The sequence below is a fragment of the Cyprinodon tularosa genome, unplaced genomic scaffold (assembly GCF_016077235.1).
Source record: "Cyprinodon tularosa strain WSP-4 unplaced genomic scaffold, ASM1607723v1 ctg55, whole genome shotgun sequence".
Lineage (NCBI taxonomy): Eukaryota > Metazoa > Chordata > Actinopteri > Cyprinodontiformes > Cyprinodontidae > Cyprinodon > Cyprinodon tularosa.
In genome coordinates, this window is record NW_024039285.1 from 2,273,892 (window position 1) to 2,562,249 (window position 288,358).

The following is a 288,358-nucleotide window of genomic DNA, read 5'->3' on the forward strand; positions in this document are numbered from 1 at the left end:
GGCAGATCAGACAAAGTGCCCAATATGCTCCCTAATGGCCCAAGTCAGACGAATAAGATTCTCCGTCTCTTTTCTTTGTCTTTGCTCGTTTTTCATTCTTTTTGCACCTCCTCGTACTCTTCCCGCTTCCTTTCACCCCCTTTGTTGCACTCTGCCCCCCTTTTCATTCATCCAATTTAACTCCTGTCAGCTGGTTTCCTCGTTTTCTCTGTCTTTCCTCTCATTACTGGAGAAAGTGTGCTCATTGCCACAACCCTGCTGGGTCTCATTCATACACATAAGGGATGTAAGTGTATCAAAGTGCACCAGAGAGCTTTCCCTTTTCACAGATGAAATCAAGGAATGTGCATCTCCTGCTTGTATTTTGTGAACCGTTGGTCTTGTTCCATTACATAAGATTGGACCCTCTGCTATAATAGCTCCTAACATGTTGGTTTGGGGTTCAAGGTAAAGAGAACATGTTGATTCTGTAGATTATTGGGCCGCCATTAGACTAAGCAAAGATAGCCAAGTAGATTGTGGACTCAGGGCACTGCTTTGCTTTTTCACAAGGTAAATATCAAAACTATGGGAATCTCAGTTACAATTTTCTTAAAGAAATCATCAGTCACAATTATAGAGGAGAAAAAAGAAGAAGAGTAGTGGCAGTCAATCAAACGTAAGGAGACATGTATCGGTGAATAAACAAAATGAAGACAAGTAATTCAATCTATCTCTCAAAAATCATGTTGTTTTTCTCTTTTATTTCTTTTGAATGATCCAAAAAAGATTTTGTCTTCTCATTTTCCTCTTCTCAGTTTTATTTATTGTCGGGGTCACGGGTGGGACGGATTTTCATCTCTGAAAACTTGAGGGAATACTGCCAGCCGGTCCAGGAGGACCACTCAATGCCATCTGCATAGGATGTGTGCTGGCCGCGCAGGTATTGGCCGTTAAGGTTAGAGGTGTGGCAGTTCCGGTACCACCAAGCACCATGGTAGAAGGAGGCGCAGTTGTTCTCGGAGTGGTCGTTATCCCGGTCTTTGGTGGTGAACTTCATCCCGTTGTGCTTCAGAAGAGAATCACCTGGGAAAAAAAAAAGAGACTATAGTTTTAGATTGGTTGAAAAAAATAACAGCCCCTAAACCTTTTCACACTTAAGCTTATATTTATGTAGATAATACGTGATACACAAACAGATTGTCGTCATAACAGGAAACTGGAAGGGAAAAAATACTTTTTAGGATTTAGGAATTATTGCAAGAAAATACCTTTGTTAAACTTAAATATTTAAAAGGTTGGTCAAGATTTAACTGAATAAAAAAACAAACTCCATCGCTTCCTGAGACCAGATTCGATACATTTATTTCTAAGACCTCATAAGCTGGTAGATGAGGGATGGAGGGATCAGGGTGGTTACCAAGGTTTTTCCAAATTTGTGGGACCTAAAGAGCTCTACCACTGCCTAAGGAGAGATCGACAAAAGGAAAAGAAAAACCAGAAAAGTAAATATAAACTAGTAGCTTATGCCTGTGGCATTCTGGACACAGAGTTCCCTCACCTCTTCAATAAGGTGCAACAAATACTCATGCTGTTCACATCTACATAAGGTCAAGCCTGCAAGTAAAGGATGATATATGTTTATTACTGTCAAATGACAGCATCGGGGCCCTATGCTTCTTAGAGAAGCAGACTCATTTCTCCCACTAATGGGCTCTATGCGCTTTGGCCAGCTCCTTTGTTTCCTGCCTTTCAGTAATGGAACAGCTGATTATTCCAGGTTTGTCTGACTGGTTACTGAAATCTTTTTCTTTCTAGTCCTCTTCTGACTTCTGTCTGCTTCTGATTTACTATATCCTCCTCTATTAATTTTACACCATTCTAAACCAGAGACATAATATAACCATAAAACATAAAATCCCTCTCAAAACATTTGAATGTACAACATGAAAACTTATAATTTAATAGTTAAAACAAGAGTTTTGTTTCATACACCAACTGGAAGTTGATTATTTTTAGATGAGATACTGGAATTATTATAATCATCATGATTATTATTATTATTATTATGCTTATTACCACAATATTTGCAGGTATAAGCAAAAACAACATAATAATGAACATTAAATAAGTGGTTGTCTCTTACTTTATTCTCAGATCTTGTTTCATTCAGTTCTCCTGTTACTGACTCCTATTTCCTCATGATGAATTTCCATATATGCAATCTGAATATCTATGCTCATAAACCACAACCTATGTCTCTGCTCATAAAGCTGCAACTGGTTGTGATAACGAACTTCCGCTTCTTCGGTTTTTAAAGTGGAGACTCTGTTCCTTACCTTTACGTTTACAGCAGCGCAACCAACTAAAGATGGTGCTACAGCTGTTTTTGTACGCAACATGCTCACAAACTATTTCTACTTTAATAACGGTCTACACGCAAAACATTTTCCCCCTAATTCATAAAACTGTAAAATCGGGGACATTTCCAGAGACACCTTTAGCCGAGGAAAAGTAGACAAAAATAGACAAGGACCTTAGTAATCAGGGACGTCTAGTCACCGTAGCCCTTCTTTAATAAATCCTACATCAGATAACAAAAAAAAAAGTCTAATTAAGTAATTGTTATATCCAAAGGTGTCAAGTAACAAAGTACAAATACTTCATTGCCTTACTTAGGTAGAAATGTCTATACCTTACTTGAGTGATTATTGTTAAGACAACTTTTTACCTCTACTCTATACCTTTTTATTATCTGTACTTTCTTCATTTTTTTTTTAAATAGACTTGTTAGTTTTGTTTAATTTAAGCTAATTGTTGTTTTGGCCTTCTGGCATAAAAAAAAAAAAAGAAAAACATAAAAATTATTAATTACATTCAGACAATGAAGTTCTTTGTGGTTCGCCACCTACCAAAATAAATAGTTTTTCAAGATGGTGCAAAGTTAAATTTCACACCATTAGTTACAAGTAAGAAAAGGATGTACAGAGAACTTATCATCCAGAATTGTAGAAATTTTTTTCTTTAATAGGGTAGTGCAGTAACCAGTATTAGGTTTAGCAGGGGTGCTCAAGTACAGTCGTCAAGAGCTACAATCCTGTAACTTTTAGATGCATCAATTCCCTAACACACCTGAATTTAAAGGCTCAATTCCCGCATTTAGCTCAGCAGAGGCATGGTAACAAGCCACACATTTGATTCACGTGTGCTAAAAATGGGGTGCATCAAAAAAGCAACATATTCTCATTATCAGTTCGTATGAAATCGTACGAAAAGTTATGCACACTATTTCGTACGTTTTGGACGTTTTTTCTCAAAAAACCAGTTCAGTGCGCATGCGCTGGCAGACAGACAAAAAAAGCAGATCCGCGGACGGACGTAAAACTGGGAAAAACAGTGCAATAATCACTTATTCATGTCTCTAACTACGTTGCTTGCTGTTTTATATCTTAGGGTTAGGGTCAGGGTTAGGGCTAATTGTATTTTAAATTCTATGTTCTTGAATGGTGCGTAAGATGCGCATGCGCATACGACGAAAAAAACGTCCACAACGTACAAAATTACGGTGCATAACTTTTTATACGATTTCATACGAACTCATAATGAGAATACACTGCAAAAAAGGTGCAGTATACAGTAGAAGCTCTTGAGGACTGGAATTGAGCACCCCAGGATTAAAGCATCTGTCCTTAACATCTTTTTCCTGCATTACTTTTATTTTATACTTTAAGTAGGTATACAAATGGTGCTGTTACACTTTTACTTGAGTAAGAAGCTTAATTTGGTACTTCCACAAAAGTGCTTTAAAACTGTAGGATTTATACTTTTACTTGAATAGTAAACATTAATACTCAAGTAGTTTACAATTTCCAAAAAGAGGAAAAGTTAGCAAGAGACTTACACAGTTCTATTTAGAGAATACTGTATGATCAAACAATATCATAAACCAAGTACTTGTTGTTTACATCTAGTAAAAGTATTCTGTATTTAACTCTAAATCCACCAACAAGGTAAACAGCAAATAAAAACGGTATGAAAATATATTTCCACTGTTTTGAAGAATATTTGTTCTCATTGTCTGATGTGGGAGGTCAGGAATCGTGGCAGCTAATTCATCAAACTTTCTTTTGTGACCTTTATGTCTTTTAATAATTCATGTTTGATGGTTTCATCTGGATATATGTCACTTGGAAAGGCTTTCATGTTTATTTCTTTCGAGTAAATCTTTTAAAACAGTCCTAATGTCATATGTTGATTTTATTCTTCCTGGCATGCATTATTATTTTTCTTATTTTCTTCTGTTGATACAAAAAGCTTTAAAGTCATAATCAATGAGAGGGCCTGCTTTTCCCCGGCCCACGATTGTGAATATGACAGTGATGTAAGACCACTGCAGTGATGCGGCACAGCCAAGTGCCCTTAATCATAGTCTGGATGCTAAGTCGGATTCCCACAATCAAATTGCTGAGCTGGAAACATCGTCCCACCACATAAAGATTTCTCGCTGGCAATTCCTCACCGATGATATCTGCTTTGAAAGCCGCTAATTTTAAAGAAAAAATGGGAAAAAACTAAACAAAACAAAAACATCCTTATACATACACTAGTATTATTTGCTTTTGCAAAAAGGTGTTCAAGGAGCTCATAAAGAGCTTCCCCCTACTCTTTTGTTCCTCTCTACTTTCCCTTTTATTTCCAAAGCTGGTTTCCCACTGGGGGCTGGAAGTGAAAAGAAGGACAAAGCTGTGAGCTGAATGAAAGGCTGCTTACCAGCCATCAGGTGATCACTAACAGCTTTTGAGGGCATCAAACAGCTCTTAATTGCTCAGGATGTGGACCAGCAGCTCCTCTATCCGCTCTCTTGCTCTGTCCCACTCATACTCTCAATTTGACATTGCTATGGTAACCACTCAGTTGGAAAAATAATCTGACGGCAAGCGTCATATTCATGTTTCGAGCTGTTTGGCGTTAGCGGAAAATATTTAGTGAGTGAAACAGAGGGTGGAATGGAAGAGTCCCAGCGGTGTCAACAAGCGGATGATGTCCAGAGGGCAAAGGGAGAGGAGATAAAACAACAGTGGCACTTAAAGGCCCATTTACAAGGCACCGGGTGTCACCTTGGTGGTTTGGGGGGGTGGGGCACCACCCTCCACTGATGCCTATTAAGGTCCAGCTGCTCACGTCGCAAATGAGCTCCCTTTGGCGGATTTGAGAGCAGGCAGAGAAGGACAGCAGCAGAAAATGATCCTGATATGAACAGCAGCTGAAGCTAACATGATCCCAGGAGAGCTTGGCTTTTTTAAAATGGTCTGGATTCAAACTGGCAAATGTGTTCTTGGTGAGGCCGTAATGTTAACTCTGCAGGGGTAATGCTCTGGCATGTCATTTTTTGCACTGTTGTTGATTTCACTCACTAAAATTTCTGCTTGATATAAATATTTGCTTACAATTAGACAGTCAGTATGTGTCCATTCTGACTGACTCTAAAAAATAACATTGAACTAAAAACATTATCTGTTTGTGGATATCCTCGACTGTATTTACCTAAACAGCATTAAAAAATAAGATAGAAAATACCTTTTATTGTCCCACAACGGGGGAAATTGTGGTGTTCCAGCAACAAAAGGTTATAGCAGAAGTGGTCACACAATGTGGACCTTAGAAAATTACAGATAAGAAATTTTTACATTTTTACAGTAGTGGATATGTGAAAAATCGCAGCAACACCAGAGATGTGCAAAAAATGACAGCAGCATGTTATTTAAGTCTGACTAAGAGAAACTGTGCAAAAATCAGCATTAATGTAACAACTTATTGAGGTTATTAGGAACAGTGTTGGTTATAAATTCTTATAGTTGCTGGGAGGAAGGATCTGTGATAACACTCCCTGGTGCATTTACAGTGCAGCAGTATGTCACTGAAGGAGCTTTCCAGCTCAGGAACAGCTTCATGCATGGGCTGGGAGACAATGAGAAAATAATAAGAACATTAAGAATTTTTGGTGTTTACTACAATCATGCTGTTGTTAAGCAGCAACCCAAGACATATGGAGGTTAATGTAAGATATTTATTTAAATATTTCCTGCTTATGAATCCAGTTCAGCTAGATTATACGAATTTATAAACAAATGCATTGTTTGTTTTTACCTCACAACTATGTAGTTTTGTCTTGGTGCATCACAATAAATCCCTCTGTAGTAATAGTCTTAAAACACACCGCAGACAGATCTATCTACATTTTTCATTTAGCTCATCTTTACGTGCACCTGCTTCTCCTGCATTTCCTTCCAGCCCCACACCTCCTTGCTGCATCTCATATTCGTCCTCATTCTCTCAGTGTTTTTGAAACTGCGTTCCCCACAGGTCCCTTAAATTGCTTCTTTATTTCAGTGGCATGTTTTTGTTTACGCTGCAGGTCAAGCTGTGCAATTAATTGCCAGTAATTTAATCAAGGTGACAGGTAGCTGGCTTGGATCTCGGAGCAGAGGGAACAGAGACATTGACACTAGATGCACCTCTCTCTCTGTGCAGCAAAATACAATGTTTAGTCACTGGATACGCCTTCTGTGCTGCATATAGTGCTCGATTATTATTGTTGAACACAGAATGGAAGAGAAGCTGATTATGGAGGTCACCTGCTTCTTTTTTTAGATAAAAAAAATATATATATTTTTGAAAAATCTAATCATAGAAAATGCACAGTACATCTTGCAAGAAAATGGAAACATAACTACAGTACATACCTGCATTGCCAGAATAATCTCCAACTGTCAAAGGGTATCCATCCTCATCAGGGTCCACAGAGAACAGACCCACACAGAAGGTACCGTAATGGGCATACGCTGTGCTATTTTCAAAGTCCTCCAAGTCGATACGCAGCTCATAGTTCCCCTGGATGGACAGGGCATGGATCTGCTTCAGGCCTAGAGGGAAAAAAAAAGAGCGAGACAGACAAAAACAATCCATTACAAAGAATCACGCTTGTTCTCAGCAGACAATCTAAAGCTATTTCAGAGCTCTCTCACCTCTATAAATTTTCTGGAAATAAGATTATATATATATTTTTTTTTCTCACCCATTTAGAGCTTTCCTTTTCTTGTGTTGAATTTCGTTCAAAAACAAGATTAGAGATTTCCTTTTAAAAGTGATGCACTCACACAGCTGTTTGAAATTAAGTTGTAGAGCGGCACTTTTAGAGGATCCATCAGGGGCCCTAAGTTTGCTATTTGACTTCTTCGTTGCCTGTTTGATCTGAGGCATTTGTTCATTTATTGCTTAAGTGAATGTCTTGAAGATTTGACAATTTTCATATGTACTTTAGGTCATGTCTAGTTATTTATGCACATTGTAATATGTATAAACCAAAAAATAAATAAATTCACGGTCATTAATTTTAGAATTTTTTTCTTTACTACTACATAACAAGGACTGATGTGGGGCAAGGCCATTGAACTCACTCATAGTTTAAATACACTGTTATATGTAGTTCTACTGATGTAAGCAATATATACCTGCAAGGCCACGTTTAAGAATTGCTGTTGTGTGTCAAGGACACTTCTAAATAAATTTGAGACCTAACAGAATGTAGCAACATGATCAATCTTCCTCACTTCGTCTGTTTATAGTGTCAGTGGTTATGTATCTCGAACAGGGATGCTCAATATATTAGGATAGAATTATTCTGACTAAATTAATTTAATGCAATTTCCAAGACTAGTGAAACTGACACATTGTTCAAATTGCTCTCCAGTCTGTGATGGATGGCAGAATAAGTACTGTAGCGCTATGGAATGCATTGTTAGAAACCACTCCTGTACAGTGTTGTGGAAAAACATTTTGCTCAATATAAATTTCTTTAAACAAATTTTAATGCCAGGCAAAGATAAAATTAGTAAATACAAAATGCATTTTTCAAATTATGAAAGAGAAAAGTCATCTGTATCCATTCATTCATATCTTAAAACCTTAACCCCGGTTGCACCACCCTTGTAACACTATCATACATAGAAATCAGTCACTGTAGACACCTTTTGAGAATAAATTATTGATGATGATCAAATTCTAATTAAGTGGAATTGATAACATGCTTCAGATCATAGCTCATAGGTATAGCCATAGTGCTCTGAGACTTAAGATCTCAAACTACCTGCAGGACATTCAGTAAATATAACAAGAAAAGAAAAAAGCTTGGTATTATCTGTTATGGCAATTCTTTAATGAAACAGCAAAACAACCACAGTCCATATAGCTACCCCCACTATGCATTACTTTCAGCATTTTGATTTTATTCTTTAATGTGGTAATATCACTACACCTAATGTAATGAAACAGAAACTTTCCTAAAAGTTCCACCTTTGTTTCATTAGTCGTTAGAATTAGTTTCCACAAAAGTCTTTGTGGTCATCAAGTTGTTTTAAAAAAAAATCATAATTCTTGTTGAGATCCTTTTCTTTTTTCATCAACAGTGCCCCTAACTAAGGCACTTAGGACCCAGTATCTTTGTCTGATATATATTTTTTAAGATCTGAAATATAAACCGGTAACAAAAGGCACACCTGAAGAAATCCATTAATTTTAAATATTTTATCACAGCACCAAAGATTTATATTTAACCAATAATATTCTCTCAGGAAGAGCTAGCTGTTTATTCCCACCTCCTGTATGTGAATGATTCTGTGTCAGATGTCCCGAAGTAACCCTTTAATTATTGAACCTGCCAGAACATGTGTGCTTGTAAGACAGACAGTGCCGGAGGGCAGAAATGCAGGGATTTCCATCCCTTTTTCCGTGCTCCCTCCTGCTCAAGGTGTCCCCCTGCTGTGTCGGAGTGATGGTACTTCTCAAGGCAACTTTTTTCCCTCCTGAGTTGATCAAAGGTATCAAAGAAGAATTGCATTGCAAGCAGAGAGGCAGGAAGAGCTCTACCTGGGTGTCTTCAAGCCAAATTTCAAAGCAGGAAGACAAACAGTAAACGGGGCTTCCAGGATGCGTTAAAAAGCTTTGGTATGCTTTAAAACACACTCAAAACAATCTAAGCATTGGTTCAAGAGGGAAAGAGTTGTTGACAGGATACACCTGGGAAAGCTTTAACTTTAGTTATATGCTGCATTAAATACAGGACAAAAAGCACCAAAATGAACCCTAACACTGTAATTTTTTACCTCCTACGTTAGCATCACCTCCGCAAATTAAACTCATTCTCTTTTTTCAACGCTTAAAAAGCTCAAACGGGCTGTGCCTAATTTGAATTCCATCACTGTCCAGAATTGCTCTGTGAGAGCACCTTGTCTGAAGTGGAGGACTAATTTGATGACAAACACATCTGAAAGAGCCCATTATTATTCCGTGACAGAAGCCTGCAGTCTGGGCAAAGGCACTTGGTTTGGATTTTATCCAGCCCAATGGGAGGCGAATCTCATGCTTTTGGTTTTCAAAGCAAATCAGACAATTGCAGTTGGAGGATCAGGCGTTAACACTACCAAAGAGAGGTGAGTTTATGTGTAAATCTTCCAAGTTTCTTTTTTTTTTTTTTAAGTACTTCAATGCACAAGAAGGGCAAACAAAATTGAACATATTTTCGCACTGCGTCAGAGGAACAAAGAAATGTCTCATTTACAAAAATAGTTTTTGCGTTGAGCCATTTGAGAAAAAAAATAGCATTATCAATCTGCATGATCACCTCGGGGAAAAGAAGCTTGCAGCGATTTGACAAACTTCAAAAGGACTTTGAATTTTTTCTGTTGCAGAAAGGGAAAGTGAAATTGCAGATGCAACATGGCTCTATTTAAAGACTGTTCTGCTTCCAACTGTATTTACACAACTTTAATTCAGGCCCTAATTAAAGCCCGAGAGAATTTCAGTCAGACTCCAATTCAGAATAATTAAAAAGGAAGACAGGAGATATAACAACAGAGATTTTGCTGCTTAAAGTCTTAATGCTCAGGTGTAACTGTGCGCTAATTAAATGCTATTGTTAGCTTTATTTAAATGAGCTCTAATACAGGGGAGGATTTTAAGGTGTTTTGCTGCAGAATTAACATCCTGATCGTTCCATTGGGGATGACCTCCTTCTCTTGTTTTTGTACTGATTTACTATTAACTAAAAGTTTGATGAAATATATCTTTTTTTCTTTGTTGAGCAATTAAATTTCACGTATATATTTTTTCAGCTGTTTTCCTCCAATTGTTTATGTTGATGAATGGTTTGTAGCCTGTACTATATAATTAATGGTAAACAAAAGCTGGACCGCAATAATTAATATATACAAACTTTACACAAATTTAAATTACATTTTATATGTAGATAGCTCTCATTGCTGCATTTTGAAAATAAACAACTTAAAGAGGAAAATGAAAACATGTCATGTTGCAAATGAAAAATAAAGCTTAAAATGGTTATTTTCATATATAATGATTCTTATTTCTCATTAATAATGACTAAAAAAAGAGAGAGAAAACACATGTCTACAGCCATTTAGCAGTTTTGTGTAATAGATGCTGGTCATGTCACATTGGAGGTGACAGTATCATAGTCATTTAAAACAAATGAATTATTTCATGCTCAAATATTTATTTTCAGTTTCAATTAAGTTGTGTGGGTCAGGAAAAAAAGGAGTTTAAATGTTATCATACTCTTTTTTTTAAACATCTTTGAAGAAAATCTGATAAAAAAAATGTTCTTTTGTCGTTTTGTAATTTTAAACAACTCAAACAGAAATGGTCTGTCAGAGGATATTTTTTTCTATCCATAAATCCAATAATGCCCAAATGGTGTGTCTAAATTTAACACAGTTGGTGAATTTTGAAAAGTCTAATTGGTAAAAAAAAAAAAAAAAAAGCCTATAATTAACTCAATTTCTAAAAGAAATCAATGTGAAGTCTTTGCACATCACCCCAAATCATCAAGGGTGAAAACAAATTTAGTTAAGCTAGAATTTGAACTACAGACAGTGAAAAGATGCTGTCATTTAAAAGTCTAAACCATCACAAAATCAACATTCTAATTAATATCTACTTTATCTCAAAGGTCGATGAAAAAAAAGTTAACAAATTTTTGAAGAGAAAAGCTGATTCATGAAAATTTTGAACATAAATGGCTTACTATTGGAAATGGAAATTTTAAAATGTAAGCAATACAAAAGCATTTTTTAAAATATGCCATTTTTATTTCCTTTCTTTAACAAAAGTCTTGAGTCATTCAGGTGAAAATCTGGATGAAAAATTATATCTGAATGAATAGCCCTTTCATTCAGATTGAATTGAATTCTTGTTTATTTCATTTCATCCTTGTAATCCCTTCAAAAATTAAAAAAGAAAAGAAAAAAAAACTAGTATTGTATAATCACTTCTGGAATTACAATTAAATAAATTTTTTTTATTTATAATTTAGGTTTAAAAAACATTGACCCTCCGGATTTTATATTGAATTAGTTTAATAATGAAATATGCAACAATGAGAAGATGTGATTTAAATAAATTATTTATTAAGGATGCGTCTGCTGGTGATGGCCTGGAAAGACCCAGGCTAGGGCTGAAACACTCGGATTAATCATGATTAATCGATTATTGAATTAATCGTAATCGATTAATCATGAACTGGAGTATAGAGACTGAAAAAGAGCTGACAGAGTGATTCATTTGGAACAGTAATTATATCAAAATTGTAAAAAATACATAAACATGTCACATTAAAGATGAAAAAAAAATTTTTTCTCTGTGAATATGCTCTATTTAGAACTCTTCAAGTGGAAAAGTTTTCACCTAGTTTATTTTTCTAATGAAAAATCTTCTTTAAGGAACCTTCGGCTATCTGGTTATAAATCGATTAATTGTAAAAATGATTGACAGAGTAATTGTTTTTCAAAATAATCGTTAGTTGCAGCCCCAACCCAGGCTATGACTTGGTGGGAATATGGGGATTCTATTGAATACCATTGCTTCTTTAAGGCATACACTGATAATAATTAGTTATACGTTGAAAAGGCATGTTGATATTTCAAAGCACTGTTTACAAAGGACATGGATGCACTGTGATACGTGTTCAAACACACTTAAACTGTAAAAGGGGAAGTTGCCTGCTGTGTAGATAGGCTTTTCTCTTTTGTTTCTCTTTTGCAGGAAGTAAGAAATGTAAAATGATTTTTCTAAAATATATTTGGTATTATATTTTTTAAGATTATATAACTGTGGTTAATTGTGAAAGCCACTTTTTATCCTAACCAAATAAAACCATTTTCATGATTAGTTCTTTTTTTTTCATTTCTAAAAATACCATAAATTAATGCCAAGTATACAGACCTTATAACGAAATAATTTGACATTTTTATCTATTGATTACATAGATTGTTTAATTAATATATTATGAAAGATCAAATGAATTTATTTAATAAATAGTGTCAATTGTAAATCAAATGACTGGATTTGATCTGTGTGTTTATTTATCTCCAAGTGAACAAATAAAATAAAAGTTGTGGTTATGTTGTCATTATAGCCCTATTTAACTGAGTCTTATGTTACACCATATATCTCACCAACAGTCTTGGGTACAGCTTAGTTCTATTGTTATTTTGGTTGTCATCACCTAAAAAGTTGAGGGACCACTGACCAGTATAAGAGGAAACTTCTGTTGACACAATGATGAGTTATGTGGACACAAAAAGAGTGTTGTATATATAGATAGCAGACAAGTCAGTATGTGACCTTAAAATGCATTGCTGCAACTAGTTTATCTTCATTAAAAGTCTAAATCTTAAAAAAGTATACAAAATAACAATATTTTAGAGTTTTTAAAGAAATTTTTATCAAAAGACTTCCTGAAGATCAACTAAATACGGGTTCATCTCTAAGGTCCTGTTGTGGATTTTCCCCCCCCTTATTTATTCCTCTCTTTCTTATTTCTTAAGCCTAACAATAAACAGCTACAGCTAGATGTCATAATAAATCATATATGCTGGACTGAAAATAAGACAGAAAACAGCCAATGCCTAAAAAAAAACTTCATAAAGCAAGAAAAATTGTTTTCAATGTTCTCTCTTAATTATGAAAAGCTTTAATCCCTTAGAAGTATAGTATAAAGGAACTGATTGAATATATTTAGCGGTACTGCTTAAACTTTTAACTCAAAACAACTCGTTAACGAAATATTTATCAAGCTCTGTGTACATTTTTCAGCAATTCTGAGAGCTTGGCAGCACTGTGAACATAACTATGTACATCATTAAGTTCCTACCCTTTGTGTTGTGAAGATAAATATGTACCTAATGGGAACATACCGTCCAGCAATAATTATAGTCATCTGAAAAGAAGATGAAGAATACAACTATAGGCTGGATTTCATTTTAAAGAATCAGTGAGTCTACTGACAAGGAATCTCATTGACCTTGTTGAAACGTAAGGAGCAAACACATTTCACATTTTACTGATTTATTTTAGGTTTGACCAAGATACGCTCACTAAATACACCATCCAGTTTTGAATATTAAATTTCACTTAATGAGGAAAGAAATGTGTCCAGAAAGGGCTGATTAATGAGTAAAAATAGCTGAACCTTTTTGCAAAATAATGACTCTTACACACCTGTGGAAAAAGTTTGGCCCACTCTTCTTTGCAAGGTCACTTAAATTCAGTCATTCTTTATAGTTATGAAGAATTAATGACCTTTTTAGAGTCTTCCAACAGCATTGTAATAGCACTGTCACACTTTGATGATTTAGCCAGCATATGCCTGAAATCCTAGAAACGCTGGCCTATGCTAAATTTTCTAGGTATTTTTTTTTATTTTGGGCATATACATAGAGTGTTCATAATGAGTCTGGAACTTATGTCAACGACAGCCTAACATGCATAACGCATGAATGACACAAGTCAGTGTCCGTAGGGAGGGAGCAATGCACCTGGGATACAGAGCCTCCATAAAAAGCACATACATTTTCTCTAAACTTCGCAATTGGCGTATGAACCTGGCTAAAAGAAAAAAAAAAAGGTTTGCAGGCACAGCGGATTTAGTGTCATGTCTGCTAGGAAGTTTGTTGGTCATAGTCGTGGCTGTGAACGCAGGGAGGATCCATCACACCCACCTTCACGCCCACTCTACAACTGAAACAGAGTTAAATTGATGAGATTATGCTGATGTTGGAGGACAGCTAGTATGTATTCCCATCTCAGCCTAGAAACATGTTCAGGGGTCATCTGGAATACGTCATATGTCGATAATTGGAAATATGTTCTTGATAAGTTATGCATAAGCTATGCACAAATTACTCATATGTTAATAAGCTAGACACCACGACCTATGAGCGTGCTTCAGCAATCTCATAACTTATAAAAAACGTATTCACAATTTATGCAATGTATTCTGTAGTTTTTGCATACGCATATGCTGGCTAAATCTTTAAGGTGTGACAGCGGCATAAACAAATTTCAGTCTGCATCATGTTAATCTGAGCTTGAAAGAGGAGTATTTTGGATCATTATTATCCACCTCAGTAACCCAAGTTTAACTTCACAAATCGCTGACTGGACATTCTCCTCCAAGATTACAAAATATTACATTTGTGTGTCAAAGTATTTATTTGTCAAAAAGACTTTAGGATTAAGATGCTTTCTTTTTGGTCATAGCTGTACCTTTTCTCATGAATTCCTACATCAATGTCAGTTTTACCTTGTCTGCTTTTTATGGCAAAATCATGAACACTGGTCCTACAGTAGCTGAGATATTCCAAAGAAATTTGAAAAAAAAATGTGCTGGCCTTTTTTTTTTTCCAATTTAGCAGACATTTTGCTTACCCTCCATAAATATTTCTCAATTGAAAATGTCTGGAGTAGTGTAGAGCCCCAGGCTTTAGAGAATTGCCCAACAAAAGCCTTATTACGGCTTAGAAAACATGTACATTGAAACAAAATAGATCCACCCCTTTGTAATGGGGAGTTTAAATGTTGTTTAAGGTTTTAATTTGACCTCTATGAGTCATTGATGCACCCTGGTGTTCACTACAATTCCATCTTCTCCCCATTTAGAGGTAATAACTGTCACTGTAAAACTCATGGTTTGAAAACTTTGCCTTTTAATTTTCTCAGTTTATGTTTGTTTGATAACATTTGTTTAATGACCAGAAACCGTCATGTTTGACAAAAAGTGCTACACATAAAGAGCACATCAAATTAAGAGCACCAATACACACAGGGACTACGTTGCCGGATGGCATTCGAAAATAGATTTCAAGAAAAATGTAAAACAAATGATAGGTATCCACAATTAGATCATTAAACTAGGTCATGGCCATCCATAACTCGTGTTCACATCTCTGAGGTAGAGAGGAAACAGGACGAATTGAGCTTGTTTTGAACTTGAACAGAGTAATTTGTTATTTTGATCTTTTATTTGTTCTGAGAGGTCATGCTGTGTTTCTTCATGATGAAGATGGAAGCAAAGTGCAAGCCTTCCTGGCATTGATTAAACCATCACCAACAGGGATTCCTGCACTTTAAATGTAGTTTTCCAGCTAATGAGACCAACATCAAGGACTTCATAAAGAAGAGAAACCTAGTAGATGCCTAAGCGTTAAAAAGTTCAAATATTAATGATTTATTTGTTTTTATTTACAAAGATGTGTGTGAGGGATGATTTGTTGGATGCTTTTATGGAATGGTTTGAGATCTCAGCAGTACTGCAGGGCATAAAAAGAAAGAAAAAAAACCCAGATCTCTAAACCCAACAGAGGAAGATTACACTCTTCTGTGCCATTTGTGACATTTCTCAAAGTTAATTATTCATTATGCTTTCCCCCCTCTGTTGCTGGGGGGCCGCTCGTGAGACTTTCAGCATTAGAGGAGAAAAGGAGCAGCAGTCTTCCATTTCCTTCTCCACCCCACCCCTTACCAATGTAACCCAACTCCTCCCTCCTGTTGTCATGCGTTTTCCATCCTCCTATTCTGTCAATCTGTTTTAGACTATAAAGGCTGTTGATAAAGAAGAAGTTTGTAGATAATGCGGCTGCTTCCACACACCCACAAGCACAGCTGGAGTGACTGTTACCTATGGTAGGGGATGGGGTGGTCGTTTTCTGATTGAGGGGGTCTACTGAAGAGCTTCCTCTTGGGAAATACAAAAGGCTTGCAATCACCGGCTTTCCTCTTGTCATCGGAAGATAAGAGTGCAGGGAGAAAAACACAGACAGGTGTCTGCTGAACTCTCAGGTTCGCTGCTCTCTGTGAGCCAGATGTGACATCTGGTCGGGACAAAAGTGAAAGCAGTTTTATGATTAACTGTCACACACCTGACAATAGTGTGCCTCTTTGTAACCGTGTTGTGAGTTCACATTTCACATGAAGTTCACCCCCCCCCCCCCCCCCCCCCCCCCCCCCCCCGACGGAGAGAATTCGGCACCCAAATCACACCTCACCTTTGGGTACGTCTTACAGTATTCACATTCCTTAAATCTTTTCACAAGTTGTCACACTTAAAATCCCAAACTTCAGCACATTTTACCTGAATTGTTCACGATGTGATAAATCAACCACATTTTCTAATTGTAAAATAAGGGGAAAGAGAGATATTATTTTAAAAGTAATACAATTTATTTTGATCCAACTTCTAAAACTAACTTTGATTCAGTTAATGAAATGAATTCCACTTCAGGTCTCTGAAAGCCACCTTAGCATGTCTTGAATTTGTAATTCATGTGGCCCCACAAATATTAAAAAGGGATTTAAATTATAAAAATAAAATCTGCTTTGAAAATGTAAATCAAATGCTTTTTAAGTACTGCCAAATTAAGTAAACTCATGGACAGTGCAATTAAAAAGTACCTGTCTCCTTATTGTAGATTTCTCAGAGTTCTGTTATGACAAATTTTAATCTTTCAGATTAAACAAATTACAATGTCAGAAAAATGACACTATGAAAATGTAACAACTGAAAGGAAAAAAAAATGAAATTAGTCACAATTTTTGACGGGAATAGCCATACACTGCAGCTTCTATTTTGATGGGAAAAGGATTATCTGTATTGCCACAAGCTGTTCCTGAAAATCCACTGAATGGAACATTGGAGAATTTTTTTTATTTTGTTTTATTCATTGTTAAACTGGGTTGGAAAAACTGGGTTTAGGTATAGATTGTATTTCAGACTTTGCCATTGTAGTTATGACTACAGTGTGTTTGAGGTGTTAAAGGTATACTGGAGAGTGTTTTTTTTCAGGATGGGTCATCAAAATAAGTTGTCCTCATTATTCTGGAGATTGAAATATGAAATATTTGGTATTATATGAAAGAATATCTTAAAACTTTTTAAGAAATTCTTAATGTTTTCATATTTCTTATGCATGAATGCCCAAAAATTTAGAGTTTTGGTAAACAGATAAATTCAAATGAATACGATTTTTACTTGTATGGAGATACGTTTTGATCGATGTGCTATAGTCAGTGTCCGATGAATACATTCTCTGCTCCGTGGTTAGCATTTTCTGCTTTTGCTATCAACACTATTCTATATAATTTCTGACAAAACAATAAGAAAGCTCCCTTCTCATTCATATTTCAATCTGTTTTCTCATTAATGTGCGAAAGTTTAGGGCGATGCACGCTCTCGTGACAGGGGAGGTATTTCTCGGCATAACACCCCTGGTGAGTCTGACATAGTGGAAAAATTGCTAATTTTCTTTTGGAAAGTACGCTTGTATGTGCGATGCAGACAGCCCTTTTTAAACAGAACATGCACGAAGACGTGCATAGACATAGTCTATGGCAACAAGAGGTAATTCAGGCATCTTGTCTGAGTAGTGGATACACTAATGAACTAGTTTTGGTTTGTTGTTTTAAATCAGCTCAACTAGTTTTCTAATGCCATCTCATATGTACACTTAGAAGGCTTTGTTTTGAAAAACATGGCAAAAAACTAAAATAAAATAAAATTAATAAATATATATATATATATATATATATATATATATATATATATATATATATATATATATATATATGTGTATATGTATATATATATATCAACAGTACTGTTTCTGGGTTGTGAGTTACAAGGTTTTCAGAAAATATTAATGAGTTCAGTGAGTTCATGAATGTGATCATAAAAATCAGTAGTTTGCAAACTTTACGCCACTGATTTCAGCGTCAGTTCATTTTCCCTAGAATTATGCTTTTATTTTCATAAACAAGAAAGAAGGAGACAATTTTTAACAGATGAGCAGAGCTTTGGCTTCAACTGCTGGTCAATACTGCACTGAAGTGCTTTGAAGCAGAAGCTTATGAGGATCTTTTTACATAAAGCTGGAAAAGAGGAAATTCTGGATCCCCTTTGTTACTTTTTGCCCTGAACCGCGAATCCTATTCATTTTATAAAATGATTTTTTTTTATCCTATTCATTTTATAAAACAACAAGTGGTCTCTAATAGAGTCTGCTATGATCACATCCTCATCGAGCTGCACATATCCTTCTTCTAACTAATGGAACGCATGTAAAACTGGGTGACTTAACAATATTAAAAAAGTACCTCAAGACTGAATACTACTCAAGAATAAACTCTGCAGTAGCACATAAGTTGAGCTGTGAACACAGGGTGCCGTCCCCCAGGCCATATCAAGCTATGGAGAAATGATCTTCTGAGTCTTCCTGCTGCCAACGCTGCCATGGAGCCGCTTCCAGGAATCACTTGCATCATCTTTGAAGGCTGACATTTTTGCAATATATTATTAATACATATTGTTGCCTCTGAATCTTTTCAGTTTATGGATAGCTTGCTGAGCTGCATATTTTAGACCTCCAGCATTTTTCCTAAATTAAATTTATGGGCTTTAATGAGTGCTGCCTCACACTGACACAGACAGTGGAGATTTGAGGTTAGTTATGCAGAGGTAGGGCTGTAGCCCTTAGATCTGATAAATTGTGTTTAGGCTGACAGTATGAAAAGAGAAAGATAATTATTCTCTTTGACTCTTAACAGAGAAATGACAGCAGTAAACCCACAGAAGAAACAGGACACATTTCCACCAAGTTTCAGCATCCTTTTAAAATCATTTCAGTGTCATAGGTCGTCCTAATTTGGAGCCTCCAAACACATAAAGCTATGGTAAAAAGGACCACAAAAGCACTCAACGGTTGAAAGCATTGCTGCTTTTGCGGCAGCCCAATGGAGCTATTAAGTGATAGAGAGAGATGGAAGAGAGAAAGTTATTACGGTAGAGCTCTAATGCGAAGCATAATTAAATGTTAATCCACCACAAAATACGTGTATTTTCAGCCTTGAATTATTTTCCTCTTTGAATTAGGGGCAATTCAGACCACAATAAACCAGTTTAAAGTAAAAAAAAAAAAAAAATCTCTCGTGTTTTTTCTTCAGGAAGCTCTTTTCCGTTTTTAATTAGATGAGTGTCAAATTAATTTGTAAAACATCTCGCAGTCAAAATATGATCATTAACTGTCATTACTAGCTGTGTTAAACCTTCAAATATGCTTCTTTTTTCAAGTCTTTTCATATATTAGAAAATTAGAATATTTTTATAATAAATTATAGCCAGAGGGAATTTTCTATGTGCATTTTTGCAATGAATGAACAATTTCTGGGTTTCACCAATCAGTTTTTTGTTTTTTTTGTCTTACTCCTATCCATTAAATACACAGTAAAAGAGAGACTGTAGCAGCTGCTGCAGTTTCCTGTTATGTCTTCAACTCAGATATCCACTAAGCACGCAAGGTTCCACAAAGGGAAGCCTAAAAACTAACCATTTTAGTAAATCTATACGCTTAAAAAAGAAAGGAGGTTTTTGTTTTGTTGTTTTTTTATTTATTTATTTATTTATTTATTATTGAGCTTTGATGCTGCAGATTTGTTAAGCATACTTTGGATATTACTTTATTCACATTAATAAGGATTTATAGTTGGACTGGGAGTTTTACCCTTGGTGGAATTCTAAGTAAAACACCCAGATCAGTAGGAGACAAGGTATATATTTTACTGTGGAAAACTCTACTGCAAGAAAACATCTTTGATTAACAGGAAACCTGTCAAAAACTGAATTTTATGACGGTTAGCCAGACACTAACATACATATTTTGTTCTATTTCTTGGACTACCAAAAACACCAGTTTTATTTAGATTCTATTTCTGGTAGTACAGTTTTTTGTTCTGTCGCTTTCTTCGTTTCTATGTTAATCAGATCACAGGATTGATTGTGGGATTTAACAATATTTCTATGACAAAGCATTTAAAGGGCATGGAAAAAGACTGACTTCCCTTCACAAAATGGCCAATAACTGTGTCTGGTTTTGCCTGAGGTTAAGAACCACTTTTTGGTTTAGTGCTAACTCAATCAGAAAGTTATGGGTGACTTCAAAAAGGTCTGATAAAGCTTTTATCAATATGTCACACATTTGTATATGAATATAAACATAACTAAAGGAGCCCAAAAATGCTGGAAGGTGTAATGATGGGCAGATGACTATCATCATGGAAACCTAGCTTATTTTTTTCTATTTTAGGGTTAAGCAATGCTATTTATTAAAAAAAACATATATTTGCAAAAAAAAAATTCTCAAAGCAAATATCTTTCAACTACTTTTAAAAAAACCTTTCCTAATTAAAATGAAACCAATCAATCAATCAAACTATCAATCACTCAACCATACAAACAATCAATCAATCAGTAAATCAACCGATCAGCCTATCAGTCAGTCAATCAAACAGTCAGTCAATCAATCCAGGCAGCCATTTCATAATTGAAGCCCTAGTCTTTCCATGCCCTCTCCATTCTACCACACCTTGTGAATTTGAAACAACACTTTAACTTCTTTGAGGAAGAAACTGACCCCAATCAGGAGAAGCAATCTCCTAAATTCAACTGAGCCTTACTCTTAGAAGACCTGACTCTCACCCAAAGCTCTTCACACAAGGGTGCAAACCGCTCCACAGGCTCTCATGTAAGAAGGGTGCATACGCAATAAAACCTTTATACAACGTGACTCTCTTTCTCATTTGATCTATCAATATTGGAATTTGTGCAGCCCTCCAGAATCTGTTTGACTTGAGAATGTATGATTCTAGATACTCATCAGATGCTTACTCTTCTTCTGAATACTTGAGTAAACAACCTACAAACCAAGGAAGAGTAATTCAGCTGTTGGAAAAACTCTCAGTCCCCTTTTCTAAGAGATCTGAACTACTGTCCCAACCTGAAGCACAAATGTGAAGAAAATCTTGCGTACTGCAGGATGGGCCTGCTTACCACTGGTACTCTCCCACTGAATACCTTTGGGTTAGCAGAGTGACCTCTGCTGTTGCAGTGTTATGTTGCAGCCCTAAACCATTACACACTATTCACTCCATTTAGGATGAGGTGACTTAATAAAGGAGATCCTCAGTTTGTGTTACCTGTAACCCCAAAACCTTCCTTGCCCTGCATCCTTGCTTCCTTTTTCTGAGTTTTTCCCAACGCTCTTGAAGTGAACAGCTCAATGGTTTAAACAAAATCTTTGTGTCTGTTTATATTACGTAGGCTGTTTGGCAGTACATAACATGTATAGCTGAGCTTAACCTGGTTAGACATCCATGTTTTAGTTACTAATTCATAAAGTATGAATCATAAAGTATACCCCATTAGCTACAAGCAGAAATGAGTGAAAATCATGTCAGCAAGTATCTGGGTACATTTTGTGTGGCAGCTTGTGTCTCTGAAGACACATGACCCATTTTGTATTATGACCAAAGTTACAATAATCAGAAATTTAGATTTTAATGATGTGAAAGTGTGCATTTTTGTATCTTTACAAATGCATCCTTCAGGAGACCGCCATAAAGTGCCTGTGACTGCCACACGTCATCTTTTTCCCTGTCAGCCGAGTCGCTGAAATCTCTCCACCAGCTGTCGCTTCCCTCTTTGTCACACCACATATCCCAGCACTCATCTCAAATGAATGAGTATCAGTTGCTTTTGTCTCTTGCTGCCTCTCCACCAGCACTTGGGCTAATGGTACGGCGTAAGAGAGGCGACATATTTGCTCATGTTGCTTCTAATGTAGCTCAAAGATTTTTAATTAAATGTTTGTTTATTGCAACGACTGCAACTGAGCTTGATTTAAAGCGTTCTTCAAAGGGCTGTTTTGAGGTTCTCTCCCGCCCCGTTGCTTATTTTCATCATGACTATTATTAATGAGCGGATGTATAATTTTAATAGATGAGGACAGGCAGGGGCTGGTGGAACATGGAAGATGTAAAGCTAATTGTCAGGTCACAATGATGCATGGAGATGTAGCTGCAATTAAAACAAGTGCTATTTTTTTCTTTAACAATTTTCCAACTCAGATCAAACAAGCAACATTGGCAACCAGCAAAGCGTCAAAAATGAACAGATAGATATATCATGTGCTCTTTCTCCATGGCATTACAAACAAAGTTTAACATTTCATTAACATTGTGTAACATACATATATTAATCCAATCATGTCATCAACATGATTGATTTACAGTGCCTTACAAAGTATTCATACCTCTCAAACCTGTTCGTTTTTTGTCACACTACAAACATTAACGTTTTTTTATTAGGATTATATTTAATGAAATGACATACAATAAAGTTTAATTATACGCTGAGATAAAGCGTATATGATTTTTTAAACCTTTTACAGTTAATCTGTTAAAAAGTGAGTTGTGCATTTGTATTCTGTGGATACTAGGCAGCATCTTGTAGAAGAACTTACTTTGGAAATCACAGCAACAAGTTATTGGCATCTATCATCTTTGCACATCCTGACATTTCTGGCAATGCTATATAAAAAATAGGTCAAGCTCAGTCAGATTGAAGGTAGAGCATTCATGAGTTTAATTATTTTTAAGACTAAGTCTGGAAATGGACCCATTGGGCAATATTGGGCCAATTTGTCATAAATATGCTTTGATCTACGTCATTAAATCATAGCTCTGGCTGTATGTTTGGGGTCATTACTCTGCAGGGTGAGTCTCCAGTACTGGCTTAAGTCTTTTGCAGCCTCTAACTGTTCTTCCAAAGTTGCCATCTATTTACAGAAGCTTGAAACTATCTATACAGCACGATTCTACAACCACATTTTAGATTGGAGATGGTGTGACTAGGGTGATGTGCAGAGTTCTGTTTTTCTGTATTTAGAACCGAGCAGTGGGCAAAGACACGTTCAAAAAGTGCTTTAGAAACTAAACCTCCTTGCATTTCTACAGACCTGTCCTAAACTTTTATGATGAGTTCCTTTCTTTTATGTCTTTTTTTCTTTGTGTTGATTTTTATTCTTACATTTTTTCTTTTTTGAAAAACAAACAAAAGTTTGTCTTCTGTCATGCAAAATAAAAAAAGCAGTTCAAGGCCAACCACTGCTTACCACTGCTATTGATGTACATGTGACATATATAATGTTTCCCTAGCTACAAAAAATATTTTGGCAGGTATAATTATAGGTTAAGGTTAGGCTTGTCCCGATCCGATCCACGTATCGGATCGGCACGCCGATATTGGCAAAAAATGTGTATCGGCAAAGCATGTAAAATGCCGATCCAGACCGCCGATCCAGTTTTTAAAAAAAAATCCGGTCCGTATTTTCCAGTTTCGCCGATTGAAACGATCCATTCCACTTTTTTGCGCCAGTGTTTCCCTGTTTTGCATTTTTATTAAAACTTACAGTAATACTTGCACCTTTAACTGTTTACGGTTTTACTGTTCACTGTGCAATTTCAGATTGCTATTTATAATTTTGTCCAATTTGTGTTTATCTCTTAATAAACAGGTAAGCTTGTTGTTACCAATCATTGTGTTTTATTCAATCTCACCTAATTTAGCTGGCTAGATGTTATCAAGAGTACGAAAACCCTTTTCAACATGAGTCTTACAACTAAGGCTAAATACTTTAACTTAAACTTAAATACATGCTTGGATAGGCTGGTATCGGCCAGTATCGGTATCGGATCGGAAGTCCAAAAACAATATCGGTATCGGATCGGAAGTGCAAAAACCTGGATCGGGACATCTCTAGTTAAGGTGTCAAAATGTGCACTGTTGAGGGTGATAATAAATAATTGCAATGCACCAGTCATTTAGTAAATACATGGATGAATGAATATTGTCTTTAGTAACACATGTATAAACTAGAAATAGTAGCATAATCTCTTGATCTCTTTTGTTTTTGTGTTTTTTTGTTTCACAGTTTGTCTGTTTAATCAGCGTGTACAACTTTGATTTCCTATGCTGCTTTAGATGCACACCTCATCATTAGTATTGTTTCAAGAGTATTTCAAGGGCAGAGCATGTCTAAGTAGGCTGAATTTGATCATGCTGGCACATTTTAAATGTTCAAAAACAGCAAACAGAAATCCTGCTGTTCAGGTCCCTGCCTCCGCTGCGTCAGCAGGCTTGTTTATCCCACTCAGACTAGATCCATTGCACAGATAAGGACAGGAGAGTCGTGGAGAAATTTAAATCTCCAAAGTCATGCTGATTTTAGGCTGCCACTGTCATGAAAGAACAATTTATCTGATGTCAGAGAGCTCAGATAGATTTCAATGTTAGATTTCAGCTCTGCTGTTAACCTCACGCCTTTGCGAAAGTAAATGTTCTTAAACGCCATCTGCAGAGAAAAATGGAAAGAGGGGTATTTTGCTCAAGAGGCGGGATTAGAAACATGAAATCATGGAAGAGAAGAATAAGAGCCAACAAGCCATCACATCTGATATAATCAGAAATTAACCTTCTGGGTGGAAAGACTGAGCCTTGAGTGGTGAAGTGAGAGGTGGTGAGGAGGAGCCAATGAGGAGGGGGCAGGTAGACAAATGCTGCCAGAGCTGCCTGGCCTTCAAGGCTATAATTCAGGAAGGAGGACCACATTAATATTTAGAGGTGCTCTCAGGTAAAAACAAAATGAGCTAAGGAGCTTTAGCTAGGAGGCAAAGCTGCGACTGGCTGGAATAAAGATTGTTTGAGCTTGCAGCTCTCACATCCTTCAAGGTGTGCACCAAAAAACACAATAATCTTAGAGCGCAGCAGTAAATTAAACATATTTGAAAACCTCAATAGATGCAATAACACAGAGAAAATAATCCATAGAAATTAGCTTTGTGATCTAAAAATAGTCCTGTAGGAATTCCTCTAAAACTGAACATGTGTGAATAATTTGTAGAAATAAATCTTGAGCGCCCGGATGTGATCTAAACTGCTATCCAAATCAGCTGAAAAAGAAAACACAATGCACAGTTCAATTAGCAAACGGTTGATTAACCATGACAGGAATATCTCTGGATGGATTACCATAAAATTACACACAGATTAAAGGTCCCTGAGAGATGTGCCTTCTGACCTTGTTGATTCTTTGACTTTAACAGCTTTACGGGCACAAGGGCAACATATGGATATCTCCAAATATATATTACATATCATAAATATGAAATATATAACTTTTTAAGATCTAATATTCAGCTAAAAACATGGTTCTCCCCTCCTTCCATTGTTTTTACTGAATTTCAAGAGAGTGAATAAATTGCTCAAAGGACAATATCTGCCTGCTTTAAAGATTTATTCAGTCTGTTAAAGCTACAAGCAAAAGCCTAAAATCCAACTAAAAAGAAAAAAAAAAAGAAAAAGATTTAAAAAAAAACAACAACAACATCTAAAACAAAACAGAAATAAAAGCACAGTAAGTCTTTCTTCTGGTTTGGCTATTTCGTTGTAGCCATAATTATTTTACAATGAATAAAAATGCTTCCAAGGCTCCTTCCATGCATATAATTCTGATATCAGTTTCTGTTGATCAAAGTTCACCTGAGTATTCAGTTTTTGACTTGCTAGCTCATGTTAAATAGATCTTAAAATGAGGAAATGAAACAGTATTTCTGTAACAACATCTGAAACATTCTGTTATATCTTTCATGTGCCTCTGTAACCTTTGTTGCCCTCGCTGTTCTGCTGTATTATATGGATGGATCGATTAGTATTCTGTGATGCTACTGTCTGGTTTAAAATGTATTTTAATTTATTGCTTATCTAATCAACTGCAAATTGTAAATGAGTCCAAAAAAACTTTTGCAAACTAATTTACCTGGCTATAAATTTTTGCATGCTGCAAAGTTGGGTTGAAATTTGACAAGGACATACCCTTTAGCAATACAGTGAAAATCAAACCTTAACTGAAAGAAAGAAGGCTGATCCCACTCCAACTTAGTGTCTTATCCCGGTTGTTGTCTGCTTCACCTACATTGTATCCCCCACAAAAAGGGTGAATGGAGATATAAAAATGCAAGGAATCCATCCAATAATTTATCAACAGTCAGAGGGATGCTATAGTGGTTGCTAATCCCAGTTAAACCCTTGATTCTGAATATAACTTTTTTTCTTTCTGTTTAGATTTGACTCCTTGTCCTTTTTTCCTTGTCTTTCGTGATGTCATGAACCCAAATAAGCAATGTGGAAATAGAGAGTATGCATCAAGGAACAGATACAACAAAGACTTATTTTCATGCATACAAAGCCTAGTGACATAACTCAAGTATTTCAGGTTAATTGTGTAATCCTGGGATACTGTAAGGCTAATTCCACTATAGTATACAGTAATGGAGCTATTAATAATCAAGTGATATTTCAGCATGTAGCACTACAATCGTGCATTAGCAGTGTTATTATAAGCATGCTAAGTTACATTGATGAAGCACCCTTAATAAACAAGATATTTATTCATTTGAGTTATAAAAACATAATTTAACAATTTGTGTATACTGATTTTCATATTATACTCTGATTTTCATATCTGATTTGGAAATACCGCAACGAGTTTATAGTCCACCTGCTTTGCATTTAAGCTAAATTGCCTCTGCCTTTTGATGCCAACTCATGACAATAAGCGTCTTCTGACTCAAAACATACAATGTATGTCAGCTCAGTTTTGCAAGGAAACATGCCCTTAGTCTATTTAGACATATGTTGCATCAAGCTGCAAAGTAAAAATGAGATGAGCAAGAATTGCATTGGAAAAAAAAAAAAAAAAAAGGTTTTGGAAAGAAAACTCCCTACACATACAGTTTGAGCATTGATACGTTATGTACAGACACCAGGTATGTTGTTCTATTAATCGTAAAATATTTAAAAAGATTATCCTTCGAATGCAACTAAATATCCTAAACAGAGTAGCTAAGGATTTATCAGAGAGATTCTGTTAAAAGGTAATAAGTCTTATTTTATTTAGTTTAAAACCAAATCATTTCAAATTCATTTTAATTCAGTTTAATAATATTTTATTGATCTCAAGTGGCAATTGCAACTTATAGTAACTCAGGTTCTTTTTTTCCTAATAAGTTGTTGTATGTGTTGATAGCTCCAAGGAGAAAATATCCTCTGTAGTGGACTGTCTTGCAGTGGTTCTGTAGAAACATTTGACTTCCTGGATCTTCCTTTTATCCGGGGAAACATGTTGATGACTTCTCAATCTTGTCGAAAGTGGTCTGCTAAACCGCAGATACAGACTGCTTGAATTTTCAAAACAGTTTCCACAATGCAAAAAATGTAAATCTAAGTAAGTAATTTTCCCTTAAAATAAGTGCATTTTTGGTTGAATTAAGCAGGTTATTGAGAAACGTAGGTAATTTGCATTTAAAACAAGAAAAAACAAAAACAAATGCAGTCTTTTATTTCAAGCTCATAATATCTAATTATCTTATTTTAAGGGGAAAAAAAATGCTCATTCCATTGGCAGATCATCTTATTTTCCTACTCAAGTTAGTGGTAAATACACTTATTCTAAGAAATTTTTACTAATTTTCAGAATGTTTTTGCAGTGCACTTTTTTCAGTAGTACTCAACCTGTAAGTTACAGGTCTGGCACTCATAGATGTTACACAGTGCTCCTTTAAAGTGACGTAATATTTTTGACAATTCTTTCAAGGCTTTAATCTTTGTTTTCAAATAAAAATTTGGCTTAATTTTATTGGGGGGAAAAATCCTCAACAGTATTAGCCACCTGTTACACCAGTATTTAGCTCCAGGCGATGGGCCCATTTAAAAACTTAAGAACGAGCTGCAGAGAACAAAATCGGCATTTGCAACATACAAACCAGGATATCTCAACGGCAGCTTTCTGAAAACCAAAATATATATATATGATTTATTATATATACATACATCTACATATGGAGGGAGATATATAGATAGATATCTACCTCATATACACACATGAAAAACAAACAACTATTTGGCTAATTCAGTTTTTCTGCAAAATGAAGTTATTGCTTGATGTGCTATGAGATGTGTGATTGATGGAGCAAGAATCAAAGTAACTCACCTGGTGAGTCATCGTGAATAAAAATGAGAAAATGTCTTGAAATGCATTAAAGCTCTTTGGAGAAAAGTATAGCTAACCATACTGAGAAGTATATTAGTAAAAACCTTGACAATGCAGGAAGTGGGAGCTGACACTGGGGCAAGGCATAATGAGCGTTGGGTAGGACACTGAAATGCCATGAAGTCTTTGATTATAAGAGCAAGGCATTATTATAAGGCAGGCTAAAGCCAAGTGGCAGAACTGCTGAGGCCCTCTCTCAAGCCTGCATTAAATTTATTTAGGGCCCCAGAGAGAGACCGTCCAGCAGGGCCACACACCTTCAGCCTTGTTAGGTGTTAATGAGCTTATGTAATGGTTTCTGCACTGATTCTGGCCTGATCACTGAGTCCACACACCTGCTCTGCTCCACTCATCTGCAATCAGCTCTGACTGGAGTCACCTGCTTCCAGCACTTTAAAAGCCCCATCAGATCTGTCCTCTGTGCCAGATTATCTCAAGCCAACCAGCTACGAATAATCCAGCATCTAAGGAAGAACCTGACCGCCTATCCGTTTCCGACCCGATCTGCCCCCTGACTCCGAGCCTGCCCGAACCGTTTGATTCTGCCTGCCTGCTTCCCCCTCTCTGGATCTCCGACTCTGAAAAGCTCCGCCTGACTGCCTGCCTCTCCGTCCTGGATAAAACTGGTAATCCTCCCTCAATCTACCCGCCTGTCTTCCTGCAGCCAGTTGCCCACACAGATCCAGCCCCGCTTTCTGATTAACCCTCTCAATAAATCTTCAAAGTAAAACGTCACTAACCTGTCTGGGTTTATTTGGGTCCAGTCTCTGTCTCATTACAGAATAATCTGGCCAACATGGATCCATCACCGGACGATCAGTGGCGTGCTGGCGTGGAGAGATCTATTTCTCAGTTAGAGGCGGGTGTCAGTGAGATCCTCTCACATCTCTGTGACCAGGCTCCTCCAGCCGCCTCGCTTCCGCAGGCGTCAGCACCTGTCACCGCATCACGCTCACCGCAGCTGTCAGAACCACGCCTGACCCCGCCCCAACTGTTTAGGGGCGATCCGGACCAATGCCGAGCCTTCCTCACGCAGTGTGAGATCCAGTTCGAGTTACAGCCATCCGCATACCCCTCAGACCGCTCCAGGGTTGCATATGTAATTTCCCTGCTGACCGGTAAGGCAAGATTGTGGGGAACTTCTGAATGGCAAAATGACTCTGATATCTGCCACTCATATGACGATTTCTCCCAGGAGATGATCAGGGTTTTCAGCCCCGTGCTACCATGCCGTGAATCCACCAGGGGGCTCCTAACCCTCAGGCAGGGTGATAAGTCTGTTTCTGAGTATATTATTGACTTTCATCTCTTAGCAGCTGAGAGCCGCTGGAATGAGCATGCCCTGATGGATGTTTTTATTGCTGGACTAAATGAAAAAATAAAGGATGAACTCGCCACCCGGGATTTCCCACGGTCACTAAAGGACTTGGAGGATCTGGCAACCCGGATTGACCTTCGACTTATGGAACGTCGAAGGGAACGCCGAGCAGCTAACCAGTTTCTCCCCAGGTCGTTCTCTGCACCAGCAGAGGCTTCACCCCTCCAAAGCGCAGCTGATCCTGAACCCATGCAATTGGGGAGGAGCAAGCTGTCTAGTGAGGAGTGCCAACGCAGGCGTCAATTAAACCTCTGCCTCTACTGTGGAGCAGTGGGTCACTACATTAGCACCTGTCCAGTAAAAGCCAAGGCTCAGTAGGGGGGGGGAGATCCCTCCTGAGCCGCACTACACTCTCTGTCTCCCCAGACCTCTTACTACCTGCTACCTTGACTGTTTCAGCCATAGCACATAACCTGTCTGTCCTTATTGATTCTGGGGCAGACACTGAATTCATGGACGAGGGGTTCGCTAGAAGATTGAACATTGGACTCCTTCCGGGCTCGTCACCTCACAGTGTCCTCGCCCTGGATGGCCACCAGTTGAACCACTCTCACCGGTGGAACTGCTAGTCGGAGGTAACCATAGAGAGACTTTGACCTTCATAATCATTGACTCCCCACTGGTTCCTGTTGTCCTGGGTGTCACCTGGCTCCGGAGACACAATCCCCTGATTGACTGGAGAAGAGTGGAGGTCATGGGTTGGGCTCCCTCCTGTTCTCAGTCCTGTTTGTTGTCTGCCCAACCTCTTTTAATTGCAGAGAATGAGGTGGAGGAGGTTTACCCTGACCTTTCTAGGGTCCCCGCAGACTACCATGATCTTAAAGAGGTTTTTAATAAGTCCAGAGCCACAGCCCTACCGCCTCACCGTCCATTTGACTGCAGCATTGAACTGCTACCGGGAACAACCCCCCCTAGGGGTTGACTCTACTCTCTGTCCATACCAGAGTCCCTGGCAATGCAGAAATACATAAATGAGTCACCCAGGGCAGGGATAATTCGTCCTTCTTCATCCCCTGCTGGTGCTGGTTTTTTTTTTGTGGGTAAGAAGGATGGGTCCCTCAGACCTTGCATTGACTATAGGGGACTCAACGAGGTGTCTGTTAAGAACCGTTATCCACTTCCCCTTATGAACTCGGCCTTCGACCAGATCCAGAGGGCCAAGATCTTCACTAAATTGGACCTGCGGAACGCCTACCATCTGGTCCGCATTAGGAAGGGTGACGAGTGGAAGACTGCCTTTCACTGCATGAAAAGTGAGATTTTCGTCCCCGTAAACCCCCGTAAACTCCCGCAGATCTGCCTGATTTTCGTCAGTTTCCGACAATTTGCAACCCGTGCTTGTCCGCGTTTGTCGTGCCACAAATTGTCGGAAACGTACCGTGACGTATGTGGAGAGCGATCAGCTGTACTAATGGCCCTAATTAGCATATGAATACAGCAAACCCGCGCGGCTGGCCAAGTCTGGCTTGAATAACCTTCTCAGTATTGGCTGAAACCACTATTCTCAAACAAGTAAAATCGCTCGTGATTGGCAGCAAAACCACACGTGGCCACGCCAGGCTTTAATTTTCTTACTGAGTATTGGACGGAACCACTTCTTTTTAAACAAGTAAAGTCGCTCGTGATTGGTTGGCATATATATATATATTTACATATAAATTTACATATATATATATTTATTCATATATATATATATATATATATTTATTCATTCATATATTTATTCATTCATATGGTGTGTATTTATGTTATCCTACACTACTACACAATTATTATGCTACCATCAAGGACATGAATGAATTTATACAGGAAATGAAGATTTGCCAGGAAGCTGTTTATGCAAAGAAAGAGCTTTATTTAAACACAACTATATACAACGCGTATCCAAACACATGCGTTTCTAAAAATTAAAACTCCGTGAACGGTCCGTTTGCTTCCTCGGGGTTGGAGGTAACTGGCAGCATTCCCTCCGAGGCAGGTCCGATGTGCAGACGCCTAGTGTGCGTGGCCCTGTACTTCGGCATCGTTTCTAACCGGGACTGCAGCTTAACACAGAGTTCAGTGAGATCCGGCCTACGAAATGGCGGCGACCGTACAATCCATCCAGAGACACCGCCGAGGAAGGCGGACTTCCAGAGTTCCACTTCCTCATCTGCTAGCACACTCTGCCTCGCTTTCAGCAGCTGAAAAAAAAAAACAATGAATCAGCGCACTGCGTATGGACACAACACATCTATTAATGCACCTGAAAAATAGTCACCAAATAAAGTCTTACCCTCTTTCTTCTGGCCCGACTCCGAGCAGATAGCCTCCGCACGCAGCGTGTGGCTGGCTGCGTATATCTGAAGCTCCTGCGTACCGTCTGAAAATACGTCTTACAGGCAGCTGGAAAACAATTAAATGAGAGTGGTATAAATAAAAAATCAAACGCAAGTCACAGTAACAAGGAAGGAGAAAACATTAAAACAAGTCACCTACACACAATGTTGTCTTTATCAACATCGTGCAAATCTGGACTTGCCGAGATGGGAGGTCTGTGAAAACAAAATGTAAAAGCTATGATCGGTATCCATCCGTATCCATTGCCTTTTACCGCAGAATGAAAGCATATTCTTTAAATCTTACCCTTGCTCCGGTTCATAGCGCCTGCAATTAGTCTCCGAGTTGTGAAGACGGCGTACTGCTTCCTGTAAATCACAAAAAATACACTTTAATAAAGCTTGTTCTAGCAAGGCTACTATTAGCCGCTATTAGCCGGTAGCTTAGGCTAGGCTGCTTTTAGCTTAGCAGGCAGTAATCGAACATATATTTACCGCTAGCATCTCTTCTTTGAGTTCGTCTTGTTCGATGCAGAGTCGCCATCGCGTCCAAGAGGAGTTTTACCCCGAAATCCAGAAGCTCCAGACCGCTGCACAAAGCAAAGCATACATCCTCCACTGTGGCTGCACACCGCCGTTCTGAGTTTCTTGGAGATCGTAGGGAGCATGCGCGAGATGAACCAGGGTGTCCGCGGATCAATAAAAATAATTAAAAAATCATTCTTTTTTTTTTTTTTTAATCAAGGCCTTAATTGGCACTAAAATTATTTAAATATGTTTATCGAAGTATTTATAATTCTTTAATAAAAAATGCTTATAAAAACAATTTCGTCAGATATATTATATCGCTCCAGGCGGAGAAAAAGCTAGAGGATATATATATACGTATATATGTGTGTGTGTGTGTTTACATACATACAGGAGTCATGGAACTCTGCTTGCAGCTCCTTCATATTTCATGTACACTAATAACTTGTGTACATGGTTCTTGATGATGGCATTAAAATCATTTCAAATAGCATTAAAATAGCATTAAATTAGAGTCACTCATTCCTGTATGAACCCTGTGAGTGCTTAATTTAATATGACATATTAAAAAAATCCCACCATCATCCAGCATATGTTCAGTTTCTGCCCAAATATATATGTAGATTTTTGTAACGGGGATAAGGATAATTCAAAACTGCTTTTTTTTTAATGAACTTGTTCACTACTTCCAAACTCAGCATCTCTTTTCATTCCTGTAATAAGAAGTTTCTTTTGAATGGATTTGATTAAAGTTTAAGTCCCTCGGTATAAAATAAATATTTTGATGGAGATGAGAAATCTGCTTCCTCGTTGGTGAATAACCAATAGTTTGGATCCAATCATTTAAATAAACGGTGTTAGTTTTTTTATATATATATATATATATATATATATATATATATATATATATATATATATATATATATATATATATATATATAAGAATTGTGCTATAATTTCTAGTCACCGATCTGTTGCTGCTATATTTTAATTTGACGAACCGGAATTTGTCGATGTTCTTTTTCCTGTTTGGTGCGATTGCAATTGCGGATCTTGACCTGGCCGGACCTTATGACCACAGTGTACCAATCTTCTCATGGCTACTTCCAACAGGATAATGCGCCATGTTATAAAGTAAATCATCTCAGACTCATTTCTTGAAACTTTTCCACTTAAGTAATTGTGAATTGAGCATATTGACAGACAACATTTTATTTTTTATCTTAAATGCAATTTTTTTTTTTATAATTACTGCTCTAAATGTATTGCTCTGTCAGCTAAAGATCTGTTTTGGTCTCTATACTTTAATTAAATAAATCAATTCAAGCTAAAATGTAAGAGGCTATACTAAGCCTGATCTCTTTGTATCAGAGAATTTCTTACCCAGAAAGATGTCACTTGGGGTAAAACCCCCCCTGCAACCCTGGTTTGCATTTGTATAGCTCACAGCATGTTCATTTACATGTTAAAGCCTCCCCTAGAATTCCATGGGGGGGAGGCATGGGGGGAACACTGCCTAAGAGAGTCCACGTCAATTTCTGACAATTTACGGGAGTTTTCGGCGAAGCCTGCAAATAGTCGTAAACTGCCGCTAACCTGAAGTTCCACGACAATCTACAGTGCCGCATATTGACGAAAATCCCACTTTTCATGCAGTGTTTAACACTCCCTCTGGCCACTATGAATATCTGATCATGCCTTTTGGCCTAACAAACGCCCCAGCAGTTTTTCAGAACCTTGTTAATGAGGTTCTCCGTGACATGATTGGGCAGTTTGTTTTTGTTTACATTGATGATGTACTAATCTATTCTGAAAACCTCTCAGCCCATAGGAAACATGTCCGTGCTGTCTTACTCCGCCTTCTCCAAAACCAGCTGTTCGTTAAAGCAGAGAAGTGTGAATTTCATGTCACATCCATGTCCTTCCTTGGCTTCATGGTATCCCCAGGCCGGATTTATATGGACCCAGCCAAGGTTCGGGCTGTCACTGAGTGGCCTGTTCCTTCAGACAGAAAGCAACTCCAGAGGTTTTTGGGGTTTGCTAATTTCTACCGCCGTTTCATCCGTGGGTTTAGTCAGGTATGTGCTCCCCTTCATGCCCTAACCTCTAGCAAAGTTAAGTTCCTCTGGAACTACCAGGCTGACAGGGCATTTAAGCAGCTCAAATCCCTGTTCACGTCAGCTCCAGTTTTGGTCTCCCCTGACCCAGACAAGCAGTTTATTGTGGAGGTGGATGCTTCCAGCTCTGGAGTCGGGGCCATCCTCAGTCAGAGAGCCGGTGACGGCCGCATTCACCCCTGTGCATTTTTCTCCAGGAAACTGTCTAGCTCTGAGCGTAATTATGATGTGGGAAACCGGGAACTCTTGGCAGTTAAGTTGGCCTTGGAGGAGTGGAGACACTGGCTAGAGGGATCTAAGCTCCCCTTCCTGGTCTGGACTGACCACAAGAATCTGGAGTATCTCAGGACTGCAAAGAGACTTAACCCCAGGCAAGCCAGGTGGGCCCTGTTTTTTGGTCGTTTTGACTTCTCCCTATCTTACAGGCCGGGGTCCAAGAACAGGAAACCAGACGCCCTGTCCAGGATGTTCGAGACCGGGGAGGAGATTTCCAAGGAGGCTCAGGAGTACATCCTCCCTGACACCGTTAGGTGTGCTATCACGAGGCTCGACCTGGAGGGGGAGGTCAAAAAATCTCTCGAGGGAGTACAGATTCCGGAGGCCTGCCCCAGGGACAGGCTTTATGTCAAAGACTCTCTGATTAATAAAGTCCTTAACTTCTGTCATTGCTCTCGTCTGTATTGTCATCCTGGTTACACTAAGTCAGTCAGAATCATCAGGTCCCAGTTTTGGTGGCCCACTTTGACTCGGGACGTTAAGGAGTTTGTTGCAGCCTGCCCTCAATGCAACCAGGCCAAGGTCTCCAGGCGACCTCCGTCCGGTCTGCTCCGCTCTCTCCCCGTTCCTTCTCGGCCATGGTCTAGCATTTCCATGGACTTTGTCACAGGTTTACCAGTTTCTGAGGGTCACTCTGTCATTTTAACCATTGTTGACAGATTTTCTAAAATGGTCCACCTGGTCCCTCTACCTAAGCTCCCCACTGCCAAGGAGATGGGCACAATCCTGGCTAAGGAGGTCTTCCGTCTGCATGGACTGCCGGCTGACATAGTGTCAGACAGAGGTCCTCAGTTTGTTGCCCGTTACTGGCAGGAGTTCTGCTCTTTGTTAGGGGTAACTGTTAATCTGTCGTCTGGTTTCCATCTTCAGACTGATGGTCAAACAGAGAGGATGAACCAAGAGGTTGAGACAAAACTTCGACTCCTCTGTGAGTCCGACCCCACTAGGTGGGTGCAGAACCTACCCTGGGTGGAACACGCCATCAACTCCACTCCCTCCAGCTCCACCGGCCTCTCACCCTTCTATGTGGTGTACGGTTTTCAACCACCAGTTTTTTCTGTCGAGGAGAAGGAGTCCAGAGTACCGTCAGCCCGTCTGTCTGCCCTTAGATGTCTGCGTGCTTGGAGGAGGGCAAGGAGAGCCATCATCAAGTCATCCCAGGTCCAGGCTCGAAATGCCAATCGCAGGCGGTCTCCAGCTCCATGTTACCAACCTGGAGACCAGGTCTGGCTCTCGACCAAGGATCTACCTTTAAAAGTGGAGTGCAAGAAACTGGCACCCCGATTCATTGGGCCCTTCCCCATCTCCAAGGTGGTCAATCCAGTGGCTGTCCGGCTTCGCCTCCCTCAGACGATGAGAATTCCCCCCACCTTCCACGTCTCCCGTGTCAGGCCGGTCAGAGACTCAAGGTTTGTGCCCGCTGCCGGACCCCCATCTCCCCCCCGTCTAATCGATGGGGGCCCTGCATATTCAGTTAGGCGCATTCTCAGATCCAGGAGGAGGGGCAGGGGCATCCAATATCTGGTGGATTGGGAGGGTTATGGACCCGAGGAGCGATCCTGGATCCCTTCCCGCTTCGTCCTGGACAAAACCTTGATCCGGGATTTCCACAGGGCCCATCCTGACCAGCCCAAAAGGGCGTCTGGAATCCGCCCTTGAGGGGGGGGTTCTGTAAGGTTTCTGCACTGATTCTGGTCTGATCACTGAGTCCACACACCTGCTCTGCTCCACTCATCTGCAATCAGCTCTGACTGGAGTCACCTGCTTCCAGCACTTTAAAAGCCCCATCAGATCTGTCCTCTGTGCCAGATTATCTCAAGCCAACCAGCTACGAATAATCCAGCATCTAAGGAAGAACCTGACCGCCTATCCGTTTCCGACCCGATCTGCCCCCTGACTCCGAGCCTGCCCGAACCGTTTGATTCTGCCTGCCTGCTTCCCCCTCTCTGGATCTCCGACTCTGAAAAGCTCCGCCTGACTGCCTGCCTCTCTGTCCTGGATAAAACTGGTAATCCTCCCTCAATCTACCCGCCTGTCTTCCTGCAGCCAGTTGCCCACACAGATCCAGCCCCGCTTTCTGATTAACCCTGTCAATAAATCTTCAAAGTAAAACGTCACTAACCTGTCTGGGTTTATTTGGGTCCAGTCTCTGTCTCATTACAGCTTACTGCACTTTCATTGCTAATTATAAGCATCATATACTATTACAATTCTCTTAATTTTTATAAAGCTGCAAGAACTTTCTTTGAATATTAATGTAAATATTATAAATGTTGTAAGAATAAGAAACCATAATGCCCCAACTAATTAGAGAAGCTGAAAATGCCAGCCTTAAGAGAAATTATAAAACTGCTCTTTAATAGTTTTAAATGACTCATCTATGCTATGTCTGAACTCATAATTTAATAATGCGATAAAGTCAATCACAACCTTTTTTAAAGTGGTTGTAAATATTCAGTGCAAAGTAAGACTTAGATGTCAGGTGTATGATTAATTTACTTTAGAAAAGGTGCTTTTCACACATACAATACCCATTCCTTAGAATAAAGGTTTTAAATAAGGACAATGCATCTGTATTCAAGATGCATAAGCATTAAAAGGAAGGGCTGCCACACATAAATGCATTTTTATTATACTGTACAGTAGCACTAGGAAAGGCTTCAATCTATCATGTGCCAGGTAATTCTGATCCCTTTTGTCTGACGTTTAGCTTGGCATCAACAACCAAATGAAAGAATATGCCATGTAAGCTGAAAAAGGGGTATGTGATTTTTTAAATTGAGAGCCCTAAAGAAAATCAAGATGAAATTTGAAATAAATTATCACATGAAGCAAAATGGAGAGGGGAATTTAAAGGAAGAGGCTGGGTGCCTAGGTATATTGACTTTTCTGCCACTGTTACACGTAGATCTATTCCATCATTCCTCAATCAAATTTTCAATCATCCCATCTGTGCTCATTCAACATTCTTTTATGAGCAGATTCTGCTCATAAAGTTTTTACATCTCCTGGAAGATGAAATCCCTTCTCTCTTTTAAGGCGCCTAATGTGCAGCACACACGACTCTGCTGCTGTTAAGAGAAGACAGGTCGAGGAATAAACCTGCAGTGTGGTAAGTAAGGGCTTCAATTGGAGTGCCTCGGTACCCTTGAGAGGACTAGGCGTTGCACTCATCCTTATGCATATCAAAATTAAAAAGGATTGCTACAAATCACAGCTATTTTCACTCCAGTGCAGCAATCTTGTGCAAATGGAGTAACTGCCAATGTACAGCTGCACCAGTCGGAGGACAACATGCCATCCTTAATGACAAGATGGAGCTGGAGGCTGGGGCATCTGTGTTTCAGCACTAGGAATGAGGGGTGGGGGCATTGATGGACTGGTCGACTGTATCCCAGGATGGTCAAAAAGCAATGGTTTATTTATCCGGTAGTTTTGGCTCACTACATATACACTACCCCTCGCAAACGGATCATGCAGAGTTTGGACTGAGCTTCTATCAATTGAACGTGCAGGTCTTGGTTCTTACGACCATTTACACATTACGCTAGCCGGTTTCCTTACCTATCGCCCCTGCACCATACTACAGCTCTCAAGGCGGGAATTACGCAAACAAAAATGGCAGTGCCTGTAAAATTCAGGAACTTATGTGCCTGGATAGAGTCCTCGGCCCAAATTTAAATGAGAGTCTTTGTCTCTGCATTATCCCAGGTCTTACTAAACTCTTTTGATGCCATTTATTTTTAATAGGCTGAGAAGAAGTTTATTTTGTGAACAAGTGAAGAGATCTAAACTGCAAAGCCAAACACGCCGGAAAATGTGTGAAATGACTCAATAGGAGATAACACGGTCTGCTCGTGCTCTCTTTGTTATCAGAGAATCAAGCCACAATTGAACCAAGCCAAGCCCTACTGTTGAACTAGATGTACACGGTTCGGCTGTGTCTGGCACGGTCCAGTTCAGTTGCACTCCATTTACACTCAAAAGTTATCTTGGTTACCAAAACCAGACCGCTTTCAGCATGGTTTCAAAAGTGTAGTGTAAATGGGGCTATGCATCTTCCCAAGGAGCAGGTGAAGAGGAATGGAAAGCGAAAGTGTTTTTTTAATTGCTTATTTGCATGTACATGCAATAAAGAATGGATGCCGTGTTGTCTTTTGGATGCATATAAACACTGTAAGAAAACAGAGTGGGAAATAGTATGTGGGTAATGTTGCTAAAAATTGTCAATTGACTAAAGTGGTTTTGAGGGATCTGCTGTTCAATGCATTCAAACTGATACTGAACAAAATCTACATTAACCAGTCAGGTCGAACCTGATCTGAGACACATTAAAATCATCCTTTAAATCTTTATATCATTTGTTTAGTTCCATAAATATCTTTACTTCTCTGTTAGTAGGATTACATTAGAGAGAGATCCTTGAAAAGTGCAAAACATACTGCATTATTGAATCAAACACAGATTTTTTTTTTTTTTTATTTAACATGATTTATATGACTCTTTAAAAAATGTTTAATTACTTTGCATGCATGGGCTGCAGAAGAGGGTACAGGAAGCTTGCCCAGAGCTTTATTCATTTAAGAAACGCCACTGTGGCTATCATCAGTGCGTCAGACTCACTGAGGAGGAATCACACTCATGAATAATTGATTGAATATGAATGGAGTATTGGAAGAACTTAAACTGAAAACACTTACACACGCTCTGAATAATAGATTGCAGGGGATGGTAGTTTATATTTCTCTTTGTCATGTGGGATATGGCATTGTATGTGATATTCCTGTATTCTAAGAGGGCTTGGGACAACACTAATAACAGCCAGTTCTCTTGTGTGGCCTTGCACAGTTGCTAGTGTAGCAATGGATATTCATTATCCTTTGAATGCCCTATTAATGTAAATGTGTAACCTCACACCTGAAAAGGTAGATGCTAAAGTGAATCAAATCTTCTACTTTATTCCTGTAAATTAAATTATTGTGAAATACAAAATGTAATTCATCAAGTATTTATAAAACAGAAAAAGTATTCACAGAACTTTATCACTTCTGTTACATTACAAAAACTTTGATAAATCTTTATTTCAGTAAAAAACATGTCCCCTTACCTATTTTATTTACAATTATGAATGTGTTTTTCTCTGTCATACAATTTCCAAGGAAATACATGAAAGGTTGTGGACTCTCACATGGTCAAATTTTCAAAAAGTTCAAGGGTTATACATGCAGTAGTGTACTTTCACAAGGTATAGTGCATCCATCTTTTTAAATAATCTGTAAAGAGCATGTATGTCATTTTTACAGTAAAGGACAAACTTAAAGAGCAAAAAAAAAAAAAACAAATTTGTAAAGGAGTATCTTGTTTGAAAGAGACAAATGTGAGTCCATTCAGAGATAACACAGAAGGCTACAAAGGGAACAATATGTAGCACCCACACACCTCCTATTAGTCAGTGACCTCAAACAGACATAATTTATCTAATGCAGTAAACACATTTCCAATGCACAGCGGTTCTCCCTTCTGCAGATTCTGCTGTTTTCTCTTAATCTTTTGAGGGAACAGAGGAGGATCCATATAATGCAAGCTCAGTAAAGCCCCTTTTATCTGCAGCTTAATATTCTGGAGTGTGAAGCACTGTTGCTAAATGTTGTGTTTGCAAACTGCCATATTTGTACTGACTCATAAAGAAATTTCCATGGATTATACTTATTAGTGGGTACTGCTAGAGGGAGTTGGGGTGTAGGGGGCTTCTAAAGCTTGAAAAGAGCCCCCCATAGAGATGGTGTCTTTAAGGAGCAGTGTAAGCTGCTAAAACAAATTGGAAAAAAAAATCTCAACATCAACACCTTTTTAAAATGTACAGGTGCTGGTCATAAAATTAGAATATCATGAAAAAGTAGATTGATTTCAGTAATTCCATTTAAAAAGTGAAACTTGTATATTATATTCATACATTACATACAAACTCATATATTTCAGATGTTTATTTTGTTTAATTTTGATGATTACAAATGACAACAAATGAAAATCTCAAATTCATCATATCAGAAAATTAGAATATTACTGAAGACCAATAAAAACAAAGGATTTATAGAAATGTTGGCCAACTGAAAAGTATGAACATGAAAAGTATGAGCATGTACAGCACTCAGTATTTAGTTGGGCCTCCTTTGGCCTGTATTACTGCAGCAATGCGGCGTGGCATGGAGTCGATCAGTCTGTGGCACTGCTCAGGTGTTATGATAGCCCAGGTTGCTCTAATAGTGGCTTTTAGCTCTTCTGAATTGTTGGGTCTGGTGTATTGCATCTTCTTCTTCACAATACCCCATAGATTTTCTATGGGGTTAAGGTCAGGAGAGTTTGCTGGCCAATTAAGAACAGGGATACCATGGTCCTTCAACCAGGTACTGGTAGCTTTGGCACTGTGTGCAGGTGCCAAGTCCTGTTGGAAAATGAAATCTGCATCTCCAAAAAGTTGATCAGCTGCAGGAAGCATGAAGTGCTCTAAAACTTCCTGGTATGTGGCTGCGTTGACCCTGGACCTCAGAAAACACAATGGACCAACACCAGCAGATGACATGGCACCCCAAACCATCACTGACTGTGGAAACTTTACACTGGACTTCAAGCAACGTGGATGAAGTGCCTCTCTTCTTTTCCTCCAGACTCTGGGACCTTGATTTCCAAAGGAAATGCAAAATTTACTTTCATCAGAGAACATGACTTTGGACCACTCACCAGCAGTCCAGTCCTGTTTCTCTTTAGCCCAGGCAAGACGCTTCTGACGCTGTCTGTGGTTCAAGAGTGGCTTGACACAAGGAATGCGACAGCAGAAACCCATGTCTTTCATACGTCTGTGTGTGGTGGTTCTTGAAGCACTCACTCCAGCTGCAATCCACTCTTTGTGAATCTCCCCCACATTTTTGAAGGGGTTTTGTTTCACAATCCTCTCCAGGGTGCGGTTATCTCTCTTGCTTGTACACTTTTTTCGACCACATCTTTTCCTTCCCTTCGCCTCTCTATTAATGTGCTTGGACACTGAGCTCTGTGAACAGCCAGCCTCTTTAGCGATGACCTTTTGTGTCTTGCCCTCCTTGTGCAAGGTGTCGATGGTCGTCTTTTGGACAACTGTCAAGTCAGCAGTCTTCCCCATGATTGTGTAGCCTATAGAACTAGACTGAAAGACCATTTAAAGGCTTTTGCAGGTGGTTTGAGTTAATTAGCTGATTAGAGTGTGGCACCAGGGGCCATCAATTTTGAACCTTTTCACAATATTCTAATTTTCTGATATGATGAATTTGAGATTTTCATTTGTTGTCATTTGTAATCATCAAAATTAAACAAAATAAACATCTGAAATATATGAGTTTGTATGTAATGTATGAATATAATATACAAGTTTCACTTTTTAAATGGAATTACTGAAATCAATCTACTTTTTCATGATATTCTAATTTTATGACCAGCACCTGTATACTGTAAAAGTGCCCAAAGAAATGCAATATAACATGTTTTCTGAGTTAATTTTTTAGATCGGGTACAAAGGCCAGGTCCTATCACTACCGTCCAACTTTGCAAGCTTTGATGCTTTTTTTTCCAGTCTCAATGGCTGGGTAAAGGCATCGAATAAGCATAGGATGTCCTGATGTCTGTCCGTCTGTTGTCTATCATTATAATTATTATAATTATGTCCAATTTAGTTACAAAAGCATAGGTAAGGAGATGATGGAAATTATCTGAAACTAAAAGTATAAACGTTTGTTATATATGTTATAGAAAAACAGCAATAACCGTTATGTTAACAGCCATGTCATGTTAAAAAGGGTTTGGTTCATGATTAATAATTATCAACTGCAATTGCAAAGTCAATTTGTTAGCATGTACTAATGGTTGATTCAACGTCCCGTTCACAACAGCTTTGAATAACAGCTTTATAGGTAAAATAAGTTAATAGCTTTTAATTATAAGTCAATAACTTTTATAAATATAACAAAAAATTATATCCAAATATAGGCTGGTAATGGTTAAACACAATCATTGCTGATTATTATTAAGCTTTGCAATTATTATGGCATTATGCATAATAATTGCATAACATGTATGACAGTGAATTTTAATTATAGAAATATAGAAAGTGTGTTTATATTTGTCCAATAAATATGTATATTTATATATTTGTTATGTCAGTAATGGTAGAGTAGTTGTATAATTTTTCTCCCTAACCTCTCTTCAACCTCTTCGATAAATAACTATACCAACCTAAAACTGAATGTTGTGCAATGACACTGGTCCATCGACTCATTTGGTCCATTGACTAACTCTGTAACAAAAACTAATGTATATAAAGAATAAACAAGACATAGTAAATTTAAAAACCAGAACAGAATGTGGTCTCTTAATGTTTCTTCAAGTTCCAGCTTTTCCTTATTCAGCAAAGATATTTTTTGACATATTTGCATTTTTAATATCAGGTTCTTAGTTGAGTTTATCGAAACAAAGTAGTGCAGCAAAATACATTGGCATGTAATGTACTCTTTCAGTGTTTATTGCGTTGTATGTATTTCAAGATCTGTATGTGGTATAAGAGTAGCCTTTCTTTATCAAACATGATTCCAGTTTGTTAGTTTTATAACTTTAGCACAGAAAACGTGTACCTGCTTCCTCACAAAAATGAGGGAAACACTGTGAGTCGGCTAACCAAGGCAGGTGCCTGCTATACCCGCCTCTACTCAAACTCATAAAAACTCCACGGGAGAACCCTGAACTTTATTGCTTTGTATGTGTATGTGATGTCAGAGCTTTAGGGCATGCTGGGAGCTGTAGTTTTATTTTTTTATAATAGATATATTGGCACAACAGTGGTATAAGGTAAAACTGGGAAGATAATTGAGACCATAACACGCCAGGTCAAAGGTTTAATATCCCATTCACATGGAGATTAGATTAGGTGTAACCTCAAAAGGTGTTTTGCCATTTAAGCTGAAATATAAGAAACTCAAAACAAATGCAAAACTAAATGTAAACTCAACTCAGAAATCATCCACTGCAACATATTTTGATTAAAACAATGTAAAGCAACAAACAAAATAGTGTGAAGGATTAAAACAAGCAGGAAAAGGTTACGGTGAATATCTCATAACTGTAAGAGGATACAATTTATATGAACTGTGATTTATAATCTGGTGGTTTATCTCTTAAAGGTAGGATTGAATGTCAATTTGCTATTGTGATTTTGAGTTTAATATTTGCTTCTGCAGGCAAAAAATATAATCCATCTACTTTGCATGAAAAGATGGCAGATTATAGAGAGAAGAAAAAATGTATACTGATTAGTTTTCACAATGTGGTTACTATGAAGCAGAGACAAGGAAGTCTTTTCACAGCAATGTGATATGCATTTTTTAAAACATTATAGGTGACACAGGTGGATGGATGGTGCAAATAGTCTGGTGGAAAAATGAGCCTATTTATTAGCACTAACAGGAACCACGAGAGGAAAAAAGGATTTCCTTGGACCTGCAAGGTGGCAACCTTCACAGACTTAACATCTCTATGCATGCATATTATATTTCCTAATTTATGTTAGATTGGAAGATAGGAAAAGTATAGGGTTTGAGCTTTCTCTATACATTTTGGTTTTCGTACATTATGCATTCATGTTCTCTAGCCTCTATGGCCTATAAACTATATTTATTTAGAGATGCACTGAGCTGATGCCAGGATCAAATATCAGTTCCAATGTTGACTAATTACCTGTACTGGATTTTTAGTGATTTGATATCGGATAACGGAGATCCAATCCAGGACATTTTACAAGCAACTATTATTTATTTCTTTTTTGCTGCTTATTTGTTAATAAATAATATAAAGTACATTTATATCTGGGTTAATTCCTTATCCTTTTTAACAATATTTATGTTAAGGCTAAAGTCTTTACTCAATTGGTTCGATATATGGTTAATTCATTCCACATTTGAATCGAATTTTATATTGGCTGATGCTCTCAGTCCAGTTATCAATATCAGACATGATTGGAAAAAAAACTGTAATGGTGCTTCTCTATTTTTATTTTAGATACATAAATAATAGTTCTTAAATAGATTTTTATATTCATGGCGTTGAACATAAACTGTCAGGCAGGCCAAGAAGAGCTTTAACTAGATAAACGGAAAAGAACCCAAAACAAAGCAAATGCCAAAACAAAGGGAAGCTTGTCAGAGTTTATAACATAATGGAGCTAGTAAAAACCTAGAATCTGACTGCAAGGGACTTTGACCTTCCATTAGGCCTAAGTCCTAGACTTTTAAAAATGTTAGTTTTTCAAAAGCAAAGAGTTACATCAGATTTAAAGTACCTCAAAAGACAGCTTTACTGTAGTTGCCACAAAAGGAGTTTCAAAAAATGTTTGACTTAAGAAAGCTATATATAAATACATGTCACACTTTGCAGATTGATTTTTTGATGAAAAATGTAATATTTCACATAAAATATGCACTATTTGAAAAAAAAAATCCCGATAAATTACACTCTAATTTATGTCAATGTAAAAAATATACTGAAATATTAAAAAGTATTGATATTTTTGCAACATGCTGTATGCATCTGTTTCTCACCCAACAGCATTTTCTTCTTTCTATTTCCTGTGAGCACAAGAAAATCGTTGCTATATCAGTCAGCTGTTTCTTTTCTACCTAACCCATCAATGATCTTGTCATCATTAGCAGACTCTCCCTTTAAACATTTTCACTGACTAACACTCCTAATGTTTTAATCTATAATATCCCTTCACAAACTATGAGTATGGAAACTGGCAAGCTCAGCGGTTGAATGCCTCACCTTTAAATGAGGCAGAGGCCTCACCTTACTATTGAATAGGAGAGTAATGAATCTCCCAGAGTGCAATCAATCAGCAATCTATCTTTTTCTGTCCGCTAACCTGTGAGTGATAAGAGCCACTCACCCTTGACCTTGCTGCTATCAGAAATATTCACTCTCCCTAAGCAAAAACAAGAAAAAATGCTGCAGTAGAAACGATGGGCTAAAATCACATCTGTTGCAATAATTTACATTAATTTTTTACTCCTCTGCTTTTCAAAACAAACCTGTCTTTGTGGGATTCCTATTCCATCTTGGTTTAGCCTTGTGAATGGTTTCAATGTGTTTGATCAAATGTTTATTTTAACCTTTGGCCCTTGCTTTCCTTGCAATTGCAGCTTGGCTTTGAATTTTATCACTCATGTGAAAATTAAATGCCCACAGACAAGAAAATGAAATACAAAAAATACAGAAAGATAATAAAATGAGCCATCCTCCTCATAGAAATGGTGATGATGTTTGATTTGTACTCCCTTTGTAGACACAACCCTCTTTAGATTGCCCAGTGGGTGACAAGAATATAAATATGGGCTTTAGAAAGCCGTTCCTTGATAGATGCAGGCTGTGGAGGATAAATGTGGGCAAGGATTTCTTTTTGTATGTATGTGTGTGAAAGAAAGAAAGGTATAATAATACATAAGGTAGAGATGTGTCCAGGGCTGTATATTATGGCTGCATTGCCTTTTTTATCAAATCCTTTAAGCCAAAATCACCATCTTGTAGTATTTATTGATACAGTGAATGTAACATGTTTTCTTTAAGGAGTATGTAGCCTTTTATGATCAGTTCATGAACTACACTCCAAATCTAATAAAGATGCATTCAGTTATGATTTTCTTAGTTATCTATTTGGTTATGATAAGCCATCCCAGCTAGCTACAACATGACTGATCAACAAATTAATCTTTTATTCTAAATTTGAAGGTTAGGGTTTGGTTTTGCAAGTCCTGTCATGTCTGTAAACTTGATAGCTTTTGATGAGACCTTGTAAAACTTCTTTAAAGCTTCACATAGGAAAAATGGAGTGGAATTCAGTGTTCTGCAACACCATGACCAGGTGTATAACTTTTGGGTTTTTTTCTATGATAAAAAGAGAAACTAAACATCTAATAATTGAATTGCACTTATATACAAATGCACTCAAATGATAAGATAAAGTACGTGTTAGCTAGATACCTTAAATTGCAGTAGAATTTAACTTAATTGCAATAAACAATTCTTAGTTGTGGTTTTCGAGTAGGAGTGCACAGAAATTTGTGACATATTTCAAACATGTAAGAACTGTTGTGTCAAATTAGTGATATTTCTTATGATGTTGCAAAAAATCTAGAGCAAATGTGTTTATCTTATGATTACATAATTTATTACAATATTAAATTCACATGGAGGAAATCCAGGGCCATTTCCAAGAGCCCCCTGTCTTCTAATGAAAAATAAAAGGAAAGCCTGATGGAAAATATTAATAATCAACTTCAAAGTTGCAACACAGTGGTCGGCTCTGAGTGGACACATTTTATAACAATACAGTATTGTGATGCATAAACAAGACAGAGTGGAAAAGCAGCTTCTATATACTAATGCTACTCTAAGTACCACAAAGGGAACAAATGCGTGTGCTTTCTTTAAAAAGCTTTCTGGAGACATTGCATCTATAGCCTCAGTCCAATGGTACAGCTGTTTTTGGTGTGCGTTTGTGGGCACTGAGCTCTCGCCAAAGTGAAGATGAATGGGCTTCCCTGCTGTGCGTGGCTCCTCTGCTTCTCTGAGCTCCATATAGTTCCAGCGGCTGGAAGCTAATTGCCAAAGATTCTGTGATTTTTCACAGAACCTGGGGAAGGCATTGTATCCCAGAAAAAAGGATGAATATTACAGGAAAGAATACAGGAAAAGAAAGAATTTACAACAGTGTGCTTGGTAAATGCCTTTTCTATTTAATTGCCAAGTGAATGTGTGCGTCAGATTGTTAATCTGTTTTTTTACGCTCCCAGTTTGTTGCTTTGTGCAGCTACTGTCATTTTCAGTAAACACTTCTACCTGCTTCACGTCCTCATTCTTTCCAGTCTGACCTTTTGATGCGAGGTTAGCATCAATTGTTTAGTACTGACGCAATCAACCAAGCATCCGTATTATAAGAATCCACCTAGCTGTTTTCCATCTTCCTTCTCTAACTCTCATAGATGTACACCTCTATACAATCACAGAAAGTGCCCTGTTCTTTGTGGCTCATCTCCCTATAATCACACAAGCTTAGAAATCTCAGGGTGAGCTGAGAGTTCAATTACAGCACTTGTGTTGTAAAGGTGAGCAGCATGTAAAGTGGTTAATGGTGTAATACTAAGTGAAATTCTGTGCAATTTTTGTGACAGACAAGAGAAAAGACTTTTTTCTGTGCTTTGTCTCAGTTTTGGTTGTGTTTGTAAGGAACGGTTAGCTATGGAATATTTGACTGCAACAAGGTAAAGTACTTGATGGATACTTCTAGGCAGACCGTTAATGAAACTTTGGTCTCATACATTTTATAATCATTAGGAAACAGTCAGTGTCGTGCATGAAAGTGTTCAATGAACGGCATTCACTGAATACGTTCGTATTTCTAGTGAACGGTGAACTGAAAGGATCAAATTTAAAGTAATGAACGTGAACAAGAGCGACGTTCACTTTAAGAATAATGAGCAACAAACACAGCTCACATTCACGTTGAATTGATAACATTTTTCATTGGGTAACGTCAGGTTTTACGGCACTTAATATGGCAAACAGCATGACAGACCAGCATGTCTACTGTTAGTAAAATTCTGTGCAGATGCTGGTATTTCTGATGCCAGTTTTGCAGAGCGCTTTGGCAGTGTTTTATGAACTCCCAAATGAAGACTCAGAACACGTAAGCCCATAACATTATCAATGACCCCTCACACCCCGACCGTGGACTGTTCTGCCTGTTTCCCTCTGGGAAGAGGCTTCAGAGCATTCGATGCAGGTCCAGCAGATTCTGAAATAGCTTCTTCCCCACCGCCATCAGACAGTTGAACTGTTAAAAAAAAACTCTAAATCATGTCACAGACATTGCATCAAAGTGACAGCAACAAACCAAAACGCTGCAAAATTGCACCATATATATTTCAGGCTCTGAACTTCCATATCAATGCGGTTTTTCTGCACCATGTTTTTTCTCCCGCACTATTTACATTTGATCACTGCCACACTTTATGGAATGGGAATGTTATCAGAGCTGTACAAAACAAGATTTTGTTTTGTATACACTGTGTGTTCAAAATGACGATAGAAGTTGTCTAAGTCTAAGCCAGAAAGAAATAAAAAAAATCACGTTTTTGTGCCCACCAGGATTCAACAAACAAGTCTGTACATAAGCCACGTCCTCCAAATTGAAAGCGACACACTGAGTTAAAGCATCTTGGGAAATATCTGCTACTGAATGAGGAATGTAAAAACCGAATATTGATACAGATCTTTTCAGTAGAACATGAATGTTCCTGTATGTTTCTGAAGTTCTGTGTAATTTGTCAAAATAAAAGCTTCACTGCACATACATTATCCGTTGCGTGCAATACGTATTTTCCGTTTCTTTCTTGATATTATGATTGGACATCTAAAGGGTGAAATATGAGGCTCTGTTGTGTAGGATTGTGGGTTAATTTAGCAAATGAACTTTAACTAGTTAATTTGTAGGTTCTTATGAACTATGTTAATTTTTTGAAAAAGTGAACTATGAATGTGAGCGAGTTAATTTTCATCTATATGTACTAAACTTTGAGCTTCTTCATTTTCATTATGAACTGGCACAACATTGGGAACAGTTAAGACAGACTGACATGAATAAAGTATTTCCAAAATGTCTTAGGCATGATGCACTGCATACAGATAGACATAAAGTTGGGTGCTGCAAAACTGACAATCCTTATCTTTAGTTTTGTTACATGAGGGCTTTATTTGTTTCGCTACTGACTATAGTCAGACAGATTTTATGGGAAAAAAAAGGTTAATAATTCATTGTTTCTTTAATACAGAAAGAAAAGTTCAAATAAGAAAAGTTGTATGTGTTATTTTCATTGGGTAAAAAAAAATATTTTGAGAAATATTTAATAAAATCCCTGTAATATATAAAAAATAAATTTTCTAAATTTTTAACTTGATAATACTATACAATTTTCTACACTTTTCATTAATTACTTTCTCTTTCAAAAGGGTATAAAGATCCAAATTATTTGTGTGCCTGGAATCACACCCATCAAAATTTATTTCCAGTAGTATTTTGAAAACGTATGTATAGAGATGAGTTCAGTCTTTAAAGGTTGAAAATTGTACTTTACAGTATTATTTAACCTCGTTATACAGAGTCTACCACAGATTCAAGTCATGAATTTGAATATTATTAGTTCCAATTATGTAAAAAACAAAATAAAACATTCTGGGCTTAATTCAAATACAACAGGACACAAAGGCCCATTTTTTGTTACTGGCCAGGAAGATAGATGAAAACCAATATTTATCTTGTCGCCACACACATAGATAAGAACAGGGAGAAAAATGAAAAATCTCCAAACTGGAGCACTAAAGCCAAAAGTGGCAATTTGGGGGTCACCAGTTCTTCTAGAAAACCATTAGACTTGAAGTAGAAAGGCAGTTTGATAGGTTTAGATGGGAGCCTCTAATACAAAACTGCCTGGTCAATAAGTAACAACTCTCTCTGCTTCCTTTTGTCATACTTGAGTCAGAAATATGTGAACAATATTAAGATGCATGCAAGCTTTCAAAGATGAAACCAACTTTGTGGATGCAATGAAGACATGCCTGCATAGTTTAGTGTAGATTCACATATATGAACAGACCTCCTACTTCTGCTGCAATTTCTAAGCAGTTTCTAGAATGTAACTGTAGCACTTAATCATGTCTGCTCTCAGAAGAGGTTTTTCTGTGTCGATTTGGATCTCCTATTATGGAAAAAGGAAAATGCTGGGGAAAAACAGGGATGACATCCACAGTGGTTTCCTTTACTTTTTGCTTGAGCTGCCTCAGGCTACATCTGCTATTAAAGGGATTTAATAAAGCTCATTTTCAGCCCATGTCTTCTACAGCTGGCCTATTAAACAGTTGAGTAACTATATTAGCAACGTTGTCTCAGATTAAAACAATCCATATGGCCACATATGTCGCATTTGCCCTGTGAGATTGTACAGAGAGTTTCTGTAAAAAACATTACTGTGATATGGGAAAGGGATTAGATTCTTCCTAGGGAAAGACTGAGATATGGTGTATATTTTAACCGTGGAGATTAGACCGTAGAAATACAGCAAGACAGAGTGAGAGAATAATATTGTTCATTTAATATCAGTTAATCCTAATTATTTGCCAAAAGGTATCAATTCGACAGTTCTTGCTAAAAAAAAAAAGGGAAATGCGTTTTATGCAACAGCAGATTCAAAAATCTTGTTAGGATGGTCTGAATCATGACTTGATTTTTAATAGAAAAAAAAGTTAATAAATAAAATAAAAATATATTTTCAAGCACCATCTTTTTTTTTTTCTTCTTGGTGAAAACCTGCAGCCAGTGTGTGTACTCACATCATGGTTTACACAGTGGTAAAAAAGCCTGGGGACAGCACAGTTAACTGTATTTTGTCAACTGAATTTCAGTGCCTCTAAGAAGGCAAAGCTCAAATTTTCCATGGTACAGCTGAGTCTTTGATAACCAATTTGAGCTTTTTCGTCACTAAAAACATAAAAAATTACTTATTATTCTAAATATGAATAAGGTGTAGAAGCTTGACTTTCTTTAATACTTTAACACAAACAAGATTAAATCAGAGGAAACCAGCTCCTTTTTTTCTGAAAACATTTCAAAAACTATCCAGGAGTGTTATAATAGAGCAATTTGTATTAATAGTGTTATTGTTTTAAGCACCAGGAGGCCGATTCTCCTCAGTACACTCTAAAGCCCTGAACATACCGAACATGTCTTTATATCTGAACAGACAGAAAATTGTGTTGAAAGAGGTTGTGGTGCTTAATGCTCATTGAGACTGAATGGGGATGAACACACCTGACAAAATTTCAGGGCTTGTGTAGCTCTGACTGAGATAGACTCCAGGTCTATTTTTATCAGACTACCCAGATATTCAGCAGCAATTTCATGGGTCTGATCGGAAGAGGGACGCAGTTGGAAATAAAATACATCCGCTTTGCGAGAAATACAAATTAAAATCTTTAAATCAGAAAGGGAAACAGTCAGATTTGTGCAGACAGATAAAATCAATAAAACAGAATCCATAATAGTTCAAAAGGACACAAAACGGACAAAGTAAAATAGTGATCCTCTTTGAGCCTAAAAAAGAAAAAAAAAACAAGCAACAGCACAGGGCACAAGCAGCTAATTACTATCCCCTCTTTATATAAAAAAAATAAAATAAAATCATTAGATTGATCTCACCTCTTTTTGCCTCATCTAGTACCTATATAAACCTTCCAAATTTCATTTGTTGCTGCATTTTCTTTTTATTGAAATGTAATGCTCCTTGTAATTTAAAAATAACAAAACCGTAAATATCGCTTATAGTTTAAGAGCTCACTGCGTAGGCTGGTCATTGCTTTGTAGCCGTGCTTGATGTTTGTTTGTTCTTTGGATTTATTTATCAGAGTCTTCCATTTTTTGGGGCCGTGGTGAGAGGTGAAAAAATAATCTGAGCAGATCGGGATCAGCTCACCCTATGTGTAGCTCACTGTACCCAGTAAATGTTACTAGAAATGTGCACCTCTACTAACCCCATTTTGTTGTCATATAGGGTCTGATGTAGACAGTGGCTTAGAACACATGGATTTTACTGATAAACAGTGAGTTGGTGGTTCGAGGTTCTGCTATGTTCATCTTAGTCGTTGTGCCTTTGTGCAGTGAAGATTTGGCTGCAATGTAGCTATCCACAATCATGTGGGTGAGTAAATCTAACCAGAAGCACTTTGGGGTCCTCAGACTTTATGAACCAATATACAAAGGGGGGGGGGGGCATCATCATAAAATGTTTAATTGTACTCAAAATACCATTTTAACAAATAATTCAAGGTGTATATGGGCTTAAATAAAAATATATATAAAATAAATAAAAGCTCAAATTATATAACTTTCATCCCTAAAATGGGTATGTAAACCTCAACAGGTACAATTTGGAGTACATCACACCACAAATTTGTTGCTATAATTCAAAAGATGTTGTACAACGACAGCTGAGTAATGTGGCAAAAAATCTGAATGTAGTTTGGTCGACAAGAGTTTGACCTTCCTGAACAAATCTAGAATTTAGAGGCCTAACTGTAGTAAAACTCTGATATCTGTAATTCCATTTTTGTTCCAAAAGCTACTTTAGAAAAACACCTGAGCAGTCAGTTTGAACAGAAGATCATTAAGAAAATGTTAGATGTCTAAGCGACTAAGAAGGAGTCAAGCTGTACAATTTAAGCACGTAGGATTCCCAAAGCCTGAAAAAGTGTCAAGTGATAATTAAAGTTGACCTTTCTGAAGTGGGACAGAAAGAACACCCTCTGCTTATCCTCTTCACAGCGCTTTATCTGCTTTCAAAGCTTTTCATCATAGCCACGCTGTGCATTGGAATTTAGCTTCAGAAAGAGTTCAGTTTGATATTAGACATTGGCCTGAGTTTAAAAATGTTAATGAAAGTTACTGCTCAACTTGTAGAGACTGATGAGTGTTCAAAGAAAGGGGATGGATCCTTTCTAAAGAATGCATTTACTTATAAACCTCTGACATAAAGGAAACATGTTAGATGTCTTTTAATTCATGTAATGCAGTCTAGATCTTGATCATGCAAAGGATCCAAAACTAAAAGAGATACTAATGGAAACATTGACTTATTTTGAGATAAATCAAAACAAAGCAGATGTATTTACCTACTGAGATAAGGCTGTTATCTCCAATTTACCTTTCTATCGCCAACTTCCCAACACGTTAAGACATGGCAGGCTCTGCAGGCATTATCTTTAGCTCTTGTCTCTATGTTGCCTCGCATGGTGTTTAATTTGTGTTGAGGGACCATAAATCTTACCAACAAAATCAGTACAAAACGCATTCTTATCAGATAGGACATTTTTGCACAAACAGAACTTGCAGAGTGCATTTGAATTGGAGTTCAGAATAGACCAAGTTCATTAATCTGCCGTAGCAGCTTTCTAATTGATTTCATTTATGGATTTTAGAAAGAGTTCTATACAAACAAAATATTGACTTGTGTGTTTATATCCTTTGGTTTTAATGAAAGGTTGTTGAATTCCAACAAGAGACATTTAGTCTTTATTATCAGTTATTTATGTTGGTGTATTTTACATTAATGACCAACCCAATGCAGTACAAGCTACATGAGGACACATGAGGTATTTTTTTCATTATGAAAAAATAAATTTAGCAAGTGTATTAGTATTATGACAAATCCTTGTGACACCAAATTTGATGGTGTATGTTTCTACTAACTTTGGGCTTGTAAAGTCGCTTTTGTCCTCCTCTTAGCTTAAAATTAAAATTATCCTCTCAGCATGACAATGTTCCACACAATATTTAGATATAAATCAAAAAGTTTGCATTTGGTCTCATTTGACAAGTATACCTTTTTCCAGATGTGTGCTCTGTCACGGAAAGGACTTGCATTAAACTTACAACACAGCTCCTTTTTTTATTTTTTTATTTGACCCTTTGATCCTACAGTCTAGATTCCTGGAAGTTTAAGCTAATAATTCACCATGGGTCTCTGGGTCAATTTTGTGATATTTTCCTTCTCTTACCACATTTAGGCAGGCTTGCAGTTGGGCCACACTTTTTCCATTTTCTAATGTTGAAATGAATACATTAAAAGTCACATAAAAAAAAAATCTCACATAGTGTAAAAACATATAGATTTCCTAATACTTTTGCAGTGCCTAGTGACTTACAGATTCTAAACAGTAAAGGAAACAGAGCTTCTTTGACACTTTACAGTATGCATTATTATCTTATGGCTGGTTAATTTAAATTAACCTTAAAATAAACATATTAACATTGTCTTTAAGTTCTTATAGAATTTATATTGGTACCCACAATATAAATTCCTTACTACTTTCTTCCTTTGTCAAACTTGTATTTCAGGGCTTCAAGATGATTTAAAGCAAAAGAGAATTTCAATCAACTGAAGATCTGTTTGAGGACAACAGCCACTTTTTCACTGCAGGTTAAGGGCTTTTTGTGTTGGAGAGTCAGGGGAAGGCAGTTAAAACTGGTGTCTGGTGAGGGAGTGGCTGAGGGCCAATGGTAGGTGCAATTTTCTTTTGTTTTTAAGGTAATTTTCCTCTCATTGTAACATTGTTTATTAATTTTTTATTCATTACAGTGGATATAAACATTTGGGTGATGACTCTGACTGTGAAGCAACTTGCTCTTAAAATGGTATTGTGGTTGAAAGTAGCAGTGATTCAGAGCTAAATGGGGGACAAAGTACTTGGCATCTTTCAACACTTGGACAGTGTTGACAGATATTGGATACTTTGTCTGTGTGGATTTCTGTAGATCCTGGCAAAGGTTTGTTCTGCTAAGCAAATCATGAGAGGATAGTTTGAGCCTTCTTGCAGCTGCCTCTAATCTTTATCTGCACAAATAGAAACAGAATAAAGGTAAACAAATATTTTTAGAGGAAATAGCCTTGAACTGAAAGTGTTTGTTTAAATATCACATTATAACATTATTTAACCTTTTGTATTTTCTTGGTGCAGAATTGTCTGAAAAAAATTGAAATAACATTGTTTCAATCTTTAGTATCTTTGAAACAAAACTCTGCTTGTAAGAGTTAATAAGAGGATTGGTAGACAACTATCTGGTATGACTATAGCCATCCAATCTAAAGTTTGTGCCTTCAGGTTTTTAATGTACAGATTTGGTGGCCTACCATGACTATGAAGCTGTTCCCAGTTGGAAATATATCCTCTTCATTTGTTCCTAACTATTCTACTGTTCTACTGTAAAGTGCCTTGGTCAAGGTCAATAACCAGCGTACCTGACATGTAACAACCATATTATGCATATTGCTTTAGGTTAATAGAGTATAGTAAATAGGCTATGTATGCTTCCAAAAAAAAAATCCACCATCCCCCCCCTTTTTTTTCCAACTAGACTATGTCTGTAACTACAACATAATTGTCTTCTTCATCACAATTGTAAGCTAATTTGTATTGAGTTATTAAACTGTAAAATTGCGAAGTAAATTTGCCTTACTTAGCTGTGAGACACAGAAAAGAAATAAAAAAAAAACAACATAGTGCTAATCATTTATCTGGTTCTATCTGAATATAAAAAAAAAAGGTAATTGAGGTTCATGCAGAAAAACTAATAGCTCTTTTTTTCATTTAATTCCTTTAATATTGTAAGGTGAAATGATATCGTGCGTTTTCACCTGATAATTAAAACCATGATTAACTGAAAGCACATAACACATGGTTTTTAGTTCTCTCTACCTTTTAGGGGAATAAAAACATCTAACTTGTAGATAATTTCTCCTGCAAACCCAAGGAGAAGCTCAGACAGATTCTTCTAATCTAACAGGACACCTGGAAAACTAGGTTACCCTCTTACGGATTAAATTAAACTGATTTAAGCCCATGTTACAGGTTATGAAATCTACATTACCCTTCGAAAACTGTTATTTAACAGCTTTCAATGTAACAATAGAAATACTGTGTATTTGGAAAAGAGCACTTTTGAAACAACACGCATAAAACATACAGTCCTTTCTATTTTCCTCTATGAGCAACATCTATGGCTAGTCAACATTAACATAACTTAGGTGGACATCATGAAAAAAGGGTATGGCGAAATACAACACATAGCTAAATCCCTAAAAAGTTACAATTTAACTGTATGCTTGCAGCAAAAGATTCAAGCAAGTGACATATAACAATGACAAACTGGAGAAAGTTCCTCATACCTACAGTACAAAACATCAAGGAAGACTTCCTGATTATTCATGTGCTTTAGATGATTCTTTCTAGGTATGATGTTCACTGTCTTGGCATTCAACAGCATGTTAAAGTTTGACTGATTCACAACACTGGGAGGTAGAAAAATGCACCACCCATAGCTGTTTTCAGGATTCTATGTAAGGGCTAGAGTCTCAACCAGAAAGGTGAATATGACACCATCTGAATCATAGCCATGGTGTATAAGAATTGGTTTCAATTGAATGGATTCATTCAAATTTAATCCTTTACTACTTTGGTCTCCTTTAATCTGCCTAACACTGTCCAGAGGACAACAGATTGCAAACACAGTTTTGATTGAAAAATAAGCAACCAGGTGACCAAGTGGTTTTTAGACTTAAGGTGATCTTGAAAGAGGTGAAATTCATTCTTCCCACGTGTGACACTAATTACCTAAACAGTGACTGTAAAGCTGTAACAACAGCATTTAGCTATTCACCCTGTTTATTTATTTATTTATTATTAATATTAAATAAGTGGCTCCTGTTAATTTGATATTACTAATACCTTTTCAGGATAGGGTGGTGTATTTTTATATACAGGTTGAATGTTGTGACTAACATGTTGCACCACTGTTGCCTCTCTTGCTCTGGCGAAATATTTGTTAAATAAATAGATAATGTTAATCCAACACAGCAATTTGACCATTTTAGCTAATATTTAAGGACTGTTATATTGTTGATCTTTTATTCCATTATTCGGGTGTTAAAATGCTTTTTTTATATTCATATAATCAGTGCCTAATAGAGTTAATGTGAATCTGAAGGTAATGAGAAATGTGCTGTCCATCAAAGACAGGTGATGTTGAAAGTGGGAAATCTTGGTCAGGGGGAAGGTAACTGCAATAAATATCTGCCTAGGCAACAGACAAGCATAAATCCATTTTTCATTTTTGCCCAAAGGGTAATCGATGATGGGGGTGACGAGTAAACAGCACAACCTGAATGAGCAAGGGTACTCTGAAAGGTTCAAAGTAGCCTGCTGGCTCGTTTAAATTCAGCCTGCTAAACCCAGAGCCTTGCACATTCCTACCGAGGTTCTACAGTGTACCACAGGGACATCTAGCTGACACTTTAAACATGTTTTTATTATTGGCTGCATACTGTAATGGCCTAAGGTCAGCGAGGAGTCCTAGATCTCCATTAATTCATATAAACTCTGCAAACGCTATAAACTACACAAGCAGTTCTACGTCCACCAAGGACACTAAGCTAGTGGTGGAGGAAACACTTCAGAGAATAGCATAACCCTGTGAATCTGAAACCCATATTTTTAGACATGTAGGAGTCAGGGTAATTAGATTTATATTTCTCCAAGATTTATTGATGGATGATGATTTTTTTTTTAAGTAAATAGCTTTTAAGATTTTTTGATTACTAGAAAATTGAGATTGTGTTCAAGACTGATGCAAAAAAATAAATAAAATAAAATAAAAATATTTGGCAAAATCTTATTGTTATTAAGCATAGCTTAGCATCCATGATTTGATAATGATTTAAATTCCTTAACATGTTGCATTGATAACAGTTACGTATATACACACTTAGTTTGCCAGGAAAGTCATCGACAAAACCTTGTAAATTCAAAGAATCTTTTAGATAATAATAAAAAAAATTTCTAATGATCTTCTAGACACACTAAGGAATGATTTAACAATGTGTCATAATGTCTTTAATCAACCATTTCTTGGGTTCCCTCAGTAGCTTGATGACAACCTAAATCTGTTACTCTATTCTGTGTGCTGGATAGCTTCACATCAGTGGAAACATAGTGCAAAAGGTTGTTAGCCAAAAAATACTTTTCATATTATAAGGAATGCACCATGGGCCTGATCCCCTGTTTTTCTAAATAATATACTCTAAATTGCATGGGCAAACAACACATCTTTGCATGCAATACGTGCAACTGTGCACTGAAATCACCTAGCACTGTAAATGAGTATCTGCTCTGCTGGTGCAAACAAGTTTGCAAGTTTCAGTACAGGCAGACCTTTTAAACATCAGGTCCTGTTGTTAGAAACCTGCCAGATGATCAACGGTTTAAACAGGTTCTTGCTGAGATCTTCTAGAGCACAGTGTACTCCCTTTTTTATATAAAAGAACATGACAGCTATTTGAATGTTTATATCACTTATCTGTTTATGTGCAAACAGCAATAGCTAGGATCTATAATACACTTTATAGGATTTATATCACTTAACAGGGTTTGCCTGTCATTGCCTTATTGAACTCTCACAATTAAAGCAGATTTTGTATGCTGTGTGCTTTATGATTTTCTAAATGAACCTCCAAAGGTAACGTTAGTTAAAAATGCAGGTTTTGATATCTGATTTAGTGTTTTGTAGTTCTCTGTGGAGCAAAATTCTTTACCTGCATCATCTCATACTTGTCGAATATCTGAATGTCAGGAAAACATTCTACTGCAGACTATCTGTGGCAATTAAGTTATTGTAGAGTATTGAGAGAGCAGCAGAAAAATACAGATTTCGTGAGGATTGTTTTTCTAAGGAAGGACGTTTTTAAACTTGCTATGATAGGGCCACATTTAAAAATATCAAGGAGGCTGTGTACACATATAGTCTATTGAAAAGGGGGGGCTTAGTCGGAGACATTGCAAGAGTCTTTAACTCTTCATGTCCGTGAAGCTGCTAATTCACCATTAGTGCATCAGTTTCCAAAGGGTGGTTTCCATTGTTTATTCGCTTGGAGGGTTTATATATCGAATCTCCTTAGTGTCAAAACTTCTGTGTCCATGTTTTGCATAAATCTGACCTGATCTAACAAACTCCTCTTAATAATTCATCAGCACAGTATTTCAATATCATTATTCTTTTTTTTATTCCCAGTTTTAGAAGCGTGTGGGAGGAGCAGATATGGAGAAAAAGCTAAAAATAATGCATATTGCAGTCCTGTTAATAGATAACTTTAAAATGTCTCTCATGTGATGTAAATGGGACACGCAACATTGTAAAGAAAGCCTTGAATTAATTCATTCAATGTTTTTTTTTTTTTTTACTTTTATTTTATAACCATTATTTTAATGAACATTTGCATACTGAAATAGTTTTGTTGCAATACTCATTGCAAAAGCATGAAATATTTATTGTTAGGGATACTCTGATCAGAGATTTTGCAAAGCTCTTACCAGCTGAGCCCAATTAATGCTGGTTTTATATTGATTTTATTTATGAGAAAAAATAAAATGAATACTTGCTGCATAAATGGAAAATCTGTTCTTGTGGTAAAACATTCAGAGTAAAATGAAACATTAATGATCTCATAAACAGCTTGAGGTTACAAAGCATCAGGTCGTGGATCGGTTCGCAGCCGAGTGTGAAGCGGCCGGGATGGGGATCAGTGCCTCCAAATCCGAGGCCATGGTCTTGAGCCGGAAAAGGGTAGAGTGCCTTCTCCGGGTCAGGGGGGGTGTCCTGCCCCAAGTGGAGGAGTTTAAGTATCTTGGGATCTTGTTCACGAATGAGGGAAGACGGGAGCGGGAGATCGACAGGCGGATTGGTGTAGCGTCTGCCGTGAAGCGGGCGCTGTACCGGTCCGTCGTGGTGAAGAGAGAGCTGAGTCAAAAAGCGAAGCTCTCGATTTACCGGTCGATCTACGTTCCTACCCTCACCTATGGTCATGAACTCTGGGTCATGACCGAAAGAACGAGATCGCGGATACAAGCGGCCGAAATGGGTTTCCTCCGTAGGGTGGCTGGGCTCTCCCTTAGAGATAGGGTGAGAAGCTCGGTCATCCGGGAGGGACTCGGAGTAGAGCCGCTGCTCCTCCACGTCGAGAGGAGCCAGTTGAGGTGGCTTGGGCATCTGTTTAGGATGCCTCCTGGACGCCTCCCTGGTGAGGTGTTCCGGGCACGTCCCACCGGGGGGAGGCCCCGGGGAAGACCCAGGACACGCTGGAGAGACAATGTTTCTCGTCTGGCCTGGGAACGCCTTGGGGTTCCTCCTGAAGAGCTGGAAGAAGTGGCTGGGGAGAGGGAAGTCTGGGCCTCCCTTCTTAAGCTGCTGCCCCCGCGACCCGACCCCGGATAAGCGGAGGAAGATGGATGGATGGTTACAAAGCTGTTTCTTGTTGCATCATGGAAAATATACAAATATATTAAAATCCTCCAGGTTAGAAGACTGAAGTATCCATACAAATAAAAACTCAACAAAAACAGTCCGATCCTGGTTTATTGTTGGTTAATTAAGTTAGTAACCGATTTTTTTATAGCTTTAAAAGGTGCATTCATATAAGATATACATTAAATTGCTGATATTAGGACTAAATTAATTCATTCTAAGTTTTTTTTTTTTCTTTTAAAGATCAGCAACATTATTCAAAAGAAGATACCATTTGTTATTTGCTAATAGCTTTTGATTGAAAAAGAACTAGGATTCACAGAAATGTGAAGGTCCTTTCTGGAACCTCTTGCTCCCAGAATAATCTTCCACTGAATATCACTAACACATTCAGCTGATACCGATCAGCTTATGTCATATCAAACATCTTGGTCTCAAACTAGTCAACTTTAACTCTTTAAAGTGTGTTGCATCGATTTACTGACCAAACATTTTTTTCTAATTTCCAATCACACCCTGGTTAAATGTAAAATAGGCAGACTAAATTAGGAAACAAATTTTCCGTCCAGTCTGTTTATCTAATCTTTGGCTATATAACAAGAGTTTTGACAAATTTTCTAAATAGGAATGATTTTGATATTTATTCATTAGTCAGGTACTTTGGCAAAAGAGTGATTTAGCAGTTTCTGTATCTTGCAATTTTATACAAACAAAATAAAAAACTTAAAAAAATCCGTCTTGCAGCTTCAGTGCATACTAATTTGCATTTTTGGCACTAACAATAACCCAGATTGTTTATGTAACAACATACCTTCACTTTTACTAACTGAGATGTCGCTCCCAACTGTTGTGCTGCTACATAAGATTTAGTTGTCTCCTGTTCGATGACAATAAAGCTTCTTCTTAAATGACTAAAAATGAGAAATAATGTCCTGTTATTTAAGGATTTAAAATAAGGAGCTGCAAGCCCCAAACTCCATGTTTTTGTATGTTTGCTTAGGGTATAAGCTTTACCTGCCTGAATAACCATGCCTTTTTCTACAGGTTAAGGTATGTTGCCTAATAAAACGTTTGTATTTATATTTGTGCAAGAATGTCTGGTAGTCCCTTTTTTAGACAGTGACACAGCATAAGTATTTGTTTTTCTGTTTCTAGAGCCGCTTTTTTCTCCCCCTTTTATACAGCCACTGGGAAAAACTGTGTTTAAAGCTGTTGGTGCAGGCCTGTGTGACTAAGTCTGCCAGATGTAAGACTGGCGAAAAGAGAGTATCCTGGGTGGGCTGGGTGGCTGCAGGTCTTTGTGCCTTGCCAGAGGGTATGGTTTGAGTTGATCTCCTCTGAGCGAGGGAGTGGGGAGCCAGAGATCAACAGAGCAGTCTTGATAACCCGTTTTTTTTTCTCAGAGGTAGTTATTAGTTAATCATTTTCATTACTAACTAAATGGACAGCTGATAATCTATTGAGAAGAAATCATTGATACTAAATAATCTTCCCATAAAAATGAGTAAGTTACTTGTAAGAGTCTTACAAAGTGGTCTTTGAAAATAACAAATTTGAAATTTAAGGTTAATTCGGGTCATTTTTCTGACTTATCCTTTTTTTCTCCATTATCTAAAGTGTTAAGCAATTAAACTACCCTATATTTCAACCTGAAGAGGGTCTCTACTGAGAACCTACATCTACTTGAACCTACTGGGGCTTAAAGAGATGAAAGCAGATGAAAACATAAATGAAATATGTTCTCTGGCGCTCGGGCCCCGCAGAAGACTTCAATGCTGTGAATCAAAATGCACTTGGACGAGTAACCTAGAAAAGGATTAGATTAGTCTTAGTGGAATAAGCCAGAGGATGAGTGGGAGTGAGAAAGAGGGAGGAGATGGGGTGGAGGTGGGTGGAAGTTTGCTTGCGTGCGGGAGAGAGAAGCTGGGCCAGGAGCTAAATGAAGGGGATCTTGAAAGATGATTGGCTTCAGAGAGGGCGGGCTCCCGAGTTGATTAGCTGGAGCTGAACGAGGGACAACACAGATGGCTCACGTGAAGCGTGAATCATTTTATTATAACATATTTTTCTGTATGGAGGGCTTTAATCTACAATAGTAATGGAAGACAAACTCAGCTGGTCTGTGGGATGTCTATGATCTTTACAGTGAGCAACTGTGCACTGGTCCTGAAACAGACTTTTTTAAGCTCTAATTTCAGAATCAACAGAATCAACTTAGTGATAAAGTAGTACTTACTACAGTACAACACTGCTCAAATCAGAACACCTCAGGAAACATAGGTGCTGAGCCGGTGTGTGGGTTGCTTTTGGATTGGCATTTATGTGAAAAAAAAATGTGTCATTAACTTTGAATGGAAATACTCACAAAAATGGAAGTGTGCAGAATTTTTCTTTTTTTTTTTTCTATGAATAGCCCGACAGTCATCATCTTATTCATCTTATACAGTAAGAAGCTTTTTACAGCTCATGAGCTAAATCGTATCTCTGAATGTTTCAAGTGAGTCATGACAGGAAAGAATTTTATCAGCTTTAAGTTGCTATCACCATAACAGTTTCACTGTTTCAGTTAGCCATGAATTACACAGCAGTCGCAGTATGTGTGGCATGTGGTGAGTGGGAGCAGTCCACAGATTCTGGGATCAGGACTGAAAGAGTTTGTGGTTGAACAGAGGCCATCATCATATTATTATCTGCTAATATCCAAACTATTCTTGCCTGAAATCATTACGGTTGGTCCATATACATTTTATGAATTTGTTGAAGGACTTAATTATAAGTAAAGCTGTTTTTCGAGTCCAAAATATAATTGGTGATACTGTATAGAGATGCAGTTCATTTATATAGGTCTTTTACATTGATACATATGACTGTTGTCAATATAAAGGCAAAAACAAAAATAAGGTGTGGAAAGATAAAACAATTAAACAGAAACTTTATTTTCTCCTTAAATGGACCCACTTTATTAAAGGAAAATTCCGGTTTTTAACACTTTTAGCCCCTTTTCTGTAGTGTCCAGGATGAAATCGAACGATCGACACCAAAATTTTGACGATTGGTCCTGTCTCTGCTATTTGGCTCATGCAGAATCCCCCCCTGGCTGCTTCATAATGGCTTTCATAGTGCATGTCCGATAATGTCCTTAAAACAACCTTAAACGTTCTTTTTTTAAAATATGCTACTCACCGAGTCGTCAACGCTGTTCAATGACGTTCAAAAACAAGTTTCGTAAAGAAAAAACTTTCCTGTAGTGTTTTATTTAGCATTTTGTAAATCCCATTGAGTTCTGTTGGAATAGTCAATATCCCTCCGCCACCGGAAACGGAAAGGGGGCCTGCTTACGCTTAGTTGTAGTCTTTTCGCAAGGCCCAAGTGTTTATGCTTCACTCTGTGTACTCCGACGTCGAGGTGCTAACGTCTCTGTTAAACACTTTAAAAAACTCTGAAAATGGAATACGAAAGGTGGATTCTTGAGGAGGACATATTGGACTTTGAGTTTGACGGTACAAACATTGTCGCCAACTAGTGGTCTGGAGTGTGCAACGCTTCAGATTCGAACGGGAAGCGGAAGTTTATTAGCGGTTGTGATGTATCGGAAAAAATAGTTCTGGGATTTACAAAATGCAAAATAAAACAAGACAGGAACGGTTTTTCTTCACGAAACTTTATTTGGAACGTCATTGAACAGCGCTGACGACCCGGTGAGTAGCATATTTAAAAAAAAGAACGTTTAAGGTTGTTTTAAGGACATTATCGGACATGCACTATGGAAGCCATTCTGAAGCAGCCAGGGGGGGATTCTACATGAGCCAAATAGTAGAGACAGGACCAATCGTCAAAATTTTGGTGTCGATCGTTCGATTTCATCCTGGACACTACAGAAAAGGGGCTAAAAGTGTTAAAAACCGTAATTTTCCTTTAATGATTTTTATGTAGATTTGGAATCAGGGTGGTGTGGAGGAATACAATCCATTTTCTATAAAAAATAAATAGAAGTATTTGCAACCATTTACAAACAATAAGGTCTAAACCGAATGCTTGATAAATTTGGCTATTGTTTCTCAATTTTTTATTTATAAAGTACCAGACATTCAAAATAGCCCATCCCAGTGAAACGTCAGCCGAATGGTAGCCCACTTCCCTCCAACTCCCAGCAAAATCCCCTCCAAATTCCAGCCACTGAAGTGACCCCCACTTGCATATTTTTCTTACTCTGACTCCAACCTTCCACTGAATTACAGGATCTGACCAGGAGATTTTGCTTCTCTTTAGATCTTAATCTTAAGAAAGAATATTTTAATACAAATGTTGATGTTTTAAAAGGAATTGAAGGGAACCAGCCAAGGTCCAGCCAAGGAATAGTCAAGACCCATCAAGGAAAGTGGGGAAATCTTTAATGGCTACTACTGTAATGCCATGGTCTATAAAAATAATAATTTTATTGTCCTTCTCCTAACAGATGTATTTTTACAATGATATTTGGATTCTTTTAACCTACCTGCAAAATATGGTGTTAGGCAATAGATTCAAGTGCATTAAATGATGCAAATGATGAAAAAAATTCTGAAAGGACAGCAATCCTTGATAAACTTTAACAGTTTAGCAGAAAGTAAATGAAAGCAATTCAACATAGCTTTTAAGGTTTTAAATAATAGAGATAATGCAGACTCTTTCCTTAATGTTTTCCTCCAGGAAATGTAAGGTTTTTAGCTGAAACATAAATAATAAATCTACACATTGTATGTTGAAAGAATTTAGAAATAATTTATCATGGATAATTTTCTATATTGTTCACATTAATAAAAAGTGTAATTTTATTAGGAGTGCTGTACTGTTTCCCCATTCTGGACTTTGATCCAACACTGTAGCTGATTTTAATCTGTTTTTTAATAAGAGACCTACTGATGTTGCACATCGGTGGTAGATTATTGTGTGCAACATACTGCTCATTTCAAATGTACAGAAAGCTAAGCCATAAAAAGACAATGATGGTCAGAAGTCCTGTCCGTGTAAAAATATTTTAATCCATTTGATTAGAAATGCTAAGCTGCGGAAGTTGGCTTTGAAAAAGTAAACAATTTCACAGCTGAAGGCATTCATCTGTTGGCAATTTCTCCTTGTCAAATTTCACAACAAATGTATTATGATGCCAGTGAAATAATTAATGACTGCTAAAATGTTGTAACACTTACACAGGAAATCATTCAGAGGTGCACTTGAAATAATAATGAAAAAAGTGAGGGCATAAATAATGTGTTGTTGTGCCCAACATACATCTTGTAGTCAGTGGTTGTCATGTTTGCTGCCATGCTAAAGCTTTTTTTTTTTTATTGTAGCAGCTTTACAATTTATTGTGAAAACTGGCACAGGATCTGGATCATTACCAAGGTTTGATGAATTGTTCCTTGGCATGAGGTGCACCTTTGGCAACAAATTTCTTTAAATCTAAGTTTCTAAATAGAGCACAGTGTGTGTCTGCAGCCGTGGTGTTTTTCTGCTCTCACCTTCATTCACTATGTTTTCATGTTTGATCTACAGATCGAGATTTTGAGTGAAGCATGGTTCCCTTTTCCTGTGTTTTTTGTCTTCAGTATAATACTTCTGGACTTTTTTTAGTACAATGCTGAAGCTGAATCACTGCTGCCACTCTCTGGGTAAGTGGGGAACTGCTTGTTCTGCCAAATAATGTTAAAGGCATAGTGGAGGATTTTCACAAATTTTTTAAAAGACCCGCCCTCTCCACAAAAAAAAAAAAAAAATGCACATGCAGAACCCTGTACCCACTCCTGAGTGGGAATGCCTATTAAACATGTGCGAGAGCGTGCACGAGCCCATTTCTCGTCATTTAAAAGCTGCTGTTTACAGCAACTTTACAGAAAGCCCATATTCTTATCTTCAGGTATCACAGAGTACATGTCAGATTAAATAATACTACTTATACATCAGCGATAGTATCTAGATGTTACTTTATTGTATGTCTCGTACCATGTCCGTTGGTTGAACTGTTCTTTTTCTATCTATTTGCAGGTGATAAAGCAGACTGAAAATGTTTTGTCATTATCTCCCTTTTATCGCCTATTTGTTACATATTTTCACCTTTTTTTTCTGTTTTTCCTTTCCTGTTCTACCTATACTGCATTGTCCATATAATCTGTAAAACTCCCTGCATAATTATAATTAAGCAATTCATATGCATAAAATAAGCAGAACACTATGGCGATAGCCGTACTGCTCCACTTGTGAAAGTAAAATCTGTTGGGCTCTTTTTGGCATCAAGACTATTATTCTGCAGACAGGAGACTGTTAAAAAAGAAAGAAAGAAAAGTTGCTGTTTGCATCGCTCATACAGCTTACTTTCCAAAAGAAAATTTGCAAATGTTCCACTATGTCAGACTCACCACTGGTAAGTGAAAATGGGGACGAGCATGTAGGAATGCCATACATAAACATATCACCAGAATTATTGAGAATTAGGAGGACCACTTGTTTTTATGATTCACCCAGAGAAAGAACATCCTCCATTATACCTTTAAGTAATCCTTAAAAAAAATCCTGCATCCACATTATTATGTTGATCATCACCAAACTCAAGTAAAAACGGAATTTCCCAAGTTCAGCTTTAAAACTGAATTTTTCTGCCCTTTTCCTGTCTAATTATGAAAGAAAGGACTTTCCCACATGTGCACTGACATGCCTTTTACCTTTTTTCACAATCTGTGTAGCTATGGCCTTTCACCTAAAGGTACTCACAAAATAGAGCACATTTACAAGTGGACAATTACATGCATATAGCACTGACAGAGGTTTATATGATTTCACTTCAATTTAAAAACCCCACTGGACATATGTGTTTTTCAAAGGGTGCCAAAACCACTAAATGATCCACTTACCAAGCCAGTGTTCTCCTGTGATTTTGCCAAATCCTTCACGGTATGACTCCCATCCCCTGAAGAAGTTAACCGAGCCATCCTCCCTTCGCTGAATCACCTAAACGATCAAGACAGCAAGACAAGAGGCAAAGAGGTCAGACGGTTTTTCATCTCACACGGAGCGCTTCATCATTCTTTGTGATGAGTCATTCTCTGTCCCACTGATCGTCACTAAGCTCAAGTAGAACTAAACTAAATGAACTCATAAATGCTCGCTCCTTTGCTAATGAATAATGCAAATGCTCTATCCGCTAAAAAGACAATTTGTTGGAAGCTAATAAAGGGAATCCATTAAATCTTGACTGACTTTGAAACAAATTGCTATGGAATGTGCCTACGTAGCTGAGATCCCAGCAGAGAGATTATATTCATACAACAATTGTTCTATAAACACACAAATGTTTCACTAAAAGGAAAAATGCAATTATAAGCAAATAGCAGATTCTGATTCACCCTGTGCACATGCATCTGCATCTTCTAATAAAATATAAACTTGAACTGCTGACATGACAAACTGATGAGGAGGAAATAGAAATGTGTTCCTCAAGAGTGAAATTACTGAGCAGATCTTAAAAAAAGTATGATTAGAAGACTGCACTAATGTTTTAAAGGTAAAGGGAAATCCTTAAGACAGTGGATCCTCACCATGAATAATCTTTCTTAAATTCCAGAAGGAGCAGATGGCAAAGACAGCAGTTTTTCCTTCTAACATCTGTACTGACAAAGAAATCCAGCTGAGCAACAATAATTGTCCAGATTATTCCCATTATGTAACAAGAAAGTCTTGATCTAAAACACCTTCATCATCATTAAGCTACATTATCCTCAGATGTATATTTTTGACTTCATCGTAAAGGAAACATGCAATTATTTTTTTGGTTCTTGCATACAAGGAAAAGGTTCATTGTCTAGCCTTTATTTTCAGACTGTCATGACAAGTATCACAACAAGGGATTTTCTGCCTGGTCTTGAAAAGTTTTTATGTATTAAAACACATCAAACTTGTTAGCAAGTGCAAAGCTGATCTTAGAAGCAGATTAAAAAATGTGTACCACATGTGTAAAATGAGCAGAATAGTGTGCAAAAATTGGATTCACATGTGCCTATATGAACATTTAGATCGTATTCTTATGAGCAAAATAATTCAGGTGCAAATTCGCAAGTACAAAATTCTACGGTTATTATCGCTACAAAGGAGGTACTAGCATGATGACGAGTGTGCGTGCATGTGAAAATATTTAGATGGCCAGAAATACAATGTGTCGAATAATATTAGGGAAAAAGTGAAAAATGCAATGACTAAAGAGAAATCTTAAAGCTGAACTTGGGATAAATAAAGTATTATTGAATGGAATCATTTAGAAAAAAAAAACTGAAGTTCAACAGCCACCAGAGATCAAACATCAAAGAGGGTACCACAATAAGTAAAAATCTTTTTCCTCGTTGTTGTTCCATGATGGGCTCTATATGTAGCACAACTATGTTTTATCAAATTCCTATTGGCCTACTATGTTTTGCAATATATTAGATGAAACGGATGTTGTGAGAAGCGAAGGTAAATCAAGTTAAGTGCTAAATTCTGCTGCTTTTATTATAACTTTTATTTTTCATCTTTTATTTTCTCAATTTTGTTTTCAGCACTTTTAAATAATGTATAAAAAATGCACTATTAATAATATTGAAGACTATTATTTATTAATTTTTTCCTTTTACAATTGATATTATCTCAACCTACATGGCTTTAAACTTTTACTGCCACATTTAAGCCAGAAGTTTTTTCTATCTAGTTTCTATTTCTAGTAATTTGCTCATTTTAATGGTGGAGACCAAACCTGTTTTCATGTCTTACCCTTTGTGCTCTCAATCTTTATAGATACCCCACAACATATGCATTTATATACACAACAAAATAAACATTTAAAAAACAATAGGATTATAGGATTTCCTAAAAGCGCGTGCCTGCGAGTTCACGAGTCTACGGAAACCGCGGCAGACCAAACCAGATGAAAGTGCGCATTCAGCGTCTGCTCTGCCGATAATGCAAGCGTAGCAGAAGAAATGTGCTGTTTACCTGTGCAAAGAAAGAAACAATGAAAGAAAAATGTCTGAGGACTTCAGTGTTGAGGAAGAGCAGGAGTTCTTTGGCGAGCTGAATGCGCACTTTCATCTGGTTTGGTCTGCCGGCTTCCGTAGACTCGTGAACTCGCAGGCGCGCGCTTTTAGGAAATCCTATACACTACTGTTTATGCTCTGAAAACATTCTAAATGACTTCGTTTCGCGTAAATTATGGACGCTACCCACTCAGGACACTTGGAATACATTGGACGAGCAGTATGGAGGAATATTGACACGTTTTTTGTGGACTTTTATGGACCTTTCTGCCTCGGGCGCCATAGACCTCCATTATTTGAATGTCAGCAGACAGCAAGAAGCCTCCCAGATCTCCAGATGCTTTTGAGATATCAAAAAAGTACTCCAGAGTGTTGTTCAGCATGGGGGGGAGTAGAAAATGAAGGCTAATCATGTTTTGGGTGTACTATTCCTTTAACATTGTAAGAAGGAGCAGGACTTTTCAAAGTGTGAAGCTTGCCTCTCCTATGGGGTGCCATAACTTTAGGTAAAAGTAAGTAGGATTATTTGTGGAGATCGATTTCCCACATTTCTCCAAAACAGCTCTAAAGGTAGGCCTACTCATACTGTTTACTTCTATATACCTGTTTGACTGCATTAACAAGTAAAATAAACTCTTATGGGGGAAAGTGGAATAACAACACTGCTGTAGCCTTATTGCATACAATATGATGTTAACACTGGGTGCAACTTTTAAAGTTGTCTCCCTAAAGAAGTTGCATAAAAAACAGACACAGAAAAAACTATTTGTCTACTAAGACAATTACATGAATAGCTGTATAGAAGCAGAATTTAAAAAAGGAACAGAATCATGCAAAGTGTAAAAACAGTGGATTTAATAAGCAGGAAAACTCAGGAGAGAATGAGACCTGGTGAAACAGGTTACATTTGCAGGCTGTCAGTACAGATGTGGCTCTAAACTAAACTTCTCAAACTTAATCTAAAAATACACAGTAAAAACGAAATCAATCATTAATCACCAAGAAGTTGAAAAAAGTCATCTAAAACCAGATTTAAGGTGCAGTAAAACTACAGTCCAGTCAAGGTGGGAGAACTATTTTATTGTTTTACAGTAAAATCTCCTGAAATACCTTGAGACAGTTTGGTATTGGTGTGTTATATTACTGCGGTCGCTGCTTGAGATTACAAACAACAAAAGGAAACCTTGTGCAACTCTCAAAGAGGCCACAGGGCGCTGTTAAAACAGCAGTGGTTTATGCATTGGGATAAAATCTGGTTTTATCGAGCTTTGAAGTGTTGATGACACAATATAAACATTTTCTAGAATTTTTCTGTAGACCAGAACGTTAATAAGGATGAACAATGTCATCATTTTAGGCATGCCTGGATAAAATAGTTTTCATCAAAAAAGCTTTGCCATTCAGAGGACTCTATAGCACCAATTAATTACTGAGGGTGAAAAGGGGGGTGATGTATACAATTGAAAAATTGAGAGCTGAAACAATGGTTTTGCTATAGACAGTTGCTGAAGTTTTTATGGATAAAGATACAGCTGATGCCTTCATGTCATGTTTCAGCTTTTTGCATCATCCCCATATGGATGGTATTGGTTTATTTAAGTTTCCTAAGGATCAGGTCAGATGATCAAGAGAGATGGACTCTAGCCTACAGAGTCTGTAAGCTAGAGGTCCGTTGTGGATGGTTCTGATCTGTATGGTGTGATGCCTCCATATTCCTCAGCATCACTACACTCTCCTGGGCTTGAACTGGGTGATGGTTCAACCACCAATTTCAGAAAAGATGTTCTGGAAAAATCATCAGGGTCTTCCTCCATCTCCATTTTAGAACGGTAAGCTAGCCACAAAAGGGTTCTTCCTTTGACATCAGCAAACAGAGATGGGTTCCTACTAGCTATAAATCAGAGTCTTGCTATGGAGCTACTAAATGTAGGATATTTGTGTTAGAAATAGGCCTGTTTGGTTCATTATAGCTCGTAACGACTTGGTATGTCCTGCTGCAGGATTTTATAGCAAAATTACATTAAATCATTATCGTGTTATCAAAACTTTAGAAAACAGTCACTTGGCTTATAAAATTCATGACAAATTCATGAATAAAACAAAGAGAAAGCTCTTTACCTGTGCCTTGTATTACTTGTGTTCTATTAAATATCAATGATGCGTTCCAGACATTTTTGTTCTCACTTAAAAAAAGGATATAACAAATGTTTTAATATGAAAGAAGAGGTGAAATCAGAGAAAAGGCTTAAGATTTGTATATCTACTGTATTTCCATTTTGTAAATCATTCAACACAATCAAATGTCATTATTCAGCCCCTACTAATGAGGTTTGCAGTGCAATAACTGCAATGATAGCAATCCACCATTCCTTTGTTATGGATATCTCAGCAGGGGGCCAATGGCTTGCACGCAGACATGAGGTCTAGCTCACCTGTTTTTATTACTCTGATTACCCGTGTTAAGTTGCTTTTTTCTTTTATTTAATGCACACAATTGGAGTATCTGTGCAGAATGCAGCTCCTTGCTAGACACATTGAGAAACTTTGCTACCTTCGAATAACCTCCCTGTCCTACTACTCTACTAACTACTTTCCCTTTCCTGTGGTCAAATGAGCTAAAAAAAAAGTGAAAACTAGAAATGGATATAATCATGTTAAAAACTGTTTTTTTTTTCTCTTTAATCCACTCTAAATGTTATAATCTCCACCATTGGTTCTCTGTTAGGCTTTGCAGGTTAAGATGCTAATGTGTCAGAATGACTAGTTGTCAGTGAAAAAATTCTGTAAAATGATTTTGGAAAACATTATTTCAAGAAGAAAAAATATAAAACTTATAAAACCAGATGGCGACTCAAATTTGCTAATTAATTAAACTTAAAAACTTTATACTGGACACAGGCTGGAAAATCAGCAAAGACATGATCTCTAGTACACAAGTTCTATGAACACTCCTTTTCTCATGTAATCTAAGGTCAAAATATACCATGCTTAAGGTTTCCCTTCTGAATTACCCAAATGGGTACAAATGATAATAATGTACAAATTTGTTGTTCGGTAGCATTAGGCACGAGCATGTATGTAAGTAAAGGTTAGCTTTAAGTTCTGTTTATTTTTAATTAAATGCCACACTTTTGTGAAAAGTAATCTTAAGACTGTATCTCTAACAGTGATGCACATTTTCTCCTGTTAAAGGACGCATATGATTAATTAACGGCCAATGTTCATAGACCACGTGTTGTCTACGCCTTATCATATATATAGCTTTGCAGTGACAACACAGATATTTCTCAAACCAAGTTTGATTTGCAAGACGTTAGGGCATTTACAGAAAAAAAAAACGAAAAATCACAGTTAATCACTTGCTGTTAAGCTAACATCATAAAGACAAACTTCAGGTTTGTCAAGTGTAAAGGGACTCCTACTTGGATAAATTCAACACCTTTTGTTTCCCATGTTGAATGTTCTGTAAAAGATAAAGATGTTAAATTTCCATCCTTCTCTATAACTGCTTATTCTTGCAGGTTTGCTTAGAGACCTGGTACCTATCTCCAGCTATCACTCAGTGAGAGGCTGGGCACACATTGTACCCCCAACATCACAGAGCGATAAAGACAGCACAGACATCCTTACTTGTACATATCTTCTCCTAGCATGCATATTTTTGGATTGCTTAAAAGCTGAAGTATGCAGACAGAACCCCGGGGACGTTCAACTAACTCATAGTAACACTGAGACAAGTCTTGACCTTGAATAAAGGATGAATAAATATCTAACTCTTTTTTTTTTTTGCTAAACAAATCCCTAATATTCACTTGTTTTTTTTTTGGAATGACAACTAATATGTGAAGAAGTCAAAAAAGCAACTACACTTTTTTTAAGTAGAATCAGTTTGAGACAGATCCACACCCTCAGGTCATCAGAAGCAATTTTATATAGTGGTTCTTTGTACAGAAAACAAAACCCTTGAATGAACTTTAGCAGCTGGGTTCAGCCCAATGTTAAAACATCTTTAGCCACCCTCAGTGACAGTTACATGGTACTATGAATCACTGTGGCAGTTAGAAATTGCGAGCAATCACATAAAGCAACACTCACTTCAGCAGGTAAACCAAAAAGAATTTCAGTTCACATGAGGGTAAACACTCTTTCCTTGCTGGCCATGCTTATCGCAATGTGAAGCCTCTCTGTAAGATGTGAGAGAAATTCTCTGAGCTTTAAGTGCATTTTGCACAATAGCTGGAATTCTGCAAGGTCTCAGCACACGTGGGTTACACACAGGTTATTGCAAAGTGAAAAGTTAAGTAAAAAGATAAAACTGTTAAATTACATTTGTGTGCAAGTTTTCCACAAACAATCTTTTGCAAAAGAAATGTTAGTCTTTTTGGGTAGCAATTTGTACTAATTTACGAGAGACAAGGGCTTATCAGAGATATACAAGAAAACTCTGCCATGGTCAGTTCAGTTTAATGCAATTCAATTCAATTCCTTTCAAAAAAACGTTATTAATCCCAAAGGGAAATTACATAATGTTAAAAAAAAAAACAAATTTATAATTTCAATACTTTTTTGTAAGTTAATTCTGGCATTACCGTGTTTAATTGACGGTCTGATAGAAATAACAGAAAAATGCTGTTGATGAGAAAAACAGATTGATGCAAGTAATACATTTTCAATAGTATCATTACATTTACAATCCTCCGAACAAATGTAATACAAAAATCTGGTTTGACCAAGGTACTATATCAGAGCTTTGAACCAAGCAGCCTGATAATTCTTTAATATCCCACTGTCTGGGTACAAAGATCAACGCTTTATACACAGTATATTGCCCCATATGCACTGCCCTTCTGAAACCGAGCCGTGCCAAGTTCAGACCGAGCTTGGATCAGCTAACAGCGCAGAACTTCTTTCCTACGATCATTTACACATCACGCCTCCTATTGGCAGTCCTCGATACTATGGCTCTCAAAGTAGGGAATTACACAACTAAAAATGGCGGCCCCCATATCAGTTAAACACTTATGTGCCTGGATAGCATCCTCTGCCCAAATTTTAATGAGAGCCTCGGTCTCAGCATTATCCCAAGTCATACCACACTCTTTTGATGCCATTTATTGTTAATAGGCTGAGAATAATTTTGTGTTGTGAACAGGTGAGGAGAACTATAAATTGCAAAGCCGGACACATCAGAAAACCTGCGAATTGAGCCAGCTGACTGTAGATAGAAGATGACGCGGTCTGCTCATTCGCTCTTTGTTATTAGATAACGGAGCCACCGTGCCAAAGCCTTACTGCTGAACTAGTACTAGATTTAGTGCGGTTTGGAGACACCGTAGCATCACAAACAAAGTATTCATTCATATCTCTAAAGCTCAACAATAAGCAGGTGAGAGAAGGTTGGATGGAACAAAGATGAAACCAAATACAAGAGTGACCAACTCCTTCCTCTTTGATGATTTTGCTATTATGTTGAGGATACTGCATTATCTCCAGCTTCTCTTATTTTTTATATTTCGTTTTCTGTATAATCTACAGTTATTGTTAAAAATGTCTCCCAGCTGTGTGCATTCTTTCAATGAAAGCCAGTTAAGTATTACAGATTTAGGTATTTTCAAACGAAGTATTGAATGTATTCAGTATAATAAATATGCTTTAAAATAAATGCACTCTGTTTTTTAGTTCCTTAGTTTGTCTTGTAGGTAGACCATATCCTAAATAAATCAAAATGGCAGAACACTATAAACTAAACAATTTCATTTAAAACCATTACGACATCACTGCTAAAGCCTCTTTGAGTTCAACATCTGTTTGTCTATGTATGTCTCTGATTAAACTTGTGATAAAGTTACTGGGTACTGTACTGTATATTAGTATGACACAACTCATCAAAAGTTGGATAGATAGTTGAGCGAGTTGTGTTTCTTGTAAATACTGTATGTATTGAATACAGTGTAGGTGGAAATATTAGCTGAAGATGGCTGGGCCCTGGGCCATAAATCTCTATACATCCCTTTTGTCATTCAGGTACAGCCTGTCTCTTCTATTCAACTTCTTTTTGATTTATGCAATCCAGCATTATATGCAACACCTCACAGTTGAGACAGCTGCACACCCAAACCAGTTGATACACCAACTGAAACACCGACCACTGATTCTTCTTCTAAGAACCTGTTTTTATTACTTTTATTGCTTCTTTTTATCGTCAGTCTTTAGAGATTTATTCATTACTGTCTGTGCTTACCTTTGCCTCATGATTATTTGTAAAAAACTTTCTTCAAATAACTAGTCATGTAGTGCAGAGAGAGTTATTGGGACTATAAAACAGATTGTAATTTTCCCCATTAAGGGAACAAAAGTCTGTCATCCAGTTCAAGTGTTTGTCTGAAAATTTGCATGCTTGCACTTTTATGGCTGCTGTGTTTTCCGTGCCTCAGATGCCTCTGTTTTATAGAGCCTCGGCTGCGGTGGCATCTCAACAGGCCTCTTATACACGGAGACAGGAATATAGTTTACACAGAGAAGCAGCTTAACACCCGGACTGACAATTCCTTAAACACAATGTGTGGCTAGGGGGCTGTACTTCACATCAAAAGAGTTTTAGTGAAGGTCACAAGCTGTTTCTGCAGGGCAGGCGATGTTTCAGGCAAACCCATACACTCAGATCTGCAGCTGTGACAGAGTGGCCATTTGACTTAAACGCTGAGCAAGGTCTCACATACACCGCCTGAAGTAAAACTTCCAAAAACCGAGCCAGAAAATCCACTGTAAAGAAAGTCTGGGCTCATGTTGCACCAGCAGCTAAGTCAATATTAACAGCTACTGGAACCACTCGCTCTCAAAGGATAGAGAAACACATAAAGGTTTAAAAAAATACTTATTTTAGTTAATTTAACTGTGATTTGTTACGACCTCCTTGTGCTCAACGTTAGTACAATAAATACCAAGAGGGGCACAAGGATTGGAGTTTTTTGCTCTCGTTTTGCTGCTCCTAAACCTTCATCAGTTATCCACATCTTCAACTTTTGACATAATCCTCCTTTCAGCAGTCCCTCAGATACCAAAATCTTTTTTTACAAGCTGCTCCAACTTAATCCAAAAGCACACAGAGCCAACCTTTTACAAATTAGCCCTAAAAATTTGCACAGGCTTATGCTTCCAGTTTAAAAATGCATCAGAAATGACATGTCTATAAAGGAAATAGAATGTCAGGTGTTCACGGATACACACTAATACTAAATACAAAGCTGCAGCTACAGATATATACCACCATGATAGGTATTGTGTAGTCACCATAGGTTTTGCCCTTCACACATGTATATCTAAGGGAAACCCGCTGCTCTTGAAGCTTTTTTTTATGTTTACTTTGGTTGTCTGTCATCTTTGCTGTTCTTCTGTTCTCCCTCTCTTTTTTGTCCCTCTTGTCTCACACTAGTGTGGAAGCAGACTTCTAGGAGTTACTGCATATCTGCTGTGTTGTCTATTTTTGCTGTTTTGCTTTATTTTCTTTCTTTAAATACAGTCTTTCCTGTCTCTATCTCTTTCTTTCTCCCCTTAATTCTTATCCCCTCTTTCTCTTTCATCTCCCTTTCTGTCTCCTTGTCCGTTGTATCCGTTTTTACTCCTGAAATAATTTCCAATAAAGTTTCATACATAAGTACCAAGCGGAGCCTTATGGCAACAGTCATATTGTCTGCTTATGAAAATAAATCTATTGAGCTATCATTTGGCTCTGGGATATATATTCCTGGAGCCATATTGCTAAAACTGGACACACATACACACGCAAAAAAGGAAATAAATGTCTGAATCCCAAAATACTGTGAGATTATATTTCAATAGATACATGCATATTTCAATAGATAAATGCATGTATCAAAAGCATAGCCTTCTGCTTATGTTTTAACAATACAGCATGATCCTCTGACTTATATCATATTCACAATTTTGCAAAGTCGTAAGCAAAAGGCTCCAATCCTGGGAAATGATCGTCTTCGGGTGAATGTTTTGATGTTGGACCTGCTCTCTGCCATTTTACTCCCACACTATCCTCCGCTTGCTGGGAAGGGAGGAGCTAAGCCATGAGTGGCAGCCATCACATAGATATATATGCACACACAGCCTGCCTGGCTTGTAAACATAAGACGTGTGAACAACATACAGAAATAGTGTGACATCAAATTATATTCCATCAACAAAAACACCTTCTTCATGTCACAGTTTTTTAGTTCTTTCTATCTAAAATAACACATTTTTGCTTATTGCACCTTTAACAAACATTTTACACTATTGTAAACATGTTAGGTAAAAATCTCTACCAACCAGTAATATGACACAACAGTTTAATAGTTTTTTTTCCCCTAATACCAGATTCTCCAGATTTTTTGTGCATCTACATTTTAGATTTCAGGGATACAATTTACATCTGAATCTGCTGTGCAAAAACCTAAGCAGAGTCACATAATCAATTATAAAATTTTTAAACGGAAATGTCATGTACAGCATAGGACAAAAGCTGCTCACATTACAAGTAGCATCCATTAGATAAGCAAATCTGGAAAAGTCAAAAGTAGCATTTAAAACAATGGTTTTGATAGAGACACAGATATATTGGCTATTACCCTTATTTGCTGAGTTTTACTTGACTTGTTCTCTTTTTCTGAACGTTTCTAACCCAATATTTATTCTTTGGGGTATGCAGGGTGCACTGACAGAACATTATACAACATTAATGTTCCTACATGGGAAGAAGGCTCAGGAAAGGTATTGCTATATATATATATATATATATATATATGTATATATATATATATATATATATATATATATATATATATATATATATATATATATATATATATACATACATATATACATACATATATATATATAGCTACACTATCCAGACAACTGTCTACTTTTGCCACATGTTCACACAGGAGTAAATCCTGTAAAGTCAATGACTCAAGCTGCGTTTCCCTAGAATGAAATCTTTTAGCCACTGTGTCCGTATGATTAATTCATTTCTGTAAAATACCTTGAGATGAAATTTGTTGTGAATAGGCACTTTATAAAATAAAACTGAATTGAATATCACTGATAGCTCATTAAGCTTTAGAAAATCTGTGTTTAAAAATCAGGCAAAAAAATCTCAGATCCTGTTTTGAATTCTTGAGAGGCTTTTTTATCCAACACAACAGCAGCACGACCATCCAGATAAAATTAAGTATCCTGCAAATATAATAGTTTTGTCAAATTATCTGTTAGAAAGGCACTACAAAACTCAAATACTAGGCACTAAAACATTTCCTTGAGTGTTGCTCCTCTTTCAAGGGAACTATGTGACAGTTCTTCAAAAAAAAAAAAAAACCATGCCCCATTTAAATGCATTGCCAATTAAAAAAAGGTCTGACACATGAACGAAATCTCAACAGAGATGAATCTTTAGAAGCTTTTACATTATCTGTGCATAGAAATAACTGGAAACATAAAGAACATTATACTGGTGTATGGTCAGTCTGATTTTCAAATGAACCATTTCAGCAGAAACAGTAACGACCAGCAGGCGTTAACAAGCCAATCTGCAATCCTTAACAACCATCTTGCCCAACGCTTTCTCAAGGGGCACTGGCACTCGCATGATCATATTAAGCTGCCTGTAATCTCTGCAGAAGATGAAGGCTACTTAACAAGCAGCCTTAAGCTCTTCAGCAGGCTTTCTGTGAACTACAGGGAGCCTGCAGCATGCACAGACGGACACCCAAACTGACAGAGAAGTACACAGGAAAGAATCAACACAAGCACTCCAAAGCTGATTCTGGGAGATTTACAATCTGGCATGTTAATGCGTGGAAAACAGGAAACGTGCCAATAGCTCGTTAGCTCCTGGCATTTACGCGCAGTGAGCACACTATGTTCGTATGTTTGGCACATTGGCAACAGATGTCACTTGATGATAGTCTGTGGTGAATGCAATAAAATCTTCACATAATGATTCCAAACCTTAACCACTAAACAATCCATAAACAGAAGTACACAGGGACTATAAACAGAAGTACAAACATAACCTAGTAAATAAATACTGTAGGAAATGCTTATCGGAAAATTGCCATCCATGAATTTGTTGCTTACCTTTAACATAGCTACAAATAACACTAGCAGATATGCAAAACTGAAGTCTTTTTTTTTTTTTTGGTTAATGGTCAAATAACCCTTTTTTTATTACATTTTATATTTGTAATTTGCAATTTTATTTATTATTTATTTTATATTCAATAACTAGTTTTTTTTTCACTTGCACAACATTGAAGATATTCATCGCCTTGCAAAAGTATCTATGCCTCTTAAACATTTTTACATTGTGACATTCAACCGCAAAGAAGTTATTTGGCTGTTGAATGGCATCAAATTGATCATAATGAAGTAAAAGGAAAAATGGGTACATGATTTTCAAAATGTTTTTATTTTCAGCCCCTTTTACTTTGACACAACTGTTAGGGTGTTACAGTAACCTAGTTACAGTAGGTCTTTAGAATTTATATGTTTTTATGTCATTCTTTTACCATGGCCTGGGTCAATACTGAGGGTTGTCAGTTAAAAAAATCGTCATATGATACCACTAAAAATGACACGATATAGCACCTTTAAAAATGTCTAAAACAAGTTTAAGTCAGACAACAATTTTCCAATGCCGGGGTCCATCATCAAGACATTGAAATAGTAAGATACAGCCGAATCCTGACTGTCTTATTGAAATGACTTTTCTGGTGCAAATAGAGCATTACCGTATTTTCACGACTATAAGGCGCACTTAAACGTCTTTTTTTTCCCTCAAAATGTGCGGTGCGCCCTTTGGTGCGGTGCGCCCTATGTGTGTTGTAACTGCGACTTTTGAGACCACCTCATTGAGGAGATGATGAAAGAGTGGCTGAATGTAAGGAGACCAGGTGTTTTTTTTCCACTCATCACCATCGCTGTTAATATGTGACTCCATGCGTCCCCATCTCACAGCTGATGTGAAAAACATGGTGAAACAAATTAACGCTGTGCTTGCTGTTCAACCGCTCGACATTGGTGTGAACCGGACCCAGCAGGTGCAGCAGAAGCAGCGAGTTTACATGCAAAGTCAATGGTTGACGCGCATATAGGCGCAGCAAAAGGTCCCGCAGCGCGTTTTGAGCAGCAGGCGCTGCGTCGGGAGCGTTTAAGCATCTGACGCACCGCCAACGCGCTGCTGCTGCTCCAGATGGAAAAATTGAAGTTTTGCTGCTGGACGCGCCGCATCAACCAATCAGAGAAGCTGATCTGGGAGCTGACAGCGAGACAGACACAGCGCTCTGATGACATATGATATTAACGCAAATGAAAAGGGCTGGATGGATGAGGAGATGATGAAAGCGTGGCTGAGGCAGGTGTATGTGAGGAGAACAGGTGTTTTTTTCCACGCATCACCATCGCTGCGTGCCCATCTCACAGCCAATGAGAAAAACATGGTGAATCAAATGGATGCTGTGCTCGCCGTTATCCCGGGAGGTCTGACAAAGGAACTTCCACCGCTCGACATCGGTGTGAACCGGCCGTTCAAAGTAAGGCTGCGAGCGGCGTGGAAGCGGTGGATGACCGACAGAGACCACAGTTTCAGGATAAGTGGAAGGCAGCGCCGGGCAAGTTACGCCACAGTTAGCGGATGGATTGCAGATGCTTGGACTAACGTGTCTGCTGGCTCTGTTGTTCAAGCTTTCGCAAAAGCCGGCATTATTTCTGAGGAGCCGCCCGGCACGGAAAGTGACTCTGACACCGAAGAAGGGGAAATTGGCATGTCTGATTTAGCGCAGCTGTTTAATTCAGAAACAGAGGATGATGACTTTGATGGGTTTGATTAATACTTTGTAATAAATACATTAATAAAGCACAATCATACTCAGTTTTGCTCCCGCTCTATTTTTCTCCCTGAAAACTTAATTCAACAGCATCCCCGGCGCGTCTCCTCCTCTTCACCGCGGCGGCTGGCAGGTGTTTTTTCATCTAAATAATCTAAATCTTGCAGCTATATTTGCTGTGATCAGTGGGAATAAAGTAGTTTTAATATGTTTTTAAGTGAGAAAGTCCACCTGAAAACTTAATCATTGCAGTCAGTTCATCCAGATTATCTATTTCTGTCGGAGGCGCTCAGACCCCCACATACCAGCGGTGCACCGACAGCAGAAATCCCTTCAACAGCAGCCTCTAGGCTGGGCAGCCTCCAGGTTCACCGCGGCTGCTGGCAGGTGTTTTTCATCTAAATAATTTAAACTGCAGGCACCAGGATACCGGCAATAAAAGCGAACATATTCCGTCGGCAGGTTTCAGGATTTTAAGTTAATTTAGGAGTGACCACAGCGCTGTGTCATCTGCGATGTGTCTGTCTCACGGCCAGCTCCCAGGTTTGATTAATACTTTGTAATAAATACATGAATAAAGCACAGTCATACTCACTTTTGCCCCCGCTGTATTTTTAAATACGCAGTAGAGGTATTTAAAGGTAGTAGAGGACATGTACCGGTATATAAAAAACGCGCCCTATAGTCCGGTGCGCCTTATGTGTGTGTTAAATACAGAAATGGCACACATAACTGAGACTGCGCCTTTTAGTACGGTGCGCCTTATGGTCGTGTTAATACGGTATTAAAATGAGCAGCTGAGAGCTCCATTGAAGAATGTGCAGAACTCCATTAATGGAGAATATATGACAAGCAAAAAATAAATGTGCAGAGATGGTACACCCTGAAAAGATTTGCAGATGTATTTCAAGGTATTATGGTGGATCTTCGTGAATTTTTGAAAAGACATGCCCTCTCCAATTAAAAAAAAGCACATGCACAACCCTGTACCCACTCCCGAGAGGGAACGCCGATTAAATGCGTGAGAGAGCGTGCACGAGCCCATTTGTCCTCATGCACGCTCTTTTTACAAGTTGCTGTTTGCATCACTTCTACAAGCTTCTAAAAGCGTGTATTTATCTAAAAGCTTGTATCTATCTAAAAGAAGATTTTGCAATTTTTCCAATATGTCAGACTCACCACTGGTAAGGTAGCTACCTGGGGACGAGCATGTAGTACGGCCTTATGTTAACATACCACTAGAATGATTGACAGTTAGGAGGACCACTTATTTTGATGATCCACCCAGAAAAACGATGTCCTCCACTATACCTTTAAATCAAAATATAGTTCTTACAGTAGGTATTGACTCAGGGCAGCACAAATCATGCCACACTTTTCAAGTTTGTATACGTAACGCCATGTATGCTTTTCTTTCTATTTCACATAAACTACAACTTAGTGCTGGTTTCACACATACAATTTCAATAAAAAGTAGTTTCCTTGAGATAAATGGGAATATGAATACTTAATTAAGCCACAATAAATGCTGTTTTTAACATTTCTGAATGATTTATACATTCTTAAGCATGAGCCATTGTGCTGCAGCAAATAACCATTCAAATCATTAACTCGGATGGGGGGATAAATCAATGCAGCATAATAAAAACAGCCTAACAATGAACAAAAATGAAGCAAGCTCTCTGGTTAATAAAACTAGCAAGATGGTTAAAAAAAGACCAACAGAGTAACTGCCAGAAATTTGATCATGTTGTTTATTGATGATATGGTAACAAATTCAACACTTGCTGATGAAAGCACTCATAAATTCAGAGCACCAGGCACAATTGCTATCTACAAACAAGGCTGCAAACATCTGTCGGGGAGCATTTTATAATCCTATCACAAAGACAGATGTGCTCCAAACGTAGTTGCAGCAGCAACATTGAACAGAGAGGAAAACACAATGCGCCCCCCACCACCACCAACACACACACCCTGACTTTCACATACACACAACAACAAAGCATAGGTTATGTTTTTCTAAGTATTTGATTCTTTTCTGCTTTCAGTTGTGATCTGATTACTAAAATACAAATAAACCTGTTTTTCTCTTAAGGTTCATGGAATAAATCAAACTAGGTTAGCTCCACATCTCTGCTGAGGCACAGGAATAGCATGCAAAAAATGTGCCCACACGCCAAGGGCCAAAGAGAGGAGATGAGCTAAAACTGATTTCTTTTTTAAATTTCAATGCAATATGTACAGCACCCTATGTGTTTTACCAGCATCCCTGCTGAATTATTTTATTGCAGTGATGTAGTGTTCAAATAAAAAATTGAAGCCTTTACCCTTTTTTTAGTTTACTTAGTGGTGGGGAAACATATCTCCTGTTTAGAAAAATTTGTTTCACACATTGGCACCTGACAACAATCCATCTCAACTAAATTAAACTAAGTGTTTTGTAATTTCTTCTGATCTATTACTTAATTTAAATAGAATGCTACAGAGGCTCTTTCCTCTTATCCACTATAAACCACGCCAAAAACAAAACAAAATGCCCTTTAAACGAGGCAAGATACAGAAAAGCATGTTAATTTGGTAACATAAAATCACTTCTCGCCTAAATTTCAAAAGTAAGATAAACCATGTGAAGACTATGCTGTGTCAGCAGGGGCTCATCACCCTGCATTGAATGAAAACCATTTGGTCTATATGAATATATCTACTATATATTCCTGAAAAGAGTCAAACAATATAATTTGCTTTATTACCACTTCTAGCATAAAAGAGTAGCCGTAAATCTTGGATATTTCTATTTGTGGGTCTAGCCATATCGCGGTTGGGAAAAAAACATAAAATAGCCACCTTTTACCGCAGCAGGCCTTTTGACAGATCTCTAACCTTTTCTCACATTACCTGCACCCAGCTCTAATGGCACTAATATCCAAAAGGACATGTCTGAAACTAGCAGGGATAATGCAGCAGAAAGCTCATGCTCTATTCCTGCACCACTTCACTTTCCTTTTTCCCCTGTTCTGTCCAAATAAAATAAATAAGTATATATATATATATATCTGTTTACTTGATACTCATAGATATATACTATATATAAATATGTATATAAAAAAAAAATAGAAGTATCAAGTAAACTTGAAAGACTTTCAGCTTTATAATCTACTCTAAAAATAATTTAATTAAAAAAACAAAACAAAATAAACAGCGATGAGACACAACTGCACATACATCTGCCCTGGATTTCTTTTATTTTCAATTGAATAAACTAGCAGATAAAATATTGAATACCTATCAACCGTAGAGACACTAGAAAGCCTACAGTATGCACTCTGAAATGCTCAAAAGGCACTTCAGGCCTCTAACGGAGTAATAGAACAGGCACACAATCGTACATTCAATCTCAAACTTTTACATTTCAGTTCTTTGCTGAATGGAATTTTTGTGAGTGATTGCAGTGCTTCTGATAAAAGCCCTATTTGATAATGCAGACCCAGACTGCACTCTTATATATCCACTCTCATTTATTATTAATAATCCATGGTCATTTTTAGTCCCTTCCTTTTAACAAATAAAATAGTAATAATAAAAGATACCGTTCTGACCTAAGAGGCTTTATTTAAATGGCATCTGAAATCGCTTTACTAAAACATGTCAGCCAGTCACCCAAAAGTTCTGGATGGTAAGAGGCTGCATATGCACAGCTTTTAGGATTAACCGTCTGAATGGATGAACTGTAAACACATATGAGCATATATTGCATATGTGAACAGATGAAGATTTTCATTTACATTCAGTTGTTCTGTTGAGATATGAGTTCTGAGTTTGAAAAATGTTCATGCCTGCAGGTAGAACGTGCGCTGTGTGCTCTCATGAGTCGATGGGTGTGGGGCCCAGTAATGACATCTCTTTTCTTTTATGTTCCTATCTGCCATCCCCTTTCTACCTCTATGGAACAACTCGGTCTCAAGAGCCTGAGTTATGGCATTGGAGAAATATGGAGCAATTTCCTCTGACAACTATTCCCACCATGCAATAATGATGTATTTTTTTTTTTCTCTCTCTCACTTAAAAGATGTTATCTTCTAATAACTGTATTATCTCGAGGATTAATCAGTGGAAAAAAACTCTCTTAATATAATTCATCTATTATCTTTAAAGGAGCGGCTCTATTTATAAAAACGACAACCTCTGTAAATACGCAGGTTTCTGAGCACAACTGTACATAGCAACAGAATCTAAATCCTTCCAAAGCAGAGTTGGCTGACAGATGTAGTCTGTTAGGAAAATATATATCCCAAGAAAAAAAGAAAAGAAACTCGAATAGGGAATGAATATTTCTCTAAAAGTAGCTTTTCAAATTCAATATGGCGCCTCACAGAAAATAATTAAAATACGTTCCTGAATAATCAATGTAATAAAAACAACATCCCTACACACATTAATTTGACTACAACCAAAATCTAAAAAAAAGTTTGAAAATTTTTATAGTGATGCAGGCTGAGTTTAAAAAAAAAGATTTTATGTAATTAATAAAAATAATATTAACAGTAAAAGGCAGTGAATGATGGCATAATTATTATCACTGCTGCACTGCAGCAGGAAATTGCAGGAGCCGTCAAAGGCCAGGAGGTGGGTGTAGCTTATCCACCAGCCAACATACACATGGGCACAGAAAACATATATACTTTCGAGCATAAAAAAAAAGTAAAAAGATTATGCTGTATGTTCTTTTCACTGGATAATGAACAGCTAACAATAAATTCATACGAACTCGAATTCTTGCAATTGTGAGAGTTTTCTATGGAATATTGTAATAGTAAAGTATTTTTCTCCAGCCAAATGTATGGAGTCAAGTCATTATGTCTGGCTATATTTTTAATTATATTCACATGCAGTCATAGTTCCATTAAAAAGCTGTGAGTCATCCTGTATTTCTTTATATTCTTTTTCAAGAAGCCAGGCCTTCTTCTAATAGATTGGTTTAGTCTTTTTTTATTGGCTGTGAGACGTTTCTAATCCATTATCTAGATTTTAGAATTTTAATTTTTTCTTATCTATGACTCATTTGGGGATATGAAGGCTCTCTAGCAAAACAGACAAACCAAAGTATTTTTGTCAACTTATAACAGACAACACAGTGGGAGAAATGCGCTAAACTGGATACATATGTACTTTTAAAAAATATATCTTCAGAAAGATATAATTTGTTTATGTATATAAATAAAAATAAAAACTTTATAAAGCCATGACAACACATTTGACACATACCATACACAAATGCAAATAAACTGATTCAGAAAGAGCTATTAGCAGTCAGCTCAACATACAGATTGTGATCCTCTGAAGAATGAGACAATTAGTGATGCTGTGGGAGGTTCTTAGCTCACACTGAACAATGTACTGTCAGTGTGCTTCAGGATCGGCCTGAAAAAACTTTAATCTTTCAAAGGACTGTTGAATTATTGAACAGATAAACACAACGTTAGACAAAAAAAAAAAAAAAACTGTCGCTTTAAAAACCAGAAATGATTTCATGGATGACTAATAGCGATCACAAGTCTGTTTTCACTAGAAACATCTTTCATTTTCAAACACACCTCACCACTGTTTTTTTTGGGGATCTGTGTTTTAGAGTTAGGATGAGGAATAGGAAAGCAAAATGTAATCATGGTAAGATACTGTAACATTAAGGATCTCTTGGTATTTTTTAAGTGTTTAAAACAAAAATATGGAGCATAATGTAGTTGGATCAGAGAGCAAGAATTGTTTATGCAAATACTGAATCATTACTGCATTTAGACGTTTATTTAAAACAATTTTATCTGGTTATATGTGTTATTCAAACTTTGATAATGAAGAAAGTATAAGACAAGCATCTCACAAATCTAATCAGAATTGTATTCTTAAGGGCAATTTGTGGCCCATACACCTCATATTAGTCTGGAAAGGAGCCTAAAGTCAAAGGCAGGATCAACAGATTCAACAAAAACTATTTAGAACAAATTAGATAACTATGGATGTGATGCAAAAACATCTTATAAAAAAATAAATAAATAAATAAATAAAAGCTCTTATGAATGCCAGGTGTGGAGATTGCAACCATATAAAGAGCTCTTTCAGGACATAATAAAGTGCATCAATAAAACACCCATTGCAGCTGCAAACCTGTCTGTTATGGTTACAGAAAAGCGATGTTGCCTTATGGTCCCGCTGCACACCCCCACTGTGACCGGTGTGGTCTGTTTCAGACTGGAGAGTATTTAACCTTACCAGCTCTGGTTGGCCAGCCCCTTAGTAACCAGCTTACACCAAATCACGACTATGAAACTTTTCCCCATATGAAAATGCTCAATTCAGTTTAAACAGTCAATGTTTTCATCATCTGAACAAAGATTGTGCTCCAAAAGTAAGCAAGCTTCCAACTGGGTTTTATCTCAACATCTCCATCTAATTATTCTAGCAATATGAGCTCTAATTGAAACTCAAAATCATAATTGGAAACCACTATGTTCAATGAAGAGCATCAAAAAGTGTAGCAAAAAAGCGATATGGCCTCCAGCTGGTTTAGTGGCTGTGTGTCACTTTTCAGAATATTGATGCAACTGTGTTTTGAGTGATTTCCTACCTGTGTTAATACCTCCAAACGTTGATTTCTTTTTTTTTTTTTTCTGTGCAGGTCCCTTTTTATCCAGATAAATTCAGCCCACACGTTCAATTGAAGTACTTCTCTGGTGCACTTATATTCAATTCATTTTGGATGATTTTTTTTTTTTCTCAATCTTAGAATAAATCAGATAAATGTGGAGCAAAGTTATCTGCTTTTTCTGATCCCTGTAGGAAGCGGTTCTCTTTTCTACTATTTGAAGCATTTATTAAAAACTGATGAGGCAACACTGTAAAGAAATCTGGTAATGAGTAATTTATCGTGAATAGTAGGGGCGACAAAGACACCCCAAAGGCTTCATTATTCACTGAATAGTTTTATACTTGCATGATTTCAGAGGATAATCTCTCACTCTGGAAGTTTGGAGACGTGGCTGTCTGTGGGTGGCTGTCCTAGGCTAGTTTGAACAGCTTGATTTTGAATCTACTGTGGCATTATGGAAAACAGCTCTTTGATCATTTCGCCTTTTTTTATGACTGCTTTTGGTTTGACTTTTTGGGGATTTTTCACTGAGCTTCTCACAACCAAAGGATGAATTTTTCATGTGAAATCTCGCATATCTGCATTCAGGTGCAGGCAGGAACACGAGGCATTAAAATGAAATTTACACTGAAAGGTTATAATTGACTGATGGCGTAATTGTACTGATTGGTATCAAAATCTAGAGCCACTTCAGATAACTCTATTATCTTCAAGGCTCCCAGAGAGCCCCCTTTTTACTGCCAATACAGTAGAAGAGAACAATTTTATTATAGGCCATTTTGAAGTATGCCTTTACAGGGAGTAAGAAAAATGACATTTAAGTTCCTCTATTGTGTTTTTTTATATCCTATTCTTACTTTCTACCTCATTTTCTCCTTTGAAAGCTCATCTGTTCTCTCCCTTTTCTTCTAAGTAACCTGCTCATCTTTCAGTCTGTCTGCAACACTATGTCAAACTATGCTAATGAGGTGGCAGCATATGGCTCATTCCTTATTTAAGCTCAGCAGACAGTAAGCCACTCTGCTCCTTGAGAATCCTGCTACCTGCTCCTGTTGGACTACACAATGCTGATCTCCTAATGAGGCTCAGAGATTATCACAGCCAGCTCAACACTCCAGGCAGGATCAGTAGCTGCTTGTTATCACCTCAATCTGAGCAGCTGCGGAAATCCTTTTTGCTGGACAGCATGGATAGCACCCTGCTTACTCTGAACAGCTAAGTCCCAGTGTAGAGGGTCACCTTACTTTGATGCAAACAATCCATGCATAGATGGACGCACAGGTTGCACACCTTGCCTATAACACTAACTTGGTGAAAGCTTACTGTAACAAGCGTGCATGTTTTCTATTCCTGTGATAAGGATTGAAAAAAAAAAAAAAACATGCACAGGAAATTCACAGTGAATTAGACACCGACAACATTGCTTTATCTATTTCACATTGTACCCCTAACAATGAAAACACTATCAAAATAAGATTAGTTTATCTCGAATTGCTCATAATGAACATGTATTTCTGTAGATAAGGGCTAAAAAACTATTTTTCTGGTTTTCCAACTTTTCTGTATTAAAAATAAAACAAATAAATTTTTACACCTTTTAGTAGCCCATCTAGTAAAGAGTGTTAAAAAAAAGCCCAAATCATTTCACCTAGTTCTAATTTCTGCATTTAATATTTAAAGTGAGTAAATTAATGTAGTGAATCCATTAAAGAATGGATTTTTTTTTGCAGTACATAGTCTGTCAATACTGTCAGTACAACCAACTTTGCTCAAAAAGACATTTTTCTACTACTTTTGGAGCACACAGTGGGAAGGATTTAAAACTATTTCTTGTAATAAATTAATTCTATGATTTTTATTTCTCTTTTAATTCCATAGTTTTGATTTTGTTTTTTTAAAGAAATGGAATCTGTAGAGTTAGATGCCCATGGAAGAAGGTTGATTTTGTGTCTGATGAAGGGTTTCAGTGTTCCCATCCAATATGTTTTGGACTACACTAAAGCCCCCTATAATGACCCGTTTCTAGTATTTAAATAGAGTCGATCAGAAATTTATTTTGAATATTCTGGTTCATAAACCAAATTTATGGCCTAGTGCACTCTAATCTTTCCTGGTCCAACATCATCACATGTCCTTTGCCATACTTAACATCAGGCAATAGCTGTTTCTCCAGAATCCTCCTTTGCTATATGTCAAATCCAGCTTGGGTATTTTCTGTCAACAGTTCCCTTAGCGTTAAGCAAGGGAACTGGGAATTTATTGAGCTAAATATTGATTCTTGTCCAGTCTTGAGGCTAATAGCTTACGCAAATGGTCTTTATCATTTTTTTGTCAACATTTCAGGTAAACTGACCAAAATGCATTGCTAGTTAAATGTAAAGGAAACACAGAGTGACTTAAAAGTGCTAAGTGAGTTCTTCTTTTTTTCCTTATACTGTTGAAATCTTATTATCTTACTATCTTATTTATTTCTGAACTTTTCTAAACATTTTATCATGAGTTAATGCATCAAAAAAAAAATATAAACTTTAAAAATATATAAACTTTTACCATTAGTGCAACGATATTTGGCTAGCACATTACTGAGAAGTTAGAAAATGCAGAAATCTATAAGGCTAAAAGCTGAAAAAGCATGCTGTAAAAACATCTTTTCAAAGCATCATCCCATCAGGTAAAAGGCTAAAATCTGTAAATGTATTTTTTTTTTCTGCAAAGCAATAAAACACTTTTTGAACAACTTGCATCACTTTGCAGTTACAGAAAAAAATGATACTGTAGGAAGTTTTGAATGGATTCCAAAGTCCGCCTCTGCATGTTAAATTGCATCACAACCTGTATAGAGATGAGAAGAAGAATTGTGATGGATTTACATGGCGTAAATGTCCAAATTCTCTCATTTTCGTTTTGGAGTTTCTCAGCACTCCCTGAGGACAGCTTTGGTACACCTCATAACCAAAAGGAAATAAATGTCTCTAACTAGAAAGAGCTTGTGTGTACAGAGTAGAATACAATTGAACAACAATTCCCAGTCTAACTTCAAACAGCTGCATGTGAGTGTTTGTTCACCTCACTGTCTCCTTCTCCCAGAAGACGTAGCACTTCCAGAAAACAGCCCTTTTCAAACAGGATTGTTTACTTGAGGAAGTCCAGACAACTGACAGATGTGGAGTGGGAATAATAACTACATATGCTTAGAGGAGCTCCAAATGTCGGTTTTCTGTGATTCCGTTTTAGGATTACTCACCACTATCCACCTATAATTCAATCAAGGTTTTGTTTTTTTGCCTTAGCAGTAGAAAGGTACATTAATTTTCACAAAAGCTTTATTCTAACTTGCTGGCTAAGAATTTTGTTGCAGTCGATCTGAAAAGGCATCTTTGCATCGGTGGGTAATTTAGATTTAAATCTTCCCTACAGTTATAATGGCTCCTTCTTTTTAACCTTCACCTGAACATGTCATGTCCATCAGTGCTGTTTTAATAGCTTTCTTCATCCTTCTTCATAATTCTTTCAGCAATCACTTGAAATACAAAAAAAAAATCTACCTTCTTTTTGACAAGAGAAAATCTACTAAAAGTATTTTTAAAAAGGTGCACTTGTACCATGGTCCTGAGATCTCCTTGTTATTCTGTTAAATAAAAATTTTATGAAATGTTTAATACATGAGATTCCTGAGGCAGTACATCTGTAATTGCAGCGGGAGCTCAGAAAGAAATGTATACAACATTAAAGGTTGGATGAGTGACTTAAATGGAATAAATGTGCACAGGTGGATTCGGGTTCGGTGAATCCTTTTTACTTTAGAAGCTTAATACTGTCTGTTAAAGCAGATTTATAAAAGTAGATGGGTTGAAAGGGCCTGCAGCCTTATTAAATTTTCCCATTTTAATCTTGATTATGACCCCAGAATAAATACATAGAAAACCCTAAAATGGACCAATAAAAGAAAAAAGGCTTAAGCACTACATGTTTGTGTGTTTGCCACTGGATCAGCAGTGACTCACCGTCCAGCCTCCTCCGTCCGTGGTCATGTCGCAGTAGACCTGGAAGCCTGTAGGGTGGTGAACGGGAAACACAGAGTAGATGCCGTCCTCTCTCTGACCACTGGCGTACAGATCACCACAGTCGCGGGGGCGAGAGCCTTGGAAGAGGTGAAAGGAAGGACACATTAAATAAATCAGACCCACAATAAATTTTCAAGGAGAAAGGACTGTACTTTCTTTACACTGACTTCTATTTAAAGACAGATATCGTCATGGCATGTTTAAATTGTTTTAGCTCAATTAGATAAATTAAGAAATAAAATGTGCTGATACATTTTATTACAAAAAAGTATTATTATAGTGAAGTCTTTCAAAAATTCCTTGCCAAATCGTAATCACATAAAAAGGCATATTTCATTGTCAGAGATTAACACAAACTAGTCCAAGCTAATGAAGATTAGGACGAGTAGAGTTTTCCAGACTTTAAGCAGAAAGAGACATAAAAATTATGAAAATCATTGATATTCAGGCCGCTAAGACAAGTAATCATCAAATAAAACCTCTCTGCAAAGTGTGGATATTCATTTTGGACAAAGAGTTTTAGCTCTTACAGATTGAAGGGAGAGAGGAAGTGACCAGCCAATTATCAAGTCCTGCCACAAATTTTTTCATTTGATTTATGTCGGGACTTTGGTTTATTTCAACATATGTTTATGTGTTGATCTAAATCATTCTAATGTAGGTCTGGTTGAATGTTTAGGACAATTTTTTTCTGAGGAAAGGTGGATTTACCTCCATTATACTTCAAATCAGCTCCATTTCCTTACTAAACTAAGCCAGTAGTTCCAGTTACAAAAGGTGATCAGGGTGATATCCAGTTGTTCTTAACCGTGAGCATGTAAGCCAAAAGCTAGATATCATCGAGCATAAGATGAGAGCTCCTACATTGACTTGTGTCAGTGCTGTCCTAGCCCATTCTGTCAGTTTTAGTAGAAGGCTTTGTCTTGGTTCGTTTACAGCACCACTATTTGGATTCCTTGATTTAATTAATAGATTTTATTTGGGCTTTAAGAGAGTTAGACATTCTTAGTGGGTATACTTCGATTTGTGACTGAAGATGGCTATACTGGTTTATTGTATGATACTGATGAATGAAAGATGAAAGGAAAATGTCAATCATGCCCATTTGTTCTGATTTCTATTGCAATAAATATAGTAGTAAAAAATAAATAAAAGAGAAAAAAACATCTGCTAACTATTTTGGGGAAATTTAAAAAAAATAAAATCACCATAAAATGCATTGAAGTTCAGGAGTGCAATGTAAAAAAAGGGAAAAACAACATGGTACATCAATACTCCTGCTAAACATTGTCTAAGCTAATTTCCAGCCCATTACAGAGCATTTAGATTTTCCTTTAGACAATAACTGTCTAATAGTGGAATAGTGCTAGTGTTATCTATCTGTCTACTTGCCTGCCTGTCTGTCTCTTTTTTTTTTAACAAACAATACAGACAGTTTAAATATTGTATGATAATACTATTTCCGTAAATGATAAATACATTTCAGTAAATGACCCATTTTATAATGAAATAAAATATCAAGCAACAACAAAACAATTGTAAAAAAAAAAAAAAAAAGCAGAATTATGTGGGGGAAATGGAGGAAATGTAGAGCACAGATGCAAAACCATAGAGAGGAAGAGGCTAAGTTGTAAGAGACAAAAAGAAAAAAAATATTTAAAATAAAAAGAGAAGCCTTATATATTATATATTCATGTCTAAACATTTAAATACTATACCCGCTGCAGAATTTAAGATGAGAATCCTGAGGAGAAGTTGAGAGAGACAGAAAGAGCTCCTAAACCGGAGATGGGAGGAACAGAGGGATACTTGTTTGTGGCTAAGAAACCCCTGTATCCCAGAGAATACTGAATCTTTTCCCAAGAAGGTAAAAAAAGGAACTCTGTGATGGGGGTAGTAGTATAGATAATGTATGCAGACTTCACAGGGTCAAAATCTTGAATTTAAAACAGCTAAGTGAGCCCTTCAAAAGGCTATATAAGTTTCCTTTTGCACTGCATGAAATGTTTATCTCCATTAAGTTTTTTCTGCTTCTCATTGTCACCCTCAGCTAATAGATTCCGACTTTCCCCATCGTCACACATAAGCATTAACATCTCCCTTTCCTCCTTTTTTATCCCAGGAAACTAAAGTCACATTCCACAGGGTGTCTGAAACATGCTTACTTATAAATATGAAATGCTCACAAGGACTTCACTTAAATGACCCAAGTAGAGCAAGAAAATCTATCAGGATCCCCTCCATTATCAGATTAATATGACATTTTGATTTCTGTCTAAGGAAATATCAATCTGATGATAAAGAACTTGTAAGTTAATGGAAAAGTTTTTGGAACAAAATATTGGAATCTGAACAATATAATATTATTTAAAAAATTTTAATAATCAAATTTACATACGTAATCTCAATCTTAGAAGGCAGTAACTGTACTTGCTATTTGCCGACACGTCACCCCTATAGCCTGATCTTAAAAGATTCATAACAAGGGGCGCAAAATTGAATGTGCATTTTTTTTTTATGCATCAAATAAGTGGTTACTGTATGGGTGATCTACAAACTTTGCTTTGCAAATGTTAAGACGTGCAAACCAATTCAGTCCCGGCTATTAAAATGCGCAGGTTGCATATGCTATGGGCAGTTGAGAATGGTTGCAAAAGACAAATGAGCTTCTAAGCCCTGTCGGTGGAGGTATTAATGATAAAAATTATTTAAAAATAATAATTACGGTATAATACTGAATAATATCTATCAAGCATCTCACATAGGTTGTCTATCTCTAAGTGCTAAAAACTCAATTAAAAAGATGAATTGATGAATATAGCTAAAGTTAAGCATAAAATTCTGAAAAATTAGACATGAAAAAAGGTGCAAACACATAGAACATAAGTGTATGTCATGCTTTGTTGAATCAAGGGAGAAAAGCATCTCCAATGCGAAAGGTAAGAGATGAGCACTCCCCCCATGTGTCTTTGCATCCTCTCTCTTTTTTATCAAACATGCCACAATTATCAGAATCAGTCAATTTTTTTGCCTAAATAATATGCAAAAATTCTGGTAGCAGTTGAGTGACAGATTTGGAAAGTTGCTTTACTTTGTGCAGTTTTGTCATTAAATTATGATCTGCATAGTAATGAAGGCACACATGCCATAAATGGTTTGTACATGACGTCTGCTGATCTGCAAAATAAATTGCTTTGCACAGTCTTTGAAGACCAGCTTTGCACATACAAACATGTTTGCAACGGTTTTAAGATGTGCAAAGCTTCCTAACATCAGGAATCTGCAGCACAATCAGGAGAGATGGCATAATATTACCTGTAAAACATAAGAATTGAATAAAGTGATCTTTAATCCATATATAAACCCTCTTTAAAAGCTGTGTCCTCTATATGTAAAAAAGAAATAATCAAATGTTTATTTTTTCCATAGCTATTGACTAAGCTTTCAAAGGTTCAGGGCTAATGTTAATTATTTTTGGAACTTGCTTTTAATTTATCTGTTTGAACACAGAGAGTTTTTAATTTATTTGCTATCAGAAATATCTCTTTCAGACTACCTATTACTAATTTTTAAATTTTTGCATACATGTATATGCGTAGTTAAACAAATTTGTCCAGTTCAGTTTTTCCAGCCACATCCATCCCTAATAACTGTCAGACCTGTGACATTAAGAAATAAGACAACCCTAACATCTAACAACATTAATTAAGCAAAAAGATCTTGAAAACCATTATATTCAGTGCTATAAAAAAAAAATAATAATGATCCAAGAACAGATGTGAAAGCAGATTCAATGACATTTGTCAGTAATGAGCTCTCTCTGAGGCTTTGCGACTCACGGTCAACCATAAAGAGAACTATTATCCACAGTTAGAGGAAACCGAACAAAGGTGAACATTCCCAGGAGTGGGCAGCCACAAAAGAATGCTCCAAAAGCACAACAACTCATCTAGGACATCACAAAAAAATTCCTACTCAATGAGTGTTTCAAGGTACAAGCCCCGCAGATTAAACAGAACACAAAGTCCCATCTGGCATTGATCAGAAAACAAAGAGTGGATGTGGCACAACCATAATCAGATGTAGAGTGACAAAGAAAAGCAACAACTTAGCGATAATCTGTAAGGTGGGAAATAGCTTTTGTCAAATTTCAATACAAAGATATCTAAACATTGAAAAGATGCTCAAATCATTAAAGGGACACTATGCAACATTTTTCAGTTAATTAATGTGTTCCATAACGTTTTGGATGATTAAATGAGTCATTTCAGGTTGAACAAAGGTATTCTCGGCCGCTCTGGTGGTCTGTGGGGGAAATACTGCACTTGCAACTGCAGGAGCACCGACCCGCACCCACAGGCTCAGAAGTCTCGTGAGAGTCAGTCTTGCTTTACGGCGAGAACTGCTACACGCCCCCAGTTAAAAGCATTCTCGTTGCTAGCACAGTGGCGATCTTTGTGCAGTTATGCTACGTTCACGCAGCAAAAGCAGCAAAATCGCGTCTGCTGCTTCCTTTTTGCTGCTTGTACCAGTTAGTTCTGACGCGTGGCTGAAGCAGCTTTGCTGCTCCGGCTGTGTCTGAGGCGCGTTGGGCGGAGCTTCACTATCCTTTCTCTGCCTTGCAGCTATATTTGCTGTGATCAATTGGAATAAAGTAGTTTTAATATGTGTTTAAATGAGAAAATACACCTGAAAACGTAATCAGTGCCGTCAGTTCATTCAGATTATTATCCTGCCTTCAATATTTTTTCTGTCGGAGCCGCTCAGACCCCCACATACCAGCGGGGCGCCAACAGTATGGATCCCTTCATCAGCAGCGGTTCACCGCGGTAGCTGGTAGGTGTTTTTCATCTAAATAATCCAAACTGCATATTCTGCCGGCAGATTTCTGCATTTTAAGTTAATTTAGGCGTCAATAAACTGTTTAAGAGGAGAGATCATCAGCGCTGTGTCTCTCTCCCTGCGTTAAACGCACCCGACGCGCTGCTTCAGCTGCTCAGACGTGCTGCGCCTGGTGCTCAAATCGCGCCGCGGGACCGCCTTGACGCGCGTCAACCATTGACTTTGCATGTAAACTCGCTGCTTCTGTCGCGCCAGCTACGTCCAGTGTGAACGCAGCGTTAGTCATTCGCTGCTAAGCTCAAAACAACCGCGCCTGGCTTGACGGAGAAACCAGGAGAACAGCTGTGCATATTTACGACAGTGCACTTTTACTTTCGCCCTCTGGAGGGAGCCTCACTGGAAAATCAACACCGGTTGCATAGTGTACCTTTAAGTTATCAAATAATAACTTACTGCAGTAAACAAACTAAACATGTCAATCAGGGAAGCAATTTTTAGTTCATTAATGAACTAAAAAAAAAAAAATCCCAAAATAAATGCATTTTGTACTTAAAATAAATCTTGTTTTTTAAATATTCTCCATCCAGAACTCAATTTCATTTGTTTCTGCCATTTTAAAAGTATTTGGAATGTATAATAAATGTTTGTTTAATTGATTTCAAACATATGTTTACAGAGGTATCTTAGAATAGAATAGAAAATCCCTTTATTGTCCCACAATGAGGAAATTGTGGTGTTTACAGAAAAAGATTAGAGTAGATCACACAATGGTCACACAATGTGCACCTTAGAAAAGTGTATAAAAGAACACAGATAGAAAAATAAGACAAATAGAGTATTGTACTTTACAGTGTTTTTATAATGAAATACTCTGTTTCTGGAAAAATAAATCAATAACAGCTGTGGACATTTTAAACGAATCATATAGACTATGAAGACTATTTAATATTAATTACCACAACTATCAGGGGCCATAATGCTGTGTCTATATGCAGTATGAGTAAAAGTATAAGTGAGAATTAAAACCGCCAGGAAGTTTAAAAGAAAATAGGGTCTTTAATGGTCTCTGTTCGCCAATATACGTGAATATGGTACCAATGTCGAAAAAAATATATGTGATATTTAGAACATTTGCTGTATTTCAATCTAGTTTCTAAACTAGCTGAAAAGTGTCCTAGAGCAGCTGAACCCGACTTTCAACACAAATAACACAACATTAAATTCAATGGGTTTTAGGGCTATGTTTATTCAGCTGCAAACTGGTACTCATTGCTAGTTTTATTACTATAGCTTTTCAATTATATTTGCTTTAGTGACTAATGTTACTTTATAAATCATAGTAAATAACATAAACATTCTTGTTTTTGCACTAAATTACTCTTGCATAGATGACTGAGGAAGTAGCATTTGCATTCTAAAAAGCCAGAGTCCCGGTGCAGCAGCACTGCATTGCAAATCCTTTTATTAGATGAAAAGTAGGGCTCCGATTCTGTTTTTTATCCAACTCAGGAATCATGTTGTAGATACAGCAGAGACACACCTTACAACCAGCAATTTGAATTCATGTGATTTGGAAAAACCAATAGCTCCTTTAGGGAAATTAGTAAAAACAGCATTGTGAGGGAAACATTTTAATATTCACAGACGATGAAGACGAGGAAAATCAAAAACATCCATGGGTGTGTACTGAATGCTGGCATATTTCTCAAACTGATGTGCTGTGAATTGGAGCTATATAAATAAACTGAATTAAATAACAATTTAAATAAAAAGAGAAAGACAAAACAAACATCTGTCTGTCTAATAAGGATAGGGAGTTAGAAAGAAAATAACTGTTGTTCATCATATGAAATGGCTTTTAAGTAGGATGATTTTTGCAGGTTTCTTAGCTTAGTTTTTTATTTTTTTTAGTTCAGCCTTAAAATCTATAAAAATATCAAGAACATACTCCACAAAAACTCAGTTTTCCACTTGCTGCATAGTTTTAGATTGTCCTGACAGAAGCTCTGAGGAGGAAAAGGGGAGAAAAATATGTCCAGTAGGTAGAATTTATATTGACCATATTGCAAATACTGTCCATAAAACTTGGATTTTTGTGACATGTTTTTATGTTTAAAATTACTTACATTTGTTTGTCTTGATTATGCAAATATGACCATATTTTGATTTCTTTTGTAATTCACTTTAATTAATAAAATCCTGTATGACCAAATGCTTCCAGATGTCACCTAACTGAAGTGTCAAACATGTTATGGCGATGCTTTCCTTTGTCTGGGATCAAAAAGCAAATCAGTGTTTGGGGACAAATTATACATGTGCTATTAAGGTACTCTGGTCATATTAGACCAAATTTTAGCTGTTGGCCTTACATGCAAAATTATATGTCAGAGAAATGTATCACAAAAGACACTTGTAAAATAAACTTTACAACCAAGTCCACTAAATGAAAACCTGGCAGTGTTTGTAGCTTGTTGCATTTAAATGCTTTTCTTGAGCAAGGACAAACAAACAAAAAGGAACGGATCAAATGAGGTGTAGAGCTTGATAAAGGGAAATACTGTTAGAACCGTTAAACTGTTATCAAATGCAGATGGCACTGAGATGTACAATAGGTGGAGATTCAACCTCTGAATCTCCACCAAGAGACCCTGAGCATAGGGCCAAAACTACAATTTATATATACATTTTTCTTTAGATAAAAAAACATATATATCAACAACAGGACAGAACAGTTAAGTCTAAACCAAGACCCAAAAATTGACATCCACAAATGCTATTTAATCTTTCTGACCCTAAACTATTTAGGAAGAAGAAATTGGTAAAATCTACAGTCTTTAGATATGCAAAGCTGGACGAAACATACCGCAGTAAACTTGCAGCTGTAACCACAATCATATTTGGCACTGTAAATATATTTGAATCCAAAATGCTTTCCATTAAGTACAATAAGAGGCAAAGCCATATGCATCTTGACAAGAGGTAGATAACATTTGTAAAAAGATCACAGCACCAGCAGATGGAGTTAGGGAAAACTTTAATAGTGATGAATCACACATGAGCCTCTGTTCCCTTTCAAATACAGTTGGAGATCAAATAAAGTCATGTACAGCAGCAGCTACCCCAAGCATCATAAAACCATCCATATTCTAACAGAGGATGGACAATATTTAAACAAAAAGGGTAATAATTGTGTTTTGTCTACACAGAAATGTCCTTTATGCCTTTTTTTTTTGTCTCTCTCTGTTAAACTCCCCACATCAAAGGGTTAATTCATGCCTTACATCTACATATTTGGTCTGTAACTCATTTAGAAACAATTGGCTACATATTCTCTACATTTGTTAGTTAAGTTTAGTCCTGATTTAGCCACTGTGAGCTCAAGGATACAACTCAAGGATACAACTATAGATTCAAGTGGACACACCTCCCTGTTTTTACTATTAATTGTTTTTGAATAAGCCACCACAGTTTGCATGTTCTCCCTGAGTTCACCTTTGCTGCTCCAAACATACTTGTTTCTTCATACCAACCCTAAAGATTTCTCCGAAAGGACTTATGAAATGCTGTACAATTACTTTTATTGTCAGTAAAGTCTGGTGTTTCAATGTATTTGCATATATTTAAGCCTGTATATATAACTTTGACTCTAATTTATAAAAGGCCACATATACCAACATGTTTGATCCAAGAGTTTAGACTTATAAATAAAGTTTCTTCACTAGAGACAAGAGGCTGTATACTGCACCATTTTTATTCTCAGAATTTATGAAGCCTTAAACCTTGTGTGGTAAAAAAAAAGTTTAACTGTCAAAACACAACAACAGCACACTACCCTTAAAATGACAACAAACCCTTAAAACAAAGTTAAATAAAAAAAAAGGTGTTAAAATACCATCACCTCAATACTGATAATAAATAATAATAAAACATAATTTTTACTAGTAGTTTGAAATTGGAGAGTGTTGGTCTTATTTACAATATTATTGACCTCGATTAAGCATGCAGATTCAAGCAAAGGGGGAAAAAAGAAGAAAAACAATAGAATTCAGAGAATTTATGGAGAGGTCAAACATACAACATAAAGAAAAAAAGAAAGAATATAAAAGAATATAAAAAGATATAGTTATTTATGTTTTTAAACTAAATTCTATTTTTTTCTATCAGCTACGAATTCTTATTGTTGCCCTTCCAAGAAAGGAGTAATAAAGCCTGAAGGTCATTTGACTGAACTCTAAGCTCTGTGGGAAAAATTGAAATGAAACCGCCTTTGATCTGTTCTCTTAGAGCCACAGCAGGCTGATGTAATTGTCACCACAGTCTTACCCTGTAGCCTGACTCTATGTAACATAACAAGCCTATGCTATTTTCAGACATAAACATTTTAGCAACAACAACATAAAAGTGTTTGGTTCAATGCCAACAAGAAGTTTTGGCTCACAAGGCTTTCATTAGTGTTAATTAAAAGAAAAATCTGTGTTGTTGATACTAAAATACAGCCACAAGACAATCCATCAAAAAGAAGTTTGTATAAATTATCCCAATGGGAAACGTTCTGCTAAAATCTGACATTTTTATAATTTATAGCCCTTTTTAATTGATGTTTTGTTTAAAATAACTGTTAATATTGTAAGAAGCTAAGATATTCAGATCAGCAGGCGTGCCTGATCATCAGGCAAGAGCTGCGTAACAATGGAGTGGCCTGCTAGTGTCAGTTTTCAGCACCATGGACAGAGCTTCCAGCAGCAGCATACAGTACTAATAAAATAGTTATATTCTGTACAGTTATGCATATATTGTGCAATAATCATTTGAACCACATTCAACATATTTCAAAGCTTATATCTGATAAATAAACATTTATGTGCTAATATAGAGAAAAGTTTTTCATTAAATAACAATACCTGTAAGCCCATGTTTTGTGTATAAGGTTTATGCTCAATAGAGCATAATGAATGTTAAACTTACTATCAAATGCAAAGTTTTGCTCAGTGAAAAAGCAAATGATGTCTCAGCATTTAGTTTTTAACTAAAAACGTTTTAGTGTAACAGCTTTCCAAGAAAAACTGTTTCAATCTTAAGCTTAGAATATTGGTTTTCGTCTTTTAAATGGATGATTTAATAAAAAAAATTAAGATTAGCTAAATAAACTTTTTGTGATGGGTTTCTACTACACATCAGAAAAAAAGCTACACTAATCAAACCAAAAAATAAAATACACAAAATTAAATTTGGTGGATGTAGAATATCTCCTCAAACCATAATTGTGAAAAAATGTGTATAAAGCTTATATGTATGAAGTAAAGTGTAGGCTAATAACTTATATTTTATACTTTAAATGTATAGCATTAAAATAGAAAAATTCATTTTTCATCTTTTTAAACAAAATGAATAAAAATTCCTCTCTCCAGCAGGAAACTAAGTTAAAGTAGTTGCCTGTGAGTGTATGTTTTGCACTGTGGAGAAGCATCCCTCAACTGTGCTACCGGACTTTTAGTAAAAGCAAATTCAGTAGGGGAATGCCACCAGGTATGCCTGGTTAAAAGGCTTCCAATGGGACAATGCCTCAGGCCTTTCTCTGTGGACATGAGAGTCATCTCTCATCTAAAGTGAAATATTTCATGTTTTTACCAAGGCCACTGAATAATACGCATGAGATATAGCCCACAGAAAGGTGCCCGCATTGCCTGGAGAAGTTAAATTGAACGAATAGGCTGAGAGATGGATAACAGGAAGATCACACAGCACCAGAATTCTGAAGAAGAGAAGGTAAAGCTAGAAAGGAAGGTGAAAGATTAGCATGTGGGTTGCTTATACAGAAATGACACAAAGGCTGGGGGACAATAAAATTTCATACAAATCTTTTCAATATAGTGAACCTAAACACTGCAAAACAAAGGTGCATTAAGTTTAATTTTGATAAATTTTTCTTGCCATTAGAACAGCCCTTGAGCCGCGCCCCTCGGACTGGCGCCCTCTGTAGATCTGCCTTGACCCGAGCCTTTAGACCCACATTTTCCTTTTGCATGGCATTAAGAGCATCGCTGACGGAGTTCACCACCTTCACCATGTTGATCTGGCTGTCTGACAGCAGCTGCAGAACAATGAAAGTGAGAGAGAGAGAAAAACATACTTCAAAAATTTGAAAAAAGAAAATCACCAAGATCCTTACAAAGCAGATGGGATAACAGTTCCATTACCTTGAAGACAGAAAGCAATTGTAAATTTTTTCATGACACTGAATACGGTTAAACATTACACACCCTATCCCAAGTCATTTTTATGCACATTGTTGTAGTTTCATGTCTTGCACAGGTTGCTCAAAATTGTATTGAATATGTGCTTGAGCTGGTGGACCTGTCGATTCAGAGCATACTTATCAACCAAAAAGCATCAGAAAAATTGCTTTCATCGTACTGTTTTATTTTAAACACATTTACAGTGTTGGTTTTTTTTATGCAGATTCCCAAGCAGTTTTAATGTCAGCATTTCCTTTAAACGTAAAAAATATATATATATATCTATATATCTATATATATATTTTTTTTTACTCTGGACAGAATCTCTGGACAGAAAGAAGAGATTTAATGCAGACTGACTTTATTTTAACCTATTATTCTGTTGCCAAAATTAAATTGTCTAAGCCTCTGTAAAGAGAGAAAATAAGTACCATCTTACAGTAGTCAAAGAAATATGAAGCCATTAAGTTGCTAAGTACTTCTAATGGGCATTTAGTTGTTCAACATTTTGAATTATTTCTTAGATAGACTTAGACATAGACAGATTTATTTTGTCATTTTGTATACACAAGTGTAGACAAAAATAAATTTAGTTTAGAACTGCTCTCTAGACAGTTTCATTTTTCAAAGTTCAGCCTTGGTAAGTTAAGCAGCAGTTGTTGTTGAGCTGCTACTACTGCCTCCAGCTCCTGAAGCACTTCTCTTGGCTCAGGAGAGGAAGAGGACAATGATGACAATGCTTTGAGGGTGGTAGCCCCCTGGGTTGAAGAGGCTGACTATAGCAGCAGTGGTGCCATCGGCAGGTTTTAGCAGCGATAGACAGTGCTGGACAAGGTGTGGAACCGGGAGGAGCTGGCTGGGGATGTTTAAGCCTTTGGCAGTGAAGCATCTACTCATTTTCACCTGCAGAGGGATATGCTTGCCCTCTAGATGCCAAAGATTGCCTGGGAACAGTCTCAGAGGAGCCTCTATTCACACAGAGCTCTTTGTTTCTATCGGCGGGGTACAGCATCAGCCCCCCCAGGCCATCAGCACTGTCCGGTACTGCTGGACGTAGCCAAGACACCATCAGAATGATTGCGCAGCAGTTAAATATCTCCTTTTTTGAAGAGAGTTCGAGTCCGAGATTATACATTTTGTTATCCAACGAGCTGCCGTTGGAGAGCAGGACTGATGGAAGCAGTAGTCTGTGGGGATCTCTCTTTAGCTTTGCAGTTAGCCCCCTGTGCAGCCTCACTTTCTCCGTCTCACGCATCTCTTCCTCCATAAGTTATTTTCCTCTGTTGTCTAATTAACATCCATCTGTAGCACTCCGCAGCTTTGTAACGGTCAAAAATGTCAGTATTTAAAGCATTTTGTGACTGTAGGTCTAGCAGGCGTTGGCAATCAAAGATGCTCATTTGATGTCTGGTTTGTATCCCTTTAAGCGACGTATTTTGTGAAATTTGTCAAGAGGAACTGCTCTTGGCTGCTGCCTTGAATCGGCGCCATGGTGACTAAATAACATAGAGATTACCATGAGGTAACAGAGACTGTCTAATTCAAAAAGCATGAAAAAAAAAAAAACACACTGAAGATAGAACATTAAAACTAGTGGATGCATGTGAAAAGTTGGTCTGTAATTGTGGTCATGGATAAATTATTATACCATCTTAGTGTTCATTAATTTAGAGGATAATACCTGAAAAAAAAAAAAAAAACTAGAAAAGCACTTGTAGAGTGCAGGCCTCCTCCAAGCAACATCTATAGGTAAAACTAGCACATGATTTGGATTTTTATCGCATTTTAATGAATTGCTCCTTGGCATGAGGTGCACCTTTGGTAACAATTTCCTTAAAATCCTTTCCTAAGTTTCTAAATAAGGCAGAGTGTATGTTTGAAGCCTCTGGTGTTTGTTCTGCTCTCATTGTCTTCTTTCCCTATGCTTTTTTGCTTGACCAGCACATCAATACATCAAGCGAGCCATGGCTCACCTTTCCTGTGTTTTTGGGCTTAGTATAATACCTCTCGACTTCTTTGAGTCCGAAGCTAAAGCTGTCAATAGTCACTGCTGACCCCTTCTGGTTTAGGGGGGATCTGCTTGCTCCTCCAAATATTGTTAAAGAATCCTTTAAAGAATTCCTACATCTGGATTGTGATGTAGATCATCACCAAAATGTAATTGATTGTTTGTTCCTTGGACTGAGGTCACCTTTGGTAAAGATTTTATTAAAATCCTTTTATAACTTAAGACACACACAAACTCAACTAAAAACATAACCTCCTTGGTGGAGGTTAAAAAGAACCTAAAATCCATCCATCCATCTTCTCCCGCTTATTTCATCAGGGGCACGGTGGGGCCAGTGCCTTTCTATGGGTGAGAGCAGGGTAAACCCTGGACAAGTCACAACTCTGTCCCAGGGCAACACAGAGACACAAAACCACTGACAAGTAAATATTTTCCTCTTGATTACTAACTCTAATGATAAGCAATAATTTTGAGATACAATCTTTAAATAAAGATATAAAACATACTGTTTTCTTTAAACTACTAAGATTGTATCTATTAATGTAGCTAAATTTTGTGGTCAGCAGTGAGAACTGTTTAACTACCCATTAGTTTTTCATTCATTCTTCTTTGATTTCATTGCCATTGGCTCCTAATTAGTTCCTCTTTGTTACCAAGGTTAATAATCAAAAGTTCTATAATAAGCATTGGCCTTTAAGCAAATATGTTGTAACTCCTGGAGTTTACCTCTGACTTGCGAGTTTTTTAATCATATGCCACAGGCATTGATGGAGGATCAGCTCCATTTATTCTGATATGATAAAAGATACACATACTTTAAAACTTCACCTGTCCAATCCTTTAAAATATTTACAACAAAGGTGACAAAGGAAAAGAGGATGGAAAATGACTCAAATTTACTTCTTTGATGAAAACTATTAAGGCAGAAATCACTGTAGTGAGTGTTTTTAATAACAATACATATTGCTGTTAGTTATTTTAAGCTAACATAATAAAAGGTCATTCAGCATTGATTTGCTATTTTAGCAGTGAAAAGCTACAGTCATTTATTTGAACATTCAGTTGAACATATGCAATGGTACACTGCTCGTTACTCTAAAGTAAATTCAGTCCAGTTCCTGTTATTTGAAACTGATTGATTTAAATAGGTTGCAAAGCAGCATAATTTTTACAAACCTGAGGGGACTTTCTGCATGGTGTGTGCATGTTTTCCCGGTACATGTGTGGGGTAATCCTGCTTGGTCCCATAATAAGAATAAAAAATTAAATAAAATCATCACCACTGGGTTCCAAAATTGGAGTCAACCTGTCCAGGGTGTATCCTGTCTTTTGCCTATAGACTGCTGGAGATGTGCACAGCCTCCCATGACCCAAGTGGACAAGCAGGTAGAGAAAATGGATAGATGATCTGTTTATGTATTACTTCCAAGTAGGTTACTGGTTATATATAAGTAGGGCTGTTAAAAGAACTGTGATTTTCTGATGTAATTCACTTGGTAAAAATTCTCATTAGAGAGATGTGGAAGTCAGATTCCAAAGTTAGTGTCCAGCTGCAGCATTACAACCACTACTCACATGTATCCCTGAAGAGCAGATTAGCATGTTTTTCTTCAGTAAGGAGTAGACAGTAAGTACTATATATTGTTTAAAAAATATATACTGTTTAAAGCAAAACGGTGTAAATTTTAACTCAAGAATCTGTCATACAGTTTTGATGTTGGAGCCAAACACAGTGAGGCAGAGAGCAGTCCTTCGATATTTACTAGAGTGTTGAACAAAAAAGAAAACCAATGAAGGAGCAGCCAAGATTCTGGTGCGAAGTATTGCGAGAACATCAGGTAGATAACAAGAGCAACCAGCAAGGAGTGAGAGCAAGAGAGGAGTTCAAATACTGGGAGTGTAAAAATGCTGAAACAATAGACTGGGGCTGATTGGTTAGTTGTTCACAGGTGTGGGAGGAGAGAGCAGGAGGGAGACATAGAGGAGAGAGAGACTGGTAGCAGGAGCTAAGAGAAAGTAAAAAGATAAACTATGAAAATGAATCTAACACTAACCAAGAATAACTATTTTAAAAGACTGAACTAATCAAAGAAACCAAGGAAACACAGAACAAAAATAATCAAACCTAGAATTAGATATGTAACTTGAGATGGTTGGGTCATTAACTGAATCAGTCATGTAACCTAGATGCAGCCTGAGTACCCCTTAAACATAACAGCTAACTAAGCCATACATTTCTGTTAGGCAATAAAACAGATATGACACTTCATCAGACATGTTTCATTCTCTTGTGTAGGATTTAACCTATGGAGCCCATAGCTTTGTTTTTACAAGTAGCTCCACGACTTCTCAGTCTGGTCCAAAGTGGCCTCTTACCAGATTCTTAAAATTGAAAACTGTTTAATTTAGTAATGGTGCAGTATGGCCAGTCCTTTGAGGGGTGCTAAACCTGGAAATGACAGGTCTAGTGTCACTAGTGGTTAAAAGTTATACAGTGTTATGGAGTTTTTTGTTTTTAAATGCAGATATTTCATAATTGCACAATTTATAGCTGTAATCATAATATTATAATACAGCCATTGTTTTGTTGTTGTTTGTTCTTTTTGTCAAAAGTCAAAATCTATTACCAGCCCATGTCTAACTAAGGCTATATTCACACTGCAGGCATAATGCCCTTTTTGTGTGAAACCTGATTGTTTTTATTCTTTTGCCGTTCATATTTCAAGAAATATACAACCTGTATGTGTTCTTATGTGAGAACTGCATTTATACAGCTTAAGTGTCCTGCATGTACAGTAGAGTATGCAATGACTTCAAAAGCAAGTGTTCTGCGTTTATGGAAGTAAACATGGATTGTAGGGCTGTAGCGAATTTGCAATCTTTCTTTTAATTCCCAACCTGAGCCAGTGCTTTAACAGCACAATTTTGTGAATGCGACCTGGCCTTTCAGACACAGGTTGAATTTTAAAAGATCAGATACTGGATTCGGGACTGCATTGCCAAGTGGTCTGGGTCGCATTGGAAAAAATTGGATCTGTATCAGATACGGATATAATCAGAACTGGGTCACTTCAGGCTGCTGTGGCAACGAGGCCAAAGAGCATAATCAAGAAATTAGAATCAAATGAATGTAAGCAATGAGTTAAGTTGCAACAGTGTAAGTCATGTTTGCATACGACTGAATTTTGTGTGGTACACTTTCACAAATACCATCATTTGACTCTGTAACCGTTACACTGAAAATACAGCTCAAGAAGTTGTGCCCAGGATTTGCCTCAGCAGTCTTTGCATGGCTTCGGCCATGCTCAGGATCTACTTGTTTAGTCTGTTCAGATCTATGAAAACTATTGCCTCTTAATTATAAATTAGCGTTGCAACTAATGATTATTTTGCAAATCAATTAATCGACTGATCTTTTTTTTTTTTCAATTAACTGATTATTAATCAGATAGCCAAAGGTTCCTTAAAGAAGAGTTTTTATGAAATTAAACCAGGTGAAACTCAAATTTTCCACTTGAGGAGTTCGGATAGAGCATATTGACAGGAGAAAAAGTTTTTGTTATCTTAAATGCAAAATGTACTTATATTGTTTTTACAATCTTGGTATAACTACTGCTTTGTGGATTGCACTGACTACTAAAGGCATGTTTAGAGTCTCTATAATCCAGTTAACGATCAATTGATTACCAAATTTGTTGATCATTGTTTTGATAATTGATAAATCACAATTATTACAAATAATTGTTTCAGCCCTATTATAAATATTTGCAAATAAGTTGTTACCAACTTATTAATAAGTATAATGCAACGGCTCTGACTGGAATTACAGAGAATTAAGTTTTTTGAATTTTTCTTTTGTTTTTTTGTTTTTTACTCATAGTAGATATAAGAGATATTTTTACTAACCATCACATTCATACATGCAAACACCCTTTAAAATAACTCTGTCGTCATCTTTCTTTTTCCCTGCCTCATGCAAACATACCCCCCTTTAAAAAACACAAACACACAGAAACCAGCACTGTTCAAAGTCATATACCCTATGGTGGAGGTTCAGAGTCTTCCAAGAAGGAATGTTTGTGCAGCATAGCTACACCCAGGTGTTAAATCTGCATTAGATGTAAACCCCCATGGCCATTCCTTGGCCTCAATATCTATGCAACAGAGAGCTAACGCACAGCAAGCTACACTGAAAGAACATCACACTGGAATAGTGTGAGTTAAACCCACACAAAGTTACAAACAAGGCACGTTTGTGTACATGCCCCCATGCAGGTGCAAAGAAAGCTACAGGCACATGTATGCATATATTATAGAACTAAAACTGTTCTGCTCAGCAACAAGGCAGGGTTCATAGAAAATATTCTTTTTTTGTTTGATTCTTGGCGTTCTTCTTTTTATATTACTCTAGTTAATTTTCAGGGACATAGCAACATTTTCCTTCCATGTCTCTTTTCAAAGCAGACATGTCTCCAGCCCCAATGCTTAGCCTTGACAGACACATCAATTAGGATCATGATGTAATTAGATCTCATTAGACAGCCTTTGCACTGGCTTAGAAAATCAGTTACGCCACAGTATTTAACACATGGAGCCTTGTTTTGTGTCAGGGTTTAAATAGGGGCCAATTTAGATGCTCTTTGTGTAGCTGTTGCATAAAGGGGTATGCTTTCAAAATATTCAACAATATCTGATCACACTCCTTAGGTGAATAAATCAAAATTAGGATCTATTGTTGTTAAATTGTATTTTCTTATGCTTTATATAACCAAGGTAGATTTCGAAATTTCTTTATAGAAATATTTAAGTTAAAATGGCAACAGAAGAGTTAAAAGGGAAAGCATTTGACCAAAGTCACATGTAAAATCAAGACAATTCAATCAAACACTCTAATAAATCCAAACATTTAAGATAAAACTCACTCAGTGCAGTCAATTCATTTAAATTTAGTTCTATCCTACACACATTCAGACAGCCCAAGCAGACTATCAAATGCTGCTCTGTAAACTGTCAGGGATTGGGAGTTGGCCACACTGAGAGGAGCTGTAACTTGTGTCGTTACTTTTTATGATGGTTAATTTAATCCAATGCTTTTGAAGCAGGTGGACTAACTTTTCATAACGTGTGTCTGCATACTGTGTGATTAAATAGAACACACTGAAATATGTTATGAGCTGGATTTTCAATATGTCATAAAACAGACTGCAAATATATATGTGTTGCCTTGGCACCTTAGCCAGCTGTTCGATATGAAAACATGCGCAGCATTAACCAGCCCTGGGGTTATTAAAGTCTGCAGTTGTTTATGTGACTAAAATACTGCATATCTTTCAAAGTTCAACAATAAAATGATGGTGTTTCAGAAGAATTTTTTTATTAACAGAACATTAATGTGTGTTAAAAACATTAGTCCAAATCCAAACATGCATAATCACATACCAAATCTGTCAAGGTTGAAAAAATAATCTGATTAGGATAAACCATGCAAAATAAAACAACAATGAGACAAAAGCTCAAAATATTTTACAATTATCTTTCTTATTTCACATAGTAGAATAATCTAAGTATGGGCTATAACAGAAACATCTTCTGTATTCAATGAAGCTACACACCAAACGTGTGGAATCAAGAATAGTTAAATGAATCAATATAAAGAGTGGATTACTAATAAACATTTCTTTTTAATTATATATTTTTTTATAGTCTGTAGATACAGAAAAACAAAAACAAAGCATGGGATTTTAGATACAAATGTTTATCAGGAGAAAGGGACAGAGAGTCTCTGTAGGTTTGTTGTTCTTTTATCGGGCTAATGGACTATGGAGCCCTTTCATTTAGATTAAACGAAAATTTAAAAAACACCTAAAGACATGTTCTGTCATGCTGAGCAGCCTGTGATCGAGAGCCTAAAAAAATGCCACAATATGAGGAAAATTTAAAGTCAGAGGGTTATCCACTTACAGATAACCCAGCTGATGATAACAGCAACCCTCTATTTACTTAGATTTTTCCCTAACACTAAAATTGAAATTCAGCCTATGACACGAATGCCAAAACCCAAAATATTTAACTTCTGAAGAAAGAAATGCAAAAAAAATAAAATAAAAATTAAGAAATTGTCCCTTGAGCATCACTGGACCCCAATTTAAATCTGTATCCAGCAAACTACTAAAAAGAATTGGTAATAATGTATGGTTTGTAACTCTGCAAAAGATATGGATAACTGAAATGCTTAGAATAATTACAGAATGAATGCTATAATATTCTGTGATAAAAAATGTAGAAAAAAAATAGATTTGCACTAGTCACTTTCTGTTTTCAAGGTAACACTATGTGGTGCTTACTGATAACCTGATGGCAAAGCTGATTGCTTCCTTTGGTGGCCACCAGTTAGAAAACAGTGTAACCTTTAATACTTTCCACGCTTGCTTTCTCCTGCTGTAGGGCTTTTTCCACACTCTCATAAAACCTCAGTTCAAGATCATACAAATTATCCTCACAAGACATTTACAGTTGCCTTCACATGAAGGGCTTTAGAGAGTAGTTTCAGTGAATAACTGTGGTGCCATTTCACAAAGCATCAAACCATGACATTTACATAGGTGCTGTGTTGGAATTTGGCAGCTGCATCCTCCGAATGCGAGATTTGTTGGCCGATTACGTCACAACACGGCGCTGTGGCTTCTTTGGATTCAAGGACTCCTTTGTATGGTGGAGACAAATGCAGCCTTCTGTTGACTAGGTTGGAAGGACAGGCCTGCTGTATCTTTAGTAGCCTTGGGTATCGCATAGGGCTGGGCGATATAGAAAAAAAGCTTATCGATTAAAAAAAAATGCATATTAATCGATATTGATAATTATTGAAAAGATTTGAAACCATATTTTATGTGCAGCTCTGCCTGGACTTTTTATGATATTGCTAAATGATTTAATTTTAGTAAAGAACACAAACACAGACTTCAAATTAAATATTTATCTAACCAACTTTTTTAACCATAACAGAATTGTTTTAAAGAAAAATAATTTAAGAGACCTGGGTTATGTTATTAAATACTGACAAAGAATAAACTAAAGCGACCAGAAAAGTGACCAAAATAAATATAACAAATAAATAAATAGAATACCCTATTTGGGTGGGAATAGTACACCACCAGCTTGTGGTAATTAAAAGATTGTAGGACTAGGCTACCATGTAAACTCCACTCAACAAAAACAAAAACCCAAACAAAAATCAACTCACCCTTTAGCCTAGCATTTCTATGGGGTATTTTTTCTCACCCCTATTCTTTTAGAGGTGCTGCTGGCACCTCGCTATGGTTCAGCTTAGTTTCCTGCTTTAACCTGAGTTATTACTTTGAGGTTTCTGGCCCCTCAGCATTTTTCTCTCAACTGTTAGAACTACGTGGGAAACTGCCCAGAACTGAATTTTTTATTTTTTTTCCCCCGAAATTCCCGAAGATTCCTCGGAGGAGAGCCGCGCCAGGGCCTACACAGCTCGTACTCCTGCGGGTGTGAGCGGCTGAGGTGAAAAAAAAAAAGTTGGCTGTGTTATCGGACTTCGTTTTCACTCGTTACCTACACATTTTCCAGATGACTGTGGTTTGTTTGTTGTCCGACTTGCCATGACCGAAATACTGCCAGACTGGCGAACTACAAAAACCTTCTTTGGAACAATTTCCTCCACCTCTCCTTGCTGCAACATCTTCATGCTCTGTGTTGTGGTTTGAGAGGGCGGCGCTTTGTGACGGCTTGCCTGGGTCCGCGATTGCGATTGGTTAGGAGGAAGTAGTGAGTAGCATAAAGCTACATGATAGGCTACAATGAGAAGGAAGGAAAACTGCGTTTATTTATCGAACTTTTATCGACTCTCTTTTTTTCTATTGCGCCACACGTCTATCAATCGATATATATCGTTATTGAATTATCACCCAGCCCTAGTATCGCGTTATAGATTGCAAGTCCAAGCCACCCAGCTGCTCTGTGCTCAGAGAAAAAATGTAAGTAAAAAGTATTGAAATACTTGTAATTATATTGTAAGTGTAGTTTAATATAATTACAAGTATTTCAATACTTTTTACTTAATTTAATGAAAAATAATTGTTTTAAATGGTTAGTGAGTTAGTGATATATGACATACTGCTGCTGAAGCTCCTGAGAAATTAAATTAGCTCACACAACAGTTGTAAGAAGTTTGGCATCCATTCTTTGCCAGCTTTGTGAGTAAATTGTCACGTTACTAGACAAAATAGTGAGAGGCAGTGAATGAAGGCTGGTTCTGTTTGAATCTATAGACCAGGGGTTGGCTCCAGAGGCACATGTGGCTCTTTAGCGCCCCCCTTGCGGCTCCCTAGGGATTTTTCAAAAATGTATGACATAATTTTTATTTTTTTTATTTTTACACAGCATTGTTTACAGCATTGTTTTTCAATGCTGTAAACATTTGTATAATAGATACATAGCCTTAGATATCAGTGGTCATAGCCTGCAACACAAGCGCATCCTAAATATGCAGGTGACCACAAAGCTGGGAGTGAGAGAAAAAGTGCGATTGGAGAGCTTCAGGATAAATTAGAGGAGAGCAAAGATAGATTTAAGAAGTGGATTGCTTCTCCAAACTCCGCTACTGCTGCTAGTTTTGATGCAAGCATTGAAAAACAGTCACACATTGAGCAGGTAGCGCTCTTACGCAAATATGTGAATTTTCTTCCATTTTTCCCCAAATCCTCAAAATATAAATAACAATAATGTTGACGTGGTGGATGTGAGATATTGGGGTTAGAAAGTACTGCTCTGAAGCTGATTTATACTCAGAAACCAGGTCGACTGCGTGTGCCGCAGTGAATGCAAATGTGCCTCGGTCCCTGCCGCAGACACTCTGCTACCTCTCCAAAACTGAAGGTGACCGCAGACAGTGCTGCACTCAGGAGGCCTCTGATTGGTAAAATCTACATCCGTTCTACACTATCGATATTTCCTGTTTAGTACCTTACGGGCTTGTTTTGTTTGGATGACCGCTATTGCGGAAAACGACTCGTGAAGTTGGACCAGTTAGAAGAGCGAGGTGCGTAAGAATGCTGGGACCATTTTTCCACCTGGATCCCTACTCTTTTCGCCCTCATGTCCCTCCTTTGTCGCACAAACTTGCCACCACTTAGTCATCGCTTTGGTCGTATCTAGACCCAAATGTGGTTCATGATTGTCCCTCTTGATTATGGGATAGAATAACATAGACCAGACCATGCTTCAATATTGGGCATAAATCAAAAATATCTGCGACAAACTCACTGCAACATACTGCTGCAGGAGTATAACCAGCTCTTAATTCCACACGTTGAGAGCCTTCACTGCTCCTCCCTCACCTCATAAGACAATGTGACATTTGCTGGAGGATAAACATTTCATCATGAATGCTTATTTAAGCCAACCTAGCCTTTATTTGTAGTGGGTTAATATACTTAGAGCCCGTGTTGCTGTACGAGGTTTATATAAGAAACTCTACAATTTTTATATTTTTGGTTTAATATTGCTCTTTGAACAGTTTTCATTGCCGACCCCTGCTATAGCCGAACTATTCTGGCCTCCTTATTTTCATGGCCTTCGAAGGATCCAACCCAGGTGGACCGGGTCCTTGGAGGTGCAGAATTCGAACTAAGGCAGGAGTTCTCTTGACTTGATAGGAAGAGAAGTAATTACACCATCAGAGCCTCTGGTTCAATTTCAGATCCCCCTGGAATCCTAATTATTGATAGATTTTATTAGAAGAAGAGTGCCATCTGGCATCAACGGAAACAGGCCACATCAATAAAACAAGAGCCTGTTGTTGTATAGCTTCACAAATTTTGAGTGCAGATGAGTGAATGTGCCTCTTCTGGCTAAGCTAGTTTAAGTAGTTTGTTTTAATAGCAGTGCACTATATTAATTAGTTATCCTTTTCAGGAATCCAACACTAGGCAACACTGTGGGACCAACATATGATGTCTGTGGCAGGAGTTAGGTACTAACTAACTAACTCCAACCCATTCTATGTTGGGGATTATAGTCCACTAACACATTTTCATAAATAAACTGATAATGACACTCTGCTTAATTGTTCCCAACCTCTTTAAGAGCATGCAGTCATCTAGGCCCTATGGCAGCAAACCCGACTCAAACAATCACACTACCGCTACCATGCACAGCATTCTATCTGTGAAATACTATAATGTTATACCGGATGAGCATCTTTAGAAAAGTTCAAAAGTTTTTTTCTGTCTTCAGAATATTTTCTAAACAGCCTTGTAGATAAAGAGGATTTTGAGTCATATGAAAAATATTGTGTTGTTTTTAGTCAATGGAGGTTTTATCCTTGAGACTCTCCTTTTTATTTTCCCCAATCTCCGTCTTGTTGTTGAAATATGAAAACAGACATAACTGAGGAAACCGATGCCTGCAGCACTTTAAATGTTCTTCTTGGTCTCTTTGTTACTACCTGAATGACATGTTAGTGCCTTTATTGAGTCGTTTTGGTTGGCTGGCCTATTCCAAGAAGGTTTGTTACTGTTTCGTTATTTTCCTCAATATATATATAAAAAGTCCATTAGAAGAAAGAAAGTTTATTTTGTATTCACTTTATCTTCGGTGTTAACAGTTGTTGTTTTTCAAACAATAGCTAAGAATACAAATACCTTTACAAAGCATTATATGCTGGAGCAGGGATTTATCATAGGTTTTATACTAATTCTATCTATCCTGTTTGAAAAAGCATTTGATTCATCATGGGTGTTTTATTTAAGCTTGTTTTGAGAAAATAATAAGAAACCAGAAACACAATTTATCAAGATCTTCACCTCAGCATGGATTTTAGTCAGGAAGTATCTTGCTTTGAGGTTGGAGTGCAGACCACTGCATCGCTATACTGCTTTACAAAACCTCCCTTATTCAGACATTTTTGGTTAGCAGAGGAAAGAGTGTGCTTGTTCTCAATTGGTGTAACTGCTTGTTAAGTAACAGCAGTTCTGCTGTGCTTAAATCGACTATCAATAAGCATCTGGTGAATTAAAATGGCCCAGAAATGTTAGGTCAAACTCTACTTAGCTTGCTCTGGCCATTAGATGCAACAGTCTTGTACTGTTGTAGATGAAGGTCTCTGAAGCAAAGAAACAATGAATAAAAGATTACCCTTGATGATGAACATAACCTTCATACATAATGTGAATGTTTTTTTTTTATCATGAATTGGATTAATATAACAGAGTGCCTGATCTTTGAACAGACGTTTGATTTAGTCTGTTCATGTGTAGATTTAAGGAAGGCACAGACTCTATAAGATGTAGTAAAACCTTTACACTGAATTAAAGCTATAGAATCTGATCTGTCTCAAACATAAAATAAAAAGTGATGGCTTCATTCTCCAAATACAAGCACACAATTGAACCATATGATACATGCTTTGATGATTGGTAATGCTTCAAAGAGCAAAGCAAAAAAAATAAAATAAATATGATCTCAAATTTAGATCTGACCATTCTGGCTGGGAGCAACACATCTTAAAGTCTTCCCCCTTTTTGCTGACACTAAGAACCTTCGTGGTTTATACAAACACTGGCCCGCAGCTTCTTCTCCAGAGCTGTGGCCTCCAATGTCATAGAGAGTAAAAGTGCACTTTTATACTTTCCGGCTGTGAAGAATTGCTGGCCTAAACAGTAAAATATCTGACATAGAAGGAAGATCGATTTTAACTTAAAATTCTAAAAAAAATCATGCTTGTCAATATCATGTGCAGTATAAGGCTCCTTGCTTTAATGGATGTCATTCTTCTTTTTTGTGGTTTAGTTTATATCTAATTCCTTTAGTTTTTAAAGTGTTGAATTTGTTTTTTTAGATAATATAATTATCAAATTACTTGAATTGCTTTATATATACATTATAATCACATTTAATGCACAATGTTCTCTAGTCTTTATCTCCTTATCATTAGGACCTTAAGATTACTTAACCAGAAAAACAAAGGTTCATAGTTATGTTTCAAATTTTGAAAAACTTTCCATATAGGAAGAAAGCTAGAAACACACGAAAAACATATGTATTTTTGACAAATACTGAACTGAATTCACAAACTTTGTTTTGTTCCCTACTCAAAGTACCTCTGTTTTCCTCATAAACATATCAGCAACTATTATACGGAGATTTGGTGCTATTGGCGCTGTTGTTGATGTTGGAGATGACTGTGGAGGAATTGCAGAAAAGAACTTAACTGGTGGAACAGAACTGAGAAACACCTGCTGCTTCTCGGTAACTCCTTTTTGACGCTTTGTGTCTCACACTTCGCACGTGTGACTCCACTGCCTTGATTCCCATTGTGCTGAGCTTGAATGACTTTTTGCACAAAATACCTTAATCTGTATACATTAATATACATTCCCTGGTACTGGTTTTAGCCATGCAGAAAACTCTTGTCTGGATAGCCAGTTTTCATTGAATTTACACTTCCCCACATTGTCCATATAAAAAGTTAGTAAAGCATCACCCAAATGTAAGGCTATAAAATTGTTTTTATTAGTTCCGCTATCGAGACGGAACCAATAATGGTTACAGCGAACTGTTTGGTAAATGTAAAAAAAATATTGTCAATCATTTAAATGTTTGATATGGATTACAAAATAAAATCCTATATATGATGTGGTAACAATTTTAAGACCTATGAAAGACTGATTTTAGAAATGTTAATAAGAATTAAGGACTTTATATTGAAGAATTAAATGCATTTTAAGACTTTTTAAGGATCTGCAGGAGCCCTAATGACATTTTAGTGATATAACTTTGACAAAGTTTTGTTATTCTTTTTGCCTTTTAACCACAGCTGCCAAATCTTTGAACTTACTCATTACCATTTAGGGGCTTATCACAGCTTTCCCATGCAACTTTTTCACTCAGCCTTTTAAGTTAGTTTTATTATATCCTTGACTGAGACCTTGCAACAAATACAATTTTATGTTCCCAAGTACACAGAGGCCTGGTGTCTGGTAGAATGAATGTCTTGAGGCAATATGGTTTTCTCGCATACCGGCAGTTTGCCCCCAGATCCTTATCAGAGGTTGTGAGTGCCACTTGCTTAAAACATTAATAATCCTCAGGCACATAATTCAGTTTAAACTGTGACCTGCAGTTCAAGGAAATCAGTAAGTCATGCTCCTCCTTGCAGCCTTTGCCACTGTGGAGTCGTTATGTAGTCAGACAGTGTGCATCATTGCACATCATGAAAGAATATGAGAAGTTGGTTTTTAATGAGGTGGACCTCAGTTTCCTCCTCTTAAAAAAAAAAAAAAAAAAGTTTTGTTATTATCTGAGCTCAAGAGATGATTGGTTTACAGAACTGTATCTTTGATGACTACTAAAACTGTCATCTTGCTAATTAATTTGTAAGCAATTGTAAAATATTGCCCTCCCTCTAAGTGTCAAATATTCATTCTATGAACCAAATTCTGTTGTGTCTTCTTTTGATGCATCCCAGTTTTGCAGAGTGTGAACTGGGATAAAAGGTTCGAAACCAAGTGTTCCTGAGCGTCAATGCAGCTAATGCTTTTGCTGCACTTTACTGTACTTGGTAGGCAAAAAAAAATCAACAAACAGTGCTAGAAAAATATAAACAAAATGGGGTGTGGCAGTGGAGCAGGGGTTAACATCATGATCCTAGTACAGAGACTATGGTCCAAAACATGGCCGCTGCAGGTTCGAGTCCCAGCCTGTTAATATTTGCCCCATGTCTTCCACTGCTTTCTAATCCCATGTCATGTCTGCCTGTTTCCCAAAATCACAAATAGAAGTCACTAGAACATAAAAAAAATATAAACAAAGAGTGATATTAAAAAGCAATTTAATAAAGAATTGAGAAGAACTTTCATCTCATCAGTTTAAATGGTGGGGCAGAGCTGAAAAGTTATAACGTTATGTACTGTGATGGAGGCCTATCAAAATCAATAGAAAATATGTCCAATGGAATATTTTATAAATTTCAAATAACTCTGATCCAAAACCACAGAGCGTTCTGGGTGATATGGGCAGAGAAAGGATTTTGCGTCTCAACCTCTCATGGCCAAGCTATACAAAGTTGGTGATATGACTAACCTCTTTTTAAAGGTTATGTTTAAATAGGGTTCGTTTTTTGTCCTGTTTCAATTATGTAAAACCAAAAAACATATCAATAATTACTGATAAAGACTCATAAGATAGGCTTCTATTTTTATTAAATTTTTCAGCCATATCGCACAGCCCTAATATATTAGATAGATAGTTATGGGTTGTGACATTTATTTAGCGGAATATCTTAACATGATAGCAAATGATATTGAACAGCCCTCAACCAAATTACATATTCTACAGTACTGAATCTGCAGAAAGAACATGCTGAGCTTTTATCTGATGCATAGCATCTTTTACTAAACTTGAATAAGATCTCTTGGGTAATATCTTAAAGTAGTCTGGGTCACACGTATGTCCCAATTTTTTAAAGAGAAAATAAAATGAATTCTGGGATTATGCATTTTATGTATCAATATAGCCACATGTTTGCACATAACGCTGTTCCCACATGTGCAGCTGCGCTCAGGAATCTCATGTATAAATGTATGTGTAGATTATCCGTGTCATACAATAATATAATAGCTATTTTAGTAAACCCTGTTTTTAGTACAGTGAGATTTTTCTCAAGATTGTGGAAACATTGGCGTCATCACTTATTTGTGGCTCAGTGACTGTCATGCTTCTTTTTGTTTTCTTTTTCTTTTGTTTTCTTTTGTTTTTACTATGGACCTCTTTTGTGTCTGAAATAAAGATTGATTGATTGATTGAATATGTTTAAAGATGATTTTATGTACAAAAATTGAGATTAGACAGTAAGCAGCCTGTGTAGAGTATGCCTTTTTTTCCCCTTGTTTTTTCCTGCAGTTTGGCAAATTACATCTAAGCTAGAGTACATTTTTGCTAGATGAGTACAGAACTGGGTGTGAACACACAACTTTACATGAGCACAGATATGAGTATTTATCTATAAGGGTTTATGTCAAACATACCTTTGTGTTTCCCTATACACTAATGAACATTTAGGTGTACATCCCACCTCTCACCCAATAAGCACCTGTAATAGGGACCATTTCCACCCCAACCCTGGGAGGATAAGCTGATATTGACAAAGAATGGATGCTCAGACAGACACACCGGGTGACTTGCACCAGCATCATTCAGAAGTTTACAAAATTGTATCATACCACTTGCAGCATTAACAGTCAGAAATAATTTAGTTCTCAACTGGATGGACCTAAAAAGACATTGATGACATAGCGGGGAGAGACTTAAATATAACAAAAGCAAACTAAATATCAGTTAAACAAACATTGAGTAATATTCTATCAGCTCCACACTTTCGTCTGATAGTAACACCTTTGTCAGGGCCACTCAAGTGGCTGTTAAAAACCTTCAAAATAAAAGGCATTGCTTTGGCTGTAATTCCTCTGTAATTCTGATTAGTATATATTTTTAGGTAACTGAACCTTTCAAGGCAAACAAGTTCTGTATTTTATAATTGTTTTAATTATAAAAAACAATAAAAAAAAACATCAGCTAGAAGCTATTCTTACTATCCGACTCATTTATCTATATTCAAAAATGTAGGCACACTACTATTTAATGAAAAGACACACTATGAAATATTGTTGTGTCAGTTTTTAAATAATAAAAGCATATTGTTACCAAACCAACTGCAATCAGACTCTCCTACACACTACCTCGGGGGTATGTTGACGGGCCTGTCCCTATGCGGCAGAGTGAGATAGCTTTTTTTTTTTGCTTTTTGAAGAAAAAGGGCTGCAGTGTATAGCACAACTGTGTGTCATCCTATAAATCAGAAGTCCTGGCCACAGGTGTCCCATAGATCACGCAGTCTCACCATGGTGTCAAGCTCAAATAGCGGATCTACGCACCACATGCCTTGCCTCCACAGAGAAAATCAATCACCTGGAGTATCTAAGCTGCTGCTGGTACCACCTCAACACACCCTGCCCACTCCGCTGTGCCACCTACACTAGGCCTCACATTAACAGTAGCCCACCCAGTCAGTCTCTGAACACTTGTTTGACCAACCCGTAAGCTTTTCAAAGTTCATTCTCTTCAGTTTGATCAATATGTTAAGAGATGCTGTCTTCGAGAGGATTGGCAATCATATTCACTTGTCTCAGCTGTATGAATAGCAGGAATGAAATATATATATATATGGTGAAGTATGAAGACTGTAGCTATAATGACATCATTAAAGGAGCTGGTAGCATTAACAATTTCCACACATATTTAGGAAATGTCATCAATAAGTCAGTCTGGAAAGTGCAGAACTAAAGAGGCTTTAATCATGGCTTTATCCAGTATGAAGTCCAGCTTAAACATCTTGGAAAGCATTATACTATCTTACTGAATTAGCATGTGAGTTGTAGGATTTCTTCAAACATGACTGGCATTTCTTCCCCAGTGACTTCCCCTTAAAATGCAAGGCTGAAAGAGTTATATTAAGAGAAATATGAGCCTGGAGTAATACAAGATCTATTAGTGCTTACATTTTTTTTTTTTTATTCAAAGCATACAAAGAAATGGACACACTTCAGTTGGCACTGACTAAGGGTTGGATAATGCTTTGATTCTGCGGAAAATGAACGGAAATAAAGGTACAGAAATTGGTCAAGTGCAAAAGCCTGTCACTCATCATATATCAAAATGTATTGATAGGTATTATACAATTCACATCTCCGAGCTTCTGGGTACAGTTTTTAAATTGATCCGTGAGTGGTCCATGTTTGTTCAATCACTTTGTCACTCTTGCTAATTGCTTACACTCTATTCATCTCAGTGAGGCCAGTGGATTTAGAGGGTTTGGTGTTTGTCGCCTGATCGTGTCTCAGCTGTTCTCTGCTGAGCCCTCAGGGTTTTGGCTCAGCGTGTAGGGGGAGCTCAATGCTGGCCCTTCACAACGGAGCCCTTGGGGTTTTGGCTTGGGACACGGAGGAGGTCAGTTTTAATTCCCTTAAGCCTGGCTTAAGGGAATTAAAACTGGTCTCCAAGGTGGAGACCAGTTTGAAGTTCTGCAGTAATTCCGTTACCATGTCCTCCTGTCCCTGTCCCTCAACAACTGAGCCTGCCTGTCTGCATCTGAGCGTGCCTGTCTGCTGGACTCATTGAACTCTGAACCTGCCTTCACGCTCTCAGGATTCCTGGAACCCTGGATCTGTCTGTTTCTGTTTGGGTTGGAACCTCTGGTCAGGCTATGGACTCCTGGATCATTATTTCTCTGACCTGGATCGGTCTCCTGCCTGCTCACTAAGTTGCTGCATCAGGGACATTTTGGACAGCTTTGAGCCGCATCTCTTTCGGTGGTCCATCGGCTGGATCTTGCTTTCCTCAGAGAAGATGGACTGAACTGTTAAACCAGCTAAGTGACTTACTCGGATAATCATCTCCTGTCATATGATTGCAGCCACTAACCTGTGTTTCTTTCTCCAGAGTGTTCTGGAATTCTGGGTACATCTGTCCTGTTTTATGACAAAAACACCAAAGGTTTCAAATTGTGTAGCACTTAACAGCACTAACGTCTAAATTTCTGCCTTTAGAAGTATAAAGACTAAACTCCCATGTGTGGATCTTGTCCTGTGCATATTTGAATCATGGGGAACAGTCTTGTTTTTTTGTTTTTCAAACTAGCCCTGTGTGCTTTGGCCACATTTCAGTGAGTGTTTTAGTTGTTCAATCTGTTTTGTTTTTTTTTGTTTTTTTTTTTTTGCAGGGTCACTTGAGAAGAAAAAGGCGATATATATAAGAAGTCAACGCTCTACAGGTTCTTTATTACCAAAATCTGTTTTTTTCTCGGTACACACATTGAAATATTTTGGGAATATTACAGGGAACATTATACTACAAAAATATTGCTTTTATAGTTAAAATACTTAAACAAAAGCTTCTCACAAAGATCTTGGAGGTCATATCTGGAACAACAAAGTTCAGATACAGCTGCTGTTGTGGACACACCCAAACTTAATCCTATCTCCATACGATTTTTAACAGCACCTAAAGAAATTCAATAAATCATATTAACACATCTTCACATATCGATTGTATTAGCATCTTGTCAGGATAACATCATACTTGGTTTCTGCACAGACTATTCATCTTACAAGTAGCTGTCTCCTGGTTTGACGGCATCGTTATTTACTTTGCTGCCTAGCCTGGAGAGTTTTGATACACCTCTGCTGCATAGAAATGTGGAACTGCAACAATATAACATAAAATATAACATAAAAGGATACAAAAAATGTTCTTCCTTATACTGCATCTGAATAAACTTTATTCCAACTTTGGGTCCATAGGGATTACGAATTTGAATATTTTATGCAAGAATAAGAAGAATTACGTTTTGTAATATCTATTATTTCCTAAATATTCAAAATGTTTACATGCAAAAAGATTATAGTCCTAGTGAACTTACAGCTCACAAATGCTGCATTTGACTTTTTAATCTCTGTTACGATATTCTCCATGTGACAATGACTGAAGTGAGTAGACAGAGCCCTCCGTTAACAGAGGGTTAGTTGATTCGGACCAGAGCAGGTGATTTTTCCTTCTGTTCCAGTGTCCGAGAGAATGAAATGTCTGGGTCAGATTATGAGGAGAAAAAAAATGCCAATGTGGCTAGAAAGCAGAAACATAAGTAATATAATTTGTCTGTACTAGCACCATTTTGCTAGCAGAAGCAAAATGGTGCTAGAACACCATTTTGCTTCTGGCAACAATGTCTGTGTGGGTTTTGACCAATCATTGTTTGGTCAATAAAATATAATAACTAATAACACAAAAAAGAACTTACCATTAATGTAGATCCAATCATTTTTTTTGTTTGTTGTTTTTTTTTACAAAATAGATAAGTATATCTGCCACGGAACAGTTGAATATGTCTTAGCACATGATGAAGTTGGAGTGCTTCTTCTCTCTAGTACTAATGATGGTTGACAAACAACTTTAAGATGCATTACAGTCACCTACAGGAAAAGATTGTGGGCAGCTCCACAAACTTAACTCAAATCTCAATAACTGTATTATGAAAAAAAAAAAAAAATATATATATATATTGCTCCTAAAAATCAAACAAACAAAAGAAAATGTAATATATAAAAAGAAGAACCCAAACTATTGTTTCTTCTAATCTTTACTAGAACATCCCTGTGTTTTTTCCATTGCAGTGTGTGCTGTGTTTCTCTGGGGTCCAGAGTTATTGTAAAAGTATCAGTAAAGTCCTTAAATGTGTATTTTTATTTTTCAACCAAAAAGGTAGCATTGTAAATAACTACTGCATGCTAGATTTTTAAGAGACGTTTAGCTAATGTTAGACGACATTAACATTTCATACAGAAAAGGAAATTTGCACATATTATAATGAAATACTGATCTGTCTTTGGTCGTTGGTGGTTTGCATTGAAATGGTAACATTAAGATGAGGAGAGATTAAGCAGTGATTTTTAAATATAGTATATTTTTATCTTTTCTGATACTTGTACTATATGTACACGTCATACTTTTTAAATCTTGTTTCTATGGTTACTTTCACGATATGATAAATAAGTCCAATAAAGTTTTCCTTTCGACTATCATTATCTCCCACATTACACTGAGAGCACGATATTCACCAGCTATATTAATATCCACAGCAAATATCGCAAAGCCACTCTCTTCCATTGAACACAGGAGCAGCGGTAGCATCAGACGGATGTGGACACACTTTACCGGACGCGCTTCAGGAGTAGCAAAGGTGATCTTGACGCACATCTGACCTTAATGTGAACAAGCATCAGAAATGAAGCAGCTGAAGCTTTTTTGCTGCTTCCAGCATTGCGGTCTGAATATATCATTAAAGGAAGCTGCAGGCCTGCATTTCGCTTGATCACTTACAGCTGTCATTATTTAAGGGACTAGACCAGACTATGTCAGTCTAGACTTCCTTATGCTAGGGCTAGTCTAACCTGAACTCCTTTCCTGGAATTTCTGAATTCGGCTTTTGGTAAATGGGCCTTAAGAGTCCAAGTTAAGTTTCAAGTCTTTATGGCCCAAGTCAAGGTAGATTCTACAATAATTTATTTTTGTAACTATGAGTGACACAAGTCTTAAACTGGACATGCATTCTCTAAGGTATTGGGGCCTTACCTGTATGAGACGTCCTTGTTCTGTCTGTAGAGTATTCAAGTCCTGACCAAGGCTGCTCTGACCCCTGCGCAAGGATTCGTAGTCCATCTTCAGCTGTCCTGCATGGGCAGAGAGCTTGGACACCTCTTCAGCCAAGCTGACAAGCAGGGCGCGATCCTGGCCTTTGACCGACTTCAGGTCAGTGTCGTGGTCAGTGAGTGAGTGAAGCAGTGAGGTCTGCACACCCTCGAGCCGCATGAAGTTGCTGTTATAGTCAGGACAGTTGGGGTCAATGAAGATGTTGATACGAGAGCCGTCTCCCCTCTCCACAGTAACCAGGGCATTTGCTTCATCCTGATTGGTGGAAATGTGGGGTAGGCCATCAGACAAGGGTGGAGCCTGGTAGTGGTTCATGAAAAGGATGGTGCCAGTTACAGTAACAGCAAGCAAAACCGCCACAAAGAGCAGGATAGTGCAGAGCAGGTAGCTGCAGCTCATCCTCTGAGAAAAGAGAAGAGAAGAGAAAAAAAGGAATCTGTTATAATAGCACTTGCTCCAACTTGAATGATCTCATATCATAACACATGCTTTTTAAAAAAAATTCTAAATGACTCTCATCCACCATTGCAAAGAGTATTATTACCGGCATATATATTATAATTAAATTCCAACCTTCATGAAATATCTTTCTAAAAGAATTTAATGGAAAGAAATTGCCTATTCCTTCAACTGCCACTTAGGAAAAAGGAAAAAAAAAAAAAAAAGAAGTCAACTTTTACACAAAAAATATATTTTTTTAAATGCTGAATTATATTATATTATAATTAACTGTCTGAAAAGGATAATGGTCTAACACAGTAAAAGTTAATATATTGTTATGAGACCAATTCAAATATCTACAGTATGTGGCTCAGTATCATTACCCTTTCAATATTTTCTCATTTTGTTACGTTCAAAGCTAAAACTTTAGTGGTTGTATTTTACTCTATTTGGTGATCCAACATAAACCTCTACTCTATCAAAAATAGGTTTTAACATAGTCTACAATCTTAATGGATAACTTTTTATAAATTCTGAGAGTTGTGGGCATATACGTTATGCCTCATTAGACGTACTGTAAGCTAGGCTACCAGCTTTATACATCTAGAGATTAAAATGTTTTCCATAATTTTTCAAAAACAGCCCAAGCTTTTCAAAGTAGATAGAGTGTCTGTGAACAATATCTTTTTGGTATTTTTTTTACTGGTTTTAGGTTGGGCCTCTGACTCAGCCATTCTAAGACATTAATAGTCTTGCTAAATCACTGCCCCAAGCTCCGGTCTTTTAAAGATTAAATTAAATAGTTAAACAAACTAAAATAATTTACAAAATTATATCTTACTATTATCAAAAAATGTCAATACAAATGTGAAAAATATACACCTAAAAGAAAGAAAGTTTTGTTTTATCATAGTTTTGGTAAGGGTGCCACCTCATTGCAGTACCTCAAACAGTTATATTTCAGCGATATATCCCAACCATAAAACACTTAAAACATTTGGTATGATGGAAGACAAAGCTGAAAGAACACTGAAGTGTCTTAATCAAATTGCTTGTGCTTTTGAGCCCATTTATAATGTGACTGGAGCCGTAGTATGGAGAGAAGAAGCGATTTTGGTGTTTTTGGTTGTTGGTTTGATGTTCTAACGATCCGAGCTACCTGACACCGGGATGTATGCTCTGAGCAGAGCGGGAGGCAACGTGACCTGCTTTTCTGAGTCGTTTTCCTAATCAATAATTTAATCAATCAATTGAACAATTGAAATACCTTCATCACTTCACATTTTCATTGCTTTTCTCTACCATTCTCTACCATTTCAAAAGAATCTTGCTGTAACATGACCAAACATTTAGAGGTTCAATAGGTATGGGAACTTTTTAAGGACTAAAAAGGGAAGCACTTTAATAAGTACAATTGAAATTGAGACTTAGAAAGGCTGTAGCTGATCAACCAAATCAACAAAATGTGCGGAAAAAAAGAAATCAGAAACATATCCTGCATCAACTAAATTATAAGGAACATAAAAGGGTAACACTTAATTTTTCCACCCATATCAAGAAAAATAGAAACAAGATAGCGGGCTAATAGAAGAAACCATTATGTATGATAAACGATGCGTAACTCCCCCACATCTTCCTCACAAAGAATCAAGAATTGATCTTTTACTGTTTCATTTTCCACACCAGAGGATGTCCCATATGAAAATATGTGGGCTGATGCATGCAAGCGTGTTTGTTTTCTTTTTTTATGAGTATAAGAGCGAGCACATTAATATGGAAATTAGCTTCAGAAGCACACTGAACCACTGTTAATAGAGGACTAACGGTCTGCTTTGTGAAGGAGCTTTATGATTCCTTTAGAGTTAGGAGAATCAATTATCCTCAGCAGGGAAAGTTCCTTTAAACTTTGCTTACACACAGTCTATGGGCACAGCCATAAAAAGACGTAAATACCCATGACATGTGGGGGTGTCTTCCTAACAAGTAAGATCAATTTTATAGTGCTTCTCAGACAAGTTGTGTAACCTATAAGGGTACATGTGGGCTGGGCATGCAGATGCCCAGTTTTCTAGCTGTAGGGGTTAATCACCACCCACGATGGCTAAAAACATTGGGTTTGGAGGAAGTACATTTTTAACAGACCCTGATTATGCTCTAGAATATGAAGATATTCCTATTCTAAAGCATAAACCAGGCCTATTTTTAAAAAAAAGGGAATTTTACTATTGCTGATTGAATTATTTTACCACAGTACATCACGGGTATTAAAGGTGAAAGTGTTTTTGACATTTTAAAGCTAAAAACATTTTCTGATAAATGCTTTTTTCAGGTCATATTTTTATAAAGGAAAGAGCAGGTAGCAGGATTAGCAGAGGCTATGCACTCAATGGAAAAAAAAAATCTGGGAGGAATGCTTTCAGATTTGCGGCAAAGGCAAATAAAATCTAAAAATAAAACCTTTAGAAATATCTAACAAAAATATGACCCTTCATGACATAGTCAGCAGCAGAATACAGCCTCTTGGATTCCCTTTTTGCAAAATTTTCTGAAGAAATGAGCAAGTTGAATGTGTCTCAAAAAAACTTGACAATTTTTAGACTACAATTAGAATTGCTGTGCTTGGAAACAAGACCAGAGACAGACACTTGCATAAAACAGACCTGTCCTACTTTAAAGCCCAAAGGAGTATATAGAAGATCATGCTGCAGACTAGTTTTGCAGCCAGTGGCACAGGAAAAAATTCATGTGCAAAAGGAAGAGGCTAAATATGAGAACTCTCTGAAAGGAAAAGGAAGACCAATCATTTAAGATGAAAGCACGGTGGCAGGATAAACACCCTAGTCCACTTTGTAAAAACACAAAAAGCAGCAGAGTAGCAGTAGATTTGCAAACAGAAAATCCAAAATCCTTAAAAACAAAAGGTAGGAGATGAAAAATAAAATCATCCTTCTTTGAGAATAACTAAACAACAGCTAAACATTTCTTAAGAAATATTTCCTCCGTGTTGTAGGCATCAGAGCTCAATATATTGCAAGAAACAACTATCTGATTTTCACTCAACAAGTGATACATTTCCTTTGGGTATACCAAAAGTTTAGAAAAACATGACATGTTACAAGTCCAATGTCCAATAAGTTAATTTACTGTACATTTATCATGCTGATCACTACCATACTGATTGTTCTAAGTGTTACAATAGGTTATGTTTTTTTGTTTGTTTGTTTTGCACAAGACAATGAGAGCATTTTGTACACTGCAAAAAAAAAAATCAAAATAAGTTTTTGTTTCTTAAAATAAGTGCGTTTTTTTTTATTGAATTAAGGATTTAAGTGAGGCACTTTGCCAATGGAACAAGGCAATTTACACTTAAAATAAGAAAAACAATTGCATTGTCTTATTTCAACTCAATAATATCTACATATCTTATTTTAAGAGTAAAAATACTCGTTCCATTGGCAAATCCTTATTTACCTGCGAAAATTAAGGGTAAATACCATTAATTTAGGACAATTTTACTCAATTTGAGATCATTTGTGCAGTTTAGGCATGGAAGCAAAGGGTTCATATTATTTCTGTAGGAGTTGCTACTGCTCTGGTGGAGTAGTCTATTGTCAGGAAAGATCTTACTGATGCACTCCAGAAATCAGATCTTTGTAGAGGAGTGAAATTGCTGTTGACATATAAAAAAAATCTATAGTTTATCACAACCAAGGTGGCCCAGAAAATTTGTAAACAAAAGCAAAATTAGCCCTTTAGCAGTTATGTAAAAAAAACTTTTCACTGAATAGACAGGTAGTTTGTCTGCCTTGCTTTCGGGAATAGTCTGCTCATTTAATAGAACTGAGGTCTGAAATATTTAAGTGGCCACATGTTAAATGGCTTTTAGACTCTTGAGTGTCTTATTGGAACACACATGATTCAAATGAGAGGCCACTTAGTTTACAGTTTGTGAAGCTGACATATTCAATATGGAGGCAGCCTTTCTCCACCCATTCAATCTATATCAACTCACAAAAAATAACATTGCAATGCTGCTGTTACAATGCTAGAAGCTTGGTAAACACTCTTTGTTTTTTAAGCTTTATACACTGACTTTTAAATATAATTTCTTATTTGAATAACTAAAATAAATTCCCAGTGGAAATTTGGAGCAAGTTTTGCATCTTGGGAATTGCACATTTCCATAAAGCTTGAATATGAAATATTTGCAATAGTAGCTTCTTTCTTGATCTTTAACCTCTCAGTTGATTATGTTGGACTTACTTTACAAGCACAATGATCCTGGATTTATGTTTTCATCTGAGAAGAGTGTTTGAGTTATGCAGTAAAAACCTGGACACAGTTAGATCTTCCAACAGGATTATCTAACACAATAAAAATGTTTTGTAATAGTTAAAATAATTATGTTCTAGAACGACACTAAACTCCTGCTTTTAAACTGCATTGGAAATGAGTGAATATTGGATAAAAGCCAGATTGAACAATCAGATGAGCTATGTTGTTCATCGCAGGAAGACTGATCAAATATACAGAAAGAATTTTCTTCCTCTGGCACATTCTTCGTCTTTTCGACTATTTGAGCCGATTTAACAGGTCAATTTCTCCACGTTGAGATCAATAAAGTCAATCAATCAATAAATAATACTAAAACTATAGACAGGAGACATACTTGCTATTCATTCGTTTTTGTTGTGAAAGTTTTTCAAACTGCCTTAAGTAATATTGCAAGCTATGCAAGTAAGGGGAAAATAATCATATGTGAATAATTAAACTTTTCTGCATCTTCCCAGTAGTCCTACACCACCCACGGTCCAAAGAACCCATCAGAGCCAGAATAAATGAAGTGTCACTTGATCTTTAAATGTTATTTTTTTTCTTTCTTTTTGGGGGAAAAGTTCGACAGGCCTTTACGGTGATTATAGGCAAGGGTTACAAAAATAGTGCTTGATATGACAAGGCTGGCCACTCAATTTAAAGTCTTGGGATTTATGTACCTGCATAATCACAACATGCTCTATCCTGCCAAACCAGACAACAAATACACATACTGAGCAAATATAAACTAAGGATAGAAAAATCAAACCACTGCTTTTTTTAAACACAAATAATCCACACTGAAGAAATCAACTGAATATAAATCCTTTGGTTTCTAGGTCTAGCTTTAAATGTACATAAACTTTGTCATGTTAAGCAATTTGATTTTCCATGATAAACTCATTGCAGCTCCAATACTCTACGTAGATATTTGCTTGTATTAGGCTATGAATATTTGTAACAGTGTGTCCGTGGTATATATTATATTCATAATGGGCAAACTGCAGAATGGTGGTGATATGGTATAGAACAGATTCTGGAACAAAGGGAACCCCTTTCTGTAAGCTTGCTATGCTAAGCTGCTAACTGCTGGAGGAAACTCAAATTTTCCAAAATGGAAATGGGTAGAGGGATGAGGTCTGGCACATTTTGGGAAATGTTCTATTTAAACAAAAGTCTTTTGATTATTTTGATCAGTCACTTCTTTACTGATGGGTCAAGACAAAGTTAACAGGTTGAATTGCATGGTAAGCTATGCTACAGTCATTTTTTTTAGCTGTTTTCTTTATAAAGCTAAAATCAGCTGAAGGGTTTAAATACTGATAAAATGTGTTCATATGTTTTCTCATATGCTCATATCAGTTTGATCACCAAATTAAAAGCAAAAGTGTTTTAATGGAATCCTAATGTCTATTCACTGCTAGCTATTTCAAAGAGGGTAAAGAATCTAACTAAAGGTTATTGATTGCTGATTAAGCAAATCATTTAATAAAACATTATTTGGTCAATTAATGTTTTATTGACCTCATTGAGCTGCACTGTGGCTGCTCAGTGGAGTAGTGTATAGCATTGCTGCCTTGCAGCAAAAAGGTTGTGGGTTCGAAAATGGGTTCGATCCCCAGCCCGGGGTCTTCCCGCATGGAGTTTGCACCCATGGGTTCTCCCCAGGTACTCCGGCTTCCTCCCGCAGTCCAAAAACATGACAGTTAGGTTAATTGGCTTCTCTAAATTAGCCTTACAGTGTAGGTGTGAGTGTGTGTGAATGGTTGTTTGCCCTGTTTGTCTCTGTGTTGCGCTGCGATAGACTGACGACCTGTCCAGGGTGTACCCCAGCTCCCGCCCGTCGACAGATAGAGATAGGCACCACAGCAAAAAAATAAATAAAAAGGATGCATGGATGGAATAAAAATGTAATCTGATTTAAATTATCAGAATAAAATTCATTTCTGGCAGTGTTATAGTGTTACCACCTGTTTATTCTTAAGTGCAGTCTCCCTAATATTTGCAGCAGAGAGTATTTTTCAGAGGTGAGGCATGCAACAGCAGAATTATATATTGATTGAACGTTAGGTCTGAGAGTATTAACACTGTTTAATGAGGACAAGGATTCAGATTGCACAATGCGGTTATGTTTCCAAATATCAACACTCATTAACTCCTGGAGATATCAGCTAAACAGCCATACTGTATTTCAGAGCAGTCTGAAGCACATCAAACATCTTTGATGTGCTTAGAAGGTGAGGATTTGAGAATAGAAGATTGGAGGGCATCATGTAAAATGTTTGTTAAGAGTTTAACCCGGTCTATGACATGGTTACATCCCACACCTTTGGGTGGGTGGGCTAGAGGTTTGGTAAATTCATAAATCTCAAATTCCATAAATAAAGGTTTATGTTCAGGGTTCACTGACTCAAAAATAGTTTTCCAATTACTCGCATAATTTTCAGTTTGCTAGGTACAATTACATGTCTTACACATGTCAAACACTTATAACACCTGTGATTTAATTCCATGATGCACATTTAATTGAAATTTCTCAAACAAGATTCCATGATATTGCTAGTTGGATGTGAATCCAAGACCCAACTTTTGACTTTTGGTTCAATTCAGAGGTTTCAGGTTCATGTTTGTTGTTTTTGTTACATTTTTATGTATGTCCTCTTTTTTCTTATCTTAATTTATATTTGGTTTAATTTACAAATCTGTATTGGCAGTCTTTTTCGCTTAATATTCTTTTCCTCTGTTAACTCCTTTTCTTCCACTTTCCTGCATTTAGGTCCACCCTATCCTTAGGAAGCACTCCAATAATTACAACAAACAGTGCCTTCAAAACCAATGTTATGTTAAACCCAGCGATGCCCACCCAGAGTTTTGACATACTTTAGTTACTTTATAAGGTATTTACAAAAATGGATTATATCAGAATGCTGCAATGCTGCTGGAGGTCACACATCAGTAAAATGTAATTAAAACGCCTAATAGGAAGCTTTGAAAAATGACTTCTGGGATGGCTTTTATGGGTGAAAAATCTTTGGAAAGAAACAGAACTCATTAATAATTCATTCATAATAAATTTACATGTTGATATTCAAAATTGTATTAAACGCAATGGTTGAAAACTGGCCTGAGAGTAAAGGTATCAAAAATATAATTCTGCAAAGCCAATGGATAGGCTGTTCTATTTTATGTCTTGCGGGAGAAGATGGACATGAAGTCAAATAAAACGGAGAAAGCATAAGAAGCTAAGCCTTTTCCTGCTGCCTTATCAGTTAAATGGTCAATAACAAAAGAAATGTAGCGCCGGCCAACTACATGTCCCCACAGAATAAATGATGTCTAAATTCAACTTCAGAGCTACACAGAAGTAAAGGCATAAAGAATGTAAAGCCAAAAAAGCTTCAAAGAATGATTTTATATATATATATATTCATATATATATATATATATATATATATATATATATATATATATATATATATATATATATATATATATATATATATATATGTATATATATATATATATATATATATATATATATATATATATATATATATATATATATATATATATGTATATATATATTCCTCCTGCATTAGGGCTGTCTGTAATTAGTAGTTGACTTTCAGATTTTCTCTTGTCTCAGTGGGATTTGTGGAGAAAGCAGGGAATTTCTGATAGACAATTTGGAAAGAAGGAAAATAAGAGAGAATTAATCTCTGTGGAAATGACTAGTCCCACCAACCATGAATACTGGCAGACTATAAGATAAAGTAATTAAGAATGGCAGGAAACAGGCTTTTTAAACTAAGCATTTCTACTGTGCACATACAAAACTATTATTTCTTTTCACATTTCATAATTTTTTCTTAATTCAATGGAAGTTCAGTACAGGATTTGTGTTACCTACAAAGAAAATAAAACTCAAGCATTGCCTTGCTACAGATTTAGCAATATGGATAGCAATTTGAGGATCTCTTTTTTTGGACATGTTGAAAATTGCAATCACATGAGCTCTCACAGGCAAAGGTATATCACACATGTCTGACACTAATATGGAAATGATGCAACTGTGAGTTAACTATGCTACCAATGCCTCAGTAACAGCATTTCTTAATCTTGTTTTACAGTATGCCATCCAGATGCTTTACTCACTTCTGCATGAAGGTTGCTCGAAAATGGAAGAGAGACCAACAGCATGACTTGTTATAGGATTATTTTAGCTAATAATTATTTTACCACTTGATCACAGTAATAGCATTGACACTCAATAACAGATGTCTTAAATATCCTGAAAAGTGAGTACAAAACAAGATATTGAGATAATATATATATATATATATATATATATATATATATATATATATATTTTTTTTTTTTTTTTTTACGTGCAAGATAAATATTTAATCTTTAATGACTAGTAAAGCTACATTCCACTTTTTGGTCAGATTGGCGACGTATTTCTGCCCTAGGACGCAAAAATCTGCCCATAGACTCTCGTTAAACGTTGTACATGCGTAGTAGCTCCTCTAGAATACAAAAGTATAATAGAGCTTCCTGAGGTAACAGGAAATGTATTTGCTCAGCACCTCCACCACTTTTTAGAAAAGGCAAAGAAGAATGAACAATCTGGGATTCGCATGGAAAATAATAAAATATAATGTACTTTTTCTAGGTGTTTCTAATTTGCATATTTGCTCTTAAATAAACACATTTTTCAGAAAATAGTTTTTATACATTAAAAAAAATATAAAGCTTACTAATTGCTTCTTCATTATTAAACCAGTGCAATTATTTTTTTAGGTTTGTGACACAATATTGAAAAATGAAAAACAGAGATTTGCCTTCACAAAGCCTCAGAAGGGCAAAATTTATGTACGAAAAGTAAACCTGTACATGAAAATATGTTTTGTTTTTATAAAGTGTTTTTATGTTTTTTGTTGTTGGCATTCATATAAATATCCTGGTATGATAACTTTTGGCGTGCATATATTTTGAATTTATACCCCCCTTGGAGAAAACTCCAGCAGCTGCCACTGGTTTAAGGGGTGAACATATCTACTAGATACTGAATTTATCTGTAGCACATGAAATCAAAAAACACTTCAGACAACCTGCAGAGAAAAATGTGCTTATTTCCTTCACCTTGTGAAGATAGACAAATATATTCAGATCTTAACCTGGCATAAATAGTGTTTTTCAGTTTTTATGCACCTGCAATTTAAACAACACTCTTTAATTTGCATTCAACACAGAATTTTCACTAAAGCCCTCATATAATTAAATCCCCCTCTCTTCCCATCACATCACTGAGTTGAGAAAATCTGCAAGGCCTTATCCATCTAATGCCTGTGTGTCTTGGTACCCAAGCTGAGGTCACATCACCGCTCCTGCTCGGTGACAAAATGTAAAGTGTAATATGAAATAATCCTTCACACTGCCAGCATGCAGCCAGAAAGCGGATTGTGCTGAGAACCATTGTCAGTGATAGCTGATCTCTTCTACACATGAGCAAGTCACTTTTCATTGAGTGCCTCTATGTTTTATCGAAAGAAAAGTGGTGCAATATACACCAGTAATAGAGAAAGAACACACAGAACAATCAAAGGACTCATTCCTAACCATACTTCATTTCTGTGTTTAAACACTGCCATTAATATGGCATTTTGCCTCTTTTGAAAAACATCAAACATTTCTTATCCTAGCTTTTCATATGTTATTCTATTTAGCATATAATTAAGTCCTGATATCTCAGTCAATATATTTTTTCTTTTAATTTTAAAATATAATGTAAAACTTAACTGAACCTCACTTTCTTGCTCCTTATACTTTGACTGCATCAGTACACTGCCTGTGTTTCTTTTTTTGGCTAAACAAACGCTTCACTGCATCGAGTATTTTCCATTTCTATATATATATATATTATGATCATACATATGATGAAATATGAGGTTCTGTTTTGTAGGACTATGGTTTAATTTATTAAATTAACTTGAAGTAGTTCATTTATAGGCTTTTATGAACTAAACTATGAATATGAGCTAGTTCATTTTCATCTTTGTGAACTGAACTTTAAACTCATTCTTTTTCATTATGAACTGACACAACATTCCTGAAGACCCCAAACCCATCCTACCAGGGCTGATCCAAAACACTACTGCTATAAAGCAATGTATTTAGATAACGGAAGACATGTTAATTCCTTTCTATTACAAAACCTAATTAAGTTCTTAAAATAACTGAGACAACATTGTGTGTATATATATATATATATATATACATATATATATATATATATATATATATATATATATATATATATATATATATATATATATATATATATATATATATATACACACACTACCGTTCAAAAGTTTGGGGTCACCCAAATAATTTTCCTGTCCACTAGGTATGGCATGGTGTTGCAAAATGGAGTGATAGCCTTCCTTATTCAGAATCCCTTTTACCCTGTTCAAATGTCCCACCTTACCAGCACTAAAGCAACCCCAGACCATCACATTACCTCCACCACATTTAACAGATGGCGTCAGGCATTCTTTCAGCATCTTTTCATTTGTTCTGCGGCTCACAAATGTTTTTCTTTGTGATCCAAACACCTCAATCTTGGATTCATCCATCCACAACGCTTTTTTGCAGTCTTCCTCTGTCCAATGTCTGTGTTCTTTTGCCCATCTTAATCTTTTTTTTTTTTATTGGCCAGTCTCACATACGGCTTTTTCTTTGCCACTCTGCCCTGAAGCCCAGAATCCCGCAGCTGCCTCTTCACTGTAGATGTTGGCACTGGTGTTTTGCAGGTACTATTTAATGAAGATGCCAGTTGGGGACCTGTGAGGCATCTGTTTCTCAAACTAGAGACTCTAATGTACTTTTCTTCTTGCTCAGTTGTGCAATGCGGCCTCCCACTTCTTTTTCCACTCTGGGTAGAGCCTGTTTGTGCTGTCCTCTGAAGGGAGTAGTACACACCGCTGTAGGAAATCTTCAATTTCTTAGCAATTTCTCGCATGAAAGAGCCTTCATTTCTAAGAAAAAGAATAAACTGTCGAGTTTTTAGATGAAAGTTCTCTTTTTCTGGCCATTTTGAGCGTTTAATTGACCCCACAACTGTGATGCTCCAGAAACTCAATCTGCTCAAAGGAAGGTCAGTTTTGTAGCTTCTGTAACGAGCTAAACTGTTTTCAGCTGTGTGAACATGATGGCACAAGGGTTTTCAAATCATCAATTAGCCTTCTGAGCCAATGGGCAAACACATTGTACCATTAGAACACTGGAGTGATAGCTGCTGGAAATGGGCCTCTATACACCTATGTAGATATTGCACCAAAAACCAGACATTTGCGGCTAGAATAGTCATTTACCACATTAGCAATGTATATACTGTATTTGAACGGTAGTGTATATATATCTTATATACGTATTTATATAATAGTTGTCCAAATTGTTCTTAAGTCCTGAAATCTGTACACGTTGTTCATTGAGTGACTATTCCTCTCTTAAAAAGAACGACAATTATTAAAAGCCAAAACTGTATATGATGCTCATGTCCACAATAATGTGTGTAAACTTTTACCTCAAATTTTGTGATTTGTGGAGACTGAGCCTTACCTTGGCCGGAGTCTCCCTGGCAGTTTCTGAGTCTGACCAGCGATGTTTGAGTTGGGAGGAGCTCGGCACACATTCACAGAACGTCTGCGTGAGACAAACAGACAGGGCCACCAGTGTTGGTGTTTGTTCAAGTTACATGTGCATTCAGCCATGCAAGCACATGCACACAAACACACAAGTGTGCACATGCATAAAAAGGGACATATGCATGCCTGTAGAAATATCCAAACTGGGACACCAATTTTGGATAAGCACTGAAATGGCTGAAAAAATGAAAGTGTTGCATGCATTTCGAGAGCCAAGCAATCACATCTAATCTAAAATGGTTGTTCAGCAATAAAAGCTGTTCAGTATGATAAAATACAGTCGCCTACACACAAATATGTGCAGACAGAAAGACCCAACAGGCATCCTCGTCATGCATGACTGAATTCAATTGTTTATGAAAGGGGATTCAAAATATTTCCTCATCTATAAAATTAAAGGACTAAAGGACAGTTGGAGGAGTGTTAGTGTGCAAGCAATTGTTCACAGATACAGCTGAATGTGGGCGGTAGTCCGCTATAGCTAAATATTACACCCTACAGTATACAAGCCTATTTGAGCTTTATGTGTACATTTGTCTGGAAATCATTTTACGTGCGGTACAGATAAAAGCATCGTAATTATGAAAGCAGCAGCTTTCTGACAGAGCTATGGGAGCATGTTGCTCTATGACCTTAAACAGTACTGCTCCCACGATCGAATTGCTCAATTAACCTGGGACAACAAAACCAACACTGAAGAGTATACATACAAACTAACTACTTGAGAAGAGATAAAAAAAATAAAAGCAATAACAGAATAGGAGTTTGTTGTTTAGCTTGGGGTACGAAACTTGCATATATTGCATTATACAACATATAATGCCAAGTGTTCAGAGCCCTTGAACTTATTTCACACATGGTCACATTAAAAGCATACATTTTAATTGCAATTAGTCGAGATTTTATGTGATACACCTAGGGACCGCATTAGATAATTGTGAAATGGTACAATAGAGATACATGAATAAAAGATCCAAAAAGATCTGAAGAACGTGCATACAAAAACCTAAATAGACCAAGTGACTGCATTGAGATTCAGAAGTTACTTTATCTCAGAGCTTTGAACTACCTTGCACTACCTTGCAGTTTTTGAAAGAAAGTAACTGTTTCAAAACACAGCAATATACAGTACTTAAGAAAACAATGTTACAAGCTTAATACATCACACAGGGCCCTGTTCAAATCCTTACTCTAATATTTTAACTGTGGTAGAGCTACAAAGATCAATAACTCTTATTTTTGAAATGACAAGTTATTAGTCATACTATACAGAAACCTATCCTTTTCCATCAAAAGGCAAAAAAAAAAAACGCAGTTGTGGAAAGTAACCCATGAGAATTTCTATTTGCACTTTTCAAGTTTCAAGTGCAAAAAAAATAGACATATTTGAGAGTTAAGAGAGCCTCTTTCCCTCGGAAATTATTTTCCAAATTTTCAATTTATCTTTTATTTTTTTCCTATCATACCTTTTTTTTCTCTCAAAACTTTTTCTTCCGTCTTAAATAACTTTGCAATCACAGTGAAAATTTGTTCTCTCCAATATATCTATTTACTTTCAAAATGACTTTTCACTTTCAGTTTTTTTTTCTTGAATTTAATAAAAATACAAAAATAACTCCATATAGTCACAGCATACAGTATGTAGTCTATAAGTTAGACTACAAGGGCCACATAGCTTCTCAACTTACAAAAAATTTACTTCCAAAATTAAAAACTTAAATATATCAAAATAAAGAAGGAACTCTGAAGCTTATTTATTTGTAAACTTACATTGCTGACTCTATGAGTAACTTCTGCAGAAACAGACTCTGTTCTGCTACGCCATCAATAATTTGATCATTCTCTAGCCATCTTTAGTACATCTTTATAGTCAACAAGTCAGAAATGTTAAAAGGATTGCTGCACTTGCGTGGAGGGCTGTCTCTTTTTATCTGTCGTTTACTGCCAATAAGCAAAAAAATCTAAAAATACAGCATTTAATATCTATAATGGCGTCAGTGATTGACAGGTAATGTTCCGTGGATGAAGACCATGACCATCAGGAGCTCCAGCACTGTGCATCTCATTATAAGAACCACAGAGGCTTTTTCTTTTCTTTAGCCTGGGCTTTATGGGAAACATTTCTGAAGTCTGTGTGGCTCACCATCTACCAGCAGTCGCACTCTTGAAAAAGTCTACTTTTCGCATGAACAGATCAGCCTAACTAAAGCAAGGAGAGGAAGAGAGGGTGTGTTTGCTCCACTTCTCTATAAGACATCAGGATGACAAGGAGGTTGAGGGAAACAGGACCTCCATGGTCCAAACCACCAGCCCACTGGCAAAATCACATTCAATATACGACTGTCTGCGTTTTCTCTTTTTCTCTATCATGACACAAATCAGACAACCCTGTTAATCATCAACAAGCTGGCCAGGCAGACTTATCGATTCAGAGGGTCTTGTGAATTATTGTTGAATTGTGAAAAAAAAGACTGCAATTAATTAAATAATCAATATTTTTACTCACCCCTATTCAGAATTATGTTTGACTATCACATAATACACATCCCAATGTCAATTAAGAATATTTTATTGTAAAAAAACAAAAACATAGGCAAAAAGTCAAGCAGAAGGAATTGCTGTATCCAGTCAGTTACTGTCACCATTTATGTTACCAAGTACTAAACAGTAATTAAAATAGTAAACTTTTTTTTTTTTTATCTTCAGACATTTTCTATCTTCTTTTTGCCACACAAAAAGAAGTTCTTCAAAGTTGTTAAGTTAATGTTTGCACAATTGCATAGATTGTGGGATACAAACATACATCCATTATTTTCTTACAGTAAAGTAATCTCTGGGAGTTATCTTTGAAAGTGGCAGCGGCATCTAAAAAAAAAAAATTATACAGCATTAAAGCGAAGATCAAAGTATTTCAGCTGCATTGTTATCATTTGGTGTGCATTACGTTGTTCAAGAAGATAAAAAAGAGCGCAGATCTAAGTAATTACACCTACTACTAGTACTAACTACAGCTTGGCAGGCTGATTTTTAATTATCAGTTGGACCCATTACTGCAGGTGTTTGGTTTGAATATTTTTATCAGGCTTTTCTATGTGGCGTTTGGATGCATTGCTAATGTAGAATAAGATAGATTGTAACATGTTGTACACAGCATTCATCTTGAAAGGCTCCCGTGGAAAGTGTTCATAAACGGGAGGGACATTAGGAAAAAATTCTTTGAGCTCATTTGGTTAATCATTAAGGTGCATCTGCCTCCCATGACGAGTTTTTAAGCAATCCGAGCAGCAGCATTAGCAGCAGTGACATATTTCATTCTTGATTTTTCTGAAAATCGTTTCCATCCACAGATGCAAATAAAAAAGAAAGAAAAAGGTTATTCCATCTAAAACGGACTGTACAGTGGGGACTGGTTGGAAATGGACGGTTTCCTGCGTGATTCCTGTGTGATTCCCACGTGAATCACGTTGTATTTCCTGAGGCCAGTTTTTTTATTTCAAAAAGAACGGCAATGTACCCGGACAACCACCAGGTGGCGCTTGGGACCTCTGCCGTGCTGAGGGTGACGTTTGTGGGCCTGCAGTCAACTGAAAAGCAGGTTTATTGGGGATCTTGGTGTGATACTGTGCTATTTTATTTTGTTTTTGATTAAAATAAAGTTAATGAATTAATTTAACATAAGATTATGCAGTCAAGTGACTGCATAATCTTATTTTATGAAAATGGTTGCGTAGTTGTAGATACACCTCCGATCTTATCTGAGAACTGTTATTTCTATTTATCTGCATCGCTATTATTTAATGAAAAATAAAATTAATTAAGTTGGAGCCGGGGATACGGACTGTAGCGCAACCAGAGAAAGGCGACAGAGACAGTGCTGCGGCTGGTGATGTTGAAATTAAAATCATATCCAAAGTTGATTCCTCATTAAGATAAGCCAAAGTTATTCAAAAGGGTATGTAAGAAAATATATTTTCTCTAGTTTTGTAAAATATAAGTGCCGTTGAAAGCTTTGTTTTTGTGTGTTACTTTCTTGCCGTGCAATACGTGACACCCCTCCCAGTCTGGTCAAGTAGCAGACTGGGAGGTATGTCACGTGTTGCGAACTTATAGTGCAGTGGTTAAGCTGAGTGGTGTGTAGACTAACAGCTTGAGGGTTCAATCCCAACTGTGGCCGAGTTGCCTTAAATGTTTTTTTTTTTGTTTTTTTTTATAAAGCATCTTAATACACCTTTTTCCTCCCTGTTTGCACCTCCAGTAACTTCTATGCCAATATGTGACGAGTGAATTTCTCCGCTGTGAGATCAATAAAGCTCATCTAATCACATCTACTCCAATCTAAATAAATAAATAAATATACACATGTTCAATAAATAAATAAGCATTCAATTAATTACCCCCAATAAATGGTGAAATGATATGTTCTCATAATAAATCATTTATTTAAAAAATGCTGTTATGTTCCTTTTTTTTTAATTCCTTTTAAAATGCTTAACTATTTTTATTCTTTTATTTTCTTTCAAAAAATCACTAGATTTTAAAAACACTCATAGGTTTTGAAAGGTATTATATATATATAGAAACTAAAACGCTCGGATCTTTCTGTCATTTTGTGTGCGTGTGAAGCATCTGCAATGTTTTCGTTAAATATTCAAATAAATAAGATGGACTTTAAACTAGCAGACACGTTTGGATTTTTGCCATTTAATTTTTTTATTTAATTTTAAAAACGAAAGAAATGGAAATGGGGTTTGACGAAAACCAGAAATATGGTCTGCCTGCATTCATGAACAACTTATGTTTGTGAGACCCCCTACCCCTCAGGACCCCCGCCTAATCAGTGCAAAAAATAACGACAAATGGCTTTAGCAGGTTATTCAGAGTTGACGCGGTACTTTGCAGACAACTTACTCTCTTGTTCTCTGACAATAGAATTCAACCACCACCATTTACAGAGACCCCCTCCCCCTCACAGCTCAACTTTGTGGTTTCAACACTGCAGCGAAAGTTTCCTGATATGGGGAAGAGTGACTTGAAGGACTGCATTGATAAGATCAACGAATTTCTCCGTACAACACGCAAATCATCCCAACGACTCTCAATGTAAACCTGTTCAGTATTCATCACAATAAACACATTTTCTCTCATGCTCTTTTCCCACTTTGTGTTGTTTTAAAATCTAATCTGAAATATAGAAATAGAAATTATAGAAACAAAATGTTTCACAGCAGTTTTTTCAGGAACAGAATCAGGTTTATTGACATTGTCAGAGAAGGAGTTCACAAACTAGGGATTTTTTTATGGTACAATCGTGCAAGATGACACATATAAGGGTAAATAGAATTATAAAAATATCTAAACACTGTGGCAATATATAAGCAATATCTATACCGTATATCCAGGTCTGGGACGGATTTTAGCAGGGGCTTACCGCAGAAGCAGCGAGTTTAAAAATAAAATTAATAAAATTGAACAATATCACACCAAGATCCCCAATAAACCTGCTTTTCAGTTGACTGCTGATCCACAGGACAAAAAACTGGTCATAATCAGGGAAGCAGACAGACTAAAGAAAGCTAGGAAACGTCTCACCAAAACACACAAATAACCTGGCGCTGATGGGAGGCAAACAATCAGATTAGAACCACAGAACTCGCTGCCTCTGCATCAACAGTTTTTTTATAAAGTAATGAAAGTTAGAATGTAACCAGGTTTTCTATTTTTGAAACAACAATTGGAGTTATTCGTTGGACATTCACGCATGAGCCTGTATAAAAAGAGGAGCTGACTTTGCATGTAAACTCGCTGCTTCTGCATCAACAGCGATGTTGATGAGTGGAAAAAACCTCCACCTGGTCTCCTTACCAAAGGGAGCATCGCACATTTCAAGGGATAAAAAGACGTTTATGTGCGCTTATAGTCGTGAAAATACGGTAAATTCTAACGCTATCCATTCACAAAAATATAAATCCTACGGGAATGCCGGGGCCCCGGGCTGCAGCCCCGGTAAGCCCCTGCTAAAATCCGTCCCAGACCTGGATATACGGTATAGATATTGCTTATATATTGCCACAGTGTTTAGATATTTTTATAATTCTACTTACCCTTATATGTGTCATCTTGCACGATTGTACCATAAAAAAATCCCTAGTTTGTGAACTCCTTCTCTGACAATGTCAATAAACCTGATTCTGTTCCTGAAAAAACTGCTGTGAAACATTTTGTTTCTATAATTTCTATTTCTATATTTCAGATTAGATTTTAAAACAACACAAAGTGGGAAAAGAGCATGAGAGAAAATGTGTTTATTGTGATGAATACTGAACAGGTTTACATTGAGAGTCGTTGGGATGATTTGCGTGTTGTACGGAGAAATTCGTTGATCTTATCAATGCAGTCCTTCAAGTCACTCTTCCCCATATCAGGAAACTTTCGCTGCAGTGTTGAAACCACAAAGTTGAGCTGTGAGGGGGAGGGGGTCTCTGTAAATGGTGGTGGTTGAATTCTATTGTCAGAGAACAAGAGAGTAAGTTGTCTGCAAAGTACCGCGTCAACTCTGAATAACCTGCTAAAGCCATTTGTCGTTATTTTTTGCACTGATTAGGCGGGGGTCCTGAGGGGTAGGGGGTCTCACAAACATAAGTTGTTCATGAATGCAGGCAGACCATATTTCTGGTTTTCGTCAAACCCCATTTCCATTTCTTTCGTTTTTAAAATTAAATAAAAAAATTAAATGGCAAAAATCCAAACGTGTCTGCTAGTTTAAAGTCCATCTTATTTATTTGAATATTTAACGAAAACATTGCAGATGCTTCACATGCACACAAAATGACAGAATGATCCGAGCGTTTTAGTTTCTATATATATATAATACCTTTCAAAACCTATGAGTGTTTTTAAAATCTAGTGATTTTTTGAAAGAAAATAAAAGAATAAAAATAGTTAAGCATTTTAAAAGGAATTTTAAAAAAAAGGAACATAACAGCATTTTTTAAATAAATGATTTATTATGAGAACATATCATTTCACCATTTATTGGGGGTAATTAATTGAATGCTTATTTATTTATTGAACATGTGTATATTTATTTATTTATTTAGATTGGAGTAGATGTGATTAGATGAGCTTTATTGATCTCACAGCGGAGAAATTCACTCGTCACATATTGGCATAGAAGTTACTGGAGGTGCAAACAGGGAGGAAAAAGGTGCATTAAGATGCTTTATAAAAAAAAAACAAAAAAAAAAAACATTTAAGGCAACTCGGCCACAGTTGGGACTGAACCCACAAGCTGTTAGTCTACACACCACTCAGCTTAACCGCTGCGCTATAAGTTCGCCACACGTGACATACCTCCCAGTCTGCTACTTGACCAGACTGGGAGGGGTGTCACGTATTGCACGGCAAGAAAGTAACACACAAAAACAAAGCTTTCAACGGCACTTATATTTTACAAAACTAAAGAAAATATATTTTCTTACATACCCTTTTGAATAACTTTGGCTTATCTTAATGAGGAATCAACTTTGGATATGATTTTAATTTCAACATCACCAGCCGCAGCACTGTCTCTGTCGCCTTTCTCTGGTTGCGCTACAGTCCGTATCCCCGGCTCCAACTTAATTAATTTTATTTTTCATTAAATAATAGCGATGCAGATAAATAGAAATAACAGTTCTCAGATAAGATCGGAGGTGTATCTATAACTACTATCAATCTATCTATAAATATTTTCATGAAATAAGATTATGCAGTCCCAATGTTAAATTAATTCATTAACTTTATTTTAATCAAAAACAAAATAAAATAGAACAATATCACACCAAGATCCCCAATAAACCTGCTTTTCAGTTGACTGCAGGCCCACAAACGTACAGACACGGTGTCTCTGACTAAAGGAGCTGGTCAGCTCCTCTTTTTATACAGGCTCATGCGTGAATGTCCAACGAATAACTCCAATTGTTGTTTCAAAAATATAAAACCTGGTTTCATTACTTTACATTCTAACTTTCATTACTTTATAAAAAAAGCGATAATAATTATAATAAAAAAAAAACAAAAACAATTAAGGCAACTCGGCCACAGCTGGGATTGAACCCAGAGTCTATTGAACCAAAGACCACTCAGCTTAACCTCTGCGCTATAAACTCGCAACCCGTGACACCCCTTCCAGTCTGCTACTCGACCTATGTAATTCTGACTCATGGGACGCCGAAATGGAGTCAGACTGCCACCTAGTGGCTATAGTAGTCACATGTTTTTCACACAATACGTGAAACACGCGGAGCGTGAGTGAAGTGTCCATTTCCAATCAGCGCCCACTGTACCTCCACCGGCACAGCCCTATTTGTTTTGCCTCATCCTGCTTCTTCTTGTTGACATCATAAACATCACTGCTTTTCATTGGTTCGAAACATATCTGTATCAAGGCTAATATATCTATTGGCTTCTGGCAAGATGTATGTTCACAAATCTCGCACAATAATCTTGCTAGCAAGGTAAATGCATTGAGGTCTTTCTCCAAATACTAAAGTCCCTGCTTACAATCCCACAGGACTGCTACATGCAAACAGATCCTTCTCAGATTGTGTGAGTAAGTATCAATGACTGTATTCTTGCATCTTGTGGTATCTGTGCTGGCATGATGATGGGCTCTTAACCAGTCAAGAGAATATATTACATCTCTCATCGTGGCCGTTATTAGCAGAAAAAGTCAGACAGACAAAGAAAAGCATTGATTAGTTTACACTCTGGTCATCTGATGGTTCTGGTACATCAAGGTTCTCATTACACTTTGCTTACCAAGATTTCAAATGTTTTTTTTACTTTAGTAGGTATATTCAACTTGGACTACTAAAAAATGCATCTGGATTATTTAAGGATTCCTCAGTAATGAATTGCTTTACTCTACACCTGAACTAGTAAGTCTACTGTATATCTAATATGACTTGTGAGTTTTACTCCCTTAAGACAGCGCATCCCCATTCAAGGGGGCTGGAGCTATTTTACAACAATAATAATGTAGCTGACTAACTCTGAGACTGTCCACATTTTAATCTGAAACTTTTTAAAACACTATTTACTACTACTTAATTTTAATATCCGCCCACTTGAGCTACCACAACATGCCAAAAAGCACTCAGGTAGCCAAAATGCAATTTATGACCCCGTTTTTGTTTTGGTGGGACTCGTCAACAACGCATGTAGCAGCGCTGAATGATGTAATAAAAGTCAACAGGACTGTGAAGCGGCTGACATCAAATTCTTTAGCAAAACTGATCATTTGCAGCTGACCACTCAAAAGTTCTTCAAAAACAACATCAAATGATACCAAAATTGAACTTTTTCCAACTATATGCTAAAAAAAAAATTAAACTAGACAGTGGCAGTATCATGTTCTGAGACTGATTTTATTTAGCAAGGACGAGTTGAAAGGGTGAGAGGGTCAGACTTAAAGGAATAAATTATTGAATTGATATAGGGAAAACAAAAATTTGTCAAAAGCTAAAAAGGATGCACAAACCCTATTTTTTGTATTGTCTTTCAGTAGAACAATGAGCTTAAATTAAATCGCATAGATCAATGTAAATGAAGTTTTATATGTAATGACTTCATATTTAATGCCCACACAGCAATGCCACATTATGTTATTTTATAACTTTTTATTCACCCCTCCGCCCAAGTGGAGGTGACAAATATGTTATTTAACCATATAATGTTTGGAATTTCATATTGTTCTGTGAACACAAGCTAAACTGGCTGTGTGTTATGACAACAAATAAAAGTGCATCAAGCAGAAATAATAATTAGTTACCTCTGCACACATATTGAATACATTTACAAAATCCTTTCAGTACATATTCATTGACAAAAATCATTATACTCCAATTCAAACATATTTCAGTTAAAAAATCTTGACTAGTGAACTCAACCAGCTAAGCTACAATATACATAGAAAAAGGAATGAAAAATGGTTGAAAACCTTGAATCAAAAACCAATGCAAAGATAAGCATGAGAATTCTATGTTTGAGAAAAACTGTTTCCCCAGAATAGTTTGGAATGAGATCAGATTTGCTTTTAAACTCTTTGGGCCTCATACAAGAACCATTAGCATGCACAAATTTTGCCCTTTGTATGAGTGATTTAGGAGAAAATGTGACATTCACCAATTTTCCTCTATTTCTAATCTTCTCTCAGGTATGAATGCATATTATAAGTGATCCAGACTTGACACAGGGGTTACTTTTCTTAATTATTTGCTTAATCAGAAATCGATAACCTTTATGTTATGTGATTATGAGCTCTATGTGTTTGTTCCTAATTTAATAATCAGGGATTGGAACCCTTTTAACTTATTAGGCTTTGCTTATGAAACAACGGAGCCGATTTAATAATTATTTGGTCATATAATAATTATAATTGAACTTGACCAATCCGCTTCGGGAGATGTGGTTGCCACTGTGCAGCACCTGTGGAGCGATCAGGGGTTAAGGGTCTTGCACAGGGACCAAGAGTGCAAGCTGTGGGGATTGAGCCGGGTACTTGCAACCTTCTTAAAGCACAGGCGCACTGCTCTAAACACTAGGCTAACACTCCCAGACTAGGCCAACACTCCCACAATCTTGTCTATAGCTTAACAATCAAATGTAATGAGAATATGTGGAAACATATAAAAAACAAAGTTAAATTAGTATCTGAACCCCTAGTAAAATAACGTTTGTTTTAGCTTTCTAAACAACAGCTCAAGACATGTAATCATTAGCTATTTTTTCATTTGGTCTGCACCAAAGTGAACACATGAAATAATAAAAATCATCAAAAACCCATATAGTTTAACTGGAAACTTCCCCCTTACTTTTCCAGACATGTAATGTCAGTGTATGTCTGTTCCTTTTTGAGGTGTCTCAAAAATTCAGGAAAGCTTAGCAAATGAGGCCTACAACAGGGATACTAATGTCCTTTCCTCTAAACACTCAATATCTCTGGTAGCACAGTTTCCTGTAAACTCTGAAGAAACATTGCAAAAAGTCTGCTTTGCAGAATCTGGTTCTGAGTTTACCAGAATACTCGATGTGGCTGTCTTGGGATCAGCCATAAAAAGGATGAGACAGGCATGAAGAAACTACTTTGTACCCAAGCACGGTACAGGGCAGGATCACATGTCCCTGTATGTGTGTCTTGTGATGGTCTTTTGAGAGGGTGGTTTACAGCAGTTGGTACAGGAGAACAAAACTGCAATTTCCTTTATGAATGTTCAAAGTTAACCGTCCTGGACATTAGTCCTCAATGTCCAATACCCATAGCTTTTAGTTCGACCTTTTTGCTACCGGCAATATTCGTGAAATGCAGAGGTATTGGGACAGCAATTTCATAAACGGAGTTCAGTAGATTCTCTACATCAATATAGTTACTCATTTTCCTTTTGTATCTGACAAGGGTGCCTATAAGTTACCTCCCATTGGAGGCACTGTCTTGCATGCCCCACTGAGAGTACCGAATGAGACTATACATATTTCAAATCGCACAAAATTGGCTAAAATTATTGATTTCTTCAGTTAATTTCAAAACAGTTGAGAACTTTCTTTTCAGGTGGGGGATATAGTGTGGTATTGATTTTCTCAGAACAGTTTTTTAGTGTTGAAACAGTATTTCAGTTAGGTGAACTTCTGATGACCTAAAAGTGGACGAATTTGCCCATTTTATGTTAATATGTAATTGTTATGACAGATGTCAGTAAGTGTAAATTTTGCATGTGGTTAGCACTTAATATGCTCTGAGCGTTTTTATCCAATGTATAAAACTGAGGGCAAGTGCAAATATGTGTTAGAAGGAGGGAAGAGAGAAAGAAATAAAGTGATTGTGGTGCTTGGTGGGTGAGGTGCTCTGCATTCTAATAAGCAGCCTTAGGGTCAGCAATAGAAATCTATGTCTTCTCTGCCAAAAAGCACTGCAGCTGTCTGTGGTCGCAATACACAGAGGAGCAATGGGCAATCTAAACTAAATAAACTATACCAAACATGTGGCTCCATAGTAATTTTGTTACACTGACTCAATACTCAGTTAATGTGATTGCAAAAGCAAAAGCATGTTCATTATTTCATGCAAAGAAATGGACACAAAGTTTGCTCTGTACTTTACTTTAGCTTGTGCTTCCACACACACTGGCAGATAAACTAAGAAATGACGTACAAAGGTTGAGAACTACTGCTGGATACCATTCAAATTTTTGACACTACGTTTCTATCACACTGTTATCAGAAGTTTAACTTTTTTATTTCCCATTCTGCTGATACTCACACAGGCGTTCTTCAATTTCTGCGCACTGACACACTATATCCACGCAGGCACAAATGAAAGACCAATATCTGTATGATGTCTTATAGTATTTTTGGTGTGGGGATGACTACTTGGTCACATTTGTCTAGTCCTAATCTCACTCCTGAAGCCCCATCGGCAAAGAGGAGTTAAACACAAAAGGATACTTTTATAACTCAAACCTTCAGAAACCATATCTGGTGAAGTCAGCTGGAAAAAGTTGGACGTGTCAGGGACTGAAATCACAGGGTTCAACTGATTTCAGTGTTTCAGACATGAATCTCAACACCGTCTCAAAAGCTTGGATGGTTAGAAATGCTGTATTTGCCATATTAGCTCACTTTAGGGAACACCTTTACAAGAATGTGTGTGACAGGGATTTACCAAGGTGTGTTTAAGCTCTTTCCTCACTAAGCCGTTGATGGAGTGGAAGAGGCTTTGCATATATTCACTTGTGGGCTTACTAATCATTTAACGGGACTTGCACGCTGCTAAATGGGAGGACTCATGCTGACAAAATTGTGAAAGGAAAGAGGACAGGTGAGTAAAATAGTAATAACAAAGATTAAAAAACCCAACAATGTTTGGCCTTTATTTGGCTAATCTCTGCTCCATAAAGAGATCAAATGTTAACTGTAAATCAAGGTACACCTTTTTTATAAAACCACAACCCAAAAAATTTAACAGTTCTTTAATGAATTTTTTTTAAGGGAATATGATATGACCTAAAAAAAAATAAAGTTTACCAGATTATTACAAAAAAACAAAAGCAAATTTCAATGATCCTTTTAAAAAAAACACATTTTCTGAAGATCCTCTGCTGTGCTTGAGAGGCACAGCTCCATGTCAGAGTGACATACATTGTCTTTTAAGGATATCTATACATTGTAAATCATACGTATTTCACATATATAATCATATTTCTTTATTCAGTGACCTAATATGTTCCTGTTTTGTTTCATCTTTTAAATATGTTTAGTTAAATAAAGGTAATAAATCTTTTTTTTTTTGTTTATTTAATGTAGATGACACAATTTTTGTTTATATTTATTTAAACTTTATTTAACCAGGAAGTCCCATTGAGATTCAGAATCTCTTTTTCAAGAGAGACCTGGCCAAGGTAGCAGCCAAACCACAGGAAGTTCATACATATTTGCAACATATTACATTTTGCAAAATAAAAAATAAAGAATAAAAAAATGTAAAAAATAAAAAACATTAAAAAATAAAATCAGAGCAATATGTTAAAACACATTGAGCATCTCAAGAAAAACAAGCACATATCTCCATCACTACATTCTTCATGGTTGCTTTAAATTCATTAATGAACACGAGAGTTTCTAATTTGAGCTCTTTCTGGAGGTTATTCCATCCCCAAGGTGCAGAGTAGGAGAATGCAGTTTTTTCCCAACTCAGTTGAAGCTCGGGGTACATTAAAAAGTAACCACTGAGAGGAGCGCAACTGATAACTACCGGAACTCACAGAGAGGAGGTTACAGAGGTACAGTGGGAGTTTACCAATTATTGCTTTATAGATAAAGATATACCAGTGCTGTTTTCTATGAATTGTTAGTGATGTCCAACCAACTAGATCATAAAGAATGCAGTGATGAGTAAGGGACTTAGAGTTTGTAATGAATCGTAATGATGCATGGTACACTGAGTCAATATGACGCAAGATGGAGGATGCAGCATGCATGTACAATATATCTCCATAATCAGTCACAGACAAAAAAGTAGCTTCTACAAGTTTCTTCTTAGCACTGAAGGTAAAACAAGATTTATTTCTGAAGTAAAAACAAAGCTTTACTTTAAGCTTCTTCACTAATGTATTGATATGTACTTTAAAAGAAAGCTTATCATCTATCCATATTCCCAATAAATTGCTAAAATATAATGATTTACAGTTTAGTTTTTTAACTTAGATTATCGTAAAAGAATATTTTACCCTTACTGCTATCATTGTATGAAAAGATCCTCTTGATACAAGAGCTTATAAAAAAGTTACCGATCATACCATACAGCACACATGCACGAAAGCAAGTTGTAACACCCTTTGTCAGGAGATTACTGTTGACTTCCATTTATTTTGCATTCATTTCTATGGCCAAACCCTAACAATTACCATAACATATCCATATTATTGCACATTTTGTGGCATCAGCCTAGAGATACTCAGCCTCTTTGCAAATATTTTTTTAGCAGACATGATTAAAGGTACTGTATAGTGGAGGATTTTCTTTTTCCGGGAGGATCATCAAAAGAAGTGGTCCTCCTAATTGTTAATCTCTGTCTTCAGTTAGCTTTCTTAGCAACTTTTTCTGTGCATGCAGACTTTTATTTGGTAAGCTATGGTTTCATCCATTCATTGATGCTCGCATTTTTTCACCACAGTTCTTTGAAAATGTCTGACAGTCGTAAGAGAAAAAGTGTCTACAAAGTGTATGAGAAGAAGAGAAAGTGTTCTTGGGAGATTCTTCACGTGATGGTGTACACTGAAAGCACAGGTTGGGCTTCCCACTAATGCTTCGATTGCAAAGTTTCTACTCGATAATTTAAGTTTGGGATACTACTGTATTTGGAGAAATCCATTTTACATCACTGTTAGAAAAAAGTTATCTACATCTATATTGTGACTAAATAGGGAAGATAAGTTTATTCATTTTGTAATTTGCACTGTTAGTAGTTATACAGTGGCAACAGATCCTCATTTACCCCACAAACATGTCCAAATTTCCACTGCAGCACACACACATATAGAACCATGTCGTGATTTTTTAATGTACCAGTAGTCTTATTTGTGGGGAAACTTTTTATATATAATTATGGGTGAGATGAGATCTATCTGAGCGACCGTCTTATCATTGTGTCCCCGCACCTCCTTGAGGAGAAATGGGCTCCTGCATGCACTCCCTCTTAGGTGCATGCATGAGCTTTTTTTTTTTTTTATTCGAGAGGGCGGGTCTTTTAAAAAATTCGCGAAAATCCTCCACTACACCTTTAAGCTCGGACTCCGGTTGGCTCTACAGTTTGCTAATAGTAGGTGCATTTGACATGAGCTAGACTCGCACAGATCCAATCCGTGCTGGTCCATGCGCGGGGTATGCTGGTTAGATGCTGGGTAGAACCTCAAGAGATCAGAATGAGATCAGCCATCTGAGTCAGCCGCTGCAGTTGATTAAACGCAACTGCAGAAGGTGCACAAAATAATGCATAATGAGAAAATCCCTCCTGTCACGGAAAATGTACAGGTGACTGGATATAAGTTAATGCAAATAATAACAATCCTACATTACATCTTAAACCCTTCAAATTTGTCTTAACTTAAACGATCAATTATTGGCATATTTATTCCAAGTATTTCTTCATTATAAGCTTAACAGTTGTTTTAGATAGATGCTATTTGCAGTGGCAAATGCAATACTTATGGATGTTATCTAAATTAAAAGTAAAGCTATCCACAAATCAAAAATATACGCAATATTAGGCTATGCTTGGCTAATTATTCAATACGTTTGTATTGTAACATTAAGTCTCATTAATAGGCCAATTGTTGATTGTGGATGAGCTTATAAAAGTTAATAAATTCAATAAATTATATTTGTAATTAATAGCATAACTAACTGTGAAACACTTCCGTGCATAGGACTCCAAAGGAAAGTTTATTCTATATGTGGTATTTTTTTTTTGTTTTTTTCATACCTCATAAACCTGATGGCTGTTTTTTTTTAAGATTCTGCTACATTAATTCTTTCGACAATTTATATTTCCCCCCAAAGCATATTTTAAATCCTTGTTAAAGATGAACCTTAATATTTAAAGTTCCAGATTTACTCACCTTTATTATCATAAGCTCCTGGTAATTCATAAAAATCTCCATTAATTCCTTTTGATTCCCATCAAAAGTCTTAGAATATTCCAAGAAATCTTAAAATCTACAGCATACAAGGGCCACACTCCCATTTCAAAAGTGTCTTACTGCACACTGCTGACCCTTTTCGCCCACTTGACATGCATCTCATGTCAAGTAGATGCCTCCAGCTAGATGTCTCCAGCTAAATAGACATTGGGTATAAAACTCAAGCTCAGAGGGGGCAGAGCCTAAACTGGGTGCTAACACTACCGGTTTAAGGAATTATTTATTTTTCTCTAATTGCCGTGTCATTTCAACGTCTACTTTTAAAATTCCTCTGTAAAGGGATTTTTATTCTCTCACTTTTGGCCTAATCTGAGAATGTATGTTTTTACTTATATTTTTGCTGTTTTTGACCATTTCTTCTTATTTTCCTTTCCTTATTTTATGTTTCAAATACATCATTTACATTGCTGCAGCTGTGGTGGCGTATAAATTAATAAAGGATCAAAGTAAAAAGAAAGGTATATGTATTTTAGAATATAAATATACATTACCAAGGATAAATGATTAGACAGATTCAGCCTTTCAATGTTTATCGCTACAAGCTAAAAATTAACACGTTTATAGTCACAATAGGACCAATAACGTTGATTAGCAGATATGATGGTTACAAGTCCAACAATAGCGGGCATACACTGTGATATATTTTCAATCTTTGCACCCTAACTATACACTACACTGCACGGCCTAATGGACTCATCCGTCTGGAATCCTCCTATCTTTTTCAGAGAAAATAAAGACTACCCTTTTTGCACAGTGCACAAGGTTGAGGCCAGTTAGCTAGTCGAAACTTGTAGCTCTGCTTCAAAAGCAGGATGTGCAAATGATGCGAGGGCCAATTTCAAACATGTCTAATTTTCAACTGACCATACAATTCCCGGTTGGAAGGTGGTCATGAGAGGCTAATTGGCCCTCGTTATCACTTGTTTTTTTTACACTCTTTAGGACGCATAAGATATGTGTGCATCTATTTTGTATCCTTATTTTTGTGAAAAGCTCATCGTATAAGACTACATACAATGAAAATAAGGACAATCCTTTTATTTAAACAGATATCTATATTTTGGTACAGAGATTCATTAACAAGTTTTTAAGCAACTGGTTACTCTATTTTTTATCAGATTTTTTAATAGCTTTTACTTCTCTAAGGAAACATTCAGAGATTTCCAAAGGTGGCATATTAGCAGGATGGATCAATACAATTGTAAAATAAAGGTAACAGTTCATAAGTTGAATTAAATCAATCTTGGCCTTTGGCAAACTTTCAGATATTGACTGATTAAAACATTTAAAACTTTACATAGAAAACACAAAAAATACAAGTATACACATAGGGCCGGATCTATCAAAAGTCTGCGTGTATTAAAACGTGAGCTATTTCACTGCGCACGCTAAAAAATGTACAAACTGATCTATCAACAGCGTGCTAAAAGGATTTGGTCTTTAAAACGTGGTAAATAGCGCCTCTTATCCATTTAGTACTTTTTCTGCAATGAATATGCAATATGGGGCGTTTACACGCAAAAGTGCGTCTTGTGGGAGGAGAACATGTAAATATATTAATTTAGCACTCGCAAAGTGATTTATCAAACCTGAAAGCAATTTTGCTAACGGTATCTGACTCTATATTTAACACGTTTCAAAAGAAGGTGCAAATGGTCTGTATGCGTAATTGCGCACACATGGCAGCGGTTATTGTCGCAAGAAGGAGACATCGAAATGAAGCAAGGAGACGCAGAGAACGCATTTTTTCACTCTGTGTGAATATTTTTGCAATGAACGAGGAAACAATCATTTGAAGCTGTTGGGGGAACTCCGAATGGATTTGGAGCCAGCCACAAGGAGGACCCACGCAATACCTGATATCACAAAACTCCTTGCAACGTTGCACTTTTTTGCATCTGGGTCATTCCAGCGTACGGTTGCAGCCAGAGCTGGGATCTCCCAATCTCGTTTTTTCAGAAGTGCTGTCCGACGGGGTCGGGGTTCTCCCCCTGCGCCTGTGGAACAACGTGCCAATGCTGCGGGGATGCGTACTGTACACGTAATAATCTCATCCACAGTCACTTCTTGTGAGCCATTTGGTATGTGCATTTTTCTACAGGCCAATACAAAACACCTGTTTTTTTTTGTTTTTTTGTTTTTTTACTGCAGTGAAGTAGAAATTCAGCCACATACCACCTTAGGGAATATATATATATATATATTATTTAAATTTTTTTTTATTTATTTTTTTTGTTGGGGGTCACTGTAAGATTTAAATTTCTTAATGCACTAGTTTGTACAAACTACTTTGCCGCAAACCACAAAACGCGCAAAACCATCATTTAAATTGGGCGTCTCCAACAGTTTTGCACCTGCCACCAGTTACGCAATCACTCTTGTTAAATCACCCGCAAACCATGGTTCAGCCCCTCGCGCAAAATTCCAGTTTGCGAGCGCAAATTACTGCACGCAAAATTGGAGCTTGATAAATCCGGCCCATAGAGTACTGTAGAAAACCTTATTGTGCATTTTTTTCATTATTCCAAGTTACTTTTTTAATTCTATATGATAGGTTTATCTTGAAGCTTTCTTTGTTTGTTTTTTTCATATTTAGTATTATTCTTGAATCCATTGCTTAAGAGGAACATAAGAAATCTACTGTCAGCAGTAAATCTAAAGTGTACGAAAGAACAAAATAGTTATTCTCTCGTCAGGAGGACTAAATGTCTTTCTCACTAGAGTAGAGGCGAGAGCAGGAGAGGCTGGTCTGAAACCATTACAGAGTTAGCAGAGAGCAAGGCCTTGAGCTTGATATATCTTCCCCAAACAAACAACCTTTTGAGGTTATTGGGGGAGGCTATATTTGTCATGGTACATTTCTTCAGGCAACCAAAAATATATTAAGATACCAGAGTTAGGCTATCTATCTTACAGTACTTTTAAAGGCTCTATATTATGAATTTAGTAGTTTCAACAAAGTGTAAAATAATCTGAGCTCCATAACATGGAACAACTTTGTTTATTAACTGAATTTAACCTCAAACTTAATATAGGGAAGGTGGACTTTTTAAGATTTTTTTTGTGAACCATTGCACTCCATAGTTCACAAAGATGTGAACCATGTAGTGCAATATTGAGGATATAATTTTTTTGTGGTTGGCTTTCTCCTCCGACTATGAACAAACAAACGCATCCGAACTAATGTTTATCTTAGAAATGTAAGCTTTAATTAAATGCAGTCATTAACATAATACAGTTAACTTTTTAATCTAAATTCTACGAGCCTATTGTGTACAAGTTTTCATGATAATGTGACGACTAATGTTAGTAAAGAGCAAGATGGGACTAGACATGTATCCCATGTGCTTTGTTTGAATAGCAGCAAAAAGAATAACAGGGGAAATTGATTTGTGCTGACTCTTTGAATTAGCATAAAGTACTTCTGTGTCTGTCTGAGAGTTGTCTGAGTGGACGCTCAAGCAATCTGTACCAAACCATGTCTGTAAAATCTGTAAAATACAATAGGTTGCATCAGCTAAAATGTATGCAAGACAACACTATGAGAAATGTTCCTAACCTTCAAACACAGACTAAAATAAGATAAGAGAACAGCAAGGGCTGCAGGCAAGTAGGGGGAGGAGGATGTCAATCCTGAGAGACAAATCACCCATTCTACCATTCACCGTTTGTCCTTGGAGCTCTCACAGGGCACAAGACTGTAACCCTCTGTCCCATAGATGTACTTACACTCCAGAATGCATAAACATCTTATTTCAGTTCCTATTAGAAAGTAAACAATCACTAGGTTTCAATTCCCATTGCTTTTGTCAATATAGAGATAATGTGGGGCTGTTTGATAATATAAAGCAATTCAAAGCTGTAATTAAAATACCTTAATACTGTAATATTTTGCTTAAGTTTAAGATACGGTCAGAATTATATCCCGGCTCACATGCTGTTTCACATCAAGAGGTAGAACATTCCACAGGATTAGCTGCTCTTCCACTGCGATGCTGTTATTAAATATGTCCAGTAAAAATCTATCAGGGTGTGGTTTCCACCAAACTGGCTATGTCAAATCACCAATGAGCTCTACAGAGAGAATACAAAGAAATGACCCTCCCTTTATAGGTCTGCTGTATGGGACCACTTTGCATTTAGTGTGACCTACGATGACGGTGGAAAGAAAGTTGTGGAGGTCATGTCATACAGGCTCACAGGATGCATTTCTGTGGATGAAAATCCACTTGCATGGTGGAGAAGCAACGAGCATAAGTATCCTCATATTGCTAAATTGGCTCGACGTTACTTTGCAGTCCCAGGTACATCCGTTCAGCACTCCAATATTCTGTTGGAAGTGGAATCTCTACTTAACCCAGTGGTTCCCAAAGATTTTCTTCTGGGCCCCCCTTTGGATTACAATAACATTTCCACGCCCCCCCTCAACACCCCCCCCCCCCCCCACACCAAAAAAAATAAATAAATAAAAAGAATCAACTGGGCACACACGTCGTTCAACCAGATATAATAAATCTATACACATATTTTGTCTTCAAACTCCACTGAAGTTTATTTCACACTTCAGGTTGCAACAAAACAAACTACACCATCTTTACAGTGCAACACTTTTGTGTAACTGTATTTTTTCATAGTTCTATACTGTAGATTAGAAGAGGATTCTTTGTTGTCTGTGTTATTTTAAACATATTTCTTTTTTTTATTTGTAACAATATTTAACTTTGCTATAATCTATACATTAAAAAAGCCTCTGTGCAAAATGGAGTGAAAACATTGAACAGCTCCCTGAGAGTTTTTTCTTTGTACTTTAATCCTCCCATCTTTTCAGTGGCTGTAGTGAGCCTGCTTGTTGCTGCAGATCTTCTCAAATATGGGTTGCAGTGTCACAACTGTCCATTATGCTCAGTCAAGCAAGCGCTGTTTTTTTTTTTTTTTCCTTCATTCATCCATACCGCTTCCCGCGCCCCCCCTGCAACTTTGGGAACCACTGACTTAACCTCTATGTAGTTTTATTTCCTACCTTTTTAAACGTCTCTCTGTAGTGAGATGGGGTAATACAAATAAACTTGACTTGTCTCGACTTGAAATTAAAAATGCATGCGCCTGATTCAGGATTACTATAGAAGACTTGGGTACAGCTGCATAAAATGTCAGAAAAATTAGAGTAAAGAGCATCAGTGCACACATCCTGGATAGCCATCCAGCAGGGCTGCACACTAATGGAGATTAAAAATGTAGAAATGGCTCCTTCAGTGAGAGGAAAAACATCCTTATTGCACTGCAAGGGTTCTAAAGAGCCAGAACGGCCACCTTGCTGATTCGACTTCAAAACACACAACCGAAGAGGGAGTGGAGGATATGTCTGTTTTGAAGCAAAACCCATTCTTCCATGAAACAGCATGGATGTAATAATAATGCAATTCGCTCCTGTCAGGAATAATCAAAATGACTCTCATCAAGGAGTCCTTGCATTTCAACTTTACACCGCTACAAGTCTGTCTTTCTCCTCTCTAGTCCCACTTCAATTTCCTTTTTTTTTTCCATTTGCAGGCTACTTATAACTGTGAGTGTGACGCTTGCACAGACCTTGACATGTATTGACACATACACACACTCAAAGAGACAAACCACTAAAAGGAAAGATGGATCTTCCTTACAGCTTTGCTATTTTGGCAAACTGCAGCAATGTAATAAGAAGTTAGACATTTCGTCTAACAGGCAGAAATAAAGAGCCTCCACCCCTTATGTATACCTTTTCATACAGCTCTGTAAGAACAGCATACCGCCACTCATAAATAATACATGCGTGTTATGGATACTGGTGTCTTTGCTTCACGGTACAGCTACCCTCCAGAATGAATCACGACTGCAGGCTCAAGTAGCACTTCAGAGTCTTCTTTCATGTGTGCATGCGTTGCAGATGTCGCTTTTTATCACTCTCTCTCGATCGATCTCATTTCGTGGATCTGTGATTGCACTTGCATGCAGGTGAATGCAAAAGCTTGACGGGAGCTTGAGCACAGAAAGCAGATTATGTTGGCGATAGCGCGAGATAAACATACTGCTTTGCTCCTATACTCGTCAGACTCTTCATGAATGTAAGTGGAGATGTTTTAGCATCAGTGTTAAGTTCGAGGGCTAAACTAAGGAAAAACAATTAAATTTGGGTTTGCTCACATCAGTATGGCATGTCTTAGTTGAGTGCAATCAGTTGGCAAGTGGAACTCCACAAGAATGTTAGTTGTACTTTGGAAGATATCAGTCTTCAGAGGTCATTGGTTTAATTAAATGTAGCTTTCATACCATAAACTGGAGTAATTTCATTACAATTAAAACATTTCCCTCAATCTGTTCAGAGTCGTATGCATGACCCATATCTATAACCCGCATGGGCATTGGGGGATAAATGAAAGGAGTAGATGTCTTACAGTCGGGGGACGAGGGTTGTAAGATTGATTACAGATTCATCCCACGTCTAATGCCAGTGTCCCCTTGGGCAAAGCCCTTAACCTACAATTGCCTGCCAATCCATGCTCTGGTGTGTGAATGTGAGCATGTTTTGAGTAGCACTGGGTGACTGGGGCAGTAGTGTTAAGTGCCTTGACTAGTTAGAAACCAGTCAAAAAAATTCAGTCCACTTAGATGTTGTCAGGAAAAGTGGATATTTGTTAAGGATCCAGATGCAAAGATGAAAAGGCAGAGATGATTTCTTAACTCAATAAATACAACACTGCTTAAATATAACTAGAAACCAACTAGAATGACACAAAATGGAAATGAAACCAATTACCCAGAAAATAGAATGACATAAATCAAACAAAAAAAAAATACTTAAACAGAACCAAAAGGTCCAGAATCATGACAGATGTAGTACGATCTAAGAAAATGTAGCTAAAAGAGAACAAGAGACATGTTGAATGTTAAAATATGCAAACCCTGTTAACTTTTCTAGATTTTTGTCCCATCAACACCTCATATCTCAAGATGTTTTTGCCGATTCTAATGTGATTGAATAACACAGTTTATCATTGTTGTTTTCAGCCCCCTCTGTTCTAATAAGACTTGAAATCTAGAGGAGCAGCAGGGATTTACAGGTCAGGTGGGAAAACAGTGGGATGTGCACTGTACAGATTTGGCCTTTACTGAATACTGGCAAGTAGAAATCTATTGTTTAAAGAAGGCAATATAAGGTCCTAATTACTTTTTGTCAAACACTAAGTATAGGACACAGAAAACATGTGGAACATAATGCTCTGGTGAGATGAATCCAAAGCTTAACATTTTTCACCAGATGAAAATTCTTTAAATTGCCCAAACAAACTCTCCTCATGCTAAACCGTAGTTGTAAAAACATGCTGTTATTTTATTATTATTTTTTTAACATAAGGGAATAGGAGGCTGATATGTCTTCAGAGTGATTGCATTAGACCATTAATAGATGTTTATTTATCTTTGTGGTGATCTAAGATATGATATCTCAGTATTAAACAGGTGAAAACATTCAAGGGCTATAAACACTTGGAAGACAATGATAAAGTGCTTTCCTCCTAAGATTAATACATCCGCTTGCAATGGCAGAGATTAATCTTGTCTTCTGTAAATAGTACAATCTGCTCTATTATGAAATCATACAAACAGTTTCTCCTCAATTGTGCCTTCACTATAATGAAAATACAATGCAGAAAAAAAAAAACTGTGTTTAACACTCTTTCAGATACTGGCCTGTGATGCCATTTAGTGCAGAACTGAGATATGCATGAATCATGAAGGGCCCTCTTGAAATTTTGTGTGGGGGTTCGATTGCTGCCTTTTTAAGTGGTATTATCAGTCACACCAACATGTTAATGTAATTGCATAACATGAGAGTCGGTTTCAATTGCAATGAACAGAGAATTTTATTTTTTAAGTTTTACGATGATCAACTAAAAAGCAGAATAAATTAGCTTTAAGTAAAAACTTCAAAATTACTACTTAAATTACTTATTGCTACATCTACAGCAGTCTTTGCACCGTAACTGTCATGGTTTTGTTCAAGTTTTATTTTGAGTTTTCTTTGGTGTTATTTTGATTCTTGTGTTCTAGGTATTTTTTTTATTGTATTTCAGTTCTTAGATATTTTTCTGTTTGCCTTCTTCTGTCAGTCTCCTTAATAATAATAATAATGAATTTTATTTATCATGCACTTTACATTTGATTTCAAATCTCAAAGTGCTACAAAACAAGTTTAAAAGACCATAACATTAAAAACAGAGTAAAAAGACAGTCATTAAAATCAATACATTAAAAGGCATACGTAGCCTATTAAAAAAAATCTAAAATCAACAATTGTAGGAATTTCTAAAAAAGGAAAGTTTTTAGTCCTTTCTTAAAACAATCCACCGTCTGTGGGGCCCTAAGGTGGTCTGGGAGGGCATTCCACAGACGGGGAGCTGCGGCTTCGAAGGCCCTGTCGCCCATTGTTTTTAGCCGTGTCCTGGGTGGGGCCAGACGGTGCTGTTGGCCTGACCGGGTCCGGGAAGAGGTGTGTGGTGTGAGCAGTTCAGTGAGATACATGGGGGCCGCACCGTGCACACAGTGATGGGTGTGCAGAAGAATCTTGTACTCTATACGGGCGTGAATAGGGAGCCAGTGCAAAGTGTGAAGGATGGGAGTGATGTGCTGGTGTTTCCTCACCCTCATCAGGACCCTGGCAGCGCTGTTCTGTACATACTGGAGCTTCTGAAGGCTCCTGCCAGAGATCCCGACGAGGAGAGCGTTGCAGTAATCCAGCCTGGAGGAGAATCCAGCCTTTTCCCTAGCTCCCTTCTTGCCACTGTTCACACCTGCTCCCAATCTGCTAATTAGCCTGGTCTTTGTTTCTCTCTCCCATATAATCTCCTCCTGTTCAGTCACTCTTTGCTGGTTTGTCCTCATTTCTTTGCCCCCCCTTGTTGTGAGTATTCTTGGTTTTCAGCAATAGGGATTTTTGTGGATTTATGTTTTGGATTTTTACTTCTTTTACCCTTTTGGTTAATTAAAACTTTAAGAAAACTTCTTCAGCTCAGCCTGCTTTTTGGGTCCTGTCAAACCCCTACCCCACTTTGAGAATAACTGAACAAAAACACTACAATGGGAAGTACCTATTTAACCAAATTTCAAGTTACTGTTGAGGATATTTATTTTAATGTGCAAAATTCATTATCTTACTTATTTCAAACTTCAATACGTCTTAGTTTCATTGGTAAAATAACAATGACTGTTAAACAAAAGATTTGACTTCCTTCGTTGCATATCAAAACAAAGTATGGAGTTAAAAAAAATCTTACAGGCATATAAAGTGTGAAACAGATATTTTCAAAAAAACATAATCAAATAACATTCAGCTTTTAAAAATTGATCCTTACTTGATAAGTTCTGATTAGCAAAGGTATTGAGGGCAAACGTAAAAGCTTTGAATAAGTGCAGGAAACTGGAGCTTGTGCTCTATTATATTAAATTGATTTAATGTCCTTTAAGGTATTATGACAAAAAGAAACTCTGCTGTTGCTCTAAGAATGCATGTTGCCATAAATGCCCCCGATGTATTTGTATTTTTCAGATGGTGGGATTGTCAGAAATGTTAACCTTTGTTCATGGGAATGGCATATTGTAATTTCTTCATGTTTACTTCATACTGTCTTTATATTTGTTTGATGCTGTTTGCTACATTAAAAATGAGAAATACTATAGAAACCTTTTTCCCTGATTGTGAAATTAATGACTTTTTATTGCAGTAAACCTTCAATAAGACTCATGTAAATGTCACATTTGCTCAACATATGTAAATCTTAGACTTTCTATTCTTTGGAGTTCTATTATAAGATGCAAACTTCAAACAAGCCAAAATCGTTTTACTTCTAACTGACAGAGATATAAGAAATTGGTATTACATGAAAACAGCTACATCAAAGAAACTACTTTTCACTGCTATTGTCCAAGAAGAAAAATACTTTAAATGCTTCAACTGAGGGAATGCTAATGTAAAATAGGTCTACATTTCCTTTCTGACAGCAAACTGAAAAACTGCCACAGCTGCCAAATACTTTTGATCTTTAAAAAATAAGACTGCCTCAAATAATAACTAAAACAACACTAAGAAGAAGGCCTGCATCCAAGCAAAGTCCCCACGCAGAGATAAACCAAACATGGTTAGCTATAGTTAAATATAGAAATGCATACAGAGTAACACAATCATAAAACATTAGCCATAATAAGAAAAAAACAAACAGCTGTTTGGCCAAAACTAAGATGTACTGTTAAGGATAAATAAGAATTTCTAATTTTTAGAAAAAAACAGCAGAAACAAATCTAGTCTGTCAAAATAAAGAACTATTTAGGTATCATTTTGATGAACTACATCAACACCTTGTCCCAGAGTCACAGAAAGTGACGATGGCAAACGTGTCTGTCAAAAAACTTCAAAACGACAACACATAAGAGTTAATTAATGCACTCCTCTGCTGACAAATCCTCTGGAGTTACGAGATTAAACCACTTCATTAGTGTCTGGGGAGACAACAGTCTAGATGAGAACAGCGGAGCTCCAGGCGAGCGGAATGGGGGGACAGGGAAGGAGTGAGTGCCTGCTTTGTTAGTGTTTGAAAGAGCCACTTTCAAAGTGGTAATTATGACGCAGAGAGAATGTAATTATTTTTCCAAAATGCCGGAGGGTTTCAAGTGCCAACTAATAGTGATGGGTGACAATCTAATGGACTGCAGATATAACCGGTGCACAAAGCTTAATTGGTGTTTAAACCAACGTGGCTTGTCTGCACACATCCGAGCTCTTTCCTTAATGTGTAGGCCATGACTGCACCTTGTGATCCTGCCTTGCATGATGTGACAAATTTGATTAGAAAAAGGCTTTGTCATCATGCATCATCTGGCAGTCTGACAGCCTGCAGTGATGAATCAGAGGTATGGGGAGTACAGGTGCTGGTCATAAAATTAGAATATCATGAAAAAGTAGATTGATTTCAGTAATTCCATTTAAAAAGTGAAACTTGTATATTATATTCATACATTACATACAAACTCATATATTTCAGATGTTTATTTTGTTTAATTTTGATGATTACAAATGACAACAAATGAAAATCTCAAATTCATCATATCAGAAAATTAGAATATTACTGAAGACCAATAAAAACAAAGGATTTATAGAAATGTTGGCCAACTGAAAAGTATGAACATGAAAAGTATGAGCATGTACAGCACTCAGTATTTAGTTGGGCCTCCTTTGGCCTGTATTACTGCAGCAATGCGGCGTGGCATGGAGTCGATCAGTCTGTGGCACTGCTCAGGTGTTATGATAGCCCAGGTTGCTCTAATAGTGGCTTTTAGCTCTTCTGAATTGTTGGGTCTGGTGTATTGCATCTTCTTCTTCACAATACCCCATAGATTTTCTATGGGGTTAAGGTCAGGAGAGTTTGCTGGCCAATTAAGAACAGGGATACCATGGTCCTTCAACCAGGTACTGGTAGCTTTGGCACTGTGTGCAGGTGCCAAGTCCTGTTGGAAAATGAAATCTGCATCTCCAAAAAGTTGGTCAGCTGCAGGAAGCATGAAGTGCTCTAAAACTTCCTGGTATGTGGCTGCGTTGACCCTGGACCTCAGAAAACACAATGGACCAACACCAGCAGATGACATGGCACCCCAAACCATCACTGACTGTGGAAACTTTACACTGGACTTCAAGCAACGTGGATAAGGTGCCTCTCTTCTTTTCCTCCAGACTCTGGGACCTTGATTTCCAAAGGAAATGCAAAATTTACTTTCATCAGAGAACATGACTTTGGACCACTCACCAGCAGTCCAGTCCTGTTTCTCTTTAGCCCAGGCAAGACGCTTCTGACGCTGTCTGTGGTTCAAGAGTGGCTTGACACAAGGAATGCGACAGCAGAAACCCATGTCTTTCATACGTCTGTGTGTGGTGGTTCTTGAAGCACTCACTCCAGCTGCAGTCCACTCTTTGTGAATCTCCCCCACATTTTTGAATGGGTTTTGTTTCACAATCCTCTCCAGGGTGCGGTTATCTCTCTTGCTTGTACACTTTTTTCGACCACATCTTTTCCTTCCCTTCGCCTCTCTATTAATGTGCTTGGACACTGAGCTCTGTGAACAGCCAGCCTCTTTAGCGATGACCTTTTGTGTCTTGCCCTCCTTGTGCAAGGTGTCGATGGTCGTCTTTTGGACAACTGTCAAGTCAGCAGTCTTCCCCATGATTGTGTAGCCTATAGAACTAGACTGAAAGACCATTTAAAGGCTTTTGCAGGTGGTTTGAGTTAATTAGCTGATTAGAGTGTGGCACCAGGGGCCATCAATTTTGAACCTTTTCACAATATTCTAATTTTCTGATATGATGAATTTGAGATTTTCATTTGTTGTCATTTGTAATCATCAAAATAAAACAAAATAAACATCTGAAATATATGAGTTTGTATGTAATGTATGAATATAATATACAAGTTTCACTTTTTAAATGGAATTACTGAAATCAATCTACTTTTTCATGATATTCTAATTTTATGACCAGCACCTGTACTGTAAAAGTCACTAATCTACAGGCATGTTTCACAGCTCTACAGAAATCTCAAAACCCTTGGATATCAAATTTGGACAGAAGATTTTTTTTTAAAGTACATTTGGCTTTAGACTAGCATGGTTGATATATATATATATATATATATATATATATATATATCAACCATGCTAGTCTAAAGCCAAATGTACTTTTAAAAAAAATCTTCTGTCCAAGTTTGATATCCAAGGGTTTTGAGATTTCTGTAGAGCTGTGAAACATGCCTGTAGATTAGTGACTTTTACAGTACTCCCCATACCTCTGTATAAAATATAAAATATATATATATTTATTATATATTTATATTATATATTTATTATATATTTATATATATATTTATTTATTAAAATATATATATATATATTTTTTTTTTTTTTTCTTGACCAGGTATGGTCCCTTTAGACATATCACGGTAAACAATGGTTTTAAAAGCTGCTAATACTGAAAAGGGTTGGACTGATCAGAGTTCTCTCTGGCTGTATAGAGAATATAAAAAAACAGTGCAGTCCATCCCTTCTTTTTTATACACTGCTGATCAGCTGGATTAAAATCGGAATTATAGTAAATGCAAACTGCATTATTTCCCCTAACAGAGCAAAATAATGTACCAAATTACAACCATCAGCAAAATATTAGTGTGCAATACTGCAATCAGAGGCGACTGTTGGAATGTGATAACCTATAAAGTGTAGGTGCAATACTAACTAGATTCAAAAATGTTCCTACAAAGAAGAACCAAAAACAATGCTAATGAAAATGCTTCAAGTTACAAAAACAACATTAAAAAAAGCTGCAAACTAATTCCACATGACAGAAGTGCTCCAGACCACTAGATGAAAATGATCAACTAATATGGGACCAGAATATAGACCTAAAGCTTGCTTTATGCTTGCCCCATTGAACAGGGAGCAAGGGTTTCCTGCTATAAGTGACGCAATCATGCCATACCCACCTCCAAGCGTAGACCGGGCATGCAGCCTCGCCGCTAGCTTGCGCATCATTGATTTTTTGTAACTTTGTGCTGACTGCTTGTGTCAGCCTAATTCCAAATCGGAGGATAAAAAGTTACCCTTGGACTACTTTAAATGTCTTGACAAATGGCCTAAAAGGTGCAACACAGATTTGTGAAAGTAGTGCTGTTACTGCTTGCTCAGGGACTGAAAACAGCACACTTTCAAGCATGAGCTTATTGGCTGAGCTTGTGGTTACAAACAAGGATTTGGGTATTGGTTTCCATCACCTACAGCATAAATAAAGTTTGAAACAAATATCTGGATTCAGCTTTTATTTAATAAAGCCATTTTCTTAAACATTTCATTTAACTAAAAGTTCTGGAGAATTTTGGTTTGTCACCATTAATATCTCTCACCATACTTGTGATTATGTTGTTATGATCTTGACACTGAGGACTAGTCTGACTACTCACTTAATTCCCCTGCCCAGATCGCCCAGTTCCCATTACTGCTTATCTGATTCACATGCTTCAGCCTCTATTTAACCAGCCTTCAACCAGGCACCAGTGCCAGATGCCTTTGGTGAGAGTTCTCTAGCCTGAGTGTCTGATTGCCTGATCCTGACCCGTTTTGCCTCTGGACCACTGAGCCTGCCTTCCTGTTCTGTTTGCCTGACCTGTCCTCGGACTCCTGCTTGATTCCTCTGCCTGTCTGTGTACTAAACCTGGAACTGTTTCCCGACACCGTCCTGGATTTCAGCGTCTGGGACTCTCTAGGCGGCGTCTGCTGCGGCTTGTCGGCAGGAAACCGGCTGGAACCAACTTCATCCTCTGGGCACCGACTGAACTTTAAGACCAGGTTAGTGACTCATACGTTCACTATCATCCTCCGCCAGATAGGCATGGTCAATAACCTGTGTTCTCCATCAGAGGTTCCTGCCTTAGATCCTCTAGCTGTTCTCTGAAACCCTGTATTAAATAAACGTTTTTCTAAACCTAACTGCATTTCCGCCTCAAACATTGGGTCCTTTTGTTCTGAGCCTGGCATATGTAATACAATTTTTCCCTAATAATGAACAGGCCTTAGAAGAAAAACTGTTTGGCCTTTAATATTTCCTGCTGCAAAAATAATATGAACTGTTATAGCATAGAAATTAAAGGAGCAGAAATCTCTATAATAAAGGCAATACAACATGCTTTCAAAACGCTAATGGACAAGCTATAAATGGCAGATTTGTGGTATAGTCAATTGCCAGCACAAAGGCAGATGAAAAGTACCATCTGTTTAAACCTGAAAGTACCATCTGTTTAAAGCTGCCCTCTTCAATTCATTTTAGAAGTACAAAGATTTACTAGAATTCAGAAAAAATTAACACTAAAATATTTCTTCAAAAGTTATAGTATCTAGTCAATTATTATTATTATTATTATTATTACATATTGTTGCTTAAGATCACCATCAGATAAATAGATGTCAGATATCAGTTGTATACCTACGAGTAATAGAATATCTAAACTGTTTTATCCATATTAAAAGGAAATTCATCAATTGTTAGATCATTCTAAGCTTTTCACCTCTTCAACCCAGATGTTACACTAAATAACTGCAACTGTGTTATGTCCTCTAGTGGAGGAGTTGATTTGTGCAGCTGACAACTGCAACACTCCAAGATGGTGGCATGTACACATCTTCTAAGAAACACAGTACAATATGCTTGGAAAAGTATATGTTGTTTAGAAGTTGATCCCTCTCTTTATTTTGAACAGCAATAATATAATTTATAGGTGGAATGAAGACAAAATATTACCGATGGAAAATAGAAAGATAAACAGATTGTGGAAAGCATCCAAAAACTAATTCAATGTCAAAGTTCAGAATTTTCTATTTCTTGCAAACGGCTAACACGGGAATTTTAATTAGCATTTTCTTTTTTAAGTAAATACAGAAAATAAATGATACAGTAAATGTAAGTCTCTCAACTAGTATTGAGTTAAAGTACATGCTATGAAGGAGGAGTTTTGCTTATCATTATTTTCAGACATTTATTCTGCTTCCTAAGAAGCGGACTAAATGTCTGCTTCTTAGGAATGTGGAGTCATTGTGTTCTTTGTTAGCCTGCAATACCCAATACTGGTCTATTTCTCTGAAAGAGGGATCTTTAGGGGGACTCGTTGGTCTGGCTGAACAGGCGAGATGTTTGGTGTCCTGTTTGGGGGTAGGGGTTCAACTCTATCTCTGCAATGTAGGTTTTTGAAAGCGGAAGCCTGTGTCCATCCCCTCTGTTAGAGGTTTTTTTTTTTTTTTTTAACATAAACTGCTTCATTCATACCCCTTTCCCAGTCTAACTGTCTCCAAACTTGGAAAGAAAGTCCAGTGGAATGTTATTTTTACTTTTTTGGATGAATATGACCTGGATGGCAGAGAATCTTCAACAGCATACTTGACGATTATTTCAATAATCAATGAATCACGATTAAGCCGATTAATTGTTTCAGCTCTATTTGTCATAGAGGTTTTAGCTGACATCCTGAAATCATTGTGTTTTTCCTTAAAGGTGTGAAACCAAGGGATTCTCACCCTGACCTGTTTATTCTGGACAACATCTAGTGACTTCCTTAAAGATAGGCAGTCGCGTAACTTTGGTTTACTTTACAGTATTTATGCAAGTAATGTCTTCACAATAATAAGAATTGATATTGGCCTTTTTTCCCTCACAGAAAAACAGAAGAATCTCACTCTAAATGACTTCTTTCCTATGTGCTAAAATAACAAACTACATGGCTGACTATAATGGATAAACCACTTTGCACCGTGCTGCTGCTATTCCCTATGCTCACGTGTGAATGTGGCTTATGGGAAATAAAGCGTTCTCTATATGACTCATAAAGGGAGGACTGCAGTGAAGAGTTAAAGTGTGTGAACTCTTAATGGAAGTACTGGGCCTGAGAACAAACCACACAAGTTTTCCTTTTTTTTATCTAACTTCCCTTAGTTCACATTTCCAAACGCTCCTCATCTAGTCATTTTCTTTTCTCTGCATTTTGCTAAAAGGGCAATCCAAGAGGCTTGTCAGTCTGATTGCAATCATAAATCCATTTCATTCACTTCCCGATTTTCATTTCGTAAGATCTACAATTGGGGGGCAAAATGGCCTAATAGAGGCTCAATATTTCCAGTATGCGATGACATTTAAAACAAACTACTTGAAATAAACCACATAGGATCACACTGAGAAATTTAGCACCAGCTATTTGTGTGGCTCTAGCTTCTGTAACAGATGTGAGAGGCAAACTGAACCTTTATCTATTAAAACAGTGGTGAAAATTCTGCATTTAAAGTCCTCTGATCACTGTTTGACCCATGGCCTCACTTACAGCCAACCTCTAATTGTGACCAGGCACATATGGCAGAAATAATCATTTTGAATAATCAGTTGCCATGGAAATGATAGATCTTGGTTGTGTGCAGCTTAGTGTATAAATGAAGTTTTGACTCTTTGCCCTCTTAAAGTGCTCGGATTACAGATCTACATTATCACTCTAATCTCCTTTTCAACCCCTTACATTGGCTTTGCAGCCCCCGCAGACAGACATCCACAGCCACTCGGTGTATCTGCATATGGCGACAAGCAAACATATGCCTCCCCTCGTGTGTTTTATGAAAGCAGCACAGTAACTAAGTATAGGAGATTTCATTTTCCCAACAGTGCTGTCCTGTATCAGTAATCCACTTCAATCCTTGTCTCCATCAACTCCCTCTGGTGTCTCCAAGTGTGTACCCAAGCTGCTGTTGAGCTCTTAATCTGCTTGCCCCTCTGTGTTAGTCTTCTTTTACAGAACCGATAAATAAGTATTAAATCCTAAAAGTACTTGCAATTCCAAACAAAACTTAATGATGAAGTATCCCTCAAGGTACTCTTGTGGACATTGTGCTCTGCAAAAGCATTTACAGTCCATCTACCCCACAAATCCTAGGGAATTATATCAGAATAATATGTAAGGTGAAAATGAACAACACCCTCTCTCAAACATAGCATTTCTAAGCATGAAGGTTGCAGCTTGAAGGTGGCAATGCCTTTCTTCAGCTGGGACACTTAAGCTGTCCGGATTTAAAGGTTCTAAAACAGTGGTATGGAGATACGAAGTACTGCTTTGAGAAATAGTTGATATCAAGTATTTACAAGATATTTATTAGGTACATAAGCTTTAATATAGAGTTTCTTAGTCTATTAAGCTGAAAGAGAAGTAGGTGAACCTCTGGACTACCCTGTGAAGGTTAGTCTTTGAATTCTCAAAGTGTGAATCAAGAACACCAATAGGCTACTTATCAAACTTACAAGATGACCAGGCTAGATGTGGCTAGCAGTATACGTCATTGTGCGTTTCTCTGCATTTTGTTCAGAAAGCTTCACAGGCAGAAAGGTAGCTGCCTATGTTTGTGAAAGATTGAATAAATTACAAAACATTCCAATAAACTCTCTTAGCTATTCTCGTGCTATTCAAATGTCTTGTCTTTAACTATTAGATGTCACTTTAGTCTAGATGTGGTCAGCTGGTACAAAAATACCCTTAAAGGAAAATTCCGGTTTTTAACACTTTTAGCCCATTTTCTGTAGTGTCCAGGATGAAATCGAATGATCGACACCAAAATTTTGACGATTGGTCCTGTCTCTGCTATTTGGCTCATGCAGAATCCCCCCCTGGCTGCTTCAGAATGGCTTCCATAGTGCATGTCCGATAATGTCCTTAAAACAACCTTAAACGTTCTTTTTTTAAAATATGCTACTCACCGGGTCGTGAGCGCTGTTCAATGACGTTCCAAAAAAAGTTTCGTGAAGAAAAACCGTTCCTGTCTTGTTTTATTTAGCATTTTGTAAATCCCAGAACTATTTTTTCCGATACATCACAACCGCTTATAAACTTCCGCTTCCCGTTCGAATCTGAAGCGTTGCACACTCCAGACCACTAGTTGGCGACGGTATCCTCTACCGTCAAACTCAAAGTCCAATATGTCCTCCTCAAGAATCCACCTTTCGTATTCCATTTTCAGAGTTTTTTAAAGTGTTTAACAGAGACGTTAGCACCTCGACGTCGGAGTACACAGAGTGAAGCATAAACACTTGGGCCTTGCGAAAAGACTACAACTAAGCGTAAACAGGCCCCATTTCCGTTTCCGGTGGCGGAGGGATATTGACTATTCCAACAGAACTCAATGGGATTTACAAAATGCTAAATAAAACACTACAGGAACGTTTTTTCTTTACGAAACTTTTTTTGGAACGTCATTGAACAGCGCTGACGACCCGGTGAGTAGCATATTTTTAAAAAAGAACGTTTAAGGTTGTTTTAAGGACATTATCGGACATGCACTATGGAAGCCATTCTGAAGCAGCCAGGGGGGGATTCTGCATGAGCCAAATAGCAGAGACAGGACCAATTGTCAAAATGTTGGTGTCGATCATTCGATTTCATCCTGGACACTACAGAAAATGGGCTAAAAGTGTTAAAAACCGGAATTTTCCTTTAAAGACTTTAAAGTGAAACTGAATAACATCTAAGTAACTTTGAAGCTTAAGAGCTAGGAACCAAATGCCCATGAAATATAAAGTACCTTGCAAAGCAAGACTTAACTTGTTTTCTGCAGCATTATCAAATTAGGCCATGAATGAAACATGACGAAAATGAGGTCTAGAAATGCAATTTTTTTTGACTGATACTAGTATAGTCATATGATACATGTCTTATACAGAAAACACACCAGCACTACCATACCAAAACGCAATATCATGTCATAATTTCCTTGCATCAAGGTGACTGCAAGGGTACTGACCTGAAGTCAGACATTATTAGCAGAGGATGGCACATAAAACTCTAAGATTATGATCCAAAACAAGGCTGATGAATTGAAACACTTTTTCTTCTCATCCTTACCACATGTGCAATAAATTAATCTACAAATACTGAGTTTGATTGATTTTTTTATGCTGTGAAATGAAAATGAATTGTAAAATGTGGAGGGGATTAAAGGAGGATTTTGCATGAAAGAATTTGCACACCTCAATAGCATTTTCTCAGGTTAATCAACTATTTTGTGACAGCTTCTGATTCTGCCTTTGCTTCTGTCTCAAATCTTCAAAATCCTCAGCATTATTCATCAGAGAACAACTCTCAGAATCCTCACATATATTATCTCTTAATAACAGATTAGTGCAATTCATCAAAAGTTGGAAATAGAATGGCTATAACATTGTAAAGTGGTGAGGAGCAAGTGGAGAATTCTACCAATTGTGATAAACCTCAGATTTCTGTTAAAATATTTCCTTCAGAGTCCTTTCGAAGTTCCAATTTCTCTTACAAATGTCATAACCACACAGTTTTTTAATTTAAAGTCACCCTGCAGCCCACCCCATTGCCAGCAACATAGCCAGCATGACTCTGAGCAAATTCTCCAGTTGAAATTAATGCTAAGGATTAAATCCTCAACTACGTTTAAAAGATCATTAGAAAGAAATTAAGGATCTTTTGCTCAGTTTTCTGAAAAAATTTCAACACCTATCCAGTAGTCTTTGTAAATTCTGTCGGCTCGCAGTAGAGCAACCGGGAGTTGGAGAGCTGATGTTTTTAGGCTTCTGGAGGCCCATAATCCTAAACACCTTCTAAGTCAGATTCAAATTAAAATTCTATCTGTTGTTCTCCTAAATTATTGGGGTTTCGTATGGGTTTTCTGTTTGGCCATTTAAACCATGACTGGCATCCTTGGGTAACCTTTGCAGAGAGTTCAAGGACAGAGCTGTATATGGTTGGAAGCTGAAACCCCAGGACCAAGACCAAAATATTTTCCCACAGGTCTATGCTTTGGAACTCTTATGGGTGCCATTTTTAGGTAAGGTAAATGAGGCTACCAGTGCTTTATTTGTATTTCTGGGGCCTTTTGACTTCTTGGATAAGTTGCTAAAGCACACTTAGCTTGGCCAATCTTTGGAAGGTTTGTAGATAATGAATCTCAATGCTCCACATTGGATAAATGTTCATAATTTTTTTTTCCTTCTCTATTTCAGTTCAGATTGCAGTTGAACCACCAATCATTCCTGAGAAGGGCAAATTAAATGACCTACAGAAAATGTTGTTAATTGCGTTGCAATTCTGATTTAATTAGTTTTATATGGTACCAGGTTGTCTTGAAAATTTTTTTGTGTTAAGAAAGCTGGGGAAAAAGAAAGCTGAGAAAAAAAAAGGTTTAAATGCTTTTACAGACTGTCACAAACAGTCATATTTCTAAGTATAATTCAACACGCCCTTTTGTCTTCTTTTTTGGATGTGTTAAGGGCTTTATGAAATAAACAATAAAAAAAATTTTAAAAAACTATATTTATCTGACATTACCATTATTTTGTTGATTTAAAACATTTAAGGATGACAGGTAAGGAGAAAGTATATACAGGTGCTGGTCATAAAATTAGAATATCATGAAAAAATAGATTGATTTCAGTAATTCCATTTAAAAAGTGAAACTTGTATATTATATTCATACATTACATACAAACTCATATATTTCAGATGTTTATTTTGTTTAATTTTGATGATTACAAATGACAACAAATGAAAATCTCAAATTCATCATATCAGAAAATTAGAATATTACTGAAGACCAATAAAAACAAAGGATTTATAGAAATGTTGGCCAACTGAAAAGTATGAACATGAAAAGTATGAGCATGTACAGCACTCAGTATTTAGTTGGGCCTCCTTTGGCCTGTATTACTGCAGCAATGCGGCGTGGCATGGAGTCGATCAGTCTGTGGCACTGCTCAGGTGTTATGATAGCCCAGGTTGCTCTAATAGTGGCTTTCAGCTCTTCTGAATTGTTGGGTCTGGTGTATTGCATCTTCTTCTTCACAATACCCCATAGATTTTCTATGGGGTTAAGGTCAGGAGAGTTTGCTGGCCAATTAAGAACAGGGATACCATGGTCCTTCAACCAGGTACTGGTAGCTTTGGCACTGTGTGCAGGTGCCAAGTCCTGTTGGAAAATGAAATCTGCATCTCCAAAAAGTTGGTCAGCTGCAGGAAGCATGAAGTGCTCTAAAACTTCCTGGTATGTGGCTGCGTTGACCCTGGACCTCAGAAAACGCAATGGACCAACACCAGCAGATGACATGGCACCCCAAACCATCACTGACTGTGGAAACTTTACACTGGACTTCAAGCAACGTGGATGAAGTGCCTCTCTTCTTTTCCTCCAGACTCTGGGACCTTGATTTCCAAAGGAAATGCAAAATTTACTTTCATCAGAGAACATGACTTTGGACCACTCACCAGCAGTCCAGTCCTGTTTCTCTTTAGCCCAGGCAAGATGCTTCTGACGCTGTCTGTGGTTCAAGAGTGGCTTGACACAAGGAATGCGACAGCAGAAACCCATGTCTTTCATACGTCTGTGTGTGGTGGTTCTTGAAGCACTCACTCCAGCTGCAGTCCACTCTTTGTGAATCTCCCCCACATTTTTGAAGGGGTTTTGTTTCACAATCCTCTCCAGGGTGCGGTTATCTCTCTTGCTTGTACACTTTTTTCGACCACATCTTTTCCTTCCCTTCGCCTCTCTATTAATGTGCTTGGACACTGAGCTCTGTGAACAGCCAGCCTCTTTAGCGATGACCTTTTGTGTCTTGCCCTCCTTGTGCAAGGTGTCGATGGTCGTCTTTTGGACAACTGTCAAGTCAGCAGTCTTCCCCATGATTGTGTAGCCTATAGAACTAGACTGAAAGACCATTTAAAGGCTTTTGCAGGTGAATTGAGTTAATTAGCTGATTAGAGTGTGGCACCAGGGGCCATCAATTTTGAACCTTTTCACAATATTCTAATTTTCTGATATGATGAATTTGAGATTTTCATTTGTTGTCATTTGTAATCATTAAAATTAAACAAAATAAACATCTGAAATATATGAGTTTGTATGTAATGTATGAATATAATATACAAGTTTCACTTTTTAAATGGAATTACTGAAATCAATCTACTTTTTCATGATATTCTAATTTTATGACCAGCACCTGTAAATGTGCAAAAATGTTTCTATTGTACTCCAGCCAGAGTTAAGAGGGGCTACTGTATTATGGCATTTTTTGCATTTCTGCTTTGCATTTTAATCTGTTTAACGTTCAGTTTCACGTGTGGGGATCTGGAATAGGTCAATATCTCTATAATATTAATGCTGTCATTGTGCACTGTCATGGATTCATGCAGTGGTAACAACAGAGAAGCTGCATTAATATTTTATGCCCCTTTCACCCCTTGTCCTTTTAGTCAGCGTATGCCCGACGTCCCAGAATCTCCTAAAACGCTTGCATACGCTTAATTTTCTATGTATTTTCTTAATCTCGTGCATATGCATAACATATTCATTACGAGTCCAGAAGTTATATCCAATGACAGCCTAACTTATGCATAATACAGGGCAGCGTAATGCCCATGAAATGATGCACAAACCAGTGTCCTGAGGAGATCAGCGATGTGTCTGCATCAAATGATGTCTTTGAATGCTGTATTACCTAGCTACTGTTTACTGTCCACCCAAACAAAATAAATAAATTAAAAGAAAGAAAGATTTTTTGCAGTTGCAGCAGATTCAGCATCATGTCTGGTAGGAAGCTTGTATGTCGTAGTGGTGGTCGTGGCCGTGAACGCAGGAAGGATATATAACATTCACCTTCTCGCTCACCCTATGAGGGGGATGCAGTCTGAAGGAGATCTGACGGTGTCCTCCTGTGAACCCCCTTTCATACCAAAGCGCTGCAAATGCACCATTAAATGGTAGCTATAATTTAGAAACACGCTCAGCTGTCTGCTGGAACACGTCAAATAATTTGATATGCATTGGGGATAAGTTCTTGATAAGCTACGCAAAAGTTTTGCACAAGTTACTTGTAGGTTTTGGATTAGCTAGACGCCACGACTTATGAGAAACTTACACTTAACGTACTATGTCAAAAATCAGATAACTTACCTGTAACTTATGCCCCACGTATGGCATACGCACGTATGGCATACGCATCGAGAAATGTATGTCGATGTGTGCCAGCATGTTTCAGCGTGCTTGAGTATACTTCAGCGTGCTCAAAATGTATACAAAAGGTACCCATAACTTATCCAACGTATGCCGGCTTTTTCATACGTCAGGCATACGCAGGTCTAAATTTTCCAAGTGTGACAGGGGCTTAAGTCAGATGGGGAACATGTCATGATGATCATTCACAATGTATCTTTTAATTTGGATATGGACATGACTTTTATACCTTTATTATCTGTTTACAATAAAACCAACTCTTCTAGTTTTAAAAATGTATTCATTGCTGCTCCCGTTTTACTTTATCTAACCATGAAAATCAACTAGGCATAACAATATGAGCACCTGTTCTTCCTTTTTCTGTCAAACTAGCAAAGGTAGGAGATGTGGAGTCACCAAGTCATGTCTATGCCATATATTTGTTCTGCCAAGCCACTGAACCGGGTGAGTCAAATCTGCACAGTGAATTAAATTGTGCAGATTGGACTCACCGGGTTCAGTGGCTGGGCAGAACAAATATATGGCATAGAGATGACTTGTTGACTCCACATCTTCCACCTCTGCAAGTAGTACTTTCACATTGAGGCCTGGACTCCCACAGAACCACTGAAAGTACTGTAGCATCAGGAAACAACGCACTTCAAGGTGGGGCCTCCATGGAGCAGACATGTATCTCTAGCTCATCTGCCAATTGCTCAATGTGATAAGAATTCAGTGGTTAATTAAACACCTCAAACTTTTTCAGTGACTGCAATCATGTTTCCATGTAAAAACTATACATGTCCTACAACAAGAAGGCCCTAAATGAGCAATGCATGTCAAAGTAACATCCACATAAATGCAGGACCCAAGATGTTCCACCAGAACTTTATCAAAAACATTACACTTACATTTTCTATATATGTAGTACATCTAAAGACATGTGTTCCCCTTGCAAGCAACATACACCCATCTGGCCATTCAAGTGTGTTCTGTGTACAATTTTTACAACAACATATTTAGAACAACATAGCTTATCTATTGGATCACTGAACTTTAACTCTTTGACTACTTTTGACAGATAATGACAAGGACAGGACAGGTCTTAAATACACATTTTGTCCAAGTGCCCAACCAGGATGAGTGAGACATGATCTCTTCAGATTATGTTCATGAATATGTTCTCATCCATTTGTATGAAGGTGCATGACAATTTTACCACAAAATGTTAGAAGACTTGAATAATTCTTAATATACAAAAAAATGCATTTTTTAAAACGATACTTTAAAGGGGTTCATAGAATGCAATACCGAGCTTACATTGTGATAGATGAATAACGATAGTTCAGTAGGTGAAATGGACGTACAGAGAAGTTCAAACCCCACCAACACCTCCTTTCTCTGAAAATCTCACAATTCTAAACTTCCATCATCAAACGGGCGAATCCAAACGAAGCCTCGAGTTGACGTAAGTTCTGGTATGCTGCCTTATTTGGTCAGCACAAAGCTCATCTAAATAATCATGAGAATACCATAAAAGGAAGTAAAGCTGTTGTTTCATTCTAGAGCTTATAACCAGGCTTGCATTAGGGCTCATAGAACAGCAAATATCCCATTTTCAGTCCAACCAATGTTACACACCCTATTTAGAGACCTTAAGAACCAGCACAAAATACCCTAAATAATCTACGACGCCTTTAATAGTACTTTATCATGCTGTATATACCGTAAACGTAGGAAACTTTGTTTTGTAAATTTTGTATAAAAAGAAGACATTTTACTATGATGATGTTTAATTATAATGTAAAAATAATGAATGCTTTGCACATAAAGTACTTCACTTGGGTTGCAGTAAATACCTGTACATGTTTTATTACTTCCTACTACTTGCAGGCTAAAATAATGCACAAATTGTACCCCATAATAACATAAATTAGATTACATTAGTATTAGAATCACTTCATTTTTTATTACTTTGTTTAAAAAAAAGCATGTCAGTTTTTATTACTTTTTATTACTCTGTCCTAACCTGACCTTACTTCTAAATTGACAAACCAACAATTTTTAACCTTCTTTGAAAATGAAATTCAAGGCTGAAGAAAACATTTTTTTAATTTTTTAAGACAATGGCCTACAAATGCCAAATTGTTTATTCCCTTATATATAGTAACTCCTGAGCCAGCAAGGGGATTTTGTTTTTCTCAGCAACAACCATTTTTCCACATTTTTACTCTAATATCCTTCTTGAATCATTTAAAAGGGAGGATTAAGAAATAACAAGATGCTATATGAGTGAAGCCTGAAACCCTTATTTATTTAAATGTGCCACTTCCTCTCAGCACATCTGAATAATGGCACACAATCTGCCAGATTGAATTTTTGATGATGAATAAATAATAGATGTCAGTGAATATATCTGTTAATATATTAGCCATGAGTTTGCAATGGCTGTTTAAAAGGACGGCGGGAATAAATACATCCCAGCATATCATGTTGCCTCCATATCTCTCTGTCTATTTCAGAAAATATTTTATGCATGGACTCTATTTTTTACAATTTCCCTGTCAAAAGTGATTTTAAAAGGATGTTTTTTATCTGAAATCTTTTAAGTTTTTCCATGCTCTGCTGATCAGAGTTTAAAAACAAACCCTTTTTTAATGACAAGTTAAAACATTATACTCTGGAACTGTGCCGCAAAGCAGAACTAGCCCTTTTTTGTTTGCTATAGGTACTAGTGCTATAAAACTTTTCTAAGATGATTTTTTTTTTTGCTCCAAGTCAGTGACTTAACATGGCTGAACAAGGTATGAAAAACATACCTTGTTAAGCCATGTTTTTAAAGATAAAGCAAATTAAACATCCTTATGAAAAACAATGTATTCATTTGAAATATGTTCCATTTTATTGACAGTATAGCAGCACAAAATAGACATTAAACAAAAATGTGGAAAATATTTGGCCAAGAGTGTTAATGCACAACTCTCTGGAGTTGCTAGAAGAGGTAAAGTCAGTTTGTTTAATGGATTCAAGTCACACTCACTTAAGTGATCTCAGTCACTTGAGTCTATGTTGTTTCCGTACCCACAATAAAAAGTGTTGTCCCTATGGATTCAGGGGGGTGATAATGTGCTGGTTTGTAAAAATTACTCAGATATATTTAATATGAGGTGTGTTTTTGTCTCAACGTGTCAGTTTGAGCGATGGGAGAGGACTGGATTACCTTCTAATAAATTATCTATGACAGTATCCTCTAATAAATTAGAAATAACTCATTGAAATAAAAGCTGACCAAAAACAACATGACCAAATGTAGGATTAATAATGCAATATATATATATATATATATATATATATATATATATATATATATATATATATATATATATATATATATATATATATATATAAAATCACTATTCATCAAAAAAATATATATTTTGGAATTCTCTATGACTTAAAAAAAAAGATGGCAGTTGACTATCCTTTTCCAGGAGATTCAAAGTAGCAGGATCAGTGAATTTAAAGCCCTTTTACCTGATTTAGTCCTGACAATCGGCATTGGCCTCACTACAAAATCTGTATGGGTCAATCTCTAGCAGGATCTTTGTATGCCTTTTTGCCACCCTAAGTAAGATGGATGGATGCTTCCAAATATCCTCTCTTATTTATTAATTTTTTTTTTTTTTTTTTTGCAACATTCTGACCCTAAAGGCTTTAGCTCTTCATGGAGGCAGTAATGCTACGTTCAGACTGCAAGCTACTGAAGCAGCAAAAGCAGCTGGTTTACATGCAAAGTCAATGGTTGATGCACAACAAGGTGCATCAAAAGTAGATGCTGGAATGGGAAAAGTGTAAATTTGCTGTTTGACACACCACATCAATCAATCAGAGAAGCTGATCTGGGAGCTGGCAGGGAGGGAGAAAACAGTACTGCTAATGCAGATCACTATGATAACTCCACTGAAACAGTTTATCAATGCCTATATTTACTTAAAGTGTTGAAACCTGCCATCAAAATATATTCGCTTCTATTATTCCAGTGCATGCAGGTGGGATTACGTACGATAACCGCTAACATCTCCTTCCGTCCGCTACAAACAGTAGCAGAAAAAATCCCAGGAGTCCAGAAGCTGCTGTTGAAAGGGATTTCCATTGACAGCGCATCGCTGGTGTACGGGGGTTTTGTGCTGGTCCGACAGCGAAATAATATTTGAAGGTAGGATCATAAACTTGATGAATTGACTGCACAGAGGAAGTTTTGAGGTGGACTTTCTCACTTAAAGTCTTGCAGTCTGAACGTAGCATAAGGCTACAAGTGACTGTGAGAGTTACAGAAAACCACGAGAAGGGGGGGCAGGAAGGTAAGTAAGCTGTGATTGGAAAATTTCCAAGAGCAAATTGTCCCCACAGATATAATTAAGTTAGTTAATTTCTTCAGAATTTTAGAACAGGAATCAATCATTACAGATTTGCATAACAAAAAAAGTTCTTAATTAGAAAATACTCTTCCAAGGTTGCAGCCCTTGTTAATAGCATATGTTGCTCAACCATTTCATCCTTAAGCTATTTTTCTCAAAATGACACACTCCACCTCTTGGGTTTTAAGTGAATGCATAACCCTAATCATTAGCCAAATCTCTGTACACAGACAGACAGACAGGTTAACAGGCAGCAAGGCCTTGTCTTAGTATTTTTCTGTTATTAATTCTGCTCTGTAATCTTATTCTCATAATTTGGTAGGAGTCAGTATTTCGAGTAACTTTTGTCATGCAGCATATCAGCAGAGTTCACTCTTGTTAACATCCTTGATTTAACAAAAATAAATTGGTTCAGAATATATTAATGCAAAAGAGAAAAAAATCACCTTTGAGGCATTACATTGGGTGTGGCCCTAATGATGCCATTATTGTCCAGATAATAGTTTACAGGCAACCCCTCTGCAGGTGTATATCATAAGTCACTTATGACATAGACAGGCAAAAAGGGGCCACTTTTCAGCAGTGGAACATATGTCCCACTATTTTAAAGTCAGTTTTGGATCACTGCCAGACAACCACCAGCAGTTTTAAGTGGGATAGTGTTTTTAATTGGTTTATTGTGATCAGATTTTATCCCCATTTTTCTCCACTATGTCACATTACATTTCATTCCGCTATGATTAATGTACAGTGCATTCCAGATTAATCTTCCTTGTTTGTAATGAATTATACACTGGATTTTAGAGATGCAATCAAATCTGACTCTATTTATATTTGCCTCACAAAAACAAATTGCAATTATGAATAAGTATGTTTTATGCTTATATGCATGTTTCCAAATGTTGATTGATCTTGTGCCGAAGAAAACATGAAAATGTCAACATATTTTATCTTGTAGAAAATAGTCTTTTAACAGTAATTTTACCAATGACACACCTTTATTTGAAAAAGGAAGTTTCTTTACATGAACGGAGCTCTTTTAACTGTTGATGGGAATCAGCTGAAGAAAATTGGACACCTCTCCCTGCAGATGTGGAGATAGAGTTCCATCTGTAAGTGGAATGGGCTTGGCTAGCTGTCTGTCAACATGACAAAGTACTGCTTGCCCTAGCACATATGCACACACTCTCTCGCCCCCATCCCTCATTCCTACACTCCATCTCATCTCAGGATTGCTCTTTTCCTTCAATCTGCATACCACTCATCCGCCTCTTACAGGTGACTTCCAATACATTTTCTATAACCATTTAGCAGATGAGTGAATGGCAAATTGCAAAGTGGTCCTAGACATTTACAAAACTAAATTGTTCAGAATTCTTTTGAAGATTTCTTTTTTTTTATAGCACTACTCTTATTTTTTCAATAAAATGACATGACACTTATATAAACTCACTTTATTTAAAGAGTACCTTGTTATGCGAGAAGCAAAAAAACGTGTTTTTTCAGCACCCTACACATTTGCAATTTAAATAGCAGTTTAACTTGCTTTCTACTCTTTAAAATTATTCACAGATCTTCACAGGGTGAAGTAAACATTTCCACATGAGATGCTTAATTTTCTTACTGCAGTATTCATTAGATGTTGCAAGGATTTCTACGTGTCTTTCCATTTGTTATAGCTCCCTTATATACAGTGCAATGCAAAGTTCTTTACACACCTTTTTCATTTTAGTTCATGTCAGAAACACAAATCCTAATGCCTTTTTTATTTTATACAAATAGACTCTTGCAAAACAGAGAAATAATTATATTAATCTAATATTTATTCCCTATTCAATCATTTGCACATGAAGGAAGGGGATAGATAGGTTTCAGCACTGATAATCGATAATCAATAACCATTCAATGAATACCGTATAAATAATTTTAAGTGATACTTTATCATTTTTAATTTGAGCTCAAATGTGACTCCTCCACTGTCCAAAAAAGTAAAACATCACTACATTCACATGTAATTGAGTGGAACTGAGGTGCAGTAAACAACACCAAGGATATAAAGTCTGTCAGGGTGCTTTCCTGCTGAGCTGCTTTTTCCTTCAACTTACTCAGCCTAGCCCTGCACCTCATGCAGAATCAGTTAGAGAAAATAATAAAATTGTATAATACGACAGTAAGGATCAGACACTGGATATATGTTAATTTTTTTGGGATATGTTTTAAAAATGAAAGCTCTATATGAAAATTTTACTCTGTAAAAAGAAAAGTATACCATTTTATCAGAGTTCATAGGTTTGATATTTATCAACTTGCTGAAAATAATTATGTAATAAGTTAAAGTAAGTTTCCCACAAAGCTAGATGTTCAAGGAAAACACATTTCAATGAACATCTGACACCATTTCATCCAGACTAGGACTGCGACTAATGATTATTTTTCAAATTGGTTAATCTGTCGATCATTTTTTAGTAATCGGATAACCAAAGGTTCTTTAAAGAATTTTTTTTTTTTTTTTTTTGCAAAAATAAACCAGGTGAAACAAAACTTTTCCCCTTGTTGAGTTCTGGATAGAGCATATTGACAAAACAAAAAGCTTTTTATCTTAAATGCAAAATGTTTACATATTTTTTCTTTCAATCTTGGTATGATTGCTGCTCAAAGTGGGATGCTCTGACAGCTAAAGACATGTTTTAGAGTCTCTGAACTCCAATTGATTAATCACTTACTCAATTAGTTGATGAATATTTCAATATTTGATTAATCAGGATTAATCTGAATAACTGTCTCACTCCTAATCCAGACAGAACTCCAGTTAGCCAGCTAATTATAATATGTAAACTTTTATGATCCTTCCTCATCAAAGAATCGGAATAGAGCATGGATAGGAACCAAGGAATCAAAACAAGAAATCAGAAACAGAGCCCGAATAGTTCAAATCAAAATAATGCCCACACTAATGCTTATTATTTGATCTCTCTTCCACAAATAGAACCTTAAAAAGTATTTATCTATTTAAATTTAAAACCTTTCCCTTTGATACTAAATTTAATTTAATGAGCCCATTTCTTTCAAAAGTCACCTGATGAGTGAATAGAGTTATCTGTGTGTGATTTGTACTTGATATGTCAGAAAATCAGAGAACAGACAGCACCATGAGGATCAAGGAACATAACAAATAGTTCAGCCCAATTCTAAAAAACATTATCCAAAGCTCTTAACATATAACAGTCCTGTTATATGAAGTCCAATGGAAAGAGTATGGCATAAGGGCAAACCGACGATGATATGTTCATCCAAAAGAACTTAAATGCAAGGACAGCAATTTTCAAAATAAAAGTCAAAGGATGATGATTGTAATAACAGTTGGACCAAATAAATTCACTACATCCACCCAATTTAAAACAGTGCAAAGTGCGAAAATAACTTTCCTTTCCTATAACATGGAAGCATAAAAACCTCATTTTATTTCACCGTTAAATTCTGTTTAAAGTAACTGTAGGGGCTAAGCCGACACCTAAATCCACTGGAGTGTTTTTAAACTGGAATCTTATGGTTGATGCGTTTTTGCCGGGGTGAGATGGTGAATCGGAAATGTCCAGACGCTGTTCTTGCAGTTTAAAAGCTGATTTATTCCCACTTTTGAGTGCTTACAAAAACAAAAAATAATACAAGCGGCCAGCTGTGGGTTGACAGCCTTTCCCGGCCAAGCGGTCAAAACCGATTTGTCTTTTCTGGTGAAACACACGCCCATACACACATATTTTCCTTTCTTTTATAGAATTTGTAGATATTGGCTTTTACAGTAACAGATGATAATTAAAAATGTCTCCGGACCTTTACTGCTTGTTGATTTTCTTTATTCGGACCCTGCTGATTTTTAATTGGTTACCCCAGCACCAGACCTTCAGCCCATTTTGCCTTGACAGCATTCATCACAGTGTTCACTCCTCTATTGAAAGGCCAGGTGGGTAGGTTGCATATTAATCAAAAATACTCTGTAGAATGTGCAATGTGTAACCATGTCTTCTCAAGTCTCCCTTTGTTTGTTCTTAAATAAAACCGTACAAAGGGAATGATAACAAGTACAGCAATAGTAAAGATGAAGTCCAAGAGGCATGAAAAGTATTCCTTACTAACTGTTTGTGCTATTTGTATAAACCCAGATAAACAATAAGCCAAAACTCTTGACTGACTGTCAAATACCTTCTGTTGCATTTTGTTTTTCAGTCTGTGTTTTGAACCTCATTGGGAATACTTTGAAAAATATATTGCTTGCCAGCTGCTGGAAAACAATAGAAAACGGTCTCTCTTCTCTGAGCAAAACAGTCCCTGCACTGCTTATAGCAATGCCACTATCAACATCCCCATCTGAGACTCCATTTACTATTTGAGGGGAAATATGGATCAAGTTAAAGAATACATTCTGATAGGTTATCTTTACTAAACTGAAAGAACAGAGAGGGAACGGCTTCTCTTTCAAAGTGATGATCTGTATTGCAATCCGATGTGGATGACAGCAAAATCAAAGCCGTATCAAAGATCATTCTAAGACTCTAATAGCCAGAAAATATTCCCTATAGACTAATGGTTTAACCATGCATTTAGTTAACAAGGAATCTTCTTCTCAAGAACAAGATTAAATTATATGCTTGTGTATCTTGATTATTTTGTTGTTCTTGTTTTCAGATAAACACTTGATAGATTTCATACTACATTCTAAAGATTATGATAACGTTCATTATTCTAGTCAGGGTTGTTCCATGTACTGTCGTTTTTCTTGGTTCTTGTTAAATTCTGAGGTGATCCTGACCAAAGGAAACTAGATTTTCCCCATTTTACTTTCAATGTTACAATAAAAGTTTTATACACTCAAATCATGTTTCAAAGAATCTATGGAGATTGCAATATAGACATATCCAGAGCTGGTTGTAGTGACAGCTTCTATCATTGTAACATGTTTATGCGCAACACTACACTTTCTTACAGTGCAAAAAACTGCGTATTATTTTAGAAGTGGTTCTTTTTCATTGTTTTTTTTTTAACTAAAAAGTGAACATGAAGCCTACCTTAAAGGCACACTATGCAACATTTTTCAGTTAATTAATGTGTTCCATAACGTTATGGATGATTAAATGAGTCATTTCAGGTTGAACAAAGGTATTCTCGGCCGCCCTGGTGGTCTGTGGGGGAAATACTGCACTTGCAACTGCAGGAGCACCGACCCGCACCCACAGGCTCAGAAGTCTCGTGAGAGTCAGTCTTGCTTTACGGCGAGAACTGCTACACGCCCCCAGTTAAAAACATTCTCGTTGCTAGCACAGTGGCAATCTTTGTGCAGTTATGCTACGTTCACGCAGCAAAAGCAGCAAAATCGCGTCTGCTGCTTCCTTTTTGCTGCTTGTACCAGTTAGTTCTGACGCGTGGCTGAAGCAGCTTTGCTGCTCTGGCTGCGCGGTGCAAAAGTGTGTCTGACGCGCATTGGGTGGAGCTTCACTATCCTTTCTCTGCCTTGCAGCTATATTTGCTGTGATCAGTGGGAATAAAGTAGTTTTAATATGTGTTTAAGTGAGAAAATACACCTGAAAACGTAATCAGTGCCGTCAGTTCATTCAGGTTATTATCCTGCCTTCAATATTTTTTCTGTCGGAGCCGCTCAGACCCCCACATACCAGGGATGCGCCGACAGTATGGATCCCTTCATCAGCAGCGGTTCACCGCGGCAGCTGGTAGGTGTTTTTCATCTAAATAATCCAAACTGCATATTCTGCCGGCAGATTTCTGCATTTTAAGTTAATTTAGGCGTCAATAAACTGTTTAAGAGGAGTGATCATCAGCGCTGTGTCTCTCTCCCTGCGTTAAACGCACCCGACGCGCTGCTTCAGCTGCTCAGACGTGCTGCGCCTGCTGCTCAAAACGCGCCGCAGGACCTTTTGCTGCGCCTTGACGCGCGTCAACCATTGACTTTGCATGTAAACTCGCTGCTTCTGTCGCGCCAGCTACGTCCAGTGTGAACGCAGCATTAGTCATTCGCTGCTAAGCTCAAAACAACCGCGCCTGGCTTGACGGAGAAACCAGGAGAACAGCTGAGCATATTTATGACAGTGCACTTTTACTTTCGCCCTCTGGGGGGAGCCTCGCTGGAAAATCAACACCGGTTGCATAGTGTACCTTTAACATTTTTTTTAGGCTCAGACAGGCTAAGCATCAACATATAGGCATAATTTTGTAGTTCTATATACACTCTATTATGTTTTATAACTTATTTGCTTTCGTGCTCTACAGCCTAACCACACCCTGACCTTCACACCTAATGCTAACCTTAATCCTGATCCATACACCATAAATACCAATTAAATTGATAAAGCATCTGTGAACTAGAAGATAACCAGAACAGGATTTTCTTTAACACATTATACCCATTTTAAATTACAATTTCCATGAAAATAGAAAGGCTTTCTTATAATAAACGTATGGTTCGAGTCAATAAAACAGGTAAACCCAATAACTACTTCCTTTTTTTTTTACCTTAAAGGTATAGAGGATGGATCATCTAAATAAGTTGTTCGCCTTTATAAAAAATGAGAAAACCCTCCACAATACCGATTAAAATAAGATCACATGCAAAAAGAATGAGAATGTTTTCAAAGACAGATTTTTTATGGGAAATTAAGTGTTTTATTACAATGAGATGACTTGCAACCTGTCCAGGGTGTACTCCGCCTTTCACCAATGACGGATTAAGAGGAGAGGATGGATGGATGGATGGATGGATGGATGGATGGATGGATGGATGGATGGATGGATGGATGGATGGATGGATGGATGGATGGATGGATGGATGGATGGATGGATGGATGGATGGATGGATGGATGGATGGATGGATGGATGGATGGATGGATGGATTACAATGAGATCTCACTGCACAAACCATGCCAAATTCATTTTTGATGCCATATGTCTGAGATGTCTTTGACAGCCAAATCTCATTTTTGAGGACATATTTTGAAACAAGAAATATAAGGTTAATATGTATAGCCCAAAAAGACATCATAGCAAAGGCTTGTATGATTATTTTTCAGGTTCATGGCCCTTTTTTCAGTTTCCTATGGGGCCCTATTATTTAAGTACCTTAACTTGCTTTAAACCTTGCAGAAATCATTCATTCTCACCTTTAGACTGGAATTGGCCTATAGGGAGCAGACCTCACATGCAAGAACCAGGAGGGACTCTACTTGACTTTAAGTAGAGCTTCATCGAAAGTAGATACCAAGATTCCAATGCAGGGAATTCAAAACCAAACGAATCAATTGAAAGTCTTAGAAGAACAAACGACTGACAAGTAAACAGACAGAGTGGAAAATGACCATGGGGAATTGATACTAAACAATGAAAACTTAGAAGTATATGCATCAAGAGGAAATGAGAAGCAAAGAGTATATGTAAACATAGACTAGCCTCACACACTAAGGCAACAGCACAACCATAACCTAAAAGTTACAAAATATACATAAATCAGTGAGCAGGATAACTTATGACTGTTTCCAAACAATAAGTTCTGCTGCATCTTTGGATTTTATAAAGCTCTTAGTTATGTCATGAAAAATTGTACTGAAGAAAACATCACAATAAAATTTCTTAAAACAAACTAATATTTCCTTTATTTTAAAAGTAGTATACAGGTGCTGGTCATAAAATTAGAATATCATGAAAAAGTAGATTGATTTCAGTAATTCCATTTAAAAAGTGAAACTTGTATATTATATTCATACATTACATACAAACTCATATATTTCAGATGTTTATTTTGTTTAATTTTGATGATTACAAATGACAACAAATGAAAATCTCAAATTCATCATATCAGAAAATTAGAATATTACTGAAGACCAATAAAAACAAAGGATTTATAGAAATGTTGGCCAACTGAAAAGTATGAACATGAAAAGTATGAGCATGTACAGCACTCAGTATTTAGTTGGGCCTCCTTTGGCCTGTATTACTGCAGCAATGCGGCGTGGCATGGAGTCGATCAGTCTGTGGCACTGCTCAGGTGTTATGATAGCCCAGGTTGCTCTAATAGTGGCTTTTAGCTCTTCTGAATTGTTGGGTCTGGTGTATTGCATCTTCTTCTTCACAATACCCCATAGATTTTCTATGGGGTTAAGGTCAGGAGAGTTTGCTGGCCAATTAAGAACAGGGATACCATGGTCCTTCAACCAGGTACTGGTAGCTTTGGCACTGTGTGCAGGTGCCAATTCCTGTTGGAAAATGAAATCTGCATCTCCAAAAAGTTGGTCAGCTGCAGGAAGCATGAAGTGCTCTAAAACTTCCTGGTATGTGGCTGCGTTGACCCTGGACCTCAGAAAACACAATGGACCAACACCAGCAGATGACATGGCACCCCAAACCATCACTGACTGTGGAAACTTTACACTGGACTTCAAGCAACGTGGATGAAGTGCCTCTCTTCTTTTCCTCCAGACTCTGGGACCTTGATTTCCAAAGGAAATGCAAAATTTACTTTCATCAGAGAACATGACTTTGGACCACTCACCAGCAGTCCAGTCCTGTTTCTCTTTAGCCCAGGCAAGACGCTTCTGACGCTGTCTGTGGTTCAAGAGTGGCTTGACACAAGGAATGCGACAGCAGAAACCCATGTCTTTCATACGTCTGTGTGTGGTGGTTCTTGAAGCACTCACTCCAGCTGCAGTCCACTCTTTGTGAATCTCCCCCACATTTTTGAATGGGTTTTGTTTCACAATCCTCTCCAGGGTGCGGTTATCTCTCTTGCTTGTACACTTTTTTCGACCACATCTTTTCCTTCCCTTCGCCTCTCTATTAATGTGCTTGGACATTGAGCTCTGTGAACAGCCAGCCTCTTTAGCGATGACCTTTTGTGTCTTGCCCTCCTTGTGCAAGGTGTCGATGGTCGTCTTTTGGACAACTGTCAAGTCAGCAGTCTTCCCCATGATTGTGTAGCCTATAGAACTAGACTGAAAGACCATTTAAAGGCTTTTGCAGGTGGTTTGAGTTAATTAGCTGATTAGAGTGTGGCACCAGGGGCCATAAATTTTGAACCTTTTCACAATATTCTAATTTTCTGATATGATTAATTTGAGATTTTCATTTGTTGTCATTTGTAATCATCAAAATTAAACAAAATAAACATCTGAAATATATGAGTTTGTATGTAATGTATGAATATAATATACAAGTTTCACTTTTTAAATGGAATTACTGAAATCAATCTACTTTTTCATGATATTCTAATTTTATGACCAGCACCTGTACAATACAGTCGAAATTTTTCTGTACAGACACACCGTCTGCTCAACAATGAGATGAGACCTTTAATGATTCATGCCTTCATCCTCCAATCTTTTCAACATTACCTTGGTTACTCTTTACTCTCCACACTAGTTCTAATCTATATTTTCATTATTTTTCTGATTTGACTGAGCCCTATTACTTTCTTTTCTTCATCATTTTCTATTGCCTCTTCAACCTCTTTCAAGGCCTTCCAGCCACCTTGCAATGTAAGACATCTGATATTGAAATGTTCGGTTCCTGCATGTCAGCAGCAGACATGGAAAGGGAGAAAATGAGGAAAAGACATTGAAAAGTGGGTGGGTCAGATAACAAAGGCAGATAGAGGATGAGCGAGGCCACAAGCACAGTGGACAGCTGCTGTCATCTATAACCTTCAGACTAGAGCCTTGTAAAGTCACAGGATCCGCAGTATATTCATGTTACACAAAATGGATCTCTCTGCATAACAATCCTACACAAAAGAGCATAGTGTTCTATTAAGGTGCTAAATGACTTTCTATGAAAAAAGCTTACTTATGTAACAACTTGACAGTAATGGCTCATTACTGCTATGCTCCACCAACACACAGACTATTCACACATGTTCATACCTTCGTTTTCAACAACGGGCCCACTCTCCTGTTAACAATCAGACTAGTCACAAAAGATGAAGCAACAGATTTAACCTTTGACTATAGTGGATAGCGTGTTTATGATAGAAGGTGAGAATGAAAAATAAACAGAATGTAGAAATCAAGAGTCGATTAAATGTGTTTGTGTAAAGATGTTTCTGTGGGAATATAAACGACAAATGGTAGCATAACACCTTTGAAATTGATTATAGTGCATTCTAATTGAAATGCCAATTAAAGGCAGTGCTGTCATCGAGGAAAAAAAGGAAAACCAAAATAAAACATCTACAGCCAGCTTCTACCTGTAGATTAAGCTATTTTAAATGTACTATCTGAAGCACATTTGAAAAAACAAACAAAAAAAAAATATGGGTAATGTAAACCCAAAAAGCTACTTTTATTGAAAAGATTAGTATATAGCTGAAACAATTAATCGGATTAATCATGATAAATTGATTATAATATAATCGTCAACTAATTTACTATTTGATTAATCATTAACTGGAGTGTAGAGACTCTAAAAGGTGTCTTTAGTTGACAGAGCAACCCACTTAAGCAGTAATTATACCAAAATTGTGAAAAAAATATGTAAACATTTTGCATCTAAGATTTAAAAAATGCACTATCCAGAACCGCTCATGTGGAGAAGTTTTAGTTTCACTTGATTTGATCTAGTAAAAAGTCGTCTTTAAGCAACCTTTTGCTATAAAATCATTAATTCGATCATTGAAAAAATAATGGACGGGTTAATCGATTTTGCAAAATAATCGTTAGTTGCAGCCCTAGTTGTGTATTAACCTACTTTTTAGATACTAATAATGCAGCATTATGTAATACAATATGGCATTATAAACAAACATATGGATACAATCCCTTATTAGAAAGTATAATAGGTATGTATTAAAGTTCTATAGGGTGCATGTTAGTCTTTTATAACAAACCTTGGCCTTGCAAAAAAAAAATGTAATTATATCATGGCTTTGCAAAAAGATATATATTTGCCACAGTATTTCACAATATTGTTGTGTCCAATCCACTGTTACACATAATATAAGAGCTTTCAATGCAACTAAATACGATAGGTACTGTAATGGTTCCATACAATAAAATATGATGCAACACAAAAGTGGAAAGATACAATGCAAATGTTTGAATTTTGGTCTAATTAGAGAAGTTTGTTGGGTTCTAGTTCAAAAGAGCATGGAAGAACTGTCGTTTTATATGTAGACCTTATCTCTAATTAACCTAACAGAAATATATATTAAGAGTAAGATATTTTACATAACCCCAAAAAACCTTTGGGAAGAAAGAAAGTTAGAACAAAGTTAATGCACTGTTTAAGGATTAAGTTACTCTCTTAAAATATTTTTCTACTTTCAACATGTGAAGAAATGCAGATAGATGTGTTAATGGGATACTTCATCATTTGTGCTTGAGCTTTTCAGATTCCACTGAGATGCAGTTGTTTCTATTGACAGCTCAGGTTTTTCAATTCTTCTTGAAACTGCATATTCCAGTTTTTTATTAGCACACATCTTTCATGTCAGGGAATGTATTTATCCACATTACAAAAAAAACTAACGTACAGTGTGGGAAGGCATCATTATTGGCAAAAATAGTGATTTAGCACTGTTACATGTTGCTGTTTAAATGATGACTTTGTCAGGGAATGCCTTCATTCTGCACATACTTCAAAGAATGAAATATTTCAGGGACTTAAATGCTGAAGAGCTGCCAGAAACATCCGGCGTGCTATTAAGAGAAAACATAAAAAAGTAGAACAGTGGAGTCATTCAAGTCCTGAATCCAAAAAGTTTTGGTAGTTTGTCATTTTGTTAGATGGTCTCATGCATGTTTAAAAAATTTACAAAGGAAACCACATAGAAGAATAGCAGCTTATAAGATTTTATGAAATTCTATTTAGACCATTTTAAATATCTTAATATGAAGTTTGATTTACACAGTTGTATTTTCAGGGACAAAGCTCAAACGTTGAATGTAAAAAGGGCCCTTTTTAATGGAAGCATATATTAATACTTAAAAAGGATTAGAGATGGTAATAATTTACTGGAAGCGATTTTGATTAAAAAATTCAAATTATAATGAAATATAAATATATCATCAAGGAGCAAGCTGCATCACCCTACTGTGTCCCAGCCAGCTACAAACAAAAAGGAGCTTGGGATTTTCCTTTTATCCTTGTTTTTCCATTATTCTTACGGCTAAGTAGTCTTGAATTATTTTTCTTTGGATCATTGCTCAGGGTTTCTCCTCCTCCAATAGAATCTCTGTATCAGTTCCACATCCTGCTTGTTTTTATCTTTCACATGGTTCTGGTTCAATACTTTTTTTTTCCTGTGTCTCTGTTATCATCTCAAGGGATTAGCTACCTTTTACATCTGTGCTGAGCTTCTAAGTGCATTTTCTCCTGTTGCAGGTAATATTTCTTAAGTAACCTTCTTCTTTAGACTCTAATGTTAAATATTATCAGCAATTATGTTGTTATAATTACAGCAAAATGAATAGAATAATTGTTACAAACTATAAACTGATCTTTCCAATTATATTTATTATAAAGAAGGTTTCTAAATGTTGGATTGTAGTTGCAGGACTGTATTTCCAACATAGGAAAGAAACTGATTTCACTTTCTAGCAAGACATGGCACAAAACAGCAAAAGCCCCAATACATGCTCTGATAATTGTGGAATATATTTTATTAGTCAGAAAACTTCGATTTCCTAAACAACTAAAAGAAAAACATTGGTTAATATAATCCTGGCCAGAAGTTATCCCTCTGATGTCTTCATTCCTGATTCTATATTCTTCTTGCTTTCAAAGAGAACCTAAATATCTACATCCGTGCTAAATCCAGCTCTGCATGCTGTCTCTTCATGGGCGCTACTGTCTCTGAACCATACAGTACAACATTGCTGGTGCTGTACTCCTCGCCTTTCATTCTCACGGGTAGTCTCTTATCACATAAATCATCTGACACTTTTCGCCACCCATTCAAACAGGTCTTGAAGTACTCAAGCTTCTTTATCTTTGCTCCATATGACCTCACATCTCCACTTGGGTCTCAGATTCACACACACGTATTATGTTTTGCTTCCCCTAGATCAGTAAAACACAATGCAGCTCCCTCTAACCCTCTCAGCAGCTGTCTCTTCTAGACACTTTCATAACACCACAAGTATATAATCAGGACCACTTTGCTTTTCCACTTTTCATCCTTTTCAATGCCTTCCTTACTAAAGCCGTCTTAATCTTTTCTCCGCCCTAAGGCCAAATTTGTCACTTCTTCTCTTATGTTTGGTTTCCTTCTTTTCCTTAATTATTAACTGTTCAAATTATTCTCTCCATCTTCCTATCACCCTGGTTGCAGCTGCCAGTATATAGATATGTCTATAGTTTTATAAAATTAAGAAATAAACAACACTCATGTAAACATAAATGCCTATATACTAAGACAGAGCACAGAAAAAAAGCGCATTATTTTAACTGTTTAGGGCTGGGTATTTTGGCCAAGGTCTTGAAACAATTTGATTTCGATTCATTCAGTTCTGAATCGATTCATTTTGATTCAATTCAATCTGTTTTTACAATAAGGAAAGTGGTTCAATTGCGTTTCAAAATACTCATGTATTTTATTTTTTCCTGTCATAAACACAAAGTGCAAACTTGTAAATTTGACAGTTTAAAATTGAGATGCAAACAAAACTGTCTCAAAACTTCAAACTTGTAGTGAAAAGTGAAACAAAAATGAAGCCTCACGCGAGCAAGCAGACGTGACACGATGGGGATCTTCAGAACTGCTTGTGAGCCTAAGTTTAGTGTGTGGACGAAACAGCAGACATGCATGAGCACAAACCATATTTGCAGTGTTGTCTGTAACAACTACAGGGTGTTTGCTGGTCAGCCCCAATTTGTTTACGGCTTCCATCAACCTTTTGGCTATATTTGCAGCTTTGTGGTATTCTCAGAGGTCTGTAGCACATGAGACACGAGGCCCCACTCATCTATGTAGTGGGTAGTCGTCGCCATGTTGGAATGCGTTGTGCCGACTTTGTCTGCTAAATGCATTTTCATTTGGATGTCCTCTTTTACTCGTGTGGACATCATGGGAATAACCTTTTCAATCAGATGTTTACGCTGCACCATAACATAGTGTGGTTGAAGCCTTAATTTTCCACTACAGAGTGAACACAAAAGTTGCAATAGCCTCTGGTATCTTAACTCACCACGGAGAATCTGCTGGTAATGCTATTGAGACCCTTATTTTTTTTGTTTAACTACGTGTTAGCACAGTGTGATATCTAGTCAAGTGATTCCTGAGATTTGTAGTGTTTCTACAATAACTGAACTCAACTTGACAGATCTTGCAAACCACCTGTGTTTTATCCAGCACATTATCTTTAATTCTTTTAAATCCAAAATGTTTCCAGACATCAGACTTTAGTTGGGACAGCTTGCTGAGGTGTGTTACTTGCGTTGTGATTCACTCACACCTGCTCATTTTAAATTGAATGTCAGGCACGTCACTATAAAACTAATCAATCTTATTTCCTACACTTTGATGTTTTCAAAGATTTAAATGAATCGAACCAACATAGATTTAATCGATTTTTTTACCCAGCCCTAGTACTGTTAATTTGGAGCCTTTGTCAAAGGATTATCTGGACTTAGACAGTTAAGATGAAAATCTACACACAAATGAAATTTTAAAAGATCCTATCATATGTTTTCTTGGTGCCACACAGGACAAGGCAGGGAAGACTGATGCTGAGGTTGTTACAGGCTGCACTGCTGCCATGGCATGACCCCTCCCCCCAAAGGGAAATCACAGGCTCAGTGAACCGCAGAAGTCTCTTTGCACTGTTACAGTCCACAATGCCACTTTACCTCCGGCCGGATCAGCAAGTGCATTAATTTGACAAGGGCACCCCCAACAAAAAACAGAAGACATCCAATACACACACCACCCCACCACCCTGTGACAACCTTCCAATATTACAAAAATCCTTCACCTACAGTATAATGTAAAATATGGTAGCTGTAACCGTAAATGTCATATCATTACTCTACAAATCAGAGGTGTTTTAATCATGATTATTATAGTTTGACAATTAATCATAATCATAATTTAAAGGTGGCAATTTTCATTTTGCACATGCTATCTTATTAACTGTCATTTGCATAGGGCTTTTTAACAAGCTGTAGCAAGTGACAGTGAAGGCTGGCATCTGTTGAGCCAATAAACTGGGGGTATAGTTTAAAAAAAGGCTTATATTCAATTAGTGTTCATCTTTTCTGATCGTGGTTGTCATTTTCTGACTCAATGTAGCTTCCTAGTTTGTTTTCATTATTAAAAGCATTGACACCATTCTTATTAGCTCTGCTTTGGTAACTATTAACTGTGTTTATTTCTTCTGCCTTGCAAAAGTATTCACACTGCTTTAACCTTCTTATACTTTTTTCTCATTTTACAACAGTACCGGTAGATCTTCTTAGAATTGTATGTACCAGATCCACACAAGGTTGTGCACATTTGCGAAGGGCAGATAAAGTTATGCATGATTTATTATTTAGTACTAAGAAACATCTAAAAAATGCAGTTATCCCCTCTTAAAAAAATTTGCTTATGTCAACTGGAAGGTAAACTTCTGCCCCAGGCTCTAACTCCATTATTCTTCAATCCCTTCTGACTGATGTACAGTACCTGTCCCTGTTGAGACAAACAAACTGTAGGATTGGCGTGCTCAGAAAGCATTTTGCAGGTAAGCCAATAAGGTCCAATTGATGCCATATACTCCTGCTTTCTCTGCTCTGCTTTAATTCGAACCTGCTCTACTTTCTGTTGAGCTAAAAGAACAATTTCCTCTTCAAAACATTTAATGAGTTCCCTACTTGGCCTGTGGAAAACTGATAAAGGACTTTCTATCACTATCTTTCAACAATGACTTTTTTCTTTCCACTGATCCAATAAATCTGAGGAGTGCATGACTAATAGTTTTTCCTATCAACAGATTCTTGACCGGAGCTTTAGATTTCATGGCCTTGCCTCTCTGATTAAATGCTTTCCTTGCTTGACTCACATTAGGAGGACAGACCTACCATGCCTAAGGTTTTCTTCTATACTCTGTCAACTCAAAAGACCTGCATTACAGGTAGATGCATAACATTCGGAAAGTTGCTTGACATCTTAACCCTGTCTTCAACAATTTCCTGTTGTAAACTATTTCCTCCACATGTAGTGTGTCTAACTCTGAAGACAATTGTTTACACTGAAATTCATTTTATTTTCTTTGGGCGGGGATGTTAAAAGTAAAAAGTATAACAGAGATGTGTTTGTACTACATTTTTTTTATTTAATTAATTAATTTCACTTCGACTTCACAGTTTTGTTGGTTCTGGTTTATCCATTGAAATCTGTAACATGGACTAGGGTTTGAGAAAATGTATGAAAAATTGATTGGCTTATAGATTTAAAACAGAGCTTTTTGTCAGTAGCATGTTAGTAACATACTCCAGGTAAACGGCCATGTCAACCTCTGATGGGTTTGTCAAGTGTGACTAAGTGACAGGTGTTGAGCAGGGCTGTCAGTTAGTTTTTCTGTTTTACACAAAAGCTTAAAATCAAAACCTGTCAAAAGAGCCTGAGCTCTCAAGCAGTTTTTTTTTTTTCGCTCTGTTTGGGCTCTGTTGTCTTAAGCAGACTTTGCATCAATTTGCCACAACATGTCAAAGTCCCCAGTCAAACTTAAAACTCAGCTGTCTCTTACCACTAGCTTGGTTTCATTTAAGGGTCTACTTAAATGAAACCTATTTATTGATACAATTGTAAGCTATTTTAAACCTTATCACATTTAAACTGTGTTGGGGATTAAAAAACTATCATTGTAAAAGCCACCAATATTGTTTTGTTACTGTTAACCTCTTAACATCCTCAGTAATCCTCACTTTTCTGCAAGCCCAAATGGAAACGCAAATAAATAAGGAACTGTAAGGACACATGACATGTGTGATACTTAATTTGAAAGCTAACATCTTCTGGTTTCTGAACATTCAAATGAAAATAGTGTAACTAAAACACTGCATCAGTTCAAACAAGACTCGTAGTAAAGTTGCTTTTTACTCTCAAAAATATGAGGTATTTTTAAATTGCAGTAACAAAGACATGCCTGATAGCATGCATTAGTCATTATATTACATTTATTCTGCATCATGTCTGCAAAAAACGTCAGATCTGCAGAACTGCAGAACTGCAAAAAATGTCAGATCTCTAGATATAACAGTTTTAGAGCTATGGGACTTTTAACTTCTCGTGTCACTAGTGTCTCCAAATCTCTCCAAATGTGCCAAATTATGCCACATTGTGCTAATTGCTTTGACACAGCAATTTGATACATAAAATTACACTGAAGCATTTTGATGACCATAAAATTTTTTTGAAGCTTATATGTTTTTCTAATTTCTGATATTTCAGCGTCTAATGCAACTATGCACTGATACTAAAGGCTTTATTCAAATTAGCCATGCTTACCTTTGTTTGAAAGCGCTGTAAATTGCGCGTGGTCTTAACCAATAGCAGCCAGACTTTATGAGGAATAATAGGATGGGACTCCGTGCTTAAGGCGATGAATAATAGGGAGCGCTCATTATATTTCAAGAGCTCGCACTGAGTCAAATCTAAACAGAAATGAATTTTGTTTTATAGGCTGGAAAGTGATGAGAACAAACATACATAACATTGAAAGGACGTGTTAAAGTTACTGTGCTGTTATTAGCAAGACGGTTAGCATTACCTTTGAGGATCGAAATGTTCTGATTGCCAAAATTTGACTTTATGTGGCCATTTTCTCATCCTGGACTGTTTACTACAGATTTGCTGGGTTAGTTTTAATCTTTGGATGCTTAGGATTGGAGTTTTAATATGGCCTCAGGAATGCTTCAACAGTAGGAAGCAGAAGTTTTATTTTGAAAAATATTATTTGACGTGCTGCTATATCTTTATGAATTGTGCTTTGGTGCTCGTGGTGTCCATAAAATTAACGTAGTGATTGAATTGTGGAGAATCTAAGCTTTCAACTACTTTTTAACATGTCTATTATGTTATTAACATGTCTATTTAACCATTGTTATTTTTGCATCTTGTTGTGTTTCATGAAAAATACGAACAACTGGTCGCCGGCAACCCTGCAGATTTTATTAAACCTCCTTGTAGTTGCTTTGTAGAAATGCTAAAAAGATTTATTGAAAATGATTCAAAACAAATTACATATGAACACTAGACTATAGGTTTCTCGTTGTATCTTCTTTATAGTAAAGGCCTTTTGACTTGTGTATGAAAGCAGTTCTTTTTCATCAAATTGACTGGAGAGCTGATGATAAAGAGCCAGGCTTAGGATCAGTTTGTAATGAAAACAATTTAATCATGTCTTTGTTTTTGTTTTTTCCATATCCATTCTTTACACACTGTTTCATTAGATTTAGCCCATAAAATTATTTGACTAATGTGGTGAAAGGATTGAGTTCTGGCCTAAAATACACAGCGTTACAGCAGTAATCCATCATGTTGACAGTTGACACTAAAGACCTCCCTCTGTGATGATTTGTGATGGCAAAGGTCCCGACAAAATGGCACTTTATGACATTGTCGAAGTGCGAATGGTCTGTGCCACCACATGTGGGTGTGTGTTTAACTGAATTACTGCAGAAAGATAAATCCTGGCAGGGACATCTAAACCTGATATAATTTCTAATTGGGTCGCTGCAGAGGCTCGTTCTGATACACTTTCGATAGCAGAAGGCTGTGTGCTAATAATAGCTTTGTTTTGTATCTAAGGGAGGTAAATCTTTCATTTTAAAATGTTAGACATATTTAGTATCAGACATGATAAAGAAGTATAAAATAACTTAAATTGCTCTTTTATCTCAGTGGCTATGCACAGAAAGACGTTGAAATATTAAAGCTTACCTTTTAGAAAAATATATTTTCACTGTTAGTTAAATCATCTGCAACCTAAAGCAGATCCTCTAACTCCACATTTCCTCATAAGCTTTTAATGTTCGAGAAAAACTCTTTCTGTATTATAGAATTATTTCCCTGTCATAAAAATAAATTATGTGAAGTAAACTTAAATTCTAAAACCAAACTAAAAGATTAAACAGATATAACTATCGTTTCCAGCTTCCCAAACTAGAGGACAATTCTGAGCAATTTTAAATTGGGCTGGATTAAAGATTTTGTAACTATAGTTTATATTTTCACTAGGACTGCCTTATTTGTCCTCTTAGTTAACAAAAAGAATAGCTCTCATCTAAAGTTCCCTGGGAAAATAGGCAGGACAACGAAAGGGTGAAAAGAAATTTCCAACTGCAGATATATTTGACCTTTTAAGACCGTAGTTTTTTTATTCACATACAATCTCAACCCGATATTACAGATCCCTGTGTTCTGTCACAAGATACCAGCTGATCATCTAAGATAAAATGTCTCTGTGCCTTAAAATCAGACAGCGAGAGTTCCAGAATAACAAGGGTGTGGCTTACAAGTTCCAGCATTGCAGATTTCCCTCAGGTGGAACCACTGACAGAGCATTAGCTCAGTGTCACAATCCTGATGTATATATATATATTTTCCACCATAGTGCGAATGCAAGGCATGTTGTTGAGCATTATTATCAGCGTGGTGTAATTTGCATCAGACTGCGCTCTTTTATATATTTCTAATTCAAATGGACACTGGATGATGCAATCTATCTCCTCATCCATCATTTTACCCTCAACCTTTACACCAGAGCAGGGGTCTCATCACACTGTCTCTGTTTTCACATAATACCCAATACAATTCATAGTAATTAGAAGTTTATGACTACCTCAGGAGGTGGATTGGGTATAAAACATTGGGGGGGCAACTTCAGCTTCTTTAAAGGGACATTTCAGCTGGTCAGGAACATGGCCACAACATTTAGACTGAGGAAAAAAAGGATGATCACATAGGATCTACTCCTTATGCTTGCTTTCACAGAAAGTAAAAACGGACATGGAAAAATAGGCCCCTATAGCATGTCTTAGTATCTCTGAATATACAGTTCAGGAATGCCCACAATAAAAATACTTTATTTCTATCTGTACCTTGGAGACCAATGTAATAGCGCTGTTTATTGTTTCACAAAATGCCTGTTTGCATATTGATGAGAGTAACATGCAAACATGTATTTGGTGAGAAATGAGTATTCACCGTAGGGATGCAAAGGTTTTTGGTATTGCTAATTTGGTTGAAACATTTCTCAAGATGAGATTTTCCACTTTAAATGCTCTCGAATTCGACAATCTGACAGTAAAACAATACCCTCCCCCACAATCGCCATAAAAGAGAAATGTATTGTAAGCATTTTTAAACATCTTTACCAGAGGTGCTAATAAATCCCTTTGGTAAATACTAAGAGTTTTGCCAACATGTTTGTTTATTCTTCATTTAGATCCATTTGGGTTGTGCAGGGTAAGCTGAGACTGTATAAACTGACAATTTTTGTGATTTCTGAGTTCGCTGAGTTGCCATGGCACAGCTGTTTTCTGTGGGGTTTTTTCTCTCTCTCACTTCTGGAAACTTAGGTGATCTCAAGGAGATATTGATTGCATCCAGTCCAGGAGGGGCAACCCCACTGGGCCTCGCTGTCTTCTCAGTTATGCTGGCTGTGTGTCTGAAAACACAGGCCATGTTCGGTAAGTAGGAGAAATCACAAAGATAAACATGGAGGAAAGCCAAATACACTGCATGGGAAACAAATGAAACTGTTCAAACAATTATTTACTATTATATCTTTATATTAGCTTCCATGATGCTGTCTTTTTTTGAAGATCAACAATATATAGATGCAAATTAGTAACCCATCGACCATTGTTAAAGTATAATCACTTAATTGGTCTTTTATCAATGATATGAAAGCAAAACATCCCTTGTCTTTCCTTTTCCATCAATAATATCCTATATGGATGTTTCACCTGAAAATTCACATCATAATAGCTTAACGTAAAAGCATATGGGGAAATATGTGTTATCATCCTATCAAAAAACTGCATAAAAGCTTATTTTTCTAAATTCTAAAACCCTGCCTCTCTTCTGTAACAAAAATACAAGGTGTTCAGCACTTTCAGGAAGGAGCATAATATCCAGCCTTACAGGAAAAATCTCCTTTCCATATTTGGTCATCAAAGTACAGACTGAAACCTCTAAGAGCCCTCCATTACCTGGTCCCTCCTCACTCCTTCTAAAATGACTGTTGGAAGCGTGAGCTTGGAGATAAAGATTTGGTGTAAGCACTCAAGATTAGAGATACAGCTAAGGGATCACACACATATGCAGAGAAAACGAGTTCTGTGTGACTCTGCATGACAGCAAAATAACAAATGGAGTGGAAGGAGACAGATTGATGGGGGGGGAGCATTAGCAGTCCCCATTTCCCACAGCCGCTCATCTCATCCTACGTCCCTCCTGATTCTGCTTGCCGCAGCCAGCATTGCGCTTATGGAAGGTATTTGTTGTCTTGTCATCCTCTAACCTTCCCAGTCAGCATCAATAAAGTATTGAGATTTCTTTCTCCATCAACATACTGTACACACACAATGAAAAATGAAACTTTGCCCATCATAAATAATTTTCCATTCAGTCTGTTTTCCAGACTATGTCTATATTCACGTCTCTTGAAACTGCTTGGTTTTGCCTAATACAGGATTACATGAAAGTCTCACAAATGTGAGATATAGTAAACTAAGTATTGTTCTAATTGACTCAACTAATTATGGCTTCTGTACTGGCCTAGCTCATATAGTGCAGTAATTACATTGACACTAAAATGGGCACCAACAGAAAACCTGAAAGACCTCTTGAAATAAGGCCTAAAGGCAGAAACTATAGATTGCATAAGACCCAGAGCAGAATTTTCATCTAGGAGCCAACTCACAGCTAACGCTATCATCCATCACCCTTCTTAATTATTTGCTCACCAGGTCAACACAGGGAACACAGGGTTTAAAGTTAATATCCATGTCTATATAAGAGAATGGGTTTCGCTTCAGTCACTTTGGTCAATTTGCATTTTCTAAATAACGCAAGTAATAAAGAATTGTCTTAATGGGAAACATGCACCTTTTGTATAAATGCCTAAATCCTATAGATATAGAAATAATTATCTTGCATCTAGACCTCTTGCAATATCAGCACAATCAGCTTTGTGAGTTAACTTCCTGACAAAGTTTAAAACCTTTGATTCAGGTTTGTCAGTGAAACCATAACAAGCACTACCGGACTGCTCTGATAACAATCTTCACTGCAGAAGTTCTTACTGAAAGAAGTAGACTAAAGTTTAGCTATTTTCAGTAACAAAAATAAGAGAAGTTCATTATTATCATTATTGTATTATTTTTATCACTTTAAACCTTACATTTGTCATCAATCAAAGGCTCCCCATTTGTAGACCCTGCTTACAGAGCTTATCATGCTAATTGGCATTAAAAAAAAATTTAAAAGTAAACTTTAATATTTTACTTTCTTTCATAACTGTGGCATCCCATTTAAATCAAATGCTTCTTCTTTGCCCTTAATATAAACAATAAGCAGGTAGGTAAACAAAAGAAATTGAATGTTTTAATGTTGCCCTTTTAGCTTCATATAGCTGATGTCTGCAGGTCACACTTCTAAATAAATCAGCTAATAATGTGAGCTGAGCAAATCTTTAGTACAAACACCATCTTTGGAGATCTACCTGTACATGTCAGAAGAGAAAAGCTATTATAGTCATCCAATACTATTAGTGAAACTCATGCAGATTGACTATACAAACAGTAATATATCAAGCTTTTATTTCTGTAAGTTTCCAACCTGTTGTCTGTGTAGTTTTTTCCACAACATCTTTTCCACTCAACTTTCCAATAATGTGACTGGGTATAGGACTTCTAACAGTTTCAACTATAACATTTTGTAGCTAGTTTTACTTGTCTGTGTATATCAGCCCAATAGTCCTGTTACCTGTTTGTGAAAGTATTTCATTGACATTTTTGTAAAATCTTATGTAAAATTATTGTTTTTAAGAAATACATTTAGCGGTTTTCTTTCACTGTTGACTATATCACCTATGATCAATAGAAATAAACACCTAAAAGATATCATTCTGTGTAATGAATCTGTATATCACTTTCAAAATTTAATGGTATAATTCATTGAAGTACCCTTGTATAATGAATAGTGTGGCAAATGAGCAGCGCCCTGCTTGTCTGGAGGCTGAAAGCAGCAGTAGAGTTTGCTTGTGCCTCAGGCAGCCTCAGCCTAGAGGATTTGTGCCACTGGCATGTCTCCCTCACTGAGTAGCTTCATACATGCAGCCTGTTTAAATTTGATTTAGTTGTGCAAACGCCTTTTGACACAAAACTGATCCTGTAACAATGGGAAAATGTTCACAACTGTTCATTTTGCCTTATCATCCTTTTTTTCTTTCTTTCTTTTTTTGCAAGGGGTGTATACTAGAAGGTTATGGAACATAATCTCTTGCTTTAATGCATTTAACAAGCATCACAACCTGTCCCCGTTTTAATTAGGGGAGGACAAATAGGCTCATGGTGTTTTTACTGCCCTGTGCTGGCAGAGGCAGAAGGCTCTAATAGTGCCCCGAAATCCGATTCCGCGCTCCAAGGGAGCTCCTCTCCCTTATGGGCTGTCAATAACCCTCCACTGACCTTGTGAAAACACATCGACTATTCCCCAAAGTGAGCTTGCCTGACTGTAACACAACGCACGTCCGCTCCTGTCTCAATTCATCCGAGCGGGGAGACAGCCTAAACGGCTCAGGAGGGGTGTTAAAAGCAAGAACGCGTCCGTATGCCAAGTTTGGGAGGATTTCCATACATCAGGGAACATGCGTATAAAGCCCCGAGCTCTGCATGGAGATGAAATTTGCTGAAGACGCAGCCAAGATGCGTAAACTATGATCACCCACTGTGTTTTTTTTTTTTTTTACTACTTTCAAAATGTACTCATTTCCATTTAATTGAATGTTTCTGATAAACAGCATTTAGGATTATGTGATGTGCAGGTTTCTTTGAGGAATATAGGCTCATTTCCACAGCTATGTGTTCTATAACGTCTCCACAGTGCAGAGATTCGCCCGTGAGGCATATATATACCACCAAATTCAGCGTGGTAACATTGCACCAAGCACATGAACCACTCCTCAGAAGCACACAGCACAGCGTCAGCGAGAAAAACACAAATACATTTATAAATACCTGGTTTTTATGCCGAGTTCCATCTTCGAGTTCAGAAGAGCTGTTCATGTTTCCCCATCGGTCATTTACCATCCCACGGAGAAGATGCGCATCAGATCCGCCTGGTTTCTGTCCCGGTGTCAGAGAATAAACCCACTTTTTATTTTAGACTGATATTAAAGTCCGCACTTCTGGGGCAGCCTACTCCATTAGGGAAAAAACAAGATGCGAAGGTAATAAGGAAAAAATATTGGTAGAGATTTCAAGTTCTTCAGCCGCAAAAATTGCGCACCAAAACGAGACTTCAATTCCTACCCGGAGTTTCCTATTGAGTACTCCATCTCAACAGAAAAAACAAAAAAAAACACGTGTTTTATTTAAAAGCTCCGATGTTTTTTAATTTTTATTTTACTTAAATCCAATGTGCCTCAAATTGCTCTGGAGATAAATTAAAAAAACATATAAATGATCCAAAGAGGAGAAGGTCAGTTTTTGCTTTTTTTAGTCGAGCAAAATCAAATTTTCCGTCCACTTCTTAAGAGAAGTTAAAAGGCTGCCAAAGTTAGAGTGCGTTTATTTGAGCAGGATTTAGATGAAGTCTCAAAATATCCGCGTCTTCGTTTCTTTTTAATACTTGTTTACGCGTCGGGAGGCTTTATGCCAAACCTGCAGGTGGATAGAGCCTCTCGTTGCCCATTTGCGCCAGTTGGATCAAAAGTCTGACAAGACGGGTGTGAAGATGGAGATCAGCGCGCATCTCCCCACCGGTGAGCCGAGCCAGCCCCCTTGTTCCTCTCCGGCTTTTAGTCAGTAGCCCCCTTTCCGTATGCGCGACGCGCTCCAAGGCTGCGTTTCCTCCCCTGCACCGCCCTGCCTCTGATTGCTGTACCACTGACTCACCGCCTCCTCTTCCGCTGAACACCGCACCGCTCCGACCCTCCTATTCCACCGCAACCAAGGCAGGACCAGATGGTGAGAAATCAGTGGGTAAAGTGTCAATTGAGCACAGCAACAGAAAAGTTGCTTGTGGCGTTATGATTTGGAAATGAAGGAGTGGATGCTCTCACACAGGGCAAATGATAGGGATATCTGCTCCTGAAAGCAGCCTGGTTTAAAAACAATGCACTCTCATGGGAAAAATACAAAAAATAAGGTTTGAAACTGTATTTTTTTACATAAGCAAGTGAATTCAAATAACTGTATATACAACTTAAATCTATTTCTAGAGATTTTTATGTGTTAGAAGTAAAACTATTTTGCAAATCCATTAATCTGTTGATTTTAATTTTTTTTTATTAATAATTGGATAGCCAAAGATTCCTTATAGAGAACTTTTTGCTAAATTAAACCAATTGAAAGTAAAACTGTTCCACTTCGGGAATGCTGGATAAAGACAAAAAAAATAATAATCTTAAATGCAAAATATTTACATATTTTTTAACGATCTTGGTATAATTACTGCTCTAAGTGGCTTTGTCAGCTAAAGGCATGTTTTACAGTCTCTATACTCTTATTAACTATTAATCGATTTCTAAATCAATCGACAATTATTGCAATAATCGCTTAATCGCAATTAATCCAAATAATTGTTTTAGCCTTTTTTAGAAGTGTTTCAAGATTTATTTTGGAAAATCTTTACAAAAATCTTTACAGATTATTTTCAGACAATTAAATATTACATCAGACCCATGAAAGATTCAGATCCTTGATATACACTAAGGCTCCTGACTTACAAGTTGTTCAATAGGCTGTCATTGACACCCTACACACAAGGAAAGTAAGCCATAAAAGGTCATTGCCTAACCATACTGTAGTTGTTTTTTTTTTCCACTATTGACAGACTGCTGTATCCAAACCTTATTATAAGAGAGTTGAGCAAGCAAAAGTGTTGTTGAAAAAATGTGCACAAGCTAATGGAAAGTGACAGCTTTGAAACAATTTTGAAGGAAAACCCATTTAATGTGTAAAATGTGTGGAGCGGAGTTAGATCACCAGGATGTATCCTGGACATGGGCTTGCGAAGCCACTCCCGGAAGAGGGTTGTAACTAGATACATTTACTCAGTTACAATACTTAAAGGACCACAGGAGAGACTGGACAGAGACTTTTAACTGAGAAAATACTTTTTGCATTACTTATATCTAATAATGTGCATTATAATTTTTTTGTGATTACTAAAAATATGATTTTTCACTGAACTATAAAACAAAATTTTTGATATTGACATATTATTTTACCATAACTTGACTTATTTCTATTAAATTTGAGATTCTGTGAAGTATATTCCATTACACATACCATATTTATTTAACACTAAAAAGGCTTAGTAGTATATTTTGGTCAAACTACCATTAACTACCATTTCATGATAGATTGTTACTTTTCTAAGTTTGTGCAGAATTAAGTATCTTATGTTTGTTGATATTATACGAACATAAATGTAATGGACTTAGAACACAGGATTCAAGAAAACCAGTAAAGCCCACAAAATTGCAAATGCAGTGACAACTTTCCAAAAATAGCATTGAAGTTAAGTGACAACTGTCTGGAATTGTACATAGGGCTTTTTTAAATATTGCTTTGAATAACTGTAGGTACTCATTTCTACTGCCTCAGCAAATTTGTAAAAGCTTTAAATTTCAGTTTACTGTATCCTAGTACATGAACCTTAAAGCTATAGTTGGTAATCCTGTTCAGAAACACTTTTTTTTTTCTATTGAGTTTAATAGTCCTTCCATCCTGAAAGTGGTCAATACCTTATGGATTCAGAAAGGGGAACAAAAAAAAAAATCAGATATCTTTGAGAGCTGGAAGCCTTTAAACACTCTGACCAATCACTACCATTGAGTCTGAATGGAGAAAAAAAACAATCAGATGCATTGATCTACAGTATGTCCCTCCTCCACATGCATGCTGATCAGGTTCAGTTGTTGCCATAATTATTCGCACCACTTCACAAAACCTTTGAGGTAAGTATTGCTAAACATAACATGCTAAAACTTGGATGCTTAGCATTGCTAAACCTAGAATGCTACCTTGAAAGTCACAATAATCATAAAGTTTATTTACAGGTAAATGAGACATGAGGTAGCTAGGTTTGAAGTCCAAAGTGTATTGAAAGAAATGTTAGAGTCGGCTCCCCTCTGCTTTGCCGAGTTCGGCTGAAGATGCACGATTTAGTTTGAACGAAGGGGGGAGGGGGAGTGACGCTTGCAAATCTTGATATCTCCCCAGCATAACCAACCATAGCTTTAAATCTTGCTATATCTATTATACTAATTTGTATAGCTTACGAGTAAAAAGTTACGTTAGTCCCACAATGTAACAATTTGTGTTGCTGGAATCGCATTTCTCAGCACAGATTCCTATTTTCGCAAATCTTGGACAAACATGTACACGACAAAAATTATTTTTCCCTAGAAATTCAGATTTGGCTTGAGTCAGACATGTTCACAAGTCATTTTTTGCAAGTCCAAGTCAAGTCTTAAGAGCTCAAGTCCAAGTCAAGTCTCAAGTCTTGAGAGCTTAAGTCCAAGTCAAGTCTTAAGTCTTGAGAAGGCCTGTCATAATTATCAATTAATCGCACACTAAATTCTAATCACTCGATTAATTAAGTGCAATAATTTGCTTGCTTTCTTGTTTCTCCTTGTGTTTTCATCTCCGTCACTGATACGGTATAGCTTAAAAGTTACTATTATATCTATGGAATGATCATTATCTTAAACTGGTAAATGAAAAATACAATTTAAAAAAGCACACAAGACATGTGTGGTTACAACTTTTTCTAGTTTCTAGTATGTATTTTATTAATACATATGATAAAGATAAAGAAAAATCCTAAATAAATACCAGGACAATAACAATTCTTTCATGAAAGAAACTTTGTGGCAATAACTTTTTGTAACTTAATGCCCTGGAACAGACAGAACCGACTTGGCGGGCAGTATTTTAAATTCAATTCAGTTTATTTATTTAGTGCCAATTCACGACATTATTCACAATATATTTCTCCTCTACGACTGCCATGAAGTTTTTAAAGCTTGGCTTGTCGATCATGCATGCATGCGCACGGGAGCGCGTGCATATTTGTCACGTAGAGTTGCATCAGTGACGTCAGCGCTACAGCCCCTCTGCCGTTATTATTTTTTTTTTTACCTCTGCTGTGTGCGGGTAAGGCGAGCGGCAATCAGTCAAGTTAGTAAAACAAAAACTCGAGTACGAGTCACAAACTCGAGTCCCCATCTCTGGCTTGAGTTGTAGTTTGGGCGGGAGAGCCGGTTATAGAACGGGTGATTTAGGTGATTTAACAAGCAAGCAGTCTAAAAAAAGTTGACCTTATAAGAACTTGTGCCTTACATAGAATGTGGAGGTGAACATGATGAATTACAGAAGTTCAGTAGATAAAGACAGAACATCTGAGATGCAATACTTAATGAAAACAGCTGGGGGACAGGAATCCAGAAACAGCTGAGTGAATCAGTGCCTTGCTCTCAGGCTCAGTTTAAATACCTCCAATCGTAATTTCTATCTCCTATTAAAAGCGCCTGTGCCTTCACCTTTCACGGGGTAAAAAGTATGAATACTATCCAGGGCAGGAGAGGATCTCCTGGCTGCTGTGCTGGTTCCAGACAGACAGACATCACTGTGCGGCGAACACACATGAAGAATCCTTTTCCAATTAGGACTTTAGCCTTCCGGAAAAGAATGGCAAAAAACAAATTTACACAACGGCTTAAGCTCATTAATCCCCAAACATGAAACTGTGGACATTTGCATGTGTTGTACATAGTACACGCTACTAAATAATGTATTTTTGTTAAACTACATGAGATGAGCGTTGCCTATTTACTCTGTCACACAAAGAGTTGTGGACGACCTTATAGCTCCAAGCGGCAGCGAGGAACGTCAGGAGCAGGGGCGTCTCAAATTTTTCTGTTCAGACCCAAAGCATTTCATATATTTATCATACTTTTGTGCAATCTGGTTTCTGTCATATCACTGTACAACACATCAAATCTAACATTTGTTAATATATTACCTAGCTAGATAAAAAATATCTGTGTCTAGCACAAATTAATATAAGTAGCTTGTTCTTATATACCCCCTGAGCCATTTAGCACTGCATCTTTCCCTTTGGTTGTTTTTAACCCTAAGCCTAAATGTTGATGTTTAGTCAATAAATTTGTCAGTTATTGTCTCGTATTAACAACATACCTGTCAACATCTGGCTTTGAAAAACAGGGAGATTTTTTTTCATCTGTGTATCTGTCCACAGGTTAATTATTTATCATCTCTTGCCTTGTAGTTTAAACCTGATGAAGGTTACTCTGAAAGTTTTGTTTCTGTGACATTCAAGTAATAATTTTTACAATGAAAAAAAGCAGTTTTATTTGTTGAAATGAAAACCAGAGGGCTAAATAATAAGGCAGTTTTACTGCAATGCATTTAGCACGCAGTAATGTAGATCAAATTAAAACGTGTGAACCACTGACTGCCACCATCTAAAGGATTAGATGGCAAATCAAATTCATGCAATTAAAACAGAAAACCTATTCAAACCTATTCCTGTGCTCACTTCATTGGCACTAGGAAGCAAACTGCTTCATGCTCCTGGTTCCTTCCTAGCTGCCAATAATTCGAATAGTACTTATTATGCCAACTGCAACGCATTTCCGCCATTGCCCACAAGTGTCCTTAGTTTATGTCCATTAAATTAAATTAATGTCCATTTATTTAAGGCCTCAATCTTGGCCTTTAAGAAATTAATTTGAACTATCTGAAAAAAAGATAGAGTTTCATAATACTGGCATTTTAAATAGTTTGCCCCTCTGCACTGTAGGGGATTGTACATCATGAGAAGGCAAAGCATAAAACATATAGAATGCTTCTACAGTGTTATGCTATTAAACAACAAAATAGTTTGTTCTGAACAATTATATATTATATAGAATAATTTACATAGCAAAGTTCTAAAAATATCAAACATATTGATTTAGACTGCTCTACGTAACTGATCTGGTTGCCTGGGCCTTGAGGATATCTATTTTCTAACATTATTGTGGATTTAACATTCACAGTGATTCATCACTGATTTTAATTTATTATTTATATTGATTTAAATTAACAAATCATGAAAAGTTAGCAGATATTTGCTTCAATGTTACATAAAAACTTTTGCAGAACTCAGTACACAATTCTCATTAATCTGATTGTAAATAACAGTGACAATACTGAAAGAATATATAACAATTACTGTTTTTTATTCAAATTACTAATGGCATATATAACCAAAGAGGTTTCAGCTATATGACCAAAAAGATTTGGGCATTTTTACTTGCTTTAGGGTGTTTGATTCACAGGTGATTAGAGGCATTATCCTTAGTGCAGAAAAGCAAAGCTGCTTTTCACTGTGTTGAGCATGTTCTCATAAAAGGAAGGGAGAGGAAATGTAAAAATAAGGTCATTTCTTACAATTTGGATTTTCTGTAGAGCCCAGATCCACCAGTAGACTGAGAATATGTTGTTAGGTTAGGGTAAGGCCTTTTGAAGTTGTAGAGATGACTACAGTACCTATAATTCTTCCCTTTTTTTCCTCTGTAGCATTTGGGAATTTATCCAGACTATATCCTGAACTCAATTAGGAACTGCAGTTTGCTATAGCTGTATAGACTTTAAGATATGATGAGCCTTAAAATGTGTAAGATAAAGAGCCTTGCAAAAGTATTTGCACCCTTGAACTTTTTGACCTTTTGCCACATTTCAGCCTTCAAACATAAAGACAAAATCATCAAGTGGGACCCAATCATGAAGTGGAACCAAATTTGTGGAATATTTTAAACTTTTTTAATAAATAAAAAACTTAACAGTGGGGGCGTGCAAAATAAATTGCCCCCTTCACTGTCAGTGCAACAAGCTCTCTCCAGCAGTTCAGTGAGGGTCTCTGAATGATCCTATGTTGACCTAAGGGATTGATGATGATAAATAGAATCCACCTGTGTGTAATCAAGGCTCTGTATAAATTCACCTGCTCTGTGATCGTCTCAGCATCATGAAGAAAGTGGCTCTACAAAGTATTGACTCAAGGAGGGGGAATAATTTTGCACACCCAATTTTTATAGATCTTAAAGGATGATTGTGACCCACTTGTTGGTGATTCTTCAGATAAAAACAAAATATCATATCTTTATGTTTCAAGCCTGAAATGTGCCAAAAGGTATAAAAGTTCAAGGGGGGCGAATTCTTTCACAAGGCATTGTATAGGGATAAAGTGATTTTGGTAACTGCTTGCACAGGAGCAGTCATCCACAATTAACTTTAATTTAAAGAGAGTGATTCAAAAAGTTTGTCTAGTGTTGCTGTTGAATTGGCAGCTGAGTCAAAACTAAAGGTTTAGCTAGGGAAGAGAGAATTATGACTGGGTTGATACAATTAAATTAATTTCCATTCAGTGTTTATTGATTTCAGCTCAAATACTTATATTGGGAGCTCTGATTTAGGGATTAACATGAAAACATTGATTCATCTTTCCTAAAAATAACAGCTATCAATAAAGAGAATAACAGCAATGCACCATGTCGGAAAGCTACGATCACATCAACCTACTTTCTTGATCATAAGATTGACTTTATTACCCTACAATAGTGTGCTGTACTCACATACCTTAGTCCAATAGGGCTGTACCAATACCCAATACCTTCGGGGTATAGAACAAGAATCTTCTTGTTTGTTTGTTTGTTTTTTTACCCACAAGAAGGAAGTAAGACTTTCAGACTCTCAAAAATGTATAACAAGTTGTTTTATAAACTAAATAAACATAAATAGTTTCTACTAATTATACAATTGCTTAAAAAAGTATAGAAGAGCTTAGAATTGATTGAACAGTATTAGATATACTCAGATAAAAGGAAAAGAGTTGAAAGCTGTTTTTCGCTGGCATACTGATAAAGCGTAGGCTGTGTTAGGGCTACTGGTGCAATGGCTAACACATCTGACTACATATCAGAAGAGGCTGGGTTCCTGGCTAGCTCGTTTGTTTGGGGAGTGGCCTAGGGGTTAGGGCATAGTGCTTGGAATCCTGAGGTTGTGAGTTTGAAACCCACTCCCACAGACTGGCCCTCTGAGCAAATACCCTTAACTCCATACTGCTGCCCTGGGTGCCGCAAATAAAATTGTGAGAAAAATAAAAATAGTGGGGCATGCAGGTGTCTCAGTGGTTAGCGTGTACCACCCACCTACGGAGGCCTTACTCCTCGACGCGGGGGACCCAGGTTCGAATCTGGCCTGTGGTCCTTTCCCGCATATCTCTCCCCCTCTCTCATGCCCCCTTTCCTGTTAGCCTACTGTCGAAAAAACGAGCCACTAGTGCCGTAAAAACTCAGGAATAAAATAAATTAATAAAATAAAAATCCTGAAAAAAAGTGCTCTATAAATCTCTAAACCATGAATTATAGATTATGCAAACATTAAGTGAAAAAAATGGTACATGAATATGGAATTTTACCAAAATAAGCAGCTAACCTGGAAAAATGTAGAAGACACAACTTTTGGCCTTTAAACCTGTTATTTTGCTAATTCACATCTTTAATGTGAATTTGTAACATGTATTAACTAGATCCACCGTTATATAACCCGCCACATATGACACACTCTAAACAGAAACGGCATCACCATAAATAGGTGAGTGATTCTTAATGAGCAAAAATGAACAAAAGCTTTTAGTAACTTTACACATTTTCTACTTCAGTCACTAATAGCATTTTCCACCTTTTTTCTGCAAATTCTGTGTTCATAAGGCTATAATAGAAAGCACATTTTACACTTTTTGTAAAATAAACTCTGTATTTGATGTTTTTAAAAGGTTTTAAACTGGTAGTATCAGTGTGGCAACACACCATTTCCTCTGCTGCCATTCATGAGCAATTTTTAATAGTTTTGTTAAACATCATAAGTGCTAGCAGGTATACAGTATTGACTTTTAGTCTTGATAACAAAAGGCTGTTAAGACCAATGTGTTTTATTTGACCCTAGGGTTTGTATTCCCATATGATGCGAATGAAATGTGCAAACCCCGCACTTTTAGTGACAAACTGCAGAGACATTGAATCTGTCCTGTATCCTTCGGGGCTTTTGACAAAACATCAAAATAATATACTGATTTCACATGATGAATGAGCCACAACTTTAATATCAAGGGTACAAGCTTAACAGAGGACTGCCATACGCATGGAGTGAGCCGTTCTGACCTTGGTTACACCAGCTGGTGGCCATGTCTTTGTCCAATAAGGTGTGTGCTTGTAGATGTGTCCGTGTGTTCATGTTTGTGCTCAGTGCTGGTCTTTGTGAATGTCACTGAAACCCAACCAACCAGAGACAGTCAGAGAAAAAGGAGAAGTCTCCTAGGAAGAGCTGTTTATCTCTTCAGTAAGTCCACACAATACAGGCTTTCTATTGGCAATAGTTGGTCTAATATTCAAAAACTCTTCTGTTTCTATTGCTTTTTTTGTTTTTCCTCCCCTTGCCTCAGCTCCATTTCTTTTGTCTCAGCCAAAACAGGAACATACATGTCATTTACACACAAAAAAGAGTTTTGCCAAATTGCTAATCTTCTTGACGACGTGTCTACAAGAACAAGCAGTATTCTCATAAATTCCCATTGCAGTAGCAGAAAACGTGTGCTTGTAAAGTGATCCAACAATGTAAATGGCAAATGGCAATGATTATGGTAACAAAATTTGTTTTTAAAATGTCAACATTAAGATCTGATTATTTTCTAACAGCTAAGTTATTAAGACTAAATAGTAATTTTGAAAATAAATAAAATGCAACCTAACTGTGTTTAGAAAATCTCAATCATTGTGTTAGCTCATGTGAAAAAACAATATGGAGAAATATTATTTTTATCTTCCAGACTGTGTCACAGGCATTGTGTCTTCCTTCAGATATTGGATATCAACTTGCACCCCGTAGGGGAGCAGGGCTTCTCACTTATCTTTAAGTCCAAGCACATGACAAGGGTTTGCCCATAAATCAGTGTAACTATTTGGTCAGCAATGTGTGTGCAGCATCTTACTTGTTACAATGCAGTATTGGACAAATGGGGGCTGTTCCAGTCATTTCCTTTATTGCTTGAGGTTTTAGCTCAAATATGTTACCCAGCATCAAGATACTAAATGATAAACAATTATCAAAAGATTATTGTTTTTTATTGCCAGACCAAAGATTCGTTATTTTGGGTCAGTCACATTTACCAAAATTATGTCTATTTGGGTATGGAAGCAAATCGTTACCATATTTCAAATGAAAAAGCATTTTCAGAAATGCTTTTTTATTTTAAGAATGTGGCTGCATTATTTGACTCATAAATGAACTTAGTAATCAATAATCCTGTTAGCATTTTCATTTTTTTCTTTAACACTGTTCATCCTTTTACTTAATTAAAATGAAAAAGAAAAAGACATTTGAGATTTATTTTTCAAAATGTACCCCAGCAAAAACATACCAAAATTCAATTTGAAATGTAAAATTTGAAAAAATTTTTTTTGCCAGAATTGGCAATATGGGATGAAATAAAACGCCTGATGTTAGAACACAGACTGTTTATTAAGGATAGTACAACATATAGAAATTGTACGTTAATATAAAAAACACATATAGATTTAAGTACTAAATTTCACAAAGGAAAAAATAATTTTCCTTCTGGATTTAGTCTTTAATCATTACACGTACACTCTATTTTCTATTTCATTTTTATTACAAGTATATGTTTTACAACAGTTTTCAATGGGATGAGAACATTTGGACACTGAAACAACGAGAGATTTTTTTAAGGAACATGTTAAAAAGAACAAGGAGCTGTTTGCTTTCAGAGGAAGGAGTAGACACTGCTGTCAGCGACCTGCTTTCAAGCAAACGTTTGCCTTTTATTATTATTTTTAAATTAGTATCACTGGCGATACAGTATTCTGCTATAACATATAAAGGAAAGAATAAAACCTCATCTTGCATACATGGAAAACCTTTCAAATTTCAAGTTCAGTACGTTGGAATTGAGGCGGAGTTAACTTTTTTTGTTCTTCCTAGCTCCCGACGAGGGGGTACAAATTTTTGCAGGGATAACTGCCTTGGCACGACACCGGGACTCAGCAGCAGTCGGCGTTGCCATAGGTCCATTAGAAGCAGGCACTTGCTCTAAAGCAGCAGCGGCCTCCCTCCGTAGCTCTGTCACTGTTTTGGTCATTGTGGTCGTTCAGTATGACCCGATAGTCAGACCTAGCAATTCAACCAGTGTCCCACCGGCACACTTACAATGTAATGCAATGCAGACGTGCACAGCGCCCCCTACCGAACAAGATGGGTAGGCCGGTCAGCAAGGACCTGAAGAAGAGTGGCTCAGAATGCTTTTGCTGGCATAAAATGTTCAGTCTTAAAGAAGCAAATAAAAATGCAAATCGGATGATTGATTACTAATTTCATTTATGAGTCAAACAATGCAGCCACATTCTTAAAATGAAAAAGCATTTCTGGAAATGCTTTTTCATTTTCAAATTTTACATTTCAAATTGAATTTTGGTATGTATTTGCTGGGGTACATTTTTAAAAATAAATCTCAAAATTTCTTTTTCCTTTTAATTAAAAGGATGAGCAGTGTTAAAGAAGAAAATGAAAATGCAAACAGGATTATTGATTACTAATTTCATTTATGAGTCAAACAATGCAGCCACATTCTTAAAATGAAAAAGCTTTTCTGAAAATGCTTTTTCATTTTAAATATGGTAACGATTTGCTTCCATAATTTGGTTATTACTTGAATTAGAAGATATATATATATATATATATATATATATATATATATATATATATATATACACTATATTGCCAAAAGTATTTGCTCACCTGCCTTGACTCACATATGAGCTTAAGTGACATCCCGTTCCTAATCCATAGGGTTCAATATGACGTCGGTCCACCCTTTGCAGCTAGAACAGCTTCAACTCTTCTGGGAAGGCTGTCCACAAGGTTTAGGAGTGTGTTTATGGGAATTTTTGACCATTCTTCCAGAAGCGCATTTGTGAGGTCGCACACTGATGTTGGACGAGAAGGCCTGGCTCTCAGTCTCCGCTCTAATTCATCCCAAAGGTGTTCTATCGGGTTGAGGTCAGGACTCTGTGCAGGCCAGTCAAGTTCATCCACACCAGACTCTGTCATCCATGTCTTTATGGACCTTGCTTTGTGCACTGGTGCACAGTCATGTTGGAAGAGGAAGGGGCCAGCTCCAAACTGTTCCCACAAAGTTGGGAGCATGGAATTGTCCAAAATGTCTTGGTATGCTGAAGCATTCAGAGTTCCTTTCACTGGAACTAAGGGGCCAAGCCCAGCTCCTGAAAAACAACCTCACACCATAATCCCCCCTCCACCAAACTTTACACTTGGCACAATGCAGTCAGACAAGTACCGTTCTCCTGGCAACCGCCAAACCCAGACCCGTCCATCAGATTGCCAGATGGAGAAGCGCGATTCGTCACTCCAGAGAACGCGTCTCCACTGCTCTAGAGTCCAGTGGCGGCGTGCTTTACACCACCGCATCCGACGCTTTGCATTGCACTTGGTGATGTATGGCTTGGATGCAGCTGCTCGACCATGGAAACCCATTCCATGAAGCTCTCTGCGCACTGTTCTTGAGCTAATCTGAAGGCCACATGAAGTTTGGAGGTCTGTAGTGATTGACTCTGCAGAAAGTTGGCGACCTCTTCGCACTATGCGCGTCAGCATCCGCTGACCCCGCTCCGTCAGTTTACGTGGCCTACCTCTTCGTGGCTGAGTTGCTGTCGTTCCCAAACACTTCCATTTTCTTATAATACAGCTGACAGTTGACTGTGGAATATTTAGGAGCGAGGAAATTTCACGACTGGATTTGTTGCACAGGTGGCATCCTATCACAGTTCCACGCTGGAATTCACTGAGCTCCTGAGAGCGACCCATTCTTTCACAAATGTTTGTAAAAACAGTCTGCATGCCTAGGTGCTTGAATTTATACACCTGTGGCCATGGAAGTGATTGGAACACCTGATTCCAATAATTTGGATGGGTGAGCAAATACTTTTGGCAATATAGTGTACTTTTGGCAATATAGTGTATATATATATATATATATATATATTTTAATTGAGATCGGAAAAGTACATACACTAAGATTATCATCTCTTTTAACAAGTCAACAAATTGAAATATGATAAGAGAAAGGCTTTGCAAGCTTCTTCATAGGCTGATTTATAACATTTTAGTTAAATGGAGGCACAGTCACATATGAACCTTAACACAAAACCCCAGACTCCCTGCAGCCTTCTGTGAAGTCATTGAAAAATGCAGGAGGCAATTTGTGAACCTTCACAAATTTGCTTAATCTCTGAGGTTAAATATGCAAATATCCAATATGAACTGCATTTAAGTGCAGCCAACTTAAAGTTGGGGGGAAAATGTGTTCTGTGTTCCAAAGATTAACATGTTTTGATATCAAACTTGAAAGGGGTCTTGTTATCCATAGTACCAATACCAAAAAGGGAGCCATTACTCAAAGAGCAAAACCAAAGAAAAAGTGTAATTTGTAAATAAATGGAGGGACAAGGAAATGCTCCATTAGATGAGAAAAATAAAATGTTGACTATAATGACAATTCTGAATAAAAATGTGAAAGCTTCCAAGTCGGAAGCAACATCTCAGCTTTAAGATATAGGAATGTCAACATTTGGTTAGATTAAAGTAGGAGAAAAGGACATGATATGGAAATTTTGAAGCAAGATTACAATAATATGACCAGAGAGTCTAGGGGATGGAGAATAATTTGTTTATCAAAACGGTGCTTCTCTGAGAAAAACAGGCTTCATACCTTTATATCATAGTACATTCAAATATCTGGTTTTACCTGTAGGCATAAGAGCAGACCAATCACTTTGTTATCTTAATGGCCATATTTGAAGCTCTAAATAATTGATTCTGTTATCACAGGGTCAAACATTAGCAGAAAAAGGCAGTGTGCTTTTCTTACAGTTGATCTCTAAGCCATTTTGTGCTAATAGCACTTTATTAATCCTAACCCATCTAGCCTTTATTCCTATTGCATTTTGTAGATTTGCATTGGTCATGTCTCCCTAACTGTTGTTCCTGCAATTTATTTATAATTACCATTTGTCTATATCTTACTAATATAATCAAAACTTGAAGAAAAACTACAATATAGTGCATCTATATAAAAAATAAACTTACCTCTCCTTGAGTACGGGAGGCGACTCCAAAGTTATTCTACTAAATAGCATAAGTAATTCTGCAATACTTTGGAATTTCCTTGCTCTTTTCTGAACATGTGATTCTTTTTACTTGTCTTGTTTTTCTCAAACCCTGGAAAGAAATGTATGCTGTACAGAATGGCATTATAATGAACCTGGTAGGGTGAAAATAAATCTAACAAAAACAAGCAAACAAAACCTTAGGAAAAATATATTCCCTAATGGGTGTGTACAAAATACAAGTAACTTTGCAGTGCAGGACCAAGAAAGCCCCAACACAAAATGTATATTCACACGTATGAGAGTTTATCCAAGTACACACCAAGAAGGAGTAAATGGATTTAAAGTGTCAGTCCCTGCACTCTCATCAAAAGAATTCTGTGAAAAATCAATAAGGGATACAAACAAAGGCTGTGCAGGCTGAGGGAGGATTCTCCTGTGCTATTAATGTATAATGATGGTCTTTCTCAAGAAAGTCTGAAGGAGGAGTGAAAGCTCTCACACCTCTGATGTGCAAAGTTAGAGGCAGGGCTGCATGTCTTCCCGGCTGCTTTGTTAATTCACTAACTTAGCCCGGGGTTAGCTAAAGGTGTGGGACATGATTCAGGTTCCTGGTGCATCAGATTCTTCGCTGGGCTCTTTTCTATGCTCTCCTTTTAGGAGAAAAATCAACCCCATGGGGTAGAGCTGTCTCATCACATGTAGCAGATATACTCACACATGCATGCACACTTTCTGGAGTACTTAAGGTCCACTGAGTCACTCACTCCGGTTGCAGATTGCAGTGACATTTACTAATGAGGGTAATTAGGCTAGAATCTGGGAATAAAATTACACAAGTGCTGGTGCTGATGATCACAAAAGTGATTATAATGATTATGAGCTTGAAAATATGGGGCATTTATGGCTAGAAAATGTCTCTTTCACCAATCTTAATTACTGTATCTAAGATGCATTTTATCTGTCGCGCTTTAAAGTATTCAGGCGATGGTTATTCTCAGCTGTGTTTTGGCTCCTTGTTGCTTTATAGCTCCCATCCTCTTCAGTGAGCAAAGTGTTCCTATTTCTTTCAATCCATGTTTCCAGTCGGATGTTTAATGTTGTGTAACCCATGTCTCCATGTTTTGCCGCCTCCATCTCATTCGCACTCTGTTTACCAATTGGCTTACCATCAGACTGTCTCAGTGAGCCGCCAGCCTGTGTTTGTCAAATTGTTTGTAATTATCCTCAGGCCTCCCTTGGGCTGCGCTCCCAGGCACCTCTGCAAGTATGTGCTGCTCTGATTAACCCTATCTTTTAGAGGTACCTCTCTTTGCAGGAGGATTGAGAAGACATGCTACATAAAAGCAAAGTCCAAGTAAGTGCAAGACAGCTAATGTATACAGCTGTTGGAAGTCAACTGATGCTGTAACTAAACTTCAACTTTTGTTTGCTTCAAGGATTTTCAGTTGATTCCTCACTATTTTCTTTGTCTTATGCTAATGAAGCATGTATAAAAAGCGTGTCAGGATTACACAGCCAACTGGATACACAGTAGTCATGTTTTGAGCTTAATTCACTCATTGTCACTCATTAATTTTATATATGTCTTCTGTAACTCATTTTACACAGTTAAATATATTGTGAACCTTATTTACACACAGACTGATGTTTTTAGGTCTTTATTTTTGGTATTTATAATGCTGTCCTACCTACAGACAAAAAAATGACATCTAAATGACATCTCAATAGAAATTAATATTTTAGATATGCCTAATTGGTAGGGACGCACATACAGTATAAAGATGGACAAAACTGATGGTACCTCTTGTACCACACAAAAAAGGCTGATAATAATGTGACCACCAGGATGTGTTAAATCAAGATGTGCACGCAGTTTTGTTTTCATGATTTATGTGGACATTTCATTGACTTACATTAATGTTATGTGGCCTAACACAGACCCTAACCATTACCAACATATACCCAACCCAAACTTAAACTAAATTCAAACCTTGGTCCTAAACCTAACCCCAACTCAAAGAAAAGGACTTTAGCATATGGGGACCAACTGAATGACCACATGCTGTAAAGTAAGCCTGTAAGCCCCTGCAATGTAGGTTATTTTACAATATTTTGGGCAATACAACACCATGTATCTGTGTATATATATATATATATATATATATATATATATATATATATATATATATATATATATATATATGTCACAGCTCATTTAATCTACACTCACCGGCCACTTTATTATGTACCCCATGCTAGTAACGGGTTGGACCCACTTTTGCCTTCAGAACTACCTCAATTCTTCGTGGCATAGATTCAACAAGGTGCTGGAAGCATTCCTCAGGGAGTTTGGTCCATATTGACATGATGGCATCACACAGTTGCCGCAGATTTGTCGGCTGCACATCCATGATTGATGAATCTCCCGTTCCACCACATCCCAAAGATGCTCTATTGGATTGAGATCTGGTGACTGTGGAGGCCATTTGAGTACAGTGAACTCATCGTCATGTTCAAGAAACCAGTCTGAGATTATTCCAGCTTTATGACATGGCGCATTATCCTGCTGAAAGTAGCCATCAGAAGTTGGGTACATTGTGGTCATAAAGGGATGGACATGGTCAGCAACAATACTCAGGTAGGCTGTGGCGTTGCAACGATGCTCAATTGGTACCAAGGGGCCCAAAGAGTGCCAAGAAAATATTCCCCACACCATGACACCACCACCACCAGCCTGAACTGTTGATACAAGGCAGGATGGATCCATGCTTTCATGTTGTAGACGCCAAATTCTGACCCTACCATCCAAATGTCACAGCAGAAATTGAGACTCATCAGACCAGGCAACGTTTTTCCAATCCTCTATTGTCCAATTTCGATGAGCTTGTGCAAATTGTAGCCTCAGTTTCCTGTTCTTAGCTGAAAGGAGTGGCGCCCGGTGTGCTCTTCTGCTGCTGTAGCCCATCCGCCTCAAAGTTCGATGTACTGTGCGTTCAGAGATGCTCTTCTGCCCACCTTGGTTGTAACGGGTGGTTATTTGAGTCACTGTTGCCCTTCTATCAGCTCGAACCAGTCTGGCCATTCTCCTCTGACCTCTGGCATCAACAAGGCATTTCCGCCCACAGAACCGCCGCTCACTGGATGTTTTTTTTCTTTTTCGGACCATTCTCTGTAAACCCTAGAGATGGTTGTGCGTGAAAATCCCAGTAGATCAGCAGTTTCTGAAATACTCAGACCAGCCCTTCTGGCACCAACAATCATGCCACGTTCAAAGTCACTCAAATCACCTTTCTTCCCCATACTGATGCTCGGTTTGAACTGCAGGAGATTGTCTTGACCATGTCTACATGCCTAAATGCACTGAGTTGCCGCCATGTGATTGGCTGCTTAGAAATTAAGTGTTAAAGAGCAGTTAGACAGGTGTACCTAATAAAGCGGCCGGTGAGTGTATATGTTCTAGAACCGGTTACATATATATATATATATATATATATATATATATATATATATATATATATATATATATATATATATATATATATATAGGTATATATATATATATATATATATATATATATATAGGTATATATATATATATATATATATATAGGTATATATATAGGTATATATATATATATATAGGTATATATATATATATAGGTATATATAGGTATGTATATATGAAATTTGAACAGGGATTTTGCAAAGCACTGCATTGGTAAATACATTAAATGAAGTATCTAGGCTTTGGAAATTCCTATATGCCAATTTAGTTTTAGTTTAATTCTACTGACTCTGGTCATTCAAAATATTGCTAACAACTCTCTTTATTGTTGGTTACACATAGTGTATGGTCACAGCTTTAACTGCATTCCAGTTTGTGTTTCATTCACATTTTAAAATAGATGTCCTTTTTGTAAAAGTAGTGGGACATTTCAAAGGAGGCATGCCAATATTCTTAAGCTGCTGGTTGGTTTTCAGTAAGAAGATAAGCCCCTCTAAAGTTTAAATCTCAGATTTCTCTCTCAAATTTCCATTCATCTAAATAGGAAGTTACAGGAAGTTATGCCAGATTTTCCTAATGGTGAATTATTAAATGCACACTGGCCACTCAAGACTTAATCCATGTAGAGTATATTAAAGCATTAAAAAAACAAATATGAAGAAAATAGGATTCAAGATAATGTTAATGAAAATATAGACATGTCTACAATGATAACAAAAGCATATATATAATTTAGGCTTGCTAAGCCAACAGTTTGTTTATATGTCACTCTCTGACATTTTACTTTTTCCTCTAAGTTTTGAGGCAGTTGACTGCCCTCCTGAAGTTTTTTCTTCTTCCCTGTGGTTTCTTGGTGCTAAGAAAACTTGTGTTTTCCTTCCTCCCTGTTGTCACATGCTTGATTAAACCTAAATAATTGCTATTTTGGTAAAGAAGACTTTCCTTGAATTTTGTCTTCATGAGTGGCATAATATGCATTCAAATGGCTTAACCAGTATTCACATACATCATTTTATGATGATTCTCATTACAAAACACAATAAGCCTGTTAAGCAAAAAAACAAAACAAAAAAACACTGCAGTTCTGTCAAGTTTATTCAAACATTGCTGTTTTAAGACAATGTCCTGTTACAGTCCTTACTGAAAATCCAACCTTAATCTGTTTAAATCACTCCAACTTATTCAGGAGGGAACAATAGATTCAGATCTCATTAGAAATTTAGAACATATGGTATTATACACTGCAGCTGAACAAAGGACCAAAACCGGGGTACTTTTTACATGAGCAAAAACATAGCATGGTATTTGTAAGTTTTTGGCAGCAGTAGTTATCAATGATAATATCTTTTTGGAAGACAGCTAAACACAGAAGCACTGAGCCAGGAGTGTTCTAGAGAACATACCATCTATAGGAAAAACTATATTTTGTGTTTTGGTTTTTCTTCTATAGGAACCGTGTACAAAGTTGATGGCAGAAATAGCACTGTCAATGCATCATCCAAGCAGAGGAAAACTGAAATGTAAAGCACTGAGCCTAAGATCCCCTCTATGGGTATGAAAAACAAAAAATGTAATCAAAGTTGATGACAATAATAGTCAATTTCTCATTGTCTAGATGCATTATAGTTTCAGAAAATGTTCTTTTACTAGAGGGATTGAACAATGTATATTTATCAGTTGTGTCAAAAATACACACAATTGTTACTTAAAGGGATAGTTCGGGATTTTTGACATGAATCTGTATGGCATCCCCATCACCAGTGTCATGCAATCACACTGACTTACCCCTGGCAGCATCCTGTGAGCAGAGTTCTCGTCCAGCTTTGGTCAAGCCGAAAGTAGTCCGGCAGGTTTGCTAGACCCAGCGAAATAAAACGTTTCTCTTCCCAAAACATTATGTGTTCAAAAGAGTGATATTTTTGCATCCCAAAAACATTGTAGTGGAAAAAGTCACACGTCGTTATCACTTGGTCCTATTTTCTCTCTGTTCGTATCAGTGCGCGCCATCATTCTGACAGCGAGCTCAACTTTTCCAGCTCATTTCAGTGCTAACTTACTAAATCCCACTCGTGGCAACAGTAGCATTCCACCTCTGTCTGCATTAATTCGCACTTGAAACAAGTGCACCATGATTTGTCGGCCACCCTGGATATCGCAGCTCCAGCTGTGGCTCCTGCGGCTTCAGCTTCCATCACTTCTCTGTCCACCCTCTCTCTTTCTGCCCGATCTAACTCCATTTGTCGAAGTTCATCGTCAGTGTACTCGGGTTCATAAAGATATCCCTTTGGCTCTAAGTGGAAGTCGATGTTTTCCTCGTCGCTCTCATAGTCAGACATCTTCCTCAGTAGTAAACAATCGCGAATCAAACAGGTAGGCCCTAGCTGTCAGGTCATGGTGTCGCGCGCACTGATACGAACAGAGAGAAAATAGGACCAAGTGATAACGACGTGTGACTTTTTCCACTACAATGTTTTTGGGATGCAAAAATATCACTCTTTTGAACACATAATGTTTTGGGAAGAGAAACGTTTTATTTCGCTGGGTCTAGCAAACCTGCCGGACTACTTTCGGCTTGACCAAAGCTGGACGAGAACTCTGCTCACAGGATGCTGCCAGGGGTAAGTCAGTGTGATTGCATGACACTGGTGATGGGGATGCCATACAGATTCATGTCAAAAATCCCGAACTATCCCTTTAAGTGTCACTATATGAACTGAAAGCTCAATTATATTTCGAAAAATTCTTTGAGATAGGGCCAAGGATGAGGGAGGTCTTGTTGGTCTCCATCTCCATCTATCGATACGCTCTCGCCTGTGTCCGACCTTTCAGACATTTCAACATCTTTTTCTGAATCCGACATTGTAGCATGGCATAGATAATTCACTTTTGCAGTTTAAAGAAAACCTGCTTGAAATAATTTCCTTTGGCATCAGCACAAATTTGACGAATAGCTAACCAATGAGTGTTTGCATTATATGACTCATCCAATTACAATAGTTTTCACTAGATGTGAATGGCGCCAATGATCTGCATTGGATGATGCACATTACATGAAATAAATATTTATAAAGATTAATCCAGGAGTAACCAATTAAAAATCAGCGAGGACCGAATAAAGAAAATAATCAACCAGTAAAGGTCTGGAGACATTTTTAATGATCTGTTACTTAAAACAGAATTTAACACTGAAATAAAATGAGGTATTTATGCATTCATGTTAAACATTGCATTTTAAAACATAAAACAAAATATAAATTTTTCCATTTTAAAATCTAAAGTGTTTTTTGAAGTAGAGAACAAAAATCTTTCAGTTTGGTATATTGACAATTTCCTGATTCACATATTTTTTAAACTACCTGAACTGCCTTTTTTTTTCCTTTTTCATGACTTAATGACAGCAGTGGGCTTTATGCTGCCCTGCAAGGCTTTAAACCTGGGTTTGAATGGTGACAAAGCCATTCTGAAGCACATATCAAAGTGCTAATTCAAGAGCCTGGATCCATATTTATTTTTGATTCTGTTCATGGTGGAGAATCCTGCTTCACAGCAGCAGGTTGAGCCAAACATCCTCTAAATGTTCAGACTCCGCTCCGGTCCGGCCAGGTCAAGATCCACTATTGCAATCGGACCAAACAGGAAAAAGAACGGCGAGAAGATCCGGTTTGACAAATTATAATATAGTCACAACAGATCGGTAACTACAAATTAGAGCATAATTCTTATATATTACAAAAAAACTAACAATGTTTATTTAAAGATTGGATGCAAACTATGAGTACTTCAACAGACCAGGAAGCAGCTTTCTCTTCTCCATCCGAAACCGCAAATAAGCTAGATGCTGATGGGGATTTTTTCAATATGTCATGTTAAATTAAGCGTCCATATCTGCATGTTTTGCTCCTACGAACATAATGATAATATCGCGCATGCTCTCCTCGAGCTCCGAGGAGAAGTCGGAGCGCAGCAATACGGGAGGAACAGCGGAGGCTTAGCTTTGAGCAGGAGGTCTGGGGCGCTGTGGGGCGGATCGCTGCAGGGCAAAGCGTTAACGGAGGATGTGGGATTTCAGGGTAACAGGAGAAGCGGCGCAAGTGACCTTTAGACACTGTTGTCAGACAACATGCAGTAATTTGTAAATGTTTTAAATCATGTGACCTCTGAATTAAATTGAAGCCAAGAGTAACGGGTAACATTTGTTTTAAAAATGTAAGGAATAAAAAGTACAGATACTTGCGTGAAAATGTAATGAGTAGAAGTCAGAAATAGGAGGAAAAATAAGTAATGGAGTAAAGTATAGATACCTAAAAAGTGTATTTAAGTACAGTAATGAAGTATTTGTACTTCATTACTTGACACCAATGATATATATATATATATATATATATATATATATATATATATGTATACTGTATATATATATATATATATATATATATATATATAACTTAGAGATTAGTTGTCTGAGATAAAAGGTTACAAGACAATTTCCCCTTCACTAATGTGTACACCCCCTTTTTAAATGTGTGTGGCCATCTCATCTCTTTTTAATCCCATTTGGTATGACCTAGAGGAAGCAGAGCAAGGCAGCTATCAACCTGATCATTAAAGTTAATTAATAGTGTAGAGACAAAGTGTCAGCAACAGCTAATGGTTCTAGTTTTGGCGAGCAAGAGCTAACATTGGTATGGTTATAGCTTAACTGCCATTTCACTGAGTGCATCGAAGCAGCTTCTCCTTTGATCGCTCTGGCAGTTCCAGCCCATGCTCCTTGTGAGCTCAAGCTAAGATTTTCAGTTTTAAATGTAACTAAATAGTAGGGTGTTCCATAGAGTTTGTTTTGTAGGCTCATGAAAGTAGGTTTCCTCAGAAAGTTGCATATCTTCCCCATGACTGCTTACACCTTTCTTTTAGGACACTTGTATGACCGGAGTGCCACTGAGTATAGTGGTGCAGCCACATTGTACCCTTTTTCTGAGAACAGCAACAAAAATATCTTCTTTTTTGTTTTTTCTGGCAGGAAATTGCACTCTGTTTCTGTTGAATGTGAGTCTTATCCTCATTTGGGCCTGATAAACTTTTGTAAGAGAGACAAGTGAACCTAAACAAAACTCTGAATAATCCTATTATGATTGACAAAAATATATATATGAATGTGAAAGAATGGCATTTCTTAACATTAAACTATGATAGGATTACAGCAAATTAATAAGTAATTATGTGGTGGGGACTCTCAGCAGGTCAGACCAACAATCTTTCAATACAAAAGATTATGCTTCAGCAAAAAGTGCCAGGAGAAAGGTTTAATGAGATACAGGGGAACAAATAAAAATCATTTATAAGAAGGTTAAGCCCAAAATTAATCTAATTAGAAAAGTCCAAGACTAAGAAAGGATAAGAACAATTAATCCCATTAATGGGCAATTAATATCCTTAAAAGAGCCACTTTGAGAGTTTGAAAAATCCTCTTCATACAGGATCAAATGTTATTAATCAAGAAACTCAGATTTTGGAAATGTAAAAATGAGGTGGTCAAAGAGGCCCAATATCTCTAGCTTTTTTCACTCTCGTGTGTGTTCTGCTTGAAAAACGCTCAAGGTATGATACACTTGGCGTCTGCTCTCACTCTATCCATTTTGCAAATTTATGTACAACATATTCTGTAAACCTTCTACAAAATACTCTGTATTGTTGATCTGATCCCCTTTAGATAAAATAAAATATCAATGTGGACATCTAATTTACAAAATAGTTTAACATTTATATTTAGTAGTTTACAGGAATAATTAAGGGAACTTTAAGAGACTGCTGAGCTTGATACCGTAGCTTTGGAAATAAATCTGTTGGAGCGTGAAACAGAGAGTCTCTCCTGAGGCAATATGTACTAATGTGTGTGAAAATACCAAGGAAAAGGTGATGAAATTCTTCTACCTTACCCAAGCTGCACTTTCAAGTGAAACCGGAGAGTCTGAACCAAAACGCAGAATGAAAATGGTATATAATAATCCTGATACTTCTGTTTTACAGCAAAGTGTTGCAGCTGTTGGAGAAGATAGGAGATGAAGCAGGACAGAATGTCAACCCACTGAAGCCAATCCTCACAGAAAAGGAAGGTAAAACAGAACCTAGATGGAAGAGGGTTGTGTGGGTTGAGTGGCGATGGATGAAAGAAGCTTCACTACTTTCATCTCTGGCTTGTGAAAAAGAAATCAATCCCTCTACAAATTCCTTTAAATTACTCAGTTGGAGAATAGGCCAGAAGGTGAGAGGATCTGCTCTCTAAAAAGCTTTGGCTCTTCTTAGGGCTTGCTTCTATCCTGAATTCCCCCTGCACCTTACAAAAGTCAACAAAGAAGATCAACTGTCTGAATAATTTAGACTTGGCTAAACTGACTGGATTCTGTAAACATTTGCTCCTTGTCCAACCTCGTCTCTGAGCAATGATAACATGCCAAATCTGAAAAAAAGGGTTTTGACTACAGATTTGATTTTCTTCAATATTATTTAAAAAAGCAAAGGGAGTTGTTACAATGATGCCGTCTCTAACTACAGCATAGTTAATTGAATTAAGAAGATTTTGTAGTGGAAGGCTTAGATTTAGTTAAAAAAAACACACATAAAATGTGTGGTGTATCAGTATAAATGTAAATATATATATATATATATATATATATATATATATATATATATATATATATATATATATATATATAAATATATATATATATTTTTTTTTTTTTTTTTTATATATATATAAATATATATATATATATAAATATATATATATATATATATATATATATATATATAAATATATATATATATATATTTATATATATATATATATATATATATATATATATTTATATATATATATATATATATATTTATATATTTATATATATATAAAAATATATATATATATATATATATATATATATATATATATTTTTTTTTTTTTTTTTTTTTTTTAAGCAACATGGAGGTCCACTGTCATAACCACTAAATCAGATGCAAAGTAAATATGCACCCATTATACTCCCGGGTTGTTAGCATGATCTCTCTCTCTCTCTGCCATGTTGGTTTGTAGTTTTTTGACGCGCATGCAGAATCACACATAGAACTAATGAGTTTTAATGCTTTATTTACAAAAACCAACAAGTCAAGAAAATCAGCTGAATTTTTGGGTTGTCTGAAGAGAAAAATCTGACTGATAGGAAAGAAGTTGGCTGATGACAACTGATGACTGATTGATTTGCTCACTTGAGGGATGCATGTGAGGTAGCATGGATCTGTAGGGATTTGATTCAGCAAACTTTGCAGACTGTACCCTCAGAGGTCTAGGAGAACGTTAGTGGGATCTGAGAGCATTGATACTGTACTTTCAAAAGACATTGTGCTACAGGATCAGGCGGGGGGCGCTAGTGAGCCAAGATGGAGTAAAGTCGGATATTTCAGAGCTCCTGCAGGCATATCAACATTTTCGTTTAAAAAACCACAACTTCTCACTAATTGTGACCTAAATTGGTTTAATAGTGACCCTGGACTATAAAGAATTCCGTTCCGGTGGACGCTACTCGATAAATGGCGGATAAACTTCGCAAATTCAAATACGACGGTAGCACGGCAAAGCTAACTGCTAACACCAGATCCACGAAGCTGCGCACTCTAGAGGACGAAAACCCGCAACCCAAGAGCCCTGGTATGTGTGAAGAGCTGAAAGCCGATATCCTAACCTCCTTACGGGGGGAAATCTCCAAAATCATAAGGGAGGAAATGAGAAGCGCTCTGTCTGAGGAGTTCACCGCTCTCAGAGCTGATCTCAATGCAGTGAGGGCCGAAATTGCTAGTAATTCCACCGCCACCCGTGCAGAAATCACCTCAATTAAATCAGACGTTGAAGATGTGAAAAGTGGACTGTCTACATGGTCTGATGAGGTGAACTCACTGCAGACTATAGTTACCGACCTTCAAAGCGAGCTGGTTAAGATACGAGACAGGTGCGAAGACATGGAGGGGAGGATGAGGCGCGGAAATATTCGTATAGTTGGGGTCGAGGAATATCCCAACTCCGCCAATCCTAAGGAGGTCTCAAAAATCATCAGAGAAGCGCTTCAGATGGACCGGGATGTAAAAGTCGATCGCTCACACCGAACAGCTGCGCTGACGAAACCGGGCGGCGGAGAAAGACCCCGTGTGATCATCGCTAAGCTGCACTATGATGGAGACGCCGCTGACATCCTGAGAAGAGCCAGGGACAAGGCCCCGCTGACCTACCAGGGTAAAAGAATCGCAATCTTCCCGGATTACACCACCAGTGTGGCCAAAGCACGCGCAGCCTTCTCTGATGCACGGAAAGTATTACGGGGGCGAAGCGATGTGCGCTTTGGATTACTTTATCCAGCAAGACTCAAAATAACATATAAAGAGGACAGTAAGGAGTTTCGAGATCCTGTGAAGGCCATGGACTACATACGGAAGACCATCCCTGCTGCAATAACTGGATCTGAAACTGCTTAAATACCAACTGTGACTGTGTTTGGTAATGTCACATTTCTAAACTGGTATGTTTAAAGGGTGTGTAACACTGTCACTTCTAACTTGGTTAAATACTATAATGTCATAATTAGTCATAATTTAGTTACATTCATAGTACCAGTAGGTTCTACACTGTGGTTAAAGTACATATATTTATTTCCCCTGCGGGAGCCTGGACTTCCACATTTTTGATCTCTCTTGCTTTTGTTGTTTTTGCACACATCCGTCTCTTTCGGTTGTGTTTGTTGCTGCTCTTATAGTGGCTAGGGTCTTAAACCCACTACTTTGCATTATGTTAGTTATGCACTTTTTTAATTGTGTTTTCTGCGTTTTGATCCCTCTGTTCCCCGAGGATCTTATTGCATTTAAAAAAACAGAGCTTCTGAATCTTAGTCTTGACAATTTTGTACAGCAAAGCCTCACTACTTTTATTTTATTGCATCATCTTGGTTTTCAGCGTTCATGTTATTCAAATGCTTGGTCCCACCAGTCAAATGGCCGTCTCTGCCTCCAATACAATACTATCACATATATATTTTAAATTAAATTAATTATGAGTACACTAACTGTAACAAGTTATAATGTGAGGGGTTTGCATAGTCCAATCAAAAGAAAAAAAGTTTTGCTGCAACTCAGACAATCAAAATGTCACGTAGCACTGTTACAAGAAACACACCTATCAGATATGGAGCATATAAAATTAAATAGGTCTTGGGCTGATAAAGTTTACTACTCGTCACATTGCTCTGGTAGAAAAAGGGGTGTTGCTATATTAATACATAGGCAAATAAATTTCACTGAAACGTTGGTACATAAAGACAAAGAGGGTAGATTTATATTGGTAAATGGGATAATTGATGGAACAGCTGTATCCTTTATAAATGTATATGCCCCTAACGAAGATGTACCAGGGTTTATTCAGTCAGTTTTCAATATGATTGCAGAATACAGTTCTGGTCTGCTGATCGTCGGAGGGGATTTTAATTGTGTAATGTCAAATCTAGACAGACAACCACTCTCTCGGACACCCATATCTAAGATGGGTAAAATGCTTAAAAATATGTCTGTGGAAGCCGGATTAGTGGATGTATGGCGATCCAAATTCCCAAAAAATAGAAATTTTACATTTTACTCAAATCGACATGCATCTTACTCACGAATAGATTACTTTTTTACCACCAAGGCCGAACTACACAGAGTTGAGGATATCATAATATCGCCCATCACAATCTCTGACCATGCACCCGTTACCCTCGAGTGGAATATAGGATTGACACCATCATTTAAGCAATGGAGACTTAATGCCTCCCTTCTTAATGACCAAGAATTCATAAATTTTGTTAAATTAGATCTCAAAAATTATTTGGACATAAACAATACCCCTGAAACATCTCCTATTATGTTGTGGGACTGTGCAAAGGCTTATTTAAGAGGTAGTATCATCTCCTATACAACAGCAAAAAAAAGACAAAAGGCAGCCAAACAGAAATACTTAGAAGATAGAATCCAAGATCTGGATCTTCAACATAAAAAGACTAGAGCATCCGGGATCCTGAATGATTTGAACACTGCACGGAGAGAGCTCCAAGATTTGCTATCGGAAAAGATAGAAGGTAACCTTCGTTTTGCCAAGCAGCAGTATTATGAAAATGGAAATAGAGCGAGCAGACTCTTGGCCTTCCGACTTAAAAAACAACAGTCCTCAAACGTAGTTTTAAAGCTGAAATCGGGCAATAACTCCATCTTAAAACCAAAAGATATTGCAGAAACATTTGCGGAATTTTATAAGGTTTTATACCGAGACACGGACACTTGTGACGATGAGAATAAAATAGCAGACTACTTACAAAATATAAATATTTCAGAATTATCTGATACTGTAGCTAAACAATTAGATCAGCCAATTCAAGAAGAAGAAATAAAAAATGTTGTCTCTTCCCTTAAAAATAACAAAAGTCCTGGTCCTGATGGTTTCATAAATGAATTCTATAAGTGTTTCATAGACATTGTTAGTCCACTATTATTAGAAGCATATCGCTTTTCTTCAGAAACTAAAACAATGGCGCCATCTTGGTCTGATGCCACAATAGTTGTATTACATAAAGAAGGTAAGGACCCTACTGACTGTGGGTCATATAGGCCCACAGTCAATGCTTAACGTGGACGTACGCATTCTAACTGGTATTCTGGCAAGACGATTAAATGTCATAATAAATAAAATCATACATCCAGATCAAACCGGATTCATTGTCGGGAGGCATTATGGAAATAATTTACGGCGTTTATTAAATATTATCTCTCACCAAAAAGAAAATAAAGCTATGACAGCTGTAGTGTCTTTAGATGCCCAAAAGGCCTTTGACCGCGTATCATGGAGATACCTTATTCCAACATTAAAGAGATTTAAATTTGGGCCGAAATTCATAGATTGGATACATACATTATATTCATCCCCACAAGCGGCTGTAAGAGTTAATGGTTTCAGGTCGGCGAGTTTCAAATTGGAGCGCGGATGCAGGCAGGGGTGTCCTCTGTCACCTCTTTTGTTTGCAATTAGCATTGAACCACTGGCCCAGCTCATTAGAGACACTGATGAAATTAAAGGGATTTTGATTGGCACAGAGGAACATAAAATATCCCTTTACGCAGATGATGTACTTCTATATATGGCTGATCCGACATCCTCAATTCAACGTCTGAAGGAAATGATTTCTGTTTATGGCAATTTTTCTGGTTATAAAATAAATGTTGATAAAACAGAAGCAATAGATATCAATAGCAATATTCCACTGGAGGTCAAACAACAGAGCGGCTTTAGGTGGCCAAAGGAGGGCATTAAATACCTAGGCATCAACATTCCTCTTTCATTAAAAGATTTGTATCATGTCAATTACAGTAAAATATTGACTACAATTAAAAATGACCTGGAGAGGTGGTCAGCATTGCCCTTGTCCCTCCTCGGTCGCATTGAAACCATTCGCATGAATTTGTTACCTAGATTACTGTATTTGTTCCAGATGTTACCGGTTAGCATACCTAGGGCCACATTCATTGAATTGGATAAAAGTATATCAAAATTCATATGGCAAAGCAAGCGCCCTCGCATAAAATATAAAACACTACAAAGAAGTAAGACAGAAGGCGGTCTTAAGCTTCCTGTTTTAAAATATTATTTCTGGGCAGCTCAGTTAAAACCTTTAATTTCATGGATCCAACAGGATTCTCAAACAAGATGGCTGAGCATTGAGCAAGCAAAGTGCTCAGTACCATTAAAAGTTTTGCCATTTTTAGATATTCCAGTAAAGGAGCTGCCATTGTGGACTAAAACCACTTTTGACATTTGGAATAAAGTGCGAATTTCTTTCAAGCTACCAAGAGGTTTATCAACTTTATCAAGCATTGGACATATTCAATCCTTCACACCCAATTTATTGGACAAAACGTTTTCTAAATGGGCTGAACAGGGGCTTACATTTCTTCATCAGTTGATCCACAAGAACAACCTTATGTCATTTGAAGAGCTATGCAGGAATTTTCATCTCCAGAAAAGTGATTTCTTTAGATATTTACAGCTGCGCTCATTTCTAGTTGTACACAGGGACTGGGAAAGAGTGCTTAACCCCTCACCAATTGAAAAACTCCTAATTCATTTTCAGAAAGGGGGAGGAGATAAAAAATTGATAGCAAAGTTATACAGTGTATTTCTGTCAATGAACCTCAACGATCCCACTAGGACAAAACAAAGATGGGAGGCAGAGACGGCCAGAATAATCTCTGATGAAACATGGGAGGGAGTCTGGACTGAGGCACATCGAGTTACAAACTCCAATACGTGGCGGGAATATAAATGGAAAATCATAAGTAGATATTTTAGGACCCCGGATGTTGTTGCCAAGATGGATCCTAGAGTACCAAGCTTGTGTTGGAGAAACTGTGGCCCAGCGGTCCTCAATCATACACACATTTTCTGGTCATGTCCCAAACTACTAAACTTTTGGGATGAGGTGTACAGGACTATGAACCAGATCTTCACAGAGGTTATACCGAGGGATGCTACTGTTGCGGTACTTGGTATTATACCGGAGGGTTTGCAAGGACGGGCCAAAACTTATCTGTTGAATGTTCTTTTTACAGCAGCCCTGAAATGCATTACAATCAGGTGGATGCAGTTGGAGCCTCCTTCCTATGATTTATGGGTACAAAAAGTAAGAGAGTTGTACACAATGGAAAAGATAACCTACTCATTAAGACTTCAAAAAACCACCTTTAGCCTCCGCTGGGGGCCAGCTGAAGCTATGTTGATGTAAATAAGCTTAACAAGTTTGTTTCTTGCATATGGTGTTGAGCTATTCTATCCAAAGTGTATGCTTATGCTGGGATTTCAGGATGATGTGCCTACAAATTCGAGGCTGTGATTATAAGGCATCAAGCTAAGATGTTCATTTTTGTTTTTTTTTTGGAAAACTGTATATTTTCAACTTTTGTGTTATGTACCATTGATGCGTGGCTGTACAATTGCTCTGTAAAAAATAATAAAAGTATAAGTTCTAAAAATAAAAAAAAAAGACATTGTGCTGGAGAGCGGGCAGGCAGGTTATGAAGACTGATAACTGCTGCATACAGGTAAGACCTTTTCAATGAACAATATTATCTGTAACAGTCACAGGGTCCACATTAAAATAAATTCACAAGAAGACAAATTTCAACAAGAAAGATATTTCTAGTTTAGGTCTTTGGCTGGAATACCATCAAGGGTAATCATCCGGCGAAGAGAAATTATTATTATTAGTGATCTCTTTTTCCTTTTAACATACTGTAGATGGCTTATTTAATTCCACTCTCAAACCATCTGTCCTCTCTGTCCAAAATCTGAACATTTTATTCATCAAAGGTGTACTTAAGGATCAAGTGTGAAGCTGAATCTGAAACAAATGAGCAAATATTTGGCAAAAAGTAATTACGGCAAACCCAAAATGTCAAAAATAATAGAATATGACAAAAACACAATGGACCAAAATATAACCTCAATATATCCTGCAGATCCTGACATAAAGTAGGTCCTTCAGCATTGGCAGCAAGTATTGACTGTCTTGTTGCTTTGCTGCTGTTTCACATGTCAACACAAACACAAAGCTCAACAGGGAATAGAATCATTAGATGTTCTATACATTTTCTAAATTATGCACTGCTTAGTGAAAATTGTTGAGCCTTAATAGCAAAAATGGCTAAATAGTATTTGTAACAATTGCACTTAATGAGTGACAACCTGTACTTTCATTCTAAAAGGAGGAAAATAAATTCCTCTAATTGATGCTAAGACAATTTTGGTCTTTCTCACAATTTGTCTGTTCCAGATGTCAAACAGGGAGACCTGTTGAATACCAATCATGTTACTGGCTGTTTTAAGAAGATAGCATTACAATTAGAGTGATCCAGGATTGTTACCAGTTACATTTATTCGTCCATAGTTCCCACTCGAGGCTCCTTGTTATAGTTGATACACCAGGTTGGAGGATTTCCCCAAGTCTCTAGTCATGTCTTTAGTCTTACAGATTTGTAAACATGGTATGATTTGTATGATTTTTTATTGTATGTAAGTAGCAAGATAGTGTCAAACAGAAGGCGTGCCTGATGAATTTCTCCATCTTCCAGCAAAATCACAACTTGTCATCAGCAAACTTGGAAAAGAGAGTCCATCTTTTTAAGGGTTTTCTTGAACTCTTATTATTAATGTATAAAATTCCTTTTTGAGTCTGTTTAAAATTTTGTTTTTCTGCTTTCTATGGCAACATTTTCTTAAAAGAAAGTAACTGTCTGTTTATTCTTGCTAAAAATGCCAGTAAAATAATCAGCTAGCGCCACCTTATCAACTTCTTGAAGAGACAGATTGTGAATAAGGACCAGCCCCTTCTATCTAGCAGACACCATCCTTTTAAAGAGGTATTTTTATCTTTTGGGGGACAATAACATGTTTAAGTCTTTGAATATATTTAAGAGTTTGCAATGAACCTCACAACCTTAACAAAATAACAACCTTATTATCTTAACTATCTGGCGTTTTTGCTTTGATAATGCTGTTTATTTACTAATGTTTTCTAAGAAACCAACAAGGACTTTAAAAGTCAACTGATATTTATATGAAATTGCACATACAGTAGGTGGAATCTGATTACTATTTAAATCATTGAAGGAAACTAAAAGGAATACCCTTACAGTACATATTTTTTTCTAAATAAAACCTGAAACCCTATTTTTTTAATATTTAAATTCCTAAATATGCACTACTATGGTAAGAATACAACCTTGTAAGCTACAATAAGGATTTTAAAAATAGTGGGACAACATCTTTATTTAGGGTAATTGTAATTTTAGCAGGTACTACACAGTTATTTTGCGGTATGTACAGTATGTGCATAGATGTGTGTTTGTTTAACTTCTGTGCTGGCTGCATATTTCAAGTATGAGATGTACAACATAAAAGAGACATTTTTAAAAAAAATTGAGATGCTGTAGCGAAGTTGAGGACACAGAATTTATATACGATTTTAACAGATGTAATTAGCTATCAGCTATTAACAGTTTGGCTGGTGGCATGTGTTGAAGCAGAACGGTACATTTAAAAGCAGAATGCAAACACCCATAATTATGAACCATATTTTCTGTCAGGAGATTAAGTGCTAATCTTGCCTGCCTTTAGCCATTTCCCAAACTTGAAGTTCTTTATTTAGACTGTACTTTCAAGACCATAGCTACAAATAAGGAAAGTTGTTTTGTGACAAAACCACAGCACAGGAATGGAGGACATTTTTAACAATTTGGCTTTTAGTTAGACTCATTAAACAAAGAGAGAGAGACAGAGATAGAAGGCTATGGGCAACAAAGCAATGCCCTTTGGATAAGTAAAGGAGAGAGAAAGAATTCATGGTTTGGTTTTAAACTTGGGATATGAATTAGAAAACATATGAAGGTCAGTTAAAAGAGGAAACATTTGGGATCATTTGACTACTTTTGAAGAGGGGTAAAATGTTGTTCTTTTCTGAGTAAGAATTTCTTCCATTTGAATTACTTTTACTCTGATAGATTGTGCAACAGTCTGTTTCAAGTGTTTTTCAGCACAATGGATGCAGTTGAAATAGCATACAAAGTGGTAATAAAGTACTAATGGTTCCATATTACTGTTACTTATGGAACACACTAAGTTGGCACTAATGGACCACTAAGGGCCGTTACACTTTTTTCAAATGAGTATCATAGCAATATTCCCTATCAATCTGGTATTTTATAGATACCCTTATAGCAGGGCTCGCCAATCTGCTGCTCCAGAGCTGCATGCAGCTCTTAAATGCTCCCCTTGCAGCTCCCTAAAGTTTTTTTTTTTTTTCAAAAGTATGAGAATGGAAAAAGATAGATGTAATAATTTGTTTAATAAATAAATCCAAACAATAAATGTAAACAATTCTGTAAAAGAGGATTTGCGTCATAGGCTGCAACACACGTTTCAGCAAGGCGCGGTTCCAGGCGTGTCTTGGGCCATGGATCCCAAAGGGAAAATAAAGGAACATAGCTGATGAGAACAGATGATTCAAAGAAGAATGTACCGAATTATTTGCTTTAATTACCAATTCGGAAGGATTGCCTGCATGTCTGCTTTGTAATGAGAAGTTGACAAGTCATAAAATGAGTAATTTGGAAGGCTTTTTCAGGCAGGTAACCAGCATTGAGAACACTGAGGTCATGTCCTCGCTATTTTCCAGTTTTTTTATTTTAATTTTTTTTATATTTTTTTTTTATTCAGAGAAATGTAATACTATATGACGAAAATTGTTCTGACTTTGATTGGTGTAAAGATCAGCATGAATTCTCATTTGTTAAAAAAAAAATTAAGTCCATAATCTATTATTGCAAGTCATTTGATTCATTTAGTAGGTACTCAAATTTTGTGAGTTTTGGAATTGCTATAATAAACATGTTCATATTCACCTCCTTAATGGGCTTGTGATTTAACTCTCTTTATTCACGTTTCCAGAATATATTTTAAAAAGTCACCATATCAGAATGTTTTTCTGTAAAGTAAGATTTATCTCAAAATTTGACCTCGGTATTTCAAAAATCCTGGTTACGGCCCTGTTTCCAGGGAAGGCATGCTAAATATGCAGCCGACCACCAAGTTGGGAGTGAGAGAAAAAGAGTACCGTAAATGCAGAACTGCTGGATAAATTAGAGGAGCGCAAAGATAGATTTAAGAGGTGGATTGCATCTCCGTACTCCACTATTGCTGCTAGTTTTGTTGTGAGCATGGAAAACCGTTCGCAGATCAAACAGGTAGTGCTCTTATGAAGGTATGTGAACCTTCTTTATTTTTTCGCCCAAATCCTAAAAATATAGTTAAAACATAAATCCGTTTTCTTTATTGTGTTTCTATAATTTCATCAATTCATCAAAACCTAATACATTATTTTTGTAATGGATTTTAAACTTAAAGCACCAAATATCATACAGTAGAGTAGACACATGATGTGAAATTTGTTCCAGGATAAACATTTGATCATGAATGCTTATTGTATATTTACATAAGCCCACGTAGCCCTTTTTTCCATAATTTCATCCATTTTTTTCTGCATTATCCGGGGCAGGGTAGCAGTAGCAGTCTAAGTAGAGACACCCTGACTTCCTGATCCACACACACCTTCCCCAGCACCTATGGAGGGACCCCAAAGCAACACCAGACCAGCTCAGAGGCATAGTCCCTCCAGTGTGTCTTTGGCCTTCCATTAGGCCTCCTCCCAATAGGACATGCCTGGCACACCTCCAAAGGGAGGTGACCAGGAGGCATCTGGAATGGATGCCGAAGCCACCTCAACTGGCTCCTTAGTCCTTTTTTATAGTGGGCTAATACACTTAGGGCCCGTGTTGCCAAAAGAGGCTTTTAGAGGCATAAGACATTTTTCCAGGTTTTTTTTTTGGTCCAGTATGGCTCTTTGAACAATCGATTGCCGACCCCTAAAAAAACTATAGCACTGACTTGTATATTATTTATACATTTGGAACAATATAAATTAAGGTTCATTTTCCTATTCAGAGGCAAAAGAATAAACATATTATATAAATCACCAAATACATGTATTAGAAAAAGGCTTAAAAACTATATTATAAATAAACTGCATGTGTAAGGGAGAGCAATATAAAAAAAAGTGGATGAAGTAAATAAATGACAGGGGTTGTGTGTGCATAAGTTGCAGGAAGGGATCTATTTAAGCGAAGTATTAAAACAAAAAAAGAAAAGAAAAAAAACTTCTGAAGATTATGTTTAAATTACATTTATCTTCTACATTGTATCTGGGGCAAATTCAGGGAAATTTTATGTGTGACTCATTTTCAGTGTGGAACTCTACTCTTTGTCCTGTGACAGCAAGCAGAGTAGGCTGCAAGGCATGCCTGTCAGTGCTTTCGAAGGAGGAGTGGTTCGTAGCGGCTCTCAGTGCTTGCTGAAAACAATAAACTCAGAGCAAGTTTATTGGTCCTTTCCCTTGTCACCAAAGTCTCCAACAACAAAAAAGCACGATTTAATGCTAGGGGCTTGTGGAAAAGAAAACATCTCTATAGATATTTGAAAAGTTGCTAAATATTTGGCAGGATAAGAGTAAGCAAGGAAAACATTTAGCCATAATGTTAGTCCCTGTCAACTGTTTCCCCAGCATATCTGCTTCTTACAAAGCAGAGATTGGCAATAAAATATTGTTTGGGTTAGAGTCTCTCAGAAAAGCTGAATTAGATGTTAATAATACCATTAAGAGAACCGATAATCTGGGAGGACTGTCTGACGAGGCCCCAAGCCTTTTTAAAAGGGGATTTTGATACCCATTCAGAATCGGCAATATCTTTGGGAGTCACATGGTTTTAGATTTACACAGAATTGTCCTACATCCTCCTATATTCCTGCATTAATTTCCTATCTCTGCTCCTTAAGGGTCACAGAGTGAGCTTCACAGGCTCAAGCTGACACAAAACAGGGTAGCCAGAGTTGACTTTCAGTGTTCACAAAGAATAATGTGACTTCAGTGCACAGACGATTATCATGGCTGCTACATATAAAATTAAGACTTCTTCTATTTTTATGGAATGTTGTCTGTACATAACGGACTAATTCTTTGCTTAATCATTAGTGCTTGTAGAAAACAGGCATAGTTATTCAACTAGGTGTTCGTAGATGGAGATATTAAACTCCTCCCACCTAGGACACACTATCTGCAGTCCACAGTGCACTACAGAGCCATATCTCACTGGAACCAACTGCCAAGCACCATACCAAGAGCCCAGAACAAACCTAGATGAAAAAGTTGTTTCTATATTGTTATATCTTTATTGAACCTAATGATGTTATTTTGTTTTTTTTAGCTCTATTGTATTTTTATATTGTTAATTTGTAAGCTAATTGGGATCCTGATGAAAAATGGATAAATTAATTTGTTAATTAAGATAAGTACATCCTAAAAAACTATAAAAAGTATGTAAAACCTGAGAACTGACTTACTATTTACCATCATGACAACTAAGACGTAGCTGCAATAAAAATGCTGACTCTAGCACTGCTGTAGATGAGGAAATGTATGTATTTAAAATTGAAAACTAAATTTCGAATGTTGCCCTACAACACAGCATGTAAAAGAAATATAATATGTGAAATATAAATATAAATTACCAATGTAACTTAGGTGTTCAGAAATTAGCAAAGGCAAAATAATCCATCTGTGCTGCAACCTTTACTGCTTCCTTTCTAGAGATGTTTTCTCCAAAATTTGTTCCTGTAATATTTGCTTCTTTGTGAATGGATTTTCATGAACAACAACTACTTCACAGAAATTTTTTAGTTATAATTCTTTCCATAACCGTAAAATCAGACCAATTTTTGTAATTGGAATATAGCGGCTTAAAATCTGTGCTCATTTGGCTCTCAGCTCCATTTAATGGAAATGTTTGAACCACAGTAATGTTCAGCTTTGCTTCTGGGAGGTTCTGATTTACCACTAAGCCCATAATTTATGTTGTTTTCTTTTTTAATTTTGTTGTTGTTTCAACTGCCCCCCCTTAGATTTGTTCATTTGTTCCAAATTGAAACACAAATTGCTGCTGAACTAGAGTGGCAATCACTATGAATCACATAACAAGGACAGATGATAAAACACAAATGGTTAGCCAACTGTTGTATTTTAGATTTCTACTTTCTAAAACCTTAAAAAGAGAAAAAAAAATGTGTAGCTTTTGCTCTTTTAGATGCAGGAATTGACTTTCTAGCTGATCAGTTGCCTCGCGTTTGACCCCTGTTCCCTCTATTTCCCTCACACTTTGCACCAGATGGCTTTGTAGAACAAGCTGTGCACTGCATCCTTGTATTCAGACTCCAGCTCATTTATGATAGTGCTGCAGATTCATTAGATGCATTCTAACAGACATGGTGACTGGTTGTATTTGATGTGTACAGTGTGAACACAATGGGAGACAGAAAATCTAGAATTACTATAGGCATTATTCAGTTGTTTGAAATCAGTACATAAATTATTTAATAGTGGCCAAATATTACTCACACAGTTTGTAAAGTAACACAGGCCATACTTTTGATACAGAGGGTATTTTATGTTGTGTATTTGTAGGTATTTTATTCCACACTAGATAAAAAATGGCTAAGGGACTGCAGGAGCTGATAGTCTACAGCTGACAAGACTCCTCCTCAGCAAAATTACTATGATGTCCTGTCACTCTGACATACTAAGAGGTGAAAATGAAGGAACTTGGAAAACAATTTCCAGGAAACAAATCTCCAAGTGCAGGCTAGCAGTACATTCACAGCAGATTAATGAAGGCACAATTATCTAAATTGTACACTCACTTCCCTGAAGTTAAATTAACCAAATGGGCCACTAAAGACCTCTGAACATTTTGAAAATGTATTGCGTCTATTTTGTATTGGCTCCAATCACTAAAAGGGAGTAATGAGTCTGTGAAACTTTAGGTAATCGTTGTCTGAGTATAAAATAAAGATGTTCAGGAAATTTTATAGAATAAACCTAAACACCTGTTTAATTACTAATCAGGTTGTAGAGCAGAAGGTAATTTTAAACAAACCTAATTAGGAGCTGACTTATTAATGTAAAAAACCTTTGAAATCCCTTTGTATAATGACTTTTCCATAGGTATAGTATTTAGAGGATAGATTTATGGTTTGTATGATTTATAAATAAATATATCAAAAAGTGTAGAAAACTTCCTGTGATTTGCCATCTTTATTTAGTAAGTGAGCTTTGTCTCATTCAGTCACATGGGTCTTACAAAGGGGAAATGACACACAGTTAAAAAACACAAAAGAATGGCTAAGAGGAATACATTGGCTTCTTCTGAAATAGCCTTCTATGAGCCCTTATTTAAATTCTATTAAGCATCTTTAGAAAGACCTGAAAATGCTGCCTGAAAAAGACATTTTCCATTCCATTAGAATGGCCATCAAACCTGAGACAAGCTGTTTGATCTTGGGGAGAAGTGCAGAGGATTTAAATTCAGTTAAGGCTACAATGATTTGATTAAATGTATTAATTTTCATATAATTTATAATTCTTATACTTCTTATTTATACAACTTATTCCTACTTTTGTCAGATTCTAAGTATATTGTGGGGTTCTCTGATATTTTTTTATTCTGCTGACTTTTTAAACCTTACTTTTTTGTTTTATACTCTTCAATCTCTAACTTGATTCAACTTCCCAAGAGTATTTTGCTCTACATTAATTTATTAATTTAAATTCTATCCTGTGCTAATATTTTTCATTAGGATAGAGCATGAAACATCAGAGAGAGGCATCACAGAGAGCGATTCTGACAGTTAACAATTAAAGCTATATTAGACTACAAGAACTCATATGCCCCATCACATCAGAAAGACCCAATAGTTTGAAAAAAAAAGACGTGTTTGGCAGTACATAATGAAAGCAATAAGACACAGGAAAATAAGCAATCAACATAGCAATTGAGGCAATGTTTAGAAAACAGTCAAAAGTCTTGCATGAACCTTGAACTAGGCTGCACAGTGGTGTGGTTTGTAGCACTGTTCCCCTGTAGCGAGAAGGTTCTCAGTTCGATTCCCAGCTCGTGGTCTTTCTGCATGGAGTTTCATGTTCTACCTGTGCACATGTTGATTCACTCTTTATACTGCAGCTTCCTCTCACAGTCTAAAAATACTGTTAGGTTAATTAGCATCTGTAAATTGTCATTAGATGTGAGTGTGTGGCTGCATGGTTTTACATCTTTTTTGTCTCTGTATCACCCTGTAAGAGACTGGCAACCTGTCCCGGCTGTAGACTGTCTCTTGCCAGTAGACCGCCTGAGATGATACCACTGCACTGAACTGTAGTTCAGCACTGATTCATCTAGAAGCCTGTAGCCTTTCTTCCTGAATTAACTTCAGGCCAGAAGTTCCCACGCTGTTATATATAAATGTGACACCAGGAGCGTCCATGTCAAATGGGTCCAACATAGCAAACAATTAAAGCGTTATATTCAAGAAGGATTTTATGGATACTCAGAGGAGACAGGCATCCAGCTCAGCTCAGACACCAATGGTAACTCTACTTAAGGTGGAAAAGTGTTAAAAGAGTTCTGTGTTTTGGCCACAGGTGGCATTATTATTAAAAAACTCTGTAATGCATCTTTGAGTAGATACTGAGGCAGTATGCACCATTGATAGTTTTTTCTTTTCATTATCATAATAATATGAAACAACCAGGCTTAATAGCTACAAATCATCTGGATGTAATGTTTGCATTTAGTATTTTCAAGAAATCTAGAAGCATTTCATAGATCTTTTAGAGAATACATATGATAACATTAGTCCAACTGCCTGGAAACATGGCCACAAAGACTTAACAGTTTCAAGGCTCAGAACAGAGGACCCAGTATTCAGACAGTGGGACAATTCAAAAAGCTGTAGAGGCTAGGGCATCTGAGGCTAGAAACTCTGCAGGAGAGAAACACAGGTTAGTGACCACGTAAATCTAACGGTGGTAGATTATGAACGCGAGTCATTAACCTGGTTTACAAGTTCAGTCCATGGTGAGAGAAAGAGGTAGGATGCAGCCTGTGGTTGCAAACAAAATGAGGTGGGTGCCAATGTGTCCCAGATACTGCAGCACCTGAGAACAAGCAGGTGTCCGAAGCCAGGTCAGGCAAATAGATCAAAATAGGCACAGGTAGGCTCAGAGGTCCATAAGCCCAAAGCCAGATCAGGCAGGTGGATGGGAATGAGTAATTAAGCCAGTGATCAGTGCCAATATTCTGACAAACAGATGCATATCTATATTCTCACGCAACCTTTTTATTACAACATTTTTCTTTTTAAGTCCTCCTTTTGTTCAATTCCATCAGAATTTAAAAGATTTGGGCCGTGATTTTGAAATATAAATAGTATAGATGTTTGGTTAACAGATAGAAACCCCCCCAAAATATTTTTAGAAAATCTCTAAAATGTATGTTTTAAACCACCAGGGAGTTGGTCATTTAGGGTGAAATTGTTAGACAGTTTAACTTTGACAAAAATATTTAATCCTAAGGAAAATGATCAGGGCTGCACAGTGGTCAGTGGGTAGCGGGTTCGATTCCCAGCCCTGGGTCTTTCTACTGGGTACACCAGCTTCCTCCAACAGTCCAAAAACATGACATGGTGAATTGGCCTCTCTAAATTGTCCTTAGGTGTGAGTGTGTGGTTGTGTGTTTTTGTGTGTCTCTGTGTTGCCATGCTACAGACTGGCGACCCCTCCAGGGCGTACCCCGCCTCTCGTCTGTAGATTGCCAGAAATAGGCACCAGCCCCACCGCAACCCTGAGAAGGACTAAGCGGGGAAAAATGGACTGATGGAGAATGATCAGGTCATTGTATTTCTAAAGTTGGTGACCTGTGAACAAGGAGGCTCCCTGTAGTTTATTCTCTAAATGTAGTTTTTTATTTATTCTGTAAATGTAGTTTTCTGAAAACTACACCAATTTGGTGAACGTTATAAAATCATAATTAGGTAAAAAAGAAAATAACACTCATTATTTTATTTTTGATTAAGCAATAGCCATGTATTCCTTAATAATTTTTCATATTTGATGAAATATATCAAATTTAGAACATAATGCAGTAGAGAACAACAAATGCCATCACTGCTTACAGTACTCAAGAAGTGAAAATGAATGATTGTGTTCTAATTCTATAATGGGATTAACTGATTAACAAAATACTATTAAGGTATTAAAAATAATGTGTCTATCTGTTGTCTTGCAGCTTTCCTACTTCTGTCCAACTTTCATTATTCGAGAGCTGTTTAAAGAATGGGATCAGGACTTTATCATTAAGGGAATCTTAAATAGAAGTTAACCCCCTCATATCTTCATATCTAACAATATTTTATCTAGCAATATTTCTGTTTTATACTTGCATCCTGCTTCCTTTAATACTATAGAACATGTTTGAGTGCACTAAACACGACAAAATAGTTCCTCTGCTCCTCTGGCAGATAGACAGTCATTATTGCTCTCTTCGTCAAGAGTGAGGCAATTTCCTCTAGCAGTGCTGTTTGGTGGAGAGCAGTGTGCAGAATGATGTTCAAAGGTAAAGGTTAACAGCAGAACTGCAGTCCTTTGTCAGCATCCTGTCGTACCAAGGCTGGAACCGGCTGCAGAAACAGAGCCTTTCAGGGCAGTGAGCAGGTGGCCACTTCATTTTTCTCCGTCTAAGACAAATGAGAGTGACTTAACAAGAGGCTCTACCGAAGCTCATGTTAGAAGGCAAAACTAGGTTACTATCACAGAGAGCAGTGTATTTTAACCAGTTGTGGGACACAATAAAATTTTTCTTATTCGCGTTAATTAGAGGGTATTTAAGGAATTAATTGAAATTAATAGCCTTTTTTTTAATCAAAAAAACATATCAACAAAAAGAAAATCTTTCAATTAATAAATGTTCCTCAATTACTGAATAAATAATCATATAAGAAAAACTTTTATTTATTTTATATATTTGATAATTTAGGCTATTCAATAATCAGATTGGTTGAAAGTTATAATCATTTAGCTTTATTAGGAACGCCCTGATATTTTATGCATCTGATTTGAAAGACCTACTTCTACAAAGGTGTGAACAGTTCATTAACAATAATTATAGAACTAAATATAAATATATATATATATATATATATATATATATATATATATATATATATATATATATATATATATATATATATATATATATATATATATATATTTAGCAACAAAGAATACAATATTGGGCTGCAACATTTCTAGCACTATTGGCTACAAAACAAGAAGGTCCAGAGCGGCAGGTGGTTTTTCTGGTTGGAGTTTTCATGTTCTCCTAATGCATGCTCTTTTTCTCTCTGGATATTCCAGCTTCCTCTTGCAGTCCTAAAACATGACTGTTAGGTTAATTGGTGTCTAAAATTGTCCTTAGGTGTAAGTGTGTGTGTGCATGGTTGAATGTCTTTGTATGTTTCTGTGTGTATCAAGGTGTGTGTATATTTGCATGTGTAACATACATATGCAAATAAGCATTTTAGTCAAACTCGATGAGGTGAGCTGTGCTTATACCTAACTAGCAATTGTGGGCAACCATATAGCTCCTAGTGTCAGCTAGGGATGTAAGGAGACATGGAGCTAGCAGTCTCTGCAAAGACAAGGGGCAACCTATAAAACATTACATAGAGTCTATACGAGACACAAATTCGGTGTCTACCAAAGAAAATTCTGAATGATAAAATAACCAATATGCACAAAGCCAAGACATTTAATTTGTAAACCACATCTTTACTTCAAAGAGTGCGTACAAAATTAGGCTTTATGTTCGTCCCTCTAGAAACCAACATTCAACCATAACTGGCCCATACAAAGCATGGCATAAAGCTCATTGTATATATAAATGAGCCAGCTGATCAATGTTATTTTATGGTTACCATTGGCAACTGAGCAGAATATTTTAACAGATATGAAATATATGTTGCCAATGAGGCAGCATTATACTTATTGCTCTCTGTGATATATCAGATTTATGAATAATTTCCAAGAGTTATTTAGTTCCTAAAAGTGGCGTCAGGGAGAGTGTTAATTGTTGATCATATGTAACACCTGTAGGGGAATTTGCTCTGGTAAAAGCTGTTTCTCAACCCCAGAGTGGTTAATGACTGTAATTAAATGCTAAAAAACAACTGACCTCTTGCTGTGTACCAACTATGATGAGCAAGCAGGTAAGTGAGTTGGTCTTTTCAATACTGGACCCCATTGCACACATAGATCCAAGAACAAAGGTGTTGGGAAGGTAATATTGGTGATTCCTGAATGGCACTGCTTCCATACCCCTCATTTACACAGTCTCCAACTGTGCGTATGTTCCATCAAAACTAGAAGCACTTCTAGTCATTGTGATCATTCCTACCATCTCTGTTACACTGCAACCTGACGTATACCTCCTCTCTTGTCCTTCATCAGTTATACAGTCTCTTTGTAATGGATGACGGAACACAAAAACTAGATGAGCCACATGTATAGTCAGACACAAGGAGTGTAAAGGGGATCCAGAAAATTTCAAAATAGTACCTGATGCCCGATGGGTCCCGTATGCATCAAGTGAGGACCGTTGCCCAGCAACTTCTTGGGGTGGATTACATAGCGGCCTCTGAAGAAACGTGTGAAAGCAGCTCTCCCCTTTACAAGTCTTCAGCATCCATTGCTCACAATTACACATGAGTAAGTCAGGGGTATTTAAATTTTTACAGCAATCAGTGTTAACTTTTCAAATTTCAGGACCCCAGGGATGGTAACCCAATTGACAATCTATGGACTGTATGTAAAACTAGCCTGTGTCAAACCAACTCATTTAGATGACTGCCACTATTTACCAAGAGTACTCCAGTCTCAATTTTGCCCTTTAGCTTGTTTGTGCCTTTAAAAAATAATTTGGGCCAAACCCACAGAAATGTTTTTGTAATTCATTTGAGCCGGAATGCTGATCACAGAAAATCTATACACAATTGGGATAAAGAATGTGTTTTCCAGCTTGCTGTACTAAAGGTTTTTCCTCACTTCTAAACTTATATATATATATATATATATATATATATATATATATATATATATATATATATATATATATATATATATATATATATATATATATATATATATATATATATATAAAAAGGTTTACATTGTTATTCTCTCTTACATTTAAACTCAAGATATGCATTTTAATGATTAAACCTGCATCTTTATAATAGCTTTCTACAACTAGATACTAAAGAAATCCTCTTATACTCCTAAAAGGATTTAATTCTAAAGCTGTCTAATCAGAATTCCTATGCAGATGTGGAAGAGTTATAAAACCCCCATTAGTTTAATCAAAATAAATCAAAATATTTTTTTTTGTGGATGCAACACAAACTACCCGTGTAAATGATATCTCAATGGCCTAAATCACATCAACAAATTAAACAAACTACGTAACAGACAGAGGGAAACAAGTTAACACCCAAACAGGCAGTCCAGTAAATAGAATAGTCTGACGCACAAGAGGAGCTGCCTTGGGATGGTGAAAATCAATTAAGTCAGGGGTCTGTTTGCTGTTAAGGGGGGGATGTGTGCTGCTTCTTCCTGATAAGAAAAATTTCTATGCTTGATTTGGTCATGCCAACAGAAGATTATCGCCTGGCAAGAGCAGCAGTAGGCCTTACTCATTAAGTGGTGGGTTACTGCCAATCCTCAGGACCGCAGCCAAAGTTCTAAAACATTGTAATGGGGGCTGGGTGAACACCCTAGAACTCTGGGATTTTTGGCTCAGTTTGGTTTTGCATATCCAAATTGCCTGTTTTATCAAAGGTAAGTTATTAGCCTTTGTGTTGTTTCATTGGCACAAACTTTTTTTGTAAAACACACAGAAAATAAAATGCTGTATTTACATGGGTTTATATACACATTTTTTATTGTTGCTGTAATATTATTGATACAGTTTCCTTGTGAATGTTGTTTGATTTTAGGATGTTTGAATTTGAACTATTGGGAACTAATGTTTATATAACATTTAATGTCACATTAATAAACTTGAATAACTTTTGTAAGAATGTCATGTCACAGATTATGAAATCAAGTAGAACGAAATAGCAATGTGAAGAATAAGGCATTGCTCTTAAGTTTCTTTTTATAAAAAAGGTATTTATAATGTGCATTTGTGCTAAGCTCCTCTAAGTCAGTAGGTTTTAGAATTAACTTTTGCAAAAACATAATGTTAACCTTTCAGCCGTCACTCAAGCAATTTCTCCAAAATTGTTTTCCTTCCAATAGTTAATGTCTTGTGTAATGTCTTCATTTTTTGCCAGGAGGCATTTTATTTATAGCAATAACCATATTTTCTCAAGCACTACCCTTCCTCTACCTCTAAATAAGTTTTTTTTTTTTTTCATCCTTCTTTTGCATGTACAGTAGGCTAAGATGTACAATATTTGTCTAACCAAAGAATTTTATACATAAAAATCTGTGATGTGATAATGGCAAACATATAAAACATGGCAATAACAAAATAATTTAGGTGGCTTTCACTTAAAAAATGCTGTAAAAGTAACTACTTGAAAAATGTTTTAGTCAAAAAGATTTGGCCAATAATCTAAAATTGTTTTATGTAATAGGCCTGGGAATACGAGCAAACTCAGAGGTTCAAGTACTACTCTTCTCATCTTATTGTTATAACATTTCATTAAGTGATCCTACTTACTATGAAACGCAGCCGCTGGTTCATTTTCTTAAACATGGCTTTTTTCACAAACTATACATATTTGGACAGGCCAGATTTGTGGAGTGCAAAACTAATGGTGTAGCTTGGTGATGTTTTTTCTTGCCAAACCTCTTAGCTTAGGTAGACAGAGATGCTTTGGTAGGTTTGCAACATTGTTGTTTCTTTCAATGATTATTATTTTATCGATGATCTCTTTTTTCATGAGCATAACAAGAACTGACAAGCTAAACATGGATCTTTGATTACGAGTTGTGGGTGGGAGTTTTTGTTGGCGGGACTAGACTGGAGGAAAACAATAGTTGGTGGCATTTCAGATGTACACAATGGATCATTGTTCTGTAATCTGTTGGTAAAAAGCTAAGGAGTATCAGCCTTGCTGCTTTGTCCTGTTTGGTCACGCCCACCACCTGGTGTGAAGAGCTGCACATTCTGCATGACCACAGATGTACCAGTGGCAGGAGTAGGTACCAGATCTGCTCGGGTGGTGAGATTGTGCTGATGACATTTGCACCCGTTTGATCAAATCTCTTCTGCAGTTTCAACTTATACTACATTTGCTATTATTTTACGTTTGGTGACCCGACGTTTGGAGCCGGAATTAGAATACAATCATTCTTATAGTCTCGAAGTTAGTACTGCGTTGAAGGTGGACTAAGTTCTGCCATTTAACAAGTCAGCAAAGTTTCATTGCATCTTTTTTAAGATCTGAGGGCAGGGGAGGACAAATGGAACATCTTGAAAATGACTTTTGTGGAGACAAAGAAAAACCCCCCATTAATTTTACTTTTAGAATAAACGTTTTTTGTTGACACAAAGTTAAAAGTAGTGTAACTTAATACTAACTGTAACTGACCATGCCAAAAGAGGCTAACGTGTTAGCTACTGAGCTATTCAGCTCTCCCCCTTCATTGAATGGTCTTGCAGTTACTTTGTTTACCATAAACATATATTTTCAGTTTTGATTATAATCAGGTAAAACTTCAGCTATCATTAGAGATGGAAACACTACAGGTGCTCCCAACTCGCGGATGCTGTTGATTATTGTTTTCCGGGCAACTACAATGGTTTATGTCAATGTGGCAGCATTCAGCTAATCCTATAGTGTAATATCACTGGCATGCGCATGTGTGGGTGTGTGTGTGTAGAGGTTATCCATCCATCCATCTTTTTGCGCTTATCCGGTGTAGGGTCACGGGGGTAGCAGCTTCAGTAGGGAGGCCCAGACATCCCTCTCCCCAGCCATTTGGGCCAGCTCCTCCGGGGGAATCCCAAGGCGCTCCCAGGCCAGCCCAGAAACATAGTCCCTCCAGCGTATCTTTGGCCTCCTCCCAGTGGGATGTGCCTGGAACACCTCACTAGGGAGATATCCAGGAGGCATCCTAATCAGATGCCTGAGCCACCCCAACTGGCTCTTCTGGATGTGGAAGAGCCGCGGCTCTACTCTGAGTCCTTCCCGGATGATTGAGCTCCTCACCCTATCTCTAAGGGAGAGCCCAGACACACTACGGAGAAAGCACATTTCAGCCACTTGTATCCGGGATCTCGTTCTTTCGGTCATGACCCAAAGCTCAGGACCATAGATGAGAGAAGGAACGTAGATGGATTGGTAGATCAAGAGTTTTGCTTTTTGGCTCAGTTCACTCTTCACCATAACAGACCAGTACAGTGTGCACTTCACTGCAGAAGCCGAACCAATTTGCCTATCCATCTCCTGCACCATTTCCCCCTCATTCGTGAACAAGACCCCTTAATGAATTCTAAAATATCTGTTTTTATTTTGTTTTTTGTTTTTTTTCAGATTTAGACCAAAATAACCTTGTGTTCTTTTGTATAGGTTATATTGTTCTTAATCTGAAAAGAAGAAAAAAAAATACATATTTTAAGATTCATTCAGGATTTTATAAAAAGATCTAGGCCAATAAACTTCTTTATGTAGCACTGGCAAGAATTTAGGATCTACTTACACCCCTGAGCAAGGTAACCAAGGGGCAAATTCTTAGATATTAAGCCACAATTGTCAGAGTAAGAATGTTCTGTGTTTTTTAAAGTATTGAAGATTGATCTGTGTGTAATGCATAATTCATAGGAGATCAGGAATAATTTTTTTTATTTCAAAAACCATTTCTTTTCTTATCATAATTTGGTAGTTTTTTTATGTTTTATGATCTGATTTTAAATCAGAACTTTGTCTCTCATCAATCTGCTTTAATCTTGTTCCTCCTGATGCTTTTTGAATGATACTTTGAAAGATTGACCGATAAGTTATATATTGACCGATATATATATATATATATATATATATATATATATATATATATATATATATATATATATATATATATATGTAGAGATTAAATTAATAATTGTAGACTAACTGTTAGACTTTTTAAAGAAATTTGCTGAACTACATTTTGTTGGGATCCTCAGCTTGCCCACCAGAGGGCGCCGAGGATCCTCTTCTGTTTCTATGTTTTCTCTTAGACTGGAGTTACTGTTGGGATCTGGAGCTTTACCACCTTCCTCCAGCAGAGTGCGCCGTGGGTCTTCTGGAGCTGGAATCTTCCAGCACACCTGTTATGCATCTACTCATCAGGAGACTTCCCCTTTATAAGCTCCTGCCAGACCTTGCTTCCACGCCGCAGTGTTGATCTTAGTTTGGTTAGCAACCTGAGCCTCTGTATCAGAAAGAATCTAAGTTGTCTCTTGTGAGAGATCTGATTCTAACTCTCCTTTGTTTGTGCCTCACAGGAAACCTGTCGCTAGTCTGAAGCTCTGGATGAGCTGCCTCTGGCCTGAAGCTCTGGGAGAGCTGCCTCACTGGAAACCTGTCTCTAGCCTGAAGCTCTGGGTGAGCTTAACCTGCCAATCAGCCCTGGTGAGCCAACCTGAAGATTCCTATGTGGAATGAACCTGAAGATTCCTATGTGGAATAAATCTGAAGATTCCTATGTGGAATGAACCTGAAGATTCCTATGTGGAATAAATCTGAAGATTCCTATGTGGATATCCCCTGCCGTTCTCCGTGATGAGCTGGAAGCTCAGATTAAGGTCTGCCATGTTTAGTCTGAAGCTAGAAGCTTTAGCTCCTCGTGAACTCTGCTAACCAACTGTCTCTGGTCCCAGTCAAGACTTCAGTTAACCAGCCCAACCCTGTTTCAGAACTTATTCATGATTCTTGCGTTTGTGCAACAATAAACTCTGGTTAACTTTTTCCCTGCCTCCTCCGTGTGTGTTCTGCATATGGGCTTGCCTCCGTTTACCCATCATGACACATTTTATTTAGGAGGGTCAAAATAATGTAGGCAAATAATAGATTAATTTGTGCTTTCATTTGTATAAAGAAAACTATATAAAATCTATGCATTGTTGACATTCTGCTTTAAATTGCATGCAATTTTGTGATGAAAAATCTTGAAAAGTGAAAGAGCCTTGGATTCTTTTGCAAGACTCAGCATTAATGATACATTTCTCATGTTTGCTTGTTTGAATACAAAAATCCAAATCTCTTTAAATTGATTTTAACCTACCAGTAAACAGTCTATTTTGGGTCTCATCTGTATAGTTGTGGTGTAACCCTGATCAGGTTTGGTAACAGGACGTCAATATCAATGCTGCTGTATTAAGAAATAAAAAAGACTGTCATGTATAATTGGTGTGTGTGGCATTGTGCAGAACCATTGGGACACCGAGTAAATATGACCTGACAGAATGAGAGGAGGGAGAAAAGGTTTTGATCCCTTATTCATCTTTCTCCTGTCAGTGATAAGGTTGCAGGGGTTATACAACGGGGGGATGATTTTCCCTGTGGAGAGCTAGAGGCAACACTACAGTCACATACATAAAAAGGAAAAAATACTGAGATACAGTGACTGTCATGGGGAAATGCAGAAGGTAGAAATCAATGAATAACTTTAAATATGAGCTAATATAAGAAAATATTAGGCAAGCAGAGATTAAAGCAGAAAAAAAAAACAATATTTGGCAGTGAATGGAATGTTTTGCATAGGAATGTGAAAACATATGTCACCCTTACCTGCTGTTTGTTTTCTCTGCCTTTAGTACTAAATAATATTAGATAAATACCTTAAATTTGAACATTTAACTACCATGCTTTTATACTTTTCCCTGTACTACAATAGTGTTGAATTCTTTTCAGGAATAACATGTGTGAATGCATTTCTGTTTTTGTGGGGAGGGGCTTCAAATATGGAGGGGAAAACAGAAAGGGAGAGACTCTGCTGTTCATTCAAGCATAATTCCATTAAAGTTGGTGGCTGCTGTGAAGAGGAACCATTAGAGGTGTAATCAGGATGGATGGATGAGGATACGGAGAGACACTTTGAGCAAGGGAGATATACAGATGAATGAACTATAGGTTATGATCCATAACATCCCACTGAAGGGAAGACTTCAAGGGAAGAAAATGACACCTGTCACTGAGGGTAATAATGATGTCACTGAGGCTCTCCTGCGCCTGCTTTCATGTCATGTTTTTACTCCTTGTTGTTTTATCTATCCTCTGAGGCTTCATACAGAGAAACCTAACATGACAGTATTTTCTGAGAATGCTTTGTAAAAACATTAATTGTATAAAAATTACATTTTTATTGTAGCTTGAAACAAATTAAAAAACAACAATCAATATTAGATAAAATAATAAAGGTATATTATCATATTATTAAAACTGTAGCTGAATATAATTTTGTCCATGCTGACATGATCTAAAATGTCCTACTAGGAGGTATTTCCTTTAAAAGGAGATCAGACATCAGTAGAAAGTAGAGTATAGTAACTTTGGCTGCGCAAGATACCAGAGAAAACTGTCCAAATCCTTGGCTAGCATTGTCCAAGTCTGTGCCCTGTCTCTAGTTTAACCAACTGCTGCACTGAATTTGCGATGTGGTTGCCTCCATTTCTTTCCTTAATGCTTCAGCTTTTCCCTCTGATATGCACTGCCACACACCCACACGCATATGAATTTCCTCAAAATGTATCTAAGTCATTTACATTTCTGATGTTGTTCTAGGTTCAGTAAATAAATGATCGATTTTCTAACCTATTCATGTAAATGAACTACAATTTACAACTTACTACTACTAATGACCACTGACATTTGAAATGCATGATAGTTACCATGTAAAGTAGCCACTGGTACGACTTTTCATTATGAAGACAAGTCCTTCGTTATTTATACCATTTCTTTCCATTTATGCTTACAGTTCACAAGTTTCAAGTTTTAGTATGTGAGACGTGGAGTTCAGTGTATTAGTAGTAGCAACACTATAGAGAGAACTCTACGAGCAATACAAACTCAAAAATCAAAAGAATCAGCTTTATTGGAGAAGTGTGTTCTTACAAACAAGGAATTTGACTTTGGTTTCACAAATATTTTGAAAATAAATATTTAGATTTTGTGGAAAATATAGTGAAAAACATTTCAGACAAAGTGTATATGCTGTTGGAAACACTTCTAGAGTCTGGGGCAGAGCCATTTAGAGATAGTTTACCATGGTTGAGGGCCCTTGCACAAAAAGCAAGGTAGGCGATAAGTTTGGGATTTTCTACAAATCCTGGCATAATTAAACCTCAGTTCAGTTTCACAAAAACACTGACACATACTTACTATGGTAAAGTAGACCAGACTAACAGCCAGGGTTAGTTAATCCTTATCTTTTTACATCAGAAATCAGTTAAATTTTTCTTTTATTTCATTTTCTGATATGTGTTTTTGGGGGATTTATTTGTCTTTGTTTAGACATTAGAACACCTTCAATATGTTTTGGCATTGAGTTAAGTATTCCTGATATTTTATTGTTATGATGGTATCTTAATTGTAGCTTTATTAACATTATAATTAACTTTGTTAATGTTGTCACTGTGCAATTGTTTTTTTTTTGCAAACTGCTGCTGTTCTACAGACTGCAGCATGTGTTGAGAGGATTAGATAAATTACCAATAGAGAACCAAAGGTGTTGTCAATAAAATCACACCTTAAAATAGCTCCAAACATATATGTCTTCCTTTACAATGACATGCCCATTTTTTATAATAGTGTAAAAGGTGAAGCGCTTATGTTGAGAAGAGCTTCCAGACAGCCAAGATGGTTTCAAGTCAGGTCCGACCCATTGCAGATTGCACGTTTGAGTGTTACTTCTTTTATGAAGATAGCATCAGCTACCAGTATAGACAGCAGGTTCCCAAAAATCAGCATTACACAGAAGAGAGTCATACCTTTACTGTTACATGGATGATCTGTGTTGCGCTCATAATTTTGGCTAATGGTACTGTCCTGTATGCAGCACTGATGCTGAAAATCCGGATAGTGTTAACAATATTAACAGGACACACACATATATCATCGTAAACTTTCCCAGCCAAACAGAATGAATGGAATCAAGAAAGGATTCTACAAAATTGCACCTATAAGGAATTTGGCTACACATCAGAAAAGAACCTTAGAGAATGTTGACTGCTTTTCTAAAATGTTTAATACAGGATTACCTTATGCTGTTGGTAGGCTGGACTGCATCACATTAAGATAAAGCAACACCCTGGAATGGGATTTTGTTAACAGAAAAGATTTCTACAATATCAATACTCAGGTAAGAGTGAGTTTTGGTTAGGCCTGTCAACTGCATGAATTAATTATGTGCATTAAATTACCTAAACACGTCATATTGATTAAGATAATCTGTAATGCTTACCTCCAAACCACTAAAATGGGTCCCAACTACTCTGCTGGTGTGATTTCCTTTAGAAAGTTGAATCACCTCCTGTGCCAGGCATGTAGGCACATTTTTTGAATCAGCCTACATTTAATCAGATTAATGGTGTGATTAGATGAAAATATTGATGGGTAAAATGTTGGAATGGCTATTTTGCAATCAACTTAAAGCATTGTATTACAATACGAATCAGTCTGAAAACTATTGCATATAAAAGGTGTTAGATTTTTGTCTGATAAAAATGTTAAGAGGTAAAACAACTTGGAAAATAATTTTTTCAATTTTTCACTCACAGTCATAATGATAATCTACATTAAATATTATAGATGACTGAAGGAAAGCAGAAACATAAGCTAGAAGAAAAACAGCAAACGTCAGACAGCTTTTTTCCATCTACTTTCCCTTGGCTCATCCTTAGATCTTGTCCCTGGTCTAAATACCTGATTCATTACATATTTTAACCATTGCAACGGGTTTTCATTGCAAATTTATTGAACATTACATGGTTGAGAGAAAAAAATGTTTTAACAAAACTAGCCTTTCATGTACTTTCAATGCAGAATTTTACATTTGCATTTCATTTGTTTCTAGACACAAGAACATGTTGGTTTTCTTCTTCAAAGGAGTGCAAGACAAAATAAAAATCATGTGAATAAATTTCAATTGTTTACTATTTTGTTTTCTCTTTTAAATAGCTAAGAAAAGGAATAAGACATAAGAACTATTGTAAAAACATGATAATTTCTGACTGTGTAGACTGCTTGAGTTTCATGATTGGAGTTTCTACATCAGAAAAATGTTATCTGATGGCTATATTTTCCTTCATCAGGCTTACTACTCATTAAAGCCCAATGCAAGACCTAGTTTCTTGGTAGTCATCTGTGCATCTAAAACAGTCTGCCTGGTACATACAGAGTCAGACATTGTAGGCTTGATTAAAATTACATGTTATTCTTAGGTGATTGCATCCATATGAAATCCCATACATATATTTAGCCATACATTTAGGGACTATATTTAAGGTATCTGCACAAAGGAATTCAAAATATTCAGTACTATCGAGGGAGAGAGTTTATAAAATGTTAACTGCAAATCCTTTCAGCAACTAAAACAAATTGCAAATGTTGTGAAATGTTAAGAAAATGTAGTAGGCATTCGACAATGAGCACTAATAAGGAAATACTTAAGCAAATATTAATCAACTGTTCTTACAATCATTTAATTCAAATGAATACATTTTCAGCAATAATGTGTTTGTTATTTGTTGGTTGAAGAAAAAGCTTGCTTCTGATTGAATTTGGTGTAATAGTTTGTGCAACTTACTGTAAACTCAACTGGGCTAAACTTTGAGAACTAAGGTAGCAGAGGACACACCTTTTAAAATAAAGTCACCAAAGGCTGTTTTAATATTTGCGACACGTATATACCAATATACTGTGTTAGGATTTGCTTCATGGAACTAGACAAAATAAAGCCAAAAAGAAAAGCTGGTCTGGGGATACAGTAAAGCATTTTATGCAAAATTATTATTTGTATAAAAATAGAAAACAACACTAAACAACAATTTAGAATACAACACAGTGGGCTCGATTATCTGGTGACACTCAAGCACTTTAGGGGCAAAGCGAATTTAAAAGCATAATGTGTTTTGGGGTAAAACTATGCTATATGTTCTTAGTAAATAATGTCAGTGTATTGCATCTTAGTCTTAGAAGAAAACATTAACATATATTTGGTTGGCAATGCATTGAGGTTTTCAACATGAAAACATTTAATTCTGGGCTGGCTGCTATTATACATGCAGAGACTTGTATGATTTATGAAACATATATACAAGGCATAACTTCAGCTACAAAACCCAAAGGGATAGCAGCAACAATAAAGCAGCCACATTACTTAAGGAGTCAAATTTAGAAGTTCATAAACAAACTTTATAAACAGAGTTTTTCTTTGGATTAGAGTTAACTGTTGAGTGCAGATACAGCTTCACAGGCAAATACCACACCACAAAGATATGAGTTTAAAGGATTTATTGAATTAAGGGGTCTTGGGGATGGATGGATGGGGTGTTATGATGGGCCATCTGGGGAAACTTGCTGATTAAGGCTTTGGAGGAGGAGACTATGTGTGGGGGTTCAGGCTTCAGGAAATGGATTGTCTCAAGCCAACAGGGGAAGAGTGAATGGAGATAAAAAAAAAAAGGAGGCTAGGAATAATATGCATAATAGATGAAGTAGGGTGAACATTTTGTAGACTTTTGGAGACATCGCTTGTAACATGAGCTGGATAATCATACTCCCAATGGTTCTAGTTCTGCCAGTAGTGACTTTGAAGTCCTTTGTGAGTTTATGTCAGGAGCTTGGAATTGAAAGGTACTAATGATTTCATAATTGTATTCTGAAACCAGACATGTCAGTAATTTTAAACCACACAAGCTTACATATGAGATTATTACTTATGAGTAGTTAAACTTATCTCATTCTTAAGCCTATTAAAGTTTGGATAAACAGTCAACAGAAGCAAGTGTTTATCAGCACTTATGGCAAAAGAGATTTTGTGTATTTCATGCCACTGTGCACTCAATCCTCAAGGTGGCAAAAAGCTGTTTCAGCATCTACAACTCTGCCCTGGAACTAACTCCAAAGAGATTACACAGGCACGCTAATCATGATTCAAATGACCAAACACAAATACCATAGAAAACATCAGACCAAAACAATTCAAGAGAACAAATGGTGAGTCACTGATTCACATGTATGTCTGACTTTGAAAATGCTTAGGAGAATGGGCCTCCAGGTGCCTAGAAACATTAGCGATCCAATTTCAATTTGCTCTAGTGCAATGAGCTGACGGAGACTCCTGGAAAAGTGTTGAAACATCTTCGGAAAAACTGAGCTAAATTCCAGTTTCATCCGATTTGAGCCTGTTTCGTCGATACATATATATAAATGTTATGCATACAAGGTTGAATTTATTAGGTAGACTGCTTTCTTTAAAAAAATGAATATGTGTACCATTACTATGGTATCAGGACGGGAAACTTCGGATTTTTCAGGTTTTTATATAGTTGACCAAAGGAAACTATTAAAACATTGCATAGTAGCAACCACAACAGAAAAATAAGATTTAATACTGTGTCTAATATAAAGCCAAAAAGGCTTAATCAGGGAGTAGTAGGGTCGTTAATATGAAAAAAAAAAAAAAACTTTAACTTATTTGCTTTGGTATTATGGTCCTGGATTGAAATGACTGTTTGTGAGATGGTCCCATGTGGATTCATTTCCTTAAGGGTGAATTACAAAAGGTGATCAATATGGAACAGGGCAAAGGTGTTCCATATATAGTTGATCAAACTGCTACCGAATTATGTGACCCTCTCAGTCCTGTGGCTTTCCACAGCATTCAGCTTGGGGGCACACAAGCATCAATATAAAATAACTCATCTGAGCTTGCAGCAAATCTATGGATGAAGCGCTAGTTGGGTGGTGGGCAGAGTTACTTGGTGCTGTTTTTTTCCCCCCAACAGACTGATTCATTTGGCTGTAATCCACAGCTCCAAGGCAGCTGTCTTATCTCTGTGGATTGATGAGTTCAACTTGCATCTAATCACACTCACAAAGAGCTACTGTCTAAGACCAAATGGAGTACAAAGAATGCATGCACACACAAAAAGGCGATGTGCATGTTAGATACCCCATACTGATCCTTAAACTGTACAGTACGTTGAATCAACAATCTCATTAATGGCCTCTTGTTTGATTGTTTGTGAGATAAAACAGAAATATTCTCTGGTAGCATTAAAAATGTATGATGCATATGGATTTCAACAATATAAGATAATCATACAACCACAGAAAACAAAATTAGTTTGATGAAAAAGAGAGTAATTTTTTTTTCATGGATACATATTTAGCTATCATGCATAGAAAGGAATGAAACATATAAAGTCTCCAAAGTACTAATGTTAGACTTTGAAAATGAGAATTTAGATGTAAAAATAATACCACATGTTTTGATTCGTTTAAATAAATGTTAATTAGCAATTTAGATCTCAGTGTCAGATCTGAGTACCACATTGTCTTAGTGTGTATCTTTGGACAAAAAAAATGTTATTGTAAGGGACGAGAGTTAAACAAAGACAAAAGGTGTTCAAGAATGGAGAAAACGTCAATCATATATTTTAAGAAAGTTCTCTGGAAAAGGTTAAAATCGAATGCAAATAAATCAAATGACAAATAACAGATTTGGTCCTCACTTAACTGTGGTCAACTTCGCACCAAGTAAACTTAAACAAACTGACCTGAGGGGTATTTCATTAAACAAGGATTAGATGGCAATGTCAGGCTTATTTTGTTGTCATTTGGAGTACTTAAACCAGAGAGTTCTGTACCACAAAGCTTAACCAACTCAGGGATATTTTCGGCCTATCAAGTTTAACCTCAACTATGACAATAACAATTATTGGCAACACAAAGCTGGTTATCAACTCTAACTCAACCAAGCTATGACTGATCATAATTTTGCGAATGTAGGTATAAAGGGACAGGTTCAAGTGCAGAGAGTTATACATCGGTGTCATTTAACAAAGCAATGCATTCAAAATATTGTGGTGCATATTAATCCCATGTATAACAATTAGCTAGATAATCCTTTTCAAATTTAGTTTTGTCCAATTTTCTGTCACTTTGGCTAAGACATAAGAAAGTAAAAAGTAAGAAAAATGTAAGCAAGCAGAGAGCGAGGGAGAGGTTACTGAACACCTCTCATAAGAACTATATCATTTGCCACAATCCTTTCCGTGACTAAACACATAAGCACATGTCGCCTCACTAAGTTAAACAAAAAATACATGATTTCCTTTAATTTACTGTATTGTCATATCTTGTGGTTTTATAATGGAAAGCTTTTCTACATTTGTGCTATTAGAGTAGTATCTTCAGTGTGTGTTCGTCACATAACAAAGTCTACAAGGCTAAGGGCTGTCAGGATTGGGCGTAGCAGTTTGGAAACCTTTACTACCCAGGATGGTCTTATTAGTTTAAAAACCCTTAAAGTATAATGATAGGAGAAATGAAATGGAAGTAGAATCCAAAAATCTACCTCAGTTCAAACTGTGTCTTCTTTGTTGAATTCCATAAGTTACAGAAAAGTTATTGGTGGTAACATTTGGCTCAGTGCATGTTGCCATCAGAAATGGTGAAGTTAGTTTTTTTTGTATTAAAACATTATACCCAGTTTGTTTTAATTAAAAATACATATATACAGAATTTAGAAATTATACTGTAGTATCCCCTTGGCTGGTCCTTGGCTGGTCCCCTAAAGTTCATTTTTAAACATCAGTCTTTGTAGTAAAATAGTCTTTCTGTCATGATTTGTGGACATTAAGATCTAAATAGAAGGGTCATCTCCTGGTCAGACCCAGTAATTCAGAGAAACGGTGGAGTCAGAGCAAACTATAAGCACAAACTGTAATCTGACAACACCACACAAAGAGGTAGAAAACACAGCCTTTTACAATTCTTTTAAAGCCTTTTTATGATGTCCAAGACCAATAGTCTTTTACTTTCACGTGTTTTTCTGCAATTTATTGATAGTTGTGATATTTATAGGCTAATTCACGGGATGTCTCCAGATATATATTTGCAAACCCTTGCCAGTATGAGTAATTGCTTGCTTGCCTTGGTTCCTCGTTCCTCGAGGATCTGTCCGTATACAGTAGTTTCAAATTTTCCTAAGTGGTAGTGTGGAAAAACTGTCCACACTGATGCTGCTGTGTTGAGGCCAAAATGATGTAATTTGGCCACGCATACTTTGCAGAGACGTTAACAAAAAGAATGTGTAAACAATACACATTTTTGTCGTGTTTTGTCATTATAGCTCTCTGGCTAGATGTCCCAGAGCTTGATGATAGCCCAACAGATTTGCTTTCGCAAGCGGACTATTATGACTGTTGACGTAAATTTCTCTTGAATATTAAACTTCATTGAAAATTCTTTAGGGAGACACGCTTAAAGAAAGTTTGACTTATGATAAACTAATAAACTAAGTGATCATCAACCAACAATGTGCTGGTGAAGGGTCTCAGTCATCCAGGTCAACCAACATTGCTCACAGGATCTCTGAGAAATGTTTTTCTTTTTTCTGCTGAATTCAAACCTACTGGTTATGGTGGTAATAGACGCAATATCTTGCATCACTCTTAAATTTCTTCATGTTGTAGGGTTAAGAGATAAAAAAAATATGGCATTATTATCCTTACTATTGTGATTTTTTTGAATTTCCTTGATAGATGACTTTTGGTTTTTCATTCATAAAAAAGTATGACATAGCTGCAGGCAACACTGCAGCTTTCTAATCCTGAAACAAGCAGGTTGCAATAACCTCAAGAAAGCATTATATAATTTTTTGTATGTATATTTTGCTCTGAATCTGCTTCTGTGAAAAATAAGCTTTCCCCTGTATTTTAAGGTACAGTAACAGCAAATGTCCCATCCCTGTAGAGGAAACAATATTGTTTTATGTTGCAGAAATTAAGTAATAAGCACATTTGTCCTTGTACACTTCAGTTATGTAACACAACCAAACAAATTAGGAGAAAGAAACTAGACCTTGAATTATTTTACATTGCAAAATGTGAATCAGTCTCATCCCTGCATAAATAGATGCTTCTATACAAAATAATCCATGTATCTCTGAAAAGTAAGGCAGTAGTCACCCAGGTCAAAAACAAAAGGTTCACTGAATTCCACCACTTCTTTACAAAAATGCATAACATGCATTATGTATTTTACAGATGGAAAACTGTGTTTTTTCACTTTACGTAGGTGTTCATGTTTATGCACTTGTGTGTGTGTCTACAGCCAGAGACATGTTTCTAATAGTGATGCAGCCATAAAGTACATTAACAGATGCCCTAAGGGAGAGACCCAATTAGTTTCGGAGACCATGTAGGTTTGAAAACGTAGCCCTATTTCACGTAAGGCAACAACTCCCGGAGCCTAGCTTTGAGGTAGAGGGCGGGTTATGTTGGTTGTTTTTGTAACTCAAAGTATTTGTCTCTTATTTAGTTGCCCACCTCATGACCTCGTATTTCCTCGTGGCACATTTTGATCAATATCTAAGACAAATGTTGATAACCCTGATCTGACCTGTTCTGATCCCACTAGTGGACATGAGCGTGCATTTAGGGTAGAGTTTTTATTAGATGGATGGAAAGATGTTTTATAGTTAATCTTTTTTAATGTAGATGTGGCTGTATTCTTGTACAAGACATTAATTGTCCTTTAAAGGAGCAATGTTACATAGCTCATTTTAACTACTCAAATCAATAATAAATCTTAATGTATCTGCTTGGACAGAACGATGTTAACCAGTTTATTGTGCAGCTGTCTTTGTACAGTTTTTGGTCTCCTTTATACTTGAACACCAACCATAACATTAAAATCTATAATACATGAAGTGAAAGCCATTAATCATCTCATTACAATGGACAATTTTGCTCACATAGTCTTGCCTCTAGCATTTATTTGACACTTACTTTGATCACCCACGTAAGATTTATTACAGACTCCATTAAACCTATTACAGACAACAGCACCCGAATGGTGGTAAAACACCACAGTCATGAATTTCGTTGCTTAAAACTAAAGGATGGACTTGCAGTGAAATTCATTTCACTCGTTGCCATTATGGCTTCAAAATACCCCTAAATGTTGCATGTTTATGCAAGAGGCACTCCAGCATAAACATTGAAAATATTTCAGAAGAGTATTTACATTCCATCCATCCATCCATCCATCCATCCATCCATCCATCCATCCATCCATCCATGGGTATAGTGGAGGATGTTACTTTTCTGGTTGGATCATGAAAATAAGTGGTCCTCCTAATTGTCAATCATTCTGGTGATATGTTTACGTAAGGCCGTCCTACGTGCTCATTTCCATTTTCACCTACTGGTGGTGAGTCTGACAAAGTGGAAAAATTGCAAATCTTATTTTGGAAAGTAAGCTTGTATGAGTGATGCAAAACGGTAACTTTTAAACAGAGCATGCACAAGTAGAAATGGACTATTATAGGCATGGGCTATAATGGGCTATAATAGGCATTCCCCCTTGGGAGCGGGTACAGGGTTGTCCATGTGCATTTTATTTTAGTGGAGTTATGATTTTCGTGATTTTAGTTAAAAAAATCACGAAAATCCTCCACTATACCTTTAACTCAATATATTCTTAATTACTATCATTTCTGAGAAAAAAAATGGTCCTGACCCAGTCTCTCATGCATTAATCACTGCAGACGAGACCCATAAGACCCTGTTAACATAATGTACTATAAACTTGTCAATATTTCTTAAAGAAAAAACTAAAACATTACATGAACTTGTGTTATATTTCTCAGTGTGATAATTATAATAATCTAGGGTTGTTGTTTTTTTTTCTCTCTTTCCCCTTTACATATGCTTTAACATAACTTATAGATGTGGTTAGGTCCAAACTGTCCATCAAAAATCATCGCCTCAAAATAATAACATTTTAATTAAACTGAAAAACTTAGCTGTATCTATGTACATCCATCCATCCATTTTCTTTCATGCTTATCCCAAGTGGGGTCACGAGTGGTGCTGGTGCCTGCGGGTACACCCTGGACAGGTCGCCAGTCCATCGCTGTATCTATGTACGTATGAAAGAAAAGTAGGTTTTGAGTTTTGAAAATATATTACTATTAGGTTTCACTGTAACTCTAATAAAGAATAGATTAGATTTATTCTGGGCCTCAGAACTTTCTTTTATTCATGTATACAAGTATACCTTCTCCACTGGTACAGGGACAGGGTGGAGGAGTTGAAGAGACAGTGCTGCTGCTGGTGTCTCACCTATTTACATATTGAAAGAGGGACGAAGATAGTTATTTAACGTAAATATCCTGCCAAACATTTACTAGTGCTCAACCAATGTTAACCCTCTGAGGACTGTTGTGTTTTCCTGTTGGCTGGTCTGGTTTGTAAATGTAAATCCTCAGCTATTAGAGCTTTCTGGCTTAGATCCTTGGCCTCACACAATAGACTCATTGTAAATGCTGGATTAATCCTTGTTTAAGTTTTCTTGAAGAATAAAAACAGCAAAAAACCCCCAAAATAATAAAATAAACCTTGCATTCAATTTCCATTTAAAACGCACAGCAGTACCCGGCCCGTGGCATCATCAATGATGTGAATCCAACTCCAATAATGTGATTCCAACCTTGAGGACGATTAATTAAGAAGTTGTACTGTAGCCAGCAGATAGCTAGCTTATTTTACTCAACATTTTACTCAACTACTCAGGTAACAAAACTTTATTCCATCTCTCCTCTTTCTCCTGTCTTTCTGTTCTTTTTTTAAAACCAGTGTTTGTTTTGTTTGGCGTGTTGAATTCTTTATCTGTTATATATTCTTTAATAGAATAGATTAGGAAATCCCTTTATTGTCCCACAATGGGGAAATTGTGGTGTTACAGCAGCAGAAGGTTATAGCAGAAGTGTTGACACTATGTGGACCTTGGAAGTGTATAGAAATAACACAGTAGAAAAATACTGCAAGAAAATAACAAAAATAACAAAATTTGAAAATAACAAAAATACCACAAGAAAATAAAAATTAATAAAGAACGGTACTGCACAGAGTTTTTTTTTTACAATGTAAATGGAGTTAATCTGGAGAGTAGATAATCAATAAATAACTGTGGACACTTTTAAGGTAATGGATTTGTGAAAAATAGCAGTAACATCAGGGATGTGGGAAAAAAATTACTGCAGCATGTTATTTAACTAAGAGAGAAACTGTGCAAAAATGTGTCCATATATTTATGCTTTGTTTAGCTGTTTAATGCTGAAAAATGAACAAGAATACAAAGATATTCATTTTACTGCTGGATATTCCTTTTATATTTGAAATATCTAGTGGTTCATACCTAGACCAGTATTTTGGCACCTTCAGACACAGCCTAACCCTGTATAGATGGTTATGCCATTTTGTATGAGTCAAAATTTCCCACAATGCATCTTGAAAGCTAGGGTACATCAATGTCACTAGACGAGCAGATATATCCTAGAATGCTTTGCAAGAGCTCTCCTCAGAAAGCATCATGGGATTGTTTTTTGGAGAGAGAACAAAGATGGCGCAGGCATCAGTGTTTTTCTGTCTGAACAGTCAGTTAACTGAGTTGATTATGAAGTCCCACTTCTATATCGTGATTGAAGGGTTAGGGGTCGGGCACACGTTTGTACACAACCTGTAGAAATCTGTTTAGTTTTCACAATTGTTTTCAATCAATCTCAACACCAACAGCAGATCAGTGATGTAACATAGTCCTGATTCCATCATTGGAAAGACTGGCTCACTATTTCATATTCATTGAAAGTTATTTAACCTTGTGAGTTTCCACCTGACTTATGTGTTACAAGAACTGAACTTAGGATAGCTTCTTTTTTTTAAGAATGTAAATCCCTTTATTGTTCAACAATGGAGAAATTCACACTCTGCATATGAGCATTGTGTGGCACCCAGGGAGCAGTGTGGGATTAGGGTTTCACTCAGGAAACCAGAGTGGATGCTGTGGGGATCGAACCGGGTACTTGCAACCTTATCAGATCACAAGCGCATTGCTCTAAACACTGGGCCAACACTCCCCTACATGAGATTACCACCCAAAAAAAAAAAAATATATATATATATAAATGGGCAGGCATCATTAAATGATTATTTGTTGAGGATCAGAAGTTGCCATTTATAACGATGTGCTACAAATAGTCTAAATGTCATGTAAACCCAGAATGTAGGACCCATTATTGAAGCTAGACAGACAGTGGGGTGTTTTACAAAATCAACTGAACGCAGAGCTGTGGATACGCAGCGGGTGCTGGAGTTGGTGGGGCTCCATCAGTGGCACTCTGGTCTAACAGAGTTCAGTCCATCCTCACGGGTGAGGCAGGATCCGGCCGATGGACTGCCAACGAGATGTGGCGGGAAGCCACCCAGAGTGTCCCTGATGCAGCAGCCTCCGTGAAACAAGCAGAACTCCGAGCCAGATCAGGGAAACAGTCCAGAAGAAGGATGGTTCTGATCCAGGGTTCTGAAACCCGGTCAGGGGTTCGGATCTGAGGAGGGACAGATAGATCAAGGAATTCACAGAGCATTCAGACAGAATCAGTGTTCCATGAGTCCAGCAGTAAGCTCAGGCAGACACGTTTGGATGCAGACAGGCGGGCTCAGCAGTTGAGAGCGAGAAACAAGACAGGACACCAGGAAAACTGCAGAACTTTAAACCGCTTCCCTCCAATGATCCAAAACAGGATCATGGCACTCTCAGTGAATAAGATAAAGGAATACTGAGCTTCAAACAAGCTCCCTCCTGCTGATGCACGCTCAGTGGATAGAGCCAGGACACAATTAGAAAACACCAAGAAACAACAACAAAAAAAATACCTCTCTAAAAATGGCCTCATAACAACCATAAATTGGCATCAATAGCTGGGGTGAACCGTATATAAAGCAGAAGAAGCAGGTGGATATGATTGTTTAAAATTAGTGAGCATGTAGAGTTCGGCTGTTGGGAGCTGGAGAAATACACCTTTTCTCCAGCAGAGTCCGCCCTGGATCCTCCCTGCTGAGCTGCTCTGCACACCTGCAGCTGATGATCTCATCTGGAGGACCTGGACTACTTAAGCTGCCTTCAGAACTTGCCTCGACGCCGCAGTGTCTTAATCAGTTGGTTAGCACTTAAGCCATAGATCCCTAGTGAACCAAGTCTCCTTTGAGTCCAACCTGGATTCTAACCCTTTTGTCTCTGCTTCCAGGTTTCCTGTTCTTTCTCCTGTGAAGCTCTGGAAGAGCTTAACCTGCCGAGCCAGCCCTCCGAGCCAAACCTGAAGACTCACTCTCTGGATTTCCTAGCAGCTCTGGATGACGAGCTGGAAACACAAGCCAAGGTCAAAACAGCCTTTAGAAGTAAGACGCTGAAACAGGTTAAGGACTCTGCCAACCCAAGCTTTCTCCGGACCCAACAGTTCCGCTCCCAAAGCCTCCTCTATGTTCATCAAGGTACAAACCTGAACACAATCAGTCAAGTCTCAACCAAGCCTTCGCTAACCAAACTGTCTTTCTCACAGACGCCAGTGAACCGGTCCCAGCCCAGAACCATTGCATCAGTCTTTATTATATGTGTGAATTTACCAATAAACTCTGTTAAACTTTCCATCCGTGTCGTCAGTGTTCTGCATATTGGGCCTCCCTGATACCCATCATGACAGAACACTGCGGCCAAACACAAGGCCCAGCAGATGATCTCCTCCGCCAATTGCAAGAACAAGATGTCCAAATACAACGACAAACTCAGACCCTCCGTGAGTTGTACCTTCTGGTTGATATGCATAATCATATGCTTCAAAACTACGCTAATTACGTGGGTAATGCTAATCCCGCTCCAGTAACCCAACCATTTCCAGGTCCAGTTCCTCCGCCGAGGTCACCGGCTGTGACGTCATCCGAGTTCCGCCCAAGTCTCCAAGAGAAGTTTTCTGGTAACGTAACTGATTGTAAGGGATTTTTATTTCAATGTCGTCTCATTTTTCAGAACTCTCCTGCCAGTTTTCCCACGGACCACAAGAAAATAACGTTTATCCTTTCCCAGTTAACAGGAAGAGCTCTGGCTTGGGCTCAAGCCAGATTTGCCTCAGATGAAAGCTTAAGCTGTCACTATTCAGATTTCGTTTCTGAATTTTCCCAGGTATTCAACCAAGACACTGACCAAACCCTTGATTCTCGAGCACTGCTTCATTTAAAACAGGGAAATTCTTCTGTGGCCGAATTTTCTATAAATTTCCGGGTTAAAGCAGCTGCTTCCGGATGGAACCAGGGTGCATTAAAGAGTGCTTATTTCGAGGCATTAAACGAAAATATTAAGGATGAGTTGGCTACCCGTGATGAACCGGCTACACTCGAAGAACTAATCCAATTAACTATAAAACCGGACAACCGGATTCGGGCCAGAAACAGCCGCAAACATAAGAGTTTGGCGTTATTTTCCTCTGCCCCCGCCTCTAATAACGTGACTGTTGTTTCTGCCCCCACAGAACAGTTATCCAGACCAAAGCCAAAGAGCCAGCCTCTCCCTTTGCCTGTTCAGGCTACTCATCCTGGAGAAACTGAGATGGAGCCGATGCAGGTTGGACACACAAGGTTGTCTCCTGAGGAAAGGCAAAGGAGAGTTTTGGGCAGACTTTGCATTTATTGTGGTGAGAGTGGACACTTCATTGCTTCCTGTCCAGAAAGATCAAAAGCCGGGGCCCGTCAGAGGTTTTGAGGAGTCTGACGGGCCATGAAGAAAATGAAAAACCTCCTCGTCTTTTGCTTCCTGCCACGTTGTTTTTCCTCGACCAGAGCCTCTCTCTTTCAGCCTTCATTGATTCTGGATGTGAACGTAATTTAATAGACTCTGATCTCGTCCAACAGCTCCAAATTGCTACGGTTCCTTTAACCCAGCCTCTCAGAGTCTCTGCGATTGATGGGAAAAAACTTAATCAAGTCACCCACCAAACTCAACCCCTTGAACTTCTAATCTCAGGTAACCATCGAGAGTCCATAACCTTCTTTGTTTTTTCATCCGCATGTTCCCCACTGGTACTGGGTTATGAATGGCTGGAGAAGCATTATCCCCATATTAATTGGGCCGATCGTCATGTGGAGTCCTGGTCCACATTGTGTCACGAGACCTGCCTCCGTTCTGCAGCTCCCGCTGTGGGGTCCCCTAGAGGTGGGGGGGAGATGGACGTCCCTGACCTTACTCCGGTACCCCCTGATTACCATGATTTGGCTCCTGTTTTCAGTAAGGTCAGTGCTTCGTCCCTTCCACCACACAGACCATACGACTGTGCCATCGAGTTATTACCCGGTGCTCCGTTACCCAGCAGTAGACTTTATAACATTTCCAAACCAGAACGTGAAACAATGGAAAAATACATTAATGAGTCGCTAGCTGCAGGAATTATTCGCCCTTCTTCATCCCCGTTGGGCGCAGGATTTTTCTTTGTGGGAAAAAAGCATGGTTCTTTTTGACCCTGTATAGATTATAGAGGCCTGAACCAAATCACTATCAAAAACAAATATCCTCTTCCTCTTCTCGCCTCAGCCTTTGAGCCTGTACAAGGAGCCACCGTTTTCACTAAGCTCGATTTAAGAAATGCCTATCATCTCCTTAGGATACGTGAAGGAGATGAATGGAAAACGGCATTTAAGACTCCTTTGGGTCAGTTCGAGTATTTGGTCATGCCTTTCGGCTTAACAAATGCCCCCGCATGTTTTCAGGCCCTAGTGAACGACGTCCTCAGAGACTTTCTCAATGTGTTTGTATTCGTATAAATTGATGATATCCTGATCTACTCCAAGAATCTATCTGAACATAAGAGACATGTCCGCCTGGTTCTTCAGAGTCTTCTAGAGAATAAACTTTTTGTAAAGGCTGAAAAATGTGAGTTTCACCAATCTTCAGTTACCTTTTTGGGGTTTGAGCTCGAGGGCGGGCAGGTTAAGCCTTCTGAAGAAAAGATAAAAGCTGTTTTAGAATGGCCCGTTCCAGAAAGCCGTAAGCAGCTACAAAGATTTTTGGGCTTCGCTAATTTCTACCGGAGGTTCATCAGAAATTATAGCCAAACCGCCCTCCCATTAACTGCATTAACTTCTTCCAAGAGAGTTTTTCGATGGTCCGCCGAGGCACAAGCAGCTTTTGACAAACTCAAAACCTTGTTTTCCAGAGCTCCAGTCCTAATCCAACCAGATCCATCTAAGCAATTTATCCTAGAGGTTGATGCTTCTGACTCCGGTGTAGGGGCAGTTTTGTCTCAGAAACTCGACTCTGATTAACGAATCCATCCCTGTGCCTTCTTTTCCCGTAAACTCTCTCCCGCAGAACACAACTACGACGTTGGGGACCGAGAACTTTTGGCCATTAAGTTGGCTTTGGAAGAGTGGAGACACTGGCTCGAAGGAGCAGAGCATCCAGTCCTGGTGTGGACTGACCACAAGAATCTCGCCTACATCCAGTCCGCTAAACAAGCTACTCCTCGACAGTCAAGGTGGTCTCTCTTCTTTTCACGTTTTAATCTCATTATCTCCTACAGACCTGGATCTAAGAACACCAAGCCCGATTCTCTCTCTCGTCTCTACGCTGTGGATCAACCTGAGTCACCCCAACCTGTCCTCCCTGCCTCATGTACCGTTGGAATGGTCACTTGGGAGATAACAGATTTAATCAACGCTGCCCTGGCCACAGAACCTGACCCAGGTAATGGACCACCTAACCGTACCTATGTCCCCTCGTCTGTTAGGTCTCGTCTCATTCATTGGATGCACTCGGCAAGATTCTCTGCTCATCCGGGAGTGAGCCGAACAGTTTCACTGATCTCAAGACGGTTTTGGTGGCCCACTTTGCATCGAGATGTAAAGGAATATGTGTCTGCCTGCTCCACCTGTGCACGGAACAAAGCCTCTCATCAGCCACCCTCCGGTTTGCTGCAACCGCTCCCTGTGCCCTCACGTCCTTGGTCCCATATTGCCATCGATTTCGTCACTGGTCTCCCAGAGTCTCGAGGTATGTCAACTATTTTAACCATCGTAGATCGTTTCTCAAAATCTTGTCATCTGATCCCTCTCAGAAAGCTTCCTACGGCCTATCAAACCGCCCAGTTGCTGATCAAGCACGTCTTTCGCCTCCATGGTATTCCCCAGGACATCCTCTCAGATCGTGGTCTCCAATTTGTCTCACAGGTTTGGAAGGCTTTCTGTTCTGCTCTAAATTGTAAAGTGTCACTTACTTCTGGCTATCATCCCCAGTCAAATGGTCAAACTGAGAGGATGAACCAACACCTCGAATCCACCCTCCGCTGTCTCACCTCCAATAATCCCACCGATTGGAGTCAATATCTCACCTGGATAGAATACGCCCATAACTCACTCAAGTCTGCATCTACCGGTCAGTCTCCCTTCCAAGTTAGTCTCGGCTACCAACCACCTCTCTTCCCTGCTGACGAGAGAGAGATATCGGTGAAGACTGTCAATCACCACATCCGTCGTTGCCAGCGTGTCTGGAGAGAGACCATCCAAGCACTCAACCGTTCCTCTGAGTCCTCTAAGAGGTTCACTGACCCCAAGAGACGTCCAGCCCCCGAGTACAAGGTCGGCCAGGAGGTCTGGCTGTCCACCCGGGACCGCAAATTATCCCCGAGATTCATCGGCCCATACAAGATCACTCGAGTCATCAACCCCTCCGCCGTCCGTCTTCAACTTCCCCCGACACTCAGGATTCACCCTACGTTCCACGTCTCCCAGGTTAAACCAGTCATCTCTAGTCCCATTTGCCCTCCATCCGACTCCCCTCCACCCGCCCTGGAAGTCGATGGACATCCGGCCTTCACCGTTCGCGGACTCCCGTCGGCGAGGTCGCGGTTGGCAGTACCTCGTCGACTGGGAGGTCTACGGTCCGGAGGACCGACAATGGGTTCCTGGTTCATACATCCTCGACCCTTCTCTCATCGAGGAGTATGAGCGTTCCCTCCCGTCTACCTCTTCCGCACTGCCAAGGGGCGGTCGTTGAGGGGGGGTACTGTTGGGAGCTGGAGAAATACACCTTTTCTCCAGCAGAGTCCGCCCTGGATCCTCCCTGCTGAGCTGCTCTGCACACCTGCAGCTGATGATCTCATCTGGAGGACCTGGACTACTTAAGCTGCCTTCAGACCTTGCCTCGACGCCGCAGTGTCTTAATCAGTTGGTTAGCACTTAAGCCATAGATCCCTAGTGAACCAAGTCTCCTTTGAGTCCAACCTGGATTCTAACCCTTTTGTCTCTGCTTCCAGGTTTCCTGTTCTTTCTCCTTTGAAGCTCTGGAAGAGCTTAACCTGCCGAGCCAGCCCTCCGAGCCAAACCTGAAGAGTCACTCTCTGGATTTCCTAGCAGCTCTGGATACCGAGCTGGAAACACAAGCCAAGGTCAAAACAGCCTTTAGAAGTAAGACGCTGAAACAGCTTAAGGACTCTGCCAACCCAAGCTTTCTCCGGACCCAACAGTTCCGCTCCCAAAGCCTCCTCTACGTTCATCAAGGTACAAACCTGAACACAATCAGTCAAGTCTCAACCAAGCCTTCGCTAACCAAACTGTCTTTCTCACAGACGCCAGTGAACCGGTCCCAGCCCAGAACCATTGCATCAGTCTTTATTATATGTGTGAATTTACCAATAAACTCTGTTAAACTTTCCATCCGTGTCGTCAGTGTTCTGCATATTGGGCCTCCCTGATACCCATCATGACATCGGCAGGTTAGTGAAGTGAGTAATTATGACACTATCTCTTTGCTCTGTTGTCAGTTGGTATTTCTGTCACGCAATACTTTTATACTAATATACTAAGTTACTCATAAGGGCACTGTTATCAAAAAATTTGAACCAAAATGGTATATTAAACTGCTGTTTGAAATACAGATTAGGGCTCAAAAATATAAAGACGGATTTCTAGATTGAGTGGCCTATCTTACCTATAACCTTTTAAGGATTAATTAGAAAGACATCCTTTTTTTTAATTATTTACTTTCGTATCACTATCACTTCGAAGAGACAGACTAATTTGTGAGAAACTTTTATTACAACTGGCTACCTTATAAAAGTACCGTGTGTTAATAATCTGTTTTAAATAATTTGGTACTCTGGTCTACCAGTTCATCTGTAAATAATAAGTTTTTAATAATATGTTTTAAATACAGATTAGGGCTCATAAAATAAAGATATCTAGATTGAGTGGCCTATCTTACCTTTTACCTTTCAAAGATTAATTTGGAAGAACTTTTTTTTGAATTATTCACCTCCTTATCACTATCCCTTCGAAGAAACAGATGAATTTGTGAGAAACTTTCATTAAAACTGAATAATCCCTTTATAGACAGTAGGAAACAAATAGAAAGGCTTATGTCAACATCATCTGTTTTTTGTCATGTTGATGAGAGTATGACATAGTAAAGGGATACTCTTTTAACATTTCGGGGTGTTATTTTTTGGAGGTTTTCACCAGAATTTACCGTAATGAATATAAAGGGCAAATATGCTATTAGAAAAGATCATAGATCAAATCACTTGAGTTTTAATGAAAAACATATATATTTAGTGTAGGTTAGTTTTTAAATCCTCAAAAAGCAACCCTCATTTTAATGGTATACTCCAAATCAATGATGACCAATGAACCAATGATGCTGCTAAAAAATATCCAGGTTTTAAGTAGATGTATTTTAAGTGCCAAAGACCATGTTTCCCAAACAATTTTTGAAGAACAAACTAGACTTCTGAGTTAATAGTTAACCCTTTGTACAGTATTTTGGCAAATAGATGTAAATTCAATTTCTGTAAAGAATGTTCACATTTTAGGTTCTTTTTTTATTTATGATTTATATTTGATGATCAGATGCTCATGTATTAAAAGTGTACACTATGGAACTATGGTAATATTTATGCTCAGTTTTTTATTTTTTGAGTTGGACATGAACATACAATTTGTTGTGGTTATATTGTAAAGTTTTATGATTTGTTTATATTTGTTTTCCTTAGAGAAGTTTATAATGAGAAATAAAGAAAAAAATCATGTTTCTGGTTGATAGGGCCATTATAAATATGGATAAATAGGTGTATGGTCTTTTATTTATGTAATTACAGTCAGCACATTTACAGACAGTGTTTTTCTGCATGTTGGGGTGGAGCAGTTATGCTCAGTTGCATGAAACAGATCCATAATTTGTAATATTATAATTTAATATGGAGACCTTTTAGTCTGAGCATCCCAAGATTGGCTACATTATAAAAGAACTATTTTATTCTTAAAATGACATAGTGTATATTTTGTTGTTTCAATTTTTTATCAAAAGGCACAAAAAAAAGTGCCTAATCATGCAGCCTTCAGTGCTCTATGATGCAGCAGCACAGAAAATACTCTGACAGTGACAATATGCAACGGAAATTAGGTAAGCAGTTTCAAATCTACACAGCATCTGTCTTCACTTCTGATTTCAGAAGTAATTATTTTACCAATGGTGCACAGCTGTGAGACATTATCACTCCACCAAAGCAGCAAAAAAATTCCAAAGGCACAAAAGACAGACTGAAAGTCAAAGAGAATCATGGTAAGCATCCAAAGAGTGAAGACATTTAGGATTCATTTCATCATGAGATCACAAGCCATCATATAAACATCCTCTATGGCAAAGTAAGTGGGGGGTAACATCTGAACGAGCTGCAGGCTGGCAGAGAGACTGTGAGAGGAGGGGAAGAGGAGTCACTTTAGAGAGGCAAGAATAAAAGGAGGACGGTAAAAGGTGAAGGGAATAGAAAGAGGTTCCAGCCACCCACTGGGTGGACAGAGGACAGATGTTTAATGTAATCAGTTATTGACCTTTTTATTAAATCACCTCTGAGTCACTGCTCAGTGGTATTTTTTTAAGAACCAATTATTACAAGAGTCACCGTTAAAGTTTAGATGAACCTGATTTTATATAACACCAAAAGAAAAATGCAATTTAATGCTTTGTGTAAAATTATGCTTAGATTATCAGAGGGTGTTGTTACTTAAACCTGTCATACTGTTTGCTTCTTTAACTGGCTTGCTTGCAGGTTTGCATTTTTTTTTTTTTATTAGTAGTTACTTACAATATTAGTTTCTTAGTTCTAAGTTTTTTTTTTACATATATTCACTTATTTTCATTTTGTTACTATCGATTACACAAGGATAATGTCCTTATATAATCGAAAGGGCCAAACCGTGGTTGGAAAATTTAGATTTTTCTTTTTTTCCTTCATATATTGGTGTATGCTATTTACTCTCTAAGAAAAATCTTTTTAACTCAGTTTGTTTCACCTGCAAGGCCAGAAAATGTCTGAGTGAGGGGTGGTTGTAGACAAAACATATTTATTCCCATAACAAGCCAATTTATTTCTCAAGGTTTGTTATTGTTTAACCAAAGTGTGTGTAATTTGTTTTGACTTTGACACAACCTTCACAGATTTTTCATCATTATAAGTGAGGGGGACAAACTCTGTCTAGAGCAGAACAAGGCAGACCATGGTGCTGGTGTGATGTTGTGAATGTCTTGTTCTCAATTTACTTAGTAAATTTACTTAAGTAAAATTTACTTTGCTAAGTAAAATCCATCAATCTCCATTTATTTAACTGGACAGTACAGTTGAAAACTTTTTACAAATTGAAATCATTAAAGATATACAATTTTTGTATTGGCTACAAAGCAACATTTAAGTGTTAAATATCTAAAAAAGTGAACTATTAAATGAAGTCCTGAAACAAGAGGCACTGAATTTCAAACATGGAGGGGAAAACTTCTTTGGCAAATCATATTTTCTTAATATATAAATTAGATGTGCAGAAAGACCCAGGATTTGTGAAAAAAAAAAAATATTTTTTTTTTGCGATGTGTCATTTAGCTAGCTGCAATGGTGGTGCAGACACAGTGTGCCTACCATGTACAAATGCCTCAGTCCTTAATGTTGCTTTTCCCATTTCTAGTCCCAGGTCAGTTTCAAAAAACATTGGTCCATATCAAGAAGCACGTTTACTGAAAACTTTTAGGTTTTTTTAACATTTCAGGTTAAAACTATTGGTGAAACTGTTTTCCGTTTCACCAAGAGAGATTACTCAGCCTCTGTTTCAGTCACTGTAGTAACATTCTCCCCAGAGTAAACTTAGAGTTTCTTGTCTCTCCTTCCCTTAGAGCGAAACATGTTATTTTGTGTAATTTTGGGCATAAAAAAAAAAAATCATTCTCTAGGTTGGATACATTTGTGATGATCTGCATCATGATCATGATCTGCCCTGATAGTTCACCTTAATTGTTCATTTCACTCACCTGCCTAACTCTGCCCAGTTTTGTAATTAGCACTCATCTCATCCACCTGCGTCTGTTCCTTTATATTTGGTTCAGCCCGTGCTATCAGTGCCAGATCATTGATTGCTGTCTGTTTGCTTATGCCTGTTATTTTGTTTGTTTAGTTTATTCTTTTGTTCGTGTCCTGGTTCCCGGCGGCCAGTGGAGTGAGAGGGTTTTTTTCGTGTCTGTCTTGTTTCTAATTGTGTCCTAATCCTTCTCTGCGGAGCCCTCAGGGTTTTGGCTTGGAACGCGGAAAGGGTCATTTTTATTTCCGTAAGCCTGACTCCTAGGAGGAAAAGTAACCGCATCGCCCCCTCCTTTCCATCTGATGCTTAATAAGTGTTCTGCTTGAGTGAACTACAGTTAGAATAGATAGCCGTGGTGGTGTTTTTATTTGAAATAAGCTTTCTGATTCAAATGCTGATGGTTTTTAGAGGTTTCACTGAATGCTAATGCTCACTACAGACCGAACGAGTCACGTGTTGCTGAAGCTAACTGATACATCATGAGCTAACCCTCTCTTTGTTGGTTCTCTGAGTAGTTTTTTGCATCTTTGGGTCAAACCTTTGAAACACACCATAACACTTACTGGTAAACTTTTTTTTTTTTTACTCCCTGAAATTCACTGCTGGCAAAAATGTAATTTAATAAATATTACAGTTCCCAGAAGGAATGTGATTTTACCCAGAAAAAATCCTCTTTTAGTGAACTACAAATAGAACAACAGAGAGGAGAGTGCTTTTAAGCACAACTTCATATAAACTTACACATTAACTCCAGCAGCAATCTTCTCCGCCATTTTCCTCTCCTTTGCAGCTGTAGCACTGTTTCTCTGTCTTTCAAACACACACTCCATTTATTTATTTATTTATTTCATTTTTGCATTAAAACTTATAGTTACTGTAGGTAAAATTTGGCACTTCCCATTGCCTGTTGTGAAGAGTCGTTGAATCTGGACTTCACTGACAATGGCTTTTTATACTTGTTACGGACATACTCAACTCTAAGAGGACCTATGTAGAGTTGATTAAAATATCTCACAGCAGATTTTTATGAAACTGAAAACTCATAGTTTTCAATCTTAAGGTAAATCAATTCAGATTTGAGGATTTGAGTCTGAGTTTGATAAACCTGCTTGAAACGAACCACTAGTCTTATTTCTCTCTCCTTTCTCTCTGCAATTTATTTTCTCCCAGATCAATTTCAAAATAAATGCCACTAGAGCCAAAAATAAGAAAGGCTTTTCTGCCACAAGTAGTATATGCAGGTCTCAACCATGCACTTTTTATCCAGTGGGTAAAATTAGCGAGGAACTCAAAACCATTTTTATAGTAAACATAATTCTTAAGGTGCCACTGATATAAGACTTTCAGCATGTGTTGGTAACAGCCCAAATAATCCATACATAGCAAGAAAACAAAACAAATAAGCTCATAAATTCAGTTCTATGCAATAAATTTAAATCACAGGGAAAAGCAATGACCAGAGAAACAAGGTTTGAAAAAGCAAAACCACCAGCTGATATCTGTGTGATTAAAAAGCCATCCTGCCTCTCGTTATTGCAAATGAATACCAGCTGACTTAGTCCAAACTGATTGCCTAAAAAAAAGGTGTCATTACCAAGGTGCCACACGATGTAAATCTCATAATGGCTAAATGTAAAAAAACTTTCTCAAGACTTTTGCAGCATTAATGTTCTCATCATGTTTATTACAGGGGGGGAATAATTATCAGAAGATAATCTAGCCAATTACCATTTGTGAAGAGCTTCAGAAAGCCCCACAACTAGCAGGTACTATTCCACTTGAGGACTTCTGGATAGAGCATATTGACAGGGAATTATTTTTATGTATTTATATCTTATGCAAAATGTTTATATATTTTTTCGTACAATCTTCACCTAAAAGCACATTTTACAGTCTCTATACTCCAGTTAACAATTAATCGATTACTAAATTAGTTGTTTATTTTAATGATCAGTTAATCACCAATAATCCGATTAATTGTTTCAGCCCTAATGTGTCCACACACAAGACTTCCCTTCAAAAGAAAAATCATGTTTAAGTTTGTGTAACGTTTTCTGCAAAAGATTTTGGAGAAGCCTGTAAAATTACTGGGAGAACATAGTCTGGTCAGATGAGAGCAAAATAGAACTCTCTGGATGCCATAACACACAACATTTTGAAATGAAAAAATGCACTGCCCATCTTTCCAAAACACCATACTAATAATTTTTGGAGTTGGGTTTTTGGTTGTTATTTGCATTTGGTACTGAAAAACTTCATATTATTGAAGGCAGGGTGAAGGAAAACATTTACTGAGTCACTCCTGAGAAGAATCTTCTAACATCTAACAGAATTATTAAGATGAAAAATGAGCTGACCTCTCAGTAAGACAATAAACCTTAACACAGAGCCAACGAAACGTATAACTGGCTTGAGGGAAAGAAAATAAAGCTGCTAGAATGGACCAAGAATTCATATGACTTGAATGCAGTTGAGAATCTATGGAAATAACCAAAAGAAAGAGTTCACCTTAAAGATTAAAAGACTGTTTGTTTAGAAGAAAAGGCCAAAATAACACTTGAGCAACGCATGCCAATAGTGACTCCATACGTAGAATTTGGGAAGCTGATGTTATCAACAAACATGTTTGTATAAGGTCTTAAATAGGCTTTTTCTGTGTGATTAAATATTACATATGACCTGATTTCTGGCAACTACAGTAGGTGGGAGTCATAGCTTATGTAAATGGTTTTGGACTTTCAGTCTGAGATGTTAAGGCAATTCTAAAGTATGGGAAATCTGGAAAACTAACTTAGAAAGACTAGATGTTGAGGTCTTAATTCTAATTCCTATGCAAATACAATAAATGTAAAAAAAACATAATGTAGCAGAATCATCAGTTCTGGTACTCGAAGACCAAACTTTTCTGCAAGCTAAGTTCTCGCAGTATTTGTTCAAAAACTTACAATTTTACATCTTATACTACTTCAGCTTAAATTGTTCAAGTCCTATTCCAACAGGGTCAGCCAACTGCATTACACTTTTAAAGTTTAAGATGGCCCATATACTACATCTGGTGTGTTTGGATCCAGTGGCTGAGTCGTCTTAAGGTCAGATTTGTCAGCTGAATACATCATAGCGGGGTGCCGAGGCCTGTTACGCATTGGAAGACTCCTTCTTATGCAGCCGACAAATGCAGTCTTCTTTTCAACTGTTTTGATGGACAGGTCAGTGTCTCCTCCATGGCCTTGGGTATCCCGTGATTCGCTGCAAGGGATACCCAAGCGGAAATGGTGACAAACAAATTGTGCAGGGAAATGGTGACGAACAGTGGTGAAAATTGAAAGTTCAGTTTAATACAATACAAGTTTGTGAAGAGTTTCGTCTGAAATTAATGAAAATTGTTGTTTTAAATGGGTATTGAATCAGATATGTCACAGGTACTGATTGGCTTATTTAAAGGTTTTATCTGACCATGCGCAAACGGGTTTGGTTTTACATTTAAGCACAGATTCCAATTTCTCTGCAGTGTGGGGATTATAAATCTGATATTTGTGACGATACTGTAGTACTGCTGAACCTCATCAAAACTGAAATTGTTTTCAGCACAAAACAGTAGTGACAAATTGCGGATTCATTCTTTGCCTAATTTGTGTTAACTGTTACTGTGGCAATAGAGTGTACGCTGAATGAATGGCGGTGGAGGCTTCAGAAGGCTGGACCTGTAGGAATCCATAGCCAAAACTCTTCCAGCCTCCTTATTTTCATGAACCTCAAAGGGCCCAGTCCAGGTAGACCAGGTCATTGGATGCAGACCCTGAAATGTAACAAAGCCTTAGATGTGACAAGAGCAAGAGCTGAGGCCCATACCACGAAGCAATCTCAACCTAGCGGGAATACTTCCAGCCTATAGAAACAGCGGTACCATGAAGCTGGTTATCAACTTGCTAACTCAATCCAGCTTGACCTGATCATGAATCTATGAATGTAAAGAATGGCGGGTCCAGGTAACAGACCACTCACAACCATAAGCTCAGAAGTGAGAGCGCCATATTTTTCCTGTGAGGAACAAAAACTAATCTTACAGAAATACGAAGAGAAAAAAAGAGTCTGAAAGAAAAGTCAAAGATGGTGGTGACATGAGAAGCCAAATGATGTGGCAAAAGATTGCACACTGCGTAAATGGGCGTAAAGTTACCCATCAGTGATATTTAACATAGACCGCATCCCAATCTCTGCAATGTATATTAAGGAGTGAAGAGGACTTGGCAGATATAAATAAAACACAAAACCATTATTTCATCTGGCTAGTTTAACTTTTTCATTTAATAATTTTTAGGCTACAATGAGGCTGGAAGCTGATGCGATGATTGCATCATATTAGTACAAGAAGTCTGAGTGAAATCATCCTGTTTTCTGAGCTGTCAGAACTCAGTGGGACAAAAAGTAAAAATCTGCTTTTTTCATCTCTGCTTTTAAAATGACAAAAGTCCTCAAATGCAGCCCTAAATATACAGAAACACCTTTATGCCTTTTCTTCTTATATGAAACTTTAGCATTTGTGTTATCATAAAGACTCTTTGCTCATGATCAATGTCCCACTAATCCCCCCATCGGTGCAGCTTTAGTGAAACTATCTGTGTTTGTGTGGTGGTATTGTGTGGGTGGGTGTGTGGGAGGTTGTGTGGGAAAACCTGTATCACGCATATTGTTCTCACAATTTGTGCTCTGATTTTTATTTTTATTATATATGTGTACATATATTATGTACATATGTTTTTTTATTTATTTATTTATTTTTTTTAGCTTCATGTAACAGTTATACAAGAAACAAGTGAATACCATCAGTGAATAGGGACATTTTACAGGAGAAAACCAATACAGAATAGTAAAAGGTTGGTATGTAAAAAAGGAGGTAAAGAAAAATTAATTGATACATTTAAAACTGTTGAATTTGTCAATAACATATTTTGTTTTAAATGCTGTTTGGTATTCACGGTAATTAAATTATTTTTTTTTGGTTCTTTTTCCTTTTTAATTTGAAAGTGACATTATTGTTTCCTGAACACCTGAGTGGCTGGTGGGTGGAGTTTGTTTGCCAGAGCAAGTTACCATGGCAACTTGCCTGGCTAACCAGCTTCATGGTACTCGAAAGTCAGGGTAAAGGCCGAAGCTGTCTCGCTAACTCAGTAATGCTGCTTCATGGTGCAGGCCTCAGCTGAACCCACAGTCGAACCAAAATGAGCATAGCAGTACAGGAGAAAGTACATCACGAATCATGGATTATTATGTCAGAATCTATGATTTTGTCTTTCAAAGAGCAATGCCAAAGAGGAATGCCAACAGCTTTAATTTGTGTACAAATTGAAGCTGTTGCGGTTTATTCTCAGTATGCAATCCAAGTTCTCCAGACTTGTGCTAATAACCAGGTTTTTTTTAACTCAGGTGTGCTAAAACAGGAACATTGAAAAAGTGCAGGACACCAGACCTTGGGGGTCAGAATTGAGGCTCCTTCTCTTATTATTTACAAGATTTGTTTTGATTTCACTGTCATGATCTGGCCAGTTTGCTCCTCCTTAATTGGATATTTCTTTCACATGCCTTTTTCCCTCCCTGCCTCAATTATAATTTATTCCTCTCAACTGTTTCTTGTGGGTTTTATTCTGTTCAGCCTGAGCATTTCTGGCCAGATCATTATTTGTCTTTCTGTTAGCCTGTCTGTTATTTTGATTCCTTGGTTCATGTTTTGGATCCTGGCGGCCAGTGGAAAGAGATTTTTGTGTTTGTCTCATCTCCTGATCGTCCACTGTTCCTCCCCCACTGAGTCCTCCTGGTTTTTTGGCTCTATATGTGGGGAGGTTCAGTTTTTATCTCAGTAAGCCTGGCTCCAAGGAGGAGACCAGTTGAAAAGTCCTGCATCAAGTTCTGGTTCCACGTCCTGTCTCGGCTACCCTCTTCCACTTAGCCTGCCTGTCTGCACCTGACCCTGTCTGCTCCTGTGCGTGACTGCCTGGTCATGCTTCCAGTCCCAGTCAAACTCTAAACCCACCTGGGAGCTCTATGATGCTTGGAAGCCTGGATCCTGCCACCTGTCTGTTCCAGCCTGATGGGGATCCTGTTCTGTCTGTTCCTCTGTTCTAATAATGATCTGGCCAGGAATGCTCAGGTTGAACAGAATATAACCCACAAGAAACAGGTGAGACGAATAAATTATAATTGAGGCAGGGAGGGAAAATGGCAGGTGAAAGAAATATCCCATTAAGGAGGAGCAAACAGGCCAGATCATGACATTCACAGAGGTTTGGATGTGAATAAAACATTCTATTTGGGTGAACATGGTAAAATTAAAAATTATTTTCAAATATGGTTAATAATAATAGAAAAAGTTTTATGAACATATGTACACATGGGCTGGCTGGGGTTGAATTTTAATCGATTTGACAAACATTATGGTTTCAGTGAATGCAAATACAATAGAAATAAAAAAAAATACTACACATAAATACAGTAGGTGAAGTAATCAACTCCTTTGTTTCTTTCTTGAGCTGTTATAAACAGTTAGATATCATCATAGAAAGCAGAACATGAAAACAGAGTATATTAATTTAAATACTGCCCTTTTAACTTTAAACTCAAACTCTCCTGTATGTTTTCTTTTTTAATAAAAAAAAGTATGCCTTTTCTTAACCAGTCGGTATAAATTTACCTTGAATTTAACTGATAAAGCAGATCAAATACTTAGATATACTGTATATGGTGTAAAATTGCTGTAAGGCTAACCTTAATGTTCTGTATTAACTCTGAGATGTGATGGTAGGGCCCTTTACGCAGTGTTTGCTAACCCACTGTACCCATGCTTCTCGGTTCAGTGCAGACCCTGGCTGGCTCGCTCTGGTGACGCTGACCTTGCTTCCTCTAAAAATTGGTTCATTTTGCAGATTTGCTGCATACAACACAAACTTTCTCTCCTTTAGTCATCTTTCTGCTTTCTTTTTACAATCTTGGCCAACTCAGCACACTCCTTTTCCATTTTGTTATTTTCTCTTCTTTCATATTCAGAACTATGGAGCCCCCTAGGGGACATGGGGAATTTTTTTTTCTTTTGCGTTCCCTCGCAAAACTTTTGCGTTCCCTCGCAATACTTTTGCGTTCCCTCGCAATACTTTTGCGTTACCTCGCAATACTTTTGCGTTACCTCGCAAAACCTTTTGCGTTCCCTCGCAAAACCTTTTGCGTTACCTCGCAATATTTTTGCGTTCCCTCGCAAAAGGTTTTGCGAGGTAACGCAAAAGTTTGAGGCAGCGTTCCGGAACCAGACGACAATGGAGCAGACAGTACACTCGTGTGTGAGTTTTGTCGATTTTTATTTTGAAATTGGCCTTCAATATAAGGAAATTCAGTCTCTGCTTGCCAAAAAGCACGGGTGTCACATCAGTGTGCGACATATAAAAAGAATACTTAGTGCAAGAGGGCACACTCGTCGCAACTATTATGCCGACTTGGCAAGTCTGGTGGAATTCATCAGGAGAGAACTTCAATCCTCTGGATAGCTTCACGGATATCGTTGGATGTATTCTAAATGCAGGCAACATGGACTTCGTGTAAGAAAGGAGGATGTCCGTCTGATCATGAGAGAATTAGATCCAGCCTGAGTGTCCTCCAGGCAAGCCAGACGTCTTCAAAGAAGAAATTACTTCTCAAAGGGTCCGAACTTCATTTGGCACATTGACT

The 288,358-nt window shown here is 37.1% G+C and overlaps 1 protein-coding gene across 2 annotated transcripts; it reads right to left on the minus strand.

The window, feature by feature from the left end:
• Positions 1 to 647: 647 nt before the first annotated feature.
• On the minus strand, positions 648 to 207,788 carry LOC119796466 (fibrinogen C domain-containing protein 1-like). Of its 2 annotated transcripts, XM_038305034.1 has the most exons (8): positions 206,834 to 207,788; positions 138,286 to 138,369; positions 125,827 to 126,306; positions 103,309 to 103,468; positions 92,476 to 92,612; positions 67,802 to 67,898; positions 6,723 to 6,902; positions 648 to 1,065 (listed from the first exon to the last, which is right to left on the minus strand). In XM_038305034.1, exons 1-8 carry the CDS (start codon positions 206,903 to 206,905, stop codon positions 800 to 802), a joined length of 1,476 nt encoding a protein of 491 aa, XP_038160962.1. In that variant the 5' UTR covers positions 206,906 to 207,788; the 3' UTR covers positions 648 to 799. The 2 variants fall into 2 exon arrangements, with proteins under 2 accessions (XP_038160962.1, XP_038160964.1); XM_038305036.1 differs by lacking the exon at positions 138,286 to 138,369.
• Positions 207,789 to 288,358: the final 80,570 nt, after the last annotated feature.

Bases quoted from the DNA above. Each gene is read 5' to 3' on its own strand.
- LOC119796466 (XM_038305034.1), bottom strand. From the start codon at position 206,905: ATGGTAAATGACCGATGGGGAAACATGAACAGCTCTTCTGAACTCGAA. The intron at 138,370-206,833 runs GTATTTATAAAT...TGTCTCACGCAG, and splicing joins GAACTCGGCATAAAAACCAG to ACGTTCTGTGAATGTGTGCC. The intron at 67,899-92,475 runs GTGAGTCACTGC...TTGATCGTTTAG, and splicing joins CGGACGGAGGAGGCTGGACG to GTGATTCAGCGAAGGGAGGA.